General features: G+C 44.4%; 13 protein-coding genes across 23 annotated transcripts in view; 7 read left to right on the top strand and 6 right to left on the bottom strand.

Moving 5' to 3' along the window:
- Window positions 1–53896: 53896 nt before the first annotated feature.
- On the bottom strand, window positions 53897–62748 carry LOC311138316 (V-type proton ATPase subunit S1-like protein; the record flags this gene model as incomplete). The annotated part of the gene is made up of 6 exons (XM_084172999.1): window positions 53897–54160; window positions 58537–58780; window positions 59040–59090; window positions 59215–59456; window positions 60029–60117; window positions 62733–62748. The coding sequence occupies 6 exons, from the start codon at window positions 62746–62748 to the stop codon at window positions 53897–53899; spliced, it is 906 nt and encodes a 301-aa protein (XP_084029125.1).
- Window positions 62749–77373: 14625 nt separating this feature from the next.
- Window positions 77374–79355, top strand: LOC311138680 (small ribosomal subunit protein uS12). Its single transcript, XM_084173468.1, has 4 exons — window positions 77374–77455; window positions 77994–78153; window positions 78441–78561; window positions 79164–79355. The coding sequence occupies exons 1-4, from the start codon at window positions 77452–77454 to the stop codon at window positions 79308–79310; spliced, it is 432 nt and encodes a 143-aa protein (XP_084029594.1). The 5' UTR covers window positions 77374–77451; the 3' UTR covers window positions 79311–79355.
- A 7574-nt stretch (window positions 79356–86929) lies between these two features.
- asb14a (ankyrin repeat and SOCS box containing 14a) lies at window positions 86930–114105 on the top strand (the record flags this gene model as incomplete). Its single annotated transcript, XM_084173035.1, has 10 exons — window positions 86930–87063; window positions 87294–87340; window positions 87450–87581; window positions 95849–96007; window positions 96250–96495; window positions 110406–110577; window positions 110756–111041; window positions 112921–113178; window positions 113492–113645; window positions 113933–114105. 10 exons carry the CDS (start codon window positions 86930–86932, stop codon window positions 114103–114105), a joined length of 1761 nt encoding a protein of 586 aa, XP_084029161.1.
- A 1200-nt stretch (window positions 114106–115305) lies between these two features.
- On the top strand, window positions 115306–136888 carry LOC311138761 (DCC-interacting protein 13-alpha-like). Of its 2 annotated transcripts, none has more exons than XM_084173571.1 (22): window positions 115306–115514; window positions 116856–116954; window positions 124969–125028; window positions 125433–125504; window positions 125905–125992; window positions 126266–126307; window positions 126416–126474; window positions 129404–129550; window positions 129722–129804; window positions 129983–130138; window positions 130414–130602; window positions 130717–130759; window positions 130887–130943; window positions 131158–131249; window positions 131945–132130; window positions 132453–132502; window positions 132659–132833; window positions 132956–132992; window positions 134099–134245; window positions 134774–134824; window positions 134928–135017; window positions 135234–136888. In XM_084173571.1, the coding sequence occupies exons 1-22, from the start codon at window positions 115461–115463 to the stop codon at window positions 135387–135389; spliced, it is 2133 nt and encodes a 710-aa protein (XP_084029697.1). In that variant the 5' UTR covers window positions 115306–115460; the 3' UTR covers window positions 135390–136888. The 2 variants fall into 2 exon arrangements, with proteins under 2 accessions (XP_084029697.1, XP_084029696.1); XM_084173570.1 differs by having other exon boundaries at window positions 115332–115514; window positions 132450–132502.
- Window positions 136889–137057: 169 nt separating this feature from the next.
- Window positions 137058–140535, top strand: LOC311138762 (homeobox expressed in ES cells 1-A-like). Its single transcript, XM_084173572.1, has 4 exons — window positions 137058–137877; window positions 137983–138164; window positions 139857–139958; window positions 140291–140535. Exons 1-4 carry the CDS (start codon window positions 137739–137741, stop codon window positions 140396–140398), a joined length of 531 nt encoding a protein of 176 aa, XP_084029698.1. The 5' UTR covers window positions 137058–137738; the 3' UTR covers window positions 140399–140535.
- Window positions 140536–149281: 8746 nt separating this feature from the next.
- Window positions 149282–184657, bottom strand: LOC311138475 (2-hydroxyacyl-CoA lyase 1-like). Of its 9 annotated transcripts, none has more exons than XM_084173165.1 (9): window positions 184359–184586; window positions 183869–183998; window positions 183712–183752; window positions 183310–183390; window positions 183072–183144; window positions 182862–182883; window positions 182114–182244; window positions 181492–181667; window positions 149282–152574 (listed from the first exon to the last, which is right to left on the bottom strand). In XM_084173165.1, the coding sequence occupies exons 1-8, from the start codon at window positions 184412–184414 to the stop codon at window positions 181521–181523; spliced, it is 681 nt and encodes a 226-aa protein (XP_084029291.1). In that variant the 5' UTR covers window positions 184415–184586; the 3' UTR covers window positions 149282–152574; window positions 181492–181520. The 9 variants fall into 9 exon arrangements, with proteins under 9 accessions (XP_084029291.1, XP_084029296.1, XP_084029293.1 ...); XM_084173167.1 differs by lacking the exon at window positions 149282–152574 and adding an exon at window positions 154336–154360; XM_084173164.1 differs by lacking the exon at window positions 149282–152574 and adding an exon at window positions 180319–181066.
- Window positions 184658–187798: 3141 nt separating this feature from the next.
- LOC311138315 (uncharacterized protein) lies at window positions 187799–189121 on the bottom strand (the record flags this gene model as incomplete). Its single annotated transcript, XM_084172998.1, has 3 exons — window positions 187799–187894; window positions 188237–188490; window positions 188731–189121. The coding sequence occupies 3 exons, from the start codon at window positions 189119–189121 to the stop codon at window positions 187799–187801; spliced, it is 741 nt and encodes a 246-aa protein (XP_084029124.1).
- A 15620-nt stretch (window positions 189122–204741) lies between these two features.
- On the bottom strand, window positions 204742–208432 carry LOC311138314 (serine/threonine-protein phosphatase 6 regulatory ankyrin repeat subunit A-like; the record flags this gene model as incomplete). The annotated part of the gene is made up of 8 exons (XM_084172997.1): window positions 208419–208432; window positions 207824–207995; window positions 207475–207620; window positions 207267–207349; window positions 207090–207172; window positions 206873–206964; window positions 206552–206668; window positions 204742–204755 (listed from the first exon to the last, which is right to left on the bottom strand). Exons 2-8 carry the CDS (start codon window positions 207877–207879, stop codon window positions 204742–204744), a joined length of 591 nt encoding a protein of 196 aa, XP_084029123.1. The 5' UTR covers window positions 207880–207995; window positions 208419–208432.
- Window positions 208433–208868: 436 nt separating this feature from the next.
- LOC311138313 (serine/threonine-protein phosphatase 6 regulatory ankyrin repeat subunit A-like) lies at window positions 208869–217425 on the bottom strand (the record flags this gene model as incomplete). Its single annotated transcript, XM_084172996.1, has 5 exons — window positions 208869–209093; window positions 209397–209514; window positions 209737–209824; window positions 210317–210460; window positions 217251–217425. The coding sequence occupies 5 exons, from the start codon at window positions 217423–217425 to the stop codon at window positions 208869–208871; spliced, it is 750 nt and encodes a 249-aa protein (XP_084029122.1).
- Window positions 217426–219924: 2499 nt separating this feature from the next.
- On the top strand, window positions 219925–222583 carry irak1bp1 (interleukin-1 receptor-associated kinase 1 binding protein 1; the record flags this gene model as incomplete). The annotated part of the gene is made up of 4 exons (XM_084173160.1): window positions 219925–220215; window positions 221290–221355; window positions 221921–222051; window positions 222137–222583. 4 exons carry the CDS (start codon window positions 219925–219927, stop codon window positions 222399–222401), a joined length of 753 nt encoding a protein of 250 aa, XP_084029286.1. The 3' UTR covers window positions 222402–222583.
- Window positions 222584–222792: 209 nt separating this feature from the next.
- On the bottom strand, window positions 222793–246352 carry LOC311138474 (uncharacterized protein). Of its 2 annotated transcripts, none has more exons than XM_084173161.1 (7): window positions 246112–246352; window positions 244654–244796; window positions 243474–243563; window positions 242791–242888; window positions 242425–242585; window positions 224018–224131; window positions 222793–223052 (listed from the first exon to the last, which is right to left on the bottom strand). In XM_084173161.1, exons 2-7 carry the CDS (start codon window positions 244776–244778, stop codon window positions 222957–222959), a joined length of 684 nt encoding a protein of 227 aa, XP_084029287.1. In that variant the 5' UTR covers window positions 244779–244796; window positions 246112–246352; the 3' UTR covers window positions 222793–222956. The 2 variants fall into 2 exon arrangements, with proteins under 2 accessions (XP_084029287.1, XP_084029288.1); XM_084173162.1 differs by having other exon boundaries at window positions 246117–246304.
- A 74-nt stretch (window positions 246353–246426) lies between these two features.
- Window positions 246427–248151, top strand: LOC311138472 (major histocompatibility complex class I-related gene protein-like). Its single transcript, XM_084173159.1, has 2 exons — window positions 246427–246613; window positions 246714–248151. The coding sequence occupies exons 1-2, from the start codon at window positions 246556–246558 to the stop codon at window positions 247733–247735; spliced, it is 1080 nt and encodes a 359-aa protein (XP_084029285.1). The 5' UTR covers window positions 246427–246555; the 3' UTR covers window positions 247736–248151.
- A 28043-nt stretch (window positions 248152–276194) lies between these two features.
- LOC311138679 (interleukin-17 receptor D-like) overlaps window positions 276195–288358 on the top strand; it is a gene marked incomplete at its 5' end in the record, with an annotated part of 70680 nt that continues 58516 nt past the window's right edge. Inside the window, one exon of the mRNA XM_084173467.1 lies at window positions 276195–276314. Within this exon, the coding sequence (XP_084029593.1) occupies window positions 276195–276314 (120 nt within the window). The remainder of the gene's footprint in view (window positions 276315–288358) is intronic.

The raw sequence follows: 288358 nt of genomic DNA, 5'->3' as shown, positions 1-288358 counted from the left end.
TGTGGAGCGCAGATCGTAATGTGAGTTGGTTACGCTCCAGAGAAAATTTCACGCCCAACGTGGGGCTCGAACCCACGACCCTGAGATTAAGAGTCTCATGCTCTACCGACTGAGCTAGTCAGCCTATACATTCAAACTCCTGCTTTGGATTTACCTGACATTCGTACCTGGATTGCAGTTTGCAAGGTGAGTCAGAGTGTCTGTTTGGGCCTCGAACCTACAACCCTGAGATTAGGAGAGTAATGCTTTGTGCATAGTCTGGTGATCAGCAAGATAGTGCTTTGAGTGGTAAAAACTTTTAGCTCTAGTTAGTTATACAGAAGATTGATTTCGAAGTTGTAAGTTTGAGGCTTAGCTGGAGGACAGCTATTATTGACCTGCTACTTTCATATCATTAGTCAAGAAAAATAGCAAAGTTCAATCACAGGCGCTGCTGGGAGTCGAACCCAGGATCTCCTGTTTACAAGACAGGCGCTTTCACCTGCTAGGCCACAGCGCCCGACAAGTTTGCAATGCACGTTGGCAATCCCGCTCTACAGAGCATGTGGAGGGCAGATTGTAATGTGAGTTGGTTACGCGCAAGAGAAAAGTTCACGCCCAACGTGGGGCTCTAACCCACGACCCTGAGATTAAGAGTCTCATGCTCTACCGACTGAGCTAGTCAGGCTTTACATTCAAACTCCTGCTTTGGATTTACCTGACATTCGTACCTGGATTGCAGTTTGCAAGGTGAGTCAGAGTGTCTGTTTGCGCCTCGAACCTACAACCCTGAGATTAGGAGAGTCATGCTTTGTGCAAAGTCTGGTGATCAGCAAGAGAGTGCTTTGAGTGGTAAAAACTTTTAGCTCTAGTTAGTTATACAGAAGAGTGATTTCGAAGTTGTAAGTTTGAGGCTTAGCTGGAGGACAGCTATTATTGATATGCTACTGTCATATTATTAGTCAAGAAAAATAGCAAAGTTCAATCCATTACAATCACAGGCGCTGCTGGGAGTCGAACCCAGGATCTCCTGTTTACAAGACAGGCGCTTTCACCTGCTAAGCAACAGCGCCCGACAAGTTTGCAATGCACGTTGGCAAGCCCGCTCTACAGAGCATGTGGAGCGCAGATCGTAATGTGAGTTTGTTACGCTCCAGAGAAAAGTTCACGCCCAACGTGGGGCTCGAACCCACAACCCTGAGATTAAGAGTCTCATGCGCTACCGACTGAGCTAGTCAGGCTATACATTCAAACTCCTGCTTTGGATTTACCTGACATTCGTACCTGGATTGCAGTTTGCAAGGTGAGTCAGAGTGTCTGTTTGGGCCTCGAACCTACAACCCTGAGATTAGGAGAGTCATGCTTTGTGCAAAGTCTGGTGATCAGCAAGATAGTGCTTTGAGTGTTAAAAACTTTTAGCTCTAGTTAGTTATACAGAAGAGTGATTTCGAAGTTGTAAGTTTGAGGCTTAGCTGGAGGACAGCTATTATTGACCTGCTACTGTCATATTATTAGTCAAGAAAAATAGCAAAGTTCAATCCTTTACAATTACAGGCGCTGCTGGGAGTCGAACCCAGGATCTCCTGTTTACAAGACAGGCGCTTTCACCTGCTATGCCACAGCGCCCGACAAGTTTGCAATGCACATTGGCAATCCCGCTCTACTGAGCATGTGGAGGGCAGATTGTAATGTGAGTTGGTTAAGCGCAAGAGAAAAGTTCACGCCCAACGTGGGGCTCGAACCCACGACCCTGAGATTAAGAGTCTCATGCTCTACCGACTGAGCTAGTCAGGCTTTACATTCAATCTCCTGCTTTGGATTTACCTGACATTCGTACCTGGATTGCAGTTTGCAAGGTGAGTCAGAGTGTCTGTTTGGGCCTCGAACCTACAACCCTGAGATTAGGAGAGTCATGCTTTGTGCAAAGTCTGGTGATCAGCAAGAGAGTGCTTTGAGTGGTAAAAACTTTTAGCTCTAGTTAGTTATACAGAAGAGTGATTTCGAAGTTGTAAGTTTGAGGCTTAGCTGGAGGACAGCTATTATTGATATGCTACTGTCATATTATTAGTCAAGAAAAATAGCAAAGTTCAATCACTGCTGGGAGTTGAACCCAGGATCTCCTGTTTACAAGACAGGCGCTTTCACCTGCTAAGCCACAGCGCCCGACAAGTTTGCAATGCACGTTGGCAAGCCCGCTCTACAGAGCATGTGGAGCGCAGATTGTAATGTGAGTTGGTTACGCTCCAGAGAAAAGTTCACGCCCAACATGGGGCTCGAATCCACAACCCTGAGATTAAAAGTCTCATGCTCTACCGACTGAGCTAGTCAGGCTATACATTCAAATTCCTGCTTTGGATTTACCTGACATTCGTACCTGGATTACAGTTTGCAAGGTGAGTTAGAGTGTCTGTTTGGGCCTCGAACCTACAACCCTGAGATTAGGAGAGTAATGCTTTGTGCAAATCTGGTGATCAGCAAGAGAGTGCTTTGAGTGGTAAAAACTTTTAGCTCTAGTTAGTTATACAGAAGAGTGATTTCGAAGTTGTAAGTTTGAGGCTTAGCTGGAGGACAGCTATTATTGACCTGCTACTGTCATATTATTAGTCAAGAAAAATAGCAAAGTTCAATCCATTACAATCACAGGCGCTGCTGGGAGTCGAACCCAGGATCTCCTGTTTACAAGACAGGCGCTTTCACCTGCTATGCCACAGCGCCCGACAAGTTTGCAATGCACGTTGGCAATCCCGCTCTACAGAGCATGTGGAGGGCAGATTGTAATGTGAGTTGGTTAAGCGCAAGAGAAAAGTTCACGCCCAACGTGGGGCTCTAACCCACGACCCTGAGATTAAGAGTCTCATGCCCTACCGACTGAGCTAGTCAGGCTTTACATTCAATCTCCTGCTTTGGATTTACCTGACATTCGTACCTGGATTGCAGTTTGCAAGGTGAGTCAGAGTGTCTGTTTGGGCCTCGAACCTACAACCCTGAGATTAGGAGAGTCATGCTTTGTGCAAAGTCTGGTGATCAGCAAGAGAGTGCTTTGAGTGGTAAAAACTTTTAGCTCTAGTTAGTTATACAGAAGAGTGATTTCGAAGTTGTAAGTTTGAGGCTTAGCTGGAGGACAGCTATTATTGATATGCTACTGTCATATTATTAGTCAAGAAAAATAGCAAAGTTCAATCCATTACAATCACTGCTGGGAGTTGAACCCAGGATCTCCTGTTTACAAGACAGGCGCTTTCACCTGCTAAGCCACAGCGCCCGACAAGTTTGCAATGCACGTTGGCAAGCCCGCTCTACAGAGCATGTGGAGCGCAGATTGTAATGTGAGTTGGTTACGCTCCAGAGAAAAGTTCCCGCCAAACGTGGGGCTCGAACCCACGACCAACGTGGGGCTCGAACCCACGACCCTGAGATTAAGAGTCTCATGCTCTACCGACTGAGCTAGTCAGGCTATACATTCCAACTCCTGCTTTGGATTTACCTGACATTCGTACCTGGATTGCAGTTTGCAAGGTGAGTCAGAGTGTCTGTTTGGGCCTCGAACCTACAACCCTGAGATTAGGAGAGTAATGCTTTGTGCAAAGTCTGGTGATCAGCAAGAGAGTGCTTTGAGTGGTAAAAACTTTTAGCTCTAGTTAGTTATGCAGAAGAGTGATTTCGAAGTTGTAAGTTTGAGGCTTAGCTGGAGGACAGCTATTATTGACCTGCTACTGTCATATTATTAGTCAAGAAAAATAGCAAAGTTCAATCCATTACAATCACAGGCGCTGCTGGGAGTCGAACCCAGGATCTCTTGTTTACAAGACAGTCGCTTTCACCTGCTAAGCCACAGCGCCCGACAAGTTTGCAATGCACGTTGGCAAGCCCGCTCTACAGAGCATGTGGAGCGCAGATTGTAATGTGAGTTGGTTACGCTCCAGAGAAAAGTTCACGCCCAACATGGGGCTCGAATCCACAACCCTGAGATTAAAAGTCTCATGCTCTACCGACTGAGCTAGTCAGGCTATACATTCAAATTCCTGCTTTGGATTTACCTGACATTCGTACCTGGATTACAGTTTGCAAGGTGAGTCAGAGTGTCTGTTTGGGCCTCGAACCTACAACCCTGAGATTAGGAGAGTAATGCTTTGTGCAAATCTGGTGATCAGCAAGAGAGTGCTTTGAGTGGTAAAAACTTTTAGCTCTAGTTAGTTATACAGAAGAGTGATTTCGAAGTTGTATGTTTGAGGCTTAGCTGGAGGACAGCTATTATTGACCTGCTACTGTCATATTATTAGTCAAGAAAAATAGCAAAGTTCAATCCATTACAATCACTGCTGGGAGTCGAACCCAGGATCTCCTGTTTACAAGACAGGCGCGTTCACCTGCTAAGCCACAGCGCCCAACAAGTTTGCAATGCACGTTGGCAAGCCCGCTCTACAGAGCATGTGGAGCGCAGATTGTAATTTGAGTTGGTTACGCTCCAGAGAAAAGTTCACGCCCAACGTGGGGCTCGAACCCACAACCCTGAGATTAAGAGTCTCATGCTCTACCGACTGAGCTAGTCAGGCTATACATTCTAACTCCTGCTTTGGATTTACCTGACATTCGTACCTGGATTGCAGTTTGCAAGGTGAGTCAGAGTGTCTTTTTGGGCCTCGATCCTACAACCCTGAGATTAGGAGAGTAATGCTTTGTGCAAAGTCTGGTGATCAGCAAGAGAGTGCTTTGAGTGGTAAAAACTTTTAGCTCTAGTTAGTTATACAGAAGAGTGATTTCGAAGTTGTAAGTTTGAGGCTTAGCTGGAGGACAGCTATTATTGACCTGCTACTGTCATATTATTAGTCCAGAAAAATAGCAAAGTTCAATCCATTACAATCACAGGCGCTGCTGGGAGTCGAACCCAGGATCTCCTGTTTACAAGACAGGCGCTTTCACCTGCTAAGCCACAGCGCCCGAAAAGTTTGCGATGCACGTTGGCAATCCCGCTCTACAGAGCATGTGGAGGGCAGATTGTAATGGGAGTTGGTTACGCGCAAGAGAAAAGTTCACGCCCAACGTGGGGCTCAAACCCATGACCCTGAGATTAAGAGTCTCATGCTCTACCGACTGAGCTAGTCAGGCTGTTTATTCAAGCTCCTGCTTTGGATTTACCTGACATTCGTACCTGGATTTCAGTTTGCAAGGTGAATCAGAGTGTCTGTTTTCGCCTCGAACCTACAACCCTGAGATTAGGAGAGTCATGCTTTGTGAAAAGTCTGGTGATCAGCAAGAGAGTGCTTTGAGTGGTAAAAACTTTTAGCTCTAGTTAGTTATACAGAAGAGTGATTTCAAAGTTGTACGTTTGAGGCTTAGCTGGAGGACAGCTATTATTGACCTGCTACTGTCATATTATTAGTCCAGAAAAATAGCAAAGTTCAATCCATTACAATCACAGGCGATGCCGGGAGTCGAACCCAGGATCTCCTGTTTTCAAGACAGGCGCTTTCACCTGCTAAGCCACAGCGCCCGACTGGTTTGCAATGCACGTTGGCAATCCCGCTCTACAGAGCATGTGGTGGGCAGATTGTAATGTGTGTTGGTTAAGCGCAAGAGAAAAGTTCACACCCAACATGGGGCTCGAACCCATGACCCGGAGATTAAGAGTCTCATGCTCTACCGATTGAGCTAGTCAGGCTGTTCATTCAAGCTCCTGCTTTGGATTTACCTGACATTCGTACCTGGATTTCAGTTTGCAAGGTGAATCAGAGTGTCTGTTTTCGCCTCGAACCTACAACCCTGAGATTAGGAGAGTCATGCTTTGTGAAAAGTCTGGTGATCAGCAAGAGAGTGCTTTGAGTGGTAAAAACTTTTAGCTCTAGTTAGTTATACAGAAGAGTGATTTCGAAGTTGTAAGAGTGAGGCTTAGCTGGAGGACAGCTATTATTGACCTGCTACTGTCTATTTCTAGTCAGGAAAAATGGCATAGTTCAATCCATTACAATCAATGCTCGGAGTTGAACCCAGGATCTCCTGTTTACAAGACAGGCGCTTTCACCTGCTAAGCCACAGCGCCCGACAAGTTTGCAATGCACGTTGGCAAGCCCGCTCTACAGAGCATGCGGAGCTTAGATTGTAATGTGAGTTGGTTACGCTCCAGAGAAAAGTTCACACCCAACGTGGGGCTCGAAACCACGACCCTGAGATTAAGAGTCTCATGCTCTACCGACTGAGCTAGTCAGGCTGTTCATTCAAGCTCCTGCTTTGGATTTACCTGACATTCGTACCTGGATTTCAGTTTGCAAGTTGAATCAGAGTGTCTGTTTTCGCCTCGAACCTACAACCCAGAAATTAGGAGAGTCATGCTTTGTGAAAAGTCTGGTGATCAGCAAGAGAGTGCTTTGAGTGGTAAAAACGTTTAGCTCTAGTTAGTTATACAGAAGAGTGATTTCGAAGTTGTAAGTTTGAGGCTTAGCTGGAGGACAGCTATTATTGACCTGCTACTGTCATATTATTAGTCAAGAAAAATAGCAAAGTTCAATCACAGGCGCTGCTGGGAGTTGAACCCAGGATCTCCTGTTTACAAGACAGGTGCTTTCACCTGCTAAGCCACAGCGCCCGACAAGTTTGCAATGCACGTTGCCAATCCCGCTCTACAGAGCATGTGGAGCGCAGATTGTAATGTGAGTTGGTTAAGCTCTAGAGGAAAGTCCACGCCCAACGTGGGGCTCGAACCCACGACCCTGAGATTAAGAGTCTCATGCTCTACCGACTGAGCTAGTCAGGCTATACATTCAAACTCCTGCTTTGGATTTACCTGACATTCGTACCTGGATTTCAGTTTGCAAGATGAATCAGAGTGTCTGTTTTCGCCTCGAACCTACAACCCTGAGATTAGGAGAGTCATGCTTTGTGAAAAGTCTGGTGATCAGCAAGAGAGTGCTAAAAACGTTTAGCTCTAGTTAGTTATACAGAAGAGTGATTTCGAAGTTGTAAGTTTGAGGCTTAGCTGGAGGTAAGCTATTATTGACCTGCTACTGTCTATTTCTAGTCCAGAAAAATAGCAAAGTTCAATCCATTATGATCACAGGCGCTGCTGGGAGTTGAACCAAGGATCTCCTGTTTACAAGACAGGCGCTTTCACCAGCTAAGCCACAGCGCCCGGCAAGTTTGCTTTGCACATTGGCAAGCCCGCTCTACAGAGAATGTGGAGCGCAGTTTGTAATGTGAGTTGGTTACGCGCCAGAGAAAAGTTCACCGGCAACGTGGGGCTCGAACCCACGACAATGAGATTAAGAGTCTCATGCTCTGCCGACTGAGCTACTCAGGCTGTACAGCCAAACTCTTGCTTAGGAATTGCCTGACATTCGGACCTGAATTGCAGTTTGCAAGTTGAGACAGTAAGTCTGTTTGGGCAATCGGTTTTACCCCGGTACTTACACGGCAGTACGCAGCAGAGCGATGCCAAGGTTTTGAGTTCAAGCCTCACCAGGAGCAGTGAGTTTTCTTGTACCCTCTGCCTGTCTATTTCTTGTCCAGAAAATGAGTACTTTTCACTCCATTTAGGAGGATATTGCCCGAATAATAAGTATGTCATTGTGATAAAAGTTATGAGTGCAAGCATTGCTAGGATTCAAACCAAGGGTCTCAAGTTTCACCAGCTAAGCCCAACACGTCTGCAATGCAGGTTGGCAAGCCCGCTCTTTGGAAGAAGTGGATGGCAGTTTGTACTTTGCCAAAGAAAAGCATCACCATACGTGGTTGTCGAACCCATGACCCTGTGATTAAATATCTCATGCTCTACCGACTGAGATAGCCATTCTGTTCAATCAAAATTTGGATTTGGACAGAATATCATTCAACTCTCCTTGTGTAAAATATGGTGATCAGCAAGAATGCTTTCAGTGGCTGCTGTGGCGCAATCGGTTAGCGTACGGTGCTTATACAGCATTATGCAGCGAAGTGATGCTTATGTTGTGAGGTCAGTCCTACCAGGAGCTGTGATTTTTCTTGAACTCTCTGCCTGTCTATTTCTTGTTCAGAAAATGAGCACTTTTCACTCCATTTAGGAGGATGTTTCCTGGATAATAGGTAGGTCATTGTGATAACAGGGTCTCAAATCAAAACAAATGTTATTTGTACGATATTCGGTCCAAATCCAAATAGTGATTGAACAGCCCGGCTATCTCAGTAGGTAGAGCATGAGACATTTAATCTCAGGGTCGTGGGTTCGAGAACCACATATAGTGATGCTTTTCTTCGGCGATGTACAAACTGCCATCCTCTTCTTCTAAAGAGCGGGTTTGGGAACCTGCATTGCATACGTGTTGGGCTAAGCTTCTGCAACAGGAGACACTTGGTTTGAGTCATTGCAGTTCATCAAATCAAATCAAAATCTATTTGCCACATGCTCCGAATACAACAGGTGTAGACATTACCGTGAAATGCTTACTTACAGCCCTTAACCAACAATGCATTTATTTCTTTATAAAAAAGTAAAATAAAACTACAACAAAAAAGTGTTGAGAAAAAAAAGAGCAGAAGTAGAATAAAATAACAGTAGAGAGGCTATATATATAGGGGGGTACCGGTGCAGAGTCAATGTGTGGGGGCACCGGCTAGTTGAGGTAGTTGAGGTAATATGTACATGTGGGTAGAGTTAAAGTGACTATGCATAAATAATTAACAGAGTAGCAGCAGCGTAAAAAGATGTGGTGGGGGTGGGGGGGCTGTGCAAGTAGTCCTGGTAGCCATGATTAGCTGTTCGGGAGTCTTATGGTTGGGGAGTAGAAGCTGTTGAGAAGCCTTTTGGACCTAGACTTGGCGCTCCGGTACCGCTTGCCGTGCGGTAGCAGAGAGAACAGTCTATGACTAGGGTGGCTGGAGTCTTTGACAATTTTGAGGGCCTTTCTCTGACACCGCCTAGTATAGAGGTCCTGGATGGCAGGAACCTTGGCCCCAGTGATGTACTGGGCCGTACGCACTACCCTCTGTAGTGCTTTGCAGTCAGAGGCCGATCAGTTGCCATACCAGACGGTGATGCAACCAGTCAGGATATTCTCGATGGTGCAGCTGTAGAACCTTTTGAGGATCTGAGGACCCATGCCAAATCTTTTCAGTCTCCTGAGGGAGAATAGGCTTTGTCGTGCCCTCTTCACGACTTTCTTGGTGTGTTTGGACCATGATAGTTCGTTAGTGATGTGGACACCAAGGTATTTGAAGCTCTCAACCTGTTCCACTACAGCCCCGTCGATGAGAATGGGGGCGTGCTCAGTCCTCTTTTTTTTCCTGTAGTCCACAATCATCTCCTTTGTCTTGGTCACGTTGAGGGAGAGGTTGTTATCCTGGCACCACACGGCCAGGTCTCTGACCTCCTCCTTAAACGATGAGACAGCCTAGTCGGTGATCAGGCCTACCACTGTTGTGTCATCGGCAAACTTAATGATGGTGTTGGAGTCGTGCCTGGCCATGCAGTCATGGGTGAACAGGGAGTATGGGAGGGGACTGAGCACGCACCCCTGAGGGGCTCCCGTGTTGAGGATCAGCGTGGCAGATGTGATGTTACCTACCCTTACCACCTGGGGGCGGCCCGTCAGGAAGTCCAGGATCCAGTTGCAGAGGGAGGTGTTTAGTCCCAGGATCCTTAGCTTAGTGATGAGCTTTGAGGGCACTATGGTGTTGAACGCTGAGCTGTATTCAATTAATAGCATTCTCACGTAGGTGTTCCTCTTGTCCAGGTGGGAAAGGGCAGTGTGGAGTGCAATAGAGATTGCATCATCTGTGGATCTGTTAGGGGCGGTATGCAAATTGGAGTGGGTCTAGGGTTTCTGGGATAATGGTGGTGATGTGAGCCATGACCAGCCTTTCAAAGCACTTCATGGCTACAGACGTCAGTGCTACGGGTCGGTAGTCATTTAGGCAGGTTCTTAGTGTCCTTGGGCACAGGGACTATGGTGGTCTGCTTGAAACATGTTGGTATTACAGACTCAGTCAGGGACATGTTGAAAATGTCAGTGAAGACACTTGCCAGTTGGTCAGCACATGCTCGGAGTACACGTCCTGGTAATCCGTCTGGCCCTGCGGCCTTGTGAATGTTGACCTGCTTAAAAGTCGTATTCACATCGGCTACGGAGAGCGTGATCACATAGTAATCCGGAACAGCTGGTGCTCTCATGCATGCTTCAGTGTTGCTTGCCTCGAAGCGAGCATAGAAGTGGTTTAGCTCATCTGGTAGGCTTATGTCACTGGGCAGCTCGCGGCTGTGCTTTGTAGTCTGTAATAGTTTTCAAGCCCTGCCACATCCGACGAGCGTCAGAGCCGGTGTAGTACGATTCAATCTTAGTCCTGTATTGACTCTTTGCCTGTTTGATGGTTCGTCGGAGGGCATAGCGGGATTTCTTATAAGTGTCCGGGTTAGAGTCCCGCTCCTTGAAAGCGGCAGCTCTACCCTTTAGCTCAGTGCGGATGTTGCCTGTAATCCATGGCTTCTGGTTGGGGTATGTACGTATGGTCACTGTGGGGACGACATCATCGATGCACTTATTGATGAAGCCAGTGACTGATGTGGTGTACTCCTCAATGCTATCTGAAGAATCCCGGAACATGTTCCAGTCTGTGCTAGCAAAACAGTCCTGTAGCTTAGCATCTGCCTCATCTGACCACTTTTTTATTAACCGAGTCACTGGTGCTTCCTGTTTTAGTTTTGCTTATAAGCAGGAATCAGGAGGATAGAGTTATGGTCAGATTTGCCAAATGGAGGGCGAGGGAGAGCTTTGTATGCGTCTCAGTGTGTGGAGTAAAGGTGGTCTAGAGTTTTTTTTCCTCTGGTTGCACATTTAACATGCTGGTAGAAATGAGGTAGAACGGATTTAAGTTTCCCTGCATTAAAGTCCCCGGCCACTAGGAGCGCTGCCTCTGGATGAGCGTTTTCCTGTTTAGTTATGGCCTTATACAACTAATTCAGTGCAATCTTAATGCCAGCATTGGTTTGTGGTGGTAAATAGACAGCTATGAAAAATATAGATGAAAACTCTCTTGGTAAATAGTGTGGTCTACAGCTTATCATAAGATACTCTACCTCAGGCGAGCAAAACCTCGACACTTCCTTAGTATTTGATTTTGTGCACCAGCTGTTGTTTACAAATATACACAGACCACAACCCCTTGTCTTACCGGAGTCAGCCGTTCTATCCTGCCGATGGAGCGTATATCCCGTCAGCTGTATGTTTTCCATGTCGTCGTTCAGCCACGACTCGGTGAAACATAAGATACTACAGTTTTTAATGTCCCGTTGGGAGGATAACCGTAATATTAGGTCATCTAATTTATTTTCAAATGATTGAAAATTGGCTAATAGGATTGATGGAAGAGGCAGTTTACTCGCTCGCCATCGGATCCTTACAAGGCACCCCGACCTACGTCCACGATATCTCCATCTCTTTCTCCTGCAAATGACAGGGATTTGGGCCTTGTCGGGTGTCTGTAGGATATCCTTTGTGTCCGACTCGTTGAAGAAAAAATCTTCGTCCAATACGAGGTGAGTAATCGCTGTCCTGATATCCAGAAGCACTTTTTGGTTATAAGAGACGATGGCAGAAACATTATGTACAGAATAAATTACAAATAACGCGAAAAAACACACATAATAGTACAATTGGTTAGAGGGCTGTAAAACGGCAGCCATCTTCTCTGGCGCCATCAGGTGTCTCCTGTTCACAAGTGGGTTTCCTGTTTCACCAGCTAAGCCCGACACGTCTGCAATGCAGGTTGGCAAGCCCGTTCTTTAGAGGAAGTGGATGGCAGTTCACATGGTGCGTTGGTGCATCTGCGGAGAAAATCATCCCCCAACGTTGCTGTTCGATTAGGATCTGGCTTGGGACCTTTCCATTCAGGAGGATGTTACCTGAACAATAGGTACAGTGGGGGAAAAAAGTATTTAGTCAGCCACCAATTGTGCAAGTTCTCCCACTTAAAAAGATGAGAGAGGCCTGTAATTTTCATCATAGGTACACGTCAACTATGACAGACAAATTGAGAAAAAGAATCCACAAAATCACATTGTAGGATTTTTAATGAATTTATTTGCAAATTATGGTGGAAAATAAGTATTTGGTCACCTACAAACAAGCAAGATTTCTGGCTCTCACAGACCTGTAACTTCTTCTTTAAGAGGCTCCTCTGTCCTCCACTCGTTACCTGTATTAATGGCACCTGTTTGAACTTGTTATCAGTATAAAAGACACCTGTCCACAACCTCAAACAGTCACACTCCAAACTCCACTATGGCCAAGACCAAAGAGCTGTCAAAGGACACCAGAAACAAAATTGTAGACCTGCACCAGGCTGGGAAGACTGAATCTGCAATAGGTAAGCAGCTTGGTTTGAAGAAATCAACTATGGGAGCAATTATTAGGAAATGGAAGACATACAAGACCACTGATAATCTCCCTCGATCTGGGGCTCCACGCAAGTTCTCACCCCGTGGGGTCAAAATGATCACAAGTGAATGACCTGCAGAGAGCTGGGACCAAAGTAACAAAGCCTACCATCACTAACACACTACGCCGCTAGGGACTCAAATCCTGCAGTGCCAGACGTGTCCCCCTGCTTAAGCCAGTACATGTCCAGGCCCGTCTGAAGTTTGCTAGAGTGCATTTGGATGATCCAGAAGAGGATTGGGAGAATGTAATATGGTCAGATGAAACCAAAATAGAACTTTTTGGTAAAAACTAAACTCGTCGTGTTTGGAGGACAAAGAATGCTGAGTTGCATCCAAAGAACACCATACCTACTGTGAAGCATGGGGGTGGAAACATCATGCTTTGGGGCTGTTTCTCTGCAAAGGGACCAGGACGACTGATCTGTGTAAAGGAAAGAATGAATGGGGCCATGTATCGTGAGATTTTGAGTGAAAACCTCCTTCCATCAGCAAGGGCATTGAAGATGAAACGTGGCTGGGTCTTTCAGCATGACAATGATCCCAAACACACCGCCCGGGCAACGAAGGAGTGGCTTCGTAAGAAGCATTTCAAGGTCCTGGAGTGGCCTAGCCAGTCTCCAGATCTCAACCCCATAGAAAATCTTTGGAGGGAGTTGAAAGTCCGTGTTGCCCAGCGACAGCCCCAAAACATCACTGCTCTAGAGGAGATCTGCATGGAGGAATGGGCCAAAAACCAGCAACAGTGTGTGAAAACCTTGTGAAAACTTACAGAAAACGTTTGACCTGTGTCATTGCCAACAAAGGGTATATAACAAAGTATTGAGAAACTTTTGTTATTGACCAAATACTTATTTTCCACCATAATTTGCAAATAAATTCATAAAAAATCCTACAATGTGATTTTCTGGATATTTTTTCTCATTTTGTCATCATAGTTGATGTGTACCTATGATGAAAATTACAGGCCTCTCTCATCTTTTTAAGTGGGAGAACTGGCACAATTGGTGGCTGACTAAATACTTTTTTCCCCCACTGTATACGTTGGAATAATAAGCTTTTCTTGTAAATGATATCTTGGAGTTTCGTACAACAATGCCTGTCATAGAATTTTGTAAGATCAGGGAATAGTGACCAGCATATACGATTCTGGGAGGATTCTATGACTGAGAGGAAGGATTTGGGTAATTTGTTGTTCGTTCTGCTGAGACTAGATTGTGATTAATTGATTTGTGGCAATAAAGAATCATTAGAAACATGAATGGTTTGGTAGATGTGAATATATTAGAATAGAATGAATTTTATGGGAGTGTAATTTATTACGAGGGATTGAATAAAATTATAGGTGTTGACTTGCACGCCCAAACACGTAGACGTACGTGGGGATGGGAGACAGTACATAGAGCATGTGGTGGAATTAAGCATTATAATAAACTATCTATTATTTCAGAAGCAGAGGTGATATAGTCAAGGAATTTTAGTATATTAGGGGAAAATATAATTCATTTGGTTAGGTCGTTAGATCTGTTTCCAAATCAATGAATGTGGGGTTTGACTCGTTGACTGCTAAGTTGTTTACGTTGAGCGTGTGAGATCTGTGTCCTTCAAAGCTATTTTCTGATAAAGTGTGGTATGTGCCAGATACTAAAACTACTGACCATTATCATTGAAATAAATGAGGATTAACTTGTCTTTTCAATAAAGCATAGATTCTGTATCGCTGATCAGAGTCTAGGTTTTCTAAGTATAGTTTAACTATGGTTGTGGGTTGTTTAGATTGACGGAACAGTCAGGATAAGACTGGACGATTTAGCAGCCTGCGTCTTTTCAGACTGAAGGACTCACTTATTCAACGGGAAAGAAGGAGGAGTGACAATAGTCTAATCAGAAAGGACAGTTACGTACATTTGAATAGCGGACTGGCAATTGCGATAGAGTTATGGCCATAATTTGAATTGTTTCGGTAGACTGGAATGAAAGTAAGGCCTTTTAATAATATGAATATAAATATATTATGGGTTATTGTTGGGATGTGAATAGACTTTACTAATGCCATGAACTAGTTTCCGGGTAAAAGAGAGTCGTACTTGCTTGACTGTATCGAGCTGAAAGAGATATTTGAAGCAAGTTTGAATAGCTGGATGGAAAACATTTATTTGACAAATTCTCATTGTTATTACTTTATTCTATAGTTTGCGTGACACCAGTGATGTATGCGAATAGTTGGTGAATTCTAGAATGATAATGTATTTTCGTTACGTGAACTAGGGGATGCAAGGAGCTTTGGCTATTATGCTGAGGGAATAGCACCAATTTATAGTGGGTTCTAGATTTGTTGAATAAACAAACTTATATTTTAAACTAAAGTAATGCAATAGGCTACAATTATAACATTATCAGAAAAAGGCACTATACACTCATCTGTGGTCCTCTGTAGCTCAGTTGGTAGAGCACGGTGCTTGCAACGCCAGGGTTGCGTGTTCGATTCCCAAGGGGAGCTAGTATAAGTATAAAAATGTATGAGCTCTCTAATTGTGGGTCGCTTGGGATAAGAGCATCAGCTAAATGACTAACATGTAAAAATTTTAACGGGTATGGAGAGAAGAGTGCGTGGTAGTAGTTTTTTTGGGCATTGAATAAGGTTTTGCTAGTTTAAACGAGTGACAATGGTGGAATATGTCTACAAATAAAATCGTGATAAATGGATGATTTCAATATATGATGGTAAACTACAGCAAGTGTTTGGTGTTACTTGTAGCTTACTTAGAAAGGATAGTTGAATAGATCTCATTCATTCTGATAATGGCGGAGTGATGGTTTAATTGCGTGGCTATGATTTTAGTTGATTACAAGAGAAATAGGATATAGTTTATGACACATGGAGAAGTGAATGTCTTATATGGTAATAGATAAACTGAACCAAACATGACGTTACTACGGCAATTTAGGATGGTTAATGTTGTTAAGTTCGTTTTTAAACCCTATGATAGAGGTAAATGCAGAACGCTGTTTGAAAGTGTGTTTTATTAGGTCTGCTAGTAAAAATGGAAGAATTTCCATTTTTGTCTGCGGGTGTTAAACATTGGGGCTTGCTGAAACGTGAAAGCGCTATAAGGGACATTATGGGTTACGTTAGGTGTACAAGGATCGCGTATTTTGTAGGAAGTCGTAGGAGTTTGAATATTATCGGCAGGAAATTGCTAGCTAGTTAGCGGTGAGAGCTAGTGCGGTTTTCATTGGGTGACGTCACTTGCTCTATGAACTGGAAATAGCTGCCTTTCAAGGGCTGCAGCTTTTGTGGAGCGACGGGTGACGGTGCTTCAATGGTGAGTGTTGTCGATGTGTGCAGAGGGTCCCTGGTTCGAATCCAGTAAGGGACAGAAAGCAAATATTTTACATTGACGTGAATTACTGGTTTCATTGATACTATTATAGGAAAGATGTTGTCCTACCAATCCATGTCGGATAGGATAACATAGTAATTAAAACTGCATATCGGTGAATTTGATGTTTTATTGGTTTTTACTATAAATGTAAAATAATTTGTCATCTGTTGAGGTACCGTTATGAGGAAAATTAGCGGTAGAGTATGATAGATATTGTAGAGGGTTTAAAAAATAAATAAGTTAATTGGGTGATGAGACAGGTTGACTTGATGTTGAATGGGATTGTTTAATAGAAGTAATTATTTCTATTTAGGAGAATGATAATATGTTATTAGGTAGTATTGCTTTGTGGAGACAATTTACTAATGAAGAACATGTCTCGATAGTTGAATAAGGAACGATATTTGATAATTTATCATTTTATTATGACATTATATAGTTTGTTTAAACAGGGGTGAGTTATGACGATGGTTTATTACTTCAAATAACGATAATCTGTTTATAGTACGTTGAACGATGGGAGGTAGTTGTTGCTGTTGGCCTGATGGATTAAGTAGACATCTTTTTATGGGTTTTGGATTATGAAACAATAGGTTTATATTTAAAAAAACATCAATGCAACAGTTTGCGATGTTTAAATTACTAAAAAGGGGTTATAGGTTTAGAGTGGAAGGTGTAGTTAACTTAATAAAACGTTTTATTATCTAGTGTCTTCTAAGTGGGAGTCTTTTTTTCCAGGATTGATGGGAGTCTCCTATAATATTATGTTAGGGGTAAAGTAGGACACGACATGTCAAACAATTTTAAATCAATGCTGAGGTTAAGATATCTAGTCTTACTTAAGAGGTGTACGTGATTGTATTGGATAATGTATGGAATTTGACATTTGGAGGGAATTTAGGAACAATAAAAGGGGTAACTGATATTTCCTAGGTTGTTGATCATGTAAATGATAATGCTTTATTTGATATGGGATCACAAGGAGCAGATGTAGGGGTTCAATAATCATGGTGGGATTTAAAGAGGATATAATCATTGTAAACTCAGAGGAATTTTGAGTGGTTTTAATTTTTGAAAGGTTTGATATAATCTTTTTATGGAGTAGTTCTGAGGAGTGAGATTGATACGAATGATTGTTGATGAGATAGGACTGGGGATATATGTATGATGTTTTGTGTGTAATTACTATCTTTGGATTGTTGATTATATGTTAACGACATGTATACTTTCTCTTCCAGGAACATGGGGATTTCTTTATATCTCATTGGGATGTTAAAAAAGTCTGTAGGCTAGGGTGGAACTAGTTAGTAAAATTAAGTAGTTTTATTTTTAGGTTGTCATAGGGAGCTACCAAAATAAATAAGGCCTGGCCATTTTTTGTTTGTTTATTGTTTTACTATATGGTGTTCGAATAACCACAAACAAACTACTTAGTATGAAATGTTAGCTGTATAGGATTTTTATTTCTATTTTGGGTTTTTTGACGGGATGGAAGTGAAATATCTTAAAGGGGCATACACATGTAATTTGGGTTTTATTTACTGAGGGATAGGTAAATATGTGTGATTTATTTTGAAAAGAGCTGTACTAAGGCTTACTGTACACTTGGGATACAACATTTATGAAATGTCTTGAGGGTTATTAATGAGTAGTATACTATTGGATGAAACAATTCATTGAATGATTTCAATGACCTCTGAAATCTGTCTTGGCTTTATAGTGTGACCTGATCACCCGCACTATAAATTCTAGAGGCATGCTGAATTAGGGGGTTAGATATAATTGAATATAGGAAAAAATCCTATATTTATATTAGTCCAAACAGGACATGGATGAAGTGAGAGAGTTAGTCCTGAAGGAGAGGTATTCCTTGAATAGTGTTATGGGATACAGTTAAGTAAAGATATGCTCAAGGGTTGTCATTTTAAGTTGAGTTATTATTTTTGGTTTAATAGGCAATATTGTTGTTGTTTTATTGGTTGGGATTTATAGAGTCCCAACAGAGGGGAATATATGGTAGAATGAAACACCTATATACCTTACAGTGAGGGAAAAAAGTATTTGATCCCCTGCTGATTTTGTATGTTTGCCCACTGACAAAGAAATGATCAGTCTATAATTTTAATGGTAGGTTTATTTGAACAGTGAGAGACAGAATAACAACAAAAAAATCAAGAAAAACGCATGTCAGAAATGTTATAAATTGATTTGCATTTTAATGAGGGAAATAAGTATTTGACCCCTCTGCAAAACATGACTTAGTACTTGGTGGCAAAACCCTTGTTGGCAATCAGAGGTCAGACGTTTCTTGTAGTTGGCCACCAGGTTTGCACCCATCTCAGGAGGGATTTTGTCCCACTCCTCTTTGCAGATCTTCTCCAAGTCATTAAGGTTTTGAGGCTGACGTTTGGCAACTCGAACCTTCAGCTCACTCCACATATTTTCTATGGGATTAAGGTCTGGAGACTGGCTAGGCTACTCCAGGACCTTAATGTGCTTCTTCTTGAGCCACTCCTTTGTTGCCTTGGCCATGTGTTTTGGGTCATTGTCATGCTGGAATACCCATCCACGACCCATTTTCAATGCCCTGGCTGAGGGAAGGAGGTTCTCACCCAAGATTTGACGGTACATGGCCCTGTCCATCGTCCCGTTGATGCAGTGAAGTTGTCAGGTCCCCTTAGCAGAAAAACACCCCCAAAGCATAATGTTTCCACCTCCATGTTTGACGGTGGGGATGGTGTTCTTGGGGTCATAGTCAGCATTCCTCCTCCTCCAAACACGGCGAGTTGAGTTGATGCCAAAGAGCTTGATTTTGGTCTCATCTGACCACAACACTTTCACCCAGTTCTCCTCTGAATCATTCAGATGTTCATTGGCAAACTTCAGACGGGTATGTATATGTGCTTTCTTGAGCAGGGGGACCTTGCGGGCGCTGCAGGATTTCAGTCCTTCACGGCGTAGTGTGTTACCAATTGTTTTCTTGGTGACTATGGTCCCAGCTGCCTTGAGATCATTGACAAGATCATCCGATGTAGTTCTGGGCTGATTCCTCACCGTTCTCATGATCATTGCAACTCCACGAGGTGAGATCTTGCATGGAGCCCCAGGCCAAGGGAGATTGACAGGTCTTTTGTGTTTCTTCCATTTGCGAATAATCTCACCAACTGTTGTCACCTTCTCACCAAGCTGCTTGGCGATGGTCTTGTAGCCCATTCCAGCCTTGTGTAGGTCTACAATCTTGTCCCTGACATCCTTGGAGAGCTCTTTGGTCTTGGCCATGGTGGAAAGTTTGGAATCTGATTGATTGATTGCTTCTGTGGACAGGTGTCTTTTATACAGGTAACAAGCTGAGATTAGGAGCACTCCCTTTAAGAGTGTGCTCCTAATCTCAGCTCGTTACCTGTATAAAAGATACCTGGGAGCCAGAGATCTTTCTGATTGAGAGGGGTCAAATACTTATTTCCCTCATTAAAATGCAAATCAATTTATAACATTTTTGACATGAGTTTTCCTGGATTTTTCTGTTGTTATTCTGTCTCTCAATGTTCAAATAAACCTACCATTAAAATTATAGACTGATCATTTCTTTGTCAGTGGGCAAACGTACAAAATCAGCAGGGGATCAAATACTTTTTTCCCTCACTGTAAATGTTTATGGATTGAGAACCAGTTGAAGGGTTAATACAGAGCAGAGACATTTATGTGTTTTTCATAACTCCCTGCAGCTGGTCTGGGTATGTCAATGACATGTGATGGATATACAACTCCTTGTGGTGGCTGTGTGGAGATTGGAGTAACAATGGAACTAGTGTTATCATTTGTTTGTGCTTATGACCTGACACATAGCCACATGCACATAATCTCAAGGGCCAGGGAGGATGGTAAATGATAAATGCTTAAATGTATGTGGTTGAGAATGGGTTATGGATGACATGTTTAAACCATGTTTAAGTATTAATTGATATGTTTTATAATGTGTTATGAAAAGGTAAAACAGAATGAACATGATTGATACTTTGTACTTCAGATATACAGTGGGGAAAGAAAGTATTTAGTCAGCCACCAATTGTGCAAGTTCTCCCACTTAAAAAGATGAGAGAGGCCTGTAATGTTCATCATAGGTACACGTCAACTATGACAGACAAATTGAGAAAAAAATTTCCAGAAAATCACATTGTAGGATTTTTAATGAATTTATTTGCAAATTATGGTGGAAAATAAGTATTTGGTCACCTACAAACAAGCAAGATTTCTGGCTCTCACAGACCTGTAACTTCTTCTTTAAGAGGCTCCTCTGTCCTCCACTCGTTACCTGTATTAATGGCACCTGTTTGAACTTGTTATCAGTATAAAAGACACCTGTCCACAACCTCAAACAGTCACACTCCAAACTCCACTATGGCCAAGACCAAAGAGCTGTCAAAGGACACCAGAAACAAAATTGTAGACCTGCACCAGGCTGGGAAGACTGAATCTGCAATAGGTAAGCAGCTTGGTTTGAAGAAATCAACTGTGGGAGCAATTATTAGGAAATGGAAGACATACAAGACCACTGATAATCTCCCTCGATCTGGGGCTCCACGCAAGATCTCACCCTGTGGGGTCAAAATGATCACAAGAACGGTGAGCAAAAATCCCAGAACAACACGGGGGGACCTAGTGAATGTCCTGCAGAGAGCTGGGACCAAAGTAACAAAGCCTACCATCAGTAACACACTATGCCGCCAGGGACTCAAATCCTGCAGTGCCAGACGTGTCCCCCTGCTTAAGCCAGTACATGTCCAGGCCCTTCTGAAGTTTGCTAGAGTGCATTTGGATTATCCAGAAGAGGATTGGGAGAATGTCATATGGTCAGATGAAACCAAAATAGAACTTTTTGGTAAAAACTCAACTTGTCGTGTTTGGAGGACAAAGAATGCTGAGTTGCATCCAAAGAACACCATACCTACTGTGGAGCATGGGGGTGGAAACATCATGCTTTGGGGCTGTTTTTCTGCAAAGGGACCAGGACGACTGATCCGTGTAAAGGAAAGAATGAATGGGGCCATGTATCGTGAGATTTTGAGTGAAAACCTCCTTCCATCAGCAAGGGCATTGAAGATGAAACGTGGCTGGGTCTTTCAGCATGACAATGATCTCAAACACACCGCCCGGGAAACGAAGGAGTGGCTTCGTAAGAAGCATTTCAAGGTCCTGGAGTGGCCTAGCCAGTCTCCAGATCTCAACCCCATAGAAAATCTTTGGAGGGAGTTGAAAGTCTGTGTTGCCCAGCGACAGCCCCAAAACATCACTGCTCTAGAGGAGATCTGCATGGAGGAATGGGCCAAAATACCAGCAACAGTGTGTGAAAACCTTGTGAAGACTTACAGAAAACGTTTGACCTGTGTCATTGCCAACAAAGGGTATATAACAAAGTATTGAGAAACTTTTGTTATTGACCAAATACTTATTTTCCACCATCATTTGCAAATAAATTCATTAAAAATCCTACAATGTGATTTTCTGGATTTTTTTTCCTCATTTTGTCTGTCATAGTTGACGTGTACCTATGATGAAAATTACAGGCCTCTCTCATCTTTTTAAGTGGGAGAACTTGCACAATTGGTGGCTGACTAAATACTTTTTCCCCCACTGTATGTCTGGATAGTGAATATAGTCAATACAGGGTGTGATTGTTCTTTAACGTACGTATGTACATAATTTTTTGAGTCAGCCACTAATAAGATACAGAGGCCCCATTTAGAGAAGCGCAAGTAGCCCCTGTGAGTAAATATAATAAATAATAATATGCCATTTAGCAGACGCTTTTATCCAAAGCGACTTACTGTCATGCGTGCATACATTTTTGTGTATGGGGTGGACCCGGGGATCGAACCCACTACCTTGGCGTTACAAGCGCCGTGCTCTATCAGCTGAGCTACAGTAGCCAACATGTGATACTGAAATATGTTATTCATTCACATAGAGAGGAGTGACTATTTATGTTGTATCAGTATGACTATGCATTTGTGTCTGTATAAAAGGACAGCTCCGGTTCAGGGCAAGCAGTTGTTCCATGGAGCAAGCTCGGCTTTGTTATGTAAATAATAAAGTCTAATTTTTAGATTCACAAGCTCCAGTCTCTTGAGAAATATTTTTAAGTTGACTACTTTTGAGTCAAATATTTCTACGACACTCTTTGAGTCTCATTCTACGTCTTTGTGTGATGTATTTGAAGTATTTATATTGATGACTTACATTTTAAATTATGTACTAGGCCTACACAGTATGTCTCATGTGATATGATGACCTGTTCTTTGGGGAATTTATCATCAATACATTATTTCTCATGTGGGGATGTTGTTGTCTTTTTCCCAAGGGATAGCAACGCACTTTGCCTGATGTGGACCATAAGTGGGTGTCCAAGACATTGTTCAGGTGGTCGGGGAATGGGATTCCAGAGATGGACTTTGCCAGGGTTGACAAAATGTGGTGGGACCCCCCTCCACCACCCCTCATCTGCAGCTCAGTACCGGTGATGGAGAGGTACACTACCGGTCAAACGTTTTAGAACACCTACTCATTCAAGGGTTTTTCTTTATTTTTTACTATTTTCTACATTGTAGAATAATAGTGAAGACATCAAAACTATGAAATAACACATATGGAATCATGTAGTAATCCAAAAATTGTTAAACAAATCAAATATATTTTATATTTGAGATTCTTCAAATAGCCACCCTTTGCCTTAATGACAGCTTTGCACACTCTTGGCATTCTCTCAACCAGCTTCATGAGGTAGTCACCTGGAATGCATTTCAACAGGTGTGCCTTGTTAAAAGTTAAGTTGTGGAATTTCTTTCCTGCGTTTGAGCCAATCAGTTGTTTTGTGACAAGTTAGAGGGGGTATTCAGAAGATAGCCCTATTTAGTAAAAGACCAAGTCACTATTATGGCAAGAACAGCTCAATTAAGCAAAGAGAAACGACAGTCCATCATTACTTTAAGACATGAAGGTCAGGCAATATGGAACATTTCAAGAACTTTGAACATTTCTTAAAGTGCAATCGCAAAAACCATCAAGCACTATGATGAAACTGGCTCTCATGAGGACTACCAAAGGAATGGAAGACCCAGAGTTACCTCTGCTGCAGAGGATAAGTTCATTAGAGTTACCAGCCTCAGAAATTGCAGCCCAAATAAATGCTTCACAGAGTTCAAGTAACAGACACATCTCAACATCAACTGTTCAGAGGAGACTGTGTGAATCAGGCCTTCGTGGTCGAATTACTGCAAAGAACCACTACTAAAGGACACCAATAATAAGAAGAGACTTGCTTGTGCCAAGAAACACGAGCAATGGACATTAGACCGGTGGAAATGTGTCCTTTGGTCTGGAGTCCAAATTGGAGATTTTTGGTGCCATGTCTTTGTGAGACGCGGTTTGGGTGAACGGATGATCTCCGCATGTGTATTTCCCACCGTAAACCATGGAGGAGGAGGTGTTATGGTGTGGGGGTGCTTTGCTGGTGACACTGTCTGTGATTTATTTAGAATTCAAGGCACACTTAACCAGCATGGTTACCACAGCATTCTGCAGCGATATGCCATCCCATCTGGTTTGTTTTTCAACAGGACAATGACCCAACACACCTCCAGGCTGTGTAAGGGCTATTTTAATAAGAAGGAGAGTGATGGAGTGCTGCATCAGATGACCTGGCCTCCACAATCCCCTGAACTCAAACAAATTGAGATGGTTTGGGATGAGTCGGCCTGCAGCATGAAGGAAAAGCAGCCAACAAGTGCTAAGCATATGTGGGAACTCCTTCAAGACTGTTGGAAAAGCATTCCAGGTGAAGCTGGTTGAGAGAATGCTCTGGCAGGTGAAGCTGTATTGCCCACATTCTGACTGTGAGAGGGGGGAGGATCCGGCAGGTTGTGGATGTGGACGGATCCTACTATGTGGCATTAGAATACCTTCAATGTCCCAAGTGCAGTAGGAAGGTCATCAGTTGGAACCACAACATCCTTTTCCAGCTGGACGTAGGCCACAACATCCTGTTTCCGTGCATCTTGACAGCTAAAATTGCCTGTGACATCAAGGTAGTTCATCTGATGAGACAGAGAGGTCTGGATAACAGCAGCAGCCAGATTCCAAAGAAGCTGGAGGAACAACGCACAGAGTCCTGGCTGCAGGCAGGGTTGGACTGGTGACACCAGTGGCATTCAAGAGCCCCCCCCCCCCCAACATGACATCTGTGCCCAAGCACCACTGGCTAATGTAGGTATACACCCAGGATGTCCTGCACTGACTGGATGAGGTCAAGGCCAGCATTACCTTCCAGTTTTTCACGGTCCTCAAGATCAACTCAACCAAAAAGGTGGTAAAGAAGCTGCCAGGCCACAGTGCTAAAACTGCTGTGTGGGCCACTAATGTGGGATTAGTGGCCCACACAATGTCCCAAATACAATGCTTTTAGTTTTTGAAATATTTAGGACTAACTTATTCCTTGCCACCCATTCTGAAACTAACCGCAGCTCTTTGTTAAGTGTTGCAGTAATTTCAGTCGCTGTGGTAGCTGACGTGTATAGTGTTGAGTCATCCGCATACATAGACACACTGGCTTTACTCAAAGCCTGTGGCATGTTGTTAGTAAAGACTGAAAAAAGTAAGGGGCCTAGACAGCTGCCCTGGGGAATTCCTGGTTCTACCTGGATTTTGTTGGAGAGGCTTCCATTAAAGAACATCCTCTGTTTTCTGTTAGACAGGTAACTCTTTATCCACAATATAGCAGGGGGTGTAAAGCCATAACACATACTTTTTTCCAGCAACAGACTATGATCGATAATGTCAAAAGTCTAACAAAACAGCCCCCACAATCTTTTATCATCAATTTCTCTCAGCCAATCATCAGTAATTTGTGTAAGTGCTGTGCTTGTTGAATGTCCTTCCCTATAAGCGTGCTGAAAGTCTGTTGTCAATTTGTTTACGGGAAAAAATAGCATTGTATCTGGTCAAACACCATTTTTTCAAAAGTTTACAAAGGGTGGTAAGGTGATTGGTCGGCTATTTGAGCCAGTAAAGGGGGCTTTACTATCCTTAGGTAGGGGAACAACTTTTGCTTCGCTCCAGGCCTGAGGGCACACACTTTCTAGTAGGCTTAAATTAAAGATATGGCAAATAGGAGTGGCAATATCATCTGCTATTATCCTCAGTAATTTTCAATCCAAGTTGCCAGACCCAGGTGGCTTGTCATTGTTGATCGACAACAATACTTTTTTCACCTCTTCCACACTTACTTTACGGAATTTAAAATTACAACGCTTGTCTTTCATAATTTGGTCAGATATACTTGGATGTGTAGTGTCAGCGTTTGTTGCTGGCATGTTGGCATGTCATGCCTAAATTTGCTAATCTTGCCAGTGAAAAAATCATTAAAGTAGTTGGCAATATCAGTAGGTTTTGTGATGAATGAGCCATCTGATTCAATGAATGATGGAGCGGAGTTTGCCTTTTTGCCCAAAATTTCATTTAATGTGCATTTAAGGTGCTCCAAAGCTTTTTACTATCATTCTTTATGTAATTTATCTTTGTTTCATAGTGTAGTTTCTTCTTCTTTTTATTGAGTTTAGTCACATGCTTTCTCAATTTGCAGTATGTTTGCCAATCGGTTGTACAGCCAGACCTATTTGCCATTTTTTTTGCCTCATCCCTCTCAACCATACCATTTTAAAATTCTTTATCAATCCACAGGGATTTAACAGTTTTTACAGTAACTGGGATAAGCAATTTCATAAATGTGTCAAGTGCAGCGTCTGGTTGCTCCTCATTACACACCACGGACCAACAAATATTCAACAACATAGGAATCGCTACAAAACTTATTGTATGACCTCTTATACATTATATTAGGCCCATCCTTTGGAACTTTGGTTTTCCTTAGATATGGCTAATATATTGTGATCACTACATCCGATGGATTTGGATACTGCTTTAAAACAAATTTCTGCAGCATTAGCAAAGATGTGATCAATACATGTTGATGATTTTATTCCTGTGCTGTTTGTAACTACCCTGGTAGGTTGATTGATAACCCGAACCAGGTTGCAGGCGCTGGTTACAGTTTTAAGCTTTCTCTTGAGTGGGCAGCTTGTTGAAAGCCAGTCAATATTTAAATCACCCAGAAAATATACCCCTCTATTGATATCACATAAATTATCAAGCATTTCACACATGTTATCTAGATACTGACTGTTAGCACATGGTGGTCTATAGCAGCTTCCCACGAGAATGGGTTTTAGATGAGGCAGAGGAACCTGTAGCCATATTTCTTCAACAGTATTTAACATGAGATCCTCTCTAAGCTTTACAGGAATGTGGTTCTGAATATAAACAACCACACCTCCACCTTTGGCATTTCCATATTTTCTGTAGACCTTATAACCATCTATTGCTACCACTGTATCATCAAAGGTATTATCTAAGTGAGTTTCAGAGATTGTCAGAATATGAATGTCTTCTGTTACGAGCAAATTATTGATTTCATGAACCTTGTTTCTTAAGCTACATATGTTAACGTGGGCTATTTTTAACACTTTCTGGGATGCTTGAATGTTTTTCTTGCTTTACTGGGAATCTTAGCAGAGGTAGACATGCTCGAGTTATTTATGTTAGTGCAGGGTGAGCTGCACACAGTGGACTTCCTGCTTGGGCACACCACCTTAGTGCACACCACCTAACAGTATAACTCTGGTTCATAGGCATATGATTACTGCATAAAATAGCTGTAGGATCAGCAGAGGCATTCAGGGCAGTAAGAGGGACATAAATTAGGTTACTTACATTGTGTCTTCCAATGCCCATGGGATAATGTACATTTCCTGAAGCATTATGACAACTCAGCGACACAATGTTAGGGATTAAATGAGCTGGACTTGGGTCATTGCTAAGTCATTGTCTCAACGCAGCCTTATAATGCTGTGAAAGAATCCAGGAACCCAAATGATTTGAGTGGATCCCATCCTCCTTATAATACAAGCTTTGTTTCCAGAAGGTATCAAAATTATCAATAAATGTTACACCCACAGAGCTGCAATAGTCTCGTAGCCAGCTATGGAGGGCAAAAGATCTGCTGAACCATTCAATGACACGATTTAGGGGGGGCAGAGGGCCAGATATTATGGGGTGTTTGTCGGTGTCATGTAGTGACCCAATCAGTACTTTAAAATCCATCTTCAGCTGTTCTGAGCTGCCCTTCATAATGTCATTCGACCCCACATGAACCCTGACAGTATCAGCCTTACCATCGAACTCCCTATCACAATAGCCGGAATGATCCGGCCTCTGCTGTGTCTCGAAGCTGATTGCGAGGCCAGAGCCACAGAACTCACCTGAGAAGAGGGCTGCTGAGACGCCGGCTGTGTGCAGGCCACAACAGCCAAAGGGACAGAGCTCTGATCCAGAGAGCACGGTTCAGCAGAGGGGGGCCACGGTGGTCCAGGCTGTGCCCAGGCAGTTGATTGACTAGGACAGGGAGAGGTAGCTGAAGGGACATCCACAGACATGTAGGGAACACCCAAGTCCCCAGCAGAAGACAGCTGGTACAGGGGTTCTAAGTCATTTGAAAGTCTTAAGTCCGGACACGGGGGAAGAAGGCAGGTGCGCCGAAAACGGTTCTTCTCCTTCTTTCTGGTTCCGGCACGCATCCATTTTTGCTCACCTGGAGTCCAACAGTGAGCAGCCATTTTCTGGTTCAAGCTAGTAGAGGGGTGCAGTGGCGTAAATCATAGTCCAGGAAGGTCCCATTATGATGCTCTTGGATGTTTTAATAGGAAGCATTTAAAGATGCCGATAATCTCATGGAATCCTTATTCAGTTCAAGGCACTTGGTCAAATGTGTAATTTCTTCATGAAGAGTAATAATCCTTTCTTTAGCTGCATCAAGTTCATTAAATTTTTCACAAATGACAACTGTTTGTCCCTGTGACAACTACGAACATGTTGCAGATTATACACTTAATAACACACGAGTTCCCAGCAGATTCAAAGGAGTTTTCACTGCTGAACACCGACAGTCCAAGGGAACAAACATTTCCCGGCGCCGCCGGGGACTTAGGTGCTCCCTCCATGGCCGCGGATGCCCCTACCAGCGCCCCGCACAACTTTGTTGTTGTCTGTCTCTTGTTGAATGTGGAGAGCGAGAGAGAAGCGCAGGGGGGGCGGGTGTTCGCTGGGTCGGTTGTCAGTGGCAGATCGTTCCTTGCTATGCACCGGCCCGGCTGCGTGTTAGAGTTTGGTGTAGCCTCTCAGAGCTGTGTCTGGCATGTCCCCAGTGTCTCTAGTCGTGGAGGATACAAAACACACAGTTACAGCATGTACTGGTCAACAATTGGAGTCACACTGACACACTGGAAATAAGGACTTTCCTTTAGTAGTTATATAGAGAGCGTTGTATGAGTTGAGCTCTTGGTAGCCTGGCTCGGTTGTTGGTATCCAGGTACTAAAGCATCCGGGGTGAAAAAGTTTAATGAAAAAAGTTGAGCGAGGAAAAAACTAAGACGGTGGTAAATGTGTTAAATGCAGAGTTTTGATTAAACGGTTATTAAAAGTAAAAAACAAAGAGTTTGACAGGTAGCCAAGTCGCAACAAACAGCGCAGCAGCATGTCAACGCGGAAGTGTGACGTTTTTCAGGAGAGCAGTCATGTGTGCTAGGAGTATGAAGTCCAGGCTAAAAACACAACAACTTTTAATGTACAATTACTGTTGCCTCTGTTTTAAATGGTGGTTGTATTCGAATGTACCAACCCTGTGAATTGATATTTTAGGTACGCTAGCCAGACGTACCTGGTTGATGGATTGGGGCGGTGGAATCAGGACTGTGCTGTTGCAGCTAGAAGTGACAGGAAGGAGCCACACTCCTACAGTGGCATCCTTCGCCACACTGCCAACACCCTGGGGGAGGATATGCTTGGAAAGAATATGGTTCCTTATACTGTTCCATGCAAATATACTGGTAATGGCAATATGATTTTTATGTAATTAATAATCTAATGCATCTTTTATATTTAATAGAATCAGCAACACATTTCTCTTTGTGAAATGTTATTATAGAATTATAACATCAGAGAGTGTATCGTCAACAACGCCAGGGTGATGCAGGAGACTGACCTAATGCTGCCAGTCCTCAGCCATGCCACATTAACACAATGGTATGCTTGAGTTGTGTTGATTTGATATATAAATGTCACTTATGTATAGAATGTATGCCAGATATTTCACACCATGGAGTTCTTTCCAGAGCACTAATATTGTCTTTTACTATTGAAGGTACATCAAGCGTCTTAAAGCACAGGAGAGGAGTGTGGTGGAACAGGACATCTCTGCACCAGATCCACCAATGGGGTTATGGCAGTTAGGCCAAAAACCAAGCTCCAGACACTGGCCCTTCCCTTTAATTCCCTTATCCCCTCCCTTTTTATTTATGTTATTTTTATTTAATGCACTTTGATTTTGTATTTACATTTGTTTCATTTATTTTCGTTATAGGTTTTCTCACAATAGTTTGAAGCACATAAAGACATTGCCATTACATACAGCACATAGTTTTCCCCAAAGCAGCACCATCTGAAGAATCCTTTAAGAAACATTTTTGGCACAAAAAAAACCTGAATCTAGGCTAAATACAGCAGCCAAGCGGGGATTCGATACAGGGTCGGCAGTATGTTCATTCTTGGTGGAAAATGCTCCCTGAATTTGCTACACTTGTTAATTCCTGGTGGCACAACCTCGACTAATGAGCAATATCCTTGGCGCAGTCGCTACAGCATTTGATCTCTATCTCAGGGTTGTGGGTTTGAGCCCCATGTTGGGGGAGCTCTTTTTTCCTGCAAAAAACCAACTCACATTACAAACTGCCATACACATTCTCTGAAGAGCGAGCTTGCCAAATTGCATTGTAGGCTTGTCGGGCGCTGTGGCTTAGCTGGTGAAACCGCTTGTCTTGTAAACAGGAGAATCTGGGTAAGCCTTTAATCACAATGACCTACCTAATGGAGTGAAATGTGCTCCTTTTCTGGACAAGAAATAGACAGTAACAGGTTAAAAATATCTGTAAGCCAGGTGAGCCTCAAACTCACAACCTGGAAATCACTCTTCTTCATACTGCTGTATAATTAATGCAAGCTAACCCATTGTGCCACTCTCTTGCTGATCTCCAGACTATGCACAAAGCATGACACTGTTTTAAAAATTATTTAACCCCCTTTTTCGTGATATCCAATTACAATCTTGTCTCATCACTGCAACTCCCCATCAGGCTCAGGAGAGGTGAAGGTTGAGTCATGCATCCTCCAAAACATGACCTGCCAAGCTGTGATTCGTAACACCCACTCGCTTAAACCAGAAGAAACAACACTCAACTGAAGTCAGCTTGCAGGCACCCAGCCCACCACAAGGAGTCGCTAGAGTGCATTGAGCCAAGTAAAGCCCCCCGGGCCAAACCCTCCCCTAACGACGCTGGGCCAATTTCTCACCACCCTATGGGACTCCAGGTCACGGCCAATTGTGAGACAGCCTGGGATTGAACCCAAGGTTGTAGTGACGCCGCAACACTGCGATGCAATGCCTTAGACTGCTGAGCCACTCAGGAGGCCTAAAGAATGACATTCTTAATCTCAGGGTCGTTGGTTCGAACCCTACGTTGGGCGATGCTTTTCTCCGGCAAAGTACCAACTGACTTTGCAAACTGCCATCCACAGCGTGCTTGCCAACCTGCATTGCAGACATGAAGGGCTTAGCTGGTGAAACAAAAGACTCTGGGTTTGAATCCCAGCAGTGTCTGAATTCGTAAGTGTTATCACAATGACCTACTTATTGTTCAGGTAACGTCCTCCTGAATGGAAAGGTCTCAAGCCAGATCCTAATTGAACAGCAACGTTGGGCGATGCTTTTCTCCGGCGATGCACCAACACACCATGCAAACTGCAATCCACAATCCACTTCCTCTAAAGACCGGGCTCGCCAAACAGCATTGCAGACGTGTCGAGCTTAGCTGGTGAAACAGGAGACCCATTTGTAAACAGGAGACCCAGGGTTTGAATCCTAGCAGTGCCTGCCTTCATAACTGTTATTATCACAATGACCTACCTATTATTCGGGCAAGATCCTCCTAAATGGAGTGAGCAGCGCTCATTTTCTGGACAGGAAATAGACAGGCAGAGGGTTCAAGGAAAATCGGTGCTCCTGGTGAGGCTCGAACACACAAAATCAGCATCGCTCTGATGCAAACTGCTGTATTAGTACGGAGCGCTAACCGATTGCGCCACAGCATCTAATTGTTGTATAAAACTAATGATTAAGTATAATAATACTTTTGTGAAGATAACAATGTGATTTTAGCATTCTAGATGAGATGATTGTTTTCCATATTGATTTGTTCTCAGTCAGTGGCCACGCCCAGATGAGCACAAACATGATGGAACACCCCTTTTACCCCGAGTGCATAGAAAGCCTTGTGATGAAATTCACCTCAGACCAGGAAGCCCACGGCTTAAAATGGTTGACACTCTGTTATCGATATATAACATATATATCTTCTAAGAGTTTAATTCGCGAGATGGTAACTCGTTAAACAACTTATTCCGTGGTGCCCCAAATTCCTAATGAGTTAATTGTTACATGATTAATTTAATCGAGTGACGATTAAACATAGATAGGTGATTCGATAAATAACAGTCATACATTAAAGTAAATCACCTAGTGACACAGGAGTGTTTGTAGGTGACCAAATACTTATTTTCCACCATAATTTGTAAATAAATTCATAAAAAATCCTACAATGTGATTTTCTGGATTTTCTTTTCTCAATTTGTCTGTCATAGTTGACGTGTACCTATGATGAAAATTACAGGCCTCTCTCATCTTTTTAAGTGGGAGAACTTGCACAATTGGTGGCTGACTAAATTCTTTTTTATAGAATTATCATACACACCTCTATATCTCATCTTTCAAACTTCAGAGTGCCACTCATTTACACCATTTATACCACTCTCATTCCATATTTATACAGTGTTGTTCTCAAATGCGCTTAATTACTATTTGTATAACCTACAGGAATATTTTATTCTTTCAAAGGGCCCAAATTTGGAATGTTAACCCTATCCTAGTTATTATTTTACTGTAGTCAATTTATCATAATACTACATCACCTCTAAAGTTTCCAAATATAATGTCAGAAACATACCCTAAAAGATTGATCAAAATACAATGCATAGACGTCATATGATCACACCGGTACACGTGACCTGTTCCTCCAACAGGATTTATTCTACCCCTCCTGGTAAAGTGAATTTTCTACACTCAGTTGGTCAATGAATATCCACGCACCATTTATTCTTCTCTTTCCTAATGTGAGATTGGGCACGCCCTTTCTCCATCAGACAGAAGCTTCAAACGACCTCAAATATATTTCCTTTCCTTACAGAAAGGCTATTTACTTGCAGGATTTCTCTCACTCACACAGATGAGCAGCCACTTGTGCCCAAATGAATCAGACAGTTTAATGACTCACAGTAGCCCAAGCAAACCACTCATCCACATGATCAGACCTACTCTATTTAACACTTTCTCTATATTTTGAAGCCTTAGTGACTGTTTAACCCGTTCACCTACTCAGGATGACCGGTGTTAACTCCAATTTATGTCACCTACTCAGGATGACCTATCTTTTTACCTGATCGACCCTTTCTGATTCACTTCCCCGACACAAGAAAGACGATTTTATACAGGATTTCTATTTATTTAGCCCCCTAGGTGATACACTTCCTCGACACACCTGGACTTCTACTACGCTTTCCTAAGCGACCTTGTAAATTCTGCCCTTTTTTTCTGATAAACTTCCTCGACACAGAAAATAAGCGGTATTGCACAGGATTTCTGCCTACCTAAGCAGCCTATAAATGATACACTTCCTCGACACGTTTAAGTAAGAACTTGGCTTACCTATTAAAAGCGGCCGCTTTTGTTTGTATGGTCCGTCCAAGCAGTTTCACAACTGCAGATGTACACCGTCTCTAGTCCCTGTTGTCAACTCCTGGCAAAGCTCGCCAAATATGTCGTAGAGATATTTGACTCAAAAGTAGTCAACTGCGTTGCTATCCCTTGGGAAAAAGACAACAACATCCCCACATGAGAAATAATGTATTGATGATAAATTCCCCAAAGAACAGGTCATCATATCACATGAGACATACTGTGTAGGCCTAGTACATAATTTAAAATGTAAGTCATCAATATAAATACTTCAAATACATCACACAAAGACGTAGAATGAGACTCAAAGAGTGTCGTATAAATATTTGACTCAAAAGTAGTCAACTTAAAAATATTTCTCAAGAGACTGGAGCTTGTGAATCTGAAAATTAGACTTTATTATTTGCATAACAAAGCCGAGCTTGCTCCATGGAACGACTGCTTGCCCTGAACCGGAGCTGTCCTTTTATACAGACACAAATGCATAGTCATACTGATACAACATACATAGTCACTCCTCTCTATGTGAATGAATAACATATTTCAGTATCACATGTTGGCTACTCACGGGGGCTACTTGCTCTTCTCTAAATGGGGCCTCTGTATCTTATTAGTGGCGTGACTCAAAAAATTATGTACATACGTACGTTAAAGAACAATCACACCCTGTATTGACTATATTCACTATCCAGACATATATCTGAAGTACAAAGTATCAATCGTGTTCATTCTGTTTTAACTTTATCATTTCATAACACATTATAAAACATATCAATTAATACTTAAACATGGTTTAAACATGTCATCCATAAACCATTCTCAACCACATACATTTAAGCATTTATCATCCTCCCTGGCCCTTGAGATTATGTGCATGTGGCTATGTGTCAGGTCATAAGCACAAACAAATGATAACACTAGTTCCATTGTTACTCCAATCTCCACACAGCCACCACGAGGAGTTGTATCTCCATCACATGTCATTGACATACCCAGACCAGCTGCAGGGAGTTATGAAAAAAACATAAATGTCTCTGCTCTGTATTAACCCTTCAACTGGTTCTCAATCCATAAACATTTAAGGTGTATAGGTGTTTCATTCTACCATAAGATGCTCAGCAGTGAGTACTATATATAATAAACTCACTTGATACTCGTAACACCATTGGTCGCGGCCTGTCTGAATTGTGACTCAAGCTGCTCTGCTGCCATAAGTAGCTCACCATCATCAGGCTCAGAGGCTGGAAGGGCTGAAAAGTAGAACTATTAAATACCATCAAAAGACAATCCTTTGTTTTACTTATCTAATATCTCCATAAACTAAACTATAACATCATTATGATATAATTTGTATTAACATAATATGGAACCTTCCGAGGAGACATGAGCTTCCTTATTGTCCTGTCGAGATTCTGGGAGGGGCGTGGTTTTCCAACCAGCAATGACATGAGTGAGGATGTTGAGGACCTCTGGGAACCAGTGCTCATCTTGTCTTTGCATGTATTTGTATTTTGTATTTATTAAAGATCCCAATTAGCTACTCTTCCTGGGGTCCTGCAACATTAAGGCTGTTATATACAATTTAAAATATTACATGACATTATATTTCATAACACTTTGCCCAATACATTTATTGTGTTCACTCAGGCCACTACTCCACTATCACATATTTACAATACAACATCCATGTGTACGTGTGTGTAGAGTGAGTATCTATATGTATTTGTGTATGTACCTGTGTGTGTGTCTCTTCACAGTCCCCGCTGTTCCACAAGGTGTATTTTTACCTGTTTTTTAAATCTGATTCTACTGCTTGCATCAGTTACCTGATGTGGATTAGAGTTCCATGTAGTCATGACTCTATGTAGTACTGTGCGCCTCCCATAGTCCGTTCTGGGCTTGGGGACTGTGAAGAGACCTCTGGTGGCATGTGTTGTGGGGTATGCACAAGCTTTCTCTTGAGTGGGCAGCCTGATGACAGCCAGTCAATATTTAAATCACCCAGAAAGTATAGCTCTCTATTGATATCACATACATTATCAAGCATTTCACACGCTATCCAGATACTGACTGTTAGCACTTGGTGGTCTATAGCAGCTTCCCACCAGAATTGGCTTTAGGTGAGGCAGATGAACCTGTAGCCATATTACTTCAACAGTATTTAACATGAGATCCTCTCTAATCTTCACAGGAATGTGGTTCTGTATATAAACAGCAACACCTCCACCATTGGCATTTCTATATTTTCTGTAAATGTTATAACCTTGTATTGCTACCACTGTATCATCAAATGTATTATCTAGGTGAGTTTCAGAGATAGTTAGAATATGAATGTCATCTGTTACTAGCAAATTATTGATTTCATTAACCTTGTTTCTTAAGCTAGATATGTTAACGTGGGCTATTTTGACCACTTTTCTTCTGGGATGCTTACTTGTTTTTATTGCTTTACTGGGAAGCTTAGCAGCAGTAGATGGGCTCATGTTCTTTCACGGTGAGCTGCACACAGTGGACTGCCTCCTCGGGTACACCGGCTCAGTGCTAACAGTATAAATCTGGTTCTCAGGCACATAGCTGTAGGATCATCGGTGACATTCATGGCAGTTAGAAGGACATAAATTAGGTTACTTATATTGTGTCTACCGACACCCCTGATGTAATGTACATTTGCTGAAGCATTTTGACAACTCTGCGTCACAATGGTAGGGATTAGCTGAGCTGGGCTTGGGTCATTGCTAAGTCATTGTCTCAACGCAGCCTTATAATGCTGTGAAAGGATCCAGGAACCCAAATGATGGCTGGGTGGTGGAGGATGGCTGGGTGGTGGAGGATGGCTGGCTGGTGGAGGATGGCTGGCTGGTGGAGGATGGCTGGCTGGCTGGTGGAGGGTGGCTGGCTGGTGGAGGATGGCTGGCTGGCTGGCTGGTGGAGGATGGCTGGAAGTTGGACTTAATTTTGCTAGCCTCCCAGCCCTCAGGTAAGAGCTCCATGTTTTCCTTGAAAGCCATCTTATTAGCAGCATGGCTTTTGAAATCACTCCTCGCTGGCTGAGAGGCAGATTCTTTCTCCATCGATGCGAACAAATACCCAACCTAGCCCAGCACATTTTCAACCACCCACTTGAAGGTCTGCTCCTTATAAAGGCCAAACTGCATCTCATGCTGACCCAGGAAATGTGCCCTGCTTGCTGGGTTGCCACCTCTGAGCAGTACAGCCCTCCTGGCTGAATCCACCACTTTGTCTGGAGACACAGCCCTACTCCATGCTCTTTTAGTAGTTTTTGTCCTGTAAATCCTGGAATCCTTACTGTCCATTAAGACAAGGCTTCAATTTGGCATTTTCTGAAGCTGGGCTCCATGTCTGCTGTGAAAATATTTGTATTTAATAAGCATAAATGATATTCATTTTATGATTAATAGATGAAGTGTATAAACTCTAGCTACCTATGTTGTCCTCTCTAGCTACTCGCTAAAGAACATTTCTACCACAAACCCACACACAGACACACAAGCATAAGCAAGTGCATAGGCTATCGCTTGTGCCTTTAAATTCATGATTAACATGATGACCCTAGCCTATTTGATATCAAGACAGTGTTTGCCCTATAGCTATGTCTAGTCCAATTAGCTAAATGAATTAAAAGACAAAAGGAGAGGTTTACTGACGCTGAGTTGAGTGACAAAACACAACTACTAGCCACAACATCCCACTTTCTTTAGATAGCTAGCTACGGTAATAAGAAAATAATAACTCCAGCTTAGTATGGAAATAGTGGGGTTACCATTTTACTATTTTGATGGTCAGAGTCATCGGACATTAAGCTAGCTACTACGATAACCTGTGTCAGTGTCAAAACACCAGTTTACTAACGTTAGATAGCGTTACTGTAGTGACATTGTGAATCTTGTTAACCATGCTAACATATTACTGTAGCCTAATACACTGATCTGTCACGGTTCAGACAGACGACCAGAGGACCACAATTGCGTCACACCAGAAAGTTTATAAAAACTTAAGGGAAAAGGGAAGTAGGGAGTGAATGAAGGCTCCAGGGGTAACAGGGATCCCGTCCAATGTGCTGGGTCTGTGCCCCCCCCAGTGGCAGCGATGCGTCCTATGAAGCCGGTGGTGGATGGTCCAGAAGTCCTGGGGGGGGGAGACACAGACACAACAGGGCGGAATGAAACAAGGCAGCAGTACAGTTCAAGGGAAATCCAAAATACGTAGTAGCAAGGCAGAAGGCTGGTCAGAGTTACCGGGATTGAAGAGTAGTCAGGAGTCGTTATGGCAGAAGCAGGTCTGGATCTCCTGGGGCAGAAGAGTATCCAAAAATTCAGGCAGGTCCGGGGTCACAAAACCAGGGTGAGCCAGAAGCGCGAGCAAACAGGTTCCGGGTGTGAGCTTTGCAGACGATCTGACACCGGAGAGCTGAAAGACAGGGCCTTAAATACTGGGAGAGGTAGTGGGTAATGCAGCGCAGCTGGCAGAGTAATTAGAGCAGAGCAGAGCAGGGACAGGTGGAGCTAGTTAGGCTGAGTAGAGAGAGTGGTGAGCAGAGTGGAAGAAAATTAAGGTGGTAACCCGGTGGAGTGAGAGGCTCATGACAGAACCCCCCCCCCAAGGGACGGCCCCAGAAGTCCCAAGAGCAACACCACGCCGGGCGGGAGGAGGGGAGCCGGAGGAGGGCTAGAACTCCTCCGAACGGTCCGAGTGAACGTCCTCATCCTCGGAGGAAGCCGGAGGGCCGTGGTCGGGAGATGGGACAGGTCCCGAGACAGGATCAGGCACAGGACAGGAAGCCGAGCGGGCAGGACGGTTAGGGACCCCTCTGGGGCGGCCCCTACGGATTGCAGGTTGATCAGGATGCCGTTGGTGGAAAGCGGTGATGAGAGTCCTATCCACAATCCGACTAGCTGGCACCCAGGTCCTTTCCTCAGGTCCATAGCCCTCCCAGTCAATGAGGTACTGGAGACCCCTACCCCTCCGTCTGGACCGAAGCAGGCGGCGGACGGTGTAAACCAGACCACCATCGACGAGCCGTGGAGGAGGAGGACAAGGCGCAGCAGGGACCAGCGGACTCTCATGGATGGGCTTAATCTTAGACACATGGAAAGTGGGGTGCACCCTCAGGGAATTAGGCAGTTGGAGCCGGACAGCAGTTGGGCTAATCACTCTTATGATAGGGAATGGGCCAATGAACCGAGGTGCCAGCTTCTGCGACTCCACCCTGAGTGGCAGGTTCTTCGATGACAACCACACCCTTTGACCAACATGGTAGGTGGGAGCAGGAATTCTCCGACGGTTGGCCCCGGTAGTGTAGCTGGCAACGGATCTGAGGAGTGTGGCTCGGGCTTGTGACCAGGTGCGGCGACATCGACGGGCAAAAGCAAGTGCAGATGGGCAAGTAACCTCCTCTTCCTGGCTGGCAAATAGAGGAGGCTGGTATCCATAAACACATTGGAAAGGGGACATACCGATGGCAGAGCAGGTCAGAGAATTGTGTGCGTACTCCACCCATGTCAATTGCTGCGACCAGGAGTGGGGGTTGCGTGAAGTCATGCATCGCAGTGCCTTCTCGAGCTCCTGATTAGCCCGCTCTGACTGCCCATTGGATTGGGGATGGAATCCGGAAGTCAGACTGACTGTGGCTCCCAGCAGGTGACAGAACTCCTTCCAAAAAGCGGAGGAGAATTGTGGACCACGGTCAGAAACTACATCCTTAGGCAGTCCGTGGATCCGGAAGACGTGTTCCAGGACCACCTGGGCGGTCTCCTTGGCGGTTGGGAGCTTGGGGAGGGGAATGAAGTGTGCCATCTTGCTGAAACGGTCAACTATGGTGAGAATGACGGTCATGCCCCTTGAAGGGGGCAGCCCCGTGACAAAGTCAAGGGCGATGTGAGACCAGGGACGTCTGGGCACAGGCAGGGGCTGCAGCAATCCGGCTGGGGGCTGGCAGGACGACTTGTGTTGGTTGCAGATGGGGCAGGCTTGGACGAATTCCCGTACATCCTTTCTCAGAGAGGGCCACCAGAACCTCTGGGCGAGCAGGTTGTAAGTGCGGGTGGAGCCAGGGTGACAAGCTAGGCGGGAGTCATGTCCCCACTGAACGACCTGGGACCTCAGGTCTTCGGGGACAAAAAGGCGGTCAGCTGGGCAAGTGCTGGGACCTGGCTGGTTACGGAGAGCCTCCAGCACCTGTTCCTCAACAGCCCAGGTCAGAGCTGCAACGATGCAGGGACTTGGCAGAATCGACACAGGGTCCTTGGAGGGGGTGTCATCCTTCTGGAATTGACGGGAGAGGGCGTCTGGCTTGGTGTTACGTGATCCAGGCCGGTATGACAGAGTGAAATTAAACCTGGTGAAGAACAGGGCCCAGCGGGACTGCCTGGAGTTCAACCGTTTGGCCGTGCGGATGTACTCCAAGTTCTTATGATCGGTCCAAACGAGAAATGGAATGGTGGACCCCTCCAGCCAGTGACGCCACTCCTCCAAGGCAAGCTTCACAGCCAGCAGCTCACGGTTCCCTATGTCGTAATTGCACTCAGAGGGGGACAACCGACGTGAGAAAAAGGCACAGGGATGGAGCTTCCTATCCTCCGCAGCCCACTGAGAAATCACAGCACCAACTCCCACATCCGAGGCGTCCACCTCCACAATGAATTGCCGGTCCACATCAGGCATCTGGAGGATGGGAGCGGAGGTGAACCTCACCTTGAGGGTACTGAAGGCTTTGTCGGCTGCTGGGGTCCAGGTGAAGGGTTGCTTGGTGCTGGTTAGAGCAGTGAGAGGGGCAGCAACGGTACTGTAGTTCCGGATAAACTTTCTATAGAAGTTAGCAAACCCCAGAAACTGTTGCAGCTTCTTTCTGTTCTCCGGAACTGGCCATGAAGTGACTGCTGATACTTTGGCAGGATCCATTTGGATACTTCCCTCTGCCACTATGTACCCCAGGAAGGCCACTGTCTTGACGTGAAACTCACATTTCTCTGCCTTGGCGTAGAGGGAATTCTCCAGAAGACGATGAAGGACTTGCTGGACATGGCGGGTGTGTTCAGACAGGTTTCTGGAGTAGATTAAGATGTCATCCAGGTAAACGAAGACAAACTTGTTTAACATGTCCCGCAGTACATCATTCACTAGAGCCTGGAACACAGCAGGAGCATTGGTGAGGCCAAAAGGCATAACCAGATACTCGTAGTGGCCTGTTGGTGTATTGAATGCGGTTTTCCATTCATCTCCCTCCCGGATCCGCACTAGGTGGTAAGCGTTTCTGAGATCCAACTTGGTAAAAACAGTGGCTCCCTGGAGCAACTCAAAAGCCGAGGTGAGCAGAGGCAGAGGGTAACGGTTTTTCACTGTGATGTCGTTGAGTCCCCTGTAGTCGATGCAGGGGCGAAGAGATCCGTCCTTCTTCCCCACAAAGAAGAAGCCAGCACCAGCAGGAGATGAAGATGAACGGATTAATCCTGCGGACAGAGAGCCATTGATGTAGTCCTCCATGGACTTTCTTTCAGGAGCAGACAACGAATAAAGACGACCCTTTGGAGGGGCTGTTCCAGGGAGGAGGTCGATGGCACAGTCGTACGGTCGGTGAGGGGGCAGAGATGTGGCTCTTGCTTTGTTAAACACCTCTCTGAGACCATGGTAGCATTCTGGGACATTGGAGAGGTCAGGAGCGGAGTTAGTAGGTACTGGCCGAGGGGGTAGTGCGGCAGCAAGCAGGCAGGTTCGGTGGCAGTCCTCTCCCCACTCCCTGATCACCCCGGTCACCCAGTCGAGCTGAGGGTTGTGCCGGCGGAGCCATGGGTAACCCAGGATGAGGGGTTGGCCTGGAGAGGGGAGCAGGTGAAACTGGATAGTTTCTTGATGGTTTCCGGACAGACCCATCGAGACCGGGGCCGTGACATGAGTGACCGATCCGAGTAAGTGTCCGTCCAGTGCCCGGGCAGGAATAGGAGGTGTCAAACGGAGGTTCTCCAGTCCCAGTTGGCGTGCCAGCTTGATGTCCATTATGTTGGCTTCGGCGCCAGAATCCACCAGAGCAGCCAGGGTGTGAGTTGAGTCAGAGAGGCGGAGGTGAACTTGCAGCAGGGGTTTGCGGTCGGAGGACTGGATGGTCATTGAACTCAACCGGACTCCCCCTATGCCCGGTGAGCTTCGGCCCTTTAAAGGGCAGGTTACCACACGATGTCCATCACCTCCACAATAGAGGCAGAGGTTTGAGGTGAAGCGGCGCTGGCGCTCTGCAGGAGTGAGAGAGGCTCGCCCAATCTCCATAGGCTCAGACTGATCAAGCTGACCTGGGTGAGTGGCAGTAGATGACAGGAGCCCAGTCGGATCTCTCCGAATGCCGGTAGTAGGTGGACCTTGGCGCCCCCTCTCACGACGACGGGTCTGTATCCTTCTGTCGATCCTGACAGTCAGTGCGATGGCTTCATCAAGAGTGGAAGGCAGTTCATGGGAGACCAACTCGTCCTTGATATAGTCAGCCAAACTATGGAAGAACGCGTCCACCAACGATGGTGTGTTCCAAGAACTTCGTCTAGCCAGGGTTCGGAAGTCGATGGAATGGTCTGCGACTGTACGTCTGCCTTGTCGAATACTGAACAGTTCACGAGACGCCTCTGCGGTTGGTGAATCCAGGTCAAACACCTTCAGCATCTCCTCAGCAAACAGGTCGAAGGTTGCACATGCGGGGGTTTGACGTTCGAACTCTGCTGTTCCCCAGAGTCGAGCTCGGCCCGTCAGGTGAGTGATGGCATACCCAACTTTAGCCCCCTCCGTGGCGAAGGTCCTTGGCTGCAAGGAGAACTGAAGTCGGCAGCTAGTCAGGAATGGCCGGACCTGGGTTGAATCGCCGTTGAACCGCTCGGGGTTTCCAATCTTGGGTTCCGGAGCAGCGGCTGCAATGACCGGGGCAGGTAACTCGGGGGCAGGGCTGGTGGGCAGACTGGCTGGGGTAAGGTTGGTGAGGAGTTGAATGATCATGGCGAGTTGTTGTTGCTGCTGCTGGAACTGCTGCTCATGCTCATCGGTTTCCATGTCGGGGAAAGTGTGCGCTGAGTCCATAATGGTCAGATCGTACTGTCACGGTTCAGACAGACGACCAGAGGACCACAATTGCGTCACACCAGAAAGTTTATAAAAACTTAAGGGAAAAGGGAAGTAGGGAGTGAATGAAGGCTCCAGGGGTAACAGGGATCCCGTCCAATGTGCTGGGTCTGTGCCCCCCCCAGTGGCAGCGATGCGTCCTATGAAGCCGGTGGTGGATGGTCCAGAAGTCCTGGGGGGGGGAGACACAGACACAACAGGGCGGAATGAAACAAGGCAGCAGTACAGTTCAAGGGAAATCCAAAATACGTAGTAGCAAGGCAGAAGGCTGGTCAGAGTTACCGGGATTGAAGAGTAGTCAGGAGTCGTTATGGCAGAAGCAGGTCTGGATCTCCTGGGGCAGAAGAGTATCCAAAAATTCAGGCAGGTCCGGGGTCACAAAACCAGGGTGAGCCAGAAGCGCGAGCAAACAGGTTCCGGGTGTGAGCTTTGCAGACGATCTGACACCGGAGAGCTGAAAGACAGGGCCTTAAATACTGGGAGAGGTAGTGGGTAATGCAGCGCAGCTGGCAGAGTAATTAGAGCAGAGCAGAGCAGGGACAGGTGGAGCTAGTTAGGCTGAGTAGAGAGAGTGGTGAGCAGAGTGGAAGAAAATTAAGGTGGTAACCCGGTGGAGTGAGAGGCTCATGACATGATCTTACCGGCTAGATATTCCGATCGATGATGATGATCAATGAAAACAGCAAAAACATTTTGCTACTTCAGAAAATAAAGATAACTCGTGAAAATTACTTGAGAGGAAATATATTTTTCAATGGTCCTCTTCTAGCATTTAAAGGTCCTGCCATAGCTTTATCCTCATTGGTCAATTCTTGGTTACTTCTTGATTGCACTGGCGTCTCGGATTGGTTGGCGAGTGCAATTCTTGGCTACTTCTTGGTTGCAGACGGCGATATGATTGGTTGTCGCAACCAGAAATGTCCTTGACTCACTGTTGTCAGGGGGCGCCAGCCGGGCTGTACATCCAAGAGCTCGCTTGGGATTTGCCTGACATTCGGACCTGGATTGCAGTTTGCAAGGTGAGACAGAGAGTCGATTTGAGCCTTGAATTTACAACCCTGAGATTAAGAGTCTCTTTGTGCAAAGTCTGGTGATCTGCAAGAAAGTGCTTTCAGTGGTGCAATCAGTTAGCTATAGAGCAGCATGCAGAAGAGTGATTTTGAGGCTCACCTGGAGGACAGCTATTTTTAACCTGTGCCTGTCTATTTCTTGACCAGAAAATATGCCCATTTCACTCCATTAGAAAGGTCATTGTGATTACAGGTGATGCTGGAAGTCGAACCCTGGGTCTCCCTGGGCCACAGCAACCCGACAAGTCTACAATGCAAGTTGGCAAGCGGGCTATTCAGAGGATGTGGATGGCAGTTTCTAATGTGAGTTGGTTATTTGCAAGAGAATAGAGCTCACCCAACGACCATGAGATTAAGAGATTATTCGGCGGAGAGAAGAGCTCACCCAACATGCTCTACCGACTGAGCTAGCCGGGCTGTACATCCAAAAGCTTGCTTGGGATTTGCCTGACATTCGGACCTGGATTGAAGGTTGCAAGGTTTGTCAGAGAGTCGAGATTAAGAGTCTCATGCTCTACCGACTGCGCCAAGGATATCGCTCATCAGTCGAGGTTGTGCCACCAGGAATGAATAAGTGAGGCGAATTCGGGGGCCATTTTCTACCAAGAATGAACATACTCGCCGATGCCGACCCTGTAACGAATCCCGACACAGCTGCTGTATTTAGCCTTGAATCGTTGTTTTTTAATGATTTCTAACCGTGACAATCTGAGAGTAGGAAAGCGTCGAGCTTCATCTTCCAACCATCCTCATTCCTCTCACCCCGTAAATCTGTCATCATCATCCATAACTTTGTATGATGAAAACTTGTCTCTTTTTGTCAAACCGCTCACCCTCTTCAGGATTCGAACTTATAGAAGGGTAGACTAAATGTGTTAAGCCTAAACACCACAGGAGTTAAATCATGTTTATCTCAAATAAGAGAAATGGCTTAATCTATACATTTAATATCAAGTTCACATCAAAAACATAATGTTAACTAATTGCTAACCTCCCCTGTTATTGAAATGGTGAGAGGTTAGCATGTCTTGGGGGTATGATATTTGTGCGTCTGTAACTTTCTCACTCATCATTATTCACAATTCATCAGGATTATCTGTAATCATGGAAGCATCCACATTAATGTAGAAGTGTTTAGAAACATATTCTATTCTTATTTACAATAAGTGACTCCAAAATGACACAATACATTATTTACCATTCATTTCTATTGGGCCCTAAATAATGTGAAACACAACCAAAACAAAGAGCAAATACATCCAACAAGTTTGTAGAGTCACAAGCTTGATGTAATCATTGCGTGCTAGGAATATGGAACCAAATACTTTAACTACTTTTGACTACTTTAATACATATAAGTGAATTTGTCCCCAATACTTTTGGTCCCCTAAAATGGGGGACTGAGTACAAAAAGTGCTGTAATTTCTAAACGGTTCACCCGATATGTATGAAAATACCCTCAAATTAAAGCTGACAGTCTGCAGTCTAACCACTTAGTCATTGTATAATTTCAAATCCAAAGTACTAGAGTACAGAGCCAAAACAACAAAACATTTCACTATTCCAATCATTTTGGAGCTCACTGTATATTTAGTTTGTATTGCAACTCTTTGTTTCTCCTGAGATAGCCATTGATCATGACTCTCAGTTCCATTACATTACACATAAGAGTCATTGGACGAAGGCGTCTTCTGTACGGGGGAGTTTTGTTAGAGCCACACGGCCATATCTCCATGTTACAGCGCTTGTTTTCAGAGTCGACTACCTGTGCTAAAAAGCCGTCTGCGTCTCTTAACACCTATGTGTAAACGGAAGACAGACGCCACAAACATGTCACTAAAAAATACGGTTGGCTGCAACTGTGTTAAAAAGTGTACAGTAAGTGTGTATTTTGCATTTGAAATTATTTTGGTGTGATATGACAGTAGAGGGATTTATGTTTCTAGAACCGTACTGGAATTGAGAATCGATTCACATTTAGATGGAGTATTTGGCTCTTTTGGCTGCCAGAGCCAATTCACACTTTCAAAAGAACATTTAAGGTCCTTGGACTAAGGAGTAACGTTCGACTTCTTAAGTCCATTATTAGGCTCCCTCTCAACAGCGAAATATCAACATATCAACAATAAAAGTAACAACAAAAACAAATCAAGTGGTAAACAAATATTAAAAAGGTATGAAAGTAGGAGTAAAATTAGCAGTAACGATATGTACAATTAAATTTGTTATGTCAACAAGTAGATAAAGTGAGCAGTACAAATAAATAGTAAAAAATTATAGCAGCAGTTATGGGAGCGAGTGAGCGTGCTTACACGCTTTTGTGGAGCGATAGGTAACAATGCTTTGGGTGACAAGTTGTCGATGTGTTCAGACGGTCCCCGACTCGAGCCCAGGTTGGGGCAAGGATAGGGATGGAAGCAATACTGTTACAGAGAGTCAGTGGAAATAGTATCTTAAGGTGCAGGTGAACAGCAGGTTGTGCAGGTTGTGCAGGTGGACAGCTTTTCAACAGTCTTCTGGCCTGGTGGTGGATGCTCCGTTACAGTCGGAAGCGGAGAGAACAGGCCGTGGCTGAAGTCCTTGGTGATCTTTCGGGGAACAATGCAACTGCCATTACAGGCTGTGATGCAGCCAGACAGGATGCTCTCAATGGTGCATCTGTAGAAGCTGGTGTCTTTCAGGACAAGGCTCCCATCTGGCAACTTTTTGAAGATGGGCTGCTCCATGTCTGCTATGGAAATAAGGGGGGGGGGGGGGGTTGTAATGATGAGTATAAGATGTGTAATGTAAAACAGTGAGCAGATTGGATGTATAGATGGAACATTAAATTAATGGCGTCTAACCTTTACCTAACATCTTAGCTTGCTCAGCACATTAACACACACACACACAAGCAAGTGCATGTTTATTCAATATCAACTGCTTGCTAGCTAGCCACAGTAACATTTGTTAAGTAATTTCAAAGTATCTAACATTAGCTATCTGGGTGTGACAAAACATAGGCCTACTATGAAATCACACTATGATTTGAGCCAAGTATGGAAATATTGGGGCTGTCATTAGACTATTTTGATGATGATGATGGGACAAACTATTTTGACAACCTGTCAAAACACACAGCTAGCTACTGTTACTTTAAGTACTGTAGCTAGCTAAGTTGTGGTCCTCTGGAGCTCAATTGGTAGAGCACGGCGCTTGTAACGCCAGGGTAGTGGGTTTGATCCCCGGGACCACCCATATGTAAAAATGTATGCACACATGACTGTAAGTTGCTTTGGATAAAAGCGTCTGCTAAATGGCTTATTATTATTAGCCAACTGTACTAACATGATGTAGCCTAATGCACTGATCTTACCTGCTAGTGCTAGATACTCCAATCGAAAACAGCAGACAACAAAACTTCTGATTTCAGAAAAAGATAACATAATCCGTGAATCTTCAACTTTACTGTTGAAGGAAATGTTCATGATAGAAACGGAGAGGAGAGACGCTCCTCTTCTAGTTCCTGACAATGCTATAGCTCTGTTCTCATTGGTCAATTCTTGGTTACTTCTTGGTTGAAATGGCGATATGATTGGTTGTCGCAACCAGAAATCTCCTAGACTCACCGTTGTCAGGGGGAGCTATCCGGGCTGTAGGTCTAGGATCTGGTTTGGGACTTAATATTGTACATGCAAAGTCTGGTGACCAGCAAGAGTGTGCTTTCAGTGGCTCCTGTGCCGCAATTGGTTAGGGCACGGTAATTATACAGCATTATAAACTGGGTGGTTCGAGCCCTGAATGCTGATTGGCTGACAGCCGTGGTATTTCAGAACGTATACCATGGGTATGACAAAACATTTATTTTTACTTTACTTTAATTACATTGGTAACCAGTTTATAATAGCAATAAGGCACCTCAGGGGCTTTTGATATATGGCCAATATACCACAGCTAAGTGTAATGAATACTCAGGGAGAAAAAGGTGTAGATTCACGCGCAGAGCGCAGCAGGTGTTTATTTCGCCTTCGCAGAAGGCAGGAATCGTGGTCACAGGCAGGCAATGGTCATCCACAGGTAGGCAAACAGGCAGGTGAAACAAAACTAGGACTGAAGGCTATAACTGGTACTCACAAACGAGCTAGGAAAAGGCTTAGTAGAGTCAAAACGAATAATACCTCACAAGGCACAAACAGAATGAACTGAACTAAATAAGGAGCTGATGAGACCAGGTGAGTAACAAACACAGGTGAAATCAATTAACAAAAAATGAAAGACAGGGCTACGTTCAAAAACACAAAGAAACAGGGCTACGTTCAAGAACACAAGGTTGACTAAGAAAATAAATACAGAACCTTACACTAAGGGCTGTGTCCAGGCACTCCACATTGCATTGTGCATAAGAACAGCCTTTAGCAGTGGTATATTGGCCATATACCACACCCCCTCGGGCCTTATTGCTTAAATATACAACCCAGGTATTTCAGCAGTACATTGTACACTACACTATAATTCCAAATGGTAGCACATAGTGACTCTTTCCACTTTGTCCTATTAAAGCACACAGGCTGATGGAGAATGATGATGTAGTATTTACAGCCACATCCATATATTATTTGGTTTTACCTTCCAACATAAATTTATGTCAAATTGGTACATTTATGAGGTAAAAATATAGAATTGTACAGTGCGCAGCAGCTATCAAATGATATACGTTAACTAGACACTACATAATGTTGGTTCAGTAGTTATCAGTTTTCTAGCAGTTTGATTAACAGGTGGGTCTAATCTTGGATGCTGATTGGTTAAAACCATATTCCAACCGGTGTCTAGTCCACAAGTTACCACTGGGTAAATCTATGATGTTGAAATGCCTATTTACTCTGTTCCATCTGACTGCGCAATCCACTGTCTCATCAGCTGAGCCAGGCAATTTAAATACTAGATCTACACTGTAAAAAGCATTTAGACATTATCTCCCATTTCTTTTAGACTAGCATTTGGTTTTCAACAGCAAAGATTTGTAATAACCTTGCTGTCTGTGTCTCTCCGACATTTGCAACATTGTTTCATTATTTCAATTTGATTGTGTTAGCTGTGAAGTTGGCTATCTCTTCTGAACAGTGGCGTGGCGAGAGAGCAAATGTTCTATGCCAGGCAAAATCGCACATCATTAGCTCATTGTTATGGATGTATCCTCACAAAAATATTCTAGCTGCACTGTTTGACGTGACTGTGTTGCCAAAGTTGAGTTGGCTATCGAGCAAGCAAGGGATAAGAACATTGCCAGCCATCATGGCAACGGAACATTTCGAACAAACGACTGGGACGCGTCCATAGATGTAGAACAAAAATACATAACGACTGGGTCGCGTCTCTGGCAACCGAACCGAACAACCAGCCGGCTTGGGTAGCAACCCTTCATTTGTGTCTGGACTATATCTCGTGGAAGGATGAAATAGTATGAATAAATGCATCAAAATCTAAGTTTTTTATGAAAGTATGTCAGTCATCATTTGAATATGTTGGTAACCCGTTGTATAAAAGTGATATTGCCCTCGAAGCCGGTGTTTGGAGGATACATTGTCACGGTTTGCCGGCTAACAACACCGGTGTCAATATATTCTCCAAACACAGGGGTCTCAGGCATTATCACTTAAGTATGCAGCAGAGCGATGCCGAAGTTGTGAGTTCGAGCATCACCTGGATGACAGCGTTTTCTTGAACCCTCTGCCCTCTCTATTTCTTGTCCATAAAAGGAACCTTTTTTTACTCCATTCAGGAGGACCTTCCCTAAGCAATATATAGGTCATTGTGATAAGTTATAAACCCAGGTACTGCTAGAATTCAAACCCAGGGTCTCCTGTTTACAAGACAGGTGCTTACACCAGCTATCCCACGGTGCCCAACACGTCTCCAACGCAGTTTGGCAAGCCCGCTCTTTAGAGGAGGTGGATGGCAGTTGGCTCAAATGTCTCCATTGCAATCTATGAAACTTGAAGAGTAATGTGGAAGTAATCTGGAAGTTTAAGATGGTCCTTCGAATGCCACAATAAAAAAGAAATGTGTTTGCATATTTCCATGTGTCCTATCGGTGATTGGAATTCAAAATAGTTCAACCAAACTAAGCTACCAGTGTTATTAAGAGTTTTATTGAAACATGTTCTCAGAATGTTATTTAATTACCTTCAAATAACCTTTAAGAATACACATTTGAAAATTTACAAAACCAGGGGCCATATGCACAAAGCGTATCAGAAAAGGTCCTAGGAATCCTGTTAAAACCTGTTTTAAGAAAAAAAACTCCCAACTCAGAGTAGGTTGTAGGTGGTTGTTAAGACACTGCTCAGACAAACTCTGAGCAAGGAGTAAAATCAACTCATAAAAGTTTATCTCAGCTGGTAATCACGACAGTTTGAGATAGTGAGGACGCTCACTGATATAGTTGCATGATGGGGAATAACCAATTGCGATGAGGCATCGCCAGTTGTGAACTCTATAGCATGCTTCAGACAAGCACGGTGAATGTGACTGTACATCAAATGTTGCAATGGTAAAACTTTGATATCATTTTCGCCTGACACGATCACTTTGCAGACTCTTAATTCTTGCCTAATATGTTAGTTAGCACGCATATTTGTTTTTTGTTTTTTTTACCAATTCTGATGGTTTTTTACCTCAAGGATCAGACCCCTTTTTTCAATTTTCGTCTAAAATGACATACCCAAATATACAGTGAGGGAAAAAAGTATTTGATCTCCTGCTGATGTTGTACGTTTGCCCACTGACAAAAGACATGATCAGTCTCTAATTTTAATGGTAGGTTTATTTGAACAGTGAGAGACAGAATAACAACAAAAAAATCCTGAAAAACGCATGTCAGAAATGTTATAAATTGATTTGCATTTTAATGAGGGAAATAAGTATTTGACCCCTCTGCAAAACATGACTTAGTACTTGGTGGCAAAACCCTTGTTGGCAATCAGAGGTCAGACGTTTCTTGTAGTTGGCCACCAGGTTTGCAGACATCTCAGGAGGGATTTTGTCCCACTCCTCTTTGCAGATCTTCTCCAAGTCATTAAGGTTTCGAGGCTGACGTTTGGCAACTCGAACCTTCAGCTCCCTCCACAGATTTTCTATGGGATCAAGGTCTGGAGACTGGCTAGGCCACTCCAGGACCTTAATGTGCTTCTTCTTGAGCCACTCCTTTGTTGCCTTGGCCTTGTGTTTTGGGTCATTGTCATGCTGGAATACCCATCCACGACCCATTTTCAATGCCCTGGCTGAGGGAAGGAGGTTTTCACCCAAGATTTGACGGTACATGGCCCCGTCCATCGTCCCGTTGATGCGGTGAAGTTGTCCTGTCCCCTTAGCAGAAAAACACCCCCGAAGCATAATGTTTCCACCTCCATGTTTGACGGTGGGGATGGTGTTCTTTGGGTCATAGGCAGCATTCCTCCTCCTCCAAACACGGCGAGTTGAGTTGATGCCAAAGAGCTCCATTTTGGTCTCATCTGAACACAACACTTTCACCCAGTTCTCCTCTGAATCATTCAGATGTTCATTGGCAAACTTCAGACGGGCATGTATATGTGCTTTCTTGAGCAGGGGGACCTTGCGGGCGCTGCAGGATTTCAGTCGTTCACGACGTAGTGTTTTACCAATTGTTTTCTTGGTGACTATGGTCCCAGCTGCCTTGAGATCATTAACAAGATCCTCCCATGTAGTTCTGGGCTGATTCCTCACCGTTCTCATGATCATTGCAACTCCACGAGGTGAGATCTTGCATGGAGCCCCAGGCCGAGGGAGATTGACAGTTCTTTTGTGTTTCTTCCATTTGCGAATAATCGCACCAACTGTTGTCACCTTCTCACCAAGCTGCTTGGCGATGGTCTTGTAGCCCATTCCAGCCTTGTGTAGGTCTACAATATTGTCCCTGACATCCTTGGAGAGCTCTTTGGTCATGGCCATGGTGGAGAGTTTGGAATCTGATTGATTGCTTGCTTCTGTGGACAGGTGTCTTTTATACAGGTAACAAGCTGAGATTAGGAGCACTCCCTTTAAGAGTGTGCTCCTAAACTCAGCTTGTTACCTGTATAAAAGACACCTGGGAGCTAGAAATCTTTCTAATTGAGAGGGGGTCAAATACTTATTTCCCTCATTAAAATGCAAATCAATTTATAACATTTTTTACATGCGTTTTTCTGGATTTTGTTGTTGTTATTCTGTCTCTCACTGTTCAAATAAACCTACCATTAAAAATATAGACTGATCATTTCTTTGTCAGTGGGCAAACGTACAAAATCAGCAGGGGATCAAATACTTTTTCCCTCACTGTAACTGCCTGTAGCTCAGGACCTGAAGCAAGGACATGCATATTCTTGATACCACTTGAAAGGAAACACTTTGAAGTTTGTGGAAATGTGAAATTAGTGTAGGAGAATATAACACATTAGATCTGGTAAAAGATAATACAAACAAAAAAACATGCGTTTTCTATTAATTTTTTTGTTCCATCATCTTTGAAATGGAAGAGAAAGGCAACAATATAATGTTGCAGTTTAGGCGTAAAGTTTCAGATTGATCCAGTGAAGCATTGCAATACTGGACTATTTTGTATCAAGTCTGCCCAAATGTGCCGAATTGGTCAATTGATACATTTTCAAGTACATAACTATACAGAACATACAAAAATGATATGGTAATACAAAATGTAAGTTTACACACTCCCAGGAATGTCATACATGATGGATCATTAGCTTATACACTAACTTTCACACATCTAGATGGCCGGGCGGGGTGGGTGTGGAGACAGAGACAGCAGGGGTACAAACTGTAGAACCCAGTTCCTACATTTGAATATAAAAATGGATTTTATCAAACAAAGCTATGCTACATTTTATCTATGGGACCCTTAGGATGACAAATCAGAGCAAAATTACTGAATGTAAGTACATTATTTACCTTCAGAGGTGAATGTCTCAAACCAGTTGCCGTGATACGTTATTTGTTGTTGTGCACTCTCCTCAAACAATAGCATGGTCTTTTTTCACTGTAATAGCTACTGTAAATTGGACAGTGCAGTTAGATTAACAAGAATTTAAGCTTTCTGCCCATATAAGACATGTCTATGTCCTGGAAAGTTTGCTGTTACTTACAACAGTCATGCTAATCACATATACATATATATATATATATATACGGGACACCGATCCCGTAGAGGTTAAAAGCGGAATTTTGACAAAATTATCATTATATCAACACTCTCTCCACTCCTGTTTAACAACTCAAAATCGCTTTGGCACAGTAGCCTACGCATCAAATCACTTGCCGAACACAATCAAAGACATAAGCCCTAGCCATCCGTTTGTATGACAGATATGTGATAACCATGTTTCCATACTGTGCGTTACTGGAAAGCCATATACAAAACTCTGCCGTAGATTTTTCAACTAAGCTGTTCTTGGTTGATGACAGCACGTCACACAGTGCAACCTGTTTTTTGTTGAACCACCTGCAACTGGACACTGACATTTCTAAGACACCTTTTTTCACTGAATCGAAAACGAAGAAAGTATTGTCAAGAACATCTTGGTTGAAAAATCTATGGTGGCTTTTGTATAGGGCTTTCCTCTTACGCCCAGTATGGAAACATACTTATCACATATCTGGCAGCTACATAAACCATAGACTTTTTAACAATGTGCTCCAAAGGTATAACTTGAAATAACATGATGTAGGTAATTAAATAATTGAAGGCATTTAAATAAAATTGTCTAGTATTTAGGCATATCATGTGAAATAGGCCTTGTGAAATCATTGTCAAATAAGCAAGAGATACTGTTACATGTAGGTCTAGATTATTTATGTATTGATCACATATAAATATCAAAAAATTATTTTATGGAGTAAAATCAACTCATAAAAGTTTATCTCAGGTGGTAATCAAAACATTTTGAGATAGCGCAAAGGAAAGATAGGGATGACGCTCATTGACGTTGCTGCAAATGATGGGGAATAACCAATCGTGATTTTTTTTTTTAAACAACTCCAAAGCAATTACAGGAACCACTGACTCACTGCCTTTTTCCATTACCAAGACACCTGCTGGTTACTCTTAACTGGTTAGGACAGCTCATGAGGTCTCCTACATATCTGTCAACTAGGTGGGACTCTTATGACTAAAGAGGCTTCATGCATTGCTTTTATTTGTACCCATAAGAGTAGGAGTCAAATGTTTATATTCTCAGCATTTACGACCAATTTTCTACTCTGAGACGCTTTGTGGATACGGGCCCAAAGTGTACATACAGTATTATTTTCACAAAAGATCATAATAACACAAGTTCTTGAAAACACAGGTCTGAAACATCAGAATGTGACACATTGAGTATCCAACAGAGATTAATTAATTAATTACATAAATGTATATACTGCATACCCTTTACAGTATGTACCCTTTAGGGTATGGTATGGTTATTAAAATGAAAGTTCTTTATCCAATATATATGCCAGCATTTATAGTACTGACAAGGAACTAAATAAATTGTTTTGTGTGCTTATATCAGTTTGAATTTAATTTAAGAGTACATAATATTTAGTTTGTTTTTGATTTGCAATGCCCGATAACTGGTTAATGTCTCAGGATCAGTGTCCTGCAAAGCTGTATCCAAATCCACCAGATGAGCCCCAAATTATTAGATCTACCTGGCTTGGACATCCACTGCCTGAGCCCAGCAATGCCAGATTGGACAACCATATCAGGTCCAGACTACATGACCATGTCTGTCTGTCCCTTCAGTATGGGAGGTTGCTTTATATATAGAGTTCAGTCAGTCAGTCGGTCTGCCAGCCATCAGAGGTCTCGGTCAGAGCCCCTGCACTGTCACTCTCTGACAACTACAGAAACGGTTCACAGTATACTCCTAGTGGTGGAGACTAAGGTGGATCCTGGGAAAACGGAGTCCTACAAGCTGTTTTTCTCAGTGGCAGCGGAGCTGGTGGCGCCGGTGCATTCTGCAGTCTCTGTGCTGCGGGGGAAGTAGACGGTGGTCTTGTGTTCATCGTAGGTGTCGATGTGTTTGAGGTGCACCACCATGTGCAGAGCGTAGGCCAGGACCAGGAGGAGGATGAGGGAGGTGATCAGACCCATGAGGATAGCCGGGGTGAAGAACGTAGCGCAGTCGCTGGCCGAGGCAAACTTGTTGGACAGCACGTTGAACGATTGTATCTGTCGAGCAAAGACAAATATAAACGTGTAAAGTAAATGATGCAACAAAGTAGGTGCTGTAACGAAATCAGTATCGCAATATTTTTTCCATGGCAAAAATGAAAACACAAAGCAGACGAAACTCTTTGGTCCTTATAAAACATGCTGTATGTAAAATATTGTGTGCTATAGCTTGGAAAATAAATAAATGTGACACTGGATGACAACATTATGTCTGTTTACGAAACATTAGGGCTTTTTCCTAAAGAAGTGAAGCCGCTTTGTGTTTTGTTTCCTTGCCACGATACTAACGATTATTGAGATACTGGTATTGTCCTGGCCCTACAACAAAGATTACATTTATTTACCTTTATTTCAACAGGGAAGTCATATTGAGACTAAAGTCTCTTTTGCAAATGAGCCGTGCACAATACGAAAACATCAATAGGCAAGTATAGATAAACATAAATATACACAATATACACATTAAATACACATTAAATACACATTAAGATACAAAACACAGTCAATTAAAACAAACACCTTCTTCATTATAAAAATCCTCTGTAACCTGTCTGAATTGCCCTAGGGACACCAAAGCATCCAACCAAAACGTATTTTGGAGATTATTTCAAACATAGGGTGCAAGGAAGTTAAATGTAAATCTTAACAGTGAAGTTAAGTAAGTTGGAAGCTTGTGGAGCAGGGCTTTGTAAACAAAAAGAGCGTAATGATGTGATCTACGTGACTTCAAAGAGGTCCAGACAACCTTTTGGTAAAGAATACAGTGATGAGTAATAAAACTGTCTCCTGTGATAAAACGAAGGGCGCTATGATAAACGGCCTCCAGTGGTTTAAGTGTAGTGGCAGCTGCACTTTGATAAATAGTATCACCATAATCAAGAACAGGTAGAAAGGTTGACTGCACAATCTGCTTCCTGCTGACTAGAGAGAGGCAAGATCTGTTTCTGTAAAAAATATATATATACATCTTAGCTTCTTAACAAGCTCATTCCTATGGTTTTTAAACGTTAAATCATTGTCAATCTAAATACCAAGGTATTTGTATGCAGGGACCTGTTCGATTATAGAACCATCCAATGAGACAACCTTACGAGAACTTGAAAACAACATGTATTTAAGCACGAGTTTTAAATCAGTAAGGGCTTCCTGTACAGCTGCGAAATCGGACTCTAGCCTTGTCACAGCCAGGTCAGCAGTCGGTGCAATTGCGTACATAATAGTATAATCCGCATATACCGTATTTTCTGCACTATAAGGCGCACCGGAGTATAAGCCGCAGCAGCTAAATTGAATGATGTGTACATATATAAGCCGCACTGGACTATAAGCCGCAGGTGTTTTAATGTTTAATTACCATATGTAAGGGTTCGTGCACAGAGGGGATTGTCAGGAAAGAGATGGCTGCTTGAAAACTTCCTTTGCACAAACTGTCTCGCTTTCGTAATGTCTGTCTGTCTTGCTCTCGTTCTGTCTCTCGTTCTGTCTCTCGTACCACTCTCGGTTCCACTTTTACTTTTGTGCGCTACCTGTCTCACTCTTTTCCGGCCTCCAGCTTTTCCTGCTGGAGCCCGCCGCTTAAAGGTGGGGGGCGCGGACCGGTCATAGAGCCCATAGAGTTAAAGTTGGTGGACTGTAACCTGTAAAATCCATAGATTTAGGAGATCTTCTAGTGGCCGTTAGCTGTAAAAATCCATAGATTAGCCGCACCGTTATATAAGCCGCAGGGTCGAAAAATGGGAAAAAAGGCGCGGCTTATAGTCCGAAAATTACGGTAGATGAAATGTAAACATTTTAACAGATTGATCAATAGCATTTATATAAATAGTGAAAAGAGCAGGTCCTAGTATCGACCCCTGTGGAACACCTTTATGTATTTCAAGAAATTTGGACTTAACCCCATCAATCACGATGACCTGAGTACTGTCACTAAGATAATCATGAAACCATGAGCAGGCGTCAGAGCCCAGGCCAATTGAGGGCAACTTCTTCAATAAAATAGCATGATTAACAGTATTAAACGCTTTTGACAGGTCCACAAGCAAAGCAGCACAATACATGTTAGCGTCTAAAGCACTGACAATATCATTAACAATTAATGTGGTTGCTGTGATAGTGCTGTGCCCTGGCCTAAACCCAGATTGATTTATATTCAAAATACCATGCTTACAGAAAAAAGAGTGAAGTTGCTTATTTACCAAAGATTCGAGAATCTTAGACAGGCCTGGAGATGGGACGATAATGATCAAGATCACTACTAACCCCGCCCTTATGGAGTGGCAGCACAAAAGCTGTTTTCCATACTTTTGGAATATTTCCTGATAACAAAGTTAGATTTAAGATATGGGTTACTGAGCCAGCAATGAGGGGGGCAGTGCACTTGAGCAGACCCGGCTCCAATTGGTCAGCCCCTGTGGATTTATTGGTATCTATAGAAAGTAAGGAATCTGTGAATTACCGAAATGCAAAAACTTGACTACCGTTTTCTGAGTCAATCTGCAAAATTCCAGAATCAGCGTTTAGCCCACTCTTAGAGATAGTAGGGTTAGACGCTAAAAGATAGCCCGCTTAAATAAAATGATGATTAAATGCATCAATGATGCCATTTTTGTCCGTAATGGGACCAGAGTCTGAATTAATTTGTTGGGGCAGAGACGAGGAAGTGCAACCCTTCAGAGATTTGACAGTTTTCCAGAATGTAGTCAGATTTAGCCTTTCTGATTAGTCTTACACATTGATTCCTCAGTTGACTAAACGATTGCCAATCCGGGCCTAAACCAGTGTTCCTGGCCTTGACCCAGGCAACATTTCTCTTGTGAATGACTTTGGATAATTCCGGAGTGAACCAGGCATTCGAAGGGGTTTTGAAGGGGGCATGATTATCTACAATAGTATTGAAGACATTTGTAAAAAAGCTTAAAGCTAAATCAGGTTAAGGGATAGCTGAGATACAATCAAGGTCACTAAAATAAAGATTATGTAAAAAAGCTTGTTCACTAAAGTTTTTTAAGTTCCTCTTAGTGATGACACGAGGCTCCGATTTATGCATTCTCACATCGCTGACACAGACAACTGGGCAATGGTCACTAAAATCCAGAGGGAAAACCCCAGTAGCAACATATTTATCTGGAGTATTCGTCAAAATAAGATCAATCAGGGTAGATTTAGATGGATCTTTAGGATTCGGCCGTGTAGGCTCAGTTATCAGCTGAGACAGGTCTAGCTCAGAGAAAATATCTTTCAGCATATCTGACAATAATAAAATTGCCCAAAATTAATAGTTAATATTTACCATACTTAGATAGCAATTCAGATAAATTGTTAAGAGAACATGGAGGAGCCGAGGGAGGGCGATACAATCCTACTAATGTCAGCTGGTTATTATGACTAAGGCCCACATTAAGAACAAGGCAATCAAACTGCTTAGGGACTGAGGTAGCAAGAGATACAGAAACATTTAAACTGGCAATATGGCAACACACCCACCTCTGCCAGTTCTGCCCGATCTGTAACCATTATAACCAGATAGAGACACATCAGAGTCCAGCACAGAATTATTTCAGAAATTACAAGAATGTTTCACATTGGATTGAGAACCCAGAATTTCAATACAATCCATCTTTGAAATCAAACTTCTGCCATTTACATGAACTAATCCAAGACAGCAGCTGCGGGATTTCAGGTCAGATGGAGTCTCTAATACGAGCATGCTATGATCAGTAGGAAACTCCTTATTTGAAAATACCATGGGATTGGTTTGAATCGGTATAGGTACAAGATTGTCTAGAACTGAATCATTGGGCCTATGCCTCAAGCGAGGACATGGGTTAAAACAAGAGTCAATGAGGGTTACCTGTTGCGGGTCTGCAGTATGATGACAATGCTGATAATTTATGGTTGGGATTACCTGAGCGGGACTTGGAGTGTTAATAAATCAATGTCTCAGCGCAGCACATAAAGGTTATGACATCCTTTTTTAATCTTGTGGATTTTTCTATATCATGTAACTCTTTATGAAATAAACATGAATATTTCTGGGTTCATACACAAACACAATAAAAAAAACGATACAATAAATAACAAAGTAATTGTATGGTATACCAATAGCGCCGCCTAGTGGTAGAACGAGGAACTGCCATGTATTACGAAGAGTTGAATAAAGCCACACTCAAGTTGCAGTCCTGTTTACCGATCATTCATTGTTATTTTCCCAATAGGTTTTAACAAACAATACAAGTTATCCAGTTATCCATTACAATTCAACAGGAGTAGCTGCCGGGTTCCAGCAGAACCCTCAGAACATCCTCCCCTATTAAAAACGTGCCTACCTTCCTGCCATAAAACAATGCCTCCCCGTAAAAACAATGCATGCCAACCTGGAAGTCTGTGAAGGTGATGTGCCAGTTTGCAGAGTTGTCTGTGATGGAGCTGGGTACAAGCAGCGTGTCGTACTTCTGCAGACTGCTGACGTGCTGACAGTGGTAGGAGTGGGTACTAGGAGCGTAAACATCGGTGGCATTGAACGTAGCCTCGTGGGTCCAGTTGTAGTGGATGTGTACGCTTTCCAGAATGAACCAGTTCTGCCCTGCCGACTCGTAGAACGTGTTGGACATTTGTAGTCTGTTGGAACAGTGCATACATTGATTACACATTTACATTTTAGTAATTTTGCAGATGCTCTTACCAAGAGAGACTTACAGTCAGTACAATATATAAATATGAAGTATCACAACCAAAATGGACCCCACACAATATACTTCAGAACAAGTGTTTTATTTACCTACATGTGACCTGACCAGAAAAACCATGGCCAATCTATTATTTGTATAATGGTCCTTATAGCCTAGAATTGGCTGTAAAAATGAATGAAGAGGAAAACCTTATGGCAAGTCCTCTCAAGTCCTCCACATCTCCGAAACGTAGTACAAGTCTGGTGGAAAAACAAGATTAAATAGTACTGTCATTACTTAATCCTTCAAAAATGGAGGATAGCGAGGAAGAGTAATGTTTCTTGAAGTGCAGTAGGAATATCTACAGCCGCTAAGCAGACTTACGTTGCTTTGTCTTTGCTGCACATAGAGCCTTTGGTGTCCACTGGTGCATCGGGGCCGAAGGCCTTCTCTGTGAGATCCACTAAGGTGCTGTTCCTGAACCTGATAGCAAGCTTCCTGGCCCTAAACAGGATACATGTTTTGCTGTTGTAAACCACGCGCAGAGGAGAGTAAGGAACAGTGCTCGATGTTTGCAGTAGCCTCCGTTTGGTTCTGTGTGGGGGGTCCAGCTGCCACCCAGAAGGCTGAGAGTGGGAAAGAGAGGATGAAACAGGATGAGGTGAAAGAGGGACAGAGAGAGTAGAAGAAAAGGAGAAGGAGAGGTAGAAAGAGATAAGATGGTGGCTCATTGACTGACAAACAACAGTAATCTGAAGTACTATTACAGATTGCTTTTTCATCTCATTGTGGGGGCTACAGTGGGCGTTCATTGACCAATAAGACATTGTGTACAGGTGTTGTTGTTAGGAATCTGTTTATAAGTTTTTGTTGACAATAAATCTAATGGTTTATCTCACTGAGACTAAGCCTTCTGTCTGGGATTAGTTTCAGATGGCTGGGAATAAAAGCTTTTTTCATGAACAAGGCCATATTGGATTCCTAGAAACGTCAGTCTAGTGTCTAATCACACACACAGTAGTCTATATCTCCTTTCTCCTGAAGTGTGCACTCGTTCATTATTTTCTGCAAATCTGGTGGAGGCATTGGCTTGTGGGAGTTTCCACCATATGTCTGGTACCAGTCATTTGCTTTCAAGTCAGTGAAGTGAAGTGAACAAGTACACACTTCAAGAGGAAGGAAAGAGAATAATTGGGACCTGCAGGGCTCTTCTGAGAGTGTGCTCCGCTGCAAGCGAAGAACTCTCCCCATCGGAAGCAGCACTGTGGCTCTGGGCAGCCAACCCATCTGTATACAAGGAGAAAGAGAGAAATGTTATTAAATACAATATTTAGAACTTATAAAGCAATTGTCAAATTACTATATATTAACAATGTGTCACAATGTGTCTCCTGAGTGGCGCAGTGGTCTAAGGCACTGCATTGCAGTGCTAACTGTGCCACTAGAGATCCTGGTTCGAATCCAGGCTCTGTCGCAGCCGGCCGCGACTGGGAGACTCATGGGCGGCGCAAAATTGGTCCAAGGTAGGGGAGGGAATGGCCGGCAGGGATGTAGCTCATGCTATGCTCTATCAGAGCATAGCGTTTGCAACGCCAGGGTTGTGGGTTCGTTTCCCACGAGGGGCCAGTATAAAAATAAAAAAATATGTATTCACTAACTTTAAGTCGCTCTGGATAAGAGTGTCTGCTAAATGACTAAAATGTGTCACTACTACACCAGTGTCACTACTACATTAACAACATAAGGTGAAGTGTTACTAGTGTATTCTTTATACACATACCATAAAGAATGTAAAAATAAATAAACATAATTCAAAACATTTACATAATCAATTGACAATATTACAAATAACTCACTGTTTTGAACACTAATATCTTGGGATGTGGGCCCCGCTAAACTGTAAACACACGGAAATAAATTATTATTTCAGATGATATAGAGGTAGCATATAAGGTACTGGACAGTGAACATCAACATAAATATCCCTTATAGTATTACTAGGACTGGAGATGTAGGGATAATGGTAGACTGAACATGACATCATAAAAAATAAAAATGTATAATTTGTACAGTTCTTTATTTAAAATGTAGTTATTTGTTACATTTGACTGTGTAAAACCTAGCAGTACTACTTATTTATCTGAGAGTGAGGCGGATATACTGTATAGCATTTAATTAAAAAAACATTATTATTTGTCTCTCTGAAAAAAACATAAAGTGATAGATTTTAAACAAATACATGTCTGTCATTGAACAACCCCATGCCATGATCAGATAGTGGAAAAAACACACTAATCTCTTTCAGAATTTCTTTAAACAATAAAAGCTAATTTACTAACAACTCTTCCCAGACCATGGTGTCCTTATTAGGGCTAAGGGGGATTAGTATTAGCATAGACTGTCTGCCCACCAGATCTGAGGAGGCTACTTGGACTGGCAGGCAGCAGTGTTGGAGTCCTCAGAAAGTAAACTGAAATTCCAATCTTCTGCATTGGAATTGGAATTTCAGTTAACTTCCTGAATTGAAATGGAATTGACTCCAACCCTGATTGGCAGACATTGGCGGTGTAATTTTAGCACTAGCCTGTACTTGGTACTTTTAGATCAATGCAAATTTCAGTAATTTAATGTGCAAAGCAAATTTTTTACAGCTTTCGTCTTCGGGTGTCCAGTAGATTTCTCCATTGGACCACTACTAGTCTATCAGAGCAGTGGGTGGTTAGCATCTATAGTCTACCCAGTCGTAATCCAATGCAGAGCATGGCGCTTGCAAATGCAGGATAGTGGGTTCGATTCCCAGGACCACCCGTACGTAAAATGTATGCGAGTGTGACTGTAAGTCGCTTTGGATAAAAGTGTCTGCTAAATAGTGTTTATATTCCGCATGAATCAGAATTCCTTATCTGATTCGTTCATCACTTCATATAGCATGAGGGCAACATCTGGCTTGACCCTGCAGTAAGGCACTGCATTGTGTGTGGCGATTTGTTTAATACTATTATAGAGAGTCATATACTACTGTTTAATACTATGTTATCTATAACAGGAATAGATCATATTCAGTGTACCTCAGTGTAAAAGTGTAATTATCTGACATTTGTTATTGAAAGCCCATCTGTGGCTGTATCTCTGTTGGCCTGGTTCAGTGATGTAACAAGACATTTGGGAGTGCTCTGTGTTCTTGTTTGCCAGCAGATGCAATTGTTACGCAATAAAAAGTGACAAAACACTGAGTGTCAGCCTCATCAAAACCACTAACCCAAGCAGAAATGTAGCTTTCATTCAAACGACTGAACCGATTGTGATGGTCTAGAGGGGATAGAGGAAGCCTTCTCCTACCTTTGTCCCCACCCCACCCTATACATCAGCTAACAAATCCCCTCGGTACTCCACCCTGCTGCCGTCATTGACTGGCTGCACCATCACATGTTGTGGACCACCCATTACGTAATCAATATGATCCGTTGATCATCTCTCTCACTCACCTCACTATGCCAGGCATGTGGTCCTCTGTAGCTCAATTGGTAGAGCATGGTGCTTGTAACACCAGGGTAGTGGGTTCATTCCCCGGGACCACCCATACGTAAAAATGTATGCACACGTGACTGTAAGTCGCTTTGGATAAAAGCGTCTGCTAAATGGCATATTATTATTGTGTCATGCATCCTGTGAGGTTAAGAGGGTGAGACTGAAGATAAGAGAGGCTGCTTTTAGACTTCCTCCTGTGCTCAGACTAAAGCCTGCACTGCCCTACATGTTGCCACCAAGCCCCGTCTGTGCAGGCGCGAATGCAGACGGGCTAAATAGCCTAATGCCCTTGAGGCAATATGTTGCCAATTACACATGAGGGTTTTTTATGAAGTTAAATGTTCCCTAACAGACGAGCCCAAATCATGTTTTACAGGCGTTGGGACACATGGCGGAGAATAATTACTTTGGTAAACAGGGAAGGGGGGGGGCTGTATTGTTCAGTTAAAGCTCAAACATGTTAAGCAGTATTGTCCATGTTAAGTTTGTTCCTAAATCCAAAAAAGACACCTTGACAAGTGAAATTAGCATCAAATTGTTTTATTGATTATGTTTCGGGATTATTGCATTTGGAATTATCCTTACCTATCGGATCATCAGGTGATTTTGTTTACTGTATTCTATGTATTCATCACCTGATTAAATCACATTATAAACTGGGTGGTTCAAGCCCTGAATGTTGATTGGCTGACAGCCCTGGTATATCAGACTACATACCACGGGTATGACAAAACATTTATTTTTACTGCTCTAATTACATTGGTAACCAGTTTATAATAGCAATAAGGCACCGCAGGCTTTGTGGTATATGGCCAATATACCACGGCTAAGGGCTGTATCCAGGCACTTTGCGTTGCGTCGTGCCTAAGAACAGCCCTTAGCCGTGGTATGTTGGCCATATACCACATCCCCTCAGCCTTTATTGCTTAAATATCACATAGCTACCCTACAGAGAGCGTTATAAGTCCCTGCTGTGTATTCAGGGCATGTTTACAGGAGGCTGTAGCCCTAGGCATCCGAATTGAAATATCAATAAACATGAGATGTGGAGAAATGTGTAAACAGTACATGCACAATACTGCCTAACATTTACAACATCTGATCTTCTATTTAGTTATAAAGCCCATGTGCTGTCTATTCAGGACAGGTTGACGGGGGGCTGCTAGAGCCTAGGCAGTGTCAGGGTCATGCCACATGCCACATGCCAAAACAGGATGATTAAGAAGTCAGCAGGGGTCAGAAGGCAGCAGGGGTCAGAAGGCACCAGGGGTCAGAAGTCAGCAGGGGTCAGAAGGCACCAGGAGTCATCTACAGGGCAATCTACTATCTCATATTTCAGTCCAAATATGGTGGATCCAGCTCCGCTAGACTACTGCATTCGTTAAAGTTATATAAAATACAATTAATGGGATATTATATCCATGTTCTTAAAATGAACTGCAATAATGCCATTGTCAATCACTAGAACCAAAATCAATTAATTGCTGTCCAATGGAACACTACAAACAATTGAATGAATTTACTATAAAAATCTGTACCCTTTTCATCATAGTTAACATATTCTATTTAATATATTCAACTGTAAAACGAATGAAAAAAGCGTTTCTGTGTTACAGAAATAACAAAAAAAAATTATATGATTACTGTTTTTATATTTTGGTTACTTGAGTGGCAGCAGACATATTGAGGTGAATAGCACAAAACAAAATAGAAGAGAATTTCTCCATCCAGCATCTTATGGATCTGTACTCAAATAGTGTAATTATCAGAGGAAGGCTGTCTCTGCAATATACAGCATACAGAATTTGACTCCATCTCATCTCTGATGTAGCAGCATTCATCCCTGCCTATTTCTGTAGTGCATATATGGATTTGCCCTGTAAACTGATGCCTTCCGAGCAACACCCATGGATTTTCTCTTGTATTTCACCTGACAGAGCCCGAGTAGCTACATTTGCATTGCAGATGTGCACACTACAGTTTAGTACCCTACAGTTTAGTACCCTACAGTTTAGTACCCTACAGTAACAGTACAGCACATCTCAAATGTACAAGAGGGAAATCACTATCACAATGGTTACAGATAATACGAGATCATGCTTTCTACAGATTCACAAATGCATTCTAAAACTATATCTTTCTCCTCATTCCCACGGTCTCCATCACACTATAAAATACCCTCATATCCAAGCCATCATCTGCACAGCATCGATCCATCGCCCTGCCTGACTCCAGAGTTGAAATAGCTCCTTTCACACCTACCTTTTTTCCACAACAGCAGACACTCGATCAAAGGACGAAGAGAGCTGCAGAAAAACGACACCAAACAAATACAAAAACATAAAGAAGTCTTGTTTTGCCATGGAGCCGGCCAGATGAGACTGCTACAGATGATGATTGCTTCATAATGTTCTTCGATAAGAGCAGAAGCCTGAACCTAATGATGGACACGGGCAGCAGCCAATAGGCATCTAGAGGGAGGGGTAATCATGTGTCACGGTCACCCCCACTCAGAACACACGCACACAAAGCCCATCAGCTCTCCTCAAGAAAACGGATTCATAAATACACAGATAATCATATGTTCAAGGTCAGTATGCTTGCCGGGTTTTTTTTTCGATAGGCAAAGCACCCCCATGATTAAATGACCTAGATACGATGCTATCGCTATTGGGATTAATTTAAAGGACAAACCAGTTATCTGGCCCTCATACCATCATGGCAAACTAATCATCCCCAGCTTCCAATTGGCTCATTCATCCCCCCTTCCTCTCCCCTGTAACTCCCCAGGTCGTTGCTCTAAATGAGAATGCGTTCTCAGTCAATTTACCTGGTAAAAAAGGGTAAAATAAAAATAATTTTAACAAATATTCTGAAGAAAAAAAGGTCTGCATCCGATAAGATCATGGGTTATTGAAGCAATATGAAATATGACGAAAGACGTGTTAAACCGCTGGAGTGACATCCTCATTCTCATCACTGGGATACAGCTGTCTGACATTCTCATCAATGGGATACAGCTGTCTGACATCCTTATCAATGGGATATAGCTGTCTGACATCCTCATCACTGGGATATAGCTGTCTGACAATAGATGAATCCCGTTCTCTCCCCTAGACTAGCCTAACTGTACATCAGTAACCTATGAATGATGAGATTGTACAATATGCTTATAAAGAACAGGAAGTCCCGCACACTGTTAAAGCTCCCAATTCACTGCTTTATTGACTACATTAAGATCCGAAACGGATCTTCATCAGGTCAAACAGACTGTGCTCACATCCCAAAATATACACATTTCACCTCACATGACCATTACCCACATGATGCATGGTGGTTGTGGAAACAATTCAATTCACTTTTGGGTGTAGTCAATCGTAATTAATCACAGAGGTACATGTGGTCATTAAGGATTATATACATAAAAATGGGTCCAAGTTCAAACCTAAGCAAGCCTAGGTACAATATGCTACAATAAAAAAGTAGGGTAAAAAAAATAGGCTATCAATGGACTGATTCATATTGTAATCATCTAAATAGTAATAAATGATAAAATAGCCAAAACATCAAATCAAATCAAACTGTATTTGTCACATGCGCCTTACCATGAAATGCTTACTTACAAGCCCTTAACCAACAATGCAGTTCAAGAAAGAGTTAAGAAAATATTTATCAAATAAACTAAAGTAGAAAATAATAAAAAGTAACACAATAAAATAACAATAATGAGGCTATATACAGGGGGTACCGGTACCAAGTCAATGTGTGGGGGTACAGGTTAGTCGAGGTAATTTGTACATGTAGGTAGGGGTAAAGTGACTATACATAGAAAATAGACAGCGGGTAGCAGCAGTGTAAAAACAAATGGGGGGGGGGGGGGTCAATGTAAATAGTCCGGGTGGCCATTTGATTTATTGTTCAGCAGTCTTATGGCTGTGGGGTAGAAGCTGTTAAGGAGCCTTTTGGTCCTAGACTTGGCGCTCCATTACCGCTTGCCGTGCGGTAGCAGGGAGAACAGTCTATGACTTGGGTGACTGGAGTCTTTGACAATTTTTGGGGCTTTCCTCTGACACCGCCTAGTATATACAGTTGAAGTCGGAAGTTTACATACACTTAGGTTGGATTCATTAAAACTTGTTTTTCAACCACTCCACAAATGTCTTGTTAACAAACTATAGTGTTGGCAAGTCGGTAAGGACATCTACTTCTACAAGTCATTTTTTCAACAATTGTTTACAGACAGATTATTTCACTTATAATTCACTGTATCACAATTCCAGTGGGTCAGAAGTTTACATACACGAAAACAGCTTGGAAAATTCCAGAAAATGATGTCATGGCTTTAGAAGCTTCTGATAGGCTAATTGACATAATTTGAGTCAATTGGAGGTGTACCTGTGGATGTATTTCAAGGCCTACCTTCAAACTCAGTGCCTCTTTGCTTGACATCATGGGAAAATCAAAAGGAATCAACCAAGACCTCAGAAAAAAAATTTGTAGACCTCCACAAGTCTGGTTCATCCTTGGGAGCAATTTCCAAACGCCTGAGGGTACCACGTTCATCTGTACAAACAATAGTATGCAAGTATAAACACCATGGGACCACGCAGCCGTCATACCGCTCAGGAAGGAGACGCGTTCTGTCTTCTAGAGATTAACGTACTTTGGTGCGAAAAGTGCAAATCAATCCCAGAACAACAGCAAAGGACCTTGTGAAGATGCTGGAGGAAACAGGTACAAAAGTATCTATAACCACAGTAAAACGAGTCCTATATCGACATAACCTGAAAGGCCGCTCAGCAAGGAAGAAGCAACTGCTCCAAAACCACCATAAAAAAAAGCCAGACTACGGTTTGCAACTGCACATGGGGCCAAAGATCATACTTTTTGGAGAAATGTCCTCTGGTCTGATGAAACAAAAATAGAACTGTTTGGCCATAATGACCATCGTTATGTTTGGAGGAAAAAGGGGGGACTTGCAAGCCGAAGAACACCATCCCAACCGTGAAGCACGGGGGTGGCAGCATCATGCTGTGGGGGTGCTTTGCTGCAGGAGGGCCTGGTGCACTTCACAAAATAGATGGCATCATGAGGAAGGAAAATTATGTGGATACAGTGAGGGAAAAAAGTATTTGATCCCCTGCTGATTTTGTACGTTTTCCCACTGACAAAGACATGATCAGTCTATCATTTTAATGGTAGGTTTATTTGAACAGTGAGAGACAAAATAACAACAACAAAATCCAGAAAGATGCATGTAAAAAATGTTATAAATTGATTTGCAATTTAATGAGGGAAATAAGTATTTGACCCCTCTGCAAAACATGACTTAGTACTTGGTGGGAAAACCCTTGTTGGCAATCACAGAGGTCAGACGTTTCTTGTAGTTGGCCACCAGGTTTGCACACATCTCAGGAGGGATTTGTCCCACTCTTTGCAGATCTTCTCCAAGTCATTAAGGTTTCGAGGCTGACGTTTGGCAACTCGAACCTTCAGCTCCCTCCACAGATTTTCTATGGGTTAAGGTCTGGAGACTGGCTAGGCCACTCCAGGACCTTAATGTGCTTCTTCTTGAGCCATTCCTTTGTTGCCTTGGCCGTGTGTTTTGGGTCATTGTCATGCTGGAATACCCATCCACGACCCATTTTCAATGCCCTGGCTGAGGGAAGGAGGTTCTCACCCAAGGTGTGATGGTACATGGCCCCGTCCATCGTCCCTTTGATGCGGTGAAGTTGTCCTGTCCCCTTGGCAGAAAAACACCCCCAAAGCATAATGTTTCCACCTCCATGTTTGACGGTGGGGATGGTGTTCTTGGGGTCATAGGCAGCATTCCTCCTCCTCCAAACACGGCGAGTTGAGTTGATGCCAAAGAGCTCGATTTTGTCTCATCTGACCACAACACTTTCACCCAGTTCTCCTCTGAATCATTCAGATGATCATTGGCAAACTTCAGACGGCCCTGTATATGTGCTTTCTTGAGCAGGGGGACCTTGCGGGCGCTGCAGGATTTCAGTCCTTTACGGCGTAGTGTGTTACCAATTGTTTTCTTGGTGACTATGGTCCCAGCTGCCTTGAGATCATTGACAAGATCCTCCCGTGTAGTTCTGGGCTGATTCCTCACCGTTCTCATGATCATTGCAACTCCACGAGGGAGATTGACAGGTCTTTTGTGTTTCTTCCATTTGCGAATAATCGCACCAACTGTTGTCACCTTCTCACCAAGCTGCTTGGCAATGGTCTTGAAGCCCATTCCAGCCTTGTGTAGGTCTACAATCTTGTCCCTGACATCCTTGGAGAGCTCTTTGGTCTTGGCCATGGAGGAGAGTTTGGAATCTGATTGATTGATTGCTTCTGTGGACAGGTGTCTTTTAGACAGGTAACAAACTGAGATTAGGAGCACTCCCTTTAAGAGTGTGCTCCTAATCTCAGCTCGTTACCTGTATAAAAGACACCTGGGAGCCAGAAATATTTTTGATTAAGAGGGGGTCAAATACTTATTTCCCTCATTAAAATGCTAATCAATTTATAACATTTTTGACATGCGTTTTTCTGGATTTTTTTGTTGATTCTGTCTCTCACTGTTCAAATAAACCTACCATTAAAATTATAGACTGATCATTTCTTTGTCAGTGGGCAAACGTACAAAATCAGCAGGGGATCAAATACTTTTTTCCCTCACTGTATATTGAAGCAACATCTCAAGACATCAGTCAGGAAGTTAAAGCTTGGTCGCAAATAGGTCTTCCAAATGGACAATGACCCCAAGCATACTTCCAAAGTTGTGGCAAAATGGCTTTAGGACAACAAAGTCAAGGTATTGGAGTGGCCATCACAAAGCCCTGACGTCAATCCTATAGAAAATGTGTGGGCAGAACTGAAAAAGCATGTGCGAGCAAGGAGGCCTATAAACCTGACTCAGTTACAACAGCTCTGTCAGGAGGAATGGGCCAAAATTCACCCAACTTATTTAGGGAAGCTTGTGGAAGGCTACCCGAAACGTTTATCCCAAGTTAAACAATTTATAGGCAATGCTACCAAATACTAATTGAGTGTATGTAAACTTCTGACCCACTGGGAATGTGATCAAAGAAATAAAAGCTTAAATAAATCATGCTCTCTACTATTATTCTGACATTTCACATTCTTAAAATAAAGTGGTGATCCTAACTGACCTAAAACAGGGAATTCTTACTAGGATAAAATGTCAGGAATTGTGAAAAACTGAGTTGAAATGTATTTGGCTAAGGTGTATGTAAACTTCAGACTTCAACTGTAGGTCCTGGATGGCAGGAAGCTTGGCTCCAAGTCTAGGTCCAAAAGGCTTCTTAACAGCTTCTAATCCCAAGCCATAAGACTTCTGAACAGCTAATCATGGCTACCCGGACTATTTGCATTGCCCCCCCACCCCCTCTTTTACGCTGCTGCTACTCTGTTTATTATCTTATGCATAGTCACTTTAACTCTACCCACATGTACATACTACCTCAATTACCTCGACTAACCGGTGCCCCCGCACATTGACTCTGTACCGTTACCCCCTGTATATAGCCTCCCTAGTGTTATTTTATTTTACTACTGCTCTTTAATTATTTGCTATTTTTATTTTTTACTTATCTATTTTTTCTTATTTTCTTAAAAACTGCATTGTTGGTTAAGGGCTTGTCAGTAAGCATTTCACTGTAAGGTCCACACCTGTTGTATTCGGCGCATGTGGCAAATAAAATTTGATTTGATTTGGGATTTGATGTACTGGGCCGTACGCACTACCCTCTGTAGCGCCTTACGGTCAGATGCCGAGCAGTTGCCATACCAGGCGGTGATGCAACCGGTCAGGATGCTCTCGATGGTGCAGCTGTAGAACTTTTTCAGGATCTGAGGACCCATGCCTAATCTTTTCAGTCTCCTGAGGGGGAAAAGGTGTTGTCGTGCCCTCTTCACGACTGTCTTGGTGTGTTTGGACAATGATAGTTTGTTGGTGATGTGGACACCAAGGAACTTGAAACTCTCGACCCACTCAACTACAGCCCTGTCGATGTTAATGGGGGCCTGTTTGGCCCGCCTTTTCCTGTAGTCCACAATCACCTCCTTTGTCTTGCTCACATTGAGGGATAGGTTGTTGTCCTGGCACCACACTGCCAGGTCTCTGACCTCCTCCCTATAGGCTGTCTCATCATTGTCGGTGATCAGGCCTACCACTGTTGTGTCATCAGCAAACTTTAATGATGGTGTTGGAGTCGTGTTTGGTCACGCAGTCGTGGGTGAACAGGGAGTACAGGAGGGGACTAAGCACGCACCCCTGAGGGGCCCCAGTGTTGAGGATCAGCGTGGCAGATGTGTTGTTGCCTACCCTTACCACCTGGGGGCGGCCCGTCAGGAAGTCCAGGATCCAGTTGCAGAGGGAGGTGTTTAGTCCCAGGGTCCTTAGCTTAGCGATCTCCTGAGTGGCGCAGTGGTCTAAGGCAGTGCCACTAGAGATCTTGGTTCGAATCCAGGCTCTGTCGTAGCCGGCCGCGACCGGGAGACCCATGGGGCAGCGCACAATTGGCCCAGGGTAGGGGAGGGAATGGCCGGCAGGGATATAGCTCAGTTGGTAGAGCATGGTGTTTGCAACGCCAGGGTTGTGGGTTTGATTCCCACGGGGGGCCAGTATAAAAATAAAAATAACTTTTAAAATAATGTATGCACTCACTAACTGTAAGTTGCTCTGGATAAGAGCATCTGCTAAATCAAAAAAAATGTATATTTGTGGGCACTATGGTGTTGAACGCTGCTTTAGTGTTGCTTGCCTCGAAGCGAGCATAAAAGGCATTTAGCTCATCTGGTAGGCTCGCGTCACTGGGCAGCTCGCGGCTGGGTTTCTCTTTGTAGTCCGTAATAGTTTTCAAGCCCTGCCACATCCGACGAGCATCAGAGCCGGTGTACTAGGAGTCAATCTTTATCCTGTATTGACGCTTTGCCTGTTTGATGGTTCATCTGAGGGCGTAGCGGGATTTCTTATAAACGTCCGGATTAGTGTCCCGCTCCTTTAAAACATCATAATATAATAGCAAATGCTCATAATATGATAATAGTTATTTTTTTGTTTAATTAAGGGGTGGTAGCACCTGTCAGTTGTCACAATAAAATTTGAAATACAGTGCCTGCTGCTGTAACTGGTGTGAAATGGTTGGCTAGTTAGCGGTAAGCGCTAGTGGCATGCCAATCGGTGATGTCACCCTCTCTGAGACCTCGAAGTAGTTGCTTCATTTGCTCTGGTTGCTGCTCTGCAAGGGCCGCGGCTTTTGTGGGGCTTTGGGTAACGATGCGAGGGTGACTGTTGTCGATGTGTGTAGGGGGTCCCTGATTCAATCCCAGGTTGGGGTGAGGAAAGGGACGAAAGCAATACTGTTACACCGCTGCCTACCTCACATCATCACATTGGTTTCCTGACATTTTATTTTATTTTTATTTCACCTTTTTTTAACCAGGTAGGCCAGTTGAGAACAAGTTCTCATTTACAACTGCGACCTGGCCAAGATAAAGCAAAGCAGTGCGATAAAAACAACAACACAGAGTTACATATGGGGTAAACAAAACATAAAGTAAAAAATACAACAGAAAATATATATACAGTGTGTGCGAATGTAGTAAGTTATGGAGGTAAGGCAATAAATAGGCCATAGTGCAAAAGATGATGTGCAAATAGAGATACTGGAGTGCAAATTAGCAAAATAAATAACAATATGGGGATGAGGTAGTTGGGTGGACTAATTTCAGAATGGCTGTGTACAGGTGCAGTGATCGGTAAGCTGCTCTGACAACTGATGCTTAATGTTAGTGAGGGAGATAAGAGTCTCCAGGTTCAGAGATTTTTGCAGTTCGTTCCAGTCATTGGCAGCAGAGAACTGGAAGGAATGGCGGCCAAAGGAGGTCTTGGCTTTGGGGACGACCAGTGAGATATACCTGCTGGAGCACAGACTACGGGTGGGTGTTGCTATGGTGACCAGTGAGCTAAGATAAGACAGGGATTTGCCTAGCAGTGATTTATAGATGACCTGGAGCCAGTGGGTTTGGCGACGAATATGTAGTGTGAGGGCCAGCCAACAAGAGCGTACAGGTCACAGTGGTGGGTAGTATATGGGGCTTTGGTGACAAAACGGATGGCACTGTGATAGACTACATCCAATTTGCTGAGTAGAGTGTTGGAGGCTATTTTGTAAATGACATCGCCGAAGTCAAGGATCGGTAGGATAGTCAGTTTTACGAGGGCATGTTTGGTAGCATGAGTGAAGGAGGCTTTGTTGCGAAATAGGAAGCCGATTCTAGATCTAACTTTTGATTGGAGATGCTTAATGTGAGTCTGGAAGGAGAGTTTACAGTCTAACCAGACACCTAGGTATTTGTAGTTGTCCACATACTCTAGGTCAGACCCACCGAGAGTAGTGATTCTAGTCGGGTGGGCGGGTGCAAGCAGCGTTCGGTTGAAGAGCATGCATTTAGTTTTACTAGTGTTTAAGAACAGTTGGAGGCTACGGAAGGAGTGTTGTATGGCGTTGAAGCTCGTTTGGAGGTTTGTTAACACAGTGTCCAATGAAGGGCCAGATGTATACAAAATGTTGTCGTCTGCATAGAGGTGGATCCGAGCGTCACCAGCAGCAAGAGCGACATTATTGATATACACAGAGAATAGAGTCGGCCCGAGAATTGAACCCTGTGGCACCCCCATAGAGACTGCCAGAGGTCCAGACAACAGGCCCTCCGATTTTACCCATTGAACTCTATCTGAGAAGTAGTTGGTGAACCAGGCGAGGCAGTCATTTGAGAAACTAAGGCTATTTAGTCTTCCAATAAGAATGCGGTGGTTGACAGAGTCGAAAGCCTTGGCCAGGTCGATGAAGATGGCTGCGCAGTACTGTCTTTTATCGATCGCGGTTATATTATCGTTTAGGAGCGTGGCTGAGGTGCACCCATGACCAGCTCGGAAACCGGATTGCATAGCGGTGGGATTCTAAATGGTCGGTGATCTGTTTGTTAACTTGGCTTTCAAAGACTTTCAAAAGGCAGGGCAGGATGGATATAGGTCTGTAACCGTTTGTATTTAGAGTGTCACCCCCTTTGAAGAGGGGGATGACCGCGGCAGTTTTCCAATCTCTGGGGATCTCAGACGTTATGAAAGAGAGGTTGAACAGGCTAGTAACAGGGGTTGTGACAATTTCGGCGGCTAATTTTAGAAAGAAAGGGTCCAGATTGTCTAGCCCAGCTTATTTGTAGGGGTCCAGATTTTGCAGCTCTTTCAGAACATCAGCTGTCTAAATTTGTGTGAAGGAGAAGCGGGGGGGGCATGGGCAAGTTGCAGCGGAGGGTGCAGAGCTGGTGGCTGGGTTAGTGGTAGCCAGGTGGAAAGCATGGCCAGCCGTAGCAAAATGCTTGTTGAAATTCTCGATTATTGTAGATTTATCGGTGGTGATAGTGTTTCCTAGCCTCAGTGCAGTGGGCAGTTGGGAGGAGGTGCTCTTATTCTCCATGGACTTTACAGTGTCCCAAAACTTTTTGGAGTTAGTGCTACAGGATGCAAATTTCTGTTTGAAAAAGCTAGCCTTTCATTTCATAACTGATTGTGTATATTGGTTCCTGACTTCCCTGAAAAGATGCATATCACGGGGGGCTGTTCGATGTTAATGCAGTACGCCACAGGATGTTTTTGTGCTGGTCAAGGGCAGTCAAGTCTGAGGAGAACCAGGGGCTATATCTGTTCTTAGTTCTGAATTTTTTGAATGGGGCATGCTTACTTAAGATTGAGAGGAAAGCACTTTTAAAGAACAACCAGGCATCCTCTACTGACGGAATGAGGTCAATATCCATCCAGGATACCCGGGCCAGGTCAATTAGAAAGGACTGCTCGTTAAAGTGTTTTAGGGAGCGTTTGACAGTGATGAAGGGTGGTCGTTTGACCGTGGACCCATTACGGACGCAGGCAATAAGGCAGTGATCGCTGAGATCCTGGTTGAAGACAGCGGAGGTGTATTTAGAGGGTAAATTTGTCAGGATGATATCTATGAGGGTGCCCATGTTTACAGATTTAGGGTTGTACCTGGTATGTTCGTTGATAATTTGTGTGAGATTGAGGGCATCTAGTTTAGATTGTAGGTTGGCCTGGGCACAGACCTGGATAGTATGATAGCCTGCAGAGCTCTATCTCTACAGTAGATTGCAACCCCACCCCCTTTGGCAGTTCTATCGAGATGGAAAATGGTGTAGTTGGGGATGGACATTTCTGAATTTTTGGTGACCTTCCTAAGCCAGGATTCAGACACTGCTAGAACATCAGGGTTGGCGGAGTGTGCTAACTCAAACTTAGGGAGGAGGCTTCTGATGTTAATGTGCAAGAAACCAAGGCTTTTACGGTTACAGAAGTCAACAAATGATAACGCCTGGGGAGTAGGAGTGATACTGGGGGCTACAGGGCCTGGGTTAACCTCTACATCACCAGAGGAACAGAGGACGAGTAGAATAAGGATACGGCTAAAGGCTTTAAGAACTGGTCTTCTAGTCCGTTGGGTACAGAGAAAAAAAGGGGCAACATTCCGGGCGTTGTAGAATAGATTCAGGGCATTATGTACAGACAAGGATATGAGTACAGTGGAGGTAAACCTAAGCGTTGGGTAACGATGAAAGAGATAGCATCACTAGAGGCGCCGATTGAGTCAGTCTCCACGTGTATGGGGGGTGGGACAAAGGAGCTATCTAAGGCAGGTTGAGCTGGACTGGGGGCTCTACAGTGAAATAGTACAATAAGAAATAACCGAAACAGCAATAAGCAAGGCATATTGACATGGGAGAGAGGCATAAAGCAATCACAGGTGTTATTCGAGAGAGCTAAGACAACAGCTGGTAATGGCGACAAAGTTTGGGCTGAGGCTAAACATAAACAGGATGCGGTACCGTATAAAGGAACAATCCAGCAGGCATCAGCTGTATAGCTGAGTTATCATAAGGTCCGGTGAACAGCAATAGGAGAGTTCGGAGGTAGTTCGGGGGCTGCTACAGCACTGGCGAGCAAGAGGCATGGCTTGCGTGTGCTAGCGGGCCGGGGCTAGCAGATGGATCTTCGTGGTCGACGTCGTAAAGGGAAGCCTGTTGAAACCACATCAGACAATTTCGTCGGCAGACCAGTCTTGTTGGATCGGCGGGGCTTCGTGTCAACACTAGGAGGTCCCGTCCAGTTGACAGAGAGGTAGATAGCCGGGAGATGGACCTGGCTCGAGGCTAGCTCAAGGGTAACGGGTGCTTGCTAAGGGGCAATGGTAATTAGCCAACGACAACAGCCATTCGGTTGCAGCTAGCTAGTTGCGATGATCCGGTGCTAGGGTCCAGTGATTTCGGCAGAAAATCCGATATGCTCTGGGTCGATAGCACGCTGTGCAGACTGGCCGACAAATTGTCCAGGCTAGAGCTAGAGCTGGCTGGTGGGTAGTGCAGGCCACGGACAATGGTGAAGACACTAACGGTGGCTAATAGCAAGTAGCTAGCTGGCTACCACAGCCATTCGGTTGCAGCTAGACTAGTTTCAGCTTAAGTTTCTTGATAAAAGTTATAAAGAAATAATAGAATCCTTTCCACGTTGGGTGGGGCGGGTTGCAGGAAAGTATATTTAGTTAAAGAATGAAAAGTAAAATTGAGAAATATATACAAAATAGACAAAAAACTTAAAAAACCTGGCTATTTACACAAGGACACTACAGAAAACACGACCACACTGCTACGCCATCTTGGATTCACATACAGTGCAGTCCAAAAGTGCAGTCCAAAAGTATTTGGACAGTGACACATTTTTGTTGTTGTTTTAGTCTGTACTCCAGCACTGAAATTATACAATGACTATAAATTTAAAGTGCAGACTGACAGCTTTAATTTGAGGGTATTTTCATTCATATCAGGGGTACGGTTTAGAAATTACAGCACTTTTTAGGGAACCAAATGTATTTGGATAAATTATTTGTGCCTCTGTAACTTTCTCACTTATAATTTTTCACAATTCATTAATGATGAACCATAATCATGGTAGAATCCACATTAATGTAGAATTGTTTAGAAACATATAATATTTTTATTTACAATAAAAGTGTCTCCAGAATGACATAATACATTATTTACCATTAATTTCCATTTGGCACAAAATAATCTGAAACACAACCAAAACAAACTGCAAATGCATCCAGCAAGTCATTGCGTGCTAGGAATATAGTACCAAATAGGCTAGCGGTACTACTTTTGATTACTTTAATACACATATAAGTGAATTTGTCCAAATGCTTTTGGTTCCCTAAAATGGAGGGTATATGTACATAAAGTGATGCAATTTCTAAATGGTTCACTGACCCAATATGGATGAAGATACCCTCAAATTAAAGCTGACAGTCTGCACTTTAACCTCATAGTCTTTGTATCAAATCCAGTGCTGGAGTACAGAGCCAAAACAACAACAAAAATGTGTCACTGTCCTCACTGTATATTACTAGAGGACATCTTGAATGATGTCTCTGTAGTTGCTTTGTCACATGAAATTAGACGTGATAAAGCAAGACTAGTCAAATGAGTCTACTAGTGATGGGCAGCCTAGTAGACTGGGACCGTTTTCAGTTGTATGCCACTGCCATCTACTGCTAAAGACCCTCTCCTTTATAAAACAATCTCAAATTCCACCAATGGTGGAGGTTGTAGTTATAGTAGCTAGCTAGGCAAGTAAAGGCAGGGATTTCACCTCACGCATAATTTACCGGCTACTATATCATCTTGAATCAGATACAATATCTCTTCAGGCTCGTTTTGACTGATGATCTGTCGCATTTTGATTCAGGCATGTAAACATCTCATTATTAAATAGACTTGATATAAAATAGGTATCCTAATAGTACACATGTGCTATTGCCCTAAATTGTGTATTTTCAATAATGTTTATTTAAATGTAGCTACATTTACAATACGTCAAATTTACGGCGAGAAAACAACCCCAAACCGGCATTTTAGTATCCACCTCTGGGGTCCTGCAAGGAGACGTTGCCGCGGAGGTTTCTGGGCTTCTTTCTTTCTAGCCTGGGATCGTAATCTGCAAAGATGGGTACGTAAATGTTCTATTTTGAACGGAACGTTTACAAAATATATCAATGTATTGTCTACCTTGACATGGAATTTGAATGACCTTTTTACCAATTTCGTTATAATCGTGGCAGAACAGGATGTATTTATAGACATTCTCTAACTTTTACCGCCGCCAACTAGTGCGAACTCCGCAACGTGGAGACGGCCATAACATGCAGTTAGTCCTGGCCAGCTCTTCCCTGCTCATTCGTTTCAGGCACCAAACATTTATGTAGCCAGTTACCCGAGTTTTGGTTACAAAGTTATTGAAATGGATGTATTTGGCCGCGAACTGTGCTTAAACAATTTGGTTAAAGTTAATTAAATTATTTTAAAATTAACTTAATTGTTAGCTAGCTGCTACAGTGCTAACCGCACTTGATGCGGTGTTCATGTCCGGATATCTTCGCTAGCTACCGGTATTTGCCTGAGTGACCAAACAATGTTTTGTTTTACAATATTATTCCATAAAAAGCTAGATGGCTACCATTTTAACGATTTACTTTGTATCCCTTAAGGAAAGTGTCGCGGTCTGCGTACAGCCAGGAAGCTGCGTAACCACCGTCGTGAGCAGAGATGGCACGATAAACAGTACAAAAAGGCCCATCTCGGCACTGCCCTGAAGGCTAACCCCTTCGGAGGCGCTTCCCACGCCAAGGGAATCGTACTTGAGAAAGTGTAAGTACATCACAACACCCCTGATGTCCTCACTAATGATCAGCTTCCGTATTCAGAAAGTGTCTTGTCTGGAGTGCAGATTAGTTTTCAGGTCCTCTCACCTGTCCCATTTAATCTTATTCAGCATAATCTAAAACCCAAAACAGATTATAGTTCAGCAGCCCTGCTACTCTGGGACACGTTAATACAGACCCTAATGTCTTCTCTGAGTATCAGTCATGTATAATGCACTGAATGCCATGTCATCCTGTATGCCAGTTCCAAATGTTTCTCTCCCTGTCTTACAGTGGTGTTGAAGCTAAGCAGCCCAACTCCGCCATTAGGAAGTGTGTCAGGGTCCAGCTCATCAAGAATGGCAAGAAGATCACCGCCTTTGTCCCCAATGATGGTTGCTTGAACTTCATCGAGGTAAGAGTCAACTAGTCAGCCTGGGGCCCAAGCATTTTTCCAAAGTAGTGTTTTTTAGTTATATGTTCTGGATTGCCTAGAACTCAGTACAAGAAGTGATGGAGTCAATTCAACTACTATACTTTTTTTTATTTACATCCACTATGTAAAGGGTCTGGCTGATGCAGTTTAGTGTCAATAAACTGTGCCTGATATCCACTAACAAATGCAAGACTCCCCATAAATAACAGTGCTGCCTAAATATTTGATGTGTGACCTGTATATATTGAATTTAGGAGCACCAATGCGCCTAGAAAAATTAAGATTTTAGCTGTAATCCTAATATTGCGTTATTTATTAATTCCATTCTACTTTTTAGATCGGTGCATTGTCTATTGTTAGATATTTTTCATTGTGTGCCTGAAATACTTTGTGCCTGCATTTTTTCAATTTAGGCGCACACGTGCTCCTTGTAAAAATAAAAATTCAGCATAGAGCCCTGAATAATCTAAGCATAAATATATGGTGTGAGGTAGTCTGGGACAATATTTATGGTATTCAAAGATGCATCTTGCATGCTATACATGTTGTGTGTATTCAGTTTGTTTCCCTTGGTCTTTCAGGAAAACGACGAAGTTCTGGTGGCAGGATTCGGACGTAAGGGACACGCCGTCGGTGATATCCCCGGTGTACGTTTCAAGGTGGTCAAAGTGGCTAACGTCTCCCTGCTGGCCCTCTACAAAGGCAAGAAGGAGAGACCCAGATCATAGACCGTTCTGATTGCGAAATCAATAAAATATGTTTTCACAATTCCAGTCGGTTTGTTGCGCATTTTGTTGTGATTTTGATATTTTAGTTGAACCTTGTTGCAGAGATGGGAAACTCTGGTGGTCCTCAGAAGTGTATGGTGTTTTTTGTTCCTTTTCCAAATCACCATGTGATTTAGACCTGGGATACCAGGTGTATTGTGTGCCCTTGAAAGAATCAGCTGACATTTTGGCCCCAGAGGACTGAAGTTGCCCGTCCTGGTTCCTGATCTGTTTGAGGGGCTTCTCTGATTCACTTGTACATGTCCAGGTTGATTATAAGAGTGACAACTCAAGCAATTATTTTGTGATATTAGTTAATGTCCTCAAGATGTGAGCATGTGTGATTGTGCCAGCAGAGCCTCAGTGGTGCAGATGTGTTCAGCTCTACCCAAGCTGCCTGTTCTTGCAATTACATCTCCACTCATGCTCCATTTAGAGGGTTGTATTGGTTTGACATTGGGTGTCTTGATTGTTCATAGAGCAGATGCATTTAATGTGGATGTCATGTTTTGCCTCACAGACGCGATGTCACATGTACCCCTCGGGTAATGAAGAGGACTTATTTCATGCCGTGGCGTCGTCTGGAACATACAGGCATGGATGTTAGACAGCTGCCAATAAGAGGCAACATCTTCTTTTATTATTCTCAACAATGACTGATGTATCCCCGTTCCTCATACACTTGCCAGTACCCTAATTTAGCCACACCTGTCTACATTCTATAATTTACAGCCCTTTTTAGCCGGTGTGAAAGCTGTCCAACAGATTGTGTGATCCTTGTTTTGGTGTGGCGAAGTGCTGTAGCAATTGATTTCGAAGGTGGGAGCATAGGTTGCATTGGGCGGAGCCTTTGTTTTAAGAACTATTTGAGTACTTGATGAGTTCAAAGGACCAGACTGTGGAATATGGTAAAAGAGATCGTTGGACATTTTACACAATGATACAAATCCCATCTTCCAGAATATAACGTCTTTGCTTTCATCCCCATTAGTCATAGGATTACGTTATTATTATTTGATGTGTGAGACGCAATGTTCAATCGTCTAGACATTATACATTGAGACATGCAGTGTTATCCTGAATGACAAATGAATTGGTGTTGGGGTGGAAGAGGATTTTCTGCAGATTATGAAAGCGACATGTTTGGGAAAATAGAAAGGATATGAAATCGACAGTTTGAATCGAAGAGATCACTCGGACTCGTGGCCAGCTGCTGCTGAAATGATCATTCAGTGGGGAAATGCTGTCAGTTCTTTTAGTACTTAGTCAGACAAAAACCATGCTGTCAGATCATTATGTCGTGAGAATAATCTACTGGTGACTGTCCTGTCTGACGATGAACACGGTTACATGTACACAATAATAAGAAAATTGTGGATAGTCAGGTTAATCTAATAGTACGTTTGAAACGTTTACATGCTTTGCAAGAAGAACAATTTCCCTAATCCTTTTTATACTGAACAAAAATATAAATGCCACATGCGACAATTTCAACAATTTTACAGAGTTACAGTTCATATAAGGAAATCAGTCAATTTAAATGAATTAAGTAGGCCCTAATCAATTGATTTCACACGACTGGGCAGGGGGGCAGCCACTGCGGAGCCAGGCCCAGCCAATCAGAATGAGTTTTCCCCCACAAAAGTCCTTTATTACAGACATACAGTACAAGTCGGAAGTTTACATACACTTAGGTTGGAGTCATGAAAACTTGTTTTTCAACCACTCCACAAATTTCTTGTTAACTAACTATATTTTTGGCAAATCGGTTAGGACATCTACTTTGTGCATGACACAAGTACTTTTTCCAACAATTCTTTACAGACAGATTATTTCACTTATAATTCACTATATCACAATTCCAGTGGGTCAGAAGTTTACATACACTAAGTTGACTGTGCCTTTAAACAGCTTGGAAAATTCCAGAAAATTATGTCATGGTTTTAGAAGCTTCTGATAGGCTAATTGACATAATTTGAGTCAATTGGAGGTGTACCTGTGGATGTATTTCAAGGCCTACTTTCAAACTCAGTGCCTCTTTGCTTGACATCATGGGAAAATCAAAAGAAATCAGGCAAGATCTGAAAAAATTTGTAGACCTCCACAAGTCTGGTTCATCCTTGGGAGCAATTTCCAAACGCCTGAGGGTACCACGTTCATCTGTACAAACAATAGTACGCAAGTATAAACACCATGGGACCACGCAGCCGTCATACCTCTCAGGAAGGAGATGCGTTCTGTCTCCTAGAGATGAACGTACTTTGTTGCAAAGAGTGCAAATAAATCCCAGAACAACAGCAAAGGACTACGGTTTGCAACTGCACATGGGGACAAAGATCATACTTTTTGGAGAAATGTCCTCTGGTCTGATGAAACAAAAATATAACTCTTTGGCCATAATGACCATCGTTATGTTTGGAGGAAAAGGGGGGTTGCTTGCAAGCCGAAGAACACCATCCCAACCGTGAAGAACGGGGGTGACAGCATCATGGTCCTCTGTAGCTCAGCTGGTAGAGCACGGCGCTTGTAACGCCAAGGTAGTGGGTTCGATCCCCGGGACCACCCATACACAAAAATGTATGCACGCATGACTGTAAGTCGCTTTGGATAAAAGCGTCTGCTAAATGGCATATTATTATTATTATTATCATGCTGTGGGGGTGCTTTGCTGCAGGAGGGACTGGTGCACTTCACAAAATAGATGGCATCATGAGGAAGGAAAATGATGTGGCTATATTGAAGCAACATCTCAAGACATCAGTCAGGAAGTTAAAGCTTGGTTGCAAATGGGTCTTCCAAATGGACAATGACCCCAAGCATACTTCCAAAGTTGTGACAAAATGGCTTTAGGACAACAAAGTCAAGGTATTGGAGTGGCCATCACAAAGCCCTGACCTCAATCCTATAGAAAATATGTGGGCAGAACTGAAAAAGTGTGTGCGAGCAAGGAGGCCTACAAACTTGACTCAGTTACACCAGCTCTGTCAGGAGGAATGGGCCAAATTCACCCAACTTATTGTGGGAAGTTTGTGGAAGGCTACCCGAAACGTTTATCCCAAATTAAACAATTTAAAGGCAATGCTACCAAATACTAATTGAGTGTATGTAAACTTCTGACCCACTGGGAATGTGGTGAAATAAATAAAATATGAAATAAGTCATTCTCTCTACTATTATTCTGACATTTCACATTCTTAAAATAAAGTAGTGATCCTAACTGACCTAAAACAGAGCATTTTAACTAGGATTAAATGTCAGGAATTGTGAAAAACTGAGTTTAAATGTATTTGTCTAAGGTGTATGTAAACTTACGACTTCAACTGTAAATACTCCTCAGTTTCATCAGCTTTCGGGGTGGCTGGTCTGAGACGATCCCGCAGGTGAAGAAGCCAGATGTGGAGGTCCTGGGCTGGCATGGTTACACGTGGTCTGCGGTTGTGAGGCCGGTTGGACGTACTGCCAAATTCTCTAAAATGATGTTGGAGGCGGCTTATGGTAGAGAAATGAACATTACATTCTCTGGCAACAGCTCTGGTGGACATTCCTGCAGTCAGCATGCCAATTGCACGCTCCCTCTAAACTTGACATCTGTGGCATTGTGTTGTGTGACAAAACTGCACATTTTAAGAGTGGCCTTTTATTGTCCCCAGCACAATGTCCACCTGTGTAATGATCATGCTTTATTCAGCGTCTTGATATTTTGAGAGAAATAAGCTTTTTGTGCATATGGAACATTTCTGGGATTTTTTATTTCAGCTTATGAAACATGGGACCAACCATGTTGCGTTTATATTTTTGTTCAGTGTACATGAACACATGCAGAAAAACGGCTATCAAAATAAACGTTCTACCAGAGCGAACATGTTATTTTTGCGACATAAAGTTTGTATGTTAAAACTATTTGTAAAATGCATACTTTAAGTTTTTCTGAATTTACAGTGCCTTCGGAAAGTATTTAGACCCCTTGACCTTTTCCACATTTTGTTACATTACAGCCTTATTCTAAAATTGATTAAATAAAAAGAAATCCTCAGCAATCTACACACAATACCCCATAAAGACAAAGCGAAAATACGTTTTTAGAAATTTTTGCAAATGTATTCAAATTAAAAAACAGAAACCTTATTTACATAAGTATCCAGACCCTTTGCTATGAGACTCGAAATTGAGCTCAGGTGCATCCTGTTTCCATTGATCACCCTTGAGATGTTTCTACAACTTGATTGTAGTCTACCTGTGGTACATTCAATTGATTGGACATGATTTGGAAAGGCACACACCTGTCTATATAAGGTCCCACAGTTGACAGTGCATGTCGGAGCAAAAACCAAGCCATGAGGTCGAAGGAATTTTCCGTGGAGCTCCGAGACAGGATTGCGTCGAGCCACAGATCTGGGGAAGGGTACCAAAAAATGTCTGCAGCATTGAATGTCCCCAAGAACACAGTGGCCTCCATCATTCTTAAATGGAAGAAGTTTGGAACCACCAGGACTCTTCCTAGAGCTGGCCGCCCGGCCAAACTGAGCAATCAGGGGAGAAGGGCATTGGTCAGGGAGGTGACCAAGAACCCGATGGTTACTCTGACAGAGCTCTAGAGTTCCTTTGTGGAGATGGGAGAACCTTCCAGAAGGACAACCATCTCTGCAGCACTCCACCAATCAGGCCTTTATGCTAGAGTGGCCAGACAGAAGCCACTCCTCAGTAAAATGCACATGACAGCCCACTTGGAGTTTGCCAAAAGGCACCTAAAGGACTCTCAGACCATGAGAAACAATATTCTCTGGTCTGATGAAACCAAGATTTAATTATTTGGCCTGAATGCCAAGCGTGAAGTATGGAGGAAACCTGGCACCATCCCTACGGTGAAGCATGGTGGTGGCAGCATCATGCTGTGGGGATGTTTTTCAGCGGCAGCGGCTGGGAGACAAGTCAGGATCGAGGGAAAGATGAACGGAGAAAAGTATAGAGACAACCTTGATGAGAACCTGCTCCAGAGCACTCAGGACCTCAGACTGGGGCGAAGGTTCACCTTCCAACAGGACAACAACCCTAAGCACACAGCCAAGACAACGCAGGAGTAGCTTCAGGACAAGTCTCTGAATGTCCTTGAATGGCCCAGCCAGAGCCTGGAGTTGAACCCGATCGAACATCTGAAAATAGCTGTGCAGCAACGCTCCCCATCCAACCTGACAGAGCTTGAGAGGATCTTCAGAGAAGAATGGGAGAAACTCCCCAAATACAGGTGTTCCAAGCTTGTAGCGTCATACCCAAGAAGACTCAATGCTGTAATCGCTGCCAAAGGTGCTTCAACAAAGTACAGAGTAAAGGGTCTGAATACTTATGTAAATGTGATATTTCAGTTTTTGATTTTAATAAATTAGCAAAAATGTCTACAAACTTGTTTTTGATGGGGTATTGTGTGTAGATTGATGAGGATTAAAAAAAAAATGTTAGAATAAGGCTGTAACGTAACAAAATGTGGAAAAAGTCGAAGGGTCTGAATACTTTCCGAAGGCTAAGTGGAGATCAAATACACCGCTGGAACGCCGACTAAGCTTTGTACATGTCCTAATAACTTGAAAGATTGCTCAGAAAACCAGGTGATCTAATCGGTGTATGCTTGCTTAGATTTTTTTTTAACCTGACGCCAATTAAGATAAGCAGAGTAAAGTGTTTACATGACTATTGCCATACTCGGCCTACTGACATAATCAGTTTAATATCGAATTATTAATGTGCATGTAAACGTTATTGCCACCTAGTGGAGTTAGGGCCAGATACATGGAAACCCTCAAAACGAAAGTAACATTGAATTATGGATAAGTACTAAAACTGAATACACTAACACATTTCAATACTCTGAAATCTCTATTTGAAATACTTAATTGTCATATTTTGTGTAAAGCATTCAAGAGCAACTAGACTTTACCGTGAAATGCTTGCTTACGAGCACTTCCCAACAATGCAGAGTTTAAAAATACAATAGTAACACGAGGAATAAAATAAAATACACAAGAATGGAGCTATATACAGGCAGTACCAGTACCAGCACACCTAGCCTAACTTCCTGTAAGGTCATCAGGTTCAATAAGCCAGATTGTGGTTGTTGCCAAGAGTGATCTCACAGTTCTCTTTTCTCACAGCATTCCTTCAGAGGAGGCAGAGAGGATTACATTGAATCACTTCAGTGGAGTTGTCTGGTGAGTGATGAGAGATGGGTGGTAGTGAGTGATGAGAGATGGGTGATAGTGAGTGATGAGAGATGGGTGATAGTGAGTGACAGGAATCCAGCAGCCACAGACTGGGCAGGGCAGCAACCCATCCATCCTCTCCACAGGCAGAATCCTGGTGACCTTCAGGCAACTGAAGTATCACAGAGAAACAGATGATGGTAATAACACTTCCTGGATGATGCTGTCGGTGAGCAATGATGGACAGGCACTTTTCATTACACTAAACATTTTAATGTAAGTATGGGTGGTGATTAAATGGTCTTATTTAAAATAATGCACTGAGAATTCACTTAGAAGGTATTGCATGCATTCTTTCCACTTTCAAAACTGTAAACTGTTAAATTGTGAATCTTAAGGGAAGAATGTTCATGCAAATAGTCTTTAATGCATCTCTTATTTCCTTGCTCTAGTCTATGATCTTTATAAAAGCATGAATTCCGTCTTGAAGGTGCATCTGTTTGTATCTATCAGTAGCAACATGCAGGAGCAGGGAAAGTGTGTCAGTGGGTGTCATTCAGTGTGCCAGAGGTACAGAGTAACCCTGGTTGCTGGTCTGTCTCATGATCAGGTATTTATAGCAGTGGAGGTATATATAGCCCCAGAATGGAGAAAAACTGATCCCCCTTAAACCACGAAGGACGCCATAGCCACATTACAGCTTGATTACGAAAGGTAAAAGAAAGCAAACTGCATCATAGTGTAAACCTAGTCTTGGTGTGTTAGATCATATGAAAAGTTAATATAAAATATATCAATATAATGAAGATGAGTTCATAATAAAATATAAATGAGTCATGAGCCTACCCTATATGTCTACTGTAAGGGTTTTTTCTCTTCAACATTCAAAGAAAAAGTGAAAAATGATCAAATCCATGAGATCGTTCGCTATAGACCTACAGCCCTTAATTAGATTCAGATTGAAACACTCTGTACGACATTTCTTTACGAATGCATCCTTAAAATTGAACATTTGAAACCTGTCATTTACTGCATCATGGGCCGTTGAACACATCCATGCTTGACATATCACAACAAGGGGTTATGACTCATGATTTTTTACGTGTTTGCATGGGTGCATTTGTGAATATTTTGACCAGGGTACCTTGTATTTTGTTACACATGATGCAACATGCCAAATTAAATGAGTGCGTTAATTATTGGGTATAGCCAACAACACATCTAAGAGTAATGTTGGGCATAGTAAACAATGTAAACTTGGTTGATTGATTGTGAAGGGATGGGCCTGTCACATGCATGTCATAGGTCATAGGTCATGCCATGTGATAGTTTGTCTTGTTGAGTTTAGCTGGAGAGATCCCCACTAGAGAGACTGCAAGAGCCCTGGACATGCACTTTGACGCACTAGGATATGAAGGGGACGACTATGACGATGTGGACGCTCAATACATGATTGAACAGAGTCTTCTGGAGTGTAACAAGCAGATTGAATCTCGCGATTCCTGCCTTGGGGATGAGTGCAGGTACACAGCTTCTTGCTTCACCCTTGTGAACCTTTAGAAGCACACCAGACAGATACACAGGTCTGCCCAGATAATAGGATTGTTATACATTTTATGTTGGCCCTGAGATGGTAAACACTTCTCCAGGCATTATAAATAGGTTACAAAGTATAAAGTCTGTATCTGGAACTCACACCCTCATCATGAGGATGGTGGCACAGCTTTTATGGTGTGACTTTTTTTTTCCACAGTCAAGATATAACAGATAATGTAAAAATCTTCTCTGCCATAAGAAAAGGTGAGTAGTGAGTGCCAGTTCTGCACTATTGGTTATTTACTGAAGTGTTATGTGTCTACATAACAGTATTCTCCCTGATAATCCTCTCTGCTTCCTGGTTTGTTGCCAGGTGATGAAGCAGCTCTCCGCCAGCTGTCTGTCAGCCAGAGTGCTTTCTCTGAAGAGGACAACAGAGGCTGGATCCCCCTGCATGAGGCCGTTAGTCAGAAGAACATAAATATTCTAGAGGTCACCTTTGCAGGTTTGTATATCTTTGTCTCATCTAGTACATCCCAACACACAAGGATCAATTAAATCATGCATTGTTTCGAGAATTTGCCAACAATCAAAGGGACACTAAACACCTAAATAAACATTTTTCAGATGTTTTCAAACCTCAAAAGTACACTGAACCAAAATATAAATGCAACGTGCAACAATTTCAATGATTTTACTGAGTTACAGTTAATATAAGGAAATCAGTCAATTGAAATAAAATCATTAGGCACTAATCTATGGATTTCACATGACTGGGCAAGGGCGCAGCCAATCAGAATGAGTTTTTACCCACAAAACGGCTTTATTACAGACAGAAATACTCATCAGCACCCCCTCCCTCAGATGATCCCGCAGGTGAAAAAGCCGGATGCTCACTAACAGGGATGTAAACAAATTTGTGCACAAAATTTGAGAGAAAAGCTTTTTGTGCGTATGAAAAAGTTCTGGAATTGTTTATTTCAGCTCATGAAACATGGGATCACCAACACTTTACATGTTGAGTTTATATTTTTGTTCAGTATAGTCAAATGTGAAGATGAGTTCACATTTCCTTTCAATGGTAATATAATATTGAAAGTATAATGATAGTGTTAGAGCCGATTTGGGCATATTTTGTATAAAAGACTGAACATACTGAGCTCCATGTACATTTGTGTAAATATATTAATGTATATGATGAAATATTAGGTACGTACCTTTATGATTTATTTACCGGATTGAGATATATTCATTTGTTATTAGTGTAACTCAGTTTTTGGCCCCCCCTCTTGCCCATTCATTGTACTGTGTTAATTGTGTTAGTATAAAGGCAGGAAGTTGGGCCTTCGGGGGGAGGAGTCCTTGCTAGATGCGGGAGCGGTATAGTTTTTTGACCATATAGACATACAGAAATACAGACAGACAGGTCATATTATATTATGTATTTGCATTTCAAGTAATCTCTGCTTTAAGTTGATTGGAGAATACCTTTTGTTAGATAAGAAGAATAAACATTTTTTGTTGCACTATATCCCTGGATCTCATTGAATGTTTGGCCGTTTGGAAACGTTGAGTGTGGACTGTATGCGTCCGAAACAACCCCGCTTCAGGCTAGGGCAGTGGCTATGGTAAAGAGGAAAGGAAGCCACTACATTCAAGTCAAAAAACTCCGTGAAGGATTACTACCGGAAGGAAATCTCCGGTTCGGACACACGCTGGATTTTGTTCTATTTGTAATTGCATTCGGACCATAAGGACAGCTCGCTTGGAAGGATTTGAACTCCTAGATTTCGCCAGCCGTGAGTAACCACTGCGAATGAATGAGCTGCCCTGTTCAAGGCGATCGTTTGATCATGCATATTATGGAAGCGCAAATGTGCTTATAATTGGAATGTTTGATAAACTTGGGAATGGAATTCAAAATACAGCGCTGTGAAAACAATTAAGAAGTTTAAGTTTGGGAAACACAGATCCTATGCACAATGTAGCCTAATCATATATCTAATATTTGGCCTAACGTGGAAATGCAATCCATCAACGCAACGAATGCAACTTAAGGATCTAAAGATACTGCGTGTTAAAACTTCATTAAAGGGACAAAACCTCAACGGGATGAAATGTTTAAAACGCATCTAAAATGCCAAACTTGCACATGTGCAATTCAAAATGGGTCAATATGCTGAAATGGATGACTGTGTTTTTAAAGATTAAAGGAGGTCTAAAGGGGCATTACGTTTAACAATCAAACCAACAACCGTGTCATTGTAAATTGAGTGAACTAAAAGTGAATGATGGAGGAGGAAATCCCAAATAAGACTCCACTGGAGAGGGCAGAGGAGCATCTAAATTCACTCTGTGCAGCCCGGAGAGGCAAACTTGGAGTGTGTACACGCAAAATGAATGAAATAAAAGTCCTTCTTGTTGATGGAGGAAACATTGCAACTGTGAATGAGAGTCTTGAAGCATTTGATGCTGTGCTCAATGACTTTAAGAAGGCTCATGAATCTGTGCTAGAGCTGGTCACAGAGGAGGAACAGGAACAGGAGAGCATTAACTATTATCAACCAAGAATGAGAACTTATGAACATTTCCTGAAAGAGGTGGAAATATGGAAAAAGGCTGAAGTTGAGCCACAAACGCTCATTGAACCACATGACAGCATTTCCAATGTGTCAAAAATATCAAGTAAAACTAAGTATTCTAAGACTGCTTCCTCAGTGTCCTCTGAACGCCTTAAAGCCGAGGCAGAACGAGCAGCTCTACTAGCTCGCCAAGCATCATTACAAGACAAGCATGCATTGGAACTGGAGAAAGCTCAACTGAATGTTAGGATGGAAAAAATGGCACTGGAAACGGACATAGCAGCATATAATGCCAAACTGAAGGTCCTGGAGAGTACCGAGTCAACTTCTCAATCCCATTCTGTGGCAGCCCATTTACTAAGCCAAGAAGATGGAATGAACTCTTATTTTGAGAAACAGGAACCAGAGGTCTATGTGGAACCTGAACCATCACCTGTTGAGTTTGCTGCATTAGGTGCAGTTCCAAAGACCCCACTACAAAGAGTTTTACAACAACCGACCACAAAGCCATCAAACCCTATTCCGAAAACAGTCGTAAACCACACTCTTCAGCAGCCAACAGCAAGGTCTAGCAATCGACACAGAATCAACACTGCGGGTATCAGCCATAATACCAGCCATGATAACCTCTCTACTGTCATGCAAAGGCAGAATGAAATTGCTGACCTCCTTGTACTACAGCACAAACAAGCCACACTCCCTGTTAGGGAGATACCTATGTTTGACGGTGATCCTCTAAACTTTAGGCCATTCATGCGTGCATTTGAGCATGGTATAGAAGATAAGACAAGCAGTCACCAGGATAGGCTCTATTACCTGGAACAATACACCTCTGGTCAGCCCAAGGATCTGGTCCGTAGTTGTCTGCATATGGAAGCCAGAAGAGGCTATGCAGTAGCTAAGAGGTTGTTAAAGGAACACTTTGGCAATGAAATCAAAGTCACCACTGCTTACATGGAAAAGGCTTGGAACTGGACAAACATCAAACCCGATGATGGAAAGGGACTGGGTGGTTATGCACTCTATCTAAGAGGTTGCTGTAACGCTATGCAAGACCTACAGAACATGGAAGAGCTTAATCTTCCCTCCAACATAAAGCTGATCATGTCAAAACTTCCCTACAAACTAAGGGAAAAATGGAGGTCTAGGGCATGTGATATTTTAGAGAGAAGTCACCTGAGGGCCCAGTTCAGTGACCTGGTAACGTTCATGGAAAAACAGGCCAAAATACTGCAGGATCCGTTGTATGGAGATATTCAAGATCCCCTGTACAACAAAAGGTTTTTAAAACCCAAAACAGAAGCTGACTTTAAACAGCAGTTCAAGTCCAAGAGTAGGGGAAGCAGCTTTGCCACTACAGTAGCTGAAGTGGCAGATTGTAACTCTGAAAAACCTTTAAAAGAACAAACATTCAAAGTAAAGAGACCAGGCACGTACCCTTCTGATGCTCCCAGTATCTCATGTATATTTTGTGCTGGTGCGCATTTATTGGTCGACTGCCAACAGGTGAAGGCACAGCCACATGAATTCAAGGTTGAGTTTCTGAGATCAAAAGGCCTTTGTTTTGGCTGTTTGATGAGAGGACACTTAAGCAGAGAATGTAAAAGAAGGATGACCTGTCAGAGCTGTCAAAGAAAGCACCCCACTATCCTGCACATTGAAGGAAGAGAGAGATTTAGATCTCAAAAGGCAGATATGAGTGGTGTAGCAGTAAAGCGGGAGGAGACTGTCAGCAGTGCTCTTGTTTCACTGGAAGCTGGTGAAGATACCGGGGCCGGTACAGATTGTGCACTTGCAATTGTGCCAGTTCAAGTAAAGGTGGCAAATGGAAGCAAGTCTGTGTTAACCTATGCGTTTCTCGATTCTGGTAGCTCAGCAACATTTTGTACGGAGAGACTCATGAGGCAGTTGCAAGCTAAAGGCAGTGCGACTGAAATTCTGCTACGCACAATGGGGCAGGAGAGTCCTACCAAGAGCTTTGAGATATCTGGATTAGAGATTGGCAATGTGGAAGGCGACACATTTCTTGCATTACCAAAGGTCTACACCCAACATAAGATCCCAGTGACAAGAGAGAACATTCCCACTCAGAAAGAGCTCAAAAGGTGGCCATACCTGAAAGAGGTTCAGTTGAAGGAGATTGATGCCGACGTCGAACTTCTGATTGGCGTAAATGCTCCAAAGGCAATGGAACCCTGGCAAATCATAAATAGCCAAGGCAACGGACCGTATGCAGTGAAAACCCTCTTTGGATGGGTGATGAATGGTCCTCTCAACAGTTGTACCATGGCAGAAGAATCCGGGCGTCCTACGGTGATGGCCAATCGTATCTCAATGGCCGACCTGGGGGTTCTTCTTGTAAATCAGTACAACCATGACTTCCCTGAGAGAGAGTATGAAGAGAAAAGTGAGATGTCAGCTGAGGATCGTAGGTTTATGGAGATAGTATCAAGCTCCATAACCCTCAAAGACCATCACTACTACTTACCGTTGCCCTTTCGCAACAAAGATGTAGTCCTGCCAAACAACCGTGACATGGCAAAGCAGCGGGCTCTAAATATTATCAGGAAGTTCAAGAAGGACAAAGGTTACGCTGCAGAGTACAAAGGCTTCATGGAAGAGATGATAACAAAAGGTTACGCCGAGAAGGTACCACAAGAACAGCTCCTCAGAGAGAAAGGCAAGGTATGGTACATACCACACCATGGCGTTCACCATAAGCGCAAAGGAACGATACGAGTGGTGTTTGACTGTTCATCATCCTATAAAGGTACATCTCTTAACAGTGAACTCCTTCAAGGCCCTGACCTGGACAGAGAAAAGCTGCCTGTTGAAAGAGCACTTGGAATCCGATGGAACATTGAAAGGGATGTGTTTACCTTCCAGGTCACTGTCAAGAACAGACCCCTTACAAGAAGAGGTATTCTCTCAACTGTCAGCTCTATTTATGATCCATTAGGTTTCCTCGCCCCATTCGTATTAAAGGCAAAGCAAATTCTTCAAGTGCTCTGCAAGCTAAAGTGTGGATGGGACGAAGTCATCCCTGAAGAACACTCTATTTCATGGAAGAGATGGCTCTCAGAGCTGGACCAGCTCTCCAGATTCCAGATCAACAGGTGTATGATGCCGGAGAACTTTGGTCAAATCAAGACCGCACAGCTGCATCACTTCGGTGATGCAAGTGAACAAGGTTATGGCACGGCAAGCTACCTTAGGTTCACAAACGTTATGGAAAAGGTCCACATCGCATTCATACTGGGGAAATCAAGGGTGACCCCACTCAAGCAGATGACGATCCCCAGACTGGAACTAGCTGCAGCAACATTGGCAGTGCGAGTGGACAGGATGTTAAGGTTGGAGCTCCAGATTGAACTTGAGGAGTCAACTTTCTGGACAGACAGCCAGTCGGTGCTAAAATACATCCGCAACGATACCAAGAGATTCCATACTTTTGTGGCTAATAGGGTTGCTATGATCCGTGACCTATCGAAAGCAAAACAGTGGAGGTATTTGAACTCCAAACACAACCCAGCCGATGATGCCTCAAGAGGATTACATGTTGAAACTTTCCTGAACTCAAAGAGATGGCGCAAAGGACCAGAATTCCTGGAGAAAACAGAAACACAATGGCCGAAAGTCCCCGAGGAGCTTGGCTCCATCCCTCCAGATGATCCAGAGGTGAGAAAAGACGTCATCGTAAACAGTACATGTGTGGAAGAAAAGAGTCCGACCAGCAAACTGATTGAGTACTATTCAACATGGAACAGCTTGAAGAAAGCAGTTGCCTGGATGCTGAAACTGAAGAGACTTCTACTACAGTTAAGCCAGAAAAGGAAAGTTCTCACCCAAACTGATCCAGGATCAGATCAGAGTCTGACAAACTCACTGAAGGAACAAATTGACAAGTTCAAACTGACGTTTGGAAAAGAAAGTCTGTCTGTAGATGACCTAGATGAAGCAGAAAAGGTCATCATTCGATTTGAGCAACGACAGCACTTTAAACAAGAAATTGCACTAGTTGTAAAAGGAAAGCAATGTGCCAAGAGAAGCGGCTCAATCTGTAAGCTTGATCCAATAGTTGACAATGGCATTCTGAGAGTAGGAGGAAGGTTAAGCAAAGCTGCTATGCCTACGGAACTAAAGAATCCTATGATCCTGCCCAAAGACTCCTACATCTCCAGACTGATCTTACTCCACATCCATGAGCAGGTTGGCCACTCTGGGAGAGGTCACATGCTTTCTAGACTTCGCCAGCGATATTGGATACCCTGTGCCAACTCCTTAGCAAGGAAGATCCTTAAGAGCTGTGTCTTCTGCAGGCGGATGCAAGCTAGAGCTGGGGAACAGAAGATGGCTGACCTTCCACAAGATCGGGTAGCACCTGATTTGCCGCCTTTCACCCATGTGGGCATAGATTACTTCGGCCCCATAGAGGTGAAGCGAGGCCGCGTTCATGTGAAGCGGTATGGTGTGATCTTTACTTGCCTTGTGAGTCGAGCTGTCCATCTAGAAGTTGCTAGTTATCTGGATACTGATTCCTGCATCAATGCCCTGCGCAGGTTCATCTGTCGAAGGGGCCCAGTAACAAGTATCAGAACAGACAATGGCACCAACTTTGTCGGAACACACAGAGAGCTAGGAGAAGCTCTGAAAGAGCTGGATCACAACAAGATTCAAAATAAATTACTGAAGGAAGGAGTGACATGGTCATTCAACCCTCCCTCTGGAGCCCACCATGGGGGTTATGGGAGAGGTTGATCCGACTGGTGAAAAAGATCCTCTATTCAGTCCTTAAAGAGCAAGTACTAGATGATGAGGCTTTGCAGACAGCCTTGTGTGAAGTTGAGGCGATTATGAACGACAGACCAATCACTACTGTAACAAATGACCCTAACGATCTAGAACCCCTGACTCCGAACCATCTGCTTCATCTGAAAGCAAAGCCAGTCCTGCCACCAGGACTATTCCAGAGAAGTGACCTATACTCAAGAAGGAGATGGAAGCAAGTACAATATATCACTGACCTCTTCTGGAAGAGATGGATCAGGGAGTATCTTCCACTTATGCAGGAGTGGAACAAGTGGAACAAAACTAAGAGAAACTTCAGTCCTGGTGACCTTGTGGTCATCGTCGATGACACCGCCCCAAGGAACTCTTGGCTAATGGGGCGTGTGGTAAAGGCTTTGCCAGGGGCCAAAGGTCTTGTCCGGAGCGTCATGGTTAAGACTAAGACCAATATCCTACAGAGACCTATCAATAAACTCTGTCTGCTCCTTGAGGCGACGATGTGAGACACACACACACACACACACAGTGCTCCATCTTTGAATCACGTGCACCTCTGATTCGTTGATGTCGTACTCTTACATTCTTTGATGTCATACATTTTGTGGACGTCAAACTCTTGACATTTTTTGGAAGTTGAACACCTTTACACTTCAACTCAGACTGAGATCTATGGACTATTTTCCTATATGGCACCTTGTATATTTGTATATAGCTATGAACTGTAATGGTGCTCTGGTATAGAATGTTTTTGTATTGGCTCTACGTTTGAATATTAAGTAATTGTTGTGCAGTCAACAATTAGGGGCCGGTATGTTAGAGCCGATTTGGGCATATTTTGTATAAAAGACTGAACATACTGAGCTCCATGTACATTTGTGTAAATATATTAAATATTAATGTATATGATGAAATATTAGGTACGTACCTTTATGATTTATTTACCGGATTGAGATATATTCATTTGTTATTAGTGTAACTCAGTTTTTGGCCCCCCCTCTTGCCCATTCATTGTACTGTGTTAATTGTGTTAGTATAAAGGCAGGAAGTTGGGCCTTCGGGGGGAGGAGTCCTTGCTAGATGCGGGAGCGGTATAGTTTTTTGACCATATAGACATACAGAAATACAGACAGACAGGTCATATTATATTATGTATTTGCATTTCAAGTAATCTCTGCTTTAAGTTGATTGGAGAATACCTTTTTGTTAGATAAGAAGAATAAACCTTTTTTGGTTGCACTATATCCCTGGATCTCATTGAATGTTTGGCTGTTTGGAAACGTTGAGTGTGGACTGTATGCGTCCGAAACAACCCCGCTTCAGGCTAGGGCAGTGGCTATGGTAAAGAGGAAAGGAAGCCACTACAGATAGATCATAAGACTGATTTGATGTACCCCTTCCTCAGCGTCGAGTCAAAATGCAGTGCAATGTCGGACCGTCCAGGGAAAGACACCTCTGCTCCTGGCGGTGGAGCAAGGTCTGATAGAGAACGCCACCTTTCTGCTACAGAACGGTTCCAGTCCTGACTGCCAGTATGAGGAAGAGGACTCACCGCTAGTAATAGGTAAACCTGTCTACATCCTCTGTTATTAATACACTCAAAACATACTGAAGGTTAGTCTCTCGTGACGAACTCCAGCGCACATGATATTTGGTTCTGGGAATAACTGAATGTAGAGCTGACGGAACAATTGACATTCCAAATGTAAGCCTATGTAGTCCTGACAACGGGAAATGACAGAGAAAAACTCTAGGACATGTAGGATCATTACAGAGCTGTCCCACTTCTCTCCTTCCGTCCAAAAGCTATCAGAAACGATCGTCTGGACCTGGCCAAGCTCCTACTGGGGTTCGGTAGCAATGTGAACCTGGAGGGATGTCACAGAAGGACCCCCCTCCACGAGGCTGCCAAGCTGGGACGGGAGGACTTTGTGGAGCTGCTTCTCAGGTCAGGGGCCGACCCAGACACCAGGTCCGACTATGGGCTCACGCCCCTGGCCCTTGCTGCTCAGTGTGGGAATGTGAAGGTAGTCCAAGCCCTCGTCCAGAAAGGTACAGTAGCCTATGTCGGTGGTTCCCAAACTGTGGGGCGCGCCCAGGTCCCCACCCCCCATTATATATATATATATATATATATATATATATATATATATATATATATATATATATATATATATACAGTGAGGGAAAAAAGTATTTGATCCCCTGCTGATTTTGTACCAGTCAAAAGTTTGGACACACCTACTCATTCAAGGGTTTTTCTTTATTTTTACTATTTTCTACATTGTAGAATAATAGTGAAGACATCAAAACTATGAAATAACACATATGGAATCATGTAGTATCCAAAAAAGTGTTAAACAAATCAAAAATATATTTTATATTTGAGATTCTTCAAATAGCCACCCTTTGCCTTGATGACAGCTTTGCACACTCTTGGCATTCTCTCAACCAGCTTCACCTGGAATGCTTTTCCAACTGTCTTGAAGGAGTTCCCACATATACTTAGCACTTGTTGGCTGCTTTTCCTTCACTCTGCCATCCGACTCATCCCAAACCATCTCAGTTGGGTTGAGGTCAGGGGATTGTGGAGGCCAGGTCATCTGATGCAGCACTCCATCACTCTCCTTCTTGGTAAAATAGCCCTTACAGAGCCTGGAGGTGTGTTGGGTCCCACTAAGCCCAAACCAAATGGGATGGCGTATCGCTGCAGAATGCTGTGGTAGCCATGCTGGTTAAGTGTGCCTTGAATTCTAAATAAATCACAGACAGTGTCACCAGCAAAGCATCCCCACACCATAACACCTCCTCCTCCATGCTTTACGGTGGGAACTACACATGCGGAGATCATCCGTTCATCCACACCGCATCTCACAAAGAGACGGCGGTTGGAACCAAAAATCTCCAATTTGGACTCCAGACCAAAGGACACATTTCCACCGGTCTAATGTCCATTGCTCGTGTTTCTTGGCCCAAGCAAGTCTCTTCTTCTTATTGGTGTCTGTTAGTAGTGGTTTCTTTTGCAGCAATTCGACCATGAAGGCCTGATTCACACAGTCCCCTCTGAACAGTTGATGTTGAGATGTGTCTGTGACTTGAACTCTGTAAAGCATTTATTTGGGCTGCAATTTCTGAGGCTGGTAACTCTAATAAACTTGTCCTCTGTAGCAGAGGTAACTCTGGGTCTTCCATTCCTGTGGTGGTCCTCATGAGAGCCAGTTTCATCATAGCGATTGATGGTTTTTATGACTGCACTTGACATTTTCTATATTGACTGACCTTCATGTCACACAAGGCACACCTGTTAATTGAAATGCATTCCAGGTGACTATCTCATTAAGCTGGTTGAGAGAATGCCAAGAGTGTGCAAAGCTGTCATCAAGGCAAAGGGTGGCTATTTGAAGAATCTCAAATATAAAATGTATTTTGATTTGTTTAACACTTTTTGGGTTACTATATGATTTCATATATGTAGAAAATAGTAAAAATAAAGAAAACCCCTTGAATGAGTTGGTGTTCTAAAACTTTTGACCGCTAGTGTATATATATAAATGTATATATATATATATGCATTCGGAAAGTATTCTGACCCCTTGACATTTTCCACATTTTGTTACGTTACAGCCTTATTCTAAAATTGATTAAATTATTATTTCTCCTCATCAATCTACACACAATACCCCATAATGACAAAGCAAAAACAGGTTTTTAGGAATTTTTGAAAATGTGTTAAAAATTAAAACAGAAATACCTTATTTACATAAGTATTCAGACCCTTTGCTATGAGACTCGAAATTGAGCTCAGGTGCATCCTGTTCCCATTGATCATCCTTGAGATGTTTCTACAACTTGATTAGAGTCCACTTGTGGTACGTTCAATTGATTGGACATGATTTGGAAAGTTACACACCTGTCTATATAAGGTCCCACAGTTGAAAGTGCATGTCAGAGCAAAAACCAAGCCATGAGGTCGAAGGAATTGTCTATAGAGCTCCGAGACAGGATTGTGTCGAGGTATAGATCTGGGGAAGGGTACCAAAACATTTCTGCCCTATTGAAGGTCCCCAGGAACACAGTGGCCTCCATCATTCTTAAATGGAAGAAGTTTGGAACCACTAAGACTCTTCCTAGAGCTGGCAGCCCGGCCAAACTGAGCAATCGGGGGAGAAGGACCTTGGTTAGGGAGATGACCAAGAACCCAATGGTCACTCTGACAGAGCTCCAGAGTTCCTCTGTGGAGATGGGAGAACCTTCCAGAAGGACAACCATCTCTGCAGCACTCCACCAGTCAGCCCTTTATGGTAGAGTGGCCAGACGGAAGCCACTCCTCAGTAAAAGGTACATGACATCCCGCTTGGAGTTTGCCAAAAGGCACCTAAAAGACTCTCAGACCATGAGAAACAAGATTCTCTGGTGTGATGAAACCAAGATTGAACTCTTTGATCTGAATGCCAAGCGTCACGTCTGGAAACCTGGCACCATCCCTACGGTGAAGCATGGCTGTGTAAGGGCAAGGACTGGGAGATGAACGGAGCAAAGTACAGAGAGATCCTTGATGAAAACCTGCTCCAGAGCACTCAGGACCTCAGACTGGGGCAAAGGTTCACCTTCCAACAGGACAACGACCCTAAACATACAGCCAAGACAACGCAGGAGTGGCTTCGGGACAAGTCTCTGAATGTCCTTGAGTGGCCCAGCCAGAGCCCGGACTTGAACCCGATCTAACATCTCTGGAGAGACCTGAAAATAGCTGTGCACTGACGCTCCCCATCCAACCTGACAGAGCTTTAATCGCTGCCAAAGGTGCTTCAACAATGTACTGAGTAAAGGGTCTGAATACTTATGTAAATGTGATATTTAAAGTTTTTTATTTTAAATAAATTAGCAAAAAAATCTAAAAACCTGTTTTTTCTTTTGTCATTATGGGGTATTGTGTGTAGATTGATGAGGGGGGGGAAACAATGTAATCCATTTTAGAATAAGGCTGTAACGTAACAAAATTTGGAAAAAGTCAAGGGGTCTGAATACTTTCCGAATGCACTGTATATACACTGCTCAAAAAAATTAAGGGAACACTAAAATAACACATCCTAGATCTGAATGAATGAAATAATCTTATTAAATAGTTTTTTCTTTACATAGTTGAATGTACTGACAACAAAATCACACACAAATTATCAATGGAAATCAAATTTATCAACCCATAGAGGTCTGGATTTGGAGTCACCCTCAAAATTAAAGTGGAAAACCACACTACAGGCTGATCCAACTTTGATGTAATGTCCTTAAAACAAGTCAAAATGAGGCTCAGTAGTATGTGTGGCCTCCACGTGCCTGTATGACCTCCCTACAACGCCTGGGCATGCTCCTGATGAGGTGGCGGATGGTCTCCTGAGGGATCTCCTCCCAGACCTGGACTAAAGCATCCGCCAACTCCTGGACAGTCTGTGGTGCAACGTGGCGTTGGTTGATGGAGCGAGACATGATGTCCCAGATGTGCTCAATTGGATTCAGGTCTGGGGAACGGGCGGGCCAGTCCATAGCATCAATGCCTTCCTCTTGCAGGAACTGCTGACACACTCCAGCCACGAGGTCTAGCATTGTCTTGCATTAGGAGGAACCCAGGGCCAACCGCACCAGCATATGGTCTCACAAGGGGTCTGAGGATCTCATCTCGGTACCTAATGGCAGTCAGGCTACCTCTGGCGAGCACATGGAGGGCTGTGCGGCCCCCCAAAGAAATGCCACCCCACACCATGACTGACCCACCGCCAAACCGGTCATGCTGGAGGATGTTGCAGGCAGCAGAACGTTCTCCACGGCGTCTCCAGACTCTGTCACGTCTGTCACATGTGCTCAGTGTGAACCTGCTTTCATCTGTGAAGAGCACAGGGCGCCAGTGGCGAATTTGCCAATCTTGGTGTTCTCTGGCAAATGCCAAACGTCCTTCACCGATGTTGGGCTGTAAGCACAACCCCCACCTGTGGACGTCGGGCCCTCATACCACCCTCATGGAGTCTGTTTCTGACCGTTTGAGCAGACACATGCACATTTGTGGCCTGCTGGAGGTCATTTTGCAGGGCTCTGGCATTGCTCCTCCTGCTCCTCCTTGCACAAAGGCGGAGGTAGCAGTCCTGCTGCTGGGTTGTTGCCCTCCTACGGCCTCCTCCACGTCTCCTTATGTACTGGCCTTTCTCCTGGTAGCGCCTCCATGCTCTGGACACTACGCTGACAGACACAGCAAACCTTCTTGCCACAGCTCGCATTGATGTGCCATCCTGGATGAGCTGCACTACCTGAGCCACTTGTGTGGGTTGTAGACTCCGTCTCATGCTACCACTAGAGTGAAAGCACCGGCAGCATTCAAAAGTGACCAAAACATCAGCCAGGAAGCATAGGAACTGAGAAGTGGTCTGTGGTCACCACCTGCAAAACCAGTCCTTTATTGGGGGTGTCTTGCTAATTGCCTATAATTTCCACCTGTTGTCTATTCCATTTGCACAACAGCATGTGACATTTATTGTCAATCAGTGTTGCTTCCTAAGTGGACAGTTTGATTTCACAGAAGTGTGATTGACTTGGAGTTACATTGTGTTGTTTAAGTGTTCCCTTTATTTTTTTGAGCAGTGTATATATATATATATATATATATATATATTGTTTTTTTAAAGGAACTCAGTCCGGCTTTAAAATTACTCTTGAAAGTTGTAATAGTAGAATGCACAAGGTGCAATTTCGAAATTGGGTAGTGCATCATCAGTTCCTCTTGTGATGTTAGTCATTGCATACCTTAGAGAGCTATTTATAACTTGTCCAGATAAACTAGCCCATGTCAGCTAACATTTTTTTATTTAGGTTTTTTTGCCCATAGATATTGTTGTAATTTTTCTGTCACTCAAATATCACATGAATACACATTAGACATGGCAAAATATATAGAATTGCAAGAAAATTATATTTAAAATCAGAAATGTTTCTTTGCACCCCATGACAAAATGTGGAGAATTGCAGGAAATAAGCTTTAAACCTGCAAAATTCTCTCCACCAACAAGAGGGGTGTGAACAATTTGTGTCATGAACAGTGCTTGTGCCCATAGAAATAGATGTGGCGTGTGCGCACGCAGGGGGGGCGCGGGATGTTCACCAATGCTAGAGGGGGGGCCCCAAGTGAAAAAGTTTGGGAACCCTTGGCCTATGTCAGTAAGCTCAATTAGCTTATTTTACTTATTAATAAGTCTTCCTGTACTGTACTAATGTCCCTGTGTCACAAGGTGGAAAAGTGACAGGTGCTATGTCTGGGTTGAGCAGGCAGAGTGAAGCAGAGGCAGACAACAAAAAGGGATGTTTATTTGTTTTAAGTGGCAATCCGCAGTGGATATAATAACAAAGCCTATCCCCGCCCCTGTTTCAGTAAAAAGCTGAGGGATGGGGCTGGAGAAATGTAACCACACTCAAATATACAAGGACTGACCATCCATGATATCAAAGTGATACGTTTTAACCATGTTTTGAGGTGAGGATATACAGTGTTTGTTTACATTTGCTTTGTTTACAAATATTGGAGTAAAACAAGCCTTGCAAAAGTATTCATCCCCCTTGGCATTTTTCCTATTTTGCTGCATTACAACCTGTATTTTATATGGATTTTTATTTGGATTTCATGTAATGGACATACACAAAATAGTCCAAATTGGTGAAGTGAAATGAAAAAAATAACTTTAAATCAATTCAAAAAAATAAATAACGTTAAAGTGGTGTGTGCATATGTATTCACCCCCTTTGCTATGAAGCCCCTAAATAAGATCTGGTGAAACCAATTACCTTCAGAAGTCACATAATTAGTTAAATAAAGTCCACCTGTGTGCAATCTGTGTCACATGATCTGTCACATGATCTCAGTGTATATACACCTGTTCTGAAAGGCCCCAGATTCTGCAGCACCACTAAGCAAGGGGCACCACCAAGCAAGCGGCACCATGAAGACCAAGGAGCTCTCCAAACAGGTTAAGGACAAAGTTGTGGAGAAGTACAGATATAATAATAATAATAATATGCCATTTAGCAGACGCTTTTATCCAAAGCTTTTATCCATGCATGCATACATTTTTGTGTATGGGTGGTCCCGGGGATCGAAGCCACTACCCTGGCTTTACAAGCGCCGTGCTCTACCAGCTGAGCTACAGAGGACCACAGTGTTAAAAAAAAAATTCTGAAACTTTTAACATCCCACAGAGCACCATTAAATCCATTATAGAAAAATGGAAAGAATATGGCACCACAACAAACCTGCCAAGAGACGGCTGCCCACCAAAACTCACGGACCAGGCAAGGAGGGCATTAATCAAAGAGGCAACAAAGATTCCAAAGATAACCCTGAAGGAGCTGCAAAGCGCCACACTCATTATGGTGTATGGTGAAATAAGTATAGCCAGTTATAATTGTAATGGCTTAGCTGATAATAACAAAAGAAGAACAATATTTACATGGCTCAAAGAGAAGGAATATAATATATATTGTTTACAGGAAACTCATTCAACAATTCTAGATAAAGTTGCGTGGAAAAAGGAATGGGGGGCGGGCGAAATATACTTCTCCCATGGGCAAAGAAATTCAAAAGGGGTGATGATATTAATTAATAGTAATTTCGATCCGAATGTGCAAATTGTCCAAATAGATACGCAAGGTAGATGGATTATTTTAAATATGTTATTGGACAATAAACAGATATGGCTCATTAACATTTACGGACCAAATAATGATGATCCACACTTCTTTGACAATATATATAATAAATTATCAACCCTGCAAGCAATTCAAGACAATATTATTATGGTGGGGGATTATAATACTGTTTTAAATAGCTCAATGGACCGTAAAGGAAATCACGCCACAAACAATCACCCACATGCTCTTAAGGAAATCGTGAATGTCATGGATACATTAGAACTAGTAGATATATGGAGGCTTAAATATCCTGATCTACTGAGATATACATGGCGGAGACTGAATCAAGCTAGTCGTCTTGACTTCTTTCTTATCTCATTCTCGTTGGCACCAAAAGTTTAAAAAGTGTTGATAGGGGACAGAATGCGGTAAGACCATCATATAATTGGCATATACATTACTCTTACTGAATTTCCACGTGGGCGAGGATATTGGAAATGTAATCAAAGCCTATTGGATGATAATTTATTTTTAACTAGGACAAAGGAATTTATAACTGACTTTTTCCGACATAACATACAGTGAGGGAAAAAAGTATTTGATCCCCTGCTGATTTTGTACATTTGCCCACTGACAAAGAAATGATCAGTCTATACTTTTAATGGTAGGTTTATTTGAACAGTGAGAGACAGAATAACAACAACAAAATCCAGAAAAACGCATGTCAAAAATGTTATAAATTGATTTGCATTTTAATTAGGGAAATATGTATTTAACCCCCTCTCAATCAGAAAGATTTCTGGCTCCCAGGTGTCTTTTATACAGGTAACAAGCTGAGATTAGGAGCACACTCTTAAAGGGAGTGATCCTAATCTCAGTTTGTTACCTGTATAAAAGACACCTGTCCACAGAAGCAATCAATCAATCAAATTCCAAATTAAGGTTTCGAGGCTGACGTTTGGCAACTCGAACCTTCAGCTCCCTCCATAGATTTTCTATGGGATTAAGGTCTGGAGACTGGCTAGGCCACTCCAGGACCTTAATGTGGTTCTTCTTGAGCCACTCCTTTGTTGCCTTGGCCATGTGTTTTGGGTCATTGTCATGCTGGAATACCCATCCACGACCCATTTTCAATGCCCTGGCTGAGGGAAGGATGTTCTCACCCAAGATTTGACGGTACATGGCCCCGTCCATCGTCCCGTTGATGCGGTGAAGTTGTCCTGTCCCCTTAGCAGAAAAACACCCCCAAAGCATAATGTTTCCACCTCCATGTTTGACGGTGGGGATGGTGTTCTTGGGGTCATAGGCAGCATTCCTCCTCCTCCAAACACGGCGAGTTGAGTTGATGCCAAAGAGCTCGATTTTGGTCTCATCTGACCACAACACTTTCACCCAGTTCTCCTCTGAATCATTCAGATGTTCATTGGCAAACTTCAGATGGGCCTGTATATGTGCTTTCTTGAGCAGGGGGACCTTGCGGGCGCTGCAGGATTTCAGTCCTTCACGGTGTAGTGTGTTACCAATTGTTTTCTTGGTGACTATGGTCCCAGCTGCCTTGAGATCATTGACAAGATCCTCCGATGTAGTTCTGGGCTGATTCCTCACCGTTCTCATGATCATTGCAACTCCACGAGGTGAGATCTTGCATGGAGCCCCAGGCCGAGGGAGATTGACAGTTATTTTGTGTTTCTTCCATTTGCGAATAAACGCACCAACTGTTGTCACCTTCTCACCAAGCTGCTTGGCGATGGCCTTGTAGCCCATTCCAGCCTTGTGTAGGTCTACAATCTTGTCCCTGACATCCTTGGAGAGCTCTTTGGTCATGGCCATGGTGGAGAGTTTGGAATCTGATTGATTGATTGCTTCTGTGGACAGGTGTCTTTTATACAGGTAACAAACTGAGATTAGGAGCACTCCCTTTAAGAGTGTGCTCCTAATCTCAGCTCGTTACCTGTATAAAAGACACCTGGGAGCCAGAAATCTTTCTGATTGAGAGGGGGTCAAATACTTATTTCCCTCATTAAAATGCAAATCAATTTATAACATTTTTGACATGCGTTTTTCTGGATTTTATTGTTGTTATTCTGTCTCTCACTGTTCAAGTAAACCTACCATTAAAATTATAGACTGATCATTTCTTTGTCAGTGGGCAAACGTACAAAATCAGCAGGGGATCAAATACTTTTTTCCCTCACTGTAGGTACAGCAAATCCCCTTATTATATGGGACACCTTTAAATGTGCCTTTAGAGGCCATGCAATTCAGTACTCATCTCGAAAACAAAAGCAATTTAGGTCAAAAGTGTTTATACTAACAAAGGAAATAGAAAGTCTAACAGAACAGATAGATGGCAATAAAAACTGTAACATAGAGGCTCAGAATAAATTAGAGGAAAAACAAAAATAAATGGAGAAACTTATTCAAGAAAGATCAAGTGTAATATATTATAAAAAATTAAGCAAACTGGATGGAATATGGGGGAAAATGCACCACATTCTTTTTTAATCTTCATCATAGGAATGCTACCAAAAATAATTTAATGAAATTGGTTACAATTGACGGAGTAACCCATGATTCACCAAATGATATTTTGAAGGAGGAAACAAGGTACTTTAAGCATATGTTTTCGTTTCAGTCGGCTCCATCTCCTCTAACTGAAGCTAATTGTAGAGATTATTTTTCTATTGATAATGTAAAATTAACAGCCAAACAGAAAGACTCATGTGAAGGTGAAATTACAGAGGTGGAACTTCTGGATGCAATTAAAGACTTTAAGTCTGGGAAAACTCCAGGGTTGGATGGCATACCAGTCGAAGTATACCAAACCTTTTTTGATATACTAAGAGGACCGCTATTAGCATGTTTTAACCACTCCTATGTAAATGGTAGATTATCTGACACTCAAGAAGAAGGTCTGATCTCATTATTACTGAAACAGGATACAAGTGGAAAATATAAAGATCCAGTCCATTTAAAAAATTGGAGGGCCCTTACACTTCAGTGTTGTGATGCAAAATGTATAGTGCATAGAATTAAAAAGGTATTGTCGGATATTATTCATTCTAATCAGACAGGTTTTTTACATGGAAGATACATTGGAGATAATATAAGGCAAGTATTGGAAACAATAGAACATTATGGAAAATCTGAGAAACCAGGCCTGCTATTCATAGCAGACTTCGAAAAGGCATTTGATAAAGTACGACTGGGGTTTATATATAAATGCCTGGAGCATTTCAATTTAGGTGAATCTCTTATAAAATGGGTCAAAATCATGTATAGTAACCCTAGGTGTAAAATAGTAAATAATGGCTATTTCTCAGAAAGTTTTAAACTGTCAAGAGGAGTGAAACAAGGTTGTCCACTATCGGCATATCTATTTATTGTGGCCATCAAGGTGTTAGCTATTAAAATCAGATCCAACAATAATATCAGGGGATTAGAAATCCAGGGCTTAAAAACAAAGGTGTCATTGCACGCTGATGATTCATGTTTTCTTTTAAATCCACAACTAGAATCACTCCACAGCCTCATAGAGGATCTAGATACATTTTCTAACCTCTCTGGATTACAACCAAATTATGACAAATGTACTATATTACATATTGGATCAATAAAAAATAAAACATTTACATTGCCATGTAGTTTACCAATAAAATGGTGTGATGGTGATGTGGATATACTCGGAACACATATCCCAAAGGAAATAAATGATCTCACTTCAATAAATTATAATAGAAAGTTAGCAAAAATAGATAAGATCTTGCTACCATGGAAAGGTGGGTGCCTGTCAATTTGTGGAAAAATCACCCTGATTAACTCTTTAGTATTATCCCAGTTTACCTATTTGCTTATGGTCTTGCCTACACCTAGCGAACAGTTTTATTAATTATATGAGAAAAAAATATTCCATTTTATTTGAAACGGCAAGCCAGACAAAATTAAACGGGCCTAAAGCTTCAGTAATACAAAAGTTATACTTAAATCTGAACTGGTTCTCTAGCAAATTAGTAAGATTGTCTCACCCAATGTTCAAGAATGGCCTTTTTCCCTTTATTCAGATTACAACCACTCACTTTCAGTTATTTGAAAAGGAAATCCTCTCCCAGATATCACTATTTCTAAAACAAGCCATAGAAAGATGGTTGCAATTTCAATTTAATCCTCCAGAAACGACAGAACAAATAATGCAACAAATATTGTGGTTAAACTCAAATATACTAATTGACAAAAAAACTTTTTTTTTTGACAAAATGTTTAAAAAGGGTATAATCTTTGTAAATGATATCATCGGTAGGGCTGGTGGGGTTATGTCGCACATGCAGCTAACAAAAACATATGGAAATGTCTGCTCTACCCAAAATTACAACCAAATAATTGCAGCCTTACCGCAAAAATGGAAGAGGAAAGTGGAAGGAGGAGAAAGTAAGGAACTTGTCTGTCGGCCTTGCATTAAAGAACATCATTGGTTAAGGAAAACTGTGATAAATAAAAAAGGTATATCAGTTTCATTTAAGGACCAAAGGATTGACAGCTGTCCCATATACATTGCAAAATAGTTGGGAAGAGATTTTTGACGTACCGATCCCATGGCATAGTGTTTATGAACTGATACGCAAAACGACACCGGATTAAAAACTTAGAATCTTTCAATTTAAATTATTATATAAAATTCTTGCTACCAATAGAATGTTATTTATATGGGGGATACAATCTTCCCAGCTCTGCAGATTTTGCTGCGAAGAGACAGAATCATTAGATCATTTGTTTTGGTACTGTCCATTTGTAGCTTGTTTTTGGACACAGGTCCAGGAATGGCTAAAGGATTGCAATATTTACCTGGAGCTAACCCTGCAGATAGCACTACTGGGTGATCTGAAAAGTCATAGTCAATCGATCAATAACATAATAATACTATTAGCAAAAATGTTTATTTTCAATTCACAATCTGTAGAAACAATGAGAATAGAAAGGTTCAGAACTTTTGTAAGACATCACAGTACAGTTGAAATATATATGGCAAATAGAAATCCTATATGGATGGTGTTAAAAGATAGATGGGAGGTGTTGAATGGAATTGAAGGATGGGACTAATAACAACTAACAACAAACAATAACAAGATAACTAATAATGTAGGCACACTGTGAAGCTTTTGTGAAGGAGCACAGTTAGAAAGATATGGCATTTAGAAGCAAACCGGATGGACATCATGAAAATGATTGGAGAGGTTGAGAGTAGAAGAAGTTCAGGAGAAAGAACAAACAAAATGTAATTACTGTAAAATTGACTGTGTCCATAAAATGTAAATAGTGGGTATGGACTGGAAGTAGAGGCCTAGGCGTTGTTGTTCACTAGTTTACTCCAAGTGGGGAAAGGGTGGCGGGGTTGGAAAGTAATAAAGGGGAATATATATTTTTAAAAGGATATGTATGTGTATGTATGTATGTATGTATGTGTGTGTGTGTATATGTGTATGTATGTGTATGTGTATGTACTGATATATATATATATATATATAAAAACATGGGGGATTGGAAGTGATGCAGACAATTACATTGATGGAAGTTACAATCTATCTGCAATATTAAGCTTATCTACCCCCCCCCCCCCCCCCCCCCCCCAAAAAAAAATAAAAAAAATAACCCTGCCACAGCGGAGATTGGAGTATCTGTCCATAGGACCACTTTAGGCCGTACACTCCACAGAGCTGCCTTTACGGAAGAGTGGCCAGAAAAAAGACATTGCTTAAAGAAAAAATAAGCAAACATGTTTGGTGTTCGCCAAAAGCCATGTGGGAGACTCTCCAAACATATGGAAGAAGGTACTCTGGTCAGATGAGACTAAAATTGAGCTTTTTGGCCATCAAGGAAAACGCTATGTCTGGCGCAAACACAAAACCTCTCATCACCCCGAGAACACCATCCCCACAGTAAAGCATGGTGGTGGCAGCATCATGCTGTGGGGATGTTTTTCATCGGCAGGGAATGGGAAACTGGTCAGAATTGAAGGAATGATGGATGGTGCTAAATACAGGGAAATTCTTGAGGGAAACATGTTTCAGTCTTTCAGAGATTTGAGACTGGGACGGAGGTTCACCTTCCAGCAGGACAATGACCCTAAGCATACTGCTAAAGCAACACTTGAGTGGTTTAAGGGGAAACATTTAAATGTCTTGGAATAGTCAAAGCCTAGACCTCAATCCAATTGAGAATCTGTGGTATGACTTAAAGATTGCTGTACACCAGCGGAACCCATCCAACTGGAGCAGTTTTGCCTTGAAGAATGGGAAAAAATCCCAGTGGCTAGATGTGCCAAGCTTATAGAGACATACCCCAAGAGACTTGCAGCTGTAATTGCTGCAGAAGGTGGCTCTAGAAAGTATTGACTTTGGGGGGGTAAATAGTTATGCACGCTCAAGTTTTCTGTCTTTCTGTCTTATTTCTTGTTTTTTTCACAATAAAAAATATTTTGCATCTTCAAAGTGGTAGGCATGTTGTGTAAATCAAATGATACAAACCCCCCAAAAATCCATTTTAATTCCAGGTTGTAAGGCAACAAAATAGGAAAAATGCCAAGGGGGGTGAATACTTTTGCAAGCCACTGTATTTTGGTTCTGATGTGGTATGATAGTTGAACTAACCTCAGGAGGCATTTATAAGTTGTATTCTTCAAGAATCAATGGGTACATATCGGATGTAGCAACTGCAGATTGCCCCTTTAAGGCATGGTTTTCTATTATTCTGTGTCAAACACATTCCAGTTTCTCATTTCTGTTCAATAGCTTTTTTTCTCTCCATAAATATCATTTTCACTTACTTTTTATTCTAAAAACCAAGCTAGTTAAAATCACACAAAACATACCAACAAACCAAAGAAAACAAAAGGTACAGGAAGTGGTGCAGCCCAGCAGCCATCCATGCTACTTCTTCTCATATTAACCGTTCAGCTCAAACTCCATTGACCATGTGCTCTGACCAACGAAATCATCATAGTCTGCATAGGATCCATCACGCCTCTGCACTGCATCGCCCCCTGTGGACAGCCGCCAGGAAACACAAAAGGGGGGTTAAATTCATGCAGTTCAAATCACATGATCTGTCAATTAACCAATAAAAATGCTTCATTTAGTTGGCATGCAGATAGGTCATACCTGTTACACAAGCACATGCTGTAGCTTATGACTTGGGCCCATATAAGGGTATATAATTGGCACCAACTAGTTTAGTATGTCATGGACTTTGTTTTTGTTGATGTGTACAAGCAATACAGATTTGTTGTTGTTTGCTGTTTGTATCAGGGGCCAACGTGGGGTCTATGGCCCAGGATTATGCCACAATCCTATTTGAGGCATCTGCCTCTGGCAACCCTGAGATTATCTCTTTGCTGTTGAAGTATGGAGCTGACGCCAACGTCCCCAAACACACCGGACACCTCCCCATCCACAGAGTCTCCCACAGGGGCCATCTACAGTAGGTGGCACCGGTACTGCACCCCTTAGCCTTGTCCCAGATCTGAGTTTAGTGCTTAGAAATCACAATCACAATTCAGAGCCCAGTCTCTCTCTCTCTCTCTCTCTCTCTCTCTCTCTCTCTCTCTCTCTCTCTCTCTCTCTCTCTCTCTCTTTCTCTCTCTCACTCACTCACTCAGAGCTCTGAAGATCCTGATCCCTGTGACGACCTGTGACGCAGTGTATGAGAGTGGAATGAGCCCCCTACACTCGGCAGCTGCTGGTGGTCACACACAGTGTCTAAAGGCCCTGCTGAAGGCAGGCTATGACCCTAACTACATGTTGCACCCCTGGGTCCGACGTAATTACGACGACCAGCGGAAGTCTGCCCTGTACTTTGCTGTGTCCAACGATGATATCCCCTCGGTCAAGCTGCTGCTGGAGGCTGGGGCCATGCCCAACCAGGACCCTGTCAAGTGCCTACAGGTCAGGCTTCATATTAACAAACAGTCTCAGAGTAGGAATTCTGATATAGGATCAGTTTTGCTTTTAGATCATAATGGATAAGATTATATGGTTAGGGGGGACCTGATCCTAGATCAGCACTCCTACTCTGAGACACTTTTTGAAAACAGGCCCTCGTGGCTTTTTGTCAAATACCCTGATGACGACAACACGCAGAAACTAGTTTTTTTCAACCACTTTGGCACATTTTTCAGATGTAAGTGGTATGTTTTAAAAACTCTTAAGTACTAAACTGATAACACTTGTAATGCCCCCCTATCTTATGTTCAGAACCTTTGATTGTGCGTTCATTGGGATTAAACACATCTTTCACCCCTGAGTCATTCATGTAAAATCTTAAGTTTTCTGTGAAATACCATGAGAGCATTTAGTTTAGTCACCAATACATCAGATAATGACAGGCTCACCATTTAGTCATTTTAACTACCATTTAATCCAATAGCAAAAAAAAACAAGATACACATGTCAAAACTGTTCTTTTTGATGTGCTGAATAGAAAGAATACTAGATGGTAAATATCATTTTCCAAACAGTATTTCACTACAACTTTACATGCAATAAAAATATTACAATTTCTGTCGAAAGGCAGGTTGTGAACAAGTTGAGAAATATGTCAGTCTTACAGTTTCATTATCCTTATAAAGTATATACGTAGGACAAATCATCAGAAATAAGGGCATTGTAAAGCAGTTGGCTCTTGTAAAAATTTAGCACGTGTTGTATTCCATTTCTGCCCCATGCAACATTATACAAGACTGATACAGTATCACCTGTCAATGCAATTCAGATAATGAGTGGAATATATTGTTATATAGAGTACCAGTCAAACGTTTGGACACACCTACTCATTCAAGGGTTTTTCTTTATTTTTACTATTTTCTACATTGTATGATAATATTAAAGACATCAAAACTATGAAATAACACATATGGAATCATGTAGTAACCAAAAAAGTGTTCAACAAATCAAAATATATTTCATATTTGAGATTCTTCAAATAGCCACCCTTTGCCTTGATGACAGCTTTGCACACTCTTGTTATTTTAATGGACAAAAAAATTGCTTTTCTTTCGAAAACAATGACATTTCTAAATGACCCCAAACTTTTGACGGTAGTGTATGTTTTAGAACACCTACTCATTCAAGGGTTTTTCTGTATTTTTACTATTTTCTACAGTCCAAACTTTTGACTGGTAGTGTATACAACCCAGGTATTTCAGCAGTACATTGTACACTACACTATAATTCCAAATGGTAGCACATAGTGACTCTTTCCACTTTGTCCTATTAAAGCACACAGGCTGATGGAGAATGATGATGTAGTATTTAACAGCCACATCCATATATTATTTGGTTTTACCTTCCAACATAAATTGATGTCAAATTGATACATTTATGAGGTAAAAATATAGAATTGTACAGTGCGCAGCAGCACTACATAATTTCGGTTCAGTAGTTATCAGTTTTGAGCAGTTTGATTAAGTGATAGTTAATTGTATTGTTAACAAAATGACAAGAAAATCATATCAAAAGTAAAGCGAATATTGCATTTTGAAAAGCAGATACTTAGATTGAATATGTATCCAAATTGAAAGAATGATTTGGTGCAGTGAACAAGAGCCTTTGTGAATGTGTTTGTTGTACTCAGTCAATTGAAAATGTGCTTAGAGTTTTGAAACATGAACCATTATGATGATCTGTTTTGATTTTTGTGCTTAGAGTTGTGAAAATGTACCACATACTTGTGAAAGTTGCATAAATAAACCCAGTAATAAAGTAGCAGATTCACCTAGGTTTGAAAGAAAGGTACACTTATCAACACACTCTTTTTCTTCCTCAGGTGGCTCTGAGGTCGGGTAACCTGGAGCTGATCAACGTCCTGCTGAGGTTCGGAGCCAACGTCAACTACTTCTCCCGCATCAACACCACCCACTTCCCCTCTGCGCTGCAGTACGCCTTGAAGGACGAGATTGTCCTGCGCATGCTGTGTAACTACGGCTACGATGTCCAGCGCTGCTTCGAGTGCAACTACGGTGAAGCGTCCCATGTTCCTGATGACTATGAGGGCTGGACCAATACTATCATCAAGGACTCCATGGTAAGGGGGATATTGGTAGGGCCAGGAGTTTTGCCCTGTTCAGGTTATGTGGCTAAGTATTTTTATTTACTTCCTTAAAGCTAGAATCCAAAGTTGCTATGTACCCTTTGATTCTTGAAGAATATAACTTATAAATGCCTCATGAGTTTAGGTACAAAATCCGAACCCAAAATTCGCTTTATTGTTTCAATTAAGGATTCAAGCTTTAAAACGTTAGGCTCCTAGTATGCTTATAACAAGTTAGAAAGCATTAAGTAATAACTGCAGGTGTTTAGTAAAGTGTTACCTAAAACTGTTATGCGCTTCCTTGCAGTTTTGTGAGGTTATCTCAGTGTACTGGTTGAAAGAACACTCGGGACATGTGGTGCGCATCATGATGGATTACGTCGATCACGTGACCTTCTGCTCGAAACTAAAGGCTGTCCTGATGGAACAAAAGCAGTGGCCTGATATCTGCAAAGTTCAAGGTTGGTGGATAAACAAAACAAAACTAGGTGGACAAAACAAAACTATGTGTGCTGTTAACCATTCAATGGGAAAACATAGTTGTGTTTTCATAAAAGGCATAGATTGTTCATGACTATGCATTCCTGAGCATGCGACCTGAGCATGGGAAAATTCTGGCCCCTAATTATTGACTATAATTACTGGGCCCTAAATATGTCCCTCAGACAGTTGATGAACTAGGCCTACTTGACAGTCTATGTAACTGACTAGCTCATATCATCATCATAATCATCATCCCTCCCCACAGAGAATGCTCGCTGTCTTCAGCATCTCTGTCGCCTGAAGATCCGTAGCTGTCTGGGCCGACTGCGTCTCAGGGCCCCAGTGTTCATGCATTTCCTGCCTCTACCCAACCGGCTCAAAGATTACATCCTGTACCGGGAATATGATCTCTACAGCCAGAACAGCCTAGTGGGCTGACAGGAAGAAGTACATGGAGGATGAGGCAAGAAGATAGGCCTACATTAACAAATAGTCAGTGACTCAGCAATGCTATTAGTCAGAGTTCTTTGACTCTCAGGGGTGCCGTCTCTTAGGGCCAGGGTACCCGACGTCAAAATCTTTGAGTATTTTTTTGGGTGAGGCACATTGAGGCTGATTTGTTAATTGTGCCTATAGCCCCCTAGCTCTACTGTAATTCAAACTGTGCTATTAGTCTGTCAGGCAGACGAGCTGAGCTCACTCACATCAGGTTAAAAGAGTTTACTGTTCTCATCTGGTAGAATTAGCTGCTTTTCAAAAAAATATATAGGGGGGGGGTGGTATTCAAGAATTTTGGTGTGTTTCAGCATAAAAGAAAACCTTTCTCTTTTTTTGTGAAGTTTCATTGTCTGTTATTTATCAGAGCTACATGTACATGCATGTATACACTGAGTGTGAAAAACATTAAGAACACCTGCTCTTTCCATGACATAGACTGACCAGGTGAAAGCTATGATCCCTTATTGATTTCACTTGTTACATCCACTTCAATCCGTGTAGATGATGGGGAGGAGACAGGTGAAATAAATATTTTTGAGACATGGATTGTGTATGTGTGCCATTCAGAGATTGAATGGGCAAGACAAAATATTTAAGTGCCTTTGAAAGGGTGTATAGTAGTAGGAGCCAGGTGCACCGGTTTGTGTCAGGAACTGCAATGCTGCTGGGTTTTTCACACTCAGCAGTTTCCTGTGTGTATCAAGAATGGTCCACCACCCAAAGGACATCCAGCCAATTTGACATAACTGTGGGAAGCATTGGAGTCAACATGGGCCAGCATCCCTGCAGAATGCTTTCGACACCTTGTAGAGTCCATGCCCAGATTAATTGAAGGTGGGGAGTGCAATTTAATATTAGGAAGGTGTTCTTAATGTTTTTCCTAAACCTATGCTGTGTTTTTTTGCAAATTGCAACAAAAAACATGAAATGCTAACCATGGGTGGACACAAGATAGAAGGAAGAAAGTCGTCCAAGACTGTTCAGACATAGCCACCCACCTTCGTAACCGCACAGTGGTGGGGCCATTTTGGCTCTGACAACAGACTGTTAATCGTTTATGGGCGACGGTTGAATTGAGCCAAAATGTATTTCATTGCATAGCACCAAGGAACCAATGAAATACTTTATCCAATCATAATCATTCTAAAGGCGGGATATCCGCATGTAGGATAAGCTGTGTGTGGTGGTGGATCTGTAAAGGGAAAAAATTCAGTGGGAGTGATAGTTAGCTTTTTTGTTTCTTAGTGACCGATTACAGTTCATATTCGTGCGAATTGAAATAGCTAGCTATAGCCATGCCTGGAATAGATAAATTACCGATCGAGGAGACATTCGAGGACAGTCCACAGGTAATCTCAAACTATGCTATGTAGCCTGCTAGCTAAATTACTGTAGCTCCCTCTCGTCTCGTCTTTGTGGCGTGCAAGAGCGCAGCGAATGCTAGCCAGCCTTGTTAACTCGCTCGAGCAAGCATCAAATAAAGAGCTGTCAAAAGGTGATAGCTGGCTTCTTCAAATCAAATGTGTCTGTTTCCCAGGCAAACTGTCGTGCCTGCTTCATGATATTTGGCCAACTGTCAATGGTAGTAGCTATTTTTGCATTATCGGCCTTTGCACCACCTGATAAAAGTAACGCAAGCTAGGAAATGGCTTTCTATTGAGACAATGGCACACATCACACCCTTTTATTGTTGATGATATTGAACACATAAATTAGTCGGTCAAGCTACGTGACCGTCCTGGCTCCAGCTGGCTGGCTGGGTGAACCACTTCCCCCCTATCGTTGAGTAAACTCTGCAAGTTCCTGCCCACAATCTAGGGACGAAGTTACTGGCTAGCTAGCGAGCTACCTCCCTAGCTGTAAACCACTGTATTTTGATGGGATGGCTATCTGACAATAGCTAGGCCTTTTATAAATGGTCTTTGGCTTGTCTATGAGAGCTGCACTTATACAGTGAAAGCCATCACATTCATGCATGTTAAATGTTCATTAGACTAAGCTTTAGATTTGATGGCATTAATTAATCCCTCTTTCAGCTATGGCATATAGCCTAGATACAGTATCCAACAAAACTGCTTGCATGTCCAGTAGTCATAAGAATCATTACTGTCTGTTGCAGAACAGGCTGTCCAGCAGTGTCAGGAGACTGAGGCCATAGAAAACAGAATCTATTCATTACATTCCAATCCATTCTAGTCATTCTATTTCTATATCTGACGCTCTCTCCCCTGACAGAATGAAGCAACACATACGTGTGAGACCAGTCCCAGAGTTTTGATCACTAGCTTGTACCCACTGATATGACATGTCCCCGACCTAGTCTGAGGTGTCTGGGGCATGACATGTAGCTGTACAGTATGGCAGGGGTGGCGCCCAGCTACCCCGCCTCCTGGATAGCAACTGGGCATGCATCATTTTTTTATCCTGCCCTGTGCAACCTACACAGTACACACCTGATTCAGCTAAACAGAATCTTGATGAAGGATCGCTCTCCAGGAGGCCACCTCTGACGTGTGGGATAACCACAATAGTCAGAGGGTTTGGCTAAAGCCACAGATCTGGGACCAGATTAGCCTTGCACAAGGGTGATGACAGTGTGCCATCTAAGCTCCCTCGTTCAGGTAGGCCTAACACATTTTTCGTTAGATGAGTGGTTCCTTCATCCAGTGTCTTTGTATCCCTGTTGCCAGACGCGCTCCCTGCTCGGTGTGTTCGAGGAGGATGCAGCTGCTATATCCAACTACTCCCAGAAGCTCTTCCAGGCCATGAACAGAATCTACGATGCACAAGTGAGCAATGAGCCCTGGGATACGTTCATACCAGTTAGAGTGAAGGCTTTTTTTTTTTTTTAAACAAGCAAGCACACACTCAAACAGGGCTGTAACCGGGGTTTTAGTGAGGTCCCGACATTTTTGAAAGTTGAAGCTCATTTACTGCATTTCTATACAATTAAAAAATGTTTAAATGCTATTTGGAGAACAGCAAAAACAAGCAAAAATGACCCCAGCCATTATCACCTTGGCTGCTGTAGGTCCATTCACCTCAGTCGATCTACAAACACATAGCCTATTAGCTATACAGTTGTAATGTTATACCCCTGAAAGGGGAGAAATATGATAAATGATTCACACTGACACATAGCATCAGCGATGAAACAAAAACGTAAAACATTTGTTTGCATGTTGATTGCATTTTAATGTTGGCCTATAGGGAAGATAGGCCATGTGGAGATGTTCATATTGAGAAAAAAAAAGAAATCTAACTTGTTTGATAAGATTAGTACAGATTTTCTCATGGGACCCCACATGGGGCTCCGACCCAAAGTTTGGGAACCACTGTACTAACCTGTGTCTCTGCTTGCTTCCTCTCTCTCGCTGTCTCCTCTGCTCCCTCCCGTCTGCATGCATTGAAGCCTGCCTCCGCCTCACTACTGGGCACCACATCACTGTCTGTCTCGGTAGCCTACTCTCTGTAAAGCAACGTTATTATGAGAATTTAGTAGCGTATTTTTTGCTCCTGCTGAGGTAGGCTCCGTTTAACGTTAGCTTTGGCTTCTTACTTCTTCTAGCTGGCTAGGTAATACTAGCCAGAGCCCTTCAACGTTACTGCAATATGTCTCTGCTGGCAGCTAGCCACTTGACTGACATACAGTGGCTTGCAAAAGTATTCACCCCCCTTGGCATTTTTCCTATTTTGTTGACTTACAACCTGGAATTAAAATGGATTTACACAACATGCCTACCACTTTGAAGATGCAAAATAATTGTTGGGGTGAAACAAACAAGAAATAAGACAAAAAAACAACTTGCACGTGCATAACTATTCACCCCTCCAAAGCCAATACTTTGTAGAGCCACCTTTTGCAGCAATTACAGCTGCAAATCTCTTGGGGTACAGTTGAAGTCGGAAGTTTACATACACCTTAGACAAATACATTTAAACTCAGTTTTTCACAATTCCTGACATTTAATCCTAGTAAAAAATCCCTGTCTTAGGTCAGTTAGGATCACCACTTTATTTTAAGAATGTGAAATGTCAGAATAATAGTAGAGAGAATGACTTATTTCATATTTTATTTATTTCACCACATTCCCAGTGGGTCAGAAGTTTACATACACTCAATTAGTATTTGGTAGCATTGCCTTTAAATTGTTTAATTTGGGATAAACGTTTCGGGTAGCCTTCCACAAGCTTCCCACAATAAGTTGGGTGAATTTGGCCCATTCCTCCTGACAGAGCTGGTGTAACTGAGTCAAGTTTGTAGGCCTCCTTGCTCGCACACACTTTTTCAGTTCTGCCCACATATTTTCTATAGGATTGAGGTCAGGGATTTGTGATGGCCACTCCAATACCTTGACTTTGTTGTCCTTAAGCCATTTTGCCACAACTTTGGAAGTATGCTTGGGGTCATTGTCCATTTGGAAGACGCATTTGCGACCAAGCTTTAACTTCCTGACTGATGTCATGAGATGGTACTTCAATATATCCACATAATTTTCCTTCCTCATGATGCCATCTATTTTGTGAAGTGCATCAGTCCCTCCTGCAGCAAAGCACCCCCACAGCATGATGCTGCCATCCCCGTGCTTCACGGTTGGGACGGTGTCCTTCGGCTTACAAGCAACCCCCTTTTTCCTCCAAACATAATGATGGTTATTATGGCCAAACAGTTCTATTTTTGTTTCATCAGACCAGAGGACATTTCTCCAAAAAGTACGATCTTTGTCCCCATGTGCAGTTGCAAACCGTAGTCTGGCTTTTTTATTGGCGGTTTTGGAGCAGTGGCTTCTTCCTTGCTGAGCGGCCTTTCAGGTTATGTCGATATAGGACTCGTTTTACTGTGGATATAGATACTTTTGTACCTGTTTCCTCCAGCATCTTCACAAGGTCCTTTGCTGTTGTTCTGGGATTGATTTGCACTTTTCGCACCAAAGTACGTTCATCTCTAGGAGACAGAACGCATCTCCTTCCTGAGCAGTATGAAGGCTGCGTGGTCCCATGGTGTTTATACTTGCGTACTATTGTTTGTACAGATGAACGTGGTACCTTCAGGTGTTTGGAAATTGCTCCCAAGGATGAACCAGACTTGTGGAGGTCTACAATTTGTTTTTCTGAGGTTTTCTTGGCTAATTTCTTTTGATTTTCCCATGTTGTCAAGCAAAGAGGCACTGAGTTTGAAGGTAGGACTTGAAATACATCCACAGGTACACCTCCAATTGACTCAAATGATGTCAATTAGCCTATCAGAAACTTCTAAAGCCATGACATCATTTTCTGGAATTTTCCAAGCTGTTTAAAGGCACAGTCAACTTAGTGTATGTAAACTTCTGACACACTGGAATTGTGATACAGTGAATTCTAAGTGAAATAATCTGTCTGTAAACAATTGTTGGAAAAATTACTTGTCATGCACAAAGTAGATGTCCTAACCGACTTGCCAAAACTATAGTTTGTTAACAAGACATTTGTGGAGTGGTTGAAAAACGAGTTTTAATGACTCCAACCTAAGTGTATGTAAACTTCTGACTTCAACTGTATGTCTCTATAAGCTTGGCACATCTAGCCACTGGGATTTTTGCCCATTCTTCAAGGCAAAACAGCTCCAGTTGGATGGGTTCCGCTGGTGTACAGCAATCTTTAAGTCATACCACAGATTCTCAATTGGATTGAGGTCTAGGCTTTGACTATTCCAAGACATTTAAATGTTTCCCCTTAAACCACTCAAGTGTTGCTTCATCAGTATGCTTAGGGTCATTGTCCTGCTGGAAGGTGAACCTCTGTCCCAGTCTCAAATCTCTGGAAGACTGAAACAGGTTTCCCTCAAGAATTTCCCTGTATTTAGCGCCATCCATCATTCCTTCAATTCTGACAATTTTCCCAGTCCCTGCCAATGAAAAACATCCCCACAGCATGATGCTGCCACCACCATGCTTCACTGTGGGGATGGTGTTCTCGGGGTGATGAGAGATGTTGTGTTTGCGCCAGACATAGCGTTTTCCTTGATGGCCAAAAAGCTCAATTTTAGTCTCATCTGACCAGAGTACCTTCTTCCATATGTTTGGGGAGTCTCCCACATGGCTTTTGGCGAACACCAAACGTGTTTGCTTATTTTTTCTTTAAGCAATGTCTTTTTTCTGGCCACTCTTCCGTAAAGGCAGCTCTGTGGAGTGTACGGCCTAAAGTGGTCCTATGGACAGATTCTCCAATCTCCGCTGTGGAGCTTTGCAGCTCCTTCATGGTTATCTTTGGTCTCTTTGTTGCCTCTCTGATTAATGCCCTCCTTGCCTGGTCCGTGTGTTTTGGTGGCCGGCCCTCTCTTGGCAGGTTTGTTGTGGTGCCATAGTCTTTCAATTTTTAAATGGATTTAATGGTGCTGCGTGGGATGTTCAAAGTTTCAGATATTTTTTTATAACCCAACCCTGATCTGTACTTCTCAACAACTTTGTCCCTAACCTGTTTGGAGAGCTCCTTGTTCTTCATGATGCCGCTTGCTTGGTGGTGCCCCTTGCTTAGTGGCGTTGCAGACTCTGGGGCCTTTCAGAACAGGTGTGTATATATACTGAGATCATGTGACAGATCATGTGACACTTAGATTGCACACAGGTGGACTTTATTTAACTAATTATGTGACTTCTGAAGGTAATTGGTTGCACCAGATCTTATTTAGGGGCTTCATAGCAAAGGGGGTGAATACATATGCACGCACCACTTTTCCGTTATTTATTTTTTTGAATTGTTTTAAACAAGTTATTTTTTTCATTTCACTTCACCAATTTGGACTATTTTGTGTATGTCCATTACATGAAATACAAATACAAATCCATTTAAATTTCAGGTTGTAATGCAACAAAATAGGAAAAACGCCAAGGGGGATGAATACTTTTGCAAGTCACTGTACAGTGAGGGGGAAAAAGTATTTGATCCCCTGCTGATTTTGTACGTTTGCCCACTGACAAAGAAATGATCAGTCTATACTTTTATTGGTAGATTTATTTGAACAGTGAGAGACAGAATAACAACAAAAAAATCCAGAAAAACGCATTTCAAAAATGTTATAAATTGATTTGCATTTTAATGAGGGAAATAAGTATTTGACCCCCTCTCAATCAGAAAGATTTCTGGCTCCCAGGTGTCTTTTATACAGGTAACGAGCTGAGATTAGGAGCACACTTTTAAAGGGAGTGCTCCTAATCTCAGTTTGTTACCTGTATAAAAGACACCTGTCCACAGAAGCAATCAATCAATCAGATTCCAAACTCTCCACCATGGCCAAGACCAAAGAGCTCTCCAAGGATGTCAGGGACAAGATTGTAGACCTACACAAAGCTGGAATGGGCTACAAGACCATCGCCAAGCAGCTTGGTGAGAAGGTGACAACAGTTGGTGCGATTATTCGCAAATGGAAGAAACACAAAAGAACTGTCAATCTCTCTCGGCCTGGGGCTCCATGCAGAATCTCACCTCGTGGAGTTGCAATGATCATGAGAATGGTGAGGAATCAGCCCAAAACTACACGGGAGGATCTTGTCAATGATCTCAAGGCAGCTGGGACCATAGTCACCAAGAAATCAATTGGTAACACACTACGCCGTGAAGGACTGACATCCTGCAGCACCCGCAAGTTCCCCCTGCTCAAGAAAGCACATATACAGGGCCGTCTGAAGTTTGCCAATGAACATCTGAATGATTCAGAGGAGAACTGGGTGAAAGTGTTGTGGTCAGATGAGACCAAAATCAAGCTCTTTGGCATCAACTCAACTCGCCGTGTTTGGAGGAGGAGGAATGCTGCCTATGACTCCAAGAACACCACCCCCACCGTCAAACATGGAGGTGGAAACATTATGCTTTGGGGGTGTTTTTCTATTAAGGGGACAGGACAACTTCACCGTATCAAAGGGACGATGGACGGGGCCATGTACCGTCAAATCTTGGGTGAGAACCTCCTTCCCTCAGCCAGGGCATTGAAAATGGGTCATGGATAGGTATTCCAGCATGACAATGACCCAAAGCAAACGGCCAAGGCAACAAAGGAGTGGCTCAAGAAGAAGCACATTAAGGTCCTGGAGTGGCCTAGCTAGTCTCCAGACCTTAATCCCATAGAAAATCTGTGGAGGGAGCTGAAGGTTCGAGTTGCCAAACGTCAGCCTCGAAACCTTAAAGACTTGGAGAAGATCTGCAAAGAGGAGTGGGACAAAATCCCTCCTGAGATGTGTGCAAACCTGGTGGCCAACTACAAGAAACGTCTGACCTCTGTGATTGCCAACAAGGGTTTTGCCACCAAGTACTAAGTCATGTTTTGCAGAGGGGTCAAATACTTATTTCCCTCATTAAAATGCTAATCAATTTCTAATATTTTTGACATGCGTTTTTCTGGATGTTTTTGTTGTTATTCTGTCTCTCACTGTTCAAATAAACCTACCATTAAAATTATAGACTGATCATGTCTTTGTCAGTGGGCAAACGTACAAAATCAGCAGGGGATCAAATACTTTTTTCCCTCACTATAGGTAATTTCTTTGCCACATCTTTTGCAGTTTTACTTTAGTGCCTTATTGCAAAAAGGATGCATGTTTTGGAATATGTGTATTCTGTACAGGCTTCCTTCTGTTCACTCTGTCATTTAGGTTAGTATTGTGGAGTAAATACAATGTTGTTGATCCATCCTCAGTTTTCTCCTATCATGGTAAAATTGTTGTATCTTTGTAGTGACTGGGTGTATTGATACACCATCCAAAGTGTAATTAATAACTTCACCATTCTCGCCTTCTTTGCGAGGCATTGGAAAACCTCCCTGGTCTTTGTGGTTGAATCTGTGTTTGAAATTCACTGCTCGACTGAGGGACCTTTATAGATAATTGTATGTGTGAGGTACAGAGATGAGGTAGTCATTCAAAAATCATGTTAAACACTATTATTGTACACCGAGTGAGTCCATGCAACGTAATATGATGTGTTAAGCTAATTTTTACTCCTGAACTTATTTAGGCTTGCCATAACAAAGGGATTGAATACTTATTGACTCGAGACATTTCAGCTTTTCATTTTGAATTTCGTAAAAAATAAATAAAATAATAACATCCACTGTTTGGTAATGTGTGTAGGCCAGTGAGACAAAATCTCAATTTAATCCATTTTAAATTCAGGCTATAACTCAACAAAATGTGGAGAAAGTCGAAGGGGTGTGAATACTTTCTGAAGGCACTCGGAAAGTATTCACATCCCTTCCCTTTTTCCACATTTTGTTACGTTACAGCCTTATTCTAAAATGGGTTAAATAACAAATGTTCCTCATCAATCTACACACAATACCACAGAATGACAACGCGAAAACAGGATTTTGGCAAATGTATAAAAAATATGTAAGTATTCAGACCCTTTGCTATGAGACTCGATATTGAGCTCAGGTGCATCCTGTTTCCATTGTTCATCCTTGAGATGTTTCTAAAACTTGATTGGAGTCCACCTGTGGTAAATTCAATTGATTGGACATGATTTGGAAAGTCCCACAGTTGACAGTGTATGTCAGAGCAAAAACCAAGCCATGAGGTTGAAGGAATTGTCCATAGAGATCCGAGACAGGATTGTGTCGAGGCACAGATCTGGGGAAGGGTACTAAAAAATGTCTACAGCATTGAAGGTCCCCAAGAACTCAGTGGCCTCCATCATTCTTAAATGGAAGAAGTTTGGAACCACCAAGACTCTTCCTAGAGCTGGTCGCCCAGCCAAACTGAGCAATCGGGGGAGAAGGACCTTGGTCAGGGAGGTGACCGAGAACCCGATGGTCACTCTGACAGAGCTCTAGAGTTCCTCTGTGGAGATGGGAGAACCTTCCAGAAGGACAATCATCTCTGCAGCACTCCACCAATCAGGCCTTTATGTTAGAGTGGCCAGACGGAAGCCACTCCTCAGTAAAAGGCACAAGACAGCCCGCTTGGAGTTTGCCAAAAGGCACCTAAAGGACTCTCAGAAACAAGATTATCTGGTGTGATGAAACCAAGATTGAACACTTTGGCCTGAATGCCAAGCGTCACGTCTGGAGGAAACCTGGCACCATCCGTACGGTGAAGCATGGTGGTGGCATCATCATGCTGTGGGTATGTTCTTCAGCGGCAGGGACTGGGAGACTAGTCAGGATCGAGGGAAAGATGAATGGAGCAAAGTACAGAGAGATCCTTGATGAGAACCTACTCCAGAGCGCTCAGGACCTCCGACTTGGGCGATGGTTCACCTTCCAACAGGACAACGACCCTAAGCACACAGCCAAGACAACGCAGGAGTGGCTCTGGGACAAGTCTCTGAATGTCCTTGAGTGGCCCAGCCAGAGCCTGGACTTGAACCCGATCGAACATCTGAAAATAGCTGTGCAGCAACACTCCCCATCCAACCTGACAGAGCTTGAGAGTATCTGCAGATACAGCTGTGCCAGGCTTGTAGCATCATACCCAAGAAGACTCAAGGCTGTAATCGCTGCCAAAGGTGCTTCAACAAAGTACTGAGTAAAGGGTCTGAATACTTATGTAAATGTATTATTTCAGTTTTTGCTTTGATTGATGAGGAAAAAGAAACTATTTTATCCATTTTAGAATAAGGCTGTAACGTAACAACATTTGGAAAAAGTCAAGGGGTCTGAATACTTTCCGAATGCGCTGTATATTTACTATTATAACTGTTTACTAATGAGAAAAAAGGTCCGGACTTCAGTGTCCTCACACGTAGTTAAGGCCATGCAGACAAACACAGACTATTGACTAGTGGCTCCTACAGCTGGTTTGGTAAAACTACATTTGCTTTTGTCTTTTTCAGAATGAATTGAGTGCTGCCACCCATCTCACCTCCAAACTTCTGAAGGAGTATGAGAAACAGGTATGTTCTCACAATGTCAACGTGCTTGAATGATGGATTTATTTGTGGTGATGGATTTCCCATTGAACTGTCCATTATGTTTTCTATGGCATGTTAATGCACTACTAGGATCAGGTGAAACATAAAAACACCTGGTCAGTTATGGTATTATCATTAGGGCCCAGAGTTATTTTTTTGACAACGTGACCTGACCAGGCAAGAAAGAAGGGCCTAGTTAGTTTTCTTCCAGTCAGGAAATGCTTGCACTTCTCTTTCTCATTCATCTTCCAAGAAACCCGTATGTTTCGAACATTAGTTGAATGCTTTGATTGTAGGTCCCTCTGGATAAGCGATTAGAGCGTCTGCTAAATGACTAGAATATAAATGGGAAATGCATTAAGACTGACTTTGGCCTGTCTTTGCAGCGCTTCCCTCTTTGGAGCGACGACGAGGTCATGAGCTCCACTCTGCAGCATTTTGCCAAAGTCATAGACGAGGTGAGAACTGCTGCTCTTTCCTCATCCTCCTCCTCACTGTTGCACGCTGCTTCTCAAATAGTATTACATCGTCTTAACCTTTACCTTCTTTAATTACACTATACACACTGTCTCACTCTGCACTTCAACTTCTCCCTTCTCTTCCTTCTTTCTGTCCATCTTAACCACTTTCTTCTCCTTTCCATCTCTCTGTCTTAACCTCTCCCATCCTTCACTCTACATACTGTTTCAATCTTCATTTCAACCCCTCCCTTCCTTCCTTCAATCTGTACTTACCTCTCTTCCATCTCTCCCTTCTCTCTAACCTCCCCCACCTTTCCTCTCCTGTGCGATGAGAGAGATGAGAGACATTTCCCTGAGGAGATCCTATATTGTAACTAGCCTTTCTTCTCTCCCACAGTTGAGTTCCTGTCATGCAGTCCTTTCCACTCAGCTGGCTGATGCCATGATGTTCCCTATCACCCAGTTTAAGGAGAGGGACTTAAAAGGTAAGACTCTAAGGAGTTCCATTCCCCTTTTTTTACTGTTTATATAGAGATAGATACAGTTATGAGAGCTGGAAACAGATCACAGGGATGACAAGGGCATAGAATTACATATAAAATCCTATTAAATAAATGTAATTGAATAGGTTCTATGTGTCCAAGGGCATGTAGTCCGAAGATGGATCTCTAGCGTAGACCAACCTCTGGCACTTTGTTGACTAGTGGCAGATTGTGAGCAGTTGAAATGGATGTTAACCAACTTTCTCTCCCCTACAGAGATACTGACACTGAAGGAAGTATTCCAGATAGCCAGCGATGGTGAGTGCGAACTACTCAGTAAAACATGAAAACAAATTATTGTTGTGATATGGTATGATTTCATGAGCCCATGTTGTAATTGTAATAACCACATTTTTCCGTCTACAGATCATGACATGGCCATCAACAGATACAGCCGTCTCTCTAAAAGGAGGGACAATGAGAAGGTACAGGGTTTGTTTTTGGGAACATAATATTATTTTGGGGGAGAAGTTCATTATTATAACATCAATCAATCAATCAATTTTATTTTATATAGCCCTTCTTACATCAGCTAATATCTCGAAGTGCTGTACAGAAACCCAGCCTAAAACCCCAAACAGCTAGTAATGCAGGTGTAGAAGCACGGTGGCTAGGAAAAACTCCCTAGAAAGGCAAAACCTAGGAAGAAACCTAGAGAGGAACCAGGCTATGAGGGGTGGCCAGTCCTCTTCTGGCTGTGCCGGGTGGAGATTATAACAGAACCATGCCAAGATGTTCAAAAATGTTCATAAGTGACAAGCATGGTCAAATAATAATCAGGAATAAATCTCAGTTGGCTTTTCATAGCCGATCATTAGAGTTTAAAACAGCAGGTCTGGGACAGGTAGGGGTTCCATAACCGCAGGCAGAACAGTTTAAACTGGAATAGCAGCAAGGCCAGGCGGACTGGGGATAGCAAGGAGTCACCACGGCCGGTAGTCCCGACGTATGGTCCTAGGGCTCAGGTCTCTCAGTTGGCTTTTCATAGCCGATCATTTAGAGTTGAAAACAGCAGGTCTGGGACAGGTAGGGGTTTCGTAGCCGCAGGCAGAACAGTTGAAACTGGAATAGCAGCAAGGCCAGGCGGACTGGGGGCAGCAGGGTGTCATCATGCCCGGTAGTCCTGACGTATGGTCCTAGGGCTCAGGTTCTCAGAGAGAAAGAGAGAACGAGAGAATTAGAGAGAGCATACTTAAATTCACACAGGACACTGGATAAGACAGGAGAAGTACTCCAGGTATAACCAACTAACCCCAGCCCCCCGACACATAAACTACTGCAGCATAAATACTGGAGGCTGAGACAGGAGCGGTCCGGAGACACTGTGGCCCCATCCGAAGAAACCCCCGGACGGAAGGATATAACCCCACCCACTCCGCCAAAGCACAGCCCCCGCACCACTAGAGGGATATCCCCAACCACCAACTTACAATCCTGAGACAAGGCCGAGTATAGCCCACAGAGGTCTCCACCACAGCACAAACCAAGGGGGGGGGGGCGCCAACCCAGACAGGAAGATCACGTCAGTAACTCAACCCACTCAAGTGACGCACCCCTCCCAGGGACGGCATGAAAGAGCACCAGCAGGCCAGTGACTCAGCCCCTGCAACAGGGTTAGAGGCAGAGAACCCCAGTGGAGAGGGGAACCGGCCCGGCAGAGACAGCAAGGGCTGTTCGTTGCTCCAGCCTTTCCGTTCACCTTCACACTCCTGGGCCAGACTACACTCAATCATATGACCTACTGAAGAGATAAGTCTTCAGTAAAGACTTAAAGGTTGAGACCGAGTCTGCGTCTCTCACATGGGTAGGCAGACTGTTCCATAAAAATGGAGATCTATAGGAGAAAGCCCTGCCTCCCGCTGTTTGCTTAGAAATTCTAGGGACAATTAGGAGGCCTGCGTCTTGTGACCGTAGCGTACGTATTGGTATGTACGGCAGGACCAACTCGGAAAGATAGGTAGGAGCAAGCCCATGTAACGCTTTATAGGTTAACAGTAAAACCTTGAAATCAGCCCTTGCCTTAACAGGAAGCCAGTGTAGGGAAGCTAGCACTGGAGTAATATGATCAAATTTCTTGGTTCTAGTCAGGATTCTAGCAGCCGTATTTAGCACTAACTGAAGTTTATTTAGTGCTTTATCCGGGTAGCCGGAAAATAGAGCATTGCAGTAGTCTAATCTAGAAGTAACAAATGCATGGATTAATTTTTCTGCATCATTTTTGGACAGAAAATTTCTGATTTTTGCAATGTTACGTAGATGGAAAAAAGCTGTCCTTGAAACAGTCTTGATATGTTCGTCAAAAGAGAGATCAGGGTCAAGAGTAACGCCTAGGTCCTTCACAGTTTTATTTGAGACGACTTTACAACCATCAAGATGAATTGTCAGATTTAACAGAAGATCTCTTTGTTTCTTGGGACCTAGAACAAGCATCTCTGTTTTGTCCGAGTTTAAAAGTAAAAAGTTTTCAGCCATCCACTTCCTTATGTCTGAAACACAGGCTTCTAGCGAGGGCAATTTTGGGGCTTCACCATGCTTCATTGAAATGTACAGCTGTGTGTCATCCGCATAGCAGTGAAAGTTAACATTATGTTTTCGAATAACATCCCCAAGAGGTAAAATATATAGTGAAAACAATAGTGGTCCTAAAACGGAACCTTGAGGAACACCGAAATGTACAGTTGATTTGTCGGAGGACAGACCATTCACAGAGACAAACTGATATCTTTCCGACAGGTAGGATCTAAACCAGGCCAGAACTTGTCAGTGTAGACCAATTTGGGTTTCCAGTCTCTCCAAAAGAATGTGGTGATCGATGGTGTCAAAGGCAGCACTAAGGTCTAGTAGCACGAGGACAGATGCAGAGCCTCGGTCTGACGCCATTAAAAGGTCATTTACCACCTTCACAAGTGCAGTCTCAGTGCTATGATGGGGTCTAAAACCAGACTGAAGCATTTCGTATACATTGTTTGTCTTCAGAAAGGCAGTGAGTTGCTGCGCAACAGCTTTTTCTAAAATTTTTGAGAGGAATGGAAGATTCGATATAGGCCGATAGTTTTTTATATTTTCCGGGTCAAGGTTTGGCTTTTTCAAGAGAGGCTTTATCACTGCCACTTTTAGTGAGTTTGGTACACATCCGGTGGATAGAGAGCTGTTTATTATGTTCAACATAGGAGGGCCAAGCACAGGAAGCAGCTCCTTCAGCAGTTTAGTAGGAATAGGATCCAGTATGCAGCTTGAAGGTTTAGAGGCCATGATTATTTTCATCAAGGTCAGGTTTTCAACATGACCTTGTGGTAACAATAACTGTCTTACCAAATGAAACCTGACATTTGTGTGTGTGTGTCTTTTCTCCAGGTGAAGGGCGAGGTGATGGAGGATGTGTACACCTCCAGGAAGAAGCAGCACCAGACCATGATGCACTACTTCCTAGCCCTCAACACGCTGCAGTACAAGAAGAAGATCGCCATTCTGGAGCCGCTGCTGGGGTATATGCAGGCACAGGTAATGTACACCAGTCTTCCTCCCGCTCTCTCTCTCTTACACCTTCTTTCTCTCCTCTCTCTCCCCTTACATCCCTTCCTCTCTCTCTCTCGCTCTCTCTCTTTCTGTCTGTCTCTCTCTCTTTCTCTCTGCTCCAGTATATGTTCTGATCACCATGTCTGTATCTCTCAGATCAGCTTTTTCAAACTGGGATCAGAGAACCTCACCCAGCAGTGGGAAGACTTCCTCACCAACATAGGAACCAGCGTTCAGAAGTAAGCTTCACCCTGAATATCCTAGCCAAAATCCCTAGGAATTTTGTAGAGATCTGAGAAGATTGGATAGTTGTAAGCAATGGTGGATTGCCATCTGTTAGACCAAATGGAATTGTTGCCATATTACATGCAGTGTGTTTAAGGCTGGGTGTGTAATTTGGTGTGTGGTTGTGTCCAGTGTCCGCAGGGAAATGGATGGTGAGGTAGATGTAATGCAACAGACCATCCAGGACTTGGAGCAGGCCAGTGACCTCTACATGCCCGACCCCGACCCCAGCCAGGTTCCTGTCAACCGCAACCTCACACGCAAGGCCGGCTACCTCAACGCACGCAAGTAAGACAGCACTGTCACACACTCTCACACAAGCCTGGCAGTGGCTACCTCAACAAATGTGTACATTCAAATCAATCCACTCACATTAGTCCAAGCCAAGCGACAGTAGTGTTGTCTCTGGCCACAGCTTAGTGAAGATCGTCGCAATGCTTGCTATTCATTTCTAGTGTAAAACGTTGATGTTAGTTTGGGCCCAAAAAGCCTTCACCTGCACCAGAACAACAATACGTTTTAACCATGCTTTTCCTTTTTCCCTGCTGAATGTGTCCGCCCAGTAAAACAGGCCTAGTGTCTTCCTCCTGGGACCGGAAGTACTTCTTCACCCAGGGAGGGAACCTGATGGGCCAGGCACGGGGGGATGTGGCGGGGGGTCTGGTCATGGATATAGATAATTGCTCCGTCATGGCCGTGGACTGTGAGGACCGACGCTTCTGCTTCCAGATCACATCCTTTGACGGCAAGAAGTAAATGACTACATATTAAAGCTTTATAAACTAGTAATACCAGCTTATGAACCTTTAGAACTTAGTCACAACTATTTTCACTGAAGTTACTGAGGTGCTGTGTCTTTGTTTCAGGGTGGCCATCTTGCAGGCAGAGAGCAGGAAGGATTGTGAAGAGGTGAGACAACAGTTTTAGTCTAATGTATTGTACACCTATTTATTTATGTATTGCATAAATATACCAGACAGACATGAAATTCGTGCATCTCCTAATAACGCTGTCCTGTGCTTCTCTCCTCCCTCAGTGGATTGCAACTATAAACAACATCTCAAAGAGGATATATCTGAGTGAGAACCCAGAGGTGAGTAGCTGGCAATCACTGGAAAACCCTACGCTGACATCATCATTATATCTGTCATCTATAATTAGAGCTGTGAGCTCTATGGTGTGACATTCCCCCAGACAGTGCTGGATGTCTGTGATGTGGTGTATGTCTCGTCTCCCACCTCCCTTTGTTGCCGAGCTGTTGTCAAGCACATTTCCTCATTGCTGAAATGCCCTCTTTCTATTGGCAGGAAATCGCAGCCAGAGTGAACCAATCAGCTCTTGAGGCTGTGACACCGTCTCCCTCCTTCCAACAGAGGCATGAGAGTATGCGGCCGAGCACGTGGGTTTCTGAAGCGTCCCTCCTCATGCATCAATCATAGCGACTTCATTATTATTAGAGCCAGGAGTTTTTCCTGACCACTGTAAACTCTGGGCCTTGGTTGTGTATAGCCAATAACTACTTTAGCCTATAAAGTGGTTACATAATCAAGATAAACCCTACTGTAGTTAGTTAAATCAAGACAAACCAAGATAAACCCTACTGTAGTTAGTTACATCAAGACAAACCAAGATAAACCCTACTGTAGTTAGTTAAATCAAGACAAACCAAGATAAACCCTACTGTAGTTAGTTAAATCAAGACAAACCAAGATAAACCCTACTGTAGTTAGTTAAATCAAGACAAACCAAGATAAACCCTACTGTAGTTAGTTAAATCAAGACAAACCAAGATAAACCCTACTATAGTTAGTTAAATCAAGACAAACCAAGATAAACCCTACTATAGTTAGTTAAATCAAGACAAACCAAGATAAACCCTACTGTAGTTAGTTAAATCAAGACAAACCAAGATAAAACCCTACTGTAGTTAGTTAAATCAAGACAAACCCTACTCTAGTTAGAGTTGTCATGATATAGCATTCTGTTCTCTTATCTGTTATATGCAGCTAGCATCTCTCTGTCCATCTTTCTAACCTCCATCTCTATTATGTTCCCTTGGCTCCATCTCTCACCCCGTCCGTCTGTCCTGTATAGACAAGGGCGGTCCCGGGCAGCGCGGACCAGCAGTGTGAGCTCAGCGGGCTCTGAGACTGCCTCCCCGGCCCTCTCTGTCCTCTCATTGGACACCCTGGTGGCTCCTGATACGCCCATCCAGTTTGACATCATCTCTCCAGTCAGCGAGGAGTATGCAGGCCAGGCCAAGGCAGCAGGACAGGGCAGGTCGGTACTAACTAACCAGGGTTTCCCTAACTGTGTATAGGCGGGACGTGCCCCTGGTATATGTTCAAGCCAGGGGCAAAACGTTGGTTTTAGAAGTGGGGGGGACTTAACTTTATCCAGTCGGATAAACACTCCAAACAGCCTACCCGACTGCTCGGAGGCGTCCGCATGGTCCTAAAGCACACCGTCGCCTCGTTTTGTATCACATTCCAATGATAAATGTTGCGCACCTGGGCCAAGCTATATTAAAAGGAAAACTGTAATATTTATTCATATTCTTAAGAGGTCTGTGTGTTTCTTTGCTCCCCGCTTCTGAAAGAAGGACCAACCCGTTTGGTGAATCAGGAGACACTCCACCTGAGGAGAGTGAAGGTACTGTCTGTCTCTCTCTGTGTCTGCGTGTGTGTGTGCGTGCGTGTGTGTGTGTGTGTGTGTGTGTGTGTGTGTGCGTGTGCGTGTGTGTGTGCGTGTGCGTGTGCGTGTGCGTGTGTGTGTGTGTGTCATCCTCCTCTCTGTGTGTCCATCTAGACTCCATCCTGCACCAGCTGTTCATCGTGCGTTTCCTGGGTTCTATGGAGGTGAAGAATGCAGACAGCTCTGACGTCATCTATGAGACCATGCGACAGATCCTAGCAGCCAGGGCCATACACAACATCTTCAGGATGACAGAGTCTCACCTGCTGGTCACCTGCGAATGCCTCAAGTGAGACGTAGGCTCTTTGAGTATTGTGCATGCAGGTTTTTTTATGTGCGACATGATAATTAAAAGCATACTCTTACAGTTTATAGATTTGTCCATGTGTGATGTTGTTTTGTGGTTTTCAGGCTCATCGATCCTCAGACACAAATCACACGGCTGAGGGTAGGTCCTCCCTCTCACACTACTTCCACTAAAACATGTTTCTGTTTATCTATCATTCTATTCACTAATAGTAAGTAGTATTACTGATAGGTTAAATCAATCATCCCTGACAACATGTCTAGAGGCTATTGACCTATCATCACTGATCTATCATTACTGACACAACACATGTCTAGAGATTATTGACCTGTCATCACTGACACAACACATGTCTAGAGGCTATGGACCTATCATCACTGACCTATCATCACTGACACAACACATGTCTAGAGGTTATTGACCTGTCATCACTGACACAACACATGTCTAGAGGCTATGGACCTAACATCACTGACCTATCATTACTGACACAACACATGTCTAGAGGCTATTGACCTATCATTACTGACACAACACATGTCTAGAGGCTATTGACCTATCATCACTGACACAACACGTCTAGAGGCTATTGACCTATCATCACTGACACAACACATGCCAAGGCTATTGACCTGTCATCACTGACACAACACATGTCTAGAGGCTATGGACCTATCATAACTGACCTATCATCACTGACACAACACATGTCTAGAAGCTATTGACCTATCATCACTGACACAACACATGTCTAGAGACTATTGACCTATCATCACTGACACAACACATGTCTAGAGGCTATTGACCTATCATCACTGACACAACACATGTCTAGAGACTATTGACCTATCATCACTGACACAACACATGTCTAGAGGCTATTGACCTATCATCACTGACACAACACATGTCTAGAGGCTATTGACCTATCATCACTGACACAACACGTCTAGAGACTATTTACCTATCATCACTGACACAACACATGTCTAGAGGATATTGACCTATCATCACTGACACAACACATGTCTAGAGGCTATTGACCTATCATCACTGACACAACACATGTCTTGAGGCTATTGACCTATCATCACTGACACAACACATGTCTAGAGGCTATTGACCTATCATCACTGACACAACACATGTCTAGAGGCTATTGACCTATCATCACTGACACAACACATGTCTAGAGACTAGACTCAACATTAGACATCACTTATTTTTTTCATTCTCCCCTCCCCAAGTTCCCTCTCTCCAGTGTGGTGGTGTGTTCGTCCCACCAGGAGAACAAGCGTCTGTTTGGATTCGTCCTGCAGACTGCAGAAGGCATGGTGGACGGACCACCTGTAACCGTCTGCTATATCTTTGAGTCCAATGATGACGGGGAGAAGGTAGGTTCTGCTCTGCTGTGTAGCCTTTGTTCTAACATGATGTGTAGGTAGGGCCTGTAGTTTCAGTCTATAACTTGGGGTAGGGCCTGTAGTTTAAGTCTATAACTTGGGGTAGGGCCTGTAGTTTAAGTCTATAACTTGGGGTAGGGCCTGTAGTTTAAGTCTATAACTTGGGGTAGGGCCTGTAGTTTAAGTCTATAACTTGGGGTAGGGCCTGTAGTTTAAGTCTATAACTAGAGCCTGGAGTTTTTCGTGGTCAGCCACACATGCAAATGTGTTTTCATGGTTAGGAACAAGTCCTGACTCTAGGAATAAGCATATTGTGTCTGTATAGTGATGGCACTATCAGTTAAAACGGATGATAGTTTTCATGTTGTGGCAAAAGGAAGACATTTGCATGTGTCTACTGTTACCCATGGTAATTTCCTGTTACCTCTGAGTGCATGTTGGGTAATTTCCTGTTACCTCTGAGTGTATGTTGGGTAATTTCCTGTTACCTCTGAGTGTATGTTGTTGTTCTCCTTTCAGATATGTGACAGTGTTGGGCTGGCCAAACAGATCGCTTTCCACTCAGAAATGGTAAGAAATGTGAGACTCTGTTTTAGGGGAATTCATTTGTTAAGATTTTAAGATGAATCTTAGTTACTCATGTGGGACCTTTACAATGTTTTTGCTGATTCAGGATCGTAAAGCTACGGAGAAGAAGAAGGAGAAGGACAAGGCCAAGGAGAAACAGCAAGAGGAGCTGTCTAAACAGAAACAGATAGAAAAGGTAGCGTCAGCATCCCAGAAAATCAATACTTTTCTGTATTTTTTTGGGGGGGGGGGACTATATAGTATTTATTCTATTCTTGTTGACTTATAGATCAATGCCTATCTTGATCAGTTTTTGGTCTATAATCATAACTGTATTACCCTCTGTGTTCACTCATGTTACAGTAAACGGAATGATTAATTGATTAATCAATTAATTTGAATTAACCCACAGGACCTGGAGGAACAGAGCCGTTTAATCGCTGCCTCCAGTCGCCCCACCCCCCCTGCCCCTGGTGCTGATGGACAGTTCCTGGTGCTGAGCAACAGCCAATCAGAGGACAGCGATGCAGGAGTGGAGGGGCGGGAGAAGGGAGAGTCGGAGGCCTAACAGAATGGAAGGGAAAGAGCTTTCACCAGATACTACTTTGGACCATCAAACTACCGGAAATCAGTCATCTTCAATGGATGGAGACGACGTGAGAAGACTTTGAGCAATTGTTTGTGTGATTATTGGCAATGTCACCTATGTTGAGGCAAAGTTATTTTCTGAAAAGCCACAACTGAACAAGCTTGGCAATGTCTTACTACAAAGTACTAGCCGGTGAAAATGCACAGTTAGAGTGGGAGTTGGTTCCTCTGGTCCTCAACCCTGGGCCTCGGCTTAGTCTCTGTGGGCTTTTCTCTGGCTCCTACAGTTGTTTTACAGAGGAGTTGGACTGCAAGTAGACTTTATAACATTAAGTAAAGATTAAGACCCCACTAAAATATCAAAAGAAGAGGAGAAATGTGTATGAATTTCTGAACACTCAAAGAATCCTTCCGGATCTTTCTCGTCCTCCATATGTAAATCATGAATTATATACTGGTACTTGTATTCAGAAGAAATATAGAAGAAGATTAACGCTTTTAAGTTTTATTTTTATTTTTTATTTTTTTAATCAGGGCGGTTCTGACTCAATACCATGCATGGCACACTAAAAAACAGAGATTATAGAGTGTATACATTTGTTGGGGAGGGAAGACATTGCACATGTTAATACTGTAATGACATATTTATAAAATACTTGTATTGTTTATGTAAACCATATATACATGTTGTCTTACATTCAGCTAACACGCTTGCATGTGCTTTGGACCCCATCATTCAAGATACATAATTGTCATGCTTATTTTTATTTACAATGAATTACTACCCTTTCAATTAACCATGTTTTTGTTTTGAGTGAGTTTGGTTTCAAGATGAGAATTTAGATCTCTAGTCACTGTACCCCCAACACCAATAATGGTTTCTCATTCAATGGATCAGACTACTTGCCATAGCCCAACATACCTTGTGCCTGAGGTGTAACGTATTCATCTGCTTGGTTAGAGCAAAGAACAATACTGTAATACAAAGTGCTAAATCAGGGCATTTACTCTTAAAAGTCAATGCCCTGATTAATCTTTATTTTTTATTTTTAATGGTTTGTATTTTTCTCCGATTTCTGTATAAAGAAATGCACTACACATGTCTGAAATGTTTCTCAACCTTAACCCATTGCTATGTAAGTTTTGCGCTGAGCTCTGACTAAAGTTTATCACTTATCAACTCATAGAGAATACATGTTGCAGTGACATGATCCAGGGAAAACTATCATATCAACAAAGTGGAATTGATTTGGTTGACATATTACTGATAATCAGAGTTGAGTCTACTTTATTATCATTTGGGAGAAAGGTGTTTAAAGGAGTAGTAAGGAACCGGTCTTACTGAGATGTTTAAATGGGGGACTGCACTTTAGTAATTAAATGCAGGGGGAAATGTGATCATGTTTACTGTGTATATACTTCAGTGATTACTGTTGCAGAGTCCTAGGTAGCTTTTCAACAATAAATGTACACTAATTCAAAGCTGTCTTATTTTAGAACTCCTAGGTTGTGTGTGTATGTCTCGAGACTAAAGGGTGACCGCAAAAATATATTATTTCTTACAGTAGCGTACTTCTTTTATAGACAGAACAAAGACTTGGGCGCGCCCGTGCGCAATGAGGACGTCACGTGTGTCCGCATCCTCTCCATTCCGTTCAGGGAGAAGGGTAAACAAGTGTGCTGTTCGTTTAAAGCTCCCGTTGTTCTGTTTAGTCGAGCACTGATCCGCTGTTAAATAGGTCGATTCGAGGAGGAACAATTATTACACACGGATTTCCAGCAACATGTCAACCTGGCGCTGTGACGGCTTTTGTTTGGCCCCAACATAATTCACCGTCCTATATGCATCGCAATGGCAGGAAGAGGGAACATTCATCAGGATTAAACCTGATAGTATTGGAGGATTACTATTCGTTTATATTTCCATGCCAAACATTTACGAAATGGAATGATGTTCCTTGACTGGCCCCGCATAATGACGACTGCAGACAGTATAGGCTAAAAGTGTGGGAATGGGTTTGATTTTATAACTCGGTAGTTTTAAAGAAAATAATGCCACTGCTGTTTCGTTGTAGTTATAAAATTAGAAACGGATTCACTGGCCTAAAGAAATAACACCTTTATGCCAAGGCCTATTTGCAACCCCCCAAATCTGAATAGGATTACTTGCGACGTACTCAACGCGCCACGTGGTTGTGGTTGGGGTTCTTCATTTCATATGCTAAATTTTAAGAACCTCCGATTTTAAATAGTGAGGTATAGAAATCCCAGATTCGTTTACAAGTCGTAACCTGAGCGGACAGTTTCCAGAAGACAGTTGGTTGACACTATGGCTATATCTACCGTTAGTTGCCAGATCAGGCAGGTTCACGCACGGCCTGTTTTCACAATAGACAGAATCCTTGGGTTGGACTTGGACAGGCAAGAACTACTCAATATGTCCCTGAAGCTGTATCGACCATGGACAGGTCAAATATTATTTATTTACATTTACATTGTAGCCATAATTTCCTTGTAGACTAAACCTGCTGTCATTATCTGTTGAGTTATATTGGGTTCTGTCTGGATTTCAGAGTTGGAAACAACCGAACAGAGAAGTCACATTACAGTGAAAGGACCATCGGAGTCTTCGTCAGAGATGAAGATGAAAGAGGAGGAACAGAAGCTCAACTGTAAACACTTTACAGAGTCCTACCGGAGAACATTTAATTTGTACATCGGGCGCAGGCCGCGGACGGAATTCAGTAGTGTACAGGTAAAAATGCACATTTATGCACAAGGCACATTTTTAGGGACACAGTTTTCACGCCACTTTGATACGACGTGATTTTCGTAGCAGGTTAGGACAGCATTTTCGCTAAAGGCTTCCCGCATGCTTCGGTTTGGCTGGCTCCTAGCATACTCCCTTAACCCCTTGAAAAACGTTAAAAAGCGGCAATAGTACGGTTTGTCCATCTTGAGACGCTGTAGCCAATATACACTTCATATACACTTCCTCAAAATATTCGGAATTAAGATTAAAAAATAATAATAATAATACGCCATTTAGCAGACGCTTTTATCCAAAGCGACTTACAGTCATGCGTGCATACATTTTTTTTTTTTTGTGTGTATGGGTGGTCCCGGGGATCGATAACTCAATAACTCTGTCATTCATTTTATACCGAGGAGATCTTAGTCGCGCAATTTTATATCAAACTAAGATGTTTGGTGCAGTATTTCTCAAGTGAAAAAATGTGCATGAAAACGAGTCGTCTATCATTGAATGACAACAAACACTTAATTGAAGAATCCCTACTGTTGACCAATGACCGACGAAAGAGCACAGACTTCGACTCCCGAACTTCGGCTTGCCTAGAGAAAAATGTTGTGTACACGAACAGCCGAAAAAACCCTTGCCGAAGACCAAAACGCCGTCATAATATATGCACGAACTATTCTGAGCATTTTCGAATTGCAAGCATGCAGACATTTACATTTCAGTCATTTAGCAGAGGCTCTTATCCAGAGCGACTTACAGTTAGTGCATACATTTTTCATACTGGCCCCCGTGTGAATCGAACCCACTACCCTGGCGTTGCAAGCGCCATGCTCTACCAACTGAGCTACAGGAGGACAGACACCATAACTCTTTCCCTAACCTTAACCTCAGTCTCCTAACCTACGTTAATTCTCCTAACCTGCTGCGTAAATTCCCCAAATACCTTCTATGAAAAACTCACTTCTGTGTGGAAGTGGTGTGAAAAGAGTGTTTGTCAAATTTTACACACAAACATGCCCAATGGCATATACAGTGAGGGGAAAAAAGTATTTGATCCCCTGCTGATTTTGTACGTTTGCCCACTGACAAAGACATGATCAGTCTATAATTTTAATGATAGGTTTATTTGAACAGTGAGAGACAGAATAACAACAACAAAATCCAGAAAAACGCATGTCAAAAATGTTATAAATTGATTTGCATTTTAATGAGGGAAATAAGTATTTGACCCCTCTGCAAAACATGACTTAGTACTTGGTGGCAAAACCCTTGTTGGCAATCACAGAGGTCAGACGTTTCTTGTAGTTGGCCACCAGGTTTGCACACATCTCTGTTCAAATAAACCTACCATTAAAATTATAGACTGTTCATTTCTTTGTCAGTGGGCAAACGTACAAAATCAGCAGGGGATCAAATACTTTTTTCCCTCACTGTAGGTTCCATGTGTAACGAGTGACAAAACATTCCACTAACAAAATATTGATTGATACAGATATTATAAATCAACTTTTAAAAAGTGTTTTAAAAAACATTTCCTATTTACATATCCTGTAGGCCTATGTTTTCTAATTTGTTGGGCTGTGTCAGGTTAGTTACTGTTAATCACTTTGTGACCCAAAAAAATTTGAAAATAACAAAAATACAATTTGATTGTATGATTGATATTTCTTCTTGGGGTCCATGCAGATTGAGGTCCTGGAGAGTGTGTTCCTCATCAACTCCTACCCGGGTATTGACATCAGAGAAGAATTGGCACAGAGACTGCAACTGGATGAGGACAGAATACAGGTAGGCATTATAAACTAGTAATACTTAAGGTTGTTCTTATAAATGTGTAGTTGCACTGTGATTGATGTTAAATAGTTATTAAGTAGCACATTAGTTATTGCATTTGTAATAGAATACACAAGTGGAATAGGGAATTATTTATTCATCTGAACTCGACTATGCAATTAAGCAATTATTGAATTATAAGGTAACAACATGTTAATAAAATGTTGTTGCTAGAGTAATTACTGGATTACTCTTATACAAAAACATAGTTTTAGTTGATAAATTAAGTATACTATTTACACCATAAAGGTTGTTCTAAAGAGCTCTATATGCACTGTTCTCTACAGATCTGGTTCCAGAACCGAAGGGCCAAGCTGAAACGTTCTCACAGAGAGTCACAGTTCCTCATGGTGAAAAAAGCCTTCGCAGATCTTAAGGACAAAGAAGAGGAATAATGCTAAACAAGGACACAAAAAGATTTACAGTACTTTTATTCTAGGGATCTCTCTCTCTCTGGTATATTTATAATATATTATATTGTGTAAATGTCTAGGGTATGTGCACATTTTAATAAACAGATCAGATCATTGACAAACAAAAATACCTACCTTTGCAAGTGGTTCATCATTTGATTTCATGTTCTTTTCACCATCCGGCAGCAATATTGGTGACATTGTTCTTCTTCCCAAAAATATAATTATCATGGTAAGAAATGTGAGGTCATTAATTTAATTTAGTTTGCAGCAGCTGCAGGTTGTGAATGTTGCCTAGAACATCCTATTCCCTATATCCCTCGAAGCGCACACACACACACACACCAATTGATTAATGGACTGCTGAATGTATATTTTTTTCTACTTGCTTTGTTTGCTCTTTTCAGTATTATGTCGATCTCTGATAAGCTACCCAGGATAGGGCTGAAAATAGCCCATATTAATATATGTAGCCTTAAATATAAGGTTCATGAAATCAATAACTTGCTAACATCAGATAACGTTCATATATTAGCCATTTCTGAGACTCACTTAGATAATTCCTTTGATGATACAGCAGTAGCAATACAAGAATATAACATATAGAAGAGACAGGAATTCTTATGGGGTGGGTGTTGCTGTATATGTAGCCATATCCCTGTAATGCTTAGAGAAGATCTTATGTCAAGTGTTATTGAAGTGTTGTGGTTGCAGGTTCACTTGCCACATCTAAAGCCTTTTCTTTTATATATATATATATATATATATGCGCCATTTAGCTTTTGGGGTGATGCTATAGGCCACCAAGTGCGAACAGTCAGTATCTAAATAATATGTGTGAAATGCTTGATAGTGTATGTGATGTAAACAGAGAGGACTACTTTCATGGGGACCTGAATATCGACTGGTTTTCATCAAGCTGTCCGCTCAAGAGGAAGCTTCTTACTGTAACCAGTGCCTGTAATCTGGTTCAGGTTATTAATCAACCTACCAGGGTGTTTACAAACACTACAGGAACAAGATCATCCACATGTATTGATCACATTTTTACTAATACTGTAGAACTTTGTTCTAAAGCTGTATCCGTACCCATTAAATGCAGTGATCACAATATAGTGGCTATATCCAGGAAAGCCAAAGTTCCAACAGCTGGGCCTAAAATAGTGTATAAGAAATCATACAAAATATTTAGCTGTGACTCTTATGTGGATGATGTAAAAAATGTTTGTTGGTCTGATGTGATTGATAAGGAGCATCCAGACGCTGCACTTGATGAATTTATGAAATTGCTTCTTCCAATTATTGATAAACATGCACCTGTTAGGAAACTGACTGTTAGAACTGTTAAGCTCCATGGTTTGATGAGGAATTGAAAAACTGTATGGTTGACAGAGATGGGGCAAAAGGAGTGGCTAATAAGTCTGGCTGCACATCTGACTGGCTGACTTACTGTAAATTGAGAAATGATGTGACTAAACTCAACAAAAAGAAGAAGAAACTGTATTATGAAGCCAAGAGCAATGATATAAAGAATGATGGCAAAAAACTTTGGAGTACTTTAAATGAAATTATGGGCAGAAAGACAAATTCAACTCCCATCTTTCATTGAATCAGATGGCTTATTCATCACAAAACCATTTGATGTTGCCAATTATTTTAATTATTACTTCATTTGCAAAGTGGGCAAACTCAGGCAGGAAATGCCAACAATGAACAGTGAGCCAGCGTATTCATGCATAAAAAAACAAATAATGAAAGAAAAGCATTGCAAGTTTGAATTTTGTAAAGTTAGTGTGGGAGAGGTGGAAAAAAACTGATAGTAGGTTTACTTAATTGGGTGCAATTAAGTATCAGGTAGAACAGAAAACCAGCAGGCTCCAGACCTCGTAGGGTAAGAGTTGAATACCCCTGCCCTATATAGTGCACTACTTTTGATCAGGGCAGGGCCCATAGGGCTCTGGTCAAAAGCAGCACACTATGTAGGGTATAGGTTGTCATTTGGGACGCAAACAGAGATAAACTCTGCTTAGCAACAGTTTATTGTTAGAGAAACACCCCTGCTAATTAGTCTCCTTCAGACTGAATTAGTCAAACATCAGCAAGGCAATTAAGTTGAGGGGAGTAGAGACAAAGGAGTAGCACGGAGGCAGTCTGCCCTGCAGGCATCAGGAAGGAGAGAAATAAAAAGGGGGAGGTGGAGTATAAAGGGAACGAGTTCTAACGAGTCCCCTGGAGCTCAGTTGGTAGAGCATGGTGCTTGCAACGCCAGGGTTGTGGGTTCGTTTCCCACAGGGGGCCAGTATGAAAAATGTATGCACTCGCTAACTGTAAGTCGCTCTGGATAAGAGCGTCTGCTAAAATGACTAAAATGTGAAATAAAGAAAAGTTGTATATTCAAATCTCTGGTGCATGCTGTTTGATTTGGTTGCTACGTTGCTGGCCTATATGATGTTTGGCCAAATTTCTGATAATTGCATTTATGCGTGGCAGACACCAGTATCTCTCAAATTAACTATAGAAGTAGGCCCATATACAGTGCTATGAAAAAGTATATGCCCCCTTTCTAATTTTCTCTACTTTTGCATATTTGTGATACTGAATGTTATCAGATCTTCAACCAAAACCTAATATTAGATAAAGGGAACATAAGTGAACAAATAACACAACAATTACATATTTATTTCATAAACAAAGTTATGCAACACCCAATTCCCCTGTGTGAAAAAGTAATTGCCCCCTTACACTCAATAACTGGTTGTGCCACCTTTAGCTGCAATAACTGCAACCAAATGCTTCTTGTAGTTGTTGATCAGTCTCTCACATCGGTGTGGAGGAATTTTGGCCCACTCTTGCATGCAGAACTGCTTTAAGTCAGCGAGGGTGGGTTCACAACCCTAGAAGACTCAACAAACATTCTTCCATTCTAATTTACACATACGAGCTTACTATCATAATATACTAATGATAATAATAACATAATACACTGATAATACTGTACATAGTACATAATAACATGATACACTGTTAAACTATTAACAGTCTCTTTGATTTTTGACTTGTCCTAAAGAGCAGTTTACATCCTGTCTGATGACTGTCATATCCATCGATCAATCTATCCATCCATACACCCATCCATATACACATCCATCCATAGTAGGTTGGGGGAGGGAGGGAGGGAATAGGAGAGATTGAACACACACACCGATCAAAGGTAATGAAGCGTGGACCTGCTGGAGAGAAGAGGGGGAGGGAGGGAGAGGAGAGGAGAGGAAAGTTGTCTGGGGTGCCTCTTTGTCTTTTTCTGTTTACAGAGACAGAGTCAGGCTGGAGAGACAGACGGCATGAGAAAATACCTCCATTACTACAGACAGTACAGAATTATTCCACACCCAGCCAGCCAACCAGCCAGCCAGCCACCCAGCCACCCACACACACACACACTGAGGTCTAACCACACCTGTCTCTCTGCACACAGTCTCCTTCTGCCCCAGGCTGATAAACTCTCCTCCTCCTTCCCCTCTTCCAATCCTTCTCCCTCACCTATGTTGATGTAGACTACATGCCCAAAAGTATGTGGACACCTGTTCGTCAAACATCTCCTTCCAAAATCATGGGGATTAATATAGAGTTGGTCCCCCCTTTGCTGCTATAACAGCCTCCACTCCTCCACTCCTCTGATGTTGGGCAATTAGGCCTGGCTCACAGTCGGCGTTCCAATTCATCCCAAAGGTGTTTGATGGGGTTGAGGTCAGGGCTCTGTGCAGGCCAGTCAAGTTCTTCCACACCGATCGCGACAAACTTCTGTATGGACCTCGCTTTGTGCACGGGGGCATTGTCAAGCTGAAAAATGAAAGGGCCTTCCCCAAACTGTTGCCCCAAACCATTATTCCTCCTCCACCAAACTTTACAGTTGGCACTATGCATTGGGGCAGGTAGCGTTCTCCTGGCATCTGTCAAACCCAGATTTGTCCGTCGGACTGCCAGATGGTGAAGGATGATTCATCACTCCAGAGAATGTGTTTCCACTGCTCCAGAGTCCAATGCCAGCGAGCTTTACACCAATCCAGCCGACGCTTGGCATTGCGGATGGTGATCTTAGGGTTGTGTGCGGCTGCTCGGCCATGGTAACCCATTTTATGAAGCACCAGAGGAACAGTTCTTGTGCTGATGTTGCTTCCAGAGGCAGTTTGGAACTTGGTAGTAAGTGTTGCATCTGAGGACAGACAGATGTTTACACGCTACCCGCTTCAGCACTCGCCGGTCCCGTTCTGTGAGCCTGTGTGGGCTACCACGTCGCGGTTGAGCCGCTGTTGCTCCTAAACGTTTTCACTTCACAATAACATCATTTACAGTTCACTGGGGCAGCTCTAGCAGGGTAGGAATTTGACGAACTGACTTGTTGGAAAGGTGGCATCCTATGACGGCGCCACGTTGAAAGTCACTGAGCTCTTCAGTAAGGCCATTCTACTGCCAATGTTTGTCTATGGAGATTGCATGGCTGTGTGCTCGATTGTATACACCTGTCAGCAACGGTGTCGGCTGAAATAGCCGAATCCACTAGTTTGAAGGGGTGTCCACATACTTTTGTATATATAGTGTATCTAATCACACACATACCTGCTACACACACACACACACACACACACACACTCTGTTTCCTAGGATTAAGTGTGCTATAAGTAACAGGGAGGAAGAGGAGGAGGAGGAGAGGAAGGGGAGGAGAAGATGAAGAGGAAAGGGACACACACAGAGACACCTCATGCTCTGAGTGAGGTCAGAGAAACTGAGATTGATCTGTCCTCCACACAAAGACTGCACTGTTCTCTTATTACTACCAACCTACATCATACGTAGTCATACTACCAACATTATTCTACCGACTAGCTATTAGTTCTACTAGCGTTTCTCTCCTACTTCTCTCTCTCACTCAGCTCTAATGCAGGGGTGTTAAACATACGGACCAGCGAGGGGGTTCAATCTGGCCGGCGGGTGGTTTGAGTAAAACATTTACATATATATATATTTATTGTTTTTGTAAAGAAAATGGGGGTGGGGAAACACTCAATATACATTAAAATGAGTAAAACCAAATCGATAACTGTGTAGAAATTATAATGGACCTACATTCATACAGTTTCTTGACTGTGTCCAGCTCGCTAATAATCACCGAAATGAAAGCATCGAAAATTCCCAAAATTATGGATAGGGGACAATTTTTTGCACATTTTGACAGGCCGAGGAAATTAGGCCCCCGGGGCAAAATGAGTTTGACACCTCTGCTCTAATGTGTTTCACTATAACACACTCATGTCAGGGACACTCCTGCTCTGACACACACACTTCCGCTTTCAGATGACTGACCGTTAACTGAGCTGAATATCATTACATTATTTAAATCAACCAATAAACCGACTTACCGGAAGAGTGCGAATTACAACCAGAGGGGAAAACAACAGTTTACTGTGTTTTACAATCATATCAGCATCTGGTTTTAATGGTATAAATGAAAATAATATAGCTGCAAGCAGCAATGAACAGGGTTCACAGGATGACAGAAAGAACAGAAGATCAGTTCGATAACAAAGCAAGCACTATCATGTAGAAACTATCTTCCTTTATGTGCAAACAGTGAAAATATTACCATGTTTCGCTTTCAATACCACAAGGATGGCGCAAGTTAAGTGTAGTTTAGTGCTGTAAGTTGGTTATCTTTGAATGCAGCAGGTAATCATAAAGTAATTAGCTAATGTTTTGAGTTTATCCCCCTAGAGTCGATGTCCACACCCCGCAAAAATCTAATTAGCATAATAAAAACATCCCCATAAATATCCGTCAGTTTAAGCTAGAGATATGTTGTTTTGCATTGGATGCGTCTCAATACACCGTATCCGCTGATGTAGCACTTCGGTATCTGCAGTGAAAGATAATAGAGCTAGAGCGGTGTTTGTCAGACCATGAGACATCCCGAAAATCGGTCTTCTCACAAAATTGTCTGTAGCGTCCGAACGGTTTGGCCTACAAACTATTATGACCCCTCACTGGTGGTGCCCCGATCCCGCAGCTGAATCAACTTTAGGAGACGGTCCTGGCGCTTGCTGGACTTTCTTGGGCGCCCTGACGCCTTCTTCACAACAATTGAACCTCTCTCCTTGAAGTTCTTGATGATCCGATAAATGGTTGATTTTGGTGCAATCTTACTAGCAGCAATATCCTTGCCTGTGAAGCCCTTTTTGTGCAAAGCAATGATGACGGCACGTGTTTCCTTGCAGGTAACCATGGTTAACAAAGGAAGAACAATGATTTCAAGCACCACCCTCCTTTTAAAGCTTCCAGTCTGTTATTCTAACTCAATCAGCATGACAGAGTGATCTCCAGCCTTGTCCTCGTCAACACTCTCACCTGTGTTAATGAGAGAATCACTGACATGATGGCAGCTGGTCCTTTTGTGGCAGGGCTGAAATGCAGTGGAAATGTTTTTTGAGGATTAAGTTCATTTTCATGGAAAAGAGGGACTTTGCAATTAATTGCAATTAATCTGATCACTCTTCATGACATTCTGGAGTATATGCAAATTACCATCATCAAAACTGAGGCAGCAGACTTGGTGAAAATTAGTATTTGTGTCATTCTCAAAACCTTTGACCACGACTGTACATATACTTATACTACATTGTTTTATACTTCAAGGGGTCTTACAATTCTAAATCAAATAGCTAAATTATCCTTGGTATGACTTTTAGTACAAGAGAAAAATGTTCTATGATTATTTTAAGGATTAGCGTTACATAGTAAAAAAAAAGTGAATTGTTAATAGTTTCCTTATTTTTAAAGATATCAATTCCAAACGTAACATGGTTCATCATGGTCATGTCACGTTTCAAGTTGATAGGCCACTGTGGAGTGGATTTACAAAGGATTTAAATGGACACGTAAAATCAGATTTACTGATTTATCAATAACTGGTTAAGAGATGTGCCATGGGCCAACCAGTGGCGGCTCCTGAAAAAATTCTCAGGGGGGGCAATTTTTCTGATGATTTAGGTGACCTACACACATTTTAAAAAAGATATGTCCAGCAACAACATGAAGACAGGGGCAGCATATAAGTCAATACCAGAAGCATTTATTGACTGATCTCAAAAGTGTTGGCTTACCAGGGTTGGTGGAGCCCTCAGTTTCATCTTTGCCTCGCAAAGCTAACTCAAACACTCCGCAAAACTTCACACACTGGATTAGCCGGCTGAGGATGTGGCGGTTCTTGCTAATGTCGTAGTAAATATATTTGTTATAGTGAATATGGAATATGATATGTTGAGTAAAATGTTGTGCTAAGATCTATTTAGGTCAGGAGCTGGTTATAAGTTCTGTTCCTATCCAATAACAATGGACAAAAGGGTCCTATCTTGTCAGCCTTGTCAGTTTCAGTTCTCCAGTAAACTTGTGATTATCAACACTAACCTCATCGTTGTGGCGGCGGACAGCTAGCCTGTATCCCTCATCCAGTTGAGTGGGAATGTTCACTCTCCCCAAAGCAGACAATCTCAAACAGCTATCCATGTGGGTCTTTGACAGCTCATGTTTCTTAATCTTTCCTGAAAGATGGTGCATGTCCGTTACACACCAGTCGCTGTCCAAGCGGTGCTGTCTGCCGTGCCGCCTTCAGGGTGAAAGAGTAAGCAGGGGGTAGCAGAAGACTGCATTAGCTACATCGCAGCCTGCTAGCCAGGTTTTTCGTTCGTACCAATTTTTGGAAAATCCTCGGGTGTAGGACTTTCCGCCTTTAGTAGAAACCTGTTGAATTATTAAATTTGGTCTGGGAGGTCCTAATTGTTTCGTTGCCAATTTATCTTGATTTGTTCGCCGACAAAAAGTAACTTATTTCAAAGAGACAATCGAGTTGCACTGAACGCTATAGCCATCTTGATAGTAGTACGTGAATTGATTCACGCTGCTACCCGCTCTTTTCTTAGTTACGTTCATGGTTACGTTACGTATGACGAAAGCGCGTAAGTGCAAGCCCTCAGAAACCCATAGAGATTGTATTGAAAGCTCTGATATTTGAAAAAAATAGATTTTACATGGGAGTCTATGAGAGACTTCTGGGCGATTTTCAACCTGACTGAAATCGCCCCAAAAGGGGGAGGGGGGGGGGGGGGCATTTGAAGCACGACTTTAGCCTGATTGGACATTTAGTGGCAGATCAGACGTCTAGATTAGAACACTGATAACTACTGTTGCCGTGATATAATTGATTAGAAAAAAAATCCCTTCCTTTTCCCGTTTGGCAGTGCGTCGCCCATATCGCCCTAATGAACACACCGCCCCTGGTTATGAGAGGATACCCCCTCCACTGTTTCACCAACCTAAGGTATTACGGTTTCCATTTCACACAAGAGTATTCACCATACTTGGACTATCACAGAGAAGTGGTAAGTGTGTGTTGATATACTTTGGGAATCTGGTGAAGGGAAATTATGATTGAATAATGTCCTGGATGTAAATTTGTCTCCAATTATGTCATGATGTTCTAACTAACCTACATAAGGGCATGATTGATGGGAAATTTCATAATGCAAATGGCCTGCCCCTTTCTAGACATCCGCGGGTGCGCTACAAATAGGCCGACGGCCTCAGGTTGTGCGCCAAGGCCCGGTCTTCCAGGAAGTCACGAAATAACGTTTCTAGGACACTCTGTTTCCGAGATATAATTATTTATTTTTGTTATTATTATTTCTGCACCAGACAATTATGGAAAATGGACATTTCATCACCAAATGGACATGGCCGTTTCTCGTAGATGGAACAGACTTCAAAGACGAAACTCGGTGAGCAGAGGGGTGGCCAAATGTACTTTTAGCCTAGAAAGAAGATGGCGACAAGGCCACAACGCTCTTTGAGTTAATGCACATTTTCTGGGATTAAAGGTCGAAAACGGTAATGCTGCGCTAATTTGTCACGGAATCAGCCGAGGCTGCCCCTCCTCCTTGCCCGGGCAGGCTTCGGCGTTCATCGTCCCCGGAGTACTAGCTGCCACCGATCTATGTTTCGGTGTTTGTCTAGTTTGTCCTGATTGTTTTCACCTGTTTCCCATTATGTTACATTGTATTCTCTTTATAACCCCCTGTCTCTCATTGGTTATTGTGTGTGATTGTTTTCCGTGAGGTCGGCAGTGTTCGGGTGTATGCGTATTTTGTTCCTCCCTGTTTGGAGGTTTTGTTTGTATTTTGATTACTGTGCAAGTAAGTTTGTCTGCCAGTAGCTCGGTGTCCTGCGCTTGACTTCGCTCACAGCATACACGTCGCCCTGACATAATTTGACCACTGCACGTCAAAGTATATAAACCTACGGTGTAAGGAAAAATAGAACCAGCCATTTATCTAGCCTGGATTACGAGAAATCTTACAACGTCCAATTCATGATGCTAAACAAAATATGTTTTTTGTAGAAAAAAGTTATAGATCCAGTTGAGGCAGGTTTCGGAGCTCTACGTGATTTCTGTGATTTTCTGTATGAAGTTTGTCCATCTGCAATACGTTAGGTGCATTTTCATATTTCATATTGCAATTGGACAGACTCACACAGCCACGTGTACTTCAAGTATTATTTTGAGACCCAAAGAACCACCCCATCAGCCCAGGACACAGAGACAGCACCATAGAGACATGCTCTAGCCTGACAAGTGCTCACACTGCCCATCAGACCTCAGAGAAAAACTCACACACACAGCCAAGAGGGAGTGACACAGTGTGGGGCTTACAGACGCACCGAGCCTGCAAGAGTTACCAGCGGCAGAACCATCAAAGAACCGTCAGACCTAGAGCTCTGAAACGTTATAAACCTGTTCTAGAGCTTAAGTCGGTACTGCACAGTGAGTTATGCGGCTCTATGAGGTTCTCTGGCCGAGAAACAGCATCGTCCATTGGCCATATATTCAGTTAATTTTTAACATCATGATTTAGAAAAGTCCCAGAATAACAAGACTAGGTGCATTGAAACCGCCTCGGCACATAGAAACTGACCAGTTTCTGGCCAATAGCTCGTTCAGGGACCCCGTAGCAACCCCCGAAATAAGTGCATTTCCAGCACTAATTAAGGTCGCTGCTAGGCCTTCGAATTACATATCGAGCCGAAACTCGGGATTCAGGTTTGCCTCAGCTGAAATATGTGATAGTTGGCTTCTAAACGAGTTGGACAAAGTGAGTTTGGTGTCAGTATGATATCTTAATGACTGATGGCTGACTGTCCAATTGCAGTGTAATATATTGGCATTGTCCATATGTTATATTGCAAATGGACATTGTCCATTACCCATATGTTTAAACAAGGAGTTACCATCACCAAATGGACAGGCTAAAATCATCACTGAACAGCAAACAAACGGCATCACTATAGTCAAAGTAGCCCCGGAATGAAGCCTGACTAGTAGTGATTTCAACATGCTTTTGACATATTACGAACTCTGGGTCATGCAGAGACACGCCGTTTTCGACTGGGGTCATCAGGGGGAGGTTGGGGTGGACAAGCCACAGAGTTATTCTAGCTGCGTGCGGCGGTTCATGTCGTTTGACATATCCGAGATTCTCTCTTAGGATAACATTGGTTTACAGGTTATGCTCTAACTCTGCTTCTGTGCATGCAATTTGCAAAGTTCCTGTTTCCACGTGTTCAGGGCCACCAGTAGCTCTACAGATATCAATATGAATAGAGTACATGGTCCCCTTCATATCCTAAATGGGAAGTATGAACTTTACCATCAACAAATGAACAGGTTGAAATCAACAAACGGACAGTCTAAAATCAACACTGAAAGGCAAACGAATGGCATCACTATAGTCTCTAGGCCGTTCCGAGTACAGCGAGGTGCCCCACTTGGCCGTAGCTCTCTCGGTCCGACCGCAGCAACTGTGCAAGAAGTAGGCTCGGAATGAAGCCTGACCTAAATTTAAGGTGCTTTTGGGCGACAGCGGCAGAACCGTTGAGTCTAGAAACACAATTCAACCACAGGAACATTCCTAAGGTCCTCCCGATCTGTGCAAGCCTACCCTTGACGATGTGGAATTAACTCTTAACAGTGAAAACAGGGTGTATTTCTTCTAACAGTTGACCTTGACCTTAAATTGGGTTCATAGTGGGTGTTTCGAAGGGTTAAAAAGGTCACATCTTTCCAAAATGTCATATGTGTGATTAGGCAACCATCATGAACCTGTAGATATTACAAAACCAGGTTTTAATCTGGGTTTATTTTGCCCTTTTTGGAAGATTTACAAGTTCCCTCTAGGTAGTGGTATGTATCCATGTGTAGTCTAAATGTAATATATTTCCCGTGTTTACGATGCTCTTATGTCAGGATTACCACTGCCTGAACTAGATAAACCTCGTCTTAGATGGGAAAAAGATCTGGGTATTAATCTTGATGCGGGACTATGGAGGGATGGGGTTACATCCACATTGGACTCCAGATACAGACTGATCCAGTTTAATTTCCTTCCATCAGCTCTATATCACCCCATCTAGATTACACAAAGTTCAACCCCTGATATCTCCTCGCTATGTTTTAGATGTGGCTCGGATGAAGGAACATATTCCTCCATTCCACTTGGCAGTGTTCAGAACTACACAGTTTCTGGCAAGGGGTATGCGATGCCATATCCTCAATTCATGGGGCTGCAATCCCTGTAGACCCGGAGGTCTTTCTACTGGGTAACTTTACTAATTCCAATCTTAGACAAAGCCATACTATAAAGCTAACATAAATATTGCTAGCGATTGCCAAGAAATGTATTGCCTTGAAATGAAAATCGGATTCCCCCCTGCCAGTTGCAATGTGGCTATCGAAAGTTAATAGTTGTATCCCACTGGAGAAAATTACTTACTGCTTGAGGAATACGTTAGAGACATTTTACAGAATTTGGCAACCTTTTATTGATTATATGGAGAATCTCCCCTCACATCACATTAATTGCATCTCTATATAGAACCAGAGTTCCTCTGTGGAGATGGGAGAACCTTCCAGAAGGACAACCATCTCTGCAGCACTCCACCAATCAGGCCTTTATGATAGAGTGGCCAGACGGAAGCCACTCCTCAGTAAAAGGCACATGACAGCCCGCAGATTATTTGGAAAGGGTCGTCTTTCTGCTTTGTATGCGATAGCCTACCTAGAGTGGGGAGAACAAGTATTTGATACACTGCCAATTTTGCAGGTTTTCCTACTTACAAAGCATGTAGAGGTCTGTAATTTTCATCATAGGTACACATCAACTGTGAGAGACGGAATCTAAAACAAAAATCCAGAAAATCACATTGTATGATTTTTAAGTAATTAATTTGAATTTTATTGCATGACAAAAGTATTTGATACATCAGAAAAGCAGAACTTAATATTTGGTACAGAAACCTTTGTTTGCAATTGCAGAGATCATACATTTCCTGTAGGTCTTGACCAGGTTTTCACACACTGCAGCAGGGATTTTGGCCCACTCCTCCATACAGACCTTCTCCAGATCTTTCAGGTTTCGGGGCTGTCGCTGGGCAATACGGACTTTCAGCTCCCTCCAAAGATTTTCTATTGGGTTCAGGTCTGGAGACTGGCTAGGCCACTCCAGGACCTTGAGATGCTTCTTATGGAGCCACTCCTTAGTTTCCCTGGCTGTGTGTTTCGGGTCGTTGTCATGCTGGAAGACCCAGCCACGACCCATCTTCAATGCTCTTACTGAGGGAAGGAGGTTGTTGGCCAAGATCTCGCGATACATGGCCCCATCCATCCTCCCCTCAATACGGTGCAGTCATTATGTCCCCTTTGCAGAAAAGCATCCCCAAAGAATGATGTTTCCACCTCTATGCTTCACGGTTGGGATGGTGTTCTTGGGGTTGTACTCATCCTTCTTCTTCCTCCAAACACGGCGAGTGGAGTTTAGACCAAAAAGCTCTATTTTTGTCTCACCAGACCACATGACCTTCTCCCATTCCTCCTCTGGATCATCCAGATGGTCATTGGCAAACTTCAGACGGGCCTGGACATGCACTGGCTTGAGCAGGGGGACCTTGCGTGCGCTGCAGGATTTTAATCCATGACGGCGTAGTGTGTTACTAATGGTTTTCTTTGAGACTGTGGTCCCAGCTCTCTTCAGGTCATTGACCAGGTCCTGCCGTGTAGTTCTGGGCTGATCCCTCACCTTCCTCATGATCATTGATGCTCCACGAGGTGAGATCTTGCATGGAGCCCCAGACCGAGGTTAATTGACCGTCATCTTGAACTTCTTCCATTTTCTAATAATTGCGCCAACAGTTGTTGCCTTCTCACCAAGCTGCTTGCCTATTGTCCTGTAGCCCATCCCAGCCTTGTGCAGGTCTACAATTTTATCCCTGATGTCCTTACACAGCTCTCTGGTCTTGGCCATTGTGGAGAGGTTGGAGTCTGTTTGAGTGTGTGGACAGGTGTCTTTTATACAGGTAACGAGTTCAAACAGGTGCAGTTAATACAGGTAATGAGTGGAGAACAGGAGGGCTTCTTAAAGAAAAACTAACAGGTCTGTGAGAGCCGGAATTCTTACTGGTTGGTAGGTGATCAAATACTTATGTCATGCAATAAAATGCAAATTAATTACTTAAAAATCATACAATGGGATTTTCTGGATTTTTGTTTTAGATTCCGTCTCTCACAGTTGAAATGTACCTATGATAAAAATTACAGACCTCTACATGCTTTGTAAGTAGGAAAACCTGCAAAATCGGCAGTGTATCAAATACTTGTTCTCCCCACTGTATATAGAGAGATTGTCATTTCTTTTCACTTTCAGCTTCACTTAGCTAGCAAATGCAGCTAGCTAGTTTAGCCTACTGAAACACCCTGCTCAGACAGAGGGAATGCCATGTTAGCTAAAAAATATTCACACAACAAAAATGGAGAATATACAGATTTCTGCTTTGTATGCGATAGCCTACCTATTGTATTAAAAACACATATTTGTCGCATTATTCAGAATTCGCTGCTTCAAGTTAAGTAGCCTACCTCTCCGCTCCTAGTTGGGCGTGCAAGATCAATTGTGCATAGTACAGTGCCTTGCAAAAGTATTAATTCCCCTTGGCGTTTTTCCTATTTTGTTGCATTCCAACCTGTAATTGAAATGTAATTTAAATGGATTTTTATTGGATTTCATGTAATGGACATACACAAAATAGTCCAAATTGGTGAAGTGAAAATAAAGAAATAACTTGTTTAAAAAAAAGTCTTTAAAATGTTTTACGTAAATGTGGTGCGTGCATATGTATTCACGCCCTTTGCTATGAATCCCCTAAATAAGATCTGGTGCAACCAATTACCTTCAGAAGTTACATAATTAGTTAAATAAAGTCAACCTGTGTGCAATCTAAGTGTGACATGATCTGTCACATGATCTCAGTATATATACACCTGTTCTGAAAGGCCCCATAGTCTGCAACACCACTAAGCAAGGGGCACCACCAAGCAAGCGGCATCATGAAGACCAAGGAGCTCTCCAAACAGGTCAGGGACAAAGTTGTGGAGAAGTACAGATCAGGGTTGGGTTATAAAAAAATATCAGAAACTTTGAACATCCCACGGAGCACCATTAAATCCATTATTAAAAAATGGAAAGAATATGGCATCACAACAAACCTGCCAAGAGAGGGCCGCCCACCAAAACTCACGGACCAGGCAAGGAGGGCATTAATCAGAGAGGCAACAAAGAGACCAAAGATGACCCTGAAGGAGCTGCAAAGCTCCACAGCGGAGATTGGAGTATCTGTCCATAGGACCACATTAAGCCGTTATGTCCACAGAGCTGGGCTTTACGGAAGAGTGGCCAGAAAAAAGGTAGGAGAGGGCAGAGCTCTAGCAGTTGTATTCTGTCATAATGGTAGTCACATATGTGCTGGTAGAGCAATTTTAGAATAAGGCTGTATCGTAACAAAATGTGGAAAAAGTCAAGGGATCTGAATACTTTCCGAATGCACTGTACATACCTAATACAAAAACAAACAAAAATATTGAATTCAGTAATCAGTTGGGAAGACTTGATTATACCACCTGGTACAGGTTAAGAGATCCAGAGACAGGATAGTGTGGAATGATACAATTATTTTCAGGTAACTACTCACTGTATTTTGGAAGGACAGATCAGGGCAGATCAGGAGAACTGGCTTTGGTAGACGGAGGCTACAAGCACGGGTAAAGGTGAGATGCTGTGAGGAGGGCGAAACAGATCAAAGCAACAGATCAAAGCAAGAGGCTAAGAGATACTGGATGGACAAGAGGCGGAGTTATTAGAAGGGCAAGAGGCTGAGAGATGTTGTATGGGTGGGGTGGTGCAGGTGTGGACTCAAATGGTCAGTCGATGTGTTAATGGGTGGCACGGCGACAAATTGTCTTCCATGAGGTATTAGGAAAACCCTCCCTTCTACCAGTCCAACATTGCAGTAGTGTGTTGTATCCAAGAGGCCATCTACTAAGTGTATACCAAATGGAAAGGAAGGCATTGTGGGTATTCAAAGAATGACTCTTAATGGCCTCCTCTTTCTCAACAATGATATTCCTGATCTTTATAGACCTTCTCCTGAATAAATACATGGCTGTTGGCTTGGTCTAGTTTGAAGGTAAAAAAGCGGTGTCATATTTAGTGTACTGCCGTGCACGATGGAAGATTGGTGGCAGAGGCCCTGATGCATGTTCTCTTCTTGCACCCAAATGTTCCATTCTCACAGCTGCTTTCTCAGAAAGCCTCTTAACCTGACTGCAGGGAGCTCCGGGTTCTAACGAGCGTCTTTTAACCTGACTGCAGGGAGCTCCGGGTTCTAACGAGCGTCTTTTATCTTTTGCGTACATTTTTCAAAACTTTAAGGCACTGAAGGAGTCCAGATTCTCAAGCATTCCCTGACGTGTTGTGCAAGATGCACAAGGTTGGTGACATTGTATGAAAAGGAACGTCTTGCCATACGGCTCTCCAAAGGGCTGAACAAACAACAAAAGAGCCTCATTCCCATAGTCTGTGTACTCCTCAAGCAGTGCCTTGTTTGACAGTATAAATGCCTAGTAGGACGGTGCATTTGTCATACTTCATAAAGAATGCGGGAGGGCAGGGTGGAGACAGTCTGCGGGAGAAGGCAGTGACACACACGGTCCGAAGAGGGTGGAGACAGTCTGCGGGATAGGGCATTCTGCGGGAGATGGCAGTCTGCGGGACAGGGGAAGATGAACAAAAACTTTGCAAGTAAGCATTGAGAAGTTCCGATTAATGATGATGAGGACTTTATGGATTGTGAGTCATCTTTCGCTGAACCTGAGGAGTTCTGCTCTACCAGCACATACAGTGGGGAGAACAAGTATTTGATACACTGCCGATTTTGCAGGTTTTCCTACTTACAAAGCATGTAGAGGTCTGTAATATTTATCATAGGTACACTTCAACTGTGAGAGACGGAATCTAAAACAAAAATCCAGAAAATCACATTGTATGATTTTTAAATAATTAAATTGCATTTTATTGCATGACATAAGTATTTGATCACCTACCAACCAGTAAGAATTCCGGCTCTCACAGACCTGTTAGTTTTTCTTTAAGAAGCCCTCCTGTTCTCCACTCATTACCTGTATTAACTGCACCTGTTTGAACTCGTTACCTGTATAAAAGAGAATTGTCCACACACTCAATCAAACAGACTCCAACCTCTCCACAATGGCCAAGACCCGAGAGCTGTGTAAGGACATCAGGGATAAAATTGTAGACCTGCACAAGGCTGGGATGGGCTACAGGACAATAGGCAAGCAGCTTGGTGAGAAGGCAACAACTGTTGGCGCAATTATTAGAAAATGGAAGAAGTTCAAGATGACGGTCAATCACCCTCGGTCTGGTGCTCCATGCAAGATCTCACCTCGTGGAGCCACAACCTCACAACCATCACCTTCTGTCTGTCAATAACAGCTAATTACCAAGACAACCATCACCTTCTGTCTGTCAATAACAGCTAATTACTAAGACAACCATCAGCTCTGTCTGTCAATAACAGCTAATTACTAAGACAACCACCACCTTCTGTCTGTCAATAACAGCTAATTACCAAGACAACCATCACCTTCTGTCTGTCAATAACAGCTAATTACCAAGACAACATCAGCTCTGTCTGTCAATAACAGCTAATTACTAAGACAACCATCACCTTCTGTCTGTCAATAACAGCTAATTACCAAGACAACCATCACCTTATGTCTGTCAATAACAGCTAATTACTAAGACAACCATCACCTTCTGTCTGACAATAACAGCTAATTACCAAGACAACCATCACCTTATGTCTGTCAATAACAGCTAATTACTAAGACAACCATCATCTTCTGTCTGTCAATAACAGCTAATTACCAAGACAACCATCACCTTCTGTCTGTCAATAACAGCTTATTACCAAGACAACCATCACCTTCTGTCTGTCAATAACAGTTAATTACCAAGACAACCATCATATTTTGTCTGTCAATAACAGCTAATTACCAAGACAACATCAGCTCTGTCTGTCAATAACAGCTAATTACCAAGACAACCATCACCTTCTGTCTGTCAATAACAGCTAATTACCAAGACAAGCATCACCTGTTGTCTGTCAATAACAGCTAATTACCAAGACAACCATCACCTTCTGTCTGTCAATAACAGCTCATTACTAAGACAATTATATCACCTTCTGTCTGTCAATAACAGCTAATTACCAAGACAACCATCACCTTCTGTCTGTCAATAACAGCTAATTACCAAGACAACCATCACCTTCTGTCTGTCAATAACAGCTAATTACCAAGACAACCATCACCTTCTGTCTGTCAATAACAGCTAATTACTAAGACAACCATCACCTTCTGTCTGTCAATAACAGCTAATTACTAAGACAACCATCACCTTCTGTCTGTCAATAACAGCTAATTACCAAGACAACCATCACCTTCTGTCTGTCAATAACAGCTAATTACCAAGACAACATCAGCTCTGTCTGTCAATAACAGCTAATTACCAAGACAACCATCACCTTCTGTCTGTCAATAACAGCTAATTACCAAGACAACCATCACCTTCTGTCTGTCAATAACAGCTAATTACTAAGACAACCATCACCTTCTGTCTGTCAATAACAGCTAATTACTAAGACAAACATCACATTCTGTCTGTCAATAACAGCTAATTACCAAGACAACCATCAGCTCTGTCTGTCAATAACAGCTAATTACTAAGGCAACCATCACCTTCTGTCTGTCAATAACTCCTGAGTGGCGCAGTGGTCTAAGGCACTGCATCGCAGTGCTAACTGTGCCACTAGAGATCCTGGTTCGAATCCAGGCTCTGTCGCAGCCGGCCGCGACCGGGAGACTCATGGGCGGCGCACAATTGGCCCAGCGTCGTCCAGGGTAGGGGAGGGAATGGCCGGCAGGGAAGTAGCTCAGTTGATAGAGCATGGCGTTTGCAACGCCAGGGTTGTGGGTTCGATTCCCACGGGGGGCCAGTATAAAAAGATATGTATTCACTAACTGTAAGTCGCTCTGGATAAGAGCGTCTGCTAAATGACTAAAATGTAAAAATGTAAATGTAAAATAACAGCTAATTACCAAGACAATCATCACCTTCTGTCTGTCAATAACAGCTAATTACCAAGACAATCATCACCTTCTGTCTGTCAATAATAGCTAATTACTAAGACAACCATCACCTTCTGTCTGTCAATAACAGCTAATTACTAAGACAACCATCACCTTCTGTCTCTCAATAACAGCTAATTACCAAGACAACCATCAGCTCTGTCTGTCAATAACAGCTAATTACCAAGACAACCATCAGCTCTGTCTCTCAATAACAGCTAATTACCAAGACAACCATCAGCTCTGTCTGTCAATAACAGTTCATTACTAAGACAACCATCACCTTCTGTCTGTCAATAACAGCTAATTACCAAGACAACCATAAGCTCTGTCTGTCAATAACAGTTAATTACTAAGACAGCCAACACCTTAATTTGCAGCTGCTAGCAAGATACCACATTAGATATTTCAAGAAGTTTAGTAGCATGGGTACATGACGGTCTCAAAAACGAAGAAAAGTTTCAGATTGTATTGAAAGTGTTTCAGGAGACAGCTGAACGATAGGCTGAGGCACAGACACCTGCATATATAGCCGGTGAGGCAACAGTCTTTATTACAGCTTTGAGCTCAGATCCTGTTATATAGAGTGGGACAAAGGCTTGACCCTCATCTGCCCTGCTTAAATCCATACTGTAGACAGCAACCCAACCCTATAGTCACACAGACCTGTCCTCTATTCGGTTTAATTATTTGCTTTTATTCACTGTGGAGACCATTTTGTTTTTACGAGAAGCTTAAAGCTTTTTTTTGGCCCAGTTAGTTTCACAATAAACATGACAACCCTGTTCAGTCAGTGAGTTACATGTTTCATCAATAAAGCCCCTCCAGTCAATAAAGCCCCTCCAGGCAATAAAGCCCCTCCAGTCAATAAAGCCCCTCCAGTCAATAAAGCCCCTCCAGTTTTTGAGTTGTATGTTTTATCAGTAAAGCTGCACCACCTTTTGTGGTTAATGGTCTTTTATAGGGGTCCTTTACACAGAGATAGGGTTAGAGTTAGGATTAGAGATAGGATTAGAGTTAGGATTAGAGATAGGATTAGAGTTAGGATTAGAGACAGGGTTAGAGTTAGGATTAGAGTTAGGGTTAGAGTTAGGATTAGAGACAGGGTTAGAGACAGGGTTAGAGTTAGGATTAGAGACAGGGTTAGAGTTAGGATTAGAGACAGGGTTAGAGACAGGGTTAGAGTTAGGATTAGAGACAGGGTTAGAGTTAGGATTAGAGACAGGGTTAGAGTTAGGATTAGAGATAGTGTTAGAGTTAAGATTAGAGTTAGGGTTAGAGTTAGGATTAGAGACAGGGTTAGAGTTAGGATTAGAGATAGGGTTAGAGTTAGGGTTAGAGTTAGGATTAGAGACAGGGTTAGAGTTAGGATTAGAGACAGGGTTAGAGTTAGGATTAGAGATAGTGTTAGAGTTAAGATTAGAGACAGGGTTAGAGTTAGGATTAGTGACAGGGTTAAAATTAGGATTAGAGATAGGGTTAGAGTTAGGATTAGAGACAGGGTTAGAGTTAGGATTAGAGACAGGGTTAAAATTAGGATTAGAGATAGGGTTAGAGTTAGGATTAGAGACAGGGTTAGAGTTAGGATTAGAGACAGGGTTAGAGTTAGGATTAGAGACAGGGTTAGAGGTAGGATTAGAGATATGGTTAGAGTTAGGATTAGAGTTAGGATTAGAGATAGGGTTAGAGTTTTACATTTACATTTACGTCATTTAGCAGACGCTCTTATCCAGAGCGACTTACAAATTGGTGCATTCACCCTATAGCCAGTGGGATAACCACTTTACAATTATTTTTTTTTTTTGGGGGGGGGGGGGGGTAGAAGGATTACTTTATCCTATCCCAGGTATTCCTTAAAGAGGTGGGGTTTCAAATGTCTCCGGAAGGTGGTGAGTGACTCCGCTGTCCTGGCGTCGTGAGGGAGCTTGTTCCACCATTGGGGTGCCAGAGCAGCGAACAGTTTTGACTGGGCTGAGCGGGAACTATGCTTCCGCAGAGGAAGGGGAGCCAGCAGGCCAGAGGTGGATGAACGCAATGCCCTCGTTTGGGTGTAGGGACTGATCAGAGCCTGAAGGTACGGAGGTGCCGTTCCCCTCACTGCTCCATAGGCAAGCACCATGGTCTTGTAACGGATGCGAGCTTCAACTGGAAGCCAGTGGAGTGTGCGGAGGAGGGGGGTGACGTGAGAGAACTTGGGAAGGTTGAACACCAGACGGGCTGCGGCATTCTGGATGAGTTGTTGTCAGCTTCCTGCCTCCTGTTTGTCTCCGGGCCTCTAGAGGTCATCTGTGTTCCCCTCTGCCTTAGTTCTTCCTCGTGTGTGTCAGCTTCCTGCCTCCTGTTTGTCTCCAGGCCTCTAGAGGTCATCTGTGTTCCCCTCTGCCTTAGTTCTTCCTCGTGTGTCCTAATTAGCTTCATCCAGGTCACCTGTGCCTTGTTTCCCCTTGTGTATTTTAGCTGTGTGTTTTCCCCTTGTGTCTCACTTGGTTATTGAGTCCTGGCTATGTGTCTCCTGCTTTGTCCCACCGTGTTTGTCCAAGTAAGCTGTTCTAAGTTGTCTTTAGTTTGGTTTTCTCCCCTCGTGGAGCTATTTTGTTTTGCCTCCTGTTTTGTTTGCATTAAATCTACTTGCCTGGAGTATTGCCTTGGGTGTTTCATTTGGGTCCAACTACACCTCCTCTGTGGCTAAGGGGTAGTACCCCCAGCTCTCCACATCTGTGACCGGAGTTCAAGCCCTGTTTGTGACAGAATAACCAAGTCAATCATGGACCCAGAAACACTCAGTTCCCAGGACCTGTTGGCGGTGATCACTCGACATGAGGCTTTTTTCCAGCGCCATGAAGCCGTTCTCAGCCGACAAGAAGAGCTGATGGCTAGTCATTCTCAACTCCTGGCCGAAGTGATGAGTTCCCTCCGCCATCTCTTTGAACACCTCCCTGGTCCTCTCCCTTCCCCCAGGTCACCCCCCAGTGACGACAGGCCTTCTCGGGTGGCGGAGCCCCGACTACCACCTCCCAAGCCCTTTTCTGGGGATCCTAGCTCTTGCCAGGGTTTCCTCACCCAATGCTCCCTCACCTTCGAGCTCCAACCCTCAAGTTTTCCCACAGACCGTTCCAAGATTGCCTACATCATTACCCTTCTTTCAGACAAGGCGCTCGCCTGGGCCTCTGCGGTGTGGCAGTCCCAGGAGGCCTGTTGTGACTCCCACGCTGCATTTGTAGAAGAGTTCAAGCGGGTGTTCGATCATCCTGTCAGTGGGCGGGAGGCTTCCAAGCGCCTACTGTCTCTCCGTCAGGGCCCCCAAAGCACGGCAGATTTTGCCATTGATTTCCGGACCATAGCAGCAAGGAGCGGATGGAATGATGAAGCGCTGAGGGTCTGCTTTCAGGGAGGGTTATCTGAGCCCCTTCAAGATGAGTTAGCCACCCGAGAACCAGCTGGAGATCTCGAGTCCCTCATAGCCTTGGCCATCCGCCTGGACAATCGTCTAAGAGAGCGGAGAACGGCTCGCCGCCAGGTGTCTCAGTCCCAAGTTCCTCTGAGCAGCTCTGTTTCTCCTGTTTGGACTCCGTCATTCAGAGCTTCCCCGGCTCCTGAACTGCTCCAGGATTCCCCGGAGAGCATGCAGTTAGGCCGTTCCAGGCTTTCTCCCAATGAAAGGGAACGTCGCATGAGGGAGCGTCGGTGCCTCTACTGCGGGGTTGCCGGCCACTTCCGCTCCACTTGCCCCGAGCTTTCGGGAAACGCCAGTCCCCGCCCAGCTACAGGAGGGCTGTGATGGGGAGAATTAGAGCTCCTCCGACTAACGCTGTCCTGGCTATTCCAGCCACTCTGTCCTGGGAGGGCCACCAGCATCGGGTCCAGGCTATGATCGATTCCGGTGCCGCAGGTGATTTCCTGGATGTAACCTTGGCTAAGGAACTTAAGATCCCTACCCAACTACTTCCTCAACCCCAGGCAGTTACAGCCTTAGATGGCAGACCTCTGGAACCAGGAAAGGTTACAGAGGCGACTCAGTCCCTGCGACTTACCATCTCTCAACACCAGCAGGAGGAGACCTTCTATCTCATTGACTCTCCCGAGTATCCTATTATCCTGGGTCACCCTTGGCTATGCAGACATAATCCCCAGATCGACTGGCCTACTGGCACCATTCTAAGCTGGGGTCCCACTTGCCAACTCACCTGCATGCTTCAGAGTCCCTCAGCCCCTAGTACCCAGTTTCAAGAGTCTGTTGACGTCTCCCGAGTCCCCAGTGTTTACCATCAGTTCAAGGCAGTGTTCAGCAAGGCCCGGGCTACTTCCTTACCGCCTCATCGCACGTATGACTGTGCCATTGATCTACTCCCTGGGTGCTGCCCTCCTAGAGGTCGGATCTTTTCCTTGTCCTCCCCCGAGCACGCAGCTATGGACACCTACATTAAGGAGTCCTTGGCAGCCGGCCTCATCTATGCCTCTACTTCCCCGGCTGGGGCGGGCTTCTTTTTTGTTGAAAAGAAGGACGGGGGTCTTAGGCCTTGTATTGATTACCGGGGACTCAACAAGATCACGGTTCGGAATCGATATCCCCTTCCTCTCATGGCCACTGCTTTTGAGCTGCTTCAAGGGGCTTCCATTTTCACTAAACTGGATCTCCGCAATGCTTACCATCTCGTGCGGATCCGGCAAGGAGACGAATGGAAGACGGCGTTCAACACGCCCACGGGGCACTATGAATATCGGGTGATGCCGTTCGGGCTCACCAATGCCCCCGCAGTATTCCAAGCCCTGATTAATGATGTTCTCCGGGATATGCTTAATCTGTTCGTCTTCGTGTACCTGGACGATATCCTCATCTTCTCGAGGTCACTGAAGGAGCATGAGGGGCATGTTAGCAGGGTTCTCCAGAGGCTCCTTGACAATCACCTCTACGTTAAACCTGAGAAGTGTGAATTCCATGTTTCCCAGACTCAGTTTCTCGGGTTTATTGTCACTCCCGGGCACCTAGAGATGGATCCCAAGAAGGTCGAAGCGGTCCACGGCTGGCCCACACCTGCCACGGTCAAGGAGGTTCAACGGTTCATTGGCTTTTCTAACTTCTATCGGAAGTTCATCAAGAATTTCAGCTCGGTGGTAGCCCCCTTGACGACGCTTACCAAGGGAGGAGGGACCAAGATTCACTGGGGTCCGGAAGCAGCAGGGGCCTTCGAGGATCTCAAGCGCCGCTTCACTTCTGCTCCGATTCTGGTGACCCCTGACCCAGAAAGACCTTTCGTGGTGGAGGTGGACGCCTCAGAGGTGGGGTTGGGAGCCGTCCTGTCACAGAGGGGTGAGGATGGGAGATTACACCCTTGTGCCTTCATGTCTCGCCGCCTGTCTGAGGCCGAGCGCAACTACCACGTGGGGGATCTAGAGTTGCTTGCGGTAAAACTGGCCTTGGAAGAGTGGCGCCATTGGCTTGAGGGGGCTCAGCACCCTTTCCAGGTTCTCACAGACCACAAGAACCTGGAATATCTCCAACAGGCTAAGCGGATGAACCCTCGGCAAGCACGATGGTCCCTTTTCTTTAATCGATTCCAGTTCCTCCTGTCTTACCGACCTGGCACCAAGAACGTCAAGCCGGATGCCCTGTCTCGAGCCTATTCTCCCGAGGTACAAGAGAAGCCCTTGGCATCGATTATTCCGAGGTCTAGGATCGTCGCACCTCTTCAGTGGGAACTAGAAAGAGGGGTACGAGAAGCCCTTGTCCATGAGCCCGATCCAGGCGGTGGTCCTGCCGGTCGCCTGTACGTTCCTCTCTCTGTTCGGGCCCGCGTCTTGCAGTGGGGTCATGAGTCGCCCTTGACATGCCATCCAGGCAGTGCTCGCACACTGGAATTCCTCCGACGGCGGTTTTGGTGGCCGTCCATCAAGAAGGACGTGCAGGTCTATGTTGAGGCCTGCCCTGTGTGCAACCAGGGAAAGTCGACACGCCAGCGACCCCAGGGACTGCTCCATCCCTTACCTATTCCTCGAAGGCCATGGTCACACCTTTCTCTGGACTTTGTTACGGGACTTCCTCCATCCCAGGGCAACACCGTCATCCTAGTGGTCGTTGACCGGTTCTCTAAGGCTGCCCGGTTTATTCCCCTGCCCAAGCTGCCCTCGGCTAAGGAGACTGCTGAGCTCCTCATGAACCATGTCTTCCGGATATTTGGCATTCCCCTGGACGTGGTCTCTGACCGAGGTCCCCAATTCTCGTCCCGGTTTTGGGGGGCCTTCTGCAGGCTTATTGGGGCCACAGCCAGCCTATCGTCGGGGTTCCATCCAGAGTCTAATGGCCAAACGGAACGGATTAATCAGGATCTGGAGACCACCCTGCGGTGTATGGCGGCCAGTAATCCCACGTCTTGGGCCACCTATATCATTTGGGCTGAATATGCCCACAACACCCTCCAGTCCTCAGCCACCAGATTGTCCCCCTTCGAATGCCAGTTCGGTTACAACCCTCCATTATTTCCAGAGGAAGAGGCGCAAGTTGGTGTTCCCTCGGCCCAGCGCTTTGTCCAACGCTGTAGGCGGACCTGGAAGAAGGCCAGGCGTACCCTCCTTCGGACCTCCCAGAGATACCAAAGTCAGGCTAATCGACACCGCCGGACGGCCCCTAGTTTCCGAGCTGGTCAGAGAGTTTGGTTGGCCACTAAGAACCTGCCCCTCCGGGTCGAATCCAAGAAGCTTTCCCAGAGATACATCGGCCCTTTCCGCATAGCTAGAAAAGTTAACCCTGTTTCGTATCGTTTGGTTCTCCCTCGCTCCCTTAGAGTTAACCCCACTTTCCATGTTTCACTCCTTAAACCTGTCTTGTCTTCTCCCTTTGCCCCCCCACGCAGACCCCCGCCACCTCCCAGGATCATTGACGGCCAGCCAGCCTACACAGTCCGCCGGATACTGGACTCCCGGAGGGTCCAGAACTCTCTGCAGTATCTGGTGGACTGGGAGGGCTACGGGCCAGAGGAGCGCTCCTGGGTTCCAGCCAGGGACATCCTGGACCCAGGTTTGATCCGAGATTTTCGCACCCTGGGGCCAGGGTGTTCTGGAAGGAACGTCAGGAGTCGTTCCTAGAGGAGGGGGTCCTGTCAGCTTCCTGCCTCCTGTTTGTCTCCGGGCCTCTAGAGGTCATCTGTGTTCCCCTCTGCCTTAGTTCTTCCTCGTGTGTGTCAGCTTCCTGCCTCCTGTTTGTCTCCGGGCCTCTAGAGGTCATCTGTGTTCCCCTCTGCCTTAGTTCTTCCTCGTGTGTCCTAATTAGCTTGATCCAGGTCACCTGTGCCTTGTTTCCCCTTGTGTATTTTAGCTGTGTGTTTTCCCCTTGTGTCTCACTTGGTTATTGAGTCCTGGCTATGTGTCTCCTGCTTTGTCCCACCGTGTTTGTCCAAGTAAGCTGTTCTAAGTTGTCTTTAGTTTGGTTTTCTCCCCTCGTGGAGCTATTTTGTTTTGCCTCCTGTTTTGTTTGCATTAAATCTACTTGCCTGGAGTATTGCCTTGGGTGTTTCATTTGGGTCCAACTACACCTCCTCTGTGGCTAAGGGGTAGTACCCCCAGCTCTCCACATCTGTGACCGGAGTTCAAGCCCTGTTTGTGACAGTTGTAGGGGTTTAATGGCACAGGCAGGGAGCCCAGCCAACAGCGAGTTGCAGTAATCCAGACGGGAGATGACAAGTGCCTGGATTAGGACCTGTGCCGCTTCCTGTGTAAGGCAGGGTCGTACTCTCCGAATGTTGTATAGCATGAACCTGCAGGATCGGGTCACCGCCTTGATGTTAGCGGAGAACGACAGGGTGTTGTCCAGGGTCACGCCAAGGCTCTTCGCACTCTGGGAGGAGGACACAACGGAGTTGTCAACCGTGATGGCGAGATAATGGAACGGGCAGTCCTTCCCCGGGAGGAAGAGCAGCTCCGTCTTGCCAGGGTTCAGCTTGAGGTGGTGATCCGTCATCCATACTGATATGTCTGCCAGACATGCAGAGATGCGATTCGCCACCTGGTTATCAGAAGGGGGAAAGGAGAAGATTAGTTGTGTATCGTCAGCGTAGCAATGATAGGAGAGGCCATGTGAGGATATGACAGAGCCAAGTGACTTGGAGTATAGGGAGAAAAGGAGAGGGCCTAGAACTGAGCCCTGGGGGACACCAGTGGTGAGAGCACGTGGTGCGGAGACAGCTTCTCGCCACGCCACTTGGTAGGAGCGACCGGTCAGGTAGGACGCAATCCAGGAGTGAGCCGCGCCGGAGATGCCCAGCTCGGAGAGGGTGGAGAGGAGGATCTGATGGGTCACAGTATCAAAGGCAGCAGACAGGTCTAGAAGGACAAGAGCAGAGGAGAGAGAGTTAGCTTTAGCAGTGCGGAGAGCCTCCGTGACACAGAGAAGAGCAGTCTCAGTTGAATGACCAGTCCTGAAACCTGACTGGTTTGGATCAAGAAGGTCATTCTGAGAGAGATAGCAAGAGAGTTGGCTAAAGACGGCACGCTCAATAGTTTTGGAAAGAAAAGAAAGAAGGGATACTGGTCTGTAGTTGTTGACATCAGTGGGATCGAGTGTTGGTTTTTTGAGAAGGGGAGCAACTCTCGCTCTTTTGAAGACGGAAGGGACATAGCCAGCGGTCAAGGATGGGGGGGAGGATTCAGCAGTGAGGAGAATGTGGCAAAGAGCTTCCTAGGGTTAGAGGCAGATGCTTGGAATTTAGAGTGGTAGAAAGTGGCCTTAGCAGCAGAAACAGATGAAGAAAATGTAGAGAGGAGGGAGTGAAAAGATGCCAGGTCGGCAGGGAGTTTAGTTTTCTTCCATTTCCGCTCCGCTGCCCGGAGCTCTGTTCTGTGAGCTCGCAATGAGTCATCAAGCCACGGAGCTGGAGGGGAGGACCGAGCCGGCCGGGAGGATAGGGGACACAGAGAGTCAAAGGATGCAGAAAGGGAGGAGAGGAGGGTTGAGGAGGAAGAATCAGGAGATTGGAGGGAGAAGGATTGAGCAGAGGGAAGAGATGATAGGATGGAAGAGGAGAGAGTAGTGGGAGAGAGAGAGCGAAGGTTGCGGCGGCGCATTACCATCTGTGTAGGGGCAGAGTGAGTAGTGTGGGAGGAGAGCGAGAGAGAAAAGGAAACAAAGTAGTGGTCGGAGACATGGAGGGGAGTTGCAGTGAGATTAGTAGAAGAGCAGCATCTAGTAAAGATGAGGTCAAGCGTATTGCCTGCCTTGTGAGTAGGGGGGGACGGTGAGAGGGTGAGGTCAAAAGAGGAGAGAAGTGGAAAGAAGGAGGCAGAGAGAAATGAGTCAAATGTGGACATAGGGAGGTTGAAATCCCCCAAAACTGTGAGGGGTGTGCCATCCTCAGGAAAGGAACTTATCAAGGCGTCAAGCTCATTGATGAACTCTCCAAGGGAACCTGGAGGGCGATAGATGACAAGGATATTAAGCTTAAATGGGCTAGTGACTGTGACAGCATGGAATTCAAATGAGGAGATAGACAGATGGGTTAGGGGAAAAATTGAGAATGTCCACTTGGGAGAGATGAGGATTCCTGTGCCACCACCCCTCTGACCAGATGCTCTCGGGGTATGCGAGAACACATGGTCAGACGAGGAGAGAGCAGTAGGAGTAGCAGTGTTTTCAGTGGTAATCCATGTTTCCGTCAGCGCCAGGAAGTCGAGGGACTGGAGATTAGCATAGGCTGGGATGAAGTCAGCTTTGTTGGCAGCAGAACGGCAGTTCCAGAGGCTGCCTGAGACCTGGAACTCCAGGTGTGGGGTGCGTGCAGGGACCACCAGGTTAGAGAGGCAGCAGCCACGCGGTGTGGGGCGTTTGTGTAGCCTGTGCAGAGAGGAGAGAACAGGGATAGGCAGAGGCATAGTTGACAGGCTGTAGCAAATGGCTACAATAATGCAGAGGAGATCGGAATGAAATGAACTAAACATCTGGGAGAGTAGAGAGCAGGGCCTCCCTCACTCTCCCAGATGTTTAGTTCCCTCCCTCTCAGCGTGGCGTCTGTCTCACGCCTTCACCTATCAAAGCTTTATTCACACCGGGCTGTCATGATGCAGTTGCCTTGAATCTGGACAAGCTTTGTGTGTGTGTGTGTGTGTGTGGGGGGGGGGGGTATTGGTGTGTGGCTGTGTGTGTGGGGGGAGGGGGCGTATTGGTGTGTGGCTGTGTGTGTGTGTGGGGGGAGGGGGGCGTATTGGTGTGTGGCTGTGTGGGGGGCGTATTGGTGTGTGGCTGTGAGTGTGGAGGGGGCGTATTGGTGTGTGGCTGTGTGGGGGGGGGGGGGGGGGGGGGGGGCGTACTGAAAAAGAACAAGAACGTCTACATTCCTGAACTCAATAACACCAATACAACAGAAAAAACTGACAAATTATGTAGTTGATTACACTTTACATAGTGTCATAGTACTGAAGTGGATATAGTGGAGCAAGTCATAGTACTGAAGTGGATATAGTGGCGCAATAGAAGTAGTTATGTAGGGTGCTGACTACAATTGCTCATATTGCTATATATGAACTACTTTACTAGATGTTGCTCTTCTACTAATCTCACTGCAACTCCCCTCCATGTCTCCGACCACTACTTTGTATCCTTTTCTCTCTCGCTCTCCTCCAACACTACTCACTCTGCCCCTACACAGATGGTAACGCGCCGCCGCAACCTTCGCTCTCTCTCTCCCCACTACTCTCTCCTCTTCCATCCTATCATCTCTTCCCTCTGCTCAATCCTTCTCCCTCCAATCTCCTGATTCTGCCTCCTCAACCCTCCTCTCCTCCCTTTCTGCATCCTTTGACTCTCTGTGTCCCCTATCCTCCCGGCCGGCTCGGTCCTCCCCTCCAGCTCCGTGGCTTGATGACTCATTGCGAGCTCACAGAACAGAGCTCCGGGCAGCTGAGCGGAAATGGAAGAAAACTAAACTCCCTGCCGACCTGGCATCTTTTCACTCCCTCCTCTCTACATTTTCTTCATCTGTTTCTGCTGCTAAGGCCACTTTCTACCACTCTAAATTCCAAGCATCTGCCTCTAACCCTAGGAAGCTCTTTGCCACATTCTCCTCACTGCTGAATCCTCCCCCCCATCCTTGACCGCTGGCTATGTCCCTTCCGTCTTCAAAAGAGCGAGAGTTGCTCCCCTTCTCAAAAAACCAACACTCGATCCCACTAATGTCAACAACTACAGACCAGTATCCCTTCTTTCTTTTCTTTCCAAAACTATTGAGCGTGCCGTCTTTAGCCAACTCTCTTGCTATCTCTCTCAGAATGACCTTCTTGATCCAAACCAGTCAGGTTTCAGGACTGGTCATTCAACTGAGACTGCTCTTCTCTGTGTCACGGAGGCTCTCCGCACTGCTAAAGCTAACTCTCTCTCCTCTGCTCTTGTCCTTCTAGACCTGTCTGCTGCCTTTGATACTGTGAACCATCAGATCCTCCTCTCCACCCTCTCCGAGCTGGGCATCTCCGGCGCGGCTCACTCCTGGATTGCGTCCTACCTGACCGGTCGCTCCTACCAAGTGGCGTGGCGAGAAGCTGTCTCCGCACCACGTGCTCTCACCACTGGTGTCCCCCAGGGCTCAGTTCTAGGCCCTCTCCTTTTCTCCCTATACACCAAGTCACTTGGCTCTGTCATATCCTCACATGGCCTCTCCTATCATTGCTACGCTGACGATACACAACTAATCTTCTCCTTTCCCCCTTCTGATAACCAGGTGGCGAATCGCATCTCTGCATGTCTGGCAGACATATCAGTATGGATGACGGATCACCACCTCAAGCTGAACCCTGGCAAGACGGAGCTGCTCTTCCTCCCGGGGAAGGACTGCCCGTTCCATTATCTCGCCATCACGGTTGACAACTCCGTTGTGTCCTCCTCCCAGAGTGCGAAGAGCCTTGGCGTGACCCTGGACAACACCCTGTCGTTCTCCGCTAACATCAAGGCGGTGACCCGATCCTGCAGGTTCATGCTCTATAACATTCGGAGAGTACGACCCTGCCTTACACAGGAAGCGGCACAGGTCCTAATCCAGGCACTTGTCATCTCCCGTCTGGATTACTGCAACTCGCTGTTGGCTGGGCTCCCTGCCTGTGCCATTAAACCCCTACAACTCATCCAGAATGCCGCAGCCCGTCTGGTGTTCAACCTTCCCAAGTTCTCTCACGTCACCCCCCTCCTCCGCACACTCCACTGGCTTCCAGTTGAAGCTCGCATCCGTTACAAGACCATGGTGCTTGCCTATGGAGCAGTGAGGGGAACGGCACCTCCGTACCTTCAGGCTCTGATCAGTCCCTACACCCAAACGAGGGCATTGCGTTCATCCACCTCTGGCCTGCTGGCTCCCCTTCCTCTGCGGAAGCATAGTTCCCGCTCAGCCCAGTCAAAACTGTTCGCTGCTCTGGCACCCCAATGGTGGAACAAGCTCCCTCACGACGCCAGGACAGCGGAGTCACTCACCACCTTCCGGAGACATTTGAAACCCCACCTCTTTAAGGAATACCTGGGATAGGATAAAGTAATCCTTCTACCCCCCCCCCCCCCCCCAAAAAAAAATAATAATTGTAAAGTGGTTATCCCACTGGCTATAGGGTGAATGCACCAATTTGTAAGTCGCTCTGGATAAGAGCGTCTGCTAAATGACGTAAATGTAAATGTAAAACTCTAACCCTATCTCTAATCCTAACTCTAATCCTAACTCTAACCATATCTCTAATCCTACCTCTAACCCTGTCTCTAATCCTAACTCTAACCCTGTCTCTAATCCTAACTCTAACCCTATCTCTAATCCTAATTTTAACCCTGTCTCTAATCCTAACTCTAACCCTGTCTCTAATCCTAACTCTAACCCTATCTCTAATCCTAATTTTAACCCTGTCACTAATCCTAACTCTAACCCTGTCTCTAATCTTAACTCTAACACTATCTCTAATCCTAACTCTAACCCTGTCTCTAATCCTAACTCTAACCCTGTCTCTAATCCTAACTCTAACCCTGTCTCTAATCCTAACTCTAACCCTAACTCTAACCCTATCTCTAATCCTAACTCTAACCCTGTCTCTAATCCTAACTCTAACCCTGTCTCTAACCCTGTCTCTAATCCTAACTCTAACCCTAACTCTAATCTTAACTCTAACACTATCTCTAATCCTAACTCTAACCCTGTCTCTAATCCTAACTCTAACCCTGTCTCTAATCCTAACTCTAACCCTGTCTCTAATCCTAACTCTAATCCTATCTCTAATCCTAACTCTAACCCTATCTCTGTGTAAAGGACCCCTATAAAAGACCATTAACCACAAAAGGTGGTGCAGCTTTACTGATAAAACATACAACTCAAAAACTGGAGGGGCTTTATTGCCTGGAGGGGCTTTATTGACTGGAGAGGCTTTATTGATGAAACATGTAACTCACTGACTGAACAGGGTTGTCATGTTTATTGTGAAACTAACTGGGCCAAAAAAAAGCTTTAAGCTTCTCGTAAAAACAAAATGGTCTCCACAGTGAATAAAAGCAAATAATTAAACCGAATAGAGGACAGGTCTGTGTGACTATAGGGTTGGGTTGCTGTCTACAGTATGGATTTAAGCAGGGCAGATGAGGGTCAAGCCTTTGTCCCACTCTATATAACAGGATCTGAGCTCAAAGCTGTAATAAAGACTGTTGCCTCACCGGCTATATATGCAGGTGTCTGTGCCTCAGCCTATCGTTCAGCTGTCTCCTGAAACACTTTCAATACAATCTGAAACTTTTCTTCGTTTTTGAGACCGTCATGTACCCATGCTACTAAACTTCTTGAAATATCTAATGTGGTATCTTGCTAGCAGCTGCAAATTAAGGTGTTGACTGTCTTAGTAATTAACTGTTATTGACAGACAGAGCTTATGGTTGTCTTGGTAATTAGCTGTTATTGACAGACAGAAGGTGATGGTTGTTTTAGTAATTAACTGTTATTGACAGACAGAGCTGATGGTTGTCTTGGTAATTAGCTGTTATTGAGAGACAGAAGGTGATGGTTGTCTTAGTAATTAGCTGTTATTGACAGACAGAAGGTGATGGTTGTCTTGGTAATTAGCTGTTATTGACAGACAGAATGTGATGTTTGTCTTAGTAATTAGCTGTTATTGACAGACAGAAGGTGATGGTTGTCTTGGTAATTAGCTGTTATTGAGAGACAGAGCTGATGGTTGTCTTGGTAATTAGCTGTTATTGACAGACAGAGCTGATGGTTGTCTTGGTAATTAGCTGTTATTGAGAGACAGAAGGTGATGGTTGTCTTAGTAATGAACTGTTATTGACAGACAGAGCTGATGGTTGTCTTGGTAATTAGCTGTTATTGAGAGACAGAAGGTGATGGTTGTCTTAGTAATTAGCTGTTATTGACAGACAGAAGGTGATGGTTGTCTTGGTAATTAGCTGTTATTGACAGACAGAATGTGATGTTTGTCTTAGTAATTAGCTGTTATTGACAGACAGAGCTGATGTTGTCTTGGTAATTAGCTGTTATTGACAGACAGAAGGTGATGGTTGTCTTGGTAATTAGCTGTTATTGACAGACAGAAGGTGATGGTTGTCTTGGTAATTAGCTGTTATTGACAGACAGAGCTGATGTTGTCTTGGTAATTAGCTGTTATTGACAGACAGAAGGTGATGGTTGTCTTGGTAATTAGCTGTTATTGACAGACAGAAGGTGATGGTTGTCTTAGTAATTAGCTGTTATTGACAGACAGAAGGTGATGGTTGTCTTAGTAATTAGCTGTTATTGACAGACAGAAGGTGATGGTTGTCTTGGTAATTAGCTGTTATTGACAGACAGAAGGTGATGGTTGTCTTGGTAATTAGCTGTTATTGACAGACAGAAGGTGATGGTTGTCTTGGTAATTAGCTGTTATTGACAGACAGAAGGTGATATAATTGTCTTAGTAATGAGCTGTTATTGACAGACAGAAGGTGATGGTTGTCTTGGTAATTAGCTGTTATTGACAGACAACAGGTGATGCTTGTCTTGGTAATTAGCTGTTATTGACAGACAGAAGGTGATGGTTGTCTTGGTAATTAGCTGTTATTGACAGACAGAAGGTGATGGTTGTCTTGGTAATTAGCTGTTATTGACAGACAGAGCTGATGGTTGTCTTGGTAATTAGCTGTTATTGACAGACAGAAGGTGATGGTTGTCTTGGTAATTAGCTGTTATTGACAGACAGAAGGTGATGGTTGTCTTGGTAATTAGCTGTTATTGACAGACAGAAGGTGATGGTTGTCTTGGTAATTAGCTGTTATTGACAGACAGAAGGTGATGGTTGTCTTAGTAATTAGCTGTTATTGACAGACAGAAGGTGATGGTTGTCTTGGTAATTAGCACACCACACACACACACACCAAACACACACACAAACACACACACACACACACACCACACACACACACACACACCAAACACACACACACACACACCAAACACACACACACACACACCAAATACACACACACACACACACACCACACACACACACCAAACACACACACACACATACACACACACACACACACACACACACACCAAACACACACACACACACACCAAACACACACACACACACACACACACACCAAACACACACGCACACACACACACCACACACACACACCAAACACACACACACACACACACCACACACACACACACACACACAAAACACACACACACACACACACCAAACACACACACACACCAAACACACACACACACACCAAACACACACACACACACACACCAAACACACACACACACACCAAACACACACACACACACACACACACCACACACCACACACACACACACACACACACACCAAACACACACACACACACACACACACACACCAAACACACACACACACCAAACACACACACACACACACCAAACACACACACACACCAAACACACACACACACACCAAACACACACACACACACACACACACACCAAACACACCACACACACACACCAAACACACACACACACACACCACACACACACACACACACACACACACCACACACACACACACCAAACACACACACACACACCAAACACACACACACCAAACACACACACCAAACACACACACCAAACACACACACACACACACACACACCAAACACACACACACACACCAAACACACACACACACACACCAAACACACACACACCAAACACACACACATACACACACACGCACGCACACACACTCACACACACCAAACACACACACACACACACCACACACACACACACACACACACACACACACACACCAAACACACACACACACACCAAACACACACACACACACACCAAACACACACACACACACCAAACACACACACACACCAAACACACACACACACACCAAACACACACACCAAACACACACCAAAGATCTGTCTTCTGAGCAGCAGGTGTCCAGACTGACAGGCTAAGCTCTCATCAAAATACACAACCTGAGTCCCAAATAGCACCCTGTTCCCTATTTAGTGCACTACATTTGACCAGGGTCAGTAGAGCTCCGGTAAAAAGTAATGTCCTATATAGGGAATAGGGTGCCATTTGGGACGCATTATAAGGGCACTAGGTTCATGGAAGGATACAGGTCCTACTATGGTCTTCCTTCACACAGACTAACAGTCTTTTCATAGAGGTCCTATTCAAACATGTTAGTGTTTTAAAGAGAGCGGTATTGAAACAAGGTTACACAAGGTTAGATCGTCACTTGATTTAATGCTACAGATTAGCCTGTATTGTCTAATGCAGTTGATGAAAGATATCATAAATGACCTATACTCTAAAGTACATTGTGATGAGCTCCTATTGGGAATAGACTGCAGGTTATTGACTCTTGGTCTGAGAACAGAACGAGCAAAAAGACTCGTTCTCCATCCACCCTAGACTTTTAAAGCCACAGGGTTCGTAACATAATTAGAAAAAGTTTACGAGAAACGAGAAAGTTTAATGGCGGCCGGAAGACAGGGTGGTGCGGCAGGTGCCGCTTCTCATTCGAATGCTGTAATTTTATCTAAACCATCAGGTGTACGCCGACCCCAGCTAAGTAACTCATGCAAAGAGTTAAAGCGCAATTATGTGTTTTATCTCCAGTACTCTGCCATGATTGTCAGTTATGTAGCTGCTCTACTGATAATCTCAGTGCGTCCTTGCTGGGATGACACAATCAGTCTACTACCGGAGAATATTAACACCAAACACAAACACATTGGTTCACCGTTCCACGGGAGCGGACAGTACACAGCATACCATAATGTTCTGAATAATGGCCAAGTCTACCTCGCTCCTTATTCTACTGAACCGCTTAGGCGCAACAAACACAAGTCCAACATTTATCGGAAACTGTTAAACTACCTGTTCACTACTCTCCTGCACTCCGGGGATGTGCAACTCAATCCTGGGCCCAACATCACCGAGCCAGCGATACGCACCGGAGTGGAGGGCGGTGGATTGCCTCGTCCACTGATCGTCGCCGCTGTGGAGGTGGGTGAGTGCTATGGTCCTGTGGTTTCTCTCGACTCACCCGGCTCCAGGATGGATTTTGACTCTTCAAACATACCAAAGTCGCTAAATGCGATCCCTGACTCTGCTTCTGGTATGCAAGCTGTTTTAATTAGTTTCCCGCATCCAGTGCAGGCGGGAGGGATTGTTAATTGCGCTACCGAGCTGCCCCTAATCAAAACGAAACAAAACGGCCTAAACCCAGCCGTCAGAAAACACAGAAAATTTAATTTTTTTCAATGTGTCAATCACTCTCGAGTCATCTGGGACCCACGAGCTAAGCCCAAGGGACTACTAGGGGGGCACTTGAACATTCGTAGTGTCATTCCAAAAAGTGATCAAATTCAACATCTACTCACAGACTCCAACCTTGACTTTCTCTGCCTCTCAGAGACATGGCTCCATAGAAACTCTCCATCTGCTGCTTTGATTGTGCCTGGCTACAATGTTTTCAGGAGAGACAGGACTGAAGGAAGAGGAGGGGGTGTGATGATTTATATTAAAGAACATATCCGATGTAAACAAATTGAGTGGTCATGTGATAATGAACTAGAATGTATTGGCCTGAACATTACACTGTCTCCCCAAATGTCTTTTACCCTCATTGGAATGTATAGGCCACCTTCCACCAAAAGTGTGTTTTTTGATCAGATTAATAACATGCTTAGGGAATGTGATTTTGGGAAAGAGGTCATCTTAATGGGAGATTTTAACATTAATTATGAAGACAAGTGTTGTAGGAAAACCCTCAAACGGATCACTAATACCTTTGACCTTACACAGCTAGTTAAAGGGCCAACCAGGGTGACTTGTTGCTCTAAAACACAGATTGATTTGGTGTTCAGTAATAAACCAGAGAGAGTGACTAAATCATTCAATATGGTTACTGGGCTATCTGATCATAATCTGACACTTATAGCCAGAAAGCTGTCTAAGAGCAGGTTTAACCTCTCTACTGTTAGAAAGCCTGATCAACTAAGAATACCTAAGAGTGAATTAAGCTATTTTGAAAATGCAATTAAGGGAATTAACTGGAATGATCTCTTGTCCTATGCAGACGTGGAAGCTGATAGTCAAGTTTTTCTATCCACAATCCAGACTACATTAAATGGTTTCCTAAAGAAAATCAAATCCAAACCTGGCCAAAAGAGCACTCTTCCTTGGCTAAATGGAGAAATCTGGAAATTGATGAAAGAACGAGATTATTATCTAAAAATAGCCCTAAGATCCAAATTAGAGCATGACAGACGTAGGTTTACCATGTTGAGAAATAAGGTGATGAAAGAAATCAGACAGGCCAAGGCAAACTTTTTTATTAACATAATTGATGAAGCAAAGGGAAATTCTAAACTGATCTGGGAGAATCTAAAAAAGTTAACAGGGAAAGACCATAGTAACACTGCAAAAAGACTAGAAATCATGGTGAATAACAATCTAACACAGGATGCAGTCGAAATAGCAATAGCCTTCAATTCCTACTTTATTGACTCTGTCAGGGTACTGACACAGAACCCCTCCACTGGTTTCTTGGGCTCAGTGCTAGTAAATGATGCTCAACCTGTCTTCATCATAAGGGAGGTTTCTGAGTCAAAGGTAGACAAGGTGATTAGCTCACTAAAGAACTCTAAAGCCAAAGATGTGTTTGGGATGGACTCTACCTTTCTTAAAAACTACAAAGAGTCACTCATTGGCCCCATTACTAAGGTCACCAACACATCTATTGGTCAGGGGGTGTTTCCAAGGGTATGGAAGTCGGCCATAATAACGGCCATCTTTAAATCAGGCGACCCTGCTGATGTGAGTAACTACAGGCCCATTAGTATACTACCTGTGGTGTCAAAGATTGTTGAAAAGTGTGTAGCAGAACAACTGATTGCCCACCTCAACAACAGCCCCTTCACATTACATTCCATGCAGTTTGGCTTCAGAGCGAAACACTCCACAGAAATGGCCAACTGCTTTTTTCTGGAAAATGTGAAGTCCAAGATGGACAAAGGGGGCGTTGTTGGGGCTGTGTTTCTGGACCTAAGGAAGGCTTTTGATACTGTTAACCATGAGATTCTCATCACAAAACTGTCCAAGTTAAAGTTTTCCCCCGATGCCTTGAGATGGATGAAATCATACCTTGAAGGCAGAACCCAGTGTGTCAGAGTGAGCAATGAGCTGTCGCCCACTCTTAGCTATGATGTGGGTGTGCCCCAAGGGTCAATACTGGGGCCCCTCCTGTTCAGCCTGTACATTAATGATCTGCCTTCTGTCTGTACTGGGTCTGAAGTTCAAATGTATGCAGATGATACAGTGATATATGTGCATGCAAAGAGCAAACAACAAGCTGCACAAGAACTCACTACTGTAATGGTCCAGGTTACGAAGTGGCTCAGTGACTCGTGTTTGCATCTCAATGTGAAAAAAACTGTTTGCATGTTCTTCACAAAGAGGGCAACAGATGCTACTGAGCCAGAAGTCTATGTGTCAGGGGAGAAGCTCCAGGGGGTATCTGATTTTAAGTACCTTGGCATCATACTTGATTCCAACCTCTCTTTTAAAAAGCATGTGAAAAAGGTAATTCAAATAACCAAATTCAACCTAGCTAATTTCCGATTTATACGAAATTGTTTGACTACAGAGGTAGCAAAACTGTACTTCAAATCTATGATACTCCCCCACTTAACATACTGCTTGACTAGTTGGGCCCAAGCTTGCTGTACAACATTAAAACCCATTCAGTCTGTCTACAAACAGGCTCTCAAAGTGCTTGATAGGAAGCCCAATAGCCATCATCACTGTCACATCCTTAGAAAGCATGAGCTCCTGAGTTGGGAAAATCTTGTGCAATACACCGATGCATGTCTTGTATTCAAGATCCTAAATGGCTTGGCTCCCCCTCCACTCAGTATTTTTGTTAAACAGAAAACCCAAACATATGGCAGCAGATCCACAAGGTCTGCCATGAGAGGTGACTGTGTAGTTCCCCTAAGGAAAAGCACCTTTAGTAAATCCGCTTTTTCTGTGAGAGCTTCCCATGTCTGGAATACACTGCCATCAGACACACATAACTGCACCACATATCACACTTTCACAAAATGCTTGAAGACATGGCTAAAGGTCAATCAGATTTGTGAACATGGTCCCTAGCTGTGTGTTGCCGCTTTCCATGTCTGTTGTCTGTAACTTGTGAGGTGTGGAAACACTTTGTTGCTTTTATGAATTTTGTCTTGCTGCTTTTTGTTCTATGTTGCTCGGTCTGTATGCTACGTCTTGTTTGTCCTATGTTGCTATGTCTGTATGCTACGTCTTGCTTGTCCTATGTTGCTATGTCTGTATGCTATGTCTTATTCTATGTTGTTATTGTCTATATTGTAATTGTTTTTAATAACCTGCCCAGGGACTGCGGTTGAAAATTAGCCGGCTGGCTAAAACCGGCACTTTTACTGAAACGTTGATTAATGTGCACTGTCCCTGTAAAAATAAACTCAAACTCAAACTCAAACTCAAACTAGTGAAAAGTCTTGCTCCACACGTCACTAGTGTACTCTACAGTATATGCTGTAGACATGCATCCCAAATGGCACCCTATTCCCTATATAGTGCAGTACGTTTGACCAATGCCCTATGGAGTGCCATTTGGCCCTTGGTCAAAAGTAGTGCACTATATAGGGAATAGGGTGCCATGCTCTGGTCAAAAGTAGTGCACTATATAGGGAATAGGGTGCCATTCTCTGGTCTAAAGTAGTGCACTATATAGGGAATAGGGTGCCATTCTCTGGTCTAAAGTAGTGCACTATATAGGAAATAGGGTGCCATTCTCTGGTCTAAAGTAGTGCACTATATAGGGAATAGGGTGCCATTCTCTGGTCAAAAGTAGTGCACTATATAGGGAATAGGGTGTCATTCTCTGGTCAAAAGTAGTGCACTATATAGGGAATAGGGTGCCATTCTCTGGTCTAAAGTAGTGCACTATATAGGGAATAGGGTGCCAATCTCTGGTCAAAAGTAGTGCACTATATAGGGAATAGGGTGCCATTCTCTGGTCAAAAGTAGTGCACTATATAGGGAATAGGGTGCCAATCTCTGGTCAAAAGTAGTGCACTATATAGGGAATAGGGTGCCATTCTCTGGTCAAAAGTAGTGCACTATATAGGGAATAGGGTGCCAATCTCTGGTCAAAAGTAGTGCACTATATAGGGAATAGGGTGCCATTCTCTGGTCAAAAGTAGTGCACTATATAGGGAATAGGGTGCCATTCTCTGGTCAAAAGTAGTGCACTATATAGGGAATAGAGTGCCATTTGGGATGCAGACAAACTGTAGCTATAACACTGGAATGGTGCAATAATAATTATACTCTGGTACCGTTTCTTGTAGCCTCCTGTTGAGATTGGCTTTCTTCCATTGAGGGAGGCTGAAGCTGGCAGCAGCAACTGACGGCAGGTCATACCCCTCATAGGTGCTGGAGGGCAGAGGTCAACGCCTAAGAGACAACCCACTATGAACTCCGATCTGAGGGGGGTCGGCTGGCTCCTATTATCTGACGTACTAGCTTCGTCCCAAACGGCAGCCTGTTCCCTATATAGTGCACTACTTTTGACCAGGGCTCATAGGGTACATGGATAGTGTTCCATTTGGGATGCAAACACTGCGGACTGTAACCTACCAGCTGATCTCCCTCAGTGTAATAAGAGTTATGCGCGGGGATAGACTTAGCTATTTGGGGGCCCGTTTCAAAATGCTACTGGGGGGGTCCCCTACCCCAAAAAGGGAAATGTTCCCGCATAAATGAAGTTTTATGATGACTAATAACCTGGTATTAAAAAGACCTCTTCGGTTCCTGTGTTTCAGTACAGTTGGGACCCGGAGTAGAGGGGCTGAAATATTCCTGATAAGCTGCTTACTTACCCGAAGGCCCAGACGCGAGCGGGGGCTGCTCACTTGAAGGCACAGGGGCGAGCGGCGGCGTGGGAAATCTCCTTGCGAAGGGTATAGTGGTGGAGGTGGCCCAACCGGTGGGCCTTATAGTCCCTGGGCAGGGGAGATATGGCGCCTCTGGGCTTCAGGGGACGCTCATCTGGAAGCTTTACTAAGAGGATGTATGTCAACAGAATTGTGTGGAAAACAACATTGGCTCAGATTATAGAAGGTAAAGCCCCAGTTGAATGTGTTGCAGGTCCAAACAACTGTGGTGCCTGGAAAGGTTTAATAATAATAATAATAATATATTGTTTACACACAATAAACAACTGCTGCTAAGTCACCATATGATGTTCCTATTGTAATAGCAGGCCTGCAATCGAGCATGAACAAGCCTAAACAAATGCAAAACTTTGGCCCTCGGGAAAATACAATTGCTGAGGTCGCCATCTACTGGTAACATTCTGTAGTCACACCCTCCTAATGTTTCCTGACATTTTACATTGCGCATGTTAAAAGGCTGGTGGTGTCTTGTGTCATAGGGTTAGGGTTAGAATCTTATCTCCTATACACCCATGTCATGAGTCAGTAATAACGAAACAACCGTTACCTCTGAAATCATCCTGCTGTCATTCTTCCATTTCTGATGGAACAGAAAGTGTCTCCCACAGACAGTTATTATCTGAGGTGCCCAGCCTGGACAAAATAGACACCTCTCTGCCCAGGTAAGAGGAAGAAGACCTGTACAAAATGTAAATGACATTCAATATGAGGCCAACATTAATATGCCTTCAACTGAATGGAGTAGCGTCTAATAATATAGCAGTGCACTACTTTCATATAGCTCTGGTCAAAAGTAATGCACTATAACGGGGAATAGGGTGCCATTTGGGACGAAAACATTCTCTTATAAACTCACTTCCCCCTCTACAATACCATTGGAATCCATTCCATCCCTTGAGTCGAGAATTTCAAACAAAAAGGCATGTCTTGGAATTCAGCTGATACAGTCAGGTAGGAAGAGGAATATTCAGCTGATACAATCAGGTAGGAAGAGGAATATTCAGCTGATACAGTCAGGTAGGAAGAGGAATATTCAGCTGATACAGTCAGGTAGGAAGAGGAATATTCAGCTGATACAGTCAGGTAGGAAGAGGAATATTCAGCTGATACAGTCAGGTAAGAAGAGGAATATTCAGCTGATACAGTCAGGTAGGAAGAGGAATTCTTATTTTCCTTTTTCAGGAATTATATTTGATATCTATTCAATTATTTTATTTGCATGAAATGAGTTATTTCCCATAATTATGAACGTTTTGATAGTTTTATTCCCGAGCTAGGCCTAGCAGAGAACTTACTGTACAGTCTGCATGCCTCCACCTGACAGAGAAAGAGGACCACAAATAACAAATTATTTCCTCTTTCAGCAATGAAACTGCTAGGGCCAGTTTCCCGGACAGAGATTCTCTATTGAGTTTGCTTTTTAGTCCATGACTAGGCTTAATCTGTGTCCCGTGAAACCACCCCCTAATGTTCAATAGTCAGAAATGTCATGGTTGAATCGGTACCTGTGGAAACTCTTGAAATGCCCCAGTGGTCTCTTGGTTTTGATCGGAGGAGCCTCCAATAACAATCACAGGCCTACAGAGAGAGAGGTATCACACAATGACATCAACTGACAAGCTGAGACAACAAGAAATTGGAGTCCTCTGATCATTTTTTGCAGTGTGCGGATAGCATCCCTTCTTTTGAAAGGACCACTGAACATGAGTAGTAGGGTCTTCTGTTTGTGGAGTTCTAGCATACCAGCAGTTCATGTTAGCGTTGGCCATTCCACCAAGTGCATGGATGAGTCCCGGTCCAGACACAACCAGACACGCACCTGGACTGGAGAGGAACAGACAGACAGAGGGACAGACAGGAAGACAGGCAGACACACACACAAAGGGTCAGACAGCCAGGCAGACATAATTAGCAATGCAAAAAAGCTATGAAACGGACCCTCACACACTACACGCTCCTGTAGTCTATGTAAGGGTAGTTAATATCACATGATTTAGGGAGAGCTGGTTTAGTATAGTGTGGAGAGAGTAGTCTCCCTGGGCAGACGGGTCGCTTCCCACATTAACAATGTTTTAACATAGGTCTGGGATTTCAGAGAGGAGAGACAGTATCTCTAAAGCTCTCTCCTAATGAGAATCCTCCTACCGTCCAGTGAGGTAACCAACAGCAGACGCAGCATAGCAAGCCTGTTGGATGACGCATTACAACAACATATCAGTATTACTGGTGTCTCCACAACCAAATCACATCAAAAATGTCATGAGAAGATTCTGAATTCATAAAAAATAAAAAGATGGCTTACGGCTTGTTCATTGCGCATTCCCACATACTTGATTCCTGAGGCTTGAGCTGCCATAGCTACTTCAATGACTGGAACACCAACTATTCCAAACATATATTCTACATTCTGTAGAGAGATACGTGTAGATACACTATATTTACATTAAAAATAAAACAAATTTAGTCATTTAGCAGACGCTCTTATCCAGTGAGTGCATACATTTTCATACTGAATTGTATATGAATTGTTACAATGTAGTTTAGATTTTCTTTGCATTGACACACACTTTGGCATGCATCAACAAGGGAGTTAACATATGCTATTCCACATAAACATCTAAATGTTTTGCTACAACAATATTCATAGTTAGCTATACCAGTGCAATGACCTTTGGCACACTTTCACAACTCGTAGTGCTACATTCTCACTGCCAAGGACATGATCAGCGACTAATATATTCTTAGCAACACGGTTACACAGTATAACACTGTTTTATATAAATTGCACACACTTTATCTGAGCTTTTAGTGCCTCTGCAATGAGCTGAGCCCCAGTCACATCTTCCATTATTATTGTCGAGAAATCTGTTCAAAGTGCAAACGAGGTTAGCAAGGAATTCTTGGACTTGTTGTTCAGTAGCTTATAAATCGTGTTTAGATCTCTTGCAAATCATTAGTTTTTGTCTGCTTTCCAGCATGCATTACATGAGTAGCTACAAGCGATAGGTATTTTGATAGCCACTTACTCCACAAAGTTAAAATTTGAGTGACAGGATTTCTTCTGGCACTACTGCTCCTGTCTAAAGTATAACACGTTAATACCCCTTCCGGGTTCACGGCCAATCACATGAGCCGTGCTTCTTCTTCGTCTTCTTTTTCTTCTTCAGTGGGGTTTATAGGCAGTCGGCATCCAACGTTATGGTGCATTACTGCCCCCTGCTGTACTGCAGTGTGGACATGAGCCGTGCAAGAGCAGTCATGAATATTTAATAAACTAGTAGCCTTTTTCTTTTTGTATTGCAAGAAATACATAACAAGCCCTCAATATGTGTTCAGTGGCGGCTCCTGAAAAAATTCTCAGGGGGGGCAATTTTTCTGATGATTTAGGTGACCTACACACATTTTTAAAAAGATATGTCCAGCAACAACATGAAGACAGGGGCAGCATATAAGTCAATACCAGAAGCATTTATTGACTGATCTCAAAAGTGTTGGCTTACAAAAGCAAAATAAGTTATCACAGTAAAAATAATCAAGGGTGTTCTTTCACATTCCTCAACACTGCATAAACAATATGTATGGCTTTGTAAAAATGAACAACCATATTCTGGCCAATTGTATAGATTTGTAAATATGAACAACCATATTCTGGCCAATTGTATAGATTTGTAAAAATGAACATGAACAGATTTTTTATTTTTTTGAATGGCAGTACCTTTCAAACATGTCTGCTTGCAGTAAGGTAGCACTCACAAGGTGGCCAGAGAAAGAGAACCTTTCTTTGGTGTGATCCAGGATGGTGTTGCAGACCTCTTCAGACAGCCTCTGCTTCTCCTCTTCTCTCAAAGCTGTTCTGGGTCTTTTGGCTCCTGTTGCTTCTTGCAGCTGCTGTTGAGAGGAGTCCCTGAAGGCAAACAGACCAATGTGTTTGTTGGCTTTGTACAGTATTGTTGTCTATGTGATGCACAGGTATATGCAATGTATCCATGTATAGTACAAATACTTCAGTTCCACTTAAAATGGGCAGGGATGCATAAAGTCTTTAGTGTTTAAGTTAGCCTTTGTGTCTCACATAGCCTGGATGTTCAGCACAGTATACAGTGGTGCTCATAAGCTTATGATCCCATGCTAAAGTTGACTAAAAAGAGGAATAAAAAAGAAAAGAAAATTGGTGTCCTTAAAGGTTGGATTTTCCAACTTTTTTAATTAAGTCATTAAGATCAATTTCCAAAAGATGATTTTTTTATTTTTTTATTCCTCTTTTTAGTCAGCTTTAGAATGTGTTCATACACTTATGAGCACCACTGTACAGTACACATAGTATATAAAATAAGATAGATTACACCACTGGCCATATATAATGAGAATAATGTAATTTCAAACACAAATGCAGTCTCCTTTCATGCATACATTTTCAAATAAAGCTCTGCTTTGAGAAAGATCGAATGATATTGTTTAATCTTTATCTTACCTTATGGCCTGCACACTGCTTGCGAAGCTGTCGAGGGCACGTTTGATAAAGACAGCATCGATGTCCTTCTTCTGTAGCTTCTGGTACGGTGGGCTGGTCAAATGAACCCAATGAACCCGTCCGGATGGCTTCAAAACATTCTATGAGGTCGTCTCGATTCTCGTAGACAGTGTTCACGACTCTGCTGTTGCTAACCTCATCGTTGTGGCGGCGGACAGCTAGCCTGTATCCCTCATCCAGTTGAGTGGCAATATTCACTCTCCCCAAAGCAGACAATCTCAAACAGCTATCAATGTGGGTCTTTGACAGCTCATTTTTCTTAATCTTTTCTGAAAGATGGTGCATGTCGGTTACACCAGTCGCTGTCCAAGCGGTGCTGTCTGCCGTGCCGCCTTCAGGGTGAAAGAGTAGTTTCTTAGTTACGTTCATGGTTACGTTACGTTACGTATGACGAAAGCGCGTAAGTGCAAGCCCTCAGAAACCCATAGAGATTGTATTGAAAGCTCTGAAATTTGAAAAAAAAATTTTTTACATTAGAGGCTATGAGAGACTTCTGGGCGATTTTCAACCTGACTGAAATCGCCCCAAAACGGGCGGGGACATTTGAAGCACGACTTTAGCCTGATTGGACATTTAGTGGCTGGCAGATCAGACGTCTAGATTAGAACACTGAACTACTGTTGCCGTGATATAATTGATTAGAAAAAAAATCCCTTCCTTTTCCCGTTTGGCAGTGCGTCGCCCATATCGCCCTATTGAACACACCGCCCCTGTATGTGTTTATAACTGCACTTAACTTAACACTTAACTCAATTAAGTCATTATGAGTGTATGACAGTATGAAAAAAAAATGTATGCACTCACTAACTGTAAGTCGCTCTGGATAAGAGCTTCTGCTAAATGACTAAAATGTCAAATGTAAATGACTTGAGTGTATGCATTATAGATATAGGCTTCATAGAAAGTGTTACAAATGTTCTCCTGTCATCTTATAGGAGATCCATTCATGGATTTAGTTATGGCTTGAGAATATGACTGGTCTACAGAGTTTTCTCCTTTATGTCTGTCTTTATATATATATATGGCACCCTTTTTTATATGTGACAACAACTTTTCTGTATTATGTGTATTTCCACAATCAATAATAATAAACGGTACTTCACTATGAATACTTTTGACTATGTGGTTTGAAGTACTTTACCGTTATCGTGCACAAACATTAAGACTGTTATAGACAGAAATCAATGCAGTAATGTTTTATTAAATAAAGGCTCTGATTAAAATATAATATTAATGAAATCAGGCATTTAGCTAATTCTTCTTCCCAGAAGCTCCTCTGAATGGTTTGGAGATGGCTCTGGAGAGAGCGTGTAACACCCTGACTATGAGAGGGCGTTTACGGGACTGGGACTCCTGGGGAGCAGGGGCCGGTGTGGTTGTCAGGTCCTCCTTGGGAGGGGAAGTGGATGGAACCTCTGGAACCTCACACTCAGCATCTGTCATAAGAACATTTCATAATCAGAAAATGAATGTGTGTGTTTGTGTCTGTCCGTCTGTCTGCCTGTCTGTCTGCCTGCCTGTCCGTCTGCATGTCTGTCTGTCTGCCTGTCCGTCTGTCTGTCTGCCTGTCCATCTGCCTGCCTGTCTGTCCATCTGCCTGTCTGTCTGTCTGCATGTCTGTCCGTCCGTCTGCCTGTATCTGTTGTCACTGTTTTAACAAGCTTGTCATAGGGTGATATATCAATATAACATCGATGCTTATCACTTACCCTGTGAAATATGAGTCTCTCTGAGACGTTTGGTAGGCAGCCAATCCAGTTCAGGGTGTCTCTTCGGTTCCCCTTTTGTCTTGAACAGCTGTTGACAAAACACATCAGGACAACTGAGCCTGTGTAAAATACAGAGTGTGCATCCCAAAAGGCACCCTATTCGCTATGTAAGGCACTACTTTTGACAAGGGCCCATAGAGCGCTGGTCAAAAGTAGTGCACTATATAGGGAATAGGGTGCCATTTGGGACATAGCCATTGACTCTCTCCCATGTGTATTAGGATTGTATTACAGCGTCCTCACTCAACCTCCTCAAGACAATGACAACAGTATTGTTCTAATGCTGAGAGACAATAGGTGTGTAGTGAATCTGTAGGGTAAATTTCAGCCCTGCCTTACAGAGGTAATCTCAAAACACAGAGCACCCTACCTTAATCATGATCTTTGGAAACGTATGCATTTTCGGTAGGAAATGCCACTTCCTGTTCTTCTTAGTCTCTTCCCCTCTGGCAGAGGGAAGGCGGGCCATGCCGTCAGCCTTTACATCAGCCGGGCTAAGGCTCCTGGCAGGGAATTCCTCAGTAGCATTAAGGTCAGCTACAACACCATGAATGATGTCACTTGCGGCATTGCTGGTGTCTGAGTGAGAAGAGCACGCTAGTGTGACCGACCTGTGTACAATAACTGGGAGAAGAGGACGCAGCCATGGAAGTTAGTCACTGCGTCCCAAATGGCATTCTCTTCACTTTATAGTGCACTACTTTTGACCAGGGCCCATAGGGTCTGGTCAAAAGTAGTGCACTAAATATGGAATAAGGTGCCATTCTGGACACAACCAGTGAATTTTACATCATAAAACGCAAAGTATTGAGCATCATGTTACAATTAAGTCCTATGCAGATGAAAATAGATACTTTCACTTACCATCCTCCATTGCAGACTTGGACCCATAAGTCAGGCTGTCCATCACCACGTCTGTCATCAACTTGATGACCTGATCCAAAACCATTTCAGCCGAGGGTGGCATAGGCCTTCCCATACACTGCCCCAGGAGTCTCCTAACAGAAGTCTGGGCAAAGTTGTAAATGAGCTCTGAGGCATCGTCCTTTGACAGCTTCCTCAGGGCTGGCTTAGGCAGCGCTGGTTGAGAGAGGCTTCTGTGGCCAGCCATGGATTGAAGCTGGCGGCTTATGGTTATCTCCAGAATGAGACCGTGGACCTTTGCGATCAGGTTGTCAGACGCACCTTGAAGGGCTTCAACTGACAGGAGCCTATCCAGATTTTCTTCTGCTGAAGTCATCTCTGGGTCGTCCATCTTCAATGTGTCCATTATAGTTTTCACTATGATATTGGTGTCAGATATGTTTATTTCTTGTTGGCTCACAAGCGTTGACCGTGAACCTGTCTCGTCCATTGCGATAGAGGTATGGGATTCTGTCCTTGTGATCTCATCGGCAGCGCTCATGTCAGGCAACTGGTCAAGGCTCTCCAGTAAAGAGTCTAACATGTTAGTGGCTATCAGACACTCCTGCCCAACAGATGAACTCTCAGAGTTGGCCACTCTACACTTGATCTCATTTAGGATCAAGCTGAGCATCTTCTTTGCAGTTTTGCTAAAGCCTTCTTGGCTGACTGCCACTGTTACGTCTTTTAGAGCCACAAGAGGTTTGCAACTTTCACTCAATCCACTGCCGTGGAGAGGAGAGGCTCTCTTCAAACTGTTGTTGCTCACAACTGACATACTCCTGGTGGGCAGAGTGACATCCTCACTGCATGTGTCAATTACATGGTGGTCTGTTGAAGAGCCACTTGAAGACACAAGGGCTTTAGACCTTTTAGCCAAACAGACTTTTGACAAAGGCTTCTCACTTCTCACAGACGGATGGCGGCTCCTGTCCTCAACAAGAGCAGTGTCAGGGGACTTAATGCGTCTGAGTGTCTCCACAGGGGTGGAGTCCAGCACATCTTTGGCTGTGGTGACTGACACTGGTGGAAAAGAGAAAAAGATGTTCAGTCTATCCTTTACTCTGTGGTACATGGTTTGAGCAGCATCCAATAAGTTGTCAAAGACAACTCTGGGTTTGAGCTGGGACTCCAGCTTTTTCTCTCCTAGTGGGAAGGAGTCTGCGTCGTCCACAGTGTACTGGGATACACTTTCAAGGTCTTGCATGATAATATTTACTATATCTTCGGCTGTAGAAACCACATGGTGTGAGAAGGTGGTGCTAGGCATGCCCTGTAGCAAAGAATGGTTGGCTTTGCTAGCAGCTCTGAGAATGGTCTCACTCACAATGTGTTTGGCCTTAGCTCGGAACTCAGTACTGTAAAAGCTCTGGATGGAAATGTTAGAGGTTCTGCTGGCTGCACTAAGAGATCGCATGAGTGTGGCAATCTCGGCTGACGTCACATCACTCAAAATGGTGAGGTCCTCCAATTTCGAAATTATCGAGTCCAACTTCTGGTTGAAGTCGAAGGATGAATTTGTCTTGCTCTCCCCAACGGAAGCGGAGCAGTCTTCCTTTGAAGTGTCCACCCTCAGCACCGAGATCACCTGTTTGATTACCCCTTTAGTGCAGGTGTCGAGGGTGAGCTGGTGGGCTGAGGACTTAGAAGGGGTCTTACTGTCTGTCTTCTGTACAGGAGATTCCTCCACAGTGGCCTCAGTTACAGGAGATACCTCCACAGTGGCCTCAGTTATGTCACGGTTTCGGCCGAGGCTGCCTCTCTCCCTTGTTCGGGCAGGCTTCGGCGTTCGTCGTCTCCGGAATTCTAGCTGCCACCGTTCTATGTTCTGTGTTTCCTGTTTGATTAGTTTTGTCTGTTAGCCACACCTGTTTTGTGTTAGGTCTCATTATGCACCCTATTTAGTTCCCTGTTTGTGTGTATAGTGTTGTGTGTAATTGTCGCTTGTCAGATGGTTGCGTAGCTGTGTTATTTTTCCAGTACGCCAGGATTAGTAGTGTCCTCCTCTGTTTAGGAGAGTTTTGCGCACTGTGTTTTCGTGCGATCGTGTGTTGACGCCTGTGCGCGTCTGTTTGGCATCCTGCCGTTTGTGGATAATTTTGCATAGTAAAGTCTTGTTGGACTGTACCTCTGCTTCTGCGCCTGATTCCCCACCACACCATCACTACATCGTTGACAGAATTACACACCATAAACATGGAATCAGCGGGAGCCGAAGCAGCGCCGACGAGACTGGAGGTCCAGGTTCGGGAGCAACAGGAACAGATCCTCCAGATGGGAACCGCCCTGCAGGAGGTAATCACCACGCTCCGAGGCTGGGGCGCACCTCCAACACCTTCCTCACCGCCAGCCCAGCCAGCACCATCGGCCAGCCTGCCCATTCCAGCGCCAGAACACCGAGGGATCCGACTCGCTCTCCCGAGGGCCTACGACGGAACCGCGGCTGGGTGTCAGGGATTCCTCCTCCAGGTGGAGTTGTACCTGGCCACCGTACACCCGGCACCCTCGGGGCATGAGAGCGTGTCTGCCCTGATATCCTGCCTGTCCGGGAAGGCGTTGGAATGGGCCAACGCGGAGTGGAGGAAGATCGACGCCGCGAGTATCACCTACGACGAGTTCTCCCGCCGCTTTAGGGCGGTGTTCGACCATCCCCCGGAGGGGAAAGCGGCGGGGGAGCGTCTGGTCTTCCTCCGGCAGGGGAGGAGGAGTGCTCAGGAATTCGCGCTTGAATTCCGTACTCTAGCGGCTGATGCAGGGTGGAATGAGCGGGCCCTCGTCGATATATATCGATGTAGCCTAAGAGAGGACGTCCGTAGGGAGCTGGCCTGTAGGGACACCAGTCTCTCTTTCGACCAGCTGGTCGACATGTCAATCAGGTTAGATAACCTATTGGCCACCCGCGGACGTCCTGAGGGGGGTCCGTCCATTTCACCCTCCAGCGCATCCGAGCCGTGTCATATGGAGCTCGGGGGCGCTGGCGCTAGAGATAGGAGGAGTCGGCAGGTGAGGGGGTCCATCCACTGCACCAACTGTGGTCGGGGAGGACACACCGCGGCTAGGTGCTGGGGATGGCCTCCTCGGGGAGATGACGACAGGTCCCGCACTGGGGATTCCCTCCAGGTGAGTAGGCGCCCCACTCACCCAGAGCTCACTGTTGCCCATTTTTGTATGCCTGTGCGTTTTCCGCAGGTGGCACCTCATTCCCAGTATAAGGCGCTGGTAGATTCAGGCGCGGCTGGGAATTTTATTGATAAGAAGTTTTGTTTAGAGTTAGGGTTTCCCCTTCTCCCTGTTGATGTTCCTTTTCCCGTTCACGCCCTAGATAGTCGTCCGTTGGGTACGGGCTTAATCAGGGAGGTCACGGCGCCACTTAGGATGTGTGCGCAGGGGAGTCATCAGGAGATAATTCAACTGTTTCTGATTGACTCTCCTGCGTATCCGGTGGTGCTGGGCATGCCCTGGTTAAGTACCCATAACCCCGTTATTTCGTGGCAGGAGAGGGCTCTGATGGAGTGGTCTGCTCAGTGTGTGGGTAGATGTTTGGGCGTTTCCATAGGGGCTACCTCGGTGGAGAGTCCAAACCAGGTGCCCGCATTGCACATTCCACCTGAGTATGGGGATTTGGCTATTGCGTTTAGTAAGGCGAGGGCGACGCGGTTGCCACCCCATAGGCAGGGGGATTGTGCGATAGACCTTCAGGCAGGAGCTGCGCTCCCACGGAGTCATGTGTATCCTCTGTCTCAGGAGGAGAAGAAAGCTATGGAGGTTTACATAGACGAATCACTGAGACAAGGATACATACGGCCGTCCACTTCCCCCGCGTCCTCGAGTTTCTTTTTCGTGAAGAAAGAGGATGGGGGTTTGCGTCCGTGCATCGATTACCGTGGTCTCAATCAGATTACGGTGAAGTATAGTTATCCACTCCCGCTGATTGCGACCATGACTGAGTCGTTGCATGGGGCGCGTTTCTTCACGAAATTAGATCTCAGGAGCGCGTACAACTTGGTGCGCATCAGGAAGGATGATGAATGGAAAACAGCCTTTAGTACCACCTCGGGCCATTACGAGTATCTAGTCATGCCATACGGGTTGATGAATGCTCCGTCAGTTTTCCAATCATTCGTGGATGAGATCTTCAGGGACATGCAGGGACAGGGAGTCGTGGTGTACATAGATGACATTCTCGTGTACTCACCTACCCGTGTCGAGCATGTGGCCCTGGTGCGCAGGGTGTTGCGGAGGCTGGTGGAGCACGACCTGTATGTGAAGGCAGAGAAGTGTCTGTTTTTCCAGGAGTCGATTTCCTTTTTGGGGTATCAGTTGTCTGCGTCAGGGGTGAAGATGGAGGTAGACCGAGTGTCAGCCGTGCGTAATTGGCAAACACCAACCACTGTGAAAGAGGTGCAGCAGTTTTTGGGGTTTGCGAATTACTACCGGAGGTTTATCCGGGGTTTTGGGCAAGTGGCAGCTCCCATCACGTCTCTCTTAAAGGGGGGCCCGGTGCGTCTGCAGTGGTCAGTCGAGGCGGACAGGGCGTTTGAGAAGCTGAAGGACCTGTTCACCTCGGCTCCGGTGCTGGCGCATCCGGATCCCTCTTTACCATTTCAGGTAGAGGTGGACGCGTCTGAGGCCGGTATTGGCGCCGTGCTTTCACAACGGTCAGGCGCGCCACCTAAACTCCGCCCCTGTGCCTTCTATTCCAAGAAGCTCAGCCCGGCGGAGCGAAATTATGACGTAGGGGACAGGGAGCTGTTAGCTGTGGTACAGGCCCTTAAGGTGTGGAGGCACTGGCTTGAGGGGGCTCAACACCCTTTCCTCATTTTGACGGACCACCGTAACCTGGAGTACATCCGGGCAGCGAGGAGGCTGAACCCTCGACAGGCTAGATGGAGTATGTTTTTGACCCGTTTCTCTTTTAAGATCACCTACATCCCTGGGTCACAAAACGGTAAGGCAGATGCGCTGTCTCGGCGGTATGACGGGGAGGAGAGGTCCGTGGAGCCCACTCCCATACTGCCGGAGTCGTGTCTAGTGGCACCGGTGGTGTGGGAGCTCGATTCTGAGCTCGAGCGGGCATTACGCACCGACCCTAGTCCACCACAATGCCCGGAGGGTCGGAAGTATGTTCCGCTCGAGTGTCGGGATCGATTGATCTATTGGGCTCACACGTCACCCTCCTCTGGACATCCGGGTATCGGCCGGACAGTGCACTGTCTTAGTGCCAAATATTGGTGGCCCACGTTGGCCAGGGATGTGAGGGTTTATGTTTCCTCCTGCTCGGTGTGCGCCCAGTGTAAGGCGCCTAGACATCTGCCTAGGGGTAAGTTACTGCCCCTGCCCGTTCCACAACGACCATGGTCCCACCTCTCGGTGGATTTTATAACTGACCTTCCCCTCTCTCAAGGGAATACTACACTCCTGGTCGTTGTGGACCGGTTCTCTAAGGCCTGTCGTTTGCTCCCCCTGCCGGGTCTTCCTACTGCCCTACAGACCGCCGAAGCACTATTCACTCATGTGTTCCGGCACTACGGGGTGCCCGAGGACATTGTGGCTGACCGGGGTCCCCAATTCACCTCCAGAGTCTGGAGAGCTTTTATGGAGCGGTTGGGGGTCTCGGTGAGCCTCACCTCGGGTTACCACCCGGAGAGTAATGGGCAGGTGGAACGCGTAAACCAGGATGTGGGCAGGTTTCTCAGAACATACTGCCGGGACCGGCCGGAGGAGTGGGCGAGATATGTGCCCTGGGCCGAGATGGCACAGAACTCTCTCCGCCACTCCTCCACCCAACTAACCCCTTTTCAGTGTGTTTTAGGGTACCAGCCGGTTCTGGCACCATGGCATGAGAGCCAGATCGAGGCCCCCGCTGTGGATGAGTGGGTGCGGCGCTCGGAGGAGACGTGGAACGCTGCACACGTCCATCTGCAGCGTGCCATACGTCGACAGAAGACGAGCGCCGACCTACACCGCAGTGAGGGGCCTGTGTACGCACCTGGAGATCGAGTCTGGCTCTCTGCCAGAAACCTGCCCCTCCGCCTGCCCTGTCGGAAACTGGGTCGGCGGTTTGTGGGGCCATTTAAAGTCCTGAGAAGGTTGAACGAGGTATGTTATAGATTACAGTTACCAGTTGAGTATAAGTGTATTAACCCCTCGTTCCATGTGTCCCTTCTCAGGCCGGTGGTAGCAGGCCCACTCCAAGAACATGAGATCTTGGAGACCCCCCCGCCCCCGTTGGACATCGAGGGGGCACCGGCGTACACCGTGAGATCCATCTTGGATTCTAGACGTCGGAGAGGGGGTCTTCAGTATCTAGTGGAGTGGGAGGGGTACGGTCCGGAGGAGCGGTGCTGGGTGCCGAGGAGAGACATCTTGGACCCGTCGCTCCTGACGGAATTCCATCGGGGGTATCCGACGCGCCCTGCGCCGCGGCCTCCGGGTCGTCCCCAAGGCCGGAGTCGGCGCGCGTCTGGAGCCGCGCGTCAAGGGGGGGGTACTGTCACGGTTTCGGCCGAGGCTGCCTCTCTCCCTTGTTCGGGCAGGCTTCGGCGTTCGTCGTCTCCGGAATTCTAGCTGCCACCGTTCTATGTTCTGTGTTTCCTGTTTGATTAGTTTTGTCTGTTAGCCACACCTGTTTTGTGTTAGGTCTCATTATGCACCCTATTTAGTTCCCTGTTTGTGTGTATAGTGTTGTGTGTAATTGTCGCTTGTCAGATGGTTGCGTAGCTGTGTTATTTTTCCAGTACGCCAGGATTAGTAGTGTCCTCCTCTGTTTAGGAGAGTTTTGCGCACTGTGTTTTCGTGCGATCGTGTGTTGACGCCTGTGCGCGTCTGTTTGGCATCCTGCCGTTTGTGGATAATTTTGCATAGTAAAGTCTTGTTGGACTGTACCTCTGCTTCTGCGCCTGATTCCCCACCACACCATCACTACATCGTTGACAAGTTACAAGTAGTCCAGTTGCAGAGAGCTCGATTTGCACAGGAATATATTTTCCCTCAGTGAGATGGTTGGAGGTGAACAGCTTCCTTAGTTTGTCCAGGGTTTTGGTGTAAATCTTCTGGGAACCTGAACTCACTTCCACCCAGAATATTTTGCGACCTGGTTTCGTACGCTTGGAGGCCTTATTGACCTCATATACCTCATGCAGGTCGGAAATAATTCCACCAAAGAGATCAGAGGATGCCTCCTCAATATTCTCTGAGGAAACATGGACAGATAGGATTTCCGACAGTTTCCCACAAGTGTCGGTTTTATCCAGCGCAGCAGTATATGTCACAGCTGCATCCTGAATGACCTGAGTGATGCATTGCTCAGCTTTGACAATATACTCCTCCACTGGCTGACCAAGGAGGATGTCAACTTTATCAGCAGGGCGCTCCTTCTGAATACTCACATTCTCCTTTGATGGGCATGGGTTGTTGAAGATAATGCTCTCAGTGACCATCTTAGAGGAGGCGAGAGATGAGTCGAGAAGCAGAGATCTGTATATTGTCGAGGTGGACATCTCTGGGTGCTTTATCACAGCAGCCTCCTCCAAAATGGCAGACGGGCCCTGGAGGATGTCAGAGATATCCATGTCCTCAATGGTCTCTACCAGAGACGATAGTAGGTCTCTGGCTGCCAGGTTGGTAGGTCTCTGGTTCTCGAGCTCTGTTTTGATTGCTTGACAGGCAGTTGCCAGAGCAACAACAGAGCGAGAACACAACTGCTTCAAGGTGGAGTCAGAAAAAGATGATGACAGATCTGTCATGGACATGGTGGAGAGTTGACTCTCAGAGACAAACGGGCTGAGTTTGACAGACACCTGTCTGACCAAGTCCCCAGCAAGAGCTCTCTTATCTATTGCTCCACTAGCTGAGTTGTGGGAGCAGGCACTCTGTGGCCTTGACGGGTTCCTGTTATCCAAAAATCCTGTTGTCCAAAAAACCTCAAGTACAAGATCCACAACATCGGATGACACTTCTGTCATTCTGTTGTCAGACAGAAATGTACTTGGATGAATGGTGCCTGCATTCACAGTCCAGTCGCAAATGGAGTTGTTGGACTGACTCTGGACTAGTGGAACTAGACAGGTTTCACTTTGACCTTGGCCAAAGAGCTCTGCCATTTTGAGCAGAACTGATCTTAAGACCTTCGATTTGGAAATGTTCAGCAGTGGGTCGTTGTTGGACAGTCTGGTGGATGGTCTGCTAGCCGATCTGTGAACCACTAGGCTTTGTATTTCTGCCGAAATGGCAGTTAGAAAATAGGTCAAGGGGCTGGTCGCTCTCCCCTCATTTCCTCCGTTGGCTTTAGCCTTGGTGATGCTATCTATGATGATGACTATGACCTGTCCAGCCAGAGGACCCAAGATGGCCTCAAGCTCCCTCTCTAACTCAAGGGGAGACTTGTGGCCGAGCGCAATATGCTCTATGGCATGGGAATACATCTTAGAAGTCGCCATGCTTAGCATCTCTTGGACAAACTGTTGACTTGCTGAGATACTTCCAGTCAGCGGATCTAGAGTTCCCTGACTGACACTTCGCATTAGCTCAGCCAATCTGGAGGTGAGAAGGTTTATAACCAACTCGACAATACCCATCATTAACTTGCCGTCCGTTGATATTTTGCTAAGTCTGTATTTCTCCTGTCTACTTCGTTTCGGCGGCAGTACGATGTCACTCTGCGACTGGCCGCTCTGGACCATGTCTAAGACAGAGTCCTCAGAGATTCCAAACACAGATCTCAGTGGTGCTGAGTGTGGTCTGTGTCTCATCTCTCTATCGCCACCCTCAGGTGAGGAGACATATCGCTCTTCGTTCTCACTCAGCAAAGAGGTCATGGACCTGCAGAATGCACAACAGAAATGAATAGTACATGGTAACAAAATAAAAAATATGATCCAAGACTTTGGGACACAAACTCAACCTTGTTATTGTTATTCAAAGGAAGCATTGTGAACCATCTCAAACCACACTCAGACCAAACATTAACATTTAGAGTAAACTTTTTAGAGTGGTTGTGTAGTATCTAAGTAGTATTTCTCACTAAGTGGATCTGGAATGGATATTTGTACCTATAACAGGAAAGACCTGCAAAAAGAGGAGGGGATAGAGCTAGGTATCTGTGAGAGGCGTGGATAGGGGTAGGTACCTGTGAGAGGAGGGGATAGGGCTAGGTACCTGTGAGAGGAGGGGATAGGGCTAGGTACCTGTGAGAGGAGTGGATAGGGCTAGGTACCTGTGAGAGGAGTGGATAGGGCTAGGTACCTGTGAGAGGAGTGGATAGGGCTAGGTACCTGTGAGAGGAGGGGATAGGGCTAGGTACCTGTGAGAGGAGGGGATAGGGCTAGGTACCTGTGAGAGGAGGGGAAAGGCGTGGGAGTGCGTGTGCTGCAGGCGGTTCTGGCGCTGGTGCACTTGCTGGGTCCTCCACTACAGCTGAATCTGACGCTGCGGCCAAGAGAGGTCACCTCTCCTGCCTCATTACTTCCTGATCCAGAAGAGCTTGGCGAATCAGAGAGCTCTATCTGCATGGTGAGGTCAAGGGCGGGAACAACCACAGTGGATGTAGACTCCATCACCCATGCTACAATATCCATGCACTTGGCACTAAACTCATGTCTGCTCATCTGCAATGTTAAAAGACCATACAGAGTTAGTTTGTTAAAGGGGCTGCACTGATATAAAACTTAGAACCATTTACTCAAACTTGTCAATTAAAGCAGTGGTTCAGGATTAAAGGTCCTGCAGGATTTCCACAAATGAATATTTGGTCCATTTTACCAACATTAACTACTTTAGAGGTGACTATAACTCACCCCGACACGCATATTCTCACTCAGCAGATTCCAATGGCTGAAAAGTAAATAAATGCAAGTACACAATGAATTACATTACCTCTATTCTCTTAGACTACGTTATGGATGGACATTACCTCTATTATCTTAGATTACGTTATGGATGGAAATTACCTCTATTATCTTAGATTACGTTATGGATGGACCTCTATGGAACTAGGCCACACCCAGACATCCCTGATTGGTTATTTGGTCCGTTGAGTCCTTTGTATTTGCCCGAGACTATAGGAGACTCTCAATCTCCTCACCTCCTTCTCAAAACCCATTGGATGAGAAGGTCAGAAGGGCGGGACCTCTGGCTTTCTCATCCAATGGGTTTTGAGGAGGCGAGAAGAGAGGACACGAGGAGTATGCAATTGAGACAGGGAACATATCTAGGGGATGCATGGGGAAGCCAAAGAGCAACTTACTCGTCCTTCATGTCCTGCACAAAGGTGTGTAGGTCTGGGTAGCTTCTCTTTCCCCTGCTGAGGGTGAGGCTGGTCTGGGAGGTTGCATCCTTGTGGGTCACGGTAGTGAAGGTCACCACTGCAGCCTGATGGCGACAACAGAAAGCAGAGTTAGGCTGGAATTCAATTTTGCGTCATTAAAACACAAAATATCTAAATGAAATTTCATACATGTAATAGAAAAATACATCATACCTCCTGTGACTGAGATGGGATGGCAACAGCCTCGTCCATCTCACTCTCTCCTTCGACCTCCTGCGACTGAGATGGGATGGCAACAGCCTCGTCCATCTCAATCTCTCCTTCAACCTCCTGCGACTGAGATGGGATGGCAACAGCCTCGTCCATCTCACTCTCTCCTTCAACCTCCTGCGACTGAGATGGGATGGCAACAGCCTCGTCCAACTCAATCTCTCCTTCAACCTCCTGCGACTGAGATGGGATGGCAACAGCCTCGTCCAACTCACTCTCTCCTTCAACCTCCTGCGACTGAGATGGGATGGCAACAGCCTCGTCCAACTCACTCTCTCCTTCAACCTCCTGCGACTGAGATGGGATGGCAACAGCCTCGTCCAACTCACTCTCTCCTTCAACCTCCTGCGACTGAGATGGGATGGCAACAGCCTCGTCCAACTCACTCTCTCCTTCAACCTCCTGTGACTGAGTTGGGGTATCTGTCTCTAGAACAGCCTCGTCCAACTTGGTCAGTCTCTCAGCCTCTCTGTGATCTTTATGGGATCTAGATAGAGAAAAAGGAATCTCTCTTAGGTCACTGCTATAATGTGAGTGTGAGGATGTGTTCCCATTATAGAATTAGAATCATAGAATTAGAATGAATCATTCTAGAATTAGAATAGGTATATAGAATAGGCTCCAATACTCTTGAGATGACTCGGCCTATCCAGAGCCAAATATTTAGAGAATTCTGCCAACTTTTAAAAGGACTCCATGTTAGCGCCTTGGAGCCTTTCATTTATCCTTTCATTATAAGTACATTATAATTATAGATGTTCAGTTACATAGCATTGTTTAAAATGTCAATATTGCCCATGGGGAGCCAGCTGTCATATGGATATCTACTGTGTCATGTAATGTATACATAAACTCAGCAAAAAAAGAAACGTCCCTTTTTCAGGATCTTTCAAAGATAATTCCTAAAAATCCAAATAACTTCACAGATCTTCATTGTAAAGGGTTTAAACACTGTTTCCCATGCTAGTCCCCTGTAGCTCAGTTGGTAGAGCAAGGCGCTTGCAACGCCAGGGTTGTGGGTTCGTTTCCCACGGGGGGCCAGTATGAAAATGTATGCACTCACTAACTGTAAGTCGCTCTGGATAAGAGCGTCTGCTAAATGACTAAAATGTAAAATGTTGTTCAATGAACCATAAACAATTAATGAACATGCACCTGTGGAACGGTCATTAAGACACAAACAGCTTACAGACGGTAGTTATGAAAACTTAGGACACTAAAGAGGCCTTTCTACTGACTCTGAAAAACACCAAAAGAAAGATGCCCAGGGTCTGCCACTGCGAAGATGCCCGTACGTGGTCTGCCACCGTCATGTCTCCCTGTAGCGCTGTCTTAGGCGTCTCACAGTACGGACATTGCAATTTATTGCCCTGGCCACATCTGCAGTCCTCATGCCTCCTTGCAGCATGCCTAAGGCATGTTCACGCAGATGAGGCCAGGGCAATAAATTGCAATGTCCGTACTGTGAGATGCCTAAGACAGCGCTACAGGGAGACAGGACGGACAGCTGATCGTCCTCGCAGTGGCAGACCACGTGTAACAACACCTGCACAGGATCGGCACATCCGAACATCAAACCTGCGGGACAGGTACAGGATGGCAACAACAACTGCCTGAGTTACACCAGGAATGCACAATCCCTCCATCAGTGCTCAGACTGTCCGCAATGGGCTGAGAGAGGCTGGACTGAGGGGTTGTAGGCCTGTTGTAAGGCAAGTCCTCACCAGACATCACTGGCAACAACGTCGCCTATGGGCACAAACCCACCGTCGCTGGACCAGACAGGACTGGCAAAAAGTGCTCTTCACTGATGAGTCGCGGTTTTGTCTCACCAGGGGTGATGGTCGGATTCGCGTTTATCGTCAAAGGAATGAGCGTTACACCGAGGCCTGTACTCTGGAGCGGGATCGATTTGGAGGTGGAGGGTCCATCATGGTCTGGGGCGGTGTGTCACAGCATCATCGGACTGAGCTTGTTGTCATTGCAGGAAATCTCAACGCTGTGCGTTACAGGGAAGACATCCTCCTCCCTCATGTGGTACCCTTCCTGCAGGCTCATCTTGACATGACCCTCCAGCATGACAATGCCACCAGCCATACTGCTCGTTCTGTGCGTGATTTCCTGCAAGACAGGAATGTCAGTGTTCTGCCATGGTCAGCGAAGAGCCTGTATCTGTTGGATTGGAGGGTGAGGGCTAGGGCCATTCCCCCCAGAAATGTCTGGGAACTTGCAGGTGCCTTGGTGGAAGAGTGGGGTAACATCTCACAGCAAGAACTGGCAAATCTGGTGCAGTCCATGAGGAGTAGATGCACTGCAGTACTTATTGCAGCTGGTGGCCACACCAGATACTGTTACTTTTGATTTTGACCCCCCCTTTGTTCTGTTAGTCACATGTCTGTGGAACTTGTTCAGTTTATGTCTCAGTTGTTGAATCTTGTTATGTTCATACAAATATTTACACGTTAAGTTTGCTGAAAATAAACGCAGTTGACAGTGAGAGGACGTTTCTTTTTTTGTTGCTGAGTTTATATCTCAATGTCCCAACTCTATAAATACATAGCTCTGGGCCTACCTCTCCATAGGCGGTGACCTTTGACCTACTACTGAATCTGTATCTTTAGGCCTATGTGATCCTGTAACCAGTCACAAATGTGTCATTAGTGTAAATCACTTACCTGACTTCCTTCATAACATCAGCACCATTGATGGGGTCATCCAGGTCTATGAGGGTGAGGTCATTCCCACTGACCTCTGACCTCTGAAAGACAGCACAAAGTCATGTTTAGATGTCACCTACTGTGTCGCCTTTTGCCGTGCTCAAAACAACTGGGAAATCTCTGACTTCCGACTTCAGTGCGTTCAAGACAACTGGGAAATCGGGAAAAAAAACAAGCTCCGACTGGGAAAAATCTTTTTGAACAGTCATCCAACTCGGAATTCCAAGTCGGAAGCAGCGCGGCTTGGCGGGTCATGTTTTGGAGGACGCCTGACTCGACCTTCGCCTCTCCCGAGCCCGCTGGGGAGTTGCAGCGATGAGACAAGATCGTAACAAGATCGTAACTACCAATTGGATATCACGAAAAATTGGGGAGGAAAAGGGGGTAAAATTACCACCACAAAATGTAAAAAGGAATTCCAAGTCGGAAACTCTGGCATCTTTCTAGAGCTCCGACTTTCCGACCTGAAGATCACAGACGTCATGATTTGACCTAGTTTTTTTTCTTCGAGTTCCCGGTTGCCTTGAGAGCACCATTAACCCAACTCTCATTGTCACATCATAATGCATCATATTCATAGAAATAGAATCACCAGAACATCATATCAGGTGTACAGTTCAGTTTACCAGTCAAATTGCCATGGTCAGAGGCTCTATCCTTTCTAGTGATCACATCATAATGCATCATATCTATGCTTGTGTCCGAAATAGCACCCTATTTCCAATATAGTGCACTTATTTTGGCTGGAGCCCTATAGAGTCCCACAGTATGAGTCATAATACCCATAAAACCTAGTGGTCAAACAGGGAAATGGTTCCAATCGTTTTAATAATAATAATAATAATAATAATATGCCATTTAGCAGACGCTTTTATCCAAAGCCACTTACAGTCATGCGTGCATACATTTTTACGTATGGGTGGTCCCGGGGATCGAACCCACTACCCTGGCATTACAAGCGCCATGCTCTACCAATTGAGTTTTTCCACCATTCATTTTTCCCATTGGGGATTTTAGAAACACTTAAAATAAGGTCTGTGTTTCGTGTAGGCTTACCCTGGTGTGACGTTTTGATAACCGTGTAAATCTCTCTAGGACAAGGTGACTTATCAATATATTCTCTTGTATTTACCTCCCAAAAATGTAATGCTTATTAGCTGCTAATGTGGCTATCATAAAGAACTACAAATGCCATGATGATCATGCTGATCGAGGCAAAGGTAAGAATCTCTGGATTAACTATCTAATGTTAGCTAAATGTAGTATATGAATAAATTGGCTGCATTTCTTTAAATTGACAATTCTGTGAACTGTATGTGCAAGTTTTAAATTGACACAATACCTGTTAGCAAAGGTGTCAGCTAGAGATGACATGCAGGAGCTTGCAGGGATTTGTAGTTTTGCATGATGTCTACTTTGATGCTAATTAGCATTTTCGAATCTGAGAGTAAATGGAGCCGAATATACTGATAAAAGTCACCTTGTCCGAGAGAGATTTACATGGTTACAAAAACGTCACGCCAGGGTAAGCCTACACGAAATACAGCCCTTATTTTATGTGTTTCTAAAATCGCCTATGGGAAAAATGAATGGTGGAAAAACGATTGGAACCATTTCCCTGTTTGACCGCTAGGTTTTATGGGTATTATGACACCTCCACTGTGGGACTCTATAGAGGGGTTGGTTGTTTAGCAACAAAACTGGCATGCAACTATGGGGCAAAATAGACAGGGTTTGCTTAGACTGTTGACAACATGTAAACTATATTTAGTCTCTAAATGTTTATTGCAACCATAAATACATTTGAACAATGAACTCGTCTCAAATACATTGTTACAGTTGTTGTTGGTTAGCTAGGTAGCGAATTTTAGCCATTGCATAGACATGATATCAGTCAAAACACCTCAAAACAAGACATGGTATCAATAACACCATACAACGAGCTGAAACATGCCACAGAGCTACGATTCCCCACATGGCAGCTTGTTGTTAGCTGAGGTTCAGAATCATAACAAGATACACGACTTCCGGCCATCGATGCGCGAGCATCATTTTCGTGACGTCAGCCAACCCTTCTATGGCTCTTGGTCAAAAGTAGTGCACTAGCCTACATAGGGAATAGGGTGCCATTTAGGACGTATTTATGAAGGTGATGCCATAACCTTTGACCCACAGCAGATTCTACTGTACCTTTAGCCAACTCTCATGACTCCCCGGCCATAGGCTTTCTAGTTTGATATTACAGCATGAATAGCACATTATTTAATCCACAGTAATTACTATAATTGAAGATTTTAAAAAATAAATAACATGCCTACCTTGCACTCTTTATTCTCCATCTCCTTGCAAAATCAGCACATTTCCTTGCCAAAATGAACGCATTCCTCCAGCACTAGGGAGGATCAGACTGAACTGCTCCAGCGGTTTCTGATCAGTTTCAACGTTTATCAGTGATGACGTAACAATGCTGTAAAGATTTGACGCACTTCCGATCTGGTGCTGATGCAACGCTCTGTGCTGTTGAAAGCTCACGTATGGAAATCCTGCGAGTTGGAAACAAATGTAGGCTATTGTTGCCCTTAAAACTGTAATGTTGAGGACGCCATGAAAAATAAAATACATAACCCACACCGTTAGGCCAAAGTAAATGCAATTTTCATCACTTTGCCAATAGACTTCTTGTTCCTCGTTGTAGCCTTTCTTTTGGGATTAGCACCACTGTCACTGCCTGACACCTAGAAATTGATACTGCGGTTGTCACATAAAACAGATAACCCATAGTTCATTATTAAATAACATAACTCATTTCTTTATTTTATTACTCATAAAATATACAGCAATCTTCAGATACTGAAAGAATTCATGGGAGTTTCGAATTCAGTCACTATTTCATATGTACATGCTAGTTTCATCCTTTTAAAGAAAAAAAAGGACACGAAAAACCTGTGAACCTCCTGTTCCTGATTTGACTAACATAGCATATGTATTGTACATATTTCCAGTTAAAATGATTTTCAAAAAGAGACAAAAAAACGGCGGTTTGAACAAGCCATCACCTTTTTTTGAAGAAGTTAAAGCAAGCAAAACCTGTCAAAATACATTGATTATAAGACCAAGACAAATAATATAGATGTTTTTTTTTTTTTTCAACAGAAGAAAATCTAAATGCTGCTGTCCTACCATTGGTTTACAGTGTTTCTCCTCTCCAAGGGAGGCATGTTTTCCGCCTCGTATGCCTCGGAATAGTATCAGTGCTTTTCACAAACGTTGTAATACTTAGTGTGCATCATTGCTTTCGCTCATACAGCTGCCCCTACTCTCCTAACCTCCACTCAGTAACTAAAGAAGGCACAAAATGATGATGACATAAATATCACAAGAAAGAATACATGAATGAATAATTTACTTTCTAAAATATTTTAGGTAGGTTTAATAACGCAAATGTAAAAAGTCATGTTGCTCACATACCAGTATGCAAAATCTACATCCTAAATGGCACCCTATTCTTTATAGAGTACACTACTTTTGACCAGAACCCTATGGTCCCAGGTCAAAAGTAGTGTACTATAAAGGGAATAGGGTGCCATTGGGGATGGAATTTATTTGAAATTACTAATGAGAGCAAATACTACGATTTTTTGGTTCCCACAGAGGGTCAGGAGCTTAAGACATGAATGATTTTAATAAAATGTTTGTTCATAAAACATAAATGATTTCCCCTCCTTCCACATGGATTACAGACAAGAGGCTAGGTACGTTGACTGTCTTAGTGTGCGGATAAACATGACCATCACTCTCATAAAACTTAAATGAAACATCACTCCTTATGTTTTTTCTCAGCCCAAAACGCTCAATCCCATTTCTACTGTCAAAACAGGTTTTGAAAAGGCTTCTTCCACATCTTTTGGTCCATGTCTGTTTTTCACTCAGTGAAGTGCTACTATCTCTTAGGACTACAGGTTATTGCCGTCATAAGGTGTCCGTCTGTCTGTTGGCTGGACAGTTTCTACCGTTTAGGACCTTTGTGGGTAAAGGTAAAGGTGGGGTATAGCAGCAGCAGTTCCTCTGAAGTCCAGTATCTGCTGGAAGGACACCTGGTGGTACGAGAGGATGAGTGTGGCCAGCCAGCCTGTTGTGCCTCCCCCTCTCCCTCCCTCCCTCCATTTCTTTCTCTCCATCTGCGGGACTCTTAAGGCTCCTGTGCGGACTGTCTCGGCTCATGCCCTCCCAAAGCTGGCTGTGGTGATTTAAGACACGGTGTGTATGTGTGTATTTGTTTGTGGCCTCTGCCCCACTTCACTGTCCATCCGCCTGCCCTTGGCTCCCCTCCTGGGCAGCGACCACCACCACCACATCGGCCACGTCTCTGAGTCTGAGTCGTTGAGGTCCTCATCCTTGTAGAAGCCTCCATCGTGGTCGCGGTGGCCGATGTTGTTGAAGCTGCAGTAGGAGCTGTGCTCGCTGCGCAGCACGGGCAGGCTGTCGAAGGTCACACTCTTGGAGGGGCTGGTGGTGTAGTGGTTAATGGCACTGAAGGACAGGCTGGGCGCCGGGTTGCAGGGGGACACGGGCATCATGGTGGCCAGGATCAGCGCCAGGCAGTCCGCCACGTCTTTGTTGGGGGCGCAGGCCAAGGCAGGCGTGTAACCTGAGGGGTTCAAACAGAAAGCAGAGGGTCACTTCAGGAGCATCACCGTTTACTACAACGCTTTTGGTGAAAAACATGAAATAACACCAGGCTAGGAGATACAAAGTTAAGACAATAACCAAGCAGTGGATTAGAGAGAAACATTTGTGGACACATTGAGAAGAGAAGTACAGAAGAAAACAGTGTTAGCGTAATGGATCTTACCATTCTCATCGACTGCGAGCACGCTAGCACCCTTCGCTAGTAGCTCCTGCACCACCACCGTCAGACCATTTCTGGCTGCAACGTGTAACGGCCTGAGGAGAAAGTACCGTCAGATTAGACAGCAGAAAATGAGGATACCTCCCAAATGCCAGACTATTCCCTATATAGTGCACTTCTTCTGACCAGGGCCCAATTAATACAGCTGAACCATACGTACGTCTGTAAGGCTGCGTTAGTCGAGTTGATGAGGTTCCTGTCTGTAATCTTCTCCAATATCAACAAGGCACTGGTTTCATGCCCCTTTAAAAACCAGAGTCAAACATGTCAGACCAAAATTTAAACCAGAGAGAGCCAACTGTTCAGATGAACGTCATCTTGATGTGGGAATGCTCACCTTACTGCAGGCCAGATGAAGAGCAGTGTTCTTGACTGCATCCTGCAGGGTGAGTTCTGCTTTGGCACTGCTCACCAACAGCTCTGACACAGACAGAGAAACATAAAGAAACTCAATGAGGAAATTAAGCGACTTATTAAAATATAAAACAGACAGGTTGAACTTAAGCCGGCTGGCGAGGCAAAGTGGAGGAGAGGGGGCTGCATACCGACGGCGTTGGTTTGTCCGTTCTCAGCAGCCATCATGAGGGAGGTCTTCCCGGAGGCGTCGGGGGAGTTGACCTGGGCGTTGTGGCCTAGCAGCAGCTGAAGACACTCCACGTGGTCCGTGAAGGCCGCCGCATGCAGGGGGGTCCTGGAGAGAGGAAACGTATTTCACCGATATCGTGTAGGACTGTTATAAACAAGTTTGTTCAATTAACCCTGTTTATACCATAGAAATATAAAATCACTAATAGATGTATTAAAAGTAATCTACAATCCCTCATCCAACCCCAGAGGTCATTTTAACAACATTATTCTCCAGAAGAAAAGGACTTTGTCATGTGCTGTAGTTACCGGTTCTTGGTGTCAGTGGCGTTGACAATGGCCGGCCCCAGAGTGTCAATCAGCATCTCTGCAGCCCCCTCGTTGTCATTGATCACAGCACAGTGGAGGGGGCTGAAGGAGTTGCCCTCAGTCTTGTGGAAAACCTCCTGTTCCAGCAGCACCTCTACACACGTGTCATGGCCTAGTGGAAGATTGATTCATTTAATGTATAATTAAAAGTAATAGGTTGCTCCAGCAGGAAACATTACATACATGAAAAAGATGACGTCGCTGCAGACCACAACAATACTCTCCGAGAAAGCTAAAAATCTGACAATCCCTGACAAAGTCCTGTTTCAGTGTAAGGTCCTCCACTGAGAGTCATAACCCTTAATTCTGTTGTAGTCTTGTTCATTCCCCCACATGGCTCCGTCCACACCAATCGAATGCTTTTCAAGCCACAAGAGGGAGTGAATGGGTGTACACTTCATGGAGGAGAGAACAGAGCTACAGTCCAGTTAGTCAGTACGTACCGTTGTATGGCCTACCTAATTCAGGGACATGTTTACAGTGCTGAAGAGAGAAAATCAGAAAATATCTAGTGTTCCGTTAGTTCAGTACGTACCGTTGTAGCAGGCCCAGTGTCACGGTTTCGGCCGAGGCTGCCTCTCCTCCTTGTTCGGGCAGGCTTCGGCGCTCGTCGTCTCCGGAATTCTAGCTGCCACCGATAGATGTTTCATGTTCGTTTGCTTTTGTCTGTTTGTGTCACACCTGTTTCTGTTTTACGTATTAGTGTCCTATAAGTTTCTCGTTGTGTTTGTCATGTGTTGTGTATGATTGTTTTTCGTCAGTGTTGTGTTTTGCTCGGTTGAGCATATTTTCTCCACTGCGCTGGAGCACAGTTGCACTTGTTCGTGCACCACTTCGTTTGTCGCACCTGTTTGTGCGCATTTGCCTTTTCGCCTTGTGCGTAGTTTAGCTGTTGGGCTTAGTTGTCCTGTTGCCTGTGTTGGGCCAGAAATACAGCATTTGGAACCTACCGTCGGCGTCCTGCATTTGATTTCCTACACTACACCTACACACGCCCTGACACCCAGTGTAGTGGCGTGTAGCCCTGGTTGTCTGTGATGACGGGGAGGGTCTCCACTGACTGGGCGGCGTGTAGGAGCCCCCCCAGCACCCCGATGTGTCCGGATGCCGCCGCCAGGTGGACAGGGGTCCGCCCCTTACAGTCCCGAACCAGGAAGCTGGCGCTGTGCTGCAGCAGGGCCTCCACACACTCCTCATGACCCGTCACCGCCTGGGAGGAAGGGCGGGGAGACAAGAATGGATTTGAATAACTAATAATCAATGATATAATAATGAATCATCAATTATTTAAAATGATGTCTGGAGGCAGGTCCCCCTACAGGGATGAATACACCACTACCCATGGACAACTACTTTTCTGAAGATAATATGTATATTTGGGCATAACTTATATTCCATGCTAGATCCCACCCCAAAGCCATCCCTAGTAGTTCAATGGCCCCATCCCTAGATCAGAACAAGCCTCCCCGTCTCTTTCTGTGTGTGAGCGTATACAGCCAGCTCTCCTCCTCACCCCTCTGTGTAGCGCTGTTCTGCCCCACTTGTCTTTGGCTTCTACGCTGGCTCCCTTGTTGAGCAGTGAGTCCACACAGTCTGTGTGTCCGCTCAGCACCGACAGCATCAGAGGGGTTCTGATACACAAGACAACAAGGTCATATTACAAACTGGTAATAACTAAGATGAGTCCCAAATGGCAACCTATTCCCTATATGGTACACTACCTTTGACCTGAACCCATAGGGTTCTGGTTTAAAGTAGTGCACCAAGTAGGGCATAGGGTGCCATTTGGGACGTATACCTAGTGTCAAAATCTCTTTATTTCAGGAATTGTATCCAAAACCCAATTGACTTACTGTCCATTCCCGTCTTGAACGTCCACTGCACTCTGGAGGTCAGCATTTCCAATCAGCAAACGCAAACACTCTGAATGACCGTTGGTAGCTAGAGGAGGATAAATACAGAGGATAGAAGAATGTGAGATGATTGACCGTTGGTAGCTAGAGGAGGCTAAACAGAGAGGATATGAGCTGATTGCTGGACGACTATTACCTTCACATGAACAGACAGATTTCTAGAACAGTGGTATCGGTAGATGACATCCTCATGATGTTAACACAGCAGATAATAAATCATTTTGGGGCTGAGGCCCTCGAAGCCTGTCACCTGCTAGCTGTGTACCTGGCTCTGGATAGAAGTCCCCCTGTGCACTGATCTAGGATCAGCTTACCCTCCCCAGATCCTCAACCATTAGTGGGGAACATGACAAAAAATGTCCTTAGATCAGTGTGTAGTGGGCATTTCACACTATACTATATAAACATCCCTAGAGTGGACATTGGCGTCGTAGCAACATGACCAAACAAATCTCCATCTTGGTCAGGAAAACTTTTGAATTACAGAATCTCTAGGTCTTACGTGATATCCTATGCATACCTGCAGCGTGGATGGGGGTCCTCTTCAGGGTGAAGTCTTTAACCAGGATGGAGGCTCCCTGGTTGATGAGGACGTCAACACACTCCACATGGCCTTTAAAGGCAGCCAGGTCCAGAGGGGTGCGCCCCTGGCTGTTCCTCACGTCTAGATCCAGCAGAGACTGAACCAGGACCTCCATAGCATGGTGGTGGCCGTGGTACGCCTGAATGGAAACAAACACACAGTCTGAAGCAAAGTCCAGTGGTATGCCTGAACAGATATACACTCCTAATATAATCAATGTCCTATAGTAGACCAGTGGTATGCCTAATATAATCAATGTCCTATAGTAGACCAGTGGTATGCCTGACGGAAACATGGATTACCACTGAAAACACTGCTACTCCTACTGCTCTCTCCTCGTCTGACCATGTGTTCTCGCATACCCCGAGAGCATCCGGTCAGAGGGGTGGTGGCACAGGAATCCTCATCTCTCCCAAGTGGACATTCTCAATTTTTCCCCTAACCCATCTGTCTATCTCCTCATTTGAATTCCATGCTGTCACAGTCACTAGCCCATTTAAGCTTAATATCCTTGTCATCTATCGCCCTCCAGGTTCCCTTGGAGAGTTCATCAATGAGCTTGACGCCTTGATGAGCTCCTTTCCTGAGGATGGCTCACCCCTCACAGTTCTGGGGGATTTCAACCTCCCTACGTCTACATTTGACTCATTTCTCTCTGCCTCCTTCTTTCCACTCCTCTCCTCTTTTGACCTCACCCTCTCACCGTCCCCCCCTACTCACAAGGCAGGCAATACGCTTGACCTCATCTTTACTAGATGCTGCTCTTCTACTAATCTCACTGCAACTCCCCTCCATGTCTCCGACCACTACTTTGTGTCCTTTTCTCTCTCGCTCTCCTCCAACACTACTCACTCTGCCCCTACACAGATGGTAATGCGCCGCCGCAACCTTCGCTCTCTCTCTCCCACTACTCTCTCCTCTTCCATCCTATCATCTCTTCCCTCTGCTCAATCCTTCTCCCTCCAATCTCCTGATTCTGCCTCCTCAACCCTCCTCTCCTCCCTTTCTGCATCCTTTGACTCTCTGTGTCCCCTATCCTCCCGGCCGGCTCGGTCCTCCCCTCCAGCTCCGTGGCTTGATGACTCATTGCGAGCTCACAGAACAGAGCTCCGGGCTGCGGAGCGGAAATGGAAGAAAACTAAACTCCCTGCCGACCTGGCATCTTTTCACTCCCTCCTCTCTACATTTTCTTCATCTGCTTCTGCTGCTAAGGCCACTTTCTACCACTCTAAATTCCAAGCATCTGCCTCTAACCCTAGGAAGCTCTTTGCCACATTCTCCTGCCTGCTGAATCCCCTCCTCCTCTCTCTCTGTGGATGACTTCGTCAACCACTTTGAAAAGAAGGTTGACGACATCCGATCCTCGTTTGTTAAATCTAATGACACTGCTGGTCCTACTCACACTGCCCTACCCTATGCTTTGACTTCTTTCTCCCCTCTCTCTCCAGATAAAATCCTGCGACTTGCACCCCTTCTCAAAAAACCAACACTCGATCCCACTGATGTCAACAACTACAGACCAGTATCCCTTCTTTCTTTTCTTTCCAAAACTATTGAGCGTGCCGTCTTTAGCCAACTCTCTTGCTATCTCTCTCAGAATGACCTTCTTGATCCAAACCAGTCAGGTTTCAGGCCAACATAACACATTTTGTGTTATTTGGACTTATTGTTCATAAGAATACGTTTTTCAAAGGTTTTCCAAATTTCCCAAGATGGAGTAAAATCTATCCTGACGGACCTGTTTTTTCCTTGAGGCAAATTTGTTCAGCATGAGAAAAAACACCTACATACAGTTTCAAGTCCAACGGGGCGACGGATATGAGGGTTTAAGTGAGACCATCATTCTATCCTCCTGATTCCTGCTTATAAGCAAAAACTAAAGCAGGTAGTACCAGTGACTCACTCAATACGGAAGTGGTCAGATGACGCGGATGCTACGCTACAGGACTGTTTTGCTAGCACAGACTGGAATATGTTCCGGGATTCATCCAATGGCAATGAGGAGCACACCACATCAGTAACCGGCTTCATCAATAAGTGCATCGGCGACGTCGTCCCCACAGTGACCGTACGTACATATCCCAACCAGAAGCCATGGATTACAGGCAACATTCGCATCGAGTTAAAGGCTAGAGCTGCCGCTTTCAAGAAGCGGGACACTAATCCGGACGCTTATAAGAAATCCCGCTACGCCCTCAGACGAACCATCAAACAGGCAAAGTGTCAATACAGGATTAAGATTGAATCCTACTACTCCGGCTCTGATGATCGTCGGATGTGGGGCAGGGCTTAAAAACTATTACGGACTACAAAGGGAAACCCAGCCGCGAGCTGCCCAGTGACGCGAGCCTACCAGACGAGCTAAATGCCTTTTATGCTCGCTTCGAGGCAAGCAACACTGAAGCATGCATGAGAGCACCAGCTATTCCGGACGACTGTGTGATCACGCTCTTGGTAGCCGAACAAAACCTTTAAACAGGTCAACATTCACAAAGCCGGATTACCAGGATGTGTACTGAAAGCATGCACGGACCAATTGACAAGTGTCTTCACTAACATTTTCAACCTCTCCCTGACCGAGTCTGTAATACCTACATGTTTCAAGCAGACCACCATAGTCCCTGTGCCTAAGGAAGCGAAGGTAACCTGCCTAAATGATTACCGCCCCATAGCACTCACGTCGGTAGCCATGAAGTGCTTTGAAAGGCTGGTCATGGCTCACATCAACACCATCATCCCAGAAACCCTAGACCCACTCCAATTCGCATACCCCCGCAACAGATCCACAGATGACGCAATCTCAATCGCACTCCTCACTGCCCTTTTCCACCTGGACAAAAGGAACATCTATCTGAGAATGCTGTTCATTGACTACAGCTCAGCGTTCAACACCATAGTTCCCACAAAGCTAATCACTAAGCTAAGGACCCTGGGACTAAACACCTCCCTCTGCAACTGGATCCTGGACTTCCTGACGGGCCGCCCCCAGGTGGTAAGGGTAGGCAACAACACATCTGCCACGCTGATCCTCAACACTGGGGCCCCTTAGGGGTGCGTGCTTAGTCCCCTACTGTACTCCTTGTTCACCCACGACTGCATGGCCAAACACGACTCCAACACCATCATTAAGTTTGCTGACGACACAACAGTGGTAGGCCTGATCACCGACAACAATTAGACAGCCTATAGGGAGGATGTCAGAGACCTGGCCGTGTGGTGCCAGGACAACAACCTCTCCCTCAATGTGAGCAAGACAAATTAGCTAATAATGGATTACAGGAAAAGGCGGGCCGAACAGGCCCCCATTAACATCGACAGGGCTGTAGTGGAGCGGGTCGAGAGTTTCAAATTCCTTGGTGTCCACATCACCAACAAACTATCATCGTCCAAACACACCAAGACAGTCGTGAAGTGGGCATGACAACACCTTTTCCCCCTCAGGAGACTGAAAAGATTTGGCATCTGACCGTAAGGCGCTACAGAGGGTAGTGCATACGGCCCAGTACATCACTGGGGCCAAGCTTCCTACCATCAAGGACCTATATACAGTGAGGGAAAAAAGTATTTGATCCCCGGCTGATTTTGTACGTTTGCCCACTGACAAAGAAATTATCAGTCTATAATTTTAATGGTAGGTTTATTTGAACAGTGAGAGACAGAATAACAACAACAAAATCCAGAAAAACACGTCAAAAATGTTATAAATTGATTTGCATTTTAATTAGGGAAATAAGTATTTGACCCCCTCTCAATCAGAAAGATTTCTGGCTTCCAGGTGTCTTTTATACAGGTAACGAGCTGAGATTAGAGCACACTCTTTCTCACGATCGTCGTAGAGAGTAGACCAATGCGCAGCGTTGGTTGCGAACATACTTAACTTTATTATCTTAAGTGATAATATAACAACAAAACAATAAACGAAACGTGCAGTCCTACGGTTAACACAGAAACAAACCAAACGGAAACAAGATCCCACAAACACTAAGGGAAAACAGACAGTTTAAATGTGGTTCCCAATCAGAGACAACCAGCCACAGCTGACACTCGTTGCCTCTGATTGAGAACCACACTGGCCAACATAGAAATATAACACATAGACCTACAACACAGAACTAGAACACATAGAATCTACACACCCTGGCTCAACATATAGAGTCCCCAGAGCCAGGGTGTGACAGTACCCCCCCCCCAAAGGCGCGGACTGCGACCGCGCCTCAACATAGACAAACCAGGGGAGGGCTGGGTGGGCATTCCTCCTCGGAGGCGGTTCCGGCTCCGGGCTTGACCACCACCCTCCAATAATCCCCCCGTAGCGCCCCTGGTCCGGTCTGGCCCCGCTGGCCGGAGCTGGACTGGACATCGTAGGAGCGGATTGCTTCAGCTCCGGTGTGGAGCAGCTGACCGGTACCTGACCAGGCACCGGTGACCCAGGCACGGGTTGTGCCGGACTGACGACGCACACCCCTGGCTTGGTGCGTGGAGCAGGAACGGGCCGGACCGGACTGACGATGCGCACCCCTGGCTTGGTGCGTGGAGCAGCAACGGGCCGGACCGGGCTGACGATGCGCACCCCTGGCTTGGTGCGTGGAGCAGGAACGGGCCGAACCGGGCTGACGATGCGCACCCCTGGCTTGGTGCGTGGAGCAGCAACGGGCCGGACCGGGCTGACGATGCGCACCCCTGGCTTGGTGCGTGGAGCAGGAACGGGCCGGACCGGGCTGACGATGCGCACCCATGGCTTGGTGCGTGGAGCAGGAACGGGCCGGACCGGGCTGACGATGCGCACCCCTGGCTTGGTGCGTGGAGCAGGAACGGGCTGGACCGGGCTGACGACTCGCACCCCTGGCTTGGTGCGAGTGGCAGGAACAGGCCGGGCCGGGCTGGCGACGCGCACCGTAGCTTTGGTGCGAGTGGCAGGAACAGGCCGGGCCGGGCTGGCGACGCGCACCGTAGCTTTGGTGCGAGTGGCAGGAACAGGCCGGGCCGGGCTGGCGACGCGCACCGTAGGCTTGGTGCGAGTGGCAGGAACAGGCCGGGCCGGGCTGGCGACGCGCACCGTAGGCTTGGTGCGAGTGACAGGAACAGGCCGGGCCGGGCTGGCGACGCGCACCGTAGGCTTGGTGCGAGGAGCAGGAACAGGCCGGGCCGGGCTGGCGACGCGCACCGTAGGCTTGGTGCGACGAGCAGGAACAGGCCGGGCCGGCGACGCACACCGTAGGCTTAGTGCGGGGAGCAGGAACAGGCCAGGCCGGGCTGGCGACCCACACCGTAGGCTTGGTGCGAGGGGCAGGAACAGGCCGGGCCGGGCTGGCGACGCGCACCATCCACTTAGTGCGGGGAGCAGGAACGGGCCGGACCGGACTGGTGATGCACACCACTTGCTTGGTGTGAGGAGCGGGACTGGGTTTCGTCATAACCCTCCGCTCCCTCAGCTGCCTACAGAGTTCCTCTCGCCGTGCCTCAATTCTCACCTTCTCCCTTATCGCCTCCAATAGCTCCACCCTCTGCACCACTAACCCCTGCTCCCTCTGCGCCAATAGCCCCCTTAACCTGGTGGCCTCCTCACCTAACCTCCTACTACGCCCTGTAGGTGCCTCCTGCTGCCCCGTCGCCCATGCCGTATGCCCCCCCCCTAAAAAATTTTTTGGGTTGCCTCTCGTCCGTCCGACGACGACACTGTTGACGCCGTTGCTCCTCTCTCCGTCGCGCCTCTACCGTCTCACTCCATGGACGGCGATCCATCCCGGCCTGGATTTCCTCCCAGGTCCAGGATCCCTGCCCGTCCAATATTTGCTCCCACGTCCAGGCTGCCTGCTCCTGGACACGCTGCTTGGTCCTGGTATGGTGGGATCTTCTGTCACGATCGTCGTAGAGAGTAGACCAATGCGCAGCGTTGGTTGCGAACATACTTAACTTTATTATCTTAAGTGATAATATAACAACAATACAATAAACGAAACGTGCAGTCCTACGGTTAACACAGAAACAAACCAAACGGAAACAAGATCCCACAAACACTAAGGGAAAACAGACTGTTTAAATGTGGTTCCCAATCAGAGACAACCAGCCACAGCTGACACTCGTTGCCTCTGATTGAGAACCACACTGGCCAACATAGAAATATAACACATAGACCTACAACACAGAACTAGAACACATAGAATCTACACACCCTGGCTCAACATATAGAGTCCCCAGAGCCAGGGTGTGACACTCTTAAAGGGAGTGCTCCTAATCTCAGCTTGATACCTGTATAAAAGACACCTGTCCACAGAAGCAATCAATCAGGGTTTTGCCACCAAGTACTAAGTCATGTTTTGCAGAGGGGTCAAATACTTATTTCCCTCATTAAAATGCAAATCAATTTATAACATTTTTGACATGCGTTTTTCTGGATTTTGTTGTTGTTATTCTGTCTCTCACTGTTCAAATAAACCTACCATTAAAATTATAGACTGATGAATTCTTTGTCAGTGGGCAAACGTACAAAATCAGCAGGGGATCAAATACTTTTTTCCCTCACTGTACTAGGCGGTGTCAGAGGAAGGCTGTTCTCTCTGCTACCGCATGGCAAGCAGTACCGGAGTGCCAAGTCTAGGACCAAAAGGCTCCTTAACAGCTTCTACCCCCAAGCTATAAAACTGCTGAACAATTAATCAAATGGCCACCCGGACTATATGACACCCCCGCCCCCCCCCCAAAAAAATGTTTTAATACTGCTGCTACTCGCTGTTTATTATCTATGCATAGTCACTGGATATCCTCCCATAGCCCCCCTGCCACCCGGACACGCACGGGGGACAGTGATTACCTGCTCCACCGACCACTCATCAGCCCAAACCACCGTCCCAGACCACCTACGAGTCCTCACCTCCTCCCCAGTTCCCGCATTCCGAAACTTCTACCGCCATAGCGGCGGTTGCCACCGGGAGGACGCCGGCTACAGACTCCGTCACCGGCCCAGACCTGGCAGGCGTTCCCCAGGAGTAATGGGATATGGGGGAGTTGTTTAGTAAGAGGCGTGCCAAGGGCCTCACAGGCCACATGACCGCGCTATCGATCACCTTCCAGGCGCCATGCCCACACGAAGGCGATTGTTTTCCTTGTCCCGGCCGGAGACGCTGGCCATGAGGGAGTATATTGACGAGGCACTCGTCGAGGGTCACATCCGTCTCTCTACCTCATCCGCGGACACAGGCTTCTTCTTCGTGGGGAAAAAGGACGGTGGGCAGTAGCCGTGCATTGATTACCGGGCGCTCAACGGCATCACGGTTAAGAACTGCTACCCACTCCCCTTGATGACGACGGCATTCGAGTCGTTGCAGGCAGCCAAGGTCTTCACCAAGCTGGACCTACGAAATGCCTACAACCTGGTGATGATTCGGGAGGGGGACGAGTGGTAGACGGCTGGTGGACCTGGTGGAGAGGGACGACCCCATTGTCCCCAACGCCCTGATTGCTGCCCCAGTTTCGTGGGGAATCGATAGGCTGGTCAGAGCAGCGCTACTGCGGGAGCCTGATCCGGACGGAGGTCCATCAGGGAGGATGTACGTACCCAAGGCTGCGCGCTTACGACTGCTTCAGTGGGCACACGCGTCCGACCTCACCAGCCATCCGGGGGGCGGCAGGACATTGGAGTTCCTACGTAGGAGGTTCTGGTGGCCATCAGCTGAGAGGGATACGCACGCCTTTGTGGCTGCTTGCCCGGTGTGCGCGCGCACGAAGACCTCACGTCAGTCCGCGGCAGGGCTGCTCCGACCCCTGCCTATCCCCAAGCGCCCCTGGTCCCACATCTCACTGGATTTCATTTCCGCCCTACCACCCTCTGATGGATACACAGTCATCCTGGTCGTTGTGGAACGGTTTTCGAAGGCTGCCCACTTCATTCCCCTTCTCAAACTCCCATCAGCCCGACGGCTAAGTTGGTGGTGCAGCACGTTTTCCGGGTCCACAACCTTCCCCAAGATGTGGTGTCGGATCAGGGCCCTCAGTTCGCCTGCATGTTCTGTGGACCGCATCCTGGACTGCCGGCGGGTGGGGAGGGGTCTCCAATTTCTGGTGGACTGGGAGGGTTTTGGGCCGGAAGAGCGGTCCTGGGTGCGGGTCGGGGGCGCTGTTACAGGAGGAGGTCGCAGTTCCGGAGCGATCCACTAGGTGTCCTCCTCCAACAACCTTAGGCACCTCCTCACTCACAGTCTGGACTAATCATGATCCTATTGGGTTCACCTGTGCATTTATGCCCTCACTTCCCTTGCTCAGTTTTCTCTGCTAGTTTCTCGATGCCAAGAAGTACGAATCAGTGTCTGATCGCGAAACGTATGTACAGGTTTCATTGTTGTTTCAGTCGTAGTTACTATTTCGTATTTTTGCTATCAGCCTGTTTTTGGAGACCAATTTGCTCCTCCTTTATTTTATCGTGACAAGTCCGTTATTTTGTATCCTGGCTTTGGGACCACCAGTAAAGATCCTTGTTTCACCATCTCTGCCTACTGTCTATCCTGCACCGCACCTGGGTCACACCTCACACCAACCCTTACAGGGATGGCCAAGAGACCAGAGGTGTCGGAACGGAGTGCTCGGGTTGGGATGTAGGGTTTGAGTATAGCCTGAAGGTAAGGAGGGGCAGTTCCCCTTGCTGATCCATAGGCAAGCACCAGGATCTTGAAGATGGTGCAAGCTTCGACTGGAAGCCAGAGGAACGGGGTGACATGGGAGAACTAAGAATGGTTGAACACCAGGTGGGCTGCGGCATTCTGGATAAGTTGCTGGGGTTTGATGGCACAAGTGGGGAGCCAAACCATCAGAGTTGCAGTAGTCTAGACGGGAGATGACAAGTGCCTGGATTAGGACCTGTGCTGCTTCCTGGGTGAGGAAAGGTCATACTGTAAGGATGTTGTAGAGCATGAAACTGCAGGAGCGAGTCACTGCTTTGATTGCAGAGAATGACACAGTGTTGCCCAGGGTCACACCAAGGGTCTTTGTACTCTGGGAGGGGGACACCATGGAGTTGTCAACCGGGATGGAGAGGTCTTGGAGAGGACAGGCCTTCCCCGGGAGGAAAAACAGCTCTGTTTTGTTGAGGTTGAGCTTGAGGTGGTGGGCCAACATCCGAGCTGGTGCCTTCTACTGACCACATCAATGCACAGGTACAGTTTCTTTGTTGCTATTTTAAAAAGGTAAAAGCCTGTCCGTCTTTATTAGAAACGTTCTGGGAGACTAGGAATATAGGGCTGGACAACTGAAATATGGGCTAAATAACTCAAAAGCATAATAAATCATACTACAATGTAAAGCCTATTTTCTTATCAGTCACTCTAATAGTCTAACATTTGTAACAAACTTTATACAAAATCTCAGTAAATCTTACAATTTGTATACATCAAAATGTGTACAAAATGTACGTTTTTGACAGAGAATTACCAAAAATGTGTGAGCTTCATTTGAATACCTCCCTCTGCATGTCTTGGAGCTTGTAGTTCTACATATGAACTACATATCCCTACACCCGGTTACCATAGCAGCGAGAGTTTAGTAAGTGTTCCGCCATGGCTAGCAGTCCGTCCAGAGTTTTCGCTGCTCTATTACCCGCTGCGGGAGATATTTACCGGGACGAAAATGAACCAGGGATGGGGGGACACACGGTTACCGTTCAGCAAACCCAGAACAGCGCGAGGGGGGTCCAGGTGACGGGGAGCGCGGAGGTCTCGTGCCCAGCCGACCGCGCTACGGTTTCCGTTAGTTTCAAAAACAGCAAGGAGACGGTGAACGACGTCACCAACAGCATCTCGAGGAGAGTAGAGTACATTCTACAGACCCTGAGACAACATCATGTCAAGGTAATTTAGAGTTCATTCAACCATAGATATCCTATTAAATTACTAGAGAGGGCTTTGTTATAAAACCTTAAACTTCCAGAATGGCGTTGAAAATGGCAGCCATATTGGTCAGGGAGAAATCCAAACCAGGAATTGGAATGAATGGCAGTAGAGGCATAATCCTGATTTTACTTATGCAGGAAAATAAAAGTTAGGCATGTGATATATCAGAAATGGTGTAATAGAATTGTCAACCTAAAATAGTAATAGAATTATAAATACAGTTTATAAGTGTTTTATACAAATTTTCTGTATAAATAACCTTTAAAATATATGTATACAGACCATAAATGTATCAATGTTTGTTTTTTTGGAAAGCTGTGAGTGCTATTGTATGATACAAGTATAGGTATTTGTTGCATTTACACAACTTGTCCTATCATCAACTGATTTCAGCCAGTGTATGGCTGTGGATTGACTGCGTTGTTTGAATGGAATGTTGGCAGCAGCTAATTAGGGATCCTAATAAATACAAAACAATGACCAAAATGTCTGACCTTTATACCGTCATATGAAGGTTCATGTCTATTCTAGTGTTATAATTCCTAATTATAAGTTCAAATAACTGTTCATATAGATATATTGGCATATAGGCCTAAAACAATTAAATAGGATATCTATTGCTATTGGTCCCATAGTGTTAAATTCATATCCCAGCTGTGTAATGCAGTATTTCCCAACTCCAGTCCTCCAGTACCACCAACAGCACAGATTTATTTTGTAACCCTGGACAAGCACACCTGATTCAACTTGTCAACTAATCATCAAGCCCTCAATGAGTTGAATCGTCTGTGGCTACAACTAAAATGTGTGCTGTTGGGGGTTCTGGAGGACTGGAGTTGGGCAACTGGTGTAATGCAATGCCAGTGACATTATTGACAGACAGACACAGGGCAAACATCCAGTCAGCACACTGTGACTGACTGACACAGCTGTCTAATCCCAATAAAAGTAGGACGTTTGAAGATTTCTCTTCTCTCCATCCTCCTCTTTACTTTTCCTCTCCACACTTCTTCTCCTCCTCTCACCCTGCAGGGGGAAGAGTTGACAGTGACGAGAAACATTTACAGAGCTGATGACCTGTACCACATGGAAGCTCAGGTAGGTCCCCCGTGCTGAAATCCCTAAACCTTTATGTACAGACTGAAATAGGCCATGCATTAACATGGGAAAGGAATGGAGACTGGTCTGAGAAGTGTTGGAAGTTATATTCTAGTTCATGCCTACTGTGAGAAGTCCAGCAGATCATATCAATCAGAACACTGGGTTCAGCCTGATCAGAGCCATTACTGTTGTTGAGCACATGCATACATACACGCATATGCAGGTATGAGTCATGTTAAAGAGCTGCTCCTGGTGCTGAGCTGAGAGGAAGGTGTCCTGAATGTTGTACATTATAGCTGTGTGTAATAAAATTGCATTTGCTGGGTGCTTATATTTGGCCTGTTTTACATATGTACAAATGTTTTTTGCATATCCCAACTCCCCCTGAGAATGGGGTCATAGCCAGGGTCAGCCATTATCAGCAGCGACCTTGGCGCAATTAGGGATAAGTGCCTTGCTCAAGGGCACAACAACAAAATGTCCCCCCTTATCGGCTCGGGGATTCTAACTAGCGACCTTTCGGTTACCGGCCCAACAATCTAACCACTGTGTGTTTTTACAGGTGATGGTGGTGTTCTCAGACTTTGGTCAGATGGAGAGAGTGTGTGTTGTTCTGTTGGAGAAGCTGGATAAGAGTGTGTGTGTCAGCGTGCCTCACTTCTACCACAGTGAAGAGTGTCTCAGCCTATTGAGGTAACACACACACACACACACACACACACACACACACACACACACACACACTACTTACATAATAAATGTGTGTGTGTGTGTCCAGGCGGCGTGTGTGTGTAGCAGCAGCAGAGAACGCTCGTCTGAAGGCGTCTGAGATGAGCAGCATGCTGGGACAGACTCTGGGGCACCCCCTACTGGTCAGAGAGGAAGAGGCCACAGAGAGGAGAGATGCAGGGAGAGAAAGAGTGATGGAAGGAGGAGAGGGGAGGAGGGGGGAGGGGGTACACAGGCCAAGCATCACTGCGACCTCTCGTGTGTTTGTCACCTTTAACCTCCGACCCAAAGACAGAACCAGGAAGAAGTTCTGAAGACTAAGTTACCCATCACCCCCTGCAGCACAGTGCAAACACACACTCACACTGTAGATACTTTAATATGAAGCCAAAGACGAGGATGGACAGTCATTGTTTTGTTTAGAATAATATTTATTCAATTCTTTCCTCAAAGCTTCTGTCAGTAAACATGAATGTCAATAAATTATGTAAAGGTGGCTGTTCCGGATTCAAGTTTGATCTCTTTATGATTAAAACTATTATATTTTCTGTCTTTCATTTTGTTCCGATATGAAATACTCTATTATCTTCAGTGATGTAGTGGTAAAAACAGTAGGTGGGTAAACGCTGATCACCGTTTGCAGCGAATAAAATAATGCTCCCTATATTTTCAATGCATTTTTCCACAATAGGTGGCTTTTTTAAAAATGTGTAAACGTTGTTTCCCCTCTACACCACTGTGTGAAATTCTCTTCTATCTTGTTGTGGGGGAACAGAGAGAGAGGAGCTGTCCCTTCCTTTACATCTACTGTCCAGTTAGGTGACCCACACATACACACACACACACAAACTCCTGTGGTCCTTGTCTTGTCAGTCTTCAGGGAAGATCTCTTGGAGCCAGGGCTGCATGATGAACCGCTCTCCGTCAAAGTGTGTGAAGTACAGTTCTAGGGTGGGGATCTCCGGCTGGAACACACACACAGAGGTTCGGTTAGGTGTGTATGTTTGAGTGTCAGTTTGCCTTCAGAAAGTATTTAACCCCCTTTACCTTTTTCACATTTTGTTGTGTTACAGACTGAATTGAAAATTGATTAAATTGAGAGTCTCACTAATCTACACAATATCCCATAAAGTCAAAAGTGAAATGTTTGTATTTAGATTGTAAAAAAATAAAACTTTTTTAAAAATGAAAAGCTGAAATGTCTTGAGTTAATAAGTATTCAACCCATTTGTTAGAGCAAGCCTAAATAAGTTCAGGAGTAAAAACGTGCTTAACAAATCACATAAGTTGTATGGACTCACTTTGTGTGCAATAATAGTGGTTAACATAATTTTTGAATGACTACCCCATCTCTGTACCCCACACATACAATTATCTGTAAGGTCCCTCAGTTGAGCAGTGAATTTCACTCTTCATATTTTCAAGCATGCTGGAGGCTGCATCATGTTATGGGTAAACTTGTCATTGGCAAGGACTGGGGAGTTAATTTTAGGATAAAAATGAACAGAATAGAGCTAAGCAAAGGCAAAATCCTAGAGGGAAACCTGGTTCAGTCTGCTTTCCAACAGACACTGGAAGACGAATTCACCTTTCAGCAGGACAATAACCTAGGCCAAACACTGGAGTTGCTTACCAAGACGACATTGAATGTTCCTGAGTGGCCTAGTTACAGTTTTGACTTAAATTGGCTTGAAAATCTATGGCAAGACCAACTTGACAGAGATTGAAGAATTTTACCCAAAAAGACTCACAGCTGTAATTGCTGCCAAAGGTGTTTAACATGTGTTGAATACTTACCTGATCAAGATTTATGAGTGTTATATTTTTAGAATTCTTCTACCACTTTGACAATAGAGTATTTTGTGTAGATCGTTGACAAACAAATGACAATTATATCCATTTTAATTCCACTTTGTGTGTGTGTACCTACCCTGGTTCCAGTGACCCGTTTCAGCCTGGTCTGAGGCAGGTATCCCACTAAGAGAGAGGAGGGGCCAGGACCGCTGAATAACACCTTATAGTGGGGGGTGTTCTCTGCTTTACCCTACACACACACACAAAGTGAGAGGTGAAGGTCAGAAGTTAAAGCTAGAACCCTTAAATGGTGTAACTGCCACTTCCGTTAGTGATATTATTACAACAACAAAAAAGTCCCTCGGACATTATTGCACACACGATAGAACAGCAGCATGTAGGACCTATTGCAATTGTTATTACCTTGAGGCGTGACGCTCCCCAGCTCTTTTTCGTCAACAAAAAACCAAAACGATAACAATGGCGGTGGGGCGGACAGTGCCACCGTTTCTCCCTACTGCGGATTCCATCTTTAAAGAGCAACTGCCCCTAAAAACCAACTTCTCCTTTTGAAAACGGCCTGTGGCATCGATAGGAGTCAGAAACATTTATTCTAGTGTCAAAATAGACTACAAAGTGCAAATAGGATCATTTTTGTCATAAAGTAAAAACTGAGTTTTGTAAGTAAGTTCATCACGACTTACTTGAGGGTTTGGTAATGGATTACTTATACAATTACCCAGTGACAACACGTTTGTGGTCCACCCCCAGCTGCCATGTTGTGAAGTCTGCATATGGGTGCAACACACGCACATGTCGCTCAGCAAATAGGTGTGAAAATGGGCTTCCATAAAGTTAGCACAAACTTCCAAAGCATTTCAACAATATTGACAGATGACCAGGAATGGATTACATCAGACACGTTCACTTCTGTGACTGGTGTTGGTGAGTACGTTAGCTAAGTAGATAGCTGGTGTAGCTACTTTTGGTTATACAACATTATTTTATAATGCTAGCGAGCCAGGCTAGCTATGATTTTATTTCTTTTTTATTTCACCTTTTTTTAACCAGGTAGGCCAGTTGAGAACAAGTTCTCATTTACAATTGCGATCTGGCCAAGATAAAGCAAAGCATTGCGATAAAAACAACAACAACAACACAGAGTTACATATGGGGTAAAACAAAACATACAGTCAATAACACAATAGAAAATCTATATACAGTGTGTGCAAATGGAGTAAGTTATGGAGGTAAGGCAATAAATAGCCCATAGTGCAAAATAATTACAATTTAGTATTAACACTGGAGTGATAGATGTGCAGAAGATGATGTGCAAATAGAGATACTGGGGTTCAAATGAACAAAATAAATAACAATATGGGGATGAGGTAGTTGGGTGGGCTAATTACAGATGGGCTGTGTACAGGTGCAGGGATCGGTAAGCTGCTCTGACAACTGATGCTTAAAGTTAGTGAGGGAGATAAGAGTCTCCAGCTTCAGAGATTTTTGCAGTTCGTTCTAGTCATTAGCAGCAGAGAACTGGAAGGAATGGCGGCCAAAGGAGGTGTTGGCTTTGGGGATGACCAGTGAGATATACCTGCTGGAGCGCATACTACGGGTGGGTGTCGCTATGGTGACCAATGAGCTAAGATAAGGCAGGGATTTGCCTAGCGGAGATTTATAGATGACCTGGAGCCAGTGGGATTGGCGACGAATATGTAGTGAGGGCCAGCCAACAGGTCACAATGGTGGGTAGTATATGAGGCTTTGGTGACAAAACGGATGGCACTGTGATAGACTACATCCAATTTGCTGAGTAGAGTGTTGGAGGCTATTTTGTAAATGACATCGCCGAAGTCAAGGATCGGTAGGATAGTCAGTTTTACGAGGGCATGTTTGGCAGCATGAGTGAAGGAGGCTTTGTTGTGAAATAGGAAGCTGATTCTAGATTTAACTTTGGATTGGAGATGCTTAATGTGAGTCTGGAAGGAGAGTTTACGGTCTAACCAGACACCTAGGTATTTGTAGTTGTCCACATATTCTAAGTCAGACCTGCCGAAAGTAGTGATTCTAGTCGGGCGGGCGGGTGCAAGCAGCGTTCGATTGAAGAGCATGCATTTAGTTTTACTAGCATTTAAGAGCAGTTGGAGGCTACGGAAGGAGTGTTGTATGGCATTGAAGCTCGTTTGGAGGTTTGTTAACACACTGTCCAATGAAGGGCCAGATGTATACAAAATGGTGTCGTCTGCGTAGAGGTGGATCTGAGAGTCACCAGCAGCAAGAGCGACATCCTTGATTTACATTTACATTTTAGTCATTTAGCAGACACTCTTATCCAGAGCGACTTACAGTTAGTGAATACATGTTTTTTAAGTTTTTTCATTCGTTTTTTCATTTCATTCATCAACTGAGCTACATCCCTGCCGGCCATTCCCTCCCCTACCCTGGACGGCGCTGGGCCAATTGTGCGCCGAGAATAGAGTCGGCCCGAGAATTGAACCCTGTGGCACACCCATAGAGACTGCCAGAGGTCCAGACAACAGGCCCTCCGATTTGACACATTGAACTCTACCTGAGAAGTAGTTGGTGAACCAGGCGAGGCAGTCATTTGAGAAACCAAGTCTATTTAGTCTGCCAATAAGAATGCGGTGATTGACAGTGTCGAAAGCCTTGGCCAGGTCGATGAAGACGGCTGCACAGTACTGTCTATTATCGATCGCGGTTATAATATCGTTTAGGACCTTGAGCGTGGCTGAGGTGCACCCATGACCAGCTCGGAAACCGGATTGCATAGCGGAGAAGGTTCGGTGGGATTCGAAATGGTCGGTGATCTGTTTGTTAACTTGGCTTTCAAATACTTTCGAAATCAGGGCAAGATGGATATAGGTCTGTAACAATTTGGATCTAGAGTGTCACCCCCTTTGAAGAGGGGGATGACCACGGCAGCTTTCCAATCTCTGGGGATCTCAGATGATACGAAAGAGAGGTTGAACAGGCTAGTAACAGGGTTTGCTACAATTTCGGCAGCTAATTTTAGAAAGAAATGGTCCAGATTGTCTAGCCCAGCTGATTTGTAGGGGTCCAGATTTTGCAGCTCTTTTAGAACATCAGCTATCTGAATTTGGATGAAGGAGACGCGGGGGGGGGGGGGGGGGTTATAGACAAGTTGCAGCGGAGGGTGCAGAGCTGGTGGCCGGGGTAGGGGTAGCCAGGTGGAAAGCATGGCCAGCCGTAGCAAAATGCTTATTGAAATTCTCGATTATCGTAGATTTATCGGTGGCCTCAGTGCAGTGGGTAGCTGGGAGGAGGTGCTCTTATTCTCTTTACAGTGTCCCAAAACTTTTTGGATGCAAATTTCTGTTTGAAAAAGCTAGCCTTTGCTTTCCTAACTGATTGTGTATTTTTGTTCCTGACTTCCCTGAAAAGTTGCATATCGCGGGGGCTTTTTGATGCTAATGCAGTACGCCACAGGATGTTTTTGTGCTGGTCAAGGGCAGTCAAGTCTGGGGTGAACCAGGGGCTATATCTGTTCTTAGTTCGGAATTTTTTGAACGGGGCATGCTTATTTAAGATGGAGAGGAAAGCACTTTTAAAAAGAACAACCAGGCATCCTCTACTGACGGAATGAGGTCAATATCCATCCAGGATACCCGGGCCAGGTCAATTAGAAAGGCCTGCTCTCTGAAGTGTTTTAGGGAGCGTTTGACAGTGATGAGGGGTGGTCGTTTGACCGTGGACCCATTACGGACACAGGCAATAAGGCAGTGATCGCTGAGATCCTGGTTGAAGACAGTGGAGGTGTATTTATAGGGTAAATTAGTCAGGATGATATCTATGAGGGTGCCCATGTTTACCAATTTTGGGTTGTACCTGGTAGGTTCCTTGATAATTTGTGTGAGATTGAGGGCATTTAGTTTAGATTGTAGGACGGGTGTTAAGCATATCCCAGTTTAGGTCACCAAGCAGTACAAACTGAGGATAGATGGGGGGCAATCAATTCACATATGGTGTCCAGGGCACAGCTGGGGGCTGAGGGGGGTCTGTAGCAAGCGGCAACAGTGAGAGACTTATTTCTGGAAAGGTGGATTTTTAGAAGTAGAAGCTCAAACTGTTTGGGCACAGACCTGTATAGTATGATAGCCGGCAGAGCTCTCTCTCTACAGCAGATTGCAACTCCGCCCCCTTTGGCAGTTCTATCTAGATGGAACATTTTGTAGTTGGGGATGGAAATTTCAGAGTTTTTGGTGGCCTTCCTAAGCCAGGATTCAGACACTGCTAGAACATCAGGGTTGGCGGAGTGTGCTAACGCAGTGATTGATTCTTATTGTCGGAGTGACATAGCCCGCTGTTTGCAGCCAGTAGCCTATTATGGTTTTCCGTCGCTCTCTCCTTTTCAATAGCTTGATTTGAAAGTGTCCTCTTTCGGCCAACAGGAACAGATATCACAGGCTCCAAACTGTCGACGGGATCCATAACTAAAAGCTCCATGACACTCAAGAGCTCAACGCTAGGTAGCCAGCGAGCAAAACCTAACTTGCGACTGAACAGAGAAATAATGGAAATGGCTCACTTTTGCGCCAGCTGCAAAAAATATATGGAACCTTCCATCCACCTGGACAATGGATATAGCACATCTCGGGGAGGGGGGGACGAGTGTGTTGGATATCGTGTTTTGCAAAATTACACATTTTAAAGCACAACTAAAGTAAAATGTTTTAAAAGTTTGATAACAGCTGTAATTCATACACATAGAAAGGGACCCATGAGCATTCCTTTCAGACGAATTTATTTACATTTATCGCGTTTTGGAAATAAAACTCTTCAAGTGTAATATTTGCACATTGTTATATTAGCAGAACGCCAGCTAACAATTCTAGGGAGCGAGAACGTTTTTGTAACGTAGAAGCTAAGACCGTTGGGCCAGTAACAGAAAGGTTGCTGGTTCGAATCCCCGAGCCAGCAAGGTGGAAAGCTCTGCTATTCTGCCCTTGAGAGCAAGGCAGTTAACCCCCAACATCAACTTCTCCCCGGGCGCCAATGACTTGGACGTCGATTAAGGCAGCCCCCCAGCACCTCACTGTTTCAGAGGGGTTGGGTTAAATGCGGAAGACACATTTCGGATGAACGGATTCAGTTCTGCAACTGACCAGGTATCCCCTTTCTCCTAATGTTTGAGTGTCCAGTTTTCCGTTAGTTAGGGGAACATTCAATCTACAGTGAGGGAAAAAAGTATATGATCCCCTGCTGATTTTGTACGTTTGCCCACTGACAAGACACGATCAGTCTATAATTTTAAATGGTAGGTTTATTTGAACAGTGAGAGACAGAATAAATAAAAAAAATCCAGAAAAACGCATGTCAAAAATGTTATAAATTGATTTGCATTTTAATGAGGGAAATAAGTATTTGACCCCTCTGCAAAACATGACTTAGTACTTGGTGGCAAAACCCTTGTTGGCAATCACAGAGGTCAGACGTTTCTTGTAGTTGGCCACCAGGTTTGCACACATCTCAGGAGGGATTGTGTTCTACTCCTCTTTGCAGATCTTCTCCAAGTCATTAAGGTTGAGGCTGACGTTTGGCAACTCGAACCTTCAGCTCCCTCCACAGATTTTCTATGGGATTAAGGTCTGGAGACTGGCTAGGCCACTCCAGGACCTTAATGTGCTTCTTCTTGAGCCACTCTTTTGTTGCCTTGGCCGTGTGTTTTGGGTCATTGTCATGCTGGAATACCCATCCATGTCCCATTTTCAATGCCCTGGCTCCCAAGATTTGACGGTACATGGCCCCGTCCATCGTCCCTTTGATGCGGTGAAGTTGTCCTGTCCCCTTAGCAGAAAAACACCCCCAAAGCATAATGTTTCCACCTCCATGTTTGATGGTGGGGATGGTGTTCTTGGGGTCATAGGCAGCATTCCTCCTCCTCCAAACACGGTGAGTTAAGTTGATGCCAAAGAGCTCGATTTTGGTCTCATCTGAACACAACACTTTCACCCAGTTCTCCTCTGAATCATTCAGCTGTTCATTGGCAAACATCAGACGGCCCTGTATATGTGCTTTCTTGAGCAGGGGGACCTTGCGGGCGCTGCAGGATTTCAGTCCTTCACGGCGTAGTGTGTTACCAATTGTTTTCTTGGTGACTATGGTCCCAGCTGCCTTGAGATCATTGACAAGATCTGCCTGTGTAGTTCTGGGCTGATTCCTCACCGTTCTCATGATCATTGCAACTCCACGAGGTGAGATCTTGCATGGAGCCCCAGGCCGAGGGAGATTGACAGTTATTTTGTGTTTCTTCCATTTGCGAATAATCGCACCAACTGTTGTCACCTTCTCACCAAGCTGCTTGGCGATGGTCTTGTAGCCCATTCCAGCCACACGTTTCATGGGACGTTGCAAGGACATTTAAATCCAGTTTTCTGTAGGTTAGGAGCATATTCCATCAACGTCCCACCAAAGATACACAGAACGTGGTTGCCATGTTCTCAGAATGTAAGATATTAATGTTCTAGACACGTTTCATGGTAACGTTGCAAGAACATCTCTTTGCATCAGTTGTCAGGACATCGGCTGATGGAACCAAAGAAACATTTTTCTCCCCCCAAAAAATGTCATTACACATCACGCCTTGTTACTGTTGCCGAGCCAATCAAGGCCCTGATTGGTGAACTACCGATCCATTCATAGCTCTCTCTCTGTTGGCAAGGTTAGGGATACTCACACACAGTGCTTATAACAGTGTTTTCAACGTACATATTTGACACACTTTGACATACATGATTACATTGTGTAAATGAACATGCACGGTAAATTATTAGACTAAGGAAGTCTCGAGGTTTTGCTCGCCTGAGGTAGAGTATCTTATGATAATCTGTAGACCACACTATTTACCAAGAGAGTTTTCATCTATATTTTTCAGAGCTGTCTATTTACCACCACAAACCAATGCTGACATTAAGATTGCACTCAATGAGCTGTATAAGGCCATACCTAAACAGGAAAACGCTCATCCAGAGGCAGCGCTCCTAGTGGCTGGGGACTTTAATGCAGGGAAACTTAAATACGTTCTACCTCATTTCTACCAGCATGTTAAATGTGCAACCAGAGGAAAAAAAACTCTAGACCACCTTTACTCCACACATACAAAGCTCTCCCTCGCCCTCCATTTGGCAAATCTGACCATAACTCTATCCTCCTGATTCCTGCTTATAAGCAAAAACTAAAGCAGGAAGCACCAGTGACTCGGTTAATAAAAAAAGTGGTCAGATGACGCAGATGCTAAGCTACAGGACTGTTTTGCTAGCACAGACTGGAACATGTTCCGGGATTCTTCAGATAGCATTGAGGAGTACACCACATCAGTCAATGGCTTCATCAATAAGTGCATCGATGATGTCGTCCCCACAGTGACCGTACGTACATACCCCAACCAGAAGCCATGGATTACAGGCAACATCCGCACTGAGCTAAAGGGTAGAGCTTCCGCTTTCAAGGAGCGGGACTCTAACCCGGACGCTTATAAGAAATCCTGCTATGCCCTCCGACGAACCATCAAACAGGCAAAGAGTCAATACAGGTTTAAGATTGAATCGTACTACACCGGCTCTGACGCTCGTCGGATGTGGCAGGGCTTGAAAACTATTACAGACTACAAAGGGAAGCACAGCCGCGAGCTGCCCAGTGACATAAGCCTACCAGACGAGCTAAACCACTTCTATGCTCGCGTCAAGGCAAGCAACACTGAAACATGCATGAGAGCACCAGCTGTTCCGGATTACTATGTGATCACGCTCTCCGTAGCCGATGTGAGTAAGACTTTTAAGCAGGTCAACATTCACAAGGCTGCAGGGCCAGACGGATTACCAGGACGTGTACTCCGAGCATGTGCTGACCAACTGGCAAGTGTCTTCACTGACATTTTCAACATGTCCCTGACTGAGTCTGTAATACCAACATGTTTCAAGCAGACCACCATATTCCCCGTGCCCAAGGACACTAAGAACCTGCCTAAATGACTACCGGCCCGTAGCACTGACGTCTGTAGCCATGAAGTGCTTTGAAAGGTTGGTCATGGCTCACATCAACACCATTATCCCAGGACCCTAGACCCACTCCAATTTGCATACCGCCCCAACAGATCCACAGATGATGCAATCTCTATTGCACTCCACACTGCCCTTTCCCACCTGGACAAGAGGAACACCTACGTGGAGAATGCTATTCATTGACTACAGCTCAGCGTTCAACACCATAGTGCCCTCAAAGCTCATCACTAAGCTAAGGATCCTGGGACTACACACCTCCCTCTGCAATTGGATCCTGGACTTCCTGACGTGCCGCCCCCAGGTGGTAAGGGTAGATAACACATCTTCCATGCTGATCCTCAACACGGGGGCCCCTCAGGGGTGCGTGCTCAGCCCCCTCCTGTATTCCCTGTTCACCCATGACTGCATGGCCAGGCACGACTCCAACACCATCATTAAGTTTGCCGACAACACAACAGTGGTAGGCCTGATCACCGACAACAATGAGACAGCCTATAGGGAGGAGGTCAGAGACCTGGCCGTGTGGTGCCAGGATAACAATCTCTCCCTCAACATGACCAAGACAAAGGAGATGATTGTGGACTACAGGAAAAAAAGAGGACTGAGCACGCCCTCATTCTCATCGACGGGGCTGTAGTGGAACAGGTTGAGAGCTTCAAGTTCCTTGGTGTCCACATCACCAACGAACTATCATGGTCCAAACACACCAAGACAGTCGTGAAGAGGGCACGACAAAGCCTATTCCCCCTCAGGAGACTGAAAAGATTTGGCATGGGTCCTCAGATCCTCAAAAAGTTATACAGCTGCACCATCGAGAGCATCCTGACTGTTTGCTTCACCGCCTGGTATGGCAACTGCTCGGCCTCCGACCGCAAGGCACTTCAGAGGGTAGTGCGTACGGCCCAGTACATCACTGGGGCCAAGCTTCCTGCCATCCAGGACCTCTATACCAGGCGGTGTCAGAGGAAGGCCCTCAAAATTGTCAAAGACTCCAGCCACCCTAGTCATAGACTGTTCTCTCTGCTACCGCATGGCAAGCGGTACCGGAGTGCCAAGTCTAAGTCCAAAAGGCTTCTCAACAGCTTCTACCCCCAAGCCATAAGATTCCTGAACAGCTAATCATGGCTACCCGGACTACTTGCACTGCCCACCCCATCTTTTTACGCTGCTGCTACTCTGTTAATTTTATTATGCATAGTCACTAACTCTACCCACATGTACATATTACCTCAACTACCTCAACTAGCCGGTGCCCCCGCACATTGACTCTGCACCGGTACCCCCCTGTATATATAATAATAATAATTGGTCATTTAGCAGACGCTCTTATCCAGAGCAACTTACAGGAGCAATTAGGGTTAAGTGCCTTGCTCAAGGGCACATCGACAGATTTTTCACCTAGTTGGCTCGGGGATTAGAACCAGCGACCTTTCGGTTACTGGCACAACGCTCTTAACCACTAAGCTACCTGCCGCCCTAGGTGAAATACCTCTACTGTTATTTTATTTTACTTCTGCTCTTTTTTTCTCAACACTTTGTTGTTGTAAGTAAGCATTTCACGGTAATGTCTACACCTGTTGTATTCGGCGCATGTGGCAAATAGATTTTGATTTGATTTGATGAACTGCTAGGACTCAAACCAAGTGTCTCCTGTTGCAGCAGCTTAGCCCAACACGCAGGTTCCCAAACACATTTTTATTTTATTTTATTGTATTATTATTCAACAGTCCACACCTGGGATTTGAACTCACAACCACTCTGGTTCACGGTATGCCAAATCTTTCAGCTACACCACCATGTTTGTGTTATGTATTGGTTAAATCTTACTATTCTCATCATTTAATTGACTTACTTCAGCAATTTAACGGCTTTCAGTATAGTTGTCTAATGTTTGTGGGGCATGTTAACATGTTATAAATGATACTCTAAGATCAATAAACGTTTTTGCTCTGACATACACTGTCAACTGTGGGACCTTATATAGACAGGTGTGTGCCTTTCCAAATCATGTCCAATCAATTGAATTTACAACAGGCGGACTCCAATCAAGTTGTAGAAACATCTCAAGGATGATCAATGGAAACAGGATGCACCTGAGCTCAATTTCGAGTCTCATAGCAAAGGGTCTGGATACTTATGTAATAATAATAAATATGCCATTTAGCAGACGCTTTTATCCAAAGCGACTTACAGTCATGCGTGCATACATTTTTGTGTTTGGGTGGTCCCGGGGATCAAACCCACTACCTTGGCGTTACAAGCGCCGTGCTCTACCAGCTGAGCTACAGAGGACCACAATGTAAATAAGGTATCTGTTTTTAATTTTTAATAAACCTGTTTTTGCTTTGTCATTATGGGGTATTGTGTGTAGACTGATGAGGATTTGTTATTTATTTAATCAATTTTAGAATAAGGCTGTAACGTAACAAAATGTGGAAAAGGTCAAGGGGTCTGAATACTTTCCGAATGCACTTTATATGTACATAGCTATCTCAATTACAGGTACTGCCTGTATATAGATATGTTATTTTTACTCCTTGTTAGTAGTTATTCACAGTGTATTTATTGCTCATGTCACTTCCTATTTTTTCTCTGCATTGTTGGAAAAGGACCCGTCAGTAAGCATTTGAATGTTAGTGTACACCTGTTGTTTACGAAGCACGTGACAAATAAAATGTTGTGATTTGGTTGGGGCGTTCGTCATTGGTGCTGGTGGGTTCGAGAGCCGCTAGGGGAATCATCCCACTCTCATATTCTTGTTAATGACATTATTTGGCAACAGTTACAACATGCCTATCTGATCTAATTAAAATGAGTTTCTCATTGAAAGATAGGAATCTTTAAGATTTCCCCTTGAGCACGAATTATGACCACATTTCCACTACCTCCTAAATTATCAGTATTTATTAATTCTATATAGCTGAGCATCTCAAAACAGAACTCTACCGTCTTTTTGAAATCTATACCACATATACCATGTAGAACAAACATCTCATTTTAATTAGATCAGATAGGCGTGTTGTAACTGTTGCCAAATAATTACATGAACATACAGTGAGGGAAAAAAGTATTTGATCCCCTGCTGATTTTGTACGTTTGCCCACTGACAAAGAAATGATCAGTCTATAATTTTTATGCTAGGTTTATTTGAACAGTGAGAGACAGAATAACAACAAAAAAATCCAGAAACACGCATGTCAAAAATGTTATGAATTGATTTGCATTTTAATGAGGGAAATAAGTATTTGACCCCCTCTCAATCAGAAAGAGTTCTGGCTCCCAGGTGTCTTTTATACGGGTAACGAGCTGAGATTAGGAGCACACTCTTAAAGGGAGTGCTCCTAATCTCAGCTTGTTACCTGTATAAAAGACACCTGTCCACAGAAGCAATCAATCAGATTCCAAACTCTCCACCATGGCCAAGACCAAAGAGCTCTCCAAGGATGTCAGGGACAAGATTGTAGACCTACACAAGGCTGGAATGGGCTACAAGACCATCGCCAAGCAGCTTGGTGAGAAGGTGACAACAGTTGGTGAGATTATTCGCAAATGGAAGAAACACAAAAGACCTGTCAATCTTCCTCGGCCTGGGGCTCCATGCAAGATCTCACCTCGTGGAGTTGCAATGATCATGAGAACGTTGAGGAATCAGTACAGAACTACACAGGAGGATCTGGTCAATGATCTCAAGGCATATGGGACCATAATCACCAAGAAAACAATTGGTAACACACTACGCCATGAAGGACTGAAATCCTGCAGCGCCCACAAGGTCCCCCTGCTCAAGAAAGCACATATACATGCCCGTCTGAAGTTTGCCAATGAACATCTGAATGATTCAGAGGAGAACTGGGTGAATGTGTTGTGGTCAGATGAGACCAAAATGGAGCTCTTTGGCATCAACTCAACTCGCCGTGTTTGGAGGAGGAGGAATGCTGCCTATGACCCCAAGAACACCATCCCCACCGTCAAACATGGAGGTGGAAACATTATGCTTTGGGGGTGTTTTTCTGCTAAGGGGACAGGACAACTTCACCGCATCAAAGGGACGATGGACAGGGCCATGTACTGTCAAATCTTGGGTGAGAACCTCCTTCCCTCAGCCAGGGTATTGAAAATGGGTTGTGGATGGGTATTCCAGCATGACAATGACCCAAAACACACGGCCAAGGCAACAAAGGAGTGGCTCAAGAAGAAGCACATTAACGTCCTGGAGTGGCCTTGCCAGTCTCCAGACCTTAATCCCATAAAAAATCTGTGGAGGGAGCTGAAGGTTCGAGTTGCCAAACGTCAGCCTCGAAACCTTAATGACTTGGAGAAGATCTGCAACAGAAGTGGGACAAAATCCCTCCTGAGATGTGTGCAAACCTGGTGGCCAACTACAAGAAACGTCTGACCTCTGTGATTGGCAACAAGGGTTTTGCCACCAAGTCATGTTTTGCAAGCTCTGTTAACTGTTTTTTTTTATTGTTTATTTCACTTTTGTTTATTATCCATTTCACTTGCTTTGGCAATGTAAACATATGTTTCCCATGACAATAAATACATTTGTATTGAAGACAGAGAGAGAAGTTGGTACAGGTCTGTATATTGAAGTCAGGGTCAAGTGTTGGTTTCTTGAGGAGGGGAGCGACTCTGGCCATTTTGAAGTCAGAGGGGACGCAGGCAGTGGAATGACTTGATGAGGGAAATGACAAATAGGAGATAGTCTGGAGAAGTGAGGAGGGGATGGGGTCGGGCGGGCAGGTTGTCGGGCGGCCGGACCGCACTAGTCGCAGATGAAACATCATTGCGTGAGCGAACACTTGAGTAGAGAGCGAACACTTGAGTAGAGAGCGAACACTTGAGTAGAGAGCGAACACTTGAGTAGAGAGCGAACACTTGAATAGAGAGAGCGAGAGCGAAAGCGAGCGAGCGAGAGAGTGCCGGGACACCTTCCAGCGCTACTGCTGTCTAGAGAACAGCCAGAGGGTGGTCAAGACATCTGCTGCAACTTCACCTTTATTGTGTCAGCTCTGCTGCACCTGGGAGCTAAAGGTATGGCACCGCACTCCCAATGGTCATGTATGCTGCACCTGGGAGCTAAAGGTATGGCACCGCACTCCCAACGGTCATGTATGCTGCACCTTGGAGCTAAAGGTATGGCACCGCACTCCCAACGGTCATGTATGCTGCACCTGGGAGCTAAAGGTATGGCACCGCACTCCCAACGGTCATGTATGCTGCACCTGGGAGCTAAAGGTATGGCACCGCACTCCCAACGGTCATGTATGCTGCACCTGGGAGCTAAAGGTATGGCACCGCACTCCCAACGGTCATGTATGCTGCACCTGGGAGCTAAAGGTATGGCACCGCACTCCCAACGGTCATGTATGCTGCACCTGGGAGCTAAAGGTATGGCACCGCACTCCCAACGGTCATGTATGCTGCACCTGGGAGCTAAAGGTATGGCACCGCACTCCCAACGGTCATGTATGCTGCACCTGGGAGCTAAAGGTATGGCACCGCACTCCCAACGGTCATGTATGCTGCACCTGGGAGCTAAAGGTATGGCACGGCACTCCCAACGGTCATGTATGCTGCACCTGGGAGCTAAAGGTATGGCACGGCACTCCCAACGGTCATGTATGCTGCACCTGGGAGCTAAAGGTATGGCACGGCACTCCCAACGGTCATGTATGCTGCACCTGGGAGCTAAAGGTATGGCACCGCACTCCCAACGGTCATGTATGCTGCACCTAGGAGCTAAAGGTATGGCACCGCACTCCCAACGGTCATGTATGCTGCACCTGGGAGCTAAAGGTATGGCACCGCACTCCCAACGGTCATGTATGCTGCACCTGGGAGCTAAAGGTATGGCACCGCACTCCCAACGGTCATGTATGCTGCACCTGGGAGCTAAAGGTATGGCACCGCACTCCCAACGGTCATGTATGCTGCACCTGGGAGCTAAAGGTATGGCACCGCACTCCCAACGGTCATGTATGCTGCACCTGGGAGCTAAAGGTATGGCACCGCACTCCCAACGGTCATGTATGCTGCACCTGGGAGCTAAAGGTATGGCACCGCACTCCCAACGGTCATGTATGCTGCACCTGGGAGCTAAAGGTATGGCACCGCACTCCCAACGGTCATGTATGCTGCACCTGGGAGCTAAAGGTATGGCACCGCACTCCCAACGGTCATGTATGCTGCACCTGGGAGCTAAAGGTATGGCACCGCACTCCCAACGGTCATGTATGCTGCACCTGGGAGCTAAAGGTATGGCACCGCTATAGGGAAACAGGACGGACAGCTGATCGTCCTCGCAGTGGCAGACCACATGTAACAACACCTGCACAGGATCGGTACATCCGAATATCACACATGCGGGACAGGTACAGGATGTCAACAACAACTGCCCGAGTTACACCAGGAACGCACAATCCTTCCATCAGTGCTCAGACTGTCCGCAATAGGCTGAGAGAGGCTGGACTGAGGGCTTGTAGGCCTGTTGTAAGGCAGATCCTCGCCAGACATCACCGGCAACAGACAGGACTGGCAAAAAGTGCTCTTCACTGACGAGTCACGGTTTTGTCTCACCAGGGGTGATGGTCGGATTCGCGTTTATCGTCGAAGGAATGAGCGTTACACCGAGGCCTGTATTCTGGAGCGGGATCGATTTGGAGGTGGAGGGTCCGTCATGGTCTGGGGCGGTGTGTCACAGCATCATCGGACTGAGCTTGTTGTCATTGCAGGCAATCTCAACGCTGTGCGTTACAGGGAAGACATCCTCCTCCCTCATGTGGTACCCTTCCTGCATGAGGAGGAGATGCACTGCAGTACTTAATGCAGCTGGTGGCCACACCAGATACTGACTGTTACTTTTGACCCCCCCTTTGTTCAGGGACACATTATTCCATTTCTGTTAGGTCACATATCTGTGGAACTTGTTCAGTTTATGTCTCAGTTGTTGAATCTTGTTATGTTCATACAAATATTTACACATGTTAAGTTTGCTGAAAATAAACGCAGTTGACAGTGAGAGGACGTTTATTTTTTTGCTGAGTTTATATAATAATAATAATAATAATAATAATAATAATAATAATATGCCATTTAGCAGACGCTTTTATCCAAAGCGACTTACAGTCATGCGTGCATACATTTTTGTGTATGGGTGGTCCCGGGGATCGAACCCACTACCTTGGCGTTACAAGCGCCGTGCTCTACCAGCTGAGCTACAGAGGACCACATATGTACTGTTTAAAGACATTTTTCTTTTTTTATCTGTGACAAGGATGTTCTGCTCACTCAAAGTCATACTTGCAGGCTCTTAAGTAAAAATGTTGCGATCGACTGGCCTGTGCACTCGCGGGACCCGTCCTCTGCTCGCTCGACCACATTTCTTCTCTCTCGACTCAGTGTTTGCTTACACAATGATGTTTCATCTTGCTCGCACGCGCCATCTCATATGCGTTCGACTTTTGAATTGTATTTGACAACATACACCTGGTGGGTGATAGATGACAACAATGTTAAGCTTGAGTGGATAAGTGACAGCATGGAATTTAAGTGAGGAGAAGGACAGGTGAGGGAGAAAAGAGAATCTCCACTTAGGAGAAATGAGTAGCCCTGTGCCACCACCGCGACGACCAGATGCTCTCGGACTATGAGAGAAAACATAGTCGGATGAAGAGAGCAGCTGTAGTAGCAGTGTTCTCTGGGGTGATCCATGTCTCCTTCAGGGCCAAAAAGTAAAGGGACTGAAGGGCAGCATAGGCTGAGATGAACTCAGCATTCTTGACTGCAGATCAGCAGTTCCAAATGCTGCCAAAGACCAGGAATTCCACATGGTTTGTGCGCGCAGCGTACACTAAATTAGAAGGGTTGCAGCCAAAGGGTGGGGAGCGTCTGTAAAGCCTACAGGGAGAGGAGCGAACTGGGACAGAAAACACACACACACACACACAGTTGCCAAAGCTACAAAAGAGTAAAATGAGAATCTGAAAATAACTAGATAAAATACTGAAGTGAGAGAGTGGTGTGGAGCCTTCCTCTCCTTCCTTCCTCTAACAACAATCTGTTTCGGCAACGGCCTTAGTTGAGACGAAACCGCCGCTTACAGCTGCTGAGAAAACAGGAGAGACTGAAGTAGTAATTGCCTTGCAAAGGTGAAGAGCACACCTCCCGGTACTAATTGCTGATTACCTTGGAGAGGAGAAACCACTCCCCCCTCCAATACATCCACTGATTATTTTACCCTCATTTTACCAGGTCAGTTGACTGAGCACACATTCTCATTTATAGCAACGACCTGGGGAATAGTTACAGGGGAGAGGGGGGATGAATGAGCCAATTGGAAGCTGGGAAAGATTAGGTGACCATGATGGTATGAGATCCAGATTGGGAATTTAGCCAGGACACCGGGGTTAACACCCCTACTCTTACGATAAGTGCAATGGGACTTTTAGTGACCACAGAGAGTCAGGACACCCGTTTAACGTCCCATCTGAAAGACGGCACCCTACCAGAGTATGTGAGCAGAGTTGAGCGGTTGGAAATCACGCTCATGGAGCGGTGCTTGTGCATTGCTCTGGGGCTCCACGTCCTTTCCAACCACTCTGTTAAAAACCGCTCCGCGCTCACAGGAAGAAAAAAAACTGCCACTCAAAATTCACTCCATTCATTAAGATCACAATTTAACCAATACCCATCTATTGTTATAACTACATGGACCTACCATTTGGTTTTGAAGTATTGAAACCAAACCATATGAATTAAAAGTATTTTAATAAATAAAGGTGAACGTAAGAAGCGCTCATCATTTCAAATAGGCTACATGTCATATTAAACATCTTATAAACACTAAATAGGTCAGGAGCCAGACAATAATAGATAATAGAACAAAAATGAACAAAACTTGAGATTTATTTTAAAGATGATTTTTTGCTTATAAATACTTTGCTACAATGACACACTTAGTTATCTACCCAGCTTGTTCCTTTATTTTAGCATGTGCACGTAGTAAGTACACCATCATGCTTTCGGGATATGTGTCTTTTCAGATTCCACAATGATTCTTTAGTTGTGGACACTACATCACCGCACTCCCTCTCTTTTGTCCTCATCTTTGTAAGTCACTTGTGCATTTTAGCGGTTTCTTTATGAAACTATTTAGCGAACTCCATGACAGTAGCTAAAGCAAAGGGCTATAGCAGCACACAGCCTACGAATGCATGCTGGGCCGGGCCCTGAGCTGGTGAAGTGAGCGCTACTGGAGCGGGCGAGAAGGCCGACACTCCAGACTTTAGGAATCTCGCTCAGCGTTCCAGTTCCACTCAGGTCACATACTCTGCACCCTACACAGGGCAATGTCCCCAATCACTGCCCTGGGATATTTCTTTGGGGACCAGAGGAAAGAGTGCCTCCTACTGGCCCTCCAACACCACTTCCAGCAGCATCTGGTATCCCATCCAGGGACCAAACAGGACAAACCCTGCTTAGCTTCAGAGGTAAGCCAGCAGTGGGGTGCAATGCTGCTGGCTATAGAATGATGAGAATAGTCAGTAGTCAGATAAACTGATACCTGACACGAACATGTTAGTGTAGCGGGAAGATCGGAGTACCGCGAACCAAGAGGTTGTGAGTTCAAATCCCAGGTGAGGACATGTTCAATAATTATGACAGTATAAGTTAACATGCACAATGTAATCATCCACGTCAAAGTGTCTCAAATATGTAAATTGAAAACACTATGTTAAAAGCACTGTGTGTGTGTGAGTATCCCTAACCTTGCCAACAGAGAACTGAATTAGCTGACCATCGAGATGGCGAGTCAGTCAGGAGGGGAGAAGTCCTCAACTTCTTTCCATAGCAAAGCTAGCTTATCTTACCTTGCTGTCACTACTCACTACTGCCCTTGTTTGTTGTGATTGAATGGCAAAGACACACCCAAGAAACATACACATCAAACCACACCCCCAACACAACTCTCATTTGGCTTCAGTCATGGCTAATAGCATTTCTTAAAGAGTATTATGAAAAGCGAGGCTAAATCAGGAAGTTCAGACCCCCTTTAAAGCGGAAATATGTAACTTTTTGGGCGACCCGACCAAATTCACATAGAAATGTGTATTATAGATCTGTCATTATCATTGAAAGAAAGTCTAAGAAGCGGTATATTTGTTCTATGTGCACTATTTCTATGCTCCCCATTATTACATTTAGTTTTTGCTTCTTTTACTTTCGGTTTTGTACACCAGCTTCAAAACAGCTGAAAATACAATATTTTTGGTTATGGAAAAGCCATTTCACAGCGGTTTAGATGGTACAGTGATTTTCTATACTATACTTGCTTGGTTTTGTCACATAAACTGAAATTAAGCGAACTATTAGAATTTTAGCAACCAGGAAATGGCAGAGCGATTTCTGCATAGTGCATCTTTAAAGGTGTTTCTGACATCAGCCTTAGAGTGAAGGGTATGTTTGTTTGTGTGTGTTTGTATATGTGTGTTCCTACCTCAGCATTGCGATGCATCCTGCTGATCCACTCTGGGGGGGCTCGGAGCTCCGGGTCCCAGCTCACGATCACCCCGATCATGTGACCATTCCGCTCCATGACGACATCACCCACACGCAGGAAGACAAAGGGGGGGCGCGGCCTACGGACCGACCGGGAAGCTGGGGGATAAAGAGAGGTTGTGGTAAAATAGGAGGAGGAGAGGAAGAGGAGAGAGAAAGAGAGGAGAGGAAGAGGAGAGAGAAGGAGAGGTTCATACCAATCAGACCAGGCCAGTAACAGGTAAACCCAGACTGGTTCTGCAGGGTTTCTCCCCTTAATTCCTGACTGACATTCCTCTAAAACACCAAGAACAAACACACACACCTCCAAAGAAGCCCAGGTCGTTGTCTTGCAACATGACCTCCAGAGCAGGAGACTCTCCAGGAATCTCTCCCTCCTCTCCTCCTCCTCCCACCAGCACCCTGGGAGAGACAGACAAAGTCACCATGGCTGCATCCAAAATGGCCTGTCGGGCCTGGGTTGGTCTGCAGGTAGTGGATACTATAAGGTGGTGTGTATAATATAACATGAGAGTGGGGTAACTGTAGCATCACTCCATCAAGGGAAATATCATATTCTTTCTAACAAAGATATCTACATACAGTATATTTCAGGATGCTGTGTATCCCTGGAAATAATCTGAATTAATATAAACATTACAGTTTAAAAACATAGCTTGTCCCAAAAAAAAGTGGTCTCTTGGCACAACTTACCACGTAGAAACAAGGGTGGCTCAACATACCCCACTCTCCCCTACAGCAGGGGGGTCAAACTCCATTTCTGGACCGCCAAGTGTCTGCTGGTTTCTGTTATTTCCTTTCCATTTGTGTCCAATTAAGACCTAGTCAACCAGGTGAGGGGAGGTCCTAACAAATCAATTACTTTAATTGATCACAAAAGTACAAGGGAGCAGTGAAAACCCACAGACACAGCCCTCCAGGATTGAGTTTGACACCTCTGCTATAAGGAGTAATGCTGTACAATTACTAGAGGTAAATGTGACGTACGTGATTGTATCCATAAGGTCTGTGATCCACTCTGTCCAGACAGTGGTGTTCAGGTAGGACTTCCTCCACTCACCCCATATACCCAACAACCTGGTCGAGACAGAGACATTAATAACCCTAACATCTTACCCCTAACCCTAGCCCAGGCCTAACTCTGTCCAGATGGTGTAATAACCCTAACATCTTACCCCTAACCCTAGCCCAGGCCTAACTCTGTCCAGATGGTGTAATAACCCTAACCTCTTACCCCTAACCCTAGCCCAGGCCTAACTCTGTCCAGATGGTGTAATAACCCTAACCTCTTACCCCTAACCCTAGCCCAGGCCTAACTCTGTCCAGATGGTGTAATAACCCTAACCTCTTACCCCTAACCCTAGCCCAGGCCTAACTCTGTCCAGATGGTGTTGTTCAACCTGGTCAAGACAGAGACATTAATAACCCTAACATCTTACCCCTAACCCAGGCCCAGGCCTAACTCTGTCCCATCTTACCCCTAACCCTAGCCCAGGCCTAACTCTGTCCAGATGGTGTTGTTCAGGTAGGACTTATTTTTTAAAACATTTTTAGTCATTTAGCAGACGCTCTTATCCAGAGCGACTTACAGTTAGTGAATACATATTTTTTTTTATACTGGCCCCCCGTGGGAATCGAACCCACAACCCTGGCGTTGCAAACGCCATGCTCTATCAACTGAGCTACATCCCTGCCGGCCATTCCCTCCCCTACCCTGGACCAATTGTGCGACGCCCATGAGTCTCCCGGTCGCGGCCGGCTGCGACAGAGCCTGGATTCGAACCAGGATCTCTAGTGGCACAGTTAGCACTGCGATGCAGTGCCTTAGACCACTGCGCCACTCAGGAGTTATTCAACTCACCCTAGAGTCCAACCTGGTAGAGACAGACATACATTATAATAACCATAACCTCTAACCCCTGACCGCAGATACCCAGACACATTATTAACCGTAACCCCTGACCCCACAACATGCAGTCAGATATTTCACATGTAATATTAGGAGAATAAAGGTAAAAAGAAAAGCTCTCATATGCTGTGCCATGTTTGTTGCTAGAGTTGGAGAGGTGTTGGCTCTCAGAATGGTGAGGTGTAGAGGCATGTGTGCGTGCGTGCAGATGAATGAGTGCCATGCCATTAGGCGCAGGGGGTCTGAGCGGACCGTTACCGTTTGGTGGCATGGTAGCGCTGCGCCACGGACGCGCCGGTCCACTGGGAGATGAGGTACTGGGCTGGTAGCGCTGAGAGCAGTAGGGTGAGCTGCAGGATGGTTGCCACCGTTAACTGAGGCATTACAACACCTGACCCGACCTTACCGGACAGAGAACAGGGCAGAATTATCAGTAGGCTAAACGGTTGGTGCCAGCAGGTAGGTATGCCTACCGTAGGCTATATAAATTACATTTACGTCATTTAGCAGACGCTCTTATCCAGAGCGACTTACAAATTTGTGCATTCACCTTATGATAGCCAGTGGGACAACCAATCATTTAAGCATATGGGACCGAGGTAAAATTAGTTTTAAATTGGATATTCGGTTTCCTCTCGTCAATAGCTATTGAACCAAGCAGGCCATGAAAATTGTATATTCTGAATCAGGTGTGGATGGAAAACTATTATTTATTTTAAATGGAGGAAAAAAAAACAAGATTTCAGATTTACATTTTAAATAGCCAAGTGGACAGGCTGTTTGGCTCATCTCAGTCACAAAGAGGAATAACTTTGCAGCTGTTTCTGATTAATAAACAATGCCATGCTGGTGGGTGGTAACTAGGCTTGGGCGGTATCCAGATTGTCATACCAACCTTGTGCCATACCGGGATATTCGGTAATACCGGCACTGAACACAATTGGCGTTATTTTCTAACCCCCCAGCCTCTAATACGAAGGTTAGCAATGCTATAAAGTACATGTAAAATCCCATCGAGAATGCTAACTAAATACTAATGAGCGCATTGCGAACATTTTATACAGTCTTTGACCTTAACTATTTTCAGGACAGACAATCCAGCTCAAAAAGTTATACAAGTAACTCAAACATGCTACTCAGTTTCTCCATCCTCCCGATTCAGAATTTTCATAGTTATGCAAGCTTTGTTTAAGAGCTATTGAACATTTAAATCCGGGTAACAAAAAAATAAAAAGTGTGGATTTTCCTCCATCCTCCCGATTCAGAAAACACTGAGTATACAAAACATTAAAAACACCTGCTCCTTCCATGACAGACACTTGTTAAATCCACTTCCAATCAGAGTAGATGAAAGGGGGAGGAGACAGGTTAAAGAAGGATTTTGTATGTGTGCCATTCACCCTCTTACAAGATATTTAACTGCCTTTGAACGGAGTATGGTAGTAGGTGCGAATATCCACCGAATATCCAATAAAACAAATTTTACTTCGGTGCCTATGGTCCATTTTTATTCATTGATTAAATGTTGTTCTAGTTCAACTGCCATATGGAAACATACAACATATTCCTATTCTATATGGAAGATAACTTTTTACTTTTATCCACCCATGACGCAGTCATGCATTTCTTCATGAAGAAAAGAAGGCACACTTAGGCTATAATGACACAAACCAACTGACAGCTTTCTAAACATAGCCGATATATTGGGACCCTTACCTTACCGTGATTACAGGAAATCCCGATTCAAATCAACTTTTAAACAAACTATCTGTCTGACATCGTTCCTGAGGAAGTCGACTAGTAAAGTGAGTTGACAGCAGTTGTGCTATGGTGTGAGGAACCAGCCATGGCGCGAGGAGAGACAGCTCCGTGGTTTCGGTGTCCCTCGGTAGTTATATTTACATAAATACACTCTCGGTCCGGCAACAGCACCTGCATATTTACATTTACAAAATTGTCAATATCGCGCGTCCAATCGCTGCAGGCCACGAAATACCGGCGCGCCTCGCCACGTCAGGAATGCAGGAACCAATGGGGGGAGAATGACAGATCTATAACTCACATTTTTATGTAGTATATATAATTTTTTTATAAGTAAAAGTGAAAGAGGAAGTCTGTCAGAAACTTGTGACATGCTACACAAGGCTACACTTCAAAATCATGGGCAAACGGTCTGTCTTTTTGTTTGTGCTTTCATTTTACACCATTGTCAACGCAGGTAAGATGGACTACTAACTTTCTCTTCAACTAATGTAATGACTTTTATGTCATACAATATTAAATGTCCATAACTGTGTATAATGTCACTCTTCTCTCAGGTTCAGGATCACATTCTCTGTGGGCACTTGCAACATACATAATCGGAGAGACACCTTTCCCTGAGTTTACGGTTGTGTTGATGTTGGATGACGTTCAAATAGGTTACTATGATTCCAACATTAAACAATCTGTCTACAGGGGGCACCATATCACAGACAATATTAATGATGAAGCTCAGGAAGGAATTTATGTACTTGGAACTATGTACCGCCACATGAAAGAGAGATCGTTTCGCCTAAAATACCACTTAAATCTCACGGAAGGTGTTCATGTTCAGCAAAGAATCGGTGGCTGTGAGATACTGCACAATGGTGAACCGGCCCTGATCATGACAAAGAACTCTTTTAATGCAGATTTTGCAGATTATGCGGTATATTACAACATGACACATTTTACATACGATTCTGGGCAACTACTACTCGGATATAATTGGATGAGGCAAGCAACTGAAAGAACACTTTATACTAATGTTTGGCTTCCTATTTGCATCAACACACTGAAAAAATGCCTGAACAGAGAGAAGAAATTTGTGATGCAGAGAGTTCCTCCCAGACTCAGGTTGATAAAGAAAGAGGTTTCTGGAGGCCTCCGGGTGAGCTGCCTAGCGTTTGGTTTCTACCCTCGCCACATCAACCTGACCCTGCTGAGAGACGGCCATCCTGTGGCAGAACAGGAGCTGACAGGGGGGGAGGTGCTGCCTAGTGGAGATGGGACCTACCAGCTGAGGAAGAGTCTGGAGGTCAGTACTGAGGAGCTAAGAGAGAGACACAACTACACCTGTACTGCCTCTCACCTCAGTCTGGACAACAAGCTGGATGTCAGTTGGGAGTCTGGGGCGGAGAGAGTTCGCCTATTCATCCTATCAGCTCCACTGGTGATGGTAGTGATTGTTATTCTATTGGGCATTTTAATTTGCCTCGCAAGGAGGATACGCGCCGCCTCGCAGAATTTGTTGCAACTAGCCAGCGTTGATTCAAAAGAGGCCGATGAAATGAACCTGTCATCAGATTCTGAGACCTAATATTTTTTGGGGACACTGATGCAACTTTGTCAATTCAGCTCAATTCACAATGACACCTATGACTATGAGGGCAGACACAAAATGTGCAAATCATTATTTTATTATCGGTCGACTATTAAAGGATCAGGAGACTGTTGTGGAGACTGTTGACAATTACAAATATCTGGGCATTGGTCCAGATTTGCATTTATATATTTTACATTAACAAAAGTACTTTTTTAATTATTTCTGTTATGTCATTATTTTGAATCATGACTTTTCATTAATTACACAATACACTTCATATCTGTGTTGTATTAGCTGATATCCAGTATCTAAACCAGGAGACAGTGGCGTGTATTCATGGATGCCAAGAGAAGCCAGGCTTCCCCAAAAAATTTACCAAGAAAAAAACATATTAAATAATGTATCTTTCGTCTCTGTGTTTAATAATTTTCCTTCAATTCGCAAGAGGCTGAATGTATATTTTACCGGAGAAAGCATCCGAGTGAGTGAAACAGCGCCCCTCTGTATCTGTATGTGTAGCCCATCAATCTGATGCTGTCTGGTCAAAAAGAGTATGACATTGTTGCCGCCTGTAGCGTTGAATGCAAGGGAAGCCAGCGAGCATTTGGCCTCCCTTTATAAAAAAAAGTATAAAATAATAGCCAATCACTGTTGAGGTAAACTGAGCGAGCTCAACTGTGAATGGTCCTGGTGCACCGAAAGAAAGTGTCAAGGGAAGACAGTTTGGATTTGGCTTCACATCAAAAGCCAAACGTCATTGACAGAAAAAAATTGAATTGAATCTTGTTGTGTTGTTGTCCTCCGGTGGCTAGCTAGCTAAAATTTGAACATTAGGAACACCTGCTCTTTCCATGGCATAGACAGACCGGGTGAATCCAGGTGAAAGCTATGATCCCTTATTGATGTCACTTGTTAAATCCACTTCAATCTGTGTAGATGAAGGGGAGGAGACAGATTAAAGAAGGATTTTTAAGCCTTGAGAAAATGGAGACATGGATTGTGTATGTGTGCCATTCAGAGGGTGAATGGGCAAGACAACATTTTTAAGTGCCTTTTGAACGGGGTATGGTAGTAGGTGACAGGTGCACTGGTATGAGTGTGTCAAGAACTGCAACTATGCTGGGTTCTTCACACTCAACAGTGTGAAACCACCCAAAAGACATCCAGCCAATTTGACACAACTGTGGGAAGCTTTGGAGTCAACATGGGCCAGCATCCCTGTGGAATGCTTTCGACACCTCGTAGAGTCCAGGCCCCAACGAATTGAGGCTGTTCTGAGGGCAAAAGGGGGTGCAACTGAATATTAGGAAGGTGTGCCTAATGTTTTGTACACTCAGTGTATATATATTTTTTAACACATTGCAAAAATGTGCAGGGACCAGAATTAGGATTTCTCCCCACTACCTATTGTTCCTGCAGTGAGGAATTAGTCTCCAGAGAATGTTTTTTAGAATTAATCTACAGATCATCTTTGTCTGGAGGAACAAAAAAAAAAAAAACAGCAGCAGCAGTATGTATGTAAATCAGGGAGCCAAATGAACGGCTCCTTCACAGATGCGATTCGGTTCCTGGCGTTCACCATAAAGAGCCGTTCACAAAGAGCCATTCATTCGAGAACGACCCATCACTATTGTTGGAAGTGGAGGGAGGGAGTGGCATCTGTGATGGACTGTGCCAAACTGCCGTCCCATTGCAAGAGAAGTGCAGCGCAGACTCCTATGGAAAGTTCTAAACAAAGCTTATGTGGAATGCCTAGTGGAGTACAGGGGCCTCATTTATAAACTGTCCGTACGCACAAAATATACCCCAAAATGTGCTTGCGCCAGGTTTTCATGCAAAAGTTGGCATTTATAAAAAGGGAACTTGAAGTGAGAATGTGCTCACCTCCCCGCAAACTTAAGACCATGCCTGCGCACATTTACTAGTGGTGGAAGTATTGCATTGCAAGCAGGCAAGTAAGTATTTTGTGCATATGGGGGATGACACGCATCACCGCCTGGTTCATAAAACATAAGAACAAGATGCAGCCATTTGCCTTTAGTGAGAAGAGCGAAAATCAATGTGTTGGAATCTAAAATAATTCAACATACAGTTGAAGTCGGAAGTTTACATACACCTTAGCCAAATACATTTAAACTCAGTTTTTCACAATTCCTGACATTCAATTCGAGTAAAAATTCCCTGCTTAGGTCAGTTAGGATCACCACTTTATTTTAAGAATGTGAAATGTCAGAATAATAGTAGAGAGAATTATTTATTTCAGCTTTTATTTATTTCATCACATTCCCAGTGGGTCAGAAGTTTACATACACTCAATTAGTATTTGGTAGCATTGCCTTTAAATTGTTTAACTTGGGTCAAACGTTTCGGGTAGCCTTCCACAAGCTTCCCACAATAAGTTGGCCCATTCCTCCTGACAGAGCTGATGTAACTGAGTCAGGTTTGTAGGCCTCCTTGCTCGCAAATGCTTTTTCAGTTCTGCCCACACATTTTCTATAGGATTGAGGTCAGGGCTTTGTGATGGCCACTCCAATACCTTGACTTTGTTGTCCTTAAGCCATTTTGCCACAACTTTGGAAGTATGTTTGGGGTCATTGTCCATTTGGAAGAACCATTTGCGACCAAGCTTTAACTTCCTGACTGATGTCTTGAGATGTTGCTTCAATATATTCACATACTTTTCCTTCCTCATGATGCCATCTATTTTGTGAAGTGCACCAGTCCCTCCTGCAGCAAAGCACCCCAACAGCATGATGATGCCACCCCTGTGCTTCACGGTTGGGATGGTGTTCTTCGGCTTGCAAGTTAACCCCTTTTTCCTCCAAACATAACGATGGTCATTATGGCCAAACAGTTCTATTTTTGTTTCATCAGACCAGAGGACATTTCTCCAAAAAGTACGATCTTTGTCCCCATGTGCAGTTGCAAACCGTAGTCTGGCTTTTTTATGGCGGTTTTGGAGCAGTGGCTTCTTCCTTGCTGAGCGGCCTTTCAGGTTATGTCGATATAGGACTTGTTTTACTGTGGATATAGATACTTTTGTACCTGTTTCCTCCAGCATCTTCACAAGGTCATTTGCTGTTGTTCTGGCATTGATTTGCACTTTTCGCACCAAAGTACATTCATCTCTAGGAGACAGAACGCGTCTCCTTCCTGAGCGGTATGACGGCTGCGTGGTCCCATGGTGTTTATACTTGCGTACTATTGTTTGTACAGATGAACGTGGTACCTTCAGGCGTTTGGAAATTGCTCCCAAGGATGAACCAGACTTGTGGAGGTCTACAATTGTTTTTCAGAGGTCCTGGCTGATTTCTTTTGATTTTCCCATGATGTCATGCAAAGAGGCACTGAGTTTGAAGGTAGGCCTTGAAATACATCCACAGGTACTCCTCCAATTGACTCAAATGATGTAAATTAGCCTATCAGAAGCTTCTAAAGCCATGTGTCAGTGGGTGCTGTAGGTGGGTGTGGTGCAGGAATCAGATGCAGGACACAGAAAGATAAGTCCAATAGACTTTAGTGAACAGCACACTCAAATACACGAGTCAAACGCCCGGAGGCGGGAAAGTCCGCACACAGGCGAAAACCAAAAGGCGCACAAAACAGTGCGTAAATAACCTCCTAACACAGAGGAGGAAAATACGAAATGCACAAGGCAAACAGTAGCGCACAAAACACGACAGCGAAACAATAACACACAAACACAGACACACACAACGAGAACTAAATAGAACACTAACGAGGACTAACTAGACACAGGTGTACAACATCAAGACCAAACCAAACGAACATGAAACATAGATCGGTGGCAGCTAGTACTCCGGAGACGACGACCGCCGAAGCCTGCCCGAACCAGGAGGAGGAGCAGCCTCGGCCGAAACCGTGACAGTACCCCCCCCTTGACGCGCGGCTCCAGCCGTGCGCCGACCCCGGCCTCGGGGACGACCAGGAGGACGCGGAGCAGGGCGCGCGGAATGGTCCCGGTGGAACTCCGACAGGAGAGATGGGTCTAGGATGTCCCTCCGCGGCACCCAGCACCGCTCCTCCGGGCCGTACCCCTCCCACTCCACGAGATACTGGAGACCCCCCATCCTGCGTCTGGAGTCCAAGATGGACTGAACGGTGTACGCCGGAGCCCCCTCGATGTCCAATGGGGGCGGAGGAGTCTCTCCTATCTCATTGTCCTGGAGTGGACCAGCTACCACCGGCCTGAGAAGAGACACATGGAACGAGGGGTTAATATTCTTATATTCAACAGGTAGATGTAACCTATAACACACCTCGTTCAATCTTCTCAGGACTTTAAAGGGCCCCACAAACCGCCGACCCAGCTTCCGGCAGGGCAGGCGGAGGGGCAGGTTTCTGGTAGAGAGCCAGACTCGATCTCCGGGTGCGTACACCGGCCCCTCACTGCGGTGGAGATCGGCGCTCGCCTTGTGACGAAGGACGGCCCGCTGCAGGTGGACGTGGGCAGCGTTCCACGTCTCTTCCGAGCGCCTCATCCAATCATCCACCGCAGGGGCCTCGATCTGGCTCTACTGCCACGGTGCCAGAACCGGCTGGTAACCTAATACACATTGAAAAGGGGTTAGGTTAGTAGAGGAGTGGCGGAGAGAGTTCTGGGCCATCTCGGCCCAGGGAATGTAACGCGCCCACTCCTCAGGCCGGTCCTGGCAATACGACCTCAGAAACCTACCCACATCCTGGTTGACACGTTCCACCTGCCCGTTACTCTCCGGGTGGTACCCCGAGGTAAGGCTAACCGAGACCCCCAAACGCTCCATAAACGCTCTCCACACACGGGAGGTAAACTGGGGGCCTCGATCAGACACTATATCCTCGGGGACCCCGTAATGCCGGAAGACGTGGGTAAATAGGGCCTCAGCGGTCTGTAGGGCAGTAGGAAGACCCGACATAGGGAGAAGACGACAGGCCTTAGAGAACCGGTCCACAACGACCAGGATGGTGGTATTCCCCTGAGAGAGGGGAAGGTCTGTTACAAAATCCACCGAGAGGTGGGACCATGGTCGTTGTGGAACGGGTAGGGGCTGTAACTTACCCCTGGGCAGATGTCGGGGCGCCTTACACTGGGCGCACACCGAGCAGGAGGAGACGTAAACCCTCACATCCCTAGCCAAAGTAGGCCACCAGTATTTAGTGCTAAGGCAATGCACTGTCCGGCCAATACCCGGATGTCCTGAGGAGGGTGACGTGTGAGCCCAGTAGATGAGTCGATCCCGAATCTCGAGCGGAACGTACCTCCGACCCTCAGGACATTGTGGAGGGCTGGGGTCGGTACGCAACGCTCGCTCGATCTCGGCATCGACCTCCCACACCACCGGTGCCACAAGGCAAGACTCCGGTAGTATGGGAGTAGGCTCAACGGACCTCTCCTCCGTGTCATACCGCCGGGACAGTGCATCTGCCTTGCCATTCTGGGACCCAGGGATGTACGTGATTTTAAATACGAACCTGGTGAGAAACATACTCCATCGAGCCTGGCGAGGGTTCAGTCTCCTCGCTGCCCGGATGTACTCCAGGTTCCGATGGTCAGTCAAAATGAGGAAAGGGTGTTGAGCCCCCTCAAGCCAATGCCTCCACACCTTAAGGGCCTGAACTACAGCTAACAGCTCCCTGTCCCCAACGTCATAGTTACGCTCCGCCGGGCTGAGCTTTTTGGAGTAAAAAGCACAGGGGCGGAGTTTAGGTGGCGAGCCGGACCGTTGAGAGAGCACGGCCCCTATACCAGCCTCAGACGCATCCACCTCAACCTGAAAGGGAATTGTGGGATCCGGATGCGCCAGCACCGGAGCCGACGTAAACAGGTCCTTCAGTCTCCCAAAGGCCCTGTCCGCATCAGCTGACCACTGCAGGCGCACCGGACCCCCTTTCAGAAGGGACGTGATGGGAGCTGCCACCTGTCCAAAACCCCGGATAAACCTCCGGTAGTAATTCGCAAAGCCCAAGAACTGCTGCACCTCTTTTACAGTGGTTGGAGTTTGCCAATTACGCACAGCGGACACACGATCCACCTCCATACTCACCCCTGACGCGGACAACCGATAACCCAAAAAGGAGACAGATTCCTGGAAAAACAGAAATTTCTCTGCCTTGACATATAGGTCGTGCTCCAACAGCCTCCTCAATACACGTCGCACCAGGGTTAAATGCTCGGCTCGGGTAGACGAGTACACCAGAATATCATCAATGTACACGACCACCCCTTGTCCCTGCATATCCCGGAAAATGTCATCTACGAAGGATTGAAAGACTGATGGAGCATTCATCAACCCATATGGCATGACAAGATATTGGAAATGACCTGACGTGGTACTAAACGCTGTTTTCCATTCATCGCCCTCCCTAATGCGCACCAAGTTATACGCGCTCCTGAGATCCAATTTTGTGAAAAACCGCGCCCCATGCAATGACTCCGTCATGGTCGCAATCAGAGGGAGTGGATAACTGTATTTCACAGTAATCTGATTGAGACCACGGTAATCAATGCACGGGCGCAACCCTCCATCTTTCTTTTTCACAAAAAAGAAACTCGAAGAGGCGGGGGAAGTGGAAGGCCGAATGTATCCCTGTCTCAAAGATTCGGCTATGTAGGTCTCCATAGCTTTTCTCTCCTCTTGAGACAAAGGATACACATGGCTCCGTGGGAGCGCTGCTCCTGCCTGGAGTTCAATCGCACAATCCCCCTGTCTATGGGGAGGCAACTGCGTCGCCCTAGTTTTGCTAAACACAAGAGCTAAATCCCCATATTCAGGCGGAATGTGCAATGCGGGCACTTGGTTTGGACTTTCCACCGAAGTCGCCCCCACGGAAACACCCAGACATCGCCCCTCACACTGAGCAGACCACCCATCGAGAGCCCTCTGTTGCCACGAAATAGCAGGGTTATGGGTGCTTAACCAGGGAATCCCCAGCACCACTGGGTACGCAGGAGAGTCGATCAGATACAGCTGTATAGTCTCTTCATGACCCCCCTGCGCACACATCCTAAGTGGCGCTGTGACTTCCCTGATCAACCCCGACCCCAACGGACGGCTATCTAAGGCATGAACGGGAAAAGGTTTGTCAACGGGTAGGAGAGGGATCCCTAACTCTAAACAAAACTTTCGATCAACAAAATTCCCAGCTGCGCCTGAATCTACTAGCGCCTTATGCTGGGAATGAGGTGCAACCTGTGGAAAACCAACAGGTATACAAAAGTGCGCAACAGAAAGCTCTGGGTAGGTGGGGCGTCTACTCACCTGGGAGGCCCCCCCAGTGCGTGGCCTGTTGTCTTCTCCCCCGGAGAACCCTCCCCAGCACCTGGCCGCAGTGTGCCCTCCACGACCGCACTTGGTGCAGGAGACAGGCCCCCTCGGGCTCCTCCTACTCCGTTCTCTAGCGCCGGCACCCCCGAGCTCCATAGGGCTCGGCTCGGAGGTGCCGGAGGGCGGAATGGACGGACCCCCCTCGGGACGTCCACGGGTGGCCAGCAGGGTGTCTAAACGGATGGACATATCAACCAACTGGTCGAAAGTCAGATGGGTATCCCTGCAGGCCAACTCTCGTTGAACGTCCTCCCGGAGGCTACACCGAAAATGGTCAATGAGAGCCCGTTCATTCCACCCTGCATCCGCCGCTAGAGTCCGGTACTCCAAAGCAAACGCCTGTGCGCTCCTCCTCCCCTGTCTCAAGTGGACTAGCCGCTCCCCCGCCGCTTTGCCCTCAGGTGGATGGTCAAACACGGCCTTGAAGCGGCGGGAGAACTCGGCGTAGGAGATGGTGTTGGCGTCCATCTTCCTCCACTCAGCGTTAGCCCACTCCAACGCCTTTCCCGAGAGACAGGAGATGAGGGCGGAAACGCTCTCGTGTCCCGAGGGCACCGGGTGTACAGTGGCCAGGTAGAGCTCCACCTGCAGGAGGAACCCCTGACACCCGGCAGCTGTTCCGTCATACGCCCTCGGGAGCGAGAGCCGAATCCTCCTGGGTTCCGGACCTGGGGCTGGTGGACCGGCCGATGGGGTGGACAGGGTAGGTGGAGGTGTGGGTACCCTGCTGGCTTCCCATCGGTGCAGGGTGTTGATCACGTCCTGTAGAGCGGTCTCCAGTTGTCTTATCTGGCCCTCCTGCCAATGGATATGCTCCTCGAGCGACACAGGTGTCACAGCCGATCCTGCTGATTCCATAATGGTGTGTTATTCTGTCAGTGGGTGCTGTAGGTGGGTGTGGTGCAGGAATCAGATGCAGGACGCAGAAAGATAAGTCCAATAGACTTTAGTGAACAGCACACTCAAATACACGAGTCAAACGCCCGGAGGCGAGAAAGTCCGCACACAGGCGAAAACCAAAAGGCGCACAAAACAGTGCGTAAATAACCTCCTAACACAGAGGAGGAAAATACGAAATGCACAAGGCAAACAGTAGCGCACAAAACACGACAGCGAAACAATAACACACAAACACAGACACACACAACGAGAACTAAATAGAACACTAACGAGGACTAACTAGACACAGGTGTACAACATCAAGACCAAACCAAACGAACATGAAACATAGATCGGTGGCAGCTAGTACTCCGGAGACGACGACCGCCGAAGCCTGCCCGAACCAGGAGGAGGAGCAGCCTCGGCCGAAACCGTGACACCATGACATCATTTTCTGGAATTTTCCAAGCTGTTTAAAGGCACAGTCAACTTAGTGTATGTAAACTTCTGACCCACTGGAATTGTGATACAGTGAATTATAAGTGAAATAATCTTTCTGTAAACAATTGTTGGAAAAATTACTTGTGTCATGCACAAAGTAGATGTCCTAACCGACTTGCCAAAACTATAGTTTGTTAACAAGAAATTTGTGGAGTGGTTGAAAAACGAGTTTTAATGACTGATTTCAACTGTAGCCATAGCAATCTATTTCCTATTTATTTTATTTTCATAACCATTGCAGAATAAATTCCTCACCTTTTCTGGCCGTGATGGGTTCATATTCCTGAAGTAGTCATAAAACAAATGACCATGCGCATCTCTCATTGAATTGGGCCTAGTAGTCTAGTAAATAGATAGGCTATGTATTTCAGATGTTGCTGTATGCGATCCCATAGGCAGCGCGGTTTATAGCCTACAGTCCAGTTTAACAGGTGATCAAGACAGTTTGTGATGTATTGGGGTTGTGCCGCAAAGCATCATTGAGGTTCTTTGTGTGTGTAGAGATGATCACATTCCATATAAATGGTGAAACTGAATTCCTGTCTCCTATCTCATCATTATTGAATTGTTATAAATATGTGATTCTGAAACCCATGAGACATAACAAAATATTGGCGATAAGGAAGTCTGAACCTACAGTGACTTCTGTCCGGAATAAGTCATTTTTTCTTTGTTTAAAACTGTTATTTTCCGTGGTACAGTCTAAACCAGGGTTATTCAACTCTTACCCTACAAGGTCCAGAGTCTGCTGGTTTTCTGTTCTACCTGATAATTAATTGCGCCCACCTGGTGTCCCAGGTCTAAATCAGTCTGTGATTAGAGGGGAACAATGAAAAAAGCAGTGGAACTGGCTTCGAGGTCCAGAGTTTAGTTTGAAAGGCTAATGTTAGCACAGTGTATTGCTAGCTGAGGCAAGTGCATAGTCACTCTAGCTAAGATGAGAGTGAGCATCATCATGGACGGCAGAAAAGGATTCGAGATGGACGTCTGAGCGGGAAAACAACTTGATTAAAAAGGAAGGAATTTACAGTGTGTAAAGGAAAGGACATGTATTCCGCTGTGAAGAGGAACTGAATAAAAAACTGCTTAGTGAGCGAACTTGAGGATGCAACGTCAGTGAGTGAAGTGAATGAAGATCACGTGACTAAGGAAAATATTGCCATGGGTGAACAGAGTATTGCCGTGGTTGAGGACAATATTGAAGTGAATGACAATCAGGAGCCTATTAAGAAACAAAAAAATGGCTGGAATTATTGAAACATCGGACAGTTTGATGAAAGTATTGAGCAGTGGTGCTCATATACAGAACGGTTTGAATATTTTGTTCCTGCAAATGACATTGATGAGGACAAAATGTGGCCTACATTTTTGGGTGTAATGGGGCCACATTTAATTTACTATGCAGCCTGCTACAGCCAGACAGGCCAGGTAATAATACTGAAAGGACACTTTTCACCAAAACCACTAGTTATTGCTGAAAGGTTTAGGTTCCACAGAAGAAATCAGGAAGAGAGAGAATCAGTGACAATGTTTGCTGCTGTGTTAAAGAAACTATCAGAGTACTGTGAGTTTAATTATGTTCTAAATGACATCATTAGAGACAGACTAGTATGTGGGCTACGGAGTGAAGCTACACAAAAGAGACTATTGACTGAAAGTGATCTGACCTTGGCAAAGGCCATTGAAGTCAGTGTGTCCATGGAACTAGCTGCTAAAGAGGCTCAGCAGTTGAGTTCATCAGGAAAAGTGCACAGAGTTGCAACTGAAAATCAGAGACAGGGAAATCAAGGCACATGCTTTCGCTGTGGCAAAGTGGGACATCAAGCGTCTACATGCTGGTGTAAGGACATGGATTGCTGAGCCTGTGGTAAAAAGGGCCACATCGAACGAGCCTGCAGAAACAAAAAGAGCTCAGAGAAAACGTCAATGACTGAAAACAAGAAAGAGACATTTCAACGAAAGAAAAATAGATGTTCACACTGTTGAGCAGGAGAACACTGAGGTGAGTGACTCATCAGACCAGGAAGTCACACTTGAGTAGGAGAACACTGAGGTGAGTGACTCATCAGACCAGGAAGTCACACTGTTGAGCAGGAGAACACTGAGGTGAGTGACTCATCAGACCAGGAAGTCACACTGTTGAGCAGGAGAACACTGAGGTGAGTGACTCATCAGACCAGGAAGTCACACTGTTGAGCAGGAGAACACTGAGGTGAGTGACTCATCAGACCAGGAAGTCACACTGTTGAGCAGTAGAACACTGAGGTGAGTGACTCATCAGACCAGGAAGTCACACTGTTGAGCAGGAGAACACTGAGGTGAGTGACTCATCAGACCAGGAAGTCACACTGAAGTACTAACAGTTGCTGGGGGGCTGCATGGCTACTATGTCTCTCCCTTGCTAGAGGGGCAGCTGGTGTGTATAGAGATTGACACAGGGGCAACTGTATCTCTTGTGTCAGACACAGTCTACAAAAAGACAGTGAAACACCTTCCACTTCAGCCAGCACACATCGTATTAAAGATTTACACAGGTGAATCTGTTGCCGTGAGAAGCATCACCTGATGTCGCAGTTCAGTTAAACGGACAAACTGAAAAGCTGCCACTCTACATCGTGAAAGGAGACTATCCATCACTACTTGGACATTTGTGGTTGGAGAAAATCACACTGGACTGGCCATCAGTGCATACAATGACACATGGAGACACAGGCCTACCTGTCATCTTAAAGGGACATTTCACCACTGCTGTATTTCACGATATATGTCCATTAATATGTTATGAAGTTATCATATGTGAATACAAATGCAGAATTTCCTCACTACACGAAAATACAAGAGATTCTGCATCTCGCTGGTAGAAATGGGCCAGATACATTTCCTGGTTGTAAGCAAACCACAATATCTGGAATTCATAGTGATTACAGGACGTACAGTAGTACCGCTCCTTGGAGGTGTATCCAGTTGATGTGAGAAATATCAAAATATCTGTGTTTTGTAGCCAGCACTTTCAGACAGAGGATTACGAAACGGAGCTGAAGTCTCAACTGATGGGGTTGCCATGTCGTCGAAATTTGAAAAGTGATGCTATTCCATCGATTTCCCCCTTTTACTTCAAAGCGGAAGGCATTCGATTAGCCAACATCAGAGAAGCAGAAAATAAATCAAGCTGAGGTAACGTCGCTAACGTTACCTAGCTAACTAGCTAGCCATAAACATGGTCTGTGTCTTGTTGTCATAGTTTGTGTTTACAAGTAGGCTACAGCTTCTATTGTAGTTTTCTCTGTATTATGGAGGCTTAGTTGATGGTTCATGCAAGGCTTGAAGTCTAAATTGGAGAAAATGAGGTATTAGTAAGGAGGGGATGGTGTGGGTGACTGACTGGTGTCTGTTGAGGGTGGTATTTAGTATTGTATTAGGATCCCCGTTATCTGTCGCGAAAGCAGCAGCTACTCTTCCTGGGGTCCACACAAAACATGAAAGATGACATATTACAGAACATTAGTAGACAAGAACAAGGACATAACTACATCAATAAAAAAATTTAAAAAATGGCAGACATAACCTACATATCAATACATACACACAAAATATCTAGGTCAAATAGGGGAGAGGCGTTGTGCCGTGAGGTGTTTCTTTATCTGTTTTTGTAGCCAGCACTTTCAGCCACAGGGTGGGTATTGTGTGTCAAATCAAATCAAACTTTTATTTGGCACATGCGCTGAATACAACAGGTGTAGACCTTACAGTAAAATGCTTACTTACAAGCCCTTAACCAACAATGCAGTTCAAGAAAGAGTTAAGAAAAGATTTACCAAATAAACTAAATTAAAAAATAATAAAAAGTAACACAATACAATAACAATAACAAGGCTATATACAGGGGGTACCGGTACCGAGTCAATGTGCGGATGGCCATTTGATTAATTGTTCAGCAGTCTTATGGTTTGGGGGTAGAAGCTGTTAAGGAGCCTTTTGGTTAGTATGCATGATCTATTGACATGAGGGGGATGGGTGGATACAGTACCTTGTTTGAGTGTGTATTGATGGGGACAAAGTAGTAAAATGTTGGCTAATCACTGAATATTGTGTGTCCTACAGACTAATATGGCTGCTGCTGATGACGATGAACACGACAGCTGCTTTAGTAGTACAGAGCCTGTAGACCCATTGGATGAAAACGTTCAGCCTGGAATAAGCTCAAACTCAACATCATCTGACTATGAAACAAGCCAGGACAGCCAAAGGTATTTATGAAAGCACAATAGCCTCTTGAGAAAACAAAATCACCAATACACTAAACTGTCTACAAAAAAACTTTGCACACCCTTGCAGTCAGTTCTTTGGCATGGAGGCTGTTAATATGCTCTTCAAGCCTGTTCACTCTATTGTTGGAAGTGCTTGTTTACTCAACAGCATAACTGTACTCATACACAACAATTCACATCTTTGCAAGCAGCCCATCTTAATGCCCCATTATTGACTCTGAGTATAACAAAACACATACCAGTCTACTGTACCCTTTTTTGTTTACAGATGAACATGGTTTATTGTATGGTTACACACATCCTCATGATCAGTCTTCATGTTTTACAAATCCTCATGATCTCACTTCATGTCTTTCCAGGAGACTTATAGTACAAACAAATCTTCTGCAAGAGGTCGAACCAGTGGGTGGTGAAGAAAGTGTACGAGATGCTGTCCACCTGGCTGTGGAGTGCAGAAAGGACCAGAAAGTTGCCTACAAGGAGCCTGACTCACAGCTCCCCAAACCCAACATCCCAGCGAACATCGCCACAGCGCCAAAGCCTGCTAAACCAGCTGCCATTACCCAACACAAGAAGAGGTTCACCAGCTTAAGAACATTCTGGAACCTGCCTGGAACATTCAACCAACACAATATCCATATTCAGTTAGACTGATGTTGTAGTATAATACAGTATAGTATAGTATAGCTGTTGTACATATGTATATAATGTTTTATTTATATATAATTTTTTACATTTGACTAAATGATTCCAGCTGCATCTGAAACCAATAAAGTGTTGACTTCAGGATAAATTAATTGTGATATTCATGAAATGTATTTGGATAAACTAGCTTCTTACTGCTAAAACAAATGATGCAGGGAGTTGGTGTATCATTTAAACTTTAATTTGTTGGCATGTAAACATGTCGTAATAAAACAGTAGATTAGTCAGTCAATATAGCAAATAAGTAGACATGGCTTGCATTCAAGACAAAGTTTATTTGCTCTGGAGACCGGGGTGAGTTTACACAGCAGTATGCAGGAACAGTTATGGCAATGTATGACATACAGTATATACAGTAGAAGAAAAATATACACTAACGCTTATAATAAATACTACAGTTCTACAAAGGGAATACTTGCATATGGTGTTTTTGGGTGGTGCAGTGAGGTGTTCGGAGTCACTTTGATAAAAGGGGAGTTTATTGTTACGGGACCTTTCACATCTCCTCTAGAGAGTCATCAACTTCTTTGTATCCAAGCAGTATTGTCAGAGAGAATGAGAGTCTCCTGAGTGGCGCAGTGGTCTAAGGCACTGCATCGCAGTGCTAGCTGTGCCACTAGAGATCCTGTTTCGAATCCAGGCTCTGTCGCAGCCGGCCGCGACTGAGAGACTCATGGGCGGCGCACAATTGGCCTAGCGTTGTCCAGGGTAGGGGAGGGAATGGCCGGCAGGGATGTAGCTCAGTTGATAGAGCATGGCGTTTGCAACGCCAGGGTTGTGGGTTCGATTCCCACGGGGGACCAGTTAAAAAAAAAATATATATATATATATATATGTATTCACTAACTGTAAGTCGCTCTGGATAAGAGCGTCTGCTAAATGACGTAAATGTAATGACAATACTGCTATTACACATTCATGGGCAATCGTACTGTCTGTATTCCTACTGCAGCAGCATGGTGTAGAATATGATACATCTCACAGACACACGTTAGCTAGTTAGCTACAACACACAGGTATAGTTACCCCACGACTAATATGAGTCATTCCTTTACTTTTATTCAGTTTATTCAGTTGTGCTACTAATGAGAGGCACTGAGGCTAGTTAGCTAGCTAGATATACTGTAACGTTAGACTACAGTACATTTTAGGTATAGCAAATACACAGCTAGCTAGCTAAACTTGGCTAGCTTGCCTTGCAGTGGTACTAGCATGCCCCGTTATGGCCGAATCAACCACCTAATTGTACTATACTGAACAACGTTGCCTCATGTAAAAAGAGAGCTTATATTTCTAGCAAGCTACCGACAGCAAAACAAATTACTCGTTTGTCATTTGCCCTCCTGGTCTAGGCTGCCACCACTGCTTGCTGGTCTCACAATTATTTTTCTCGCTGTGTTAAATCCTCTTCAGTGTATTCCAGCTCAAATAAATAGGGCTGTATGTTCCTATGTAAAAACAATTGTTTATATTCTTGGAAAGAGGAATCATCAGAAGCAGCCATTCTAGCTAATTATTTAACAATCTCAGATATACAGTCCACGGTAACATAGCTTCCGTGAACCTGTAAACTAGTAATGCCTCCATTTTGAAAAGCCTGCCTTCGAGGGTGGGAACAAGGAGGACGATCTACAAAATTTGGATGCGACCTTACAGAGATTTAAGGACTACGGACTGCAAGTGCATAAGGACAACTGTGCATTCTTCCAAACATTGGTTAAATACCTTGGATACGTCATCGATACCACAGGCCTTCACAAGGCTCCATCCAAGGTCAAGGCTATCTTGGACGCCCCAGCTCCACAGAACGTGAGCCAACTACGCTCTTTCCTGGGGTTTCTGAATTACTACGGACGCTTTATCCCGAGCTTAGCAACAAAGCTGAAGCTGCTGCATCAGTTGCTTCGTCAGGACAAAACATGGAAATGGACAGAACAATGCGAGGAAGCATTTGCGAAACCAAGGAAATACTACTGAAATCTGAGGCACTAGCTAGGTTTCCATCCAATTGGTGACAGATTTTCATGCAAATATTCTAGAATATTCACTAAGAACATATGCACATTTTCTCAACAGTGGAGTTCTACCAAATGGACTTGTTGCAGATAGAAATCAGTGCGTGATGAGGTAGTGCACACAAAATGTACTTTTTTGCTTAAGTTTTCATGTAACAAATAAAAGTCGAAAGTTCAATATGTTTCCATCGCATTTTCAAATCTACCGATAGTTTTGTTGTGCCTACTCGCAGATAATATGATGGTTATTATAGCAATATTTGCGCATTATGGCGTTTCCACAGCCATTTCTTGCATAATTAATTTTACAGACACAAAAAGATCCCACCATGTCGAACGAACAACTGTCGGCATTGATACAATTGTTCTGAAACGTCCCTTTTAAAAAAAATACAGCATGACTTTACTCGCATAAAAACTGTGGATGGAAACATACTGCGACCCATCATTGCCCATCCAACAAGCTTGTTGATGCTAGTCCATATGGTATGGGAGCATTCCTGTCCCATATCATTTACATTTTAGTCATTTAGCAGACGCTCTTATCCAGAGCAACTTACAGTTAGTAAATACATTTTTTTTTTTTATACTGGCCCCCCGTGGGAATCGAACCCACAACCCTGGCGTTGCAAATGCCATGCTCTATCAACTGAGCTACATCCCTGCCGGCCATTCCCTCCCCTACCCTGGACGACGCTGGGCCAATTGTGCGCCGCCCATGAGTCTCCCGGTCGCGGCCGGCTGCGACAGAGCCTGGATTCGAACCAGGATCTCTAGTGGCACAGTTAGCACTGCGATGCAGTGCCTTAGACCACTGCGCCACTCAGGAGACACTCATATCATGCCTTCCGGTGAAGAGTAGCCGATCACTTTCCCATCGAGGACAGTGAACAAAGCAGAAAGTAACTACACACAGATAGAAGGGGAAGCCCTAGGCATAGTTTTTAAAATGCGTAAGTTTCACCATTATCTGTACAGGAGGAAGTTCACCCTACTTACAGATCATCATCCGCTGAGGAGCATATTTGGACCGCATACTGGGATTCCGTCACTTGCTACAAGAAGAATGCAAGCGTGGACTTTGTTGTTGTCAGCACACACCTTCGACATCAAATACCGCAAATGAAAACTGCACTGCAATGCAGATGGACTTTCCAGGTTACCGCTACCTGTGGTTAAGCCGTAGTCACGCCAAGTGGACATCTTCTACTTCAGACAAGTGGAAAACGCGCCAGTCACTTCAACACAAGTTGCGTAAAAACACCAGAAACAACCCTGTGTTATCTGAAGTGAAGGACATCATCATCAAAGGTAAAGCCGCAGGAGATGCTCCGGAACTGAAACCTTACCCTTTGAGGAGAACTGAGCTGTCAGTACAGTCCAGTTGTCTGATGTGGGGTAGGAAAGTTATCATTCCGCATTCGCTGAGGAAACCAGTGTTGCAACAGCTACACTCAGGTCATTGTGGAATGGTTTGCATGAAGGAAATCGCACAAAGCTACTTCTGGTGGCCTGGATTGGATGGAAGCATTGAGGACAAAGCAAATACTGTACATGTTCCTCTTGTCAGAAGGTTCACAACGTACCTCAATTTACACCCCTTCATCCGTGGGATTGGCCGGAGGAAGCGTGGCAACGCATACACATTTGCAGGTCCATTCGAAGACAGAATTATTCTCGTGGTTGTGGATGCTACTGCAGAGAAGACCATCGAGAAGCTTGGGGAAGTGTTTAGTCGGTTCCGATCACCACTCCAGCTAGTGTCCCCAAGAAATGGCCACGTTCCTACAGGTGAAAGGCCTACAGCACATCTGGTCCGCACCGTATCATCCAACAGACCCATGAAACATGCCTTAAAAGCATCTCAGTGTCAATGGACACTGCACCAATGCTTGAACAGCTTCCTGCTATCCTATTCAGGCAACTACCAAGGCTTCTCCTGCACCGCTACTCATGAAGAGAGAGCTACGCACAAGCTTCGACCTACTCAAACCTCAAAACACAAAGGAGACAGTGCGACGTCAACAGGAGATCAAACGTTGTGAACTGAGAGCAAAGGACAGAGTTTTCAATCCTGGAGAAACAGTCTTAGCAAGGAACCACTTCAAAGGACCAAAGTGGGTTCCTGCTACAGTCATTGCTCAGACTGGTCCTGTGTCCTACACTGTCCAGACTGCAGAGGACGTCACCTGGAAAAGGCACACTGACCGCCTTTACCCTACGAGAGATAGGCGGGCACCAAGACTCTTGGATTTGTAATTGTTGTTCATGTTGTTGTTCATGTTCAATGCACGTCGGGAGGATATGTGGTGTATTGGGGTTGTGCTGCAGAGCATCATGGGGGTTGTTTGTGTGTGTAGAGATGATCGTGCCATATAAATGGTTGAACTGAATTCCTGTCTCCCATCTCATCATTATTGAATTGTTATAAAGACGTGGTTATGAATCCCATGAGACCTAACACAGTTGGTATTTTACTTTGAAGTAGCCTATGTATGCTACTACTGTATGAAGCTTACTGTAATTTAAATTAGGTTTGAAAGCCTACACAATTTTTCAGAATTTGCGGGCAGTCAAGCAAAACATTGTTGAATTGAAACGTTTTGCTAACAGGTCCACACAACAATTAGCCTTTAAAAAAAATATATATACTGTCAAAATACACCATAAATTACTGCAAAAGATTAAAACATTCTGCCAACACAGTAAATAGACAGGTATTGAACAACAATTCGTCTTTTGCATAGAAGTGTGGGCTGTAGCATTTAGCCTACTTTTAAATTGCTCTTTCTTTTAGAAACTACCGTGGCCTAATTAGAATATTATCAAATTATACAGCAAATAAAGGGTGTTATTGTCACCATAAAAGGTGTATGGAGGGCGTTTTCCAGAATGTAGAAAAACAAAATTAAAAAGGAATTAGTGCAGGTGCAAAAATAACTGAACCCCAAGTTACATTGGTGTCACAAGTGTCAGTGTAATGCGGTGGATCGAAGTCAGGCGCAGGACACAGAACTCAATGAAAACGTACTTTACTGAATAAGTAAAGAAACCAATACAAAATACCTCCACACAGGGAGGAACAAACCCGCTCACCAAACGACACACGAAACGAAAAACAAACACGCACAAAACACAATGGGAGCCACCGGGTTAAATAGGGAAGGAGTAATTAATAATATGCCATTTAGCAGACGCTTTTATCCAAAGCGACGTACAGTCATGCGTGCATACATTTTTTGTGTATGGGTGGTCCCGGGGATCAAACCCACTACCCTGGTGTTACAAGCGCCGTGCTCTACCAGCTGAGATACAGCTTTACATGATGGGAAACAGGTGTGTGACAATCAGACAACAACAGGTAGAACATAGAAACATAGAACATAGATCGGCAGCAGCTAGTATTCCGGTGACGACGAACGCCGAAGCCTGCCTGAGCAAGGAGGAGGGGCAGCCTCGGCAGAATCCGTGACAATTGGTTAAATCAAGTAGGTAAGTAGAATCAGGTGGGTAAATAATTAGCTACCAAATGAATCAATCAAAGGAGAGATCGTTAGGAAAGAGTTGGGGCGGGACTCTGATAAATAGAGATAAGAAACCTGGTCAGTTTGGTGTTCCCCATCCAGGTGAATGCAAAGCACACCATGCCAAGAGGAAAGGAGATCTCAGAGGCCATCAGGACGAGGGTAGTGAGAGCACATCAGTCTGGGGAAGGCTATAAAATAATCTCAAAAATATTTGAGCTCCATCAGTCCACTGTGAGGCAAATAATTTACAAATGGAGAGCATTTAACATGACAGCAACTCGGCCTAGAAGTGGACGCCCTTCCAAAATATCCCCAAGAGCCACAAGAACAATAATAAATCAGGTAAAAGCCAACCCAAACATAACATTTAGAGATTTGCAGACCTCCCTTGCAGCATCTCAGTTAACTGTGCATGCTTCAACAATAAGAAGAACATTGAATATAGATGCCATTCATGGGAGGGTTGCTAGGAAGAAGCCTCTGCTGTCAAAAAAGAACCAAACTGTCCATCTTAACTTTGCCAGACACCACCTGGACAAACCTGAAGGTTTCTGGAAGTCCATTCTCCGGACCGATAAGTTCAAAATTGACCTTTTTGGTCACAATCAACACCGCTATGTTTGGCAAAAACCCAACACTACCTACCACCAAAATAACCTTATCCCAACAGTCAAGCATGGTGGTGGGAATGTCAAGATCTGGGGCTGATTTTCCTCCTCTGGACCTGGACGACTCCACATCATTAAGGGAACCATGAATTCTGAGGTATACCAGGAGATTCTAGAACAGAACGTCAGGCCATCAGTCAAGGAGCTAAAGCTGGGCCGAAAATGGGTCTTCCAACAAGACAACGACCCAAAGCATTCAAGCCAATCTACCAAAGAATGGCTCAGGAGAAAAAAGATTTGTGTTTTGGACTTGGTACTGGTACCTCATGTATACAGCCAAGCTATCATTGACTTGGTACTGGTACCTCATGTATATAGCCAAGCTATCATTGACTCGGTACTGGTACCTCACGTATATAGCCAAGCTATCATTGACTCGGTACTGGTACCTCATGTATATAGCCAAGCTATCATTGACTCGGTACTGGTACCTCATGTATACAGCCAAGCTATCATTGACTTGGTACTGGTACCTCATGTATATAGCCAAGCTATCATTGACTCGGTACTGGTACCTCATGTATATAGCCAAGCTATCATTGACTCGGTACTGGTACCTCATGTATATAGCCAAGCTATCATTGACTCGGTACTGGTACCTCATGTATACTGGTACCTCATGTACTGGTACCCCATGTATATAGCCAAGCTATCATTGACTTGGTACTGGTACCTCATGTATATAGCCAAGCTATCATTGACTTGGTACTGGTACCTCATGTATATAGCCAAGCTATCATTGACTCGGTACTGGTACCTCATGTATATAGCCAAGCTATCATTGACTCGGTACTGGTACCTCATGTATATAGCCAAGCTATCATTGACTCGGTACTGGTACCTCATGTATACAGCCAAGCTATCATTGACTCGGTACTGGTACCTCATGTATATAGCCAAGCTATCATTGACTCGGTACTGGTACCTCATGTATATAGCCAAGGTATACCAGGAGATTCTAGAACAGAACGTCAGGCCATCAGTCAAGGAGCTAAAGCTGGGCCGAAAATGGGTCTTCCAACAAGACAACGACCCAAAGCATTCAAGCAAATCTACCAAAGAATGGCTCAGGAGAAAGAAGATTTGTGTTTTGGACTTGGTACTGGTACCTCATGTATACAGCCAAGCTATCATTGACTTGGTACTGGTACCTCATGTATATAGCCAAGCTATCATTGACTCGGTACTGGTACCTCACGTATATAGCCAAGCTATCATTGACTCGGTACTGGTACCTCATGTATATAGCCAAGCTATCATTGACTCGGTACTGGTACCTCATGTATACAGCCAAGCTATCATTGACTTGGTACTGGTACCTCATGTATATAGCCAAGCTATCATTGACTCGGTACTGGTACCTCATGTATATAGCCAAGCTATCATTGACTCGGTACTGGTACCTCATGTATACAGCCAAGCTATCATTGACTTGGTACTGGTACCTCATGTATATAGCCAAGCTATCATTGACTCGGTACTGGTACCTCATGTATATAGCCAAGCTATCATTGACTCGGTACTGGTACCTCATGTATATAGCCAAGCTATCATTGACTCGGTACTGGTACCTCATGTATATAGCCAAGCTATCATTGACTCGGTACTGGTACCTCATGTATATAGCCAAGCTATCATTGACTCGGTACTGGTACCCCATGTATATAGCCAAGCTATCATTGACTTGGTACTGGTACCTCATGTATATAGCCAAGCTATCATTGACTTGGTACTGGTACCTCATGTATATAGCCAAGCTATCATTGACTCGGTACTGGTACCTCATGTATATAGCCAAGCTATCATTGACTCGGTACTGGTACCTCATGTATATAACCAAGCTATCATTGACTCGGTACTGGTACCTCATGTATACAGCCAAGCTATCATTGACTCGGTATTGGTACCTCATGTATATAGCCAAGCTATCATTGACTCGGTACTGGTACCTCATGTATATAGCCAAGCTATCATTGACTCGGTACTGGTACCTCATGTATACAGCCAAGCTATCATTGACTCGGTACTGGTACCTCATGTATACAGCCAAGCTATCATTGACTCGGTACTGGTACCTCATGTATATAGCCAAGCTATCATTGACTCGGTACTGGTACCTCATGTATATAGCCAAGCTATCATTGACTCGGTACTGGTACCTCATGTATATAGCCAAGCTATCATTGACTCGGTACTGGTACCTCATGTATATAGCCAAGCTATCATTGACTCGGTACTGGTACCTCATGTATATAGCCAAGCTATCATTGACTCGGTACTGGTACCTCACGTATATAGCCAAGCTATCATTGACTCGGTACTGGTACCTCATGTATATAGCCAAGCTATCATTGACTCGGTACTGGTACCTCATGTATATAGCCAAGCTATCATTGACTCGGTACTGGTACCTCATGTATACAGCCAAGCTATCATTGACTTGGTACTGGTACCTCATGTATATAGCCAAGCTATCATTGACTCGGTACTGGTACCTCATGTATATAGCCAAGCTATCATTGACTCGGTACTGGTACCTCATGTATATAGCCAAGCTATCATTGCTTATTGTGTATTTATTCCTTGTGTTACTATTTTTGTTTCTATTATTATTTATAAAAAAATATTGTATTCTGCATTGTTGGGAAGGGCCTGTATGTAAGCATTTCACTGTTAGTCTACACCTGTTTTTTATGACAATTAAAATGTGATCTGGTTTGATTTTGTTCCACCCCCACAAAAAAACGAAACAAACACCTGCTCACCCTGGATGGTGGTAGAGCTAAATCAAGCACACTTCAGTATACAATATGTACTTTGGTCCAGTTTTGGTTCCACCTGCTCAATCACCCAAACATTTTGTGACAAGTGTTAATTGCAATTGTGCTACCTGTTAGTGGCAGGGTTTTCCTTTTAAATATCTAGTGTTTCCCTGTGTGCAGCATATCTTATTGATCCGTGTAAAGGTTGGCCTGCACTGGGAGGGTGAGAGCATCGACAGTGTGGCCTAGTCCAAATTCAGTGGAACAGGTTTGTAAGTGTCCCTGCCCATCGCCCTACAGATCCACTCTCCTTCTCCCTGGGTACGCTGTCCTCAATTGTTTGCATTGTTGTAATTCTTGCTATTTATTGCAAAACTAACATAGAATATTATTATTGGATAGCTTGTTGTATGAGCGACAGCGCTGAAGAGGATGTTTGATATGTGATAAGGAACTAAGAATATATGTTTATGACTTAACCTAATATAGACAAAATATGTAAGTCACTTTGGATAAAAGCGTCTGCTAAATGGCATATTATATTATTATAAGACAGCCTTTGCTATTTAGGAGGTCAGAGACCTGGCTGTGTGGTGCCAGGATAACAACCTCTCCTTCAACGTGATCATGACAAAGGAGATGATTGTGAACTACAGGAAAAGGAGGACCGAGCACACCCCCATTCTCATCGACAGGGCTGAAGTAGAGCAGGTTGAGAGCTTCAAGTTCCTTGGTGTCCACATCACCAACAAACTATCATGGTTCAAACACACCAAGACAGTCGTGAAGAGGGCACGACAAAGCCTAGTCCCCCTCAGGAGACTGAAAAGATTTGGCATGGGTCCTCAGATCCTCAAAAAGTTATACATCTGCACCATCGAGAGCAGCCTGACTGGTTGCATCACCACCTGGTATGGCAACTGCTCGGCCTCCGACCGCAAGGCACTACAGAGGGTAGTGCGTACGGCCCAGTACATCACTGGGGCCAAGCTTCCTGCCATCCAGGACCTCTATACCAGGCGGTGTCAGAGGAAGGCCCTAAAAATTGCCAAAGACTCCAGCCACCCTACAGTCGTGGTCAAAAGTTTTGAGAATGACACAAATACTAATTTTCACAAAGTCTGCGGCCTCAGTTTTGATGATGGCAATTTGCATATACTCCAGAATGTCATGAAGAGTGATCAGATGAATTGCAATTAATTGCAAAGTCCCTCTTTGCCATGAAAATGAACTTAATCCCCAAAAAACATTTCCACTGCATTTCAGCCCTGCCACAAAAGGACCAGCTGCCATCATGTCAGTGATTCTCTCGTTAACACAGGTGAGAGTGTTGACGAGGACAAGGCTGGAGATCACTCTGTCATGCTGATTGAGTTAGAATAACAGACTGGAAGCTTTAAAAGGAGGGTGGGGCTTGAAATCATTGTTCTTCCTCTGTTAACCATGGTTACCTGCACAAAAAGTGCTTCACAGGCAAGGATATTGCTGCTAGTAAGATTGCACCTAAATCAACCATTTATCGGATCATCAAGCACTTCAAGGAGAGAGGTTCAATTGTTGTGAAGAAGGCGTCAGGGCGCCCAAGAAAGTCCAGCAAGCGCCAGGACCGTCTCCTAAAGTTGATTCAGCTGCGGGATCGGGGCACCACCAGTGCAGAGCTTGCTTAGGAATGGCAGCAGGCATCTGCACGCACAGTGAGGCGAATACTTTTGGAGGATGCCTTGTGTCAAGAAGGGCAGCAAAGAAGCCACTTCTCTCCAGGAAAAACATCAGGGACAGACTGATATTCTGCAAAAGGTACAGGGATTGGACTGCTGAGGACTGGGGTAAAGTCATTTTTTCTGATGAATCCCCTTTCTGATTGTTTGGGGCATCCGGAAAACACCTTGTCCAGAGAAGACAAGGTGAGCGCTACCATCAGTCCTGTGTCATGCCAACAGTAAAGCATCCTGAGACCATTCATGTGTGGGGTTACTTCTCAGCCAAGGGAGTGGGGTCACTCACAATTTTACCTAAGAACACAGCCATGAATAAAGAATGGTACCAACACATCCTCCGAGAGCAACTTCTCCCAACCATCCAAGAACAGTTTGGTGATGACCAATGCCTTTTCCAGCATGATGGAGCACCTTGCCATAAGGCAAAAGTGATAACTAAGTGGCTCGGGGAACAAAACATCGAAATGTTGGGTCCATGGCCAGGAAACTTCCCAGACCTTAATCCCATTGAGAACTTGTGGTCAATCCTCAAGACGCGGGTGGACAAACAAAAACCCACAAATTCTGACAAACTCCAAGCATTGATTATGCAAGAATGGGCTTTCATCAGTCAGGATGTGGCCCAGAAGTTAATTGACAGCATACCAGGGCAGATTGCAGAGGTCTTGAAAAAGAAGGGTCAACACTGCAAATATTGACTCTTTGCATAAACTTAATGTAATTGTCAATAAAAGCCTTTGACACTTATGGAATGCTTGTAATTATACTTCAGTATACCATAGTAACATCTGACAAAAATATCTTATAACACTGAAGGGGCAAACTTTGTGAAGACCAATACTTGTGTCAACCATACACAAAAAAATGTATGCACGCATGACTGTAAGTCGCTTTGGATAAAAGCGTCTGCTAAATGGCATATTATTATTATATTATTATTATTATTATTCTCAAAACTTTTGACCACGACTGTAGTCATAGACTGTTCTCTCTGCTACCGCACGGCAAGCGGTACCGGAGCGCCAAGTATAGGTCCAAAAGGCTTCTTAACAGCTTCTACCCCCAAGCCATAAGACTCTTAAACAGCTAATGAAATGCCTACCCGGACTACTATTTGCATTGCGGCCCTCCCGGTACTCCCTGTATATAGCCTCGCTACTGTTATTTTACTGCTGCTCTTTAATGATTTGTTATTTAAATTTTTTTTGATTTTTTTGATTATTTACTTATCTATTTTTTATTTAACACTTATTTTTCTTAAAACTGCATTGTTGGTTAAGGGCTTGTAAGTAAGCATTTCACTGTTGTATTCAGCGCATGTGGCAAATACAATTTGATTTGATTTTACTAACTCACTGCTCTACTGACATTGTATGGCTGCAGTTTCACTGCCTATACACAGGAGGGAGCTAAAGAATGCCAAACAGTTCTCTCTCGCTCGCTCACGCTCTCTCTCAATTCAATTTCAATTCAATGGGCTTTATTGGCATGGGAAACATATGTTTACATTGCCAAAGCAAGTGAAATAGATAATAAACTAAAGTGAAATAAACTATAAAAAATCAACAGTAAACATTACACTCACAAAAGTTCCAAAAGAATAAATATATTTCAAATGTCATATTATATCTGTATACAGTGTTGTAACGATTTGCAAATAGTTAAAGTAAAAAAAGGAAAGTAAATAAACATAAATATGGGTTGTATTTACAATGGTGTTTGTTCTTCACTGGTTGCCCTTTTCTTGTGGCAACAGGTTACCAATATTGCTGCTGTGATGGCACAATGTGGTATTTCACCCAATAGATATGGGAGTTTATCAAAATTGGAATTGTTTTTTTCGAAATCTTTGTGGGTGTGTGTAATCTGAGTGAAATATGTGTCTCTAATATGGTCAATCTCTTGAGAGCCAGGTCTGTCTACAGCGGCCTTTCTCAATTTCTCTCTCTCACCTCTACCCTTCACTCTCTCTCTCTGTCTCCCTCTCTCTCTCTCTCTCTCTCTCTCTCTCTCTCTCTCTCTTTCTCTCTCTTTCTCTCTCTCACCTCTACCCTTCATACTATCTCTTTCTCTTTCTCTCTGTCTCTGTCTCTCTCTCTTTCTCTCTCTCACCTCTACCCTTCATACTATCTCTTTCTCTCTGTCTCTGTCTCTGTCTCTGTCTCTGTCTCTGTCTCTGTCTCTCTCTCTCTCTCTCTCTCTCACCTCTACCCTTCACACTCTGTCCAGTCCTTATCCTCCCAACTTGAAAGTCCCCTATATTGAAAAGAAATCATAAAAAAACGTTCTGGTTTTAATTTAAGGTTAGGGTTAGGCATAAGGTTAGCAGTGTGTTTAGGGTTAGGGTTAGGTTTAACATCAGATTTTAAGAAGCTAAATTGTAGAAATAGGTGGGGTTTATGACTTTGTGGCTATGTGGCTGTGTTAACTAGTGACGACCCGACTTGAACTCACCTTCTAAATTATATTCTATATTGATAAATTATTATATTTTTTTGCCACAGAGTGTGTGAATTGGTTTTGCCCACATGCAGGCTACTGGACGGTTAGTGTGTGAAGTGTGCTAAAATGTGTGCAATGCTCAGCTTTCATGTTGCAACAAAGAGGATATTTTTTCATGATGACTTCAATGGAGACATCAGATCACCTAAAAGGTGAGATGGGTGTAACTGCACAGACAATGTCCCAAATGCATCACTTTCCCATAAGGTTCTGAGTCAATTCCCACTTTGATCTCCATGTCATATTTCTATAGAAATCTGATAAACTTGGTCAGCAGGATTGCCACTTGTTTCTATGTATTCTCTGTATTTTGTGATGTGTAGCATCATTTTTGATGCCCTTGCATAAGAGGCATTTCATTACAGGCTGAAAGGGGCGAATACCTGAGGAGCTTGTGAGCAGGTAACTTCACAGAAACTTTCTTGAAGATTTCCGAGAGAGTCCTGTGTGATAGGGCTTATTCAGATGGACACACTTCATTTTAGACAATTCCAGAGTCAAAGAACAAGATCACATTTTGAGGTGGGTGGCAACAAAGTGACCAAATAGCAGTGCTGCTCTAGCCTTTTGAAGGCCCTAAGCGATATTTGGTTGGGGGACCCCCCACCAAGCGGGCACATTTGTTTTGTCATATCGAAGTAAACTTGGAGTCACGCGATGATATGGTGTGTGGTCCTCCCACTACGACTCAGGAAACCATGCAGTTTATTAGGCTAAAGATGAAATAATTTATGACGAACTTCACAGGGTGGTGAAAGTGCACAGTGATCTTGATACTCTTTTCCAATAAATATCTAGGGTCTTATTCTAGTGGCATGATGATCGATGCTTGACTGCCGTTTGACAAATACAAATATTCTTAGGCTATCCATAATAATCTCATCATATGATTTGATCATACAGACCAACCTACCTGCACTGTATCTATAAGCTGTTGGCTAGAGTGCACCTGCCAAGACCAAAGTAGGCACATTTGCTATTGAATGCAACAGTGTTTGTGAAAAAAACTATCGGTATAGTTGAAAATGGGATGGAAACACATTGAACTTCAGATTTTTATGTGGTAGATGAAAATTTAAGCGAAAAAATGAAAGTGTGCACTACCTCATCATGCAGTGATTTTTATCTACAAGTCAGTTTGGTGGAAACACCACTGGTAGGAAAATGCGCATATTTCCTTTATACGTTTTTAAAAAATATATAAAATCTGTCACCAATGGATGGAAACCTAGCTAGTGACTGACAAAACAACAGAAAAACTGCTGATGCATAACCAAATTTCGAATTTACACCTTGTGCATTCTATTATTCTAACTCAACAGTAAGTTGAGACCACGACTGAGTTCCTAAACACTAAGCAACTGCTGATGTCACGTATGCCTGGAGCCGGCACTGCCAAATAGCCTACTAACTTTTTGCCAACCAACTTCAGCCAGTGGTCTTTCAATAGCTGTAGCTAGGCTGCTACGGGCCACAGCCCCACCTTGCACGACTCCTTCTCCGACTTCACAGATAACAAACATTCTGAGACAGACGGCTCGAGCTCCACAGTCTGAACATATAGTCTTCATGGACTAGAGGGGATGGCTGCGCGAGCGAGACTATTTTACCTACTCACAACTTTATTCCTGTTTTTGAACAATTACTCTGCATCACTGGCGACTGGCACCAAGAAAGGAAACTCGGAGAAATGCAACTATAAGGTAAAAAACATCAAACGTAACCTATCGTCGTGTCTTAGAAGTTAGGTAGCATGTTACAATAATATGGAACGAATAGAACAAAATGTAGCCAGGACTGGACACAATAGAACAAAATGTAGACCTGGAGTTACAACTCCGGTAACTATCGTTTGAACCACAACTGGAAATGGCTATTGACTGTATAAGGTGAAACTTGTTACAAGTGAGACGTGGTTTAACAGGGTTTCCCAAACCGGTCCTGGGCGCGTGTTTTGGTTTTTGCCCTAGTACTGCACAGCTGATTCCAATAACCAAAGCATCATCAAGTTTTGATTATTTGAATCAGCTGTGTAGTGCTAGGGCAAAAACCTAAACGTGCACCCGGGGGTGAAACACTGGTCTATCAGATCCCCAACAATGTGTTTGATCTGAGCACAGTCCCATTTCACTCGCCAATTGTCATTATAATGTTGTGAGAGTATACATGGGATCAGTAGAGGAAGCGGATAACAATTTAAAATGGAGGAGGAAAATGGCCCTATTGTATTATTTATCAAATGGAGCGAGTGTCACTTGCATTTTCAACATGAAATAACCAAATATTGATAAACTCCTTGATTTATTTGGTGAGGGTAAAACATATTTGATCAAAAAGATTATGTAAAATATAAATGATCTGTTGAATTTTTTTTCTTCTGCATTATAATGTAATAATCTTCGATGAGCCCAGACAATCTTCTTTACTTAAAAAACTATATAGTTTTTGTATGCTCGTTATAACTGCCCCCCCCCCCCATGCAGTTGTTTGTTGTCTTTTCCTCAGCAGTGTCGGCTTGTTTATTGTGTGATTGACTGACGTGCTATTGAGTGAGCGATTGCCCCGTAATGCATTGTCTGTGTTGGGGCAGGCAGGCCTTTGAAGTGATTTCCTATAGGAAGTCAGGGGACTGTTTGCTCTATTAAAATTCCTTGGCATTTCCTCTTTGCAACAACAGGCCACCTCCCCATCAACAGCCGCTTCAAACTGCTCTTAGGATGCGAGTCCTCAATCGACAGTTGCTAAAAGAAACACTTGATGTTTTAAATACACAAACCTACAGGTGTCAGGTCGTTTTTTTATTCAAAGTGACTGTAAAAGTCTACATATTTTATGCCAACATGAAATAATATCCCTCGACTTGTAGTCTCTTTTTGAGTAACCCAAACTTTTGGGCTTAAATTGTCATTATATTATGCTTTTCTTCCATTGATACAACAGAAACCTCCACCTAAACCTAAAAGCTTAAACTTTTTGCATAATATTGTCAACAAAGTGTTTGGACATAGGAGTGTGTATAGCCTACACACAAAATATGAGTTTTCTACACTGTTCCCTGTGAATATTGAATATGACGATCAGGCAGGATACTGTTATGTGGATGTTGAGGTTGGCGTAGTGTTTTAATTCAGTGGAGCTTGGCTCCCATTGAGAGGGCATCAGAAATCTGCTGGAGGTCCCATGGGACAGAGGTTGGCTCAGGATTAAAGTGCTTATCATCCGGAACTCCGCTCCTTCCTTACCTCCCTCCATCCATCCCTCACTCGCTGCGCCTCAACAGTATTCTGTCTCAGCCTCACCAAGGGGCTCGCTAAGAATGAAGACTACTAATTTATATTTAGGAGCTTTTCCAAAATGAGCCAAAATTTCCACCACTCCCCCATCCCATTTCTCTCTAGAGGAGATTGGCTTGGCTGTTTTTGTAATACACACTTCACTTCGTTCATATTCCATATATCTGGAATAGAAAGAGAGAGGAAAAAGAGAATAGGTTTCCTTATTGGACGGATATTACCAGCTGTGTAATCCTTTTAATCAAATGCCATTTCCCTACATCTGGTAAAGTTATGATTAATAGTGCGTGGAGTTGGAGCCACTGTGAAATCAGCCAAACTACTAAACATACTAGTTTGAAAGAGACAGTTGGAGAATGTAACTTCTTCTTAACTGATATATCTGGGAATTGCATCCTAGGTTTCAGAGGAACTCTGGAGGACTAATGCAATCAATTGAGTTTATAACAGGTCTCTCTGACAAATTCTGAGACCAGGGGTTTGTGCCAAATAGCACCCTAGTCCCTACATAGTGCACTACTTTTGACCAGATAAAGTAGTGCACTATAAAGGGAATAGGGTTCCATTTGGGACGTAGTCAGGTGAAATCACCCGTATTGGTTTCCCCTGGTGCTCACAACCACATAAAATTCCCTCCACCACCTGGGACAATGAACTAGTTGTTTGCCTTGCCTCTATGGACTGGTTAAAAACCCCAGCATATGACACATACTTGACAAAACCCAGCATAGAACACATACTTGACAAAACCCAGCATAGAACACATACTTGACAAAACCCAGCATAGAACACATACTTGACAAAACCCAGCATAGAACACATACTTGATAAAACCCAGCATAGAACACATACTTGACAAAACCCAGCATAGAACACATACTTTACAAAACCCAGCATAGAAGACATACTTTACAAAACCCAGCATAGAACACATACTTTACAAAACCCAGCATAGAAGACATATTTTACAAAACCCAGCATAGAACACATACTTGACAAAACCCAGCATAGAACACATACTTTACTAAACCCAGCATAGAACACATACTTTACAAAACCCAGCATAGAACACATACTTTACAAAACCCAGCATAGAACACATACTTTACTAAACCCAGCATAGAACACATACTTTACAAAACCCAGCATAGAACACATACTTTACTAAACCCAGCATAGAACACATACTTTACTAAACCCAGCATAGAACACATACTTTACGAAACCCAGCATAGAACACATACTTTACTAAACCCAGCATAGAACACATACTTTACAAAACCCAGCATAGAACACATACTTTACATGAAAGTTTCTCAGAACTAAATGAAGTAAGGGAAATAGGTTAGTCTATTTAGAAGAGAAAACGGCCTGTAAATGATAGACATGTTTAATTAATTGGAATAACAAAGAATAGTGTTCTGCTTGTGATTTGGTAGACTGATATTATTGGTTTCAATGGTCTGCTGTGCTTCTAATATGTGGATACTCATGCAATCAGAGGAAACAGTAACATTGATAGCAGCACCACTTATCACAATACAACTCTGTTTTAAACCTCAGACATACAGGTAGGATTGTCAAACGTTTCCCTTCCGACAGTACTTAGCACCTCTGAACAGTGTCGGCAGTCAATCTCTTTTGTGTTCACACAGCAAAGACCTTGGAAGTTGTCAGCCACACAGCCTTGTTAAAATACTCCAAACCAGAAGGTGGCAGTAGCGTTGTTTGGCAATGCATATCCTTATGATCTAGATTCCAAGCTATCTGCGCTAATGTTGCTATTTTGTAGAAAGCCCTTGTTCATACTAGCCAGATAGCTACAGCTAGATAACTACCTAGCAAGATGACGAAGAAACAATTTAATTCACTCTCTATAATCCCATACTGCCAGTGCCAGCCCATAGCCAAATGTTTAGCTAGCTCGCTAATGTTAGCATATTCGCTAGCTAGCACAACATAGCTAGCTAGCTAAGGACACTGCACTAACTTGGCAGCTAACACAGGCAGCTGTTTCATGGATACTAGCTAATCCATTGTGATTTAATTATAATGTCAATACTAGTGGTTAGCTAGCTTGGAGGAATTATTTAGGGTTGTGTGCATTGCGTCTGTGCACTTAGCTAGCTACCATCCCATAGCCTACATTGCATATGAAGTGTGACTGCCTCATCCATGGGTGTACAGAGAAAATGCCAAAAAAAATTGGGTTGGCTCCCCCACGTGGGGGTTCGTGCTCTCTGATTGGCTCAAAATCAAGTTGTTGAAGAAAACGAAAGGACAACGTTTTACAACGTTCCCTAGACATACACAAACAGTGGCCTGGCCAAGTCTTTTCTAGTGGTGGCCCTGGGATCCCCTACCAGCCCTGGCTTCACTGCACCATGTGGGACACCTTTCCCTACCAGCCCTGGCTTCACTGCACCACGTGGGACACCTTTCCCTACCAGCCCTGGCTTCACTGCACCATGTGGGACACCTTTCCCTACCAGCCCTGGCTTCACTGCACCATGTGGGACACCTTTCCCTACCAGCCCTGGCTTCACTGCACCACGTGGGACACCTTTCCCTACCAGCCCTGGCTTCACTGCACCATGTGGGACACCTTTCCCTACCAGCCCTGGCTTCACTGCACCATGTGGGACACCTTTCCCTACCAGCCCTGGCTTCACTGCACCATGTGGGACACCTTTCCCTACCAGCCCTGGCTTCACTGCACCATGTGGGACACCTTTCCCTACCAGCCCTGGCTTCACTGCACCATGTGGGACACCTTTCCTTTCATCCACTTTGTCTTTAGGGTTAGTCAAACTCAAAAGAAAGAAGCACCCTCTTGTTCTCTCTTTTCTTATAGGCTGTAACATCTGGCTGCAGATGAATGAAATCAGGGAGGGATGTGCACTTGTTTCGTAGCGTTGCCAGTCTGGGAAGAGAGGGAGGAAGAGGAGAGAGAGAGAGTGTGTGTTCATTCTGTGAGTTCGTCTGTGTGCGCATGTGCAGCGTTCACGCGCCTGCGTGTGTATGGGGGTAACAAGGTTTAGAGTTATCCTCTCCACCTCCTTGAGGGAGCATTGAAAACCACCCAACCAGCTCGTAACCTTGTAGGCAGTTTTGTCTCTGTTCTGTGGGAAAGTCCCTGGTTGGCTAGCTCTGAATCGGGACAGAGCCATCGCCCCGGAGCTTTTCTCAATGAGGCTGGGCCTTTCAGATGCACGGCTGCCTGCCTTTGATTGGCAGGGAGGGAGGGAGTCCTGCTGCTAGGGAAGAATGGCTGTTTGGCCCTGGTAAGCGGGTGGTATGTTAAAAGTGAATTAAAAGTCCAGTATGTCTGTTCACCTCCCCAGGGTACTGCACTGCAGTGTTGATCGGCTGGTCAGAGTCTAGCTGTTGTTGTGCCTGGTCTGGTCTTGGGAAGTTTGGTGCTTACGCAATACATTTATAAATTAATTCTTATTCATTAAATAAATGAATGACGTTATGGTCAGACTTAGAAATACTGTAAGTTGGCGTCCGTGTGGAATTGTTGATCTAATTATATTTTGGACACACGTGCCGTCGCACACACATACACACACACATACACACACACATACACACACACATACACACACACATACACACACACACACACACACACATGCAATTTCAATGACTGTGTCTGACTCTGACAGACTGAAGTCATTACCATCAATTAGCTGGTCTTTTCTCTTTACCTCATCAGTGATCTGATACCCGGGGCAGTTCCTACTTCCTGCCAAAGGCTCAGACCCCAGCGTGAGATTACACAGTAGTTTCCTGGAGCTCAGTTGGTAGAGCATTGCGCTTACAACGCCAGGGTTGTGGGTTCGTTTCCCTCGGGGGGCCAGTATGAAGATGTATGCACTCACTAACTGTAAGTAGCTCTGGATAAGAGCGTCTGCTAAATGACAAAAATATTTAAAAATTGTATCTTCAAAGGCTCCAGAGTCAGATAGCTTGAAGGTTACGGTACAAGGTACTCTCCTTCCTGTGTTTCAATGTGACCCGACTGACCAGTCATTTTATTACGGCTACTATGACACGAAGGCTCAGAGCCCAGATTGAGATTACACCGTGCCAAAGGAGCATAAGGTGGTCTGCTTTCCTGTGCTCATTGTCACTGTGTTCACTAAGCAGTTGGTGGCTCAATGGAGTTGGTGGCTCAATGCAGTAGGTGGCTTAATCCAGTAGGTGACTCAATGCAGTAGGTGGCTTAATGCAGTAGGTGGCTTAATGCAGTAGGTAGCTTAATGCAGTAGTTGGATTAATGCGGTAGGTGGCTTAATGCGGTAGGTGGCTTAATGCAGTAGGTAGCTCAATGCGGTAGGTGGCTTAATGCGGTAGGTGGCTTAATGCGGTAGGTGGCTTAATGCGGTAGGTGGCTTAATGCAGTAGGTGGCTTAATGCAGTAGGTGGCTTAATGCAGTAGGTGGCTTAATGCAGTAGGTGGCTCGACGGAGTTGGTGGCTTACTTTTAATTTTTTTCATTGAGTTAAACAAATAGGATTACATATCGTTAGTTCATTGTAAGTAGGAAAGAGTTAAGATGTGTGTATATGTATGCACATTAGTTACTATGTCACCCTGCCTTAGTCATTTGGCAGCAGTGCTAGGGTTTCCATGAAAAGAGGATCAGCCGATGTCTCAGTCATTATCCTGGACGCTGGTTCCTGGTCTGGATAGAGGTCCCGGGGTAGTACAGAGCATTCTTACAGCATGAAACACAACACTGCAAATCCCCACATGCACTGTCTCTCACCATACAGACATTTACTTGCTCTGTCTGTCTCTGTCTGTCTGTCTCTGTCTGTCTGAGCATGCGTCTGTGTGTGTAATGCGATCAGCTCTTTCTTAGGCTAAACCTGGCTGGCCAGGACTAGAACAGACTGGAAGCCTTCAGCTCCTCAAAATCACTTCAGTCCCTGGATCACTGGATCAGGATACTGTGGGTCACTCAGTTGTCCTGCCTTTAGAAAAATATGTTCTTCATTGTCTTAGGATCGGATATCTTTTAGCCCACCATAAAACTATGTCTTCCAAGAGTCTTCTATATAGTCCTGAAATTCCAAGACTTCACATATGATAAGGAAATGTGTTCTTCTTCTTCATCTCAAAAAGGAAATGAATGTCGTTTTATTGTTGTGTAAAGCTGCTCTTTCTTTATGGCTTCCTCCCTGTTTTCAGTTTAAAAGGACCGTCTGAATTTGACACAGCTTCAGACTCTTTTATGAAATGCAAGTTGGCCAAAGCAATGTAAGATTTGGAAATAAATTATCATTTTCATCAAATTCTTAGATGGAACATTGCATGTTTTATTAAGGAAATACCTGTAGTTTAGTGTTTTTATGCTGTTAAAGCCATTTTTAAAGCCATTTTTAAATCCATTGTTAAATCCATGGCATTCAATGGCTTTCTAACAGTGGATCAATGACAGCCAGGTAATTAATTGTCCAGAATTTATACCATAGCAATTAAACTATGCAGCAGCTGTATCCTTTTATAAGTGAATTCTTACTCGGTCAGTCAAATCTAAACCATTGTATGTCTATACAGCAGCTACAGTCATACATTTTCTTCTCTCTCTCAACCTCAATCAAATACAAATCAACATCTTAAATTGAGCAGAATACCATAGTAAGTGAGTTTCTGCCAGACATGAGCTTGTTCCCTCTCTGTTCCTTCTTACCACAGGCCACGGCCAACAGAATAGATATCCCCCTGGGAGGATGTGTTCATTTGTCTCAGCCTCTGGCCTCTGCCACTGTCAGTTGTATATTCTAGAGGGTCAGCCCTGCTCTGCCACTGTCTGTGTATCTACCAGGGGGGTCAGCCACCCTCTGTCCCTGTCTGTGTATCTACCAGGGGGGTCAGCCACCCTCTGTCCCTGTCTGTGTATCTACCAGGGGGGTCAGCCACCCTCTGTCCCTGTCTGTGTATCTACCAGGGGGGTCAGCCACCCTCTGTCCCTGTCTGTGTATCTACCAGGGGGGTCAGCCACCCTCTGTCCCTGTCTGTGTATCTACCAGGGGGGTCAGCCACCCTCTGTCCCTGTCTGTGTATCTACCAGGGGGGTCAGCCACCCTCTGTCCCTGTCTGTGTATCTACCAGGGGGGTCAGCCACCCTCTGCCCCTGTCTGTGTATCTACCAGGGGGGTCAGCCACCCTCTGCCCCTGTCTGTGTATCTACCAGGGGGGGTCAGCCACCCTCTGCCCCTGTCTGTGTATCTACCAGGGGGGTCAGCCACCCTCTGTCCCTGTCTGTGTATCTACCAGGGGGGTCAGCCACCCTCTTCCCCCGTCAGTTAGATGGACCAGGGGGTCAGCCCAGCCTTTCTGCCCCCCGTCTTTTAGATGGACCTGGGGGTCAGCCCCTCAGCCCCTGTCTGTTAGATGGACCAGGGGGTCCGGCAGCCATGCTCTGCCCCTGTCTACTGGTTAGGCCTGTCTGCTGTTTAGGACATTGGGTCAGCGGCCGTCAGCCACGTGTGGTGTACTGTGACTGTGAAGGTCAATTGTGCAGGAGCTCCCTAAATCCATTTAACATGGAGAGGAGAGAGGTGTGTGTGTGTGAGAGAGAGAGAGGGAGTGTGTGTGTGTGAGAGAGAGAGAGGGAGTGTGTGAGGTTTACGTGAGGGAGGAGAGGGGGAGAGGAGGGGAAGGTTTCAAAGCTGGAAAAGCCATCAGCTTTGCAAAGAAGCCTGACTAAAAGCTCCAGCTTTCATGGAAGGATAGGACTGTGTCTTGTAAAGGCATGAGTGTTAAACGCATGTGTTCACTTGGCATCCCTCCTCCTGAGGGTAGTTAGGGAATTATTCACTGCCGCAGGGATTTGTCTTTCACTGATACCAAGGAGGCCCACATGTTGTGGGTGTACAATGTGTCTGTCTTCCTTCAGTGTGTGTTCAGTGTGTGTTCTGCTCAGTGTGTGTTCTGTTCGGTGTGTGTTCTGTTCGGTGTGTGCTCGGTTCGGTGTGTGTTCTGTTCAATGTGTGTGCTTGTTCCTCCGCTTGTTTTCTCCTGTCTGTTTGTGTGAGAAACTTGGCCCATCCTCGGGTGAAAAACAGGCCCTCTGTTTACGAAAACGATCCAATGAGTTCTTGCTCAGTAATGTCATAGCATATGGTAGTATTTCAGAGTGAGGGGCAGGCAGGCCTGCGACATGGGCTGTGTCCCAAATGCCACCCTATTCCCGATATAGTGCACTACTTTTGACCAAGGCCTCTGGTTAAAAGTAGTGCACTACGTAGGGAATATGGTGCCATTTGGGATGCAGTCATTGTGATGGGAGTGAAACAGGAAAGTCATTAAGGAAAACAAAGCTAGGGAAGGAGGAATGTCAAGCCATACTTAGGCTGCGTTTCAAATGGCACCCTATTCCCTACATGGGCCCTGGTCAAAAGTAGTGCACTATATAGGGAATAGGGTGCCATTTGGGACTCAGCCAGACTGCCTGGCCTGCAGCATTTGATCAATGGCTGTGGAGCAGAGGCCCCTCATCAGACTAGAGCTCTCTGTGTCCCCCACATACCTCCCATCATACCCCTCTGGGGTTTCTCTGTGTACACGCCGGTCACAGACTGAGGCAAAGTCACAAGAAAGTCCATGATCAGACAGGTTTTACTCCTATATTCAAATAACTGAAATGAGAGTTGTGCAATGTTTACATAGTTTGGAGTGGAATACAGTTACTGCATGTTTATAGTTTATATAATTAAATACAGTATATTTGCCAAACATACAAGCCTCCTGTAATATTTCTGTTTTGCTTGTTTTTCTCTAATTACCGAAAACCATCAGGAGGAGACATAGCTAGATGCTCAGTTTTAGTGTGTGTGTGCGTGTGTGTGTGTGTGTGTGTGCGCGCCTATGTGTGTACATGACTTATGTGTGTGACAGAACTCCTCCACAAAGCGACCTTTATAGTCCCAAACATGCATTAAACATCAACACTTCCTCTTTTTTCCTCATCAGGCTGCCTCCGAGGCTTTTTGATCTCATGAAAGCACCTCTCTCCCTCATGTTTGAAATTACGTCCACATTTTCAGGATGTTTCTAATTGCCTCCCTTCACTTTAAAAGACTCACTCTGAGCTCTGGGAGAAGTATAATTGCACAAATTTGGGAAACTGATACCTGCATCATTGATTCCATGTGGGCACCTTAGGCTGGATGGGAATGACTGGGGAACGAAACAGCAACTAAACAACTACATGACCAATCTATTGGAATATTAATGCATTTTGTCTTCTATTACGAATATTAATGATAGGCTCCAATGGAAATAAGACATACTGTAATTTAAGGCAACTGTTCACTCATTCAACCTCCTCTTATTCCAAAACCAGAGAGGAGTTAGAGTCTGGATTTCATGTGATAAAGGCCTATTCATGTTCTTACATCAGGCTGTGTGGATGAAATTAACAAAAAGTTGAAAATTAGAATGTATCCTCTCAGCACATGAATGTGACGTTTAAGACCTCCATTAAATTGCCATTAATGCTGGTCTGTCAGTGAGGAGAATGTATGGGGGTTTGACAGCGGTCTACGGAGCGGTTTCTTAAACCAGACCTCTAGAGAGAAGCATACTGGGCCTCCAGTGAAGCATACTCCTGGAGCGCACACGTACGTATACATAAACACTCTCACTCACGTACACACGCATACACACGTATACACACACATACACATGCATACACACACATACACAGCCTTGATTTGGTGGGACCAGAGAGGGAGGGGAAAATAAAAAAAGAGAAGAGTGAGTGATGATGAATTAACATTAATAGACCTTGATAAAGGACACAACGGCAATTGTCCCAGAACAAAGGTTGGGAATGTGAAATGGGAGCCACATGTTGGGGTAATGAGAACCGCATGGTGGGTAGGTACTGGAGAGGAGAACAGGGTTCTGATTAGTACAGCCCTGCCCTGTTGGAGGAGAGGACCTCATTTCCTTCTGCCCACAGCCTGGGCTGGGGTTAGAGGAAGAACCATGATGGTAGGATAGGGGCAGGGCTGGGGTTAGAGGAAGAACCATGATGGTAGGATAGGGGCAGGGCTGGGGTTAGAGGAAGAACCATGATGGTAGGATAGGGGCAGGGCTGGGGTTAGAGGAAGAACCATGATGGTAGGATAGGGGCAGGGCTGGGGTTAGAGGAAGAACCATGATGGTAGGATAGGGGCAGGGCTGGGGTTAGAGGAAGAACCATGATGGTAGGATAGGGGCAGGGCTGGGGTTAGAGGAAGAACCATGATGGTAGGATAGGGGCAGGGCTGGGGTTAGAGGAAGAACCATGATGGTAGGATAGGGGCAGGGCTGGGGTTAGAGGAAGAACCACGATGGTAGGATAGGGGCAGGGCTGGGGTTAGAGGAAGAACCATGATGGTAGGATAGGGGCTGGCCTGGGGTTAGAGGAAGAACCACGATGGTAGGATAGGGGCAGGGCTGGGGTTAGAGGAAGAACCATGATGGTAGGATAGGGGCAGGGCTGGGGTTAGAGGAAGAACCATGATGGTAGGATAGGGGCTGGCCTGGGGTTAGAGGAAGAACCATGATGGTAGGATAGGGGCAGGGCTGAGGTTAGAGGAAGAACCATGATGGTAGGATAGGGGCAGGGCTGGGGTTAGAGGAAGAACCACGATGGTAGGATAGGGGCAGGGCTGGGGTTAGAGCAAGAACCATGATGGTAGGATAGGGGCAGGCCTGGCCCGGGGTTAGGGGAAGAACCATGATGGTAGGATAGGCCTGGGCGGGGGTTAGAGGAAGAACCATGATGGTAGGATAGGGGCAGGGCTGGCCCGGGGTTAGAGGAAGAACCATGACGGACAACAGACCACTAGGGTAGGGGTTGGGATGGGGCTGAAATATAGCCAAGGGAGGGTTAGGGGGAGCGCTGAAACCAGCATGGACATCTAAGGTAGGGGCTGGGTTAGGGGTAGTATGGGTGGAGGTAGTGGTGGAATCATCATACCATGAATCATCATACCAAGACAGCCTGGGTAAATATCTGTTTGAAAGACTCTCAGTACCATAAGTATCTACAATGTGTGAACTGTCCACTATTCAGCTGTCAAGCCACATAATCACGACTGCTCCGCTGGAACTCTGGTTAACCATCCCATAAGAAGGACCCTTCAGCCCCACCACCCCTCAGGCATAATCTTCTATGATTATTTATACTAAATAAACACAGTTTAACCTTCCATTATCTAATCAAACAATCCAAGTGTGAAAGTAATCAAATGTTGCATGATCTCGCTCTTTCTCTGTTGTTGTTTTGATGTTCCCAGTGATTTGTTGGACAAACAGAGAGAAGTGGTGTGGGTTTGTTTGTTTGTTTGTTTTTTCAGCCTTGGTCCCTTTGGGACAACAGCACCACGGTAACAGAACTGCGCTGAGACTCAGATTTTTCACCTAAAATGTATGCCAAAAACCCC

The sequence above is a fragment of the Coregonus lavaretus genome (assembly GCF_964263955.1).
Source record: "Coregonus lavaretus genome assembly, chromosome: 12".
NCBI classification, from domain to species: Eukaryota; Metazoa; Chordata; class Actinopteri; order Salmoniformes; family Salmonidae; genus Coregonus; species Coregonus lavaretus.
This window is presented reverse-complemented; position numbering and strand designations above follow the sequence as displayed.

Bases quoted from the DNA above. Each gene is read 5' to 3' on its own strand.
- LOC311138761 (XM_084173570.1), top strand. From the start codon at position 115,461: ATGCCTGGAATAGATAAATTACCGATCGAGGAGACATTCGAGGACAGT. The intron at 125,029-125,432 runs GTATGTTCTCAC...CTGTCTTTGCAG, and splicing joins TGAAGGAGTATGAGAAACAG to CGCTTCCCTCTTTGGAGCGA. The intron at 130,760-130,886 runs GTGAGACAACAG...CTCCTCCCTCAG, and splicing joins GCAGGAAGGATTGTGAAGAG to TGGATTGCAACTATAAACAA.
- LOC311138475 (XM_084173166.1), bottom strand. From the start codon at position 184,414: ATGGAAGATGTGACTGGGGCTCAGCTCATTGCAGAGGCACTAAAAGCT. The intron at 183,391-183,711 runs GTAGGAGGATTC...GTTCCTCTCCAG, and splicing joins GTTGGTTACCTCACTGGACG to TCCAGGTGCGTGTCTGGTTG. The intron at 182,884-183,071 runs GTACCGATTCAA...TTTCTCTGTCAG, and splicing joins CATTTCAAGAGTTTCCACAG to GTGGAGGCATGCAGACTGTA.
- LOC311138762 (XM_084173572.1), top strand. From the start codon at position 137,739: ATGGCTATATCTACCGTTAGTTGCCAGATCAGGCAGGTTCACGCACGG. The intron at 137,878-137,982 runs GTCAAATATTAT...TCTGGATTTCAG, and splicing joins GCTGTATCGACCATGGACAG to AGTTGGAAACAACCGAACAG. The intron at 139,959-140,290 runs GTAGGCATTATA...TGTTCTCTACAG, and splicing joins TGGATGAGGACAGAATACAG to ATCTGGTTCCAGAACCGAAG.
- LOC311138680 (XM_084173468.1), top strand. The intron at 78,154-78,440 runs GTAAGTACATCA...CCTGTCTTACAG, and splicing joins GGAATCGTACTTGAGAAAGT to TGGTGTTGAAGCTAAGCAGC. The intron at 78,562-79,163 runs GTAAGAGTCAAC...TTGGTCTTTCAG, and splicing joins GTTGCTTGAACTTCATCGAG to GAAAACGACGAAGTTCTGGT.
- LOC311138472 (XM_084173159.1), top strand. From the start codon at position 246,556: ATGGGCAAACGGTCTGTCTTTTTGTTTGTGCTTTCATTTTACACCATT. The intron at 246,614-246,713 runs GTAAGATGGACT...CTCTTCTCTCAG, and splicing joins TTACACCATTGTCAACGCAG to GTTCAGGATCACATTCTCTG.
- LOC311138474 (XM_084173161.1), bottom strand. From the start codon at position 244,778: ATGCCTCAGTTAACGGTGGCAACCATCCTGCAGCTCACCCTACTGCTC. The intron at 242,889-243,473 runs GTACGTCACATT...TGTCTCTCCCAG, and splicing joins GACCTTATGGATACAATCAC to GGTGCTGGTGGGAGGAGGAG. The intron at 223,053-224,017 runs GTAGGTACACAC...TGTGTGTTCCAG, and splicing joins AACGGGTCACTGGAACCAGG to CCGGAGATCCCCACCCTAGA.